This window comes from Oncorhynchus clarkii, chromosome 4, assembly GCF_045791955.1.
Source record: "Oncorhynchus clarkii lewisi isolate Uvic-CL-2024 chromosome 4, UVic_Ocla_1.0, whole genome shotgun sequence".
Taxonomy (NCBI): Eukaryota; Metazoa; Chordata; class Actinopteri; order Salmoniformes; family Salmonidae; genus Oncorhynchus; species Oncorhynchus clarkii.
This window is the reverse complement of record NC_092150.1, coordinates 41,655,692-41,939,792: the sequence shown is the minus strand read 5'-3', so window position 1 is coordinate 41,939,792 and position 284,101 is coordinate 41,655,692. Positions and strand designations below refer to the sequence as shown.

General features: G+C 43.4%; 3 protein-coding genes and 2 pseudogenes across 13 annotated transcripts; 4 read left to right on the top strand and 1 right to left on the bottom strand.

Annotated features, from left to right (window-relative positions):
* Positions 1-1,296: 1,296 nt before the first annotated feature.
* LOC139406822 (kinesin-associated protein 3-like) lies at positions 1,297-53,135 on the bottom strand. Its single transcript, XM_071149884.1, has 20 exons — positions 52,928-53,135; positions 52,229-52,360; positions 51,150-51,292; positions 41,112-41,164; positions 40,812-40,953; positions 39,957-40,056; positions 39,349-39,473; positions 38,988-39,086; positions 38,612-38,790; positions 35,263-35,425; positions 20,691-20,791; positions 16,772-16,880; positions 16,575-16,687; positions 13,945-14,110; positions 13,179-13,304; positions 12,805-12,903; positions 10,362-10,447; positions 6,561-6,750; positions 5,339-5,432; positions 1,297-2,009 (listed from the first exon to the last, which is right to left on the bottom strand). The coding sequence occupies exons 1-20, from the start codon at positions 52,966-52,968 to the stop codon at positions 1,910-1,912; spliced, it is 2,361 nt and encodes a 786-aa protein (XP_071005985.1). The 5' UTR covers positions 52,969-53,135; the 3' UTR covers positions 1,297-1,909.
* Positions 53,136-119,379: 66,244 nt separating this feature from the next.
* Positions 119,380-128,403, top strand: LOC139407984 (RAB6-interacting golgin-like; annotated as a pseudogene).
* A 6,710-nt stretch (positions 128,404-135,113) lies between these two features.
* LOC139407698 (paired mesoderm homeobox protein 1-like) lies at positions 135,114-144,528 on the top strand. 3 transcript variants are annotated; one of them, XM_071151547.1, is made up of 5 exons: positions 135,114-135,984; positions 139,399-139,574; positions 140,672-140,853; positions 143,084-143,145; positions 143,441-144,528. In XM_071151547.1, exons 1-5 carry the CDS (start codon positions 135,738-135,740, stop codon positions 143,494-143,496), a joined length of 723 nt encoding a protein of 240 aa, XP_071007648.1. In that variant the 5' UTR covers positions 135,114-135,737; the 3' UTR covers positions 143,497-144,528. The 3 variants fall into 3 exon arrangements, 2 of the variants coding, with proteins under 2 accessions (XP_071007648.1, XP_071007647.1); XR_011634117.1 differs by lacking the exon at positions 143,084-143,145 and adding an exon at positions 142,677-142,785 and having other exon boundaries at positions 135,196-135,984; positions 143,441-144,460; XM_071151546.1 differs by lacking the exon at positions 143,084-143,145 and having other exon boundaries at positions 135,196-135,984.
* Positions 144,529-163,918: 19,390 nt separating this feature from the next.
* LOC139406820 (myomegalin-like) lies at positions 163,919-279,459 on the top strand. Of its 9 annotated transcripts, none has more exons than XM_071149882.1 (40): positions 163,919-164,092; positions 172,410-172,462; positions 175,748-175,821; positions 203,904-204,014; positions 212,031-212,107; positions 220,060-220,183; positions 220,362-220,540; positions 221,740-221,854; positions 229,856-229,909; positions 249,516-249,653; positions 249,866-249,985; positions 250,404-250,496; positions 250,872-251,081; positions 251,214-251,372; positions 251,479-251,583; positions 251,779-251,916; positions 252,033-252,212; positions 252,450-252,644; positions 252,869-253,136; positions 256,060-256,166; positions 256,356-256,522; positions 257,483-257,852; positions 257,944-258,133; positions 258,259-258,375; positions 258,563-259,073; positions 259,557-259,804; positions 260,674-260,728; positions 269,282-269,535; positions 269,649-269,780; positions 270,006-270,230; positions 270,846-271,097; positions 271,582-271,713; positions 271,826-271,945; positions 274,396-274,585; positions 274,656-274,780; positions 275,145-275,422; positions 275,641-275,781; positions 276,098-276,236; positions 276,704-276,750; positions 278,283-279,459. In XM_071149882.1, exons 1-40 carry the CDS (start codon positions 164,049-164,051, stop codon positions 278,337-278,339), a joined length of 6,294 nt encoding a protein of 2,097 aa, XP_071005983.1. In that variant the 5' UTR covers positions 163,919-164,048; the 3' UTR covers positions 278,340-279,459. The 9 variants fall into 9 exon arrangements, with proteins under 9 accessions (XP_071005983.1, XP_071005982.1, XP_071005981.1 ...); XM_071149881.1 differs by having other exon boundaries at positions 259,557-259,792; positions 274,656-274,900; positions 278,283-278,894; XM_071149880.1 differs by having other exon boundaries at positions 274,656-274,900; positions 278,283-278,894.
* LOC139406823 (uncharacterized) lies at positions 247,222-248,952 on the top strand (annotated as a pseudogene).
* Positions 279,460-284,101: the final 4,642 nt, after the last annotated feature.

The following is a 284,101-nucleotide window of genomic DNA, read 5'->3' as shown; positions in this document are numbered from 1 at the left end:
ACACACAAGCACTGGACTGCTGGCTGGTTTTTCTAGACTTCATACAGTATTTTATAGTTTCTCAGACTCTAAAATTGTTCATGGATAAACAAAATTATTGCCACCCTTGATAAAGACTGTATAAAATAAATAATACAAATACTGAGTGTACAGAACATTAGGAACACCAGCTCTTTCCATGACAGACAGAATCCAGGTGAAAGCTAAGATCCCTTACAGATGTCACTTGTTAAATCCACCTCAGTGCCGATGAAGGAGACAGGTTATAGAAGGATTTTTAAGCCTCTAGACAATTGAGACATGGATTGTGTGTGTGCGCCATTCAGAGGGCAAGACTAAATATTTAAGTGTGCTTGCTTTATTTCCTCTACGACATAAGTACCTTATGGTTGACTCTTCTTTGAGTCATAAAAGTGCATTGAAATCGCATACTTTGAAGAGGTGTGTGGCCACTTGGAAACACCAGTTAGTCCTCTTACGTTGCACCTACCCCACATTTTCCAGGAAGTCTTATGTTACTGAATGTATCCAGAGTATTTTCAGATTTCATTATCAACAAATGCAGTGAAAAGTATAGTAAATGTAAAATGCACATAAAATCAACAGTGTAATGTTTGGATTCAGTCGTGTCAGGTGAACTGTTGTGTACTCACCTTTGGTCTAATAATTTCCCCATTATCTCCAAACTGTTCCCTTTCAATATTTATTCTGTAAGAAACATTGAAATGTATCCCTATCCATATAGGCCATTTCCGTTGGGTATAAATGGTTGAAATGAGATGAACTTAAAGGCCCAGTGCAGTTCTGTTTAATATATACTTACACTATGAGGTTGGGATAACACTGGGAAATTATGATAATGCCCTTTTGGTGTGAGCTGTTTGAAAAGACCGCCTGAAATTTCTGCCTGTTTTGGTGGGATGTAGTTTTGGCATTCCATGGTGACATCATATTCAATATGATTTGATATGGAGATAAAAACAGCTGTATTGGACCTTTAAAAAAATTATAATATTTACATGTTAAAGGGTGCCATTCATTTTGACACGTATCTTTTTGAGAATTGTTTTTATTATTTGTTAAACAAAATCTATTTCTGAGCAATTGCACAAGTATAAAATCATTTTCAAAACAATGAGCATACAATATAGCTCAGTATTTTTATGATTTATTTTATACCCTTTTCTTTGCTCATCTTTGAGGGTGCCAAGGACGGTACAAGGAATGGTCACCTAAATATTGCACCACAGAAAAATTTGTTCTGACGAGCACCAGGCACAATGAAGAGACAACACAACAAATTGTTAATTTATATAAAAGAAAACAGTTAAATAAACATAATTACTGAATGTTTGTACAAAGGCAAAGTAAAACTGTCAGTCTCATGAATGAGGTCACCTATAAAAAGGACCGTCACAGTCACTGGACTATTAGAATAAGACTGTGCAATACCAACCAACCACCTCTACTTCGGAAATGTAATGTGTGGAAAACATCCTATGGAAACAAAGCAGCGCTCATCCTGTATAAGTTAACTTTAGTCTTAAGTATGTGTTCTTGTATTATGGTACATACTTATAGTGAACAGATTGAGATAAATGCAAATATATTCCAATTAAAGCTCAAAACAAATTGCCATTTTTTATGACCTTAACTAGAAAAATATTGTTTTCCAGAAAAGCGTTTGGGTAGCTCAAGATGTAATGTTAGCATTCAATAAAACAGCAACATCATCACTGCTAGAGTTTGGAATAGAGCACTTGAAGCGACTAGCTGTTAAACACACAGTAGTAGTGTTGATACACTCATCACTACGTAGCGTAGCGAGCTACACGGGAGATAGCTGTTGTCAGTCTGTGCGGTGTATTGAACCCAATTTGACCTGGTTGATCTGGAGGCCGATTCCAGCCTAGCTGTAGAAGAACTGCTCTTCTGGCCGGAAGCCGGAAGCCGTGGCGGGGCGCTGTCCAGAGGTCACCGTCGACTGTCTAAATGTATCGATATTCATACTGAAGGGTTAGAAACACACACAGACAGGAGTCGACATCATGTGAGATGGTTCTAAATACCACCACTAGGTGGCATTCTGAGACAGTGAAACATACAAGGACACAAACAAAACATGGTAAAAGGCTTCGTAGTATAATTGAACGTTAAGTGAAAGATCTTTAAAAACTTTACGCAATATTAATCTGCTCTAATACAGGGTTCTGACATAACAATGAAGCTCTGTGACAGGGCACCTGTAGCTGCAGGGGTAAACAGTGGAGGCAGCCAGTGAGCCAACTACATAAAAACAGCTAAATGTCAAAACACAGCTCCGTTAGAGACCAACAGCCAGACCCGTCTAACCTGCATGCCCTCACTCCACCCCTCCAGCAACCCCAGCCTATTTGGGGGATGATAAAGGGGCTGTAGCTACAACCATACAAATCAGTTACTATGGGGATGTGGATACAGAGGAAGCAAGGCTGGACGATTTCACGGTTGGTCGTCTCTCTGCTGTGACCAGCTGGTCTGACCGTTCAGCTGTGCAGTGGGGTCAACATGACCGTCTTGTTACCTCGGACTGGGTGAATTAACCAAACAGCGTGATGGATAAACTGCCCCTCGACAAACGACAGCATGTCCCCTTCTCTTGCACTCCACCCTCAAACCTTCTCTCTCGGTCTATACACTGTCAGCTGTTGGCTGGCCGGGCCGACATCCTAAGGCTCATTAAAATACGAGCTGTTTGCTTTGCCCCTGTGAGCGCCCATAATCATGTGTTGTTTTTAGCCCAAATCACTTTGTGATCAGTTACACACGCTGTACCACCCCCTCTTCCTCGTGCCCCTTCCCAACCTCTACCTCACTGGGCAGGAATATGTATTTTTCATCTCCGCTCGGCTGTCAGGGGGGATTTGAGAGGCAGGCTAAAGGAGGCTAAGAGAAACACTGGAGAAACACCAGCGCTCTGAGTCAGACAACCTGCTTGGATAGCTTGCTGCCTCACAGGCTGCCTTGATAGCACTGTCTGACTGCCTGCCTCACAGCCTACCTGGAAATCCTGCCTGCCTCACTGACCATCTGTCTGACTACACCCTGGGCCTGGGAAAAAGAGAGAGACATAACCTGACCTCAGGTCAGGGCCTGCAGTCTGGTTCTGGTGGTGATGAGGAAAGGATTAACACAGTGGTATTCAAACGTCGGGGTCGCGATGGAACTGCAGCAGGGTTTATTGAGTAAATGTAATTATTTTTATTTTGATGAGATGAAAATGCAATGAATTGAAGGTTCTGTTGATGTAAAGATCCAAATTGACAGATTTTAAGGTTGTGTCATTAGATTTGGAGTGTAGTGGGGTTTTTCTTTGGGGGAAAAAATGGGTTCCCAAAAAAGTTTGAATACTGGTTTAAAAGGCGCACGTTACGATAAAGAGGGTCAGTTGATCAACAACTCACTCACACACTTCCTCATACGAGACATGGAAATCAGCTCGTCTCTCACCTCCATTCCAGGCATGCGTGTGTGTTGTGACATTTTAAGAGAGGGAGGGTTATGTTAGCAGACAAAGGGCCCTCGTTTTTCCACCCTGGTACTACAGGCCCCAGTGAACCCGGGGTGAGGTATGGGGACACATTCTACAGAGATCATAGTGCACAGGAAGAGAAGCAGGCCCTTTTTCCTTTTTTTGCTCCCCTGACCCTCTGCTCCCTCATACGTCTGTCCCCTCCCACCTCGCCCGGCCCTCTCACCCGAGATGCTTTGATCTCTCCCCTGGCTGTCACTCCTCAGGTTACAGCTACCCACTACACAAGTGCTAAATAACCAGCTCCCCCCTCCCCCTCTTTTTCCGTCTCACCTGATTGCAACACCGTTCTGTTTTCCTTTAGTTTTACATTCCTTAACACTCTTGACTGTCAATCACTGACAGTCCTTTCAAAGCGCTCATTGATTTGCCTGTCCGCGTGTTGTGGGGGGGATCAGAAACCCTCCAATCTCACGCTGTTGTGCACCTCTAGTAAAACCCAGACACTTCTCTTTCCACACGGGGACACGAATGGCACCCTCGCTTAGCCTCTGTCGCCTGGCCCACTGAGGCTTCTGGGACTTATTTGAACTTTCTTTAAAATAAAGGACCCGCTCCTTCCCACCGACCCGGGACTAGAGACATTTTATATAGTTCATATAAAATAGCTCATTATGATATTTATACAAATAACAGTGATTGTATTAAACCCATTTAAAAGACCCCATTCACACCATGTTTCACACAGTTTTAAATAAGCGCTGGAGCTGGCTTTGATTATTGTGTTAACCTGGACCACTCCAGAGTACACTGGCCAAATTAAAACACTCTTACAGATGCCAATTCCCCCAGCTTGCTCAGTATATTTAAAAGGTATCAGTTACAAAGAAATTTGGGGAAAAAGCCTCCTACTCGCTTGCTCTCTCTCCGTTCCCTTCCCTCGCTCTCTCTTTGCTATCGGTTTCTCCTTACCTCCCTCCCCTCTCCTTCATCCATTTGAAAGCTGAAATAACTGTTGCATGGATTCAGCACAATGTCCTGCTATCTGCTCTACACAGCAAGCCTCTCAACAGCAGTCAACACAAACATACTCCGACAGGAAAAAACATTTATGGCACGCAAGATGTTTGATAATAAAAAAGACAAATTACTTTTAAAAAACTCCCCATTTCCTCACCCATTCATCATTTTAACAGCATGTCAAATGACTTCAACTTTACATATTAGGCCTGTTTAAGACAGCAAAAATCAAAGGATAATATTTGTTTTATGATAAATATAAATATTTATTTAATTGCAGACTGTATCTGAGCCTCAACAGTGTAGAGCAGAGTGTGTGTTTATTCTCAAAGCTCCAGTATTGCTGTTGATGGCCTTCTGGGATAGTGGAGGACTGTTGACACAGCCCCTGCCCCTGGTTCAATAACAAAGATCAGCGAATACTGGAGAAGAATAACACCGTTCACCAAGCAGCAGAGACTGAGGCTGAGACGGTTTGCTATGGGGTCATTGTCCTGCTTCAGGACAGCCTGTCAGTCCCATGTGGCTCAGTAGGTAGAGCATGGGTTGTGGGTTCGATTCCCATGGGGGACCAGCACGGAAAAGTATGAAAATGTATGCACTCACTACTGTAGGTTGCTCTGGATAAGAGTGTCTGCTAAATTACTCAAATGTAAATGTTAATGCAGGAGAAAGACAACCAGCCCTGCTGTGGTTCTCCAGCGGATGGTGGGGTGGAGGGGGGAGAGGTGCAGCTCACCGCCAAGAGGAGCCTCTAGGGGATGGGGATAGAGGTGCAGTCCAACCCCTGACCTACTCTGAGCTCACCTGCCTGGGAAGCCTCCAGCCTGGCCCATGTCTCCATTCTGGTAGCCTATGAAGAACTCTGGGCTGATGGTACTGTCTGCTGGGATGATCCCATCTGGGGAGAGACATACAACTCTTAAGTTAGAGACAAGTTTTCTATTGAGTGTCTCAACTCTCGCTCTCCGTACCTGCACTGTGGAAGAGGTTGAGTCTCTCCAGTATCCCTCTCTCGCTCTTTACCCCTCTCCCACCCTCCTCCTCTTTCTCTCTGTACCTGCGCTGTAGAAGAGGTCAGGTCTTTGCCCCCCTTTCTCCTTCTCTACCTCCCTCCCTCTTTAGGGGAGCGTGGGGTAAGTTGAGCCAAAGGGGTAAGTAGAGCCACCCTTGTTTCAAGGAAACCATACAGAAAATAAATAATTTGACCAAATATTTAGGAAGAGGTCATCATTTCATGGAGTCTATGAAGGAAAAAGTGGTAAGCGGGTTAGGTCCAAAAAACAAGTCAAATTAATTTGTGTTAGTGGTTTCATGATGCTTGTATCTAAAGCCAAGTTGATCATTATTTTTTGTTGTTGTATACATCAGTTGGGTTCTCTATAAGCTTCAATATAAGGTCATAAACCTGTGTGGGTTAATATAGTCAAAATGTTTGCCTTGCGTAAGTTAAGCCAATGGCCATGGGGTAAGTTGATCCAATGGTTGAGCCAATGGCAAGTTGAGCAAGTTGTGTGCCAAGTGTTTTCTTCCCAGGCGTAATGCAAGGCCTTATTGCTGGGATAGGAGGTAACAGGACCTAGCCTATGTATGATAAGTGTTTAAAAAAGTGTTTGTCAGGTGTTATAAGCCGGTGTTAAAAGATGCTTAAAATGATTAAAATGACAAAAAGCGATTGTGAATGTATTGAATTTTGTTTGGGAACTAAAGATAGACATGGTTAAAACAAGGTAGTGGTAAATATTTCATTCAGTACAGAAATTTGAAGGTGGCTTAACTTTCTGTTGAAGTTGTGCCAAGAGACCACTTTTTTTTGGGACAAGCTAGGTTTTAAAAAACTAATGTTTACATGACTTCTGATTATTTCCAGGGACACACAACATCCTGAAATGTATGTAGAGATCTTTGTTAGAACAAATACTATATTTCCCTTGACTGAATGTAAAAAAAAAAAAAAAAAAAGTGATGTTACAATGTAAAAAAAATGGTTCAACCCCACTCTCCCCTACCTGCCTCCCTCCCGCCGTACCTGCACTGTAGAAGAGGTCGGGTCTCTCCAGAATGTCTCCGTTGTGCATGAAAGGTTCCCCGTCGTCTCTGTACATGAATGGTTCCCCGTCGTCTCCCATGGCTCTGTTGTCCACCATCTCTAACCACTGGGAGTTGTGCCAGCGGAACTTCTCACTCTGGATCTTCCTCCCCCACTCTTCATCATACTCCTACAGCAGGAAGAGAGAGCGACAGAGCGCGCGAGAGAGCGACAGAGCGCGCGAGAGAGCGACAGAGCGCGCGAGAGAGCGACAGAGCGCGCGAGAGAGCGACAGAGCGCGAGAGAGAGCGACAGAGCGCGAGAGAGAGCGACAGAGCGCGAGAGAGAGCGACAGAGCGCGAGAGAGAGCGACAGAGCGCGAGAGAGAGCGACAGAGCAGGAGAGAGAGCGACAGAGAGCGCGAGAGAGGAGTATGGGTTACTGGAGGTTCACACACACAGATAAAAACAGACAGAGTCATACACATGAATGCAAGCACACAGGCAGGTATGCACACACACTGAAAGCACTATATGGAAATCCACCATCTTCAATTGATTGAACCCCAGCCTTAGGAGCAAACAGATGCACTCTGTATAAACGGAGAGAGTCCACCGAACTGAACTGGAAGTGTAATTGGCTGTAGAAGAGTGGCTGGCGGGGAGTCAGCTAGGGCTGGGGGACCAGCCGGACCACTGACCACCATATTGGTCCATCTCAGCAGGGAGGGCCAGATCCTCCACAGACTACTACAGCATCCCACAATGCACTGCTCTGTGTGCCTGCACCCTACTGATGCTGTTACTAATAAAAACCTGGCGCGGTGAGATGGATGGGACTGCGATGGGGCTGTGCGTGTGTGTAGAGCTTGGCCGAGGAAGGCTGAGGAGGAACACAGATTCTGTTTTCCTTTCTCTGCGTGGGCCATTTGGGAGAAAGACCCTCTTTGAGCCGATGTGCTCCACTCGGCCAGGCCCTGCAAATTAATCATCCAGATGCAAAGCAGAGCCCCCTGGGCACTGACAGCCACCCAAGGCCCAGGCCTCAAACGGGCCCATTGTCACATCGCAGGGCCGCTCTCCGTCCCCAAAGTGGCAGTGACACTTTTTGTCAAGCTGCAGATTTATCACGTCTAAAGCGGCTTAATGACTACACGGCTGACTTCCCCTGGACCATTAGTCTGTAGTAAGGGTTTTATATGAAGCTTAATCCATCATAACGAGAGAGCTGAGTTAATGACGTCTCAGAGGGAAGGAGCCAGCCGATATAAAACAGTACTCATGGCATTTCCAATGTTCCTCCTCAGAGAAAACCTGAATCTAAGAATTATCCTCATGAATTATCCTTCTGTCTGACCTAGTAGAACCATCTATACGTAGATTTTTCTCTCTCTGTGGGGTGTGTGTGGACACAATGATCAGAGAGGAAACATTCAAGAACGTACAATAAGGTAAGGTAGCCTGCAGCTCTGCTAAGGTAGCCTGCAGCTCTGAAAACTAATGATTTTGTGTGTGTGTGTGTGTGTGTGTGTGTGTGTGTCTGTAGGGTCTGCTTTTTCGCTCACCAACAGCGTCCTGTTACGACACTCTCCAGAGCCTGTCCTGGTCTTTCATGTGGTTCACATCTTAATAGTTCTCACTGATAATTTCAATGAAACACTTCCTCTCCCCCACGACCAGCTCCACAACCCAGCTGTAATCTATAGCTAATTACACTGATCTCAGGCCTGTGACAGATCACACCATGACTGGGACATAACCACACAGGAATAGAATGTACCAGTCCATTCAATCTAAATGTTACAATTAGAGAGATAAGTAATGCATCTTCGCAAGTACTTTGTTGATTATGCCGTTATCTGGAGTTTTTCCTGGCTAGAAAACAGTTTTTCCTGGCCTGCATTAAACAGGGACGGATCAGGACAACATAGAAAATCTGGAAAACCAGAATTCTGGCCAGTTTCAGTTAGAAATGAATGGGAGGAAAATGTCAGAATAACCATACTTATGTTCTAAATAGTAGGCTTCTTGAGTATGTGAAAATCTGTTTTATATTATTTGAAATATCTCAAATGTAGCATGCTTTAAATGCCAGGATTACAGTTGGAAGTTTACATACACTTAGGTTGGAGTCATTAAAACTAATTTTTCAACCACTCCAAAAATTTCTTGTTAACAAACTATAGTTTTGGCAAGTCGGTTAGGACATCTACTTTGTGCATGACACAAGTCATTTTTCCAACAATTGTTTACAGACAGATTATTTCACTTATAATGAATTCACTGTAACACATTTCCAGTTGGTTTACATACACTAAGTTGACTGTGCCTTTAAACAGCTTGGGAAATTCCAGAACATTATGTAATGGATTTAGAAGCTTCTGATAGGATAATTGACATAATTTGAGTCAATTGGAGGTGTACCTGTGGATGTATTTCAAGGTGTACCGTCAAACTCAGTGCCTCTTTGCTTGACATCATGGGAAAATCAAAATAAATCAGCCAAGACCTCTGAAAAAAAATTGCAGAGCTCAGAGGTCTGGTTCATCCTTGGGAGCAATTTCCAAACACCTGAAGGTACCACGTTCATCTGTACAAACAATAGTACGCAAGTATAAACACCATGGGACCACGCAGCCATCATACCGCTCAGGAAGGAGACGCGTTCTGTCTCCTAGAGATGAACGTACTTTGGTGAGAAAAGTGCAAACCAGAACAGCAGCAAAAGACCCTGTGAAGATGCTGGAGGAAACGGGTACAAAAGTATCTATATCCACAGTAAAACGAGTCCCATATCGACATAACCTGAAAGGTCGCTCAGAAAGGAAGAAGCCACTGCTCCAAAACCGCCATAAAAAGCCAGACTACGGTTTGCAACTGCACATGGGGACAAAGATCGTACTTTTTAGAGAAATGTCCTCTGGTCTGATGAAACAAAAATAGAACTGTTTGGCCATAATGACCATTGGGGAGGCTTGCAAGCCAAAGAACACCATCCCAACCGTGAATCACGTGGGTGGCAGCATCATGTTGTGGGGGTGGTTTGCTGCAGGAGGGACTGGTGCACTTCACAAAATAGATGGCATCATGAGGAAAGGAAAATTATGTGGATATATTGAAGCAACATCTCAAGACATCAAGTCAGGAAATTAAAGCTTGGTCGCAAATGGGTCTTCCAAATGGACAATGACCCCAAGCATACTTCCAAAGTTGTGGCAAAATGGCTTTAGGACAACCAAGTCAAGGTATTAGAGCGGCCATCACAAAGCCCTAACCTCAATCCCATAGAACATTTGTGGGCAGAACTGAAAAAGTGTGTGCGAGTAAGGAGGGCCTACAAACCTGACTCAGTTACACCAGCTCTGTCAGGAGGAATGGGCCAAAATTCATCCAACTTATTGTGGGAAGCTTGTGGAAGGCAACCCAAAATGTTTGATCCAAGTTAAACAATTTAACGGCAATGCTACCAAATACTAATTCAGTGTATGTAAACTTCTGACCCATTGGGAATATTATGAAATAAATCATTAGTATTAGGATTAATTGTCAGGAATATTGAAAAAATGAGTTTAAATGTATTTGGCTAAGGTGTATGTAAACTTCCGACTTCAACTGTCAATACTCATTTCGGCTTTTCATCTGGAAAAATTCACTGCACACTATTGAGGAAGAGAATTGTCTGTGCTTGACAACAGCTGATAATCAGAATAGGGGAAGTGTTCTACAAAAATTAACAAAATGGCAGGGAACAAGCACAATTGCTTACTGCATACGTTTTAACTAAACAGATATAGATACTTACAGCGATGATGTCCAGTGTGTTGTCACAGACTTTTCGTATCTCTGCGTTCTTGTCGTGCATCAGGTCAATGAGGTAGGCGGGAGCCTCTGGAGAGAGTGAGTCAAGGAGAGGACAACAGAGAAAGGGAGGGATGCATTCTACACTTTCTGGGGGATAATTTTGCTGTTCCTTCTACTCAAACAGATCATTCAATAGTGTCTCTTTAATCAAGATCACAGTTACGGTATGGTATTTGATGGAGAAAGAAACAAGAGAGAGGAAATACTGCTTTTGCTCTTTAATTTATAGAAAGCAGACATGAGACAGTTGCCCTGTGGCCAAACGAGCAACTATTACATTTCCTGTGATGAGAGAGAGATATGGTAAAGCAGAATAACTCGCCCAAGGCAGACCACTTGGTAGAGATCCCTCTGTAATATTCTCCATAAAATGAAAACATCAAATACAGTATTTCTGCAAGCTATTTGTAATTTAATGCCTGTCACCTCAGATCACGACTGTGTAGTGTGGAGCACTGAGGTCATGGATGGGGTAACCGAGGTTGCCATGGAAAGACACATTGAAAGAAGCAGACGGGATATAGGGTGATAAATTGTGTTACCATGGTAACCAATAGTAACAACATGGTAAATAAATAAGGACAACATTGAAAGCCATTAAGGAAGATATTTGAGGGTTATTTGGGCTGTAATTCTGAGGTCTATATCGAGGTAAATGTAGGTATATTGTGGCATATTGAGGTAAACTGGAGTATACTGCAGTAAACGAGGCCATATTGAGGTAAATTGAGATACATTTATCCCAGTTTATCTCAATATACTGTATGTAAAATTACAGTAGATATATTGATGTATCCTGAGGTATATACAGTTGAAGTCGGAAGTTTACATACACCTTAGCCAAATACATTTACACTCAGTTTTTCAAAATTCCTGACATTTAATCCTAGTAAAAATTCTCTCTTAGGTCAGTTAAGATCCTCACTTTATTTTAAGAATGTGTAATGTCAGAATAATAGTAGAGAATTATTTATTTCAGCTTTTATTTCTTTCATTGGGTAGCCTTCCACAAGCTTTCCACAATAAGTTGGGTGAATTTTGGCCCATTCCTCCTGACAGAGCTGGTGTAACTGAGTCAGGTTTGTAGGCATCCTTGCTCGCACACGTTTTTTTCAGTTCTGCCCACAAATGTTCTATGGGATTGAGGTCAGGGCCTTGTGATGTCCACTCCAATACCTTGACTTTGTTGTCCTTAAGCCATTTTGCCACAACTTTGGAAGTATGCTTGGGGTCATTGTGCATTTGGAAGACCCATTTGCGACCAAGCTTCCTGACTGATGTCTTGAGATGTTGCTTCAATATATCCACAATAATTTTCCTACCTCATGATGCCATCTATTTTGTGAAGTGCACCAGTCCCTCCTGCAGCAAACCACCCCCACAACATGATGCTGCCACCCCCGTGCTTCACGGTTGGGATGGTGTTCTTTGGCTTGCAAGCCTCCCCGTTTTTCCTCCAAACATAACGATGGTCATTATGGCCAAACAGTTCTATTTTTGTTTCATCAGACCAGAGGACATTTCTCCAAAAAGTACGATCTTTATCCCCATGTGCAGTTGCAAACTGTAGTCTGGCTTTTTTTAATGGTGGTTTTGGAGCAGTGGCTTCTTCCTTGCTGAGCGACATTTCAGGTTATGCTGATATAGGACTCGTTTTACTGTGGATATAGATACTTTTGTACCTGTTTGCTCCAGCATCTTCACACGGTCCTTTGCTGTTGTTCTGGGATTGATTTGCACTTTTCGCACCAAAGTACGTTTATCTCTAGGAGACAGAACGTCTCCTTCCTGAGTGGTATGACGGCTGCATGGTCCCATGGTGTTAATACTTGCGTACTATTGTTTGTACAGATGAACGTGATAACTTCAGGTGTTGGAAAATTGCTCCCAAGGATGAACCAGACTTGTGGAGGTCTGCAATCTTTTTTCTGAGGTCTTGGCTGATTTCTTTTGATTTTCCCATGATGTCAAACAAAGAGGCACTAAGTTTAAAGGTAGGCCTTGAAATACATCCACAGGTACACCTCCAATTGACTCAAATTATGTCAATTATCCTATCAGAAGTTTCTAAAGCCATGACATAATTTTCTGGAATTTTCCAAGCTGTTTAAAGACACAGTCAACTTGGTGTATGTCAACTTCTGACCCACTGAAATTGTGATACAATTAATTATAAGTGAAATAATCTGTCTATAAACAATTGTTGGAAAAATTACTAGTGTCACGCACAAAGTAAATGTCCTAACTGAAATGCCAAAACTATAGTTTGTTAACAAGAAACTTGTGGAGTGGTTGAAAAACAAGTTTTAATGACTACAACCTAAGTGTATGTAAACTTCTGACTAGAACTGTATTGAGGTTTACGGTTGTAAGAGGGAGGATACGTGTGTACTTAATGATGACATCCCTGGTGGCTTGGTGGAACACCATCTGGTAGAACACATAGACGATCTGACACACAAACTCATCGTCCTCCTGTTGGGCTACAGGCAGAGAGGGGTGAAAAAACTGACACACAAACTCATCGTCCTCCTGTTGGGCTCACGTCCACAGAAAGACTGTATGTCCATACAATCCCTCAACCAGCAAGCTAATACAAGTCGATGTACTGTATATATTGTATCATACATTTCACTCCATTTCTTCATTACTACTCATATTGTAGCTCACATAGCATGTCAGTTTGATCATAACTTGCAGGCATTTTAGTAGGATAACCCCTCCTTCTAGCATGTGCAGGCCTGGGCCTACTACCTACAGTTGAGCAGCTCGATGAGGGCAGAGATGATGCCAGACTTGGCCATCATGGCAGCACAGGAGTCGTCCATGGACACCGTCCCTATCATGATTACCACCTCTAGGATCAGGTCATCCTCTGCCGAGCCTGGTGGGGGTGGGGGGCAGAGGTCAGGGGTCACAGAGATCAAAGCTGAGAAGGGAAAAGTCACTGTGTGATATCACTGTGTGTGTGTGTGTGTGTGTGTGTGTGTGTGTGTGTAAGATCGCTGACATCATTCAATGATGTTGGATCAGTCAGTGATAGTGATAGAGTGATGAAGGTTATGGGTTAGGGATTGGAGAAAGCCATGGGATAGAATTATTTCAAATTGAAAACTTGTGGAATGGCCGTACAGTATTTGCTTGTCTCAAGATCTTCAGGCTGAATGCACCTGTAAGTTTTAGCACCAGTCCTCCTTCCCCCCTTTCTCACTCTCCCTCCCTCACCACCTGGTTTGAGGCAGTATTTGAGGCTTACCTGGTTTGAGGCAGTCTTTGAGACCTACCTGGTTTGAGGAGGTCTTTTTTTTAAACCTTTATTTAACTAGGCAAGTCAGTTAAGAACAAATTCTTATTTTCAATGACCGCCTAGGAACAGGGACAGAATAACAGGGACAGAATAACATTTTTACCTTGTCAGCTCGGGGATTCGATCTTGCAACCTTTCGGTTACTAGTCCAACGCTCTAACCACTAGGCTACCTGCCGCACCACAAACGCCCCCTTTGAGGCGGTTTCTGAGCCTACCTGGTTTGAGGTGGTCTTTGAGGAAGGGCACCAGGTTGTACTCCTTCAGCACCAGTTCCCAGTCCAGGTCAGGGATGGTGAGGTTAGCCAAGGTCCCCAGACACTCAATCACATACTCTTCCCTCTCCTGCACTCCCGTCTGAGCAGCCAAGTCACCTACGTAGTCCTGAGGGGGGATCAGAGGGAGGTCAGTTACCATAGAGACAGAGGTCAGGGGTTCCCAAACATTTTTGGCCCACGACCCCATTTTGATATAAAATTCTCACGACCCCAACAAAATGAAAAATGATGGAATTAATAATTGGGGCTATGACAGTAAATTGCAAATTAGTCTGACTTCCTTTATCTTATCTCACCACCACACATTCACTGTGGGAAAGATTAAAGTGCAACGGTCAAGTATGGCCTTTTACCGCGATTTAAGGGCGCTCTCTGGTTGAAACGTAACTTTTAGATTTGAATAATTTTCATTTAGATTTTTAACCTCTTGAAGATAGGGGGCACTAATTTTATGTTCAGAAAAATAACGTTCCCAAAGTAAACAGCCTATTTCTCAGGACCAGATGCTAGAATATGCATATACTTGACAGATTAGGATAGAAAACACTATAAAGTTTCCAAAACTGTCAAAATATTGTCTGTGAGTATAACAGAACTGATATTGCAGAAAAATCAAACCAGGAAGTGGTTTCTATTTTGAAAACGCCATGTTCCATAGCCTCCCATTGCTCCATTTAAAGGGATATCAACCAGATTCCTTTTCCCATCGCTTCCTCAAGGTGTCAACAGTCTTCAGACATAGTTTCAGGCTTTTATTTAGAAAAACGAGCCAGAACGATAACATCGCGTCAAGTAGGTCACATAAGTTTTGCTCACGCAACAGAATTTGGACAGCTATTGTTATTCCCTCTCCTACTGTGAAAGACATTTGCGGTTGATATATTATCGATTATATATTTTTAAAACAACCTGAGGATTGATTACAAAAAACGTTTGACATGTTTCTGTGGACATTACGGATTTTATTTGGAATTTGTCTGCATTGTCGTGACCGCTCTTTCCTGTGAATTTCTGAACATAATGCGCCAAACAAACGGAGGTATTTTATATATATAAAAATTATCTTTATGGAACAAAATGAACATTTGTTGTGTAACTGGGAGTCTCGTGAGTGAAAACATCCGAAGATCATCAAAGGTGAACGATTCATTTGATTGCTTTTCTGATTTTCGTGACCAAGCTACCTGATGCTAAGTGTACTTAATGTTTTGTCATGTGATCAATAAACTTACACAAACGCTTGGATTGCTTTAGCTGTAAAGCATAATTTCAAAATCTGAGACGACAGGTGGATTAACAAAAGGCTAAACTGTGTTTTGCAATATTGCACTTGTGATTTCATGAATATGAATATTTTTAGTAATATTATTTGACTGAGGCGCTATGCTATTCAGCGGTTGCTGTTGACAATTATCCTGCTTAAGGGATGGGTAGCGTCAAGAAGTTAAGGTCAACTGCACAATGATTGAGAGACCAAGATTATTTTTTTTGCCAGGATTTTTGAAATTCTTCCACGACCCCATTTCCATATCAGGTGACCCTGTATGGGGTAGATGGAGCCTAGCTATGGATTCAGCTACTAGTATAAGAACAAGCATAGATATGGAGCCAGTAATCTACAAAACCCAGAACTAAAATCTTGCGTAATTGCTTCCGATGCTCAATTAAGTTCTGGGAGGAGACTAACGCAAAGTCTTCACCCTGAGGGAAACTCTCTGAAAGTTCCAAGCAGGGCCAAATGTTCCCTCCCCTTCCAAAATTTGAAAGATCGTGATTTGCGAAATCGTGATTTATCCAAATGATCAGTGACAAAAAAATCTGCGTACCGGAACAAAGTTATTTGTTAGTCTTGCATCCCACAGTCTGTTGACAGTCTCTATTACCATATTACATGCATCTGTCCATGAGAGATTATGGATTCAGTGATACTATTATAAGAACACAGATCATGTTAGCCTGTCTAGCCCTACCTGCCTATATCAGTTATGGAAGCTACAAAAAAAACTGAACTCCTCACGGGCGGCAGCAGTGGCTCATGGGTCTGCATATCCATACCCACACACATGCAGTCAGAGCCGGCCCTAGCCTTTTGCCCCCCAGCCCCTTTCCACCCTACCTTGTGAGCAAGACATTTTAGTGGCCCTCCTCTTGACAGCGGAGAGAACATATGTAGGTTTTGGAGTTAATTTCCTGCTATTTTACACATTTTGCCATGGGACGTAGAGAAAATGTTGCAATGTTATAACTCATTTTCATGCAATTCTAGTCATTTTGAAATGGGGTGGGGAGAAATGTTTTCAGATTTTAGTGATAATTAACTGTCTGTCAGTGACTTAAGAGAAACTGCTGAAGCAATAACCCATTTTGAAATTGGCACATTGTGTATTCTACTATTCTAACTCGCAACAGTAAGAACCACGACTGAGTTCCAAAAATATATATATTATGATCCGCAGGCCTACAAAAGGAGGGCCCCGAGCGACAGTTGACCATCCCTGGGCTATATCTATACTGAGCATGATTAAGCTCATCAGTGTTAAAGACTGAGTGTGAGTTAGTTTAGTACGCACTATGAAGAGGTTCTTGGTGGGTCCGTCGTGTTGAGACACGTTCCTGATCATCTTCATGGTCAGAACATCCTTTAGCTTCAGACCCCTCTTCATCAGCATCTTCAGACCATTACCTAGGGACGTAAAAACAGGATTAGAAGTGTGTGCGTGTGTGTGTGTGTGTGTGTGTATATGTGTGGTGTGTGTGTTTGTTTTACCTTCACAGATGACCTGTGCATTCCTCTTGTTGGCAGCCAGGTTGATGCAAAAGGAGATGAGCTCAGGGTCCATGGGGCTCTCACCACAATCAAACAGCATCTTCATCAACTGTCAAGCAATCAAATAATACATAAATCAATCAATTCATCAATACCAATTCATCATCAATCATTATAGCTGGCCAGAAGTCAGTCAGTGTGTTATGGGTGTCTCTGTTCCCAAACCTTTCTCTCTATTTGAGGATGGATGCATGCTTGGTGATATCATTGGCTGAATGACATCACCATGTTGATGACACTGGTCTACATATCGTCCATACAGTCATTTAGTGGGTCGCCATGGTGACAAACACTGGGTTAACCGCAGAGTACGGAAACAGAAAGGCCTTTTCTGAAGTGAGCAGATAAGTAGAGGGTATAGGTACAGTCATTTCTGTCTAATCAGGTCTGTGCCAAGACCCTGCAGGGGACTACTGAGAGGGCTTGCAAACAGATGGAGGAGAGAGGTGGACATAGGGAGATGGAAAGAGGACATTCCATGCCTGCTTGCAATTTGTCCATTCCTCCACAATCCAAAGGCCTCTGATTTATATAGAGCATCCTACAGTCTCCTTCAATTACGTCAAAAGACAGTAAGCTTCAGGTCCTTAGTGATGATGATGGTGGATGTGTGTGTATTTGTACATGTGTGGAGGGGGCGGTGAGGGGGAGATGTGATGAGTGGAGCAGAAGAGGGGGCTAGGCCACCAGTTAACACCCTGGAAGTCAACTACAGAGAGAGGTGCAGGTCCACAAAGAAGTTGCTCCCAGCCCTTGTCCTCTGCTCCCCCTCTTTCCCTGCCCAGTCTCCCAGCACTCCTGCTCTGATTTAACATTAAACAGGAAAGGCTTTAAGCAGGGGCACTGCAGGTCCGCTCCCTGTGAGGAGTCAGTAGTGTGCAATCCTACTAACACACACACACACACACACACACACACACACACACACACACACACACACACACACACACACACACACACACACACACCTCGCATCAGGTATCACATACCAGGGGCCCTGGACCCCAAATCAGCCCCGTCTAGACTGTCTGGCACCTGCCTCTGCTTATTTACCACAGCATAGCCAGAGGAGGCTTAGCGCCACACTACACAGCACAGCAGAACCTCCATCACTCCCCTCCAGCATCCACTCCTTCCTTCCCTTCCCCCCTAACCCTGCACAGCCCTTCGCCCCTTCCTCTCCCTCATAACCCCATGTCCGGCCTCTCCCTCCCAGCCCGGAACTGACCCCACCAGAAGTGGAAAGGATTGGGTCAGGTCTTGCCCCAGGCCCAGGGGGAGAGGTAGAGAGGTGAAGGGCAGAAAGTAAAGGAGTAGGGGAGGCAAAGAGGAAAAGGTTGAGCTGGCCAAAGGGCAGGGGCAGAGAGGAAAAGGTTGAGCTGGCCAAAGGGCAGGGGCAGAGAGGAAAAGGTTGAGCTGGCCAAAGGGCAGGGGCAGAGAGGAAAAGGTTGAGCTGGCCAAAGGGCAGGGACAGAGCAGAGGTAGCCTGATGAGAAAGCGTGTCCAGTGGGAAATAGGGAGGGAGGATAGAGAGGAGATTGGCTCCAGGTAGGATGGGCGATATGTCCAAATGAATCATCATATTTTCCACATTTGACGGTATGACAGTATTTGAAGGTATTTTATGTTTCTGAATAATAAAAGTTCTAAATGTGCTTTGAGTAGTGCATGACCCTAGGGTGGCAACACATACATCATAAGTGATTTTGAAGGGGCTTTCTCCATTCTAATTGTTGTAGTGTTCAATCCAACTTCAAACAAAAAATGATTATCAGTATTTTCATACATTTCTGCATTTCCTGCACTTTTGTTATCATTTCCACACAGTGACCTGCAGAGCTGCATGATATGGGCAAAATTCTATAGATGGAATATAGTGGGCAGCACCTTGAATATATTGATGTTTGACATGACAGCAAATGAATAAGCCAGGAAATAATTATTGGGTAGGAACAAAAAGTGCTGTTCAGTGCTTCTAGGTGACCCTTAATTAGAAGTGACATGTATTCTTACCTCATGTAGCTAGCAAACATTAAAGACAGTACAGTATGAAGATAGGCAGAAACGGCTTCTCCAATAGAAATCCCCGATCACACTAGTAGGCGATGTCATGGTGACGTTGGCTAGCTAAGCTCATGCACAAAAATACGTCATTGGGTCTAACATTCGCCTCGCGGCAAACTGCGCATGTGCAGACCGTCAAATCAAAGGCTTTTCTTAGATATTTGTTTTGAACAAAAATGAAAACGTGTCAGTTTGTCACATTCACGAGGCTAGAGTAATAACATGTTCAACTACTTAAGACTTTGCTCGAATCTAGGTTCAGATGTTTTTTTTAAATGAACAACTAAGGAAGAATGGTACTTCTCTCATTGACTTTCCAAACCGCAAACCCCGGTCTGATCTACTTTGTCTATTTCGCACACGTTCTCGCAATGATGCGCCTCTGCATTTAGAAACTCTGTGCTAACACATTCATGCTTCGCCTATTCCTCTGATTCAGAATATACCATTGCATAAACATGCTTACCTAGGCCCACACCAGCACTGGTACCACGGTTACGTTTGCTCTGATTATTAGTACATTTAGCAAGCTAGCTAGCCATCTATCTAGCAGGTAGCATTAGCGGCTAACAATATTTATTTTAGTCACAACTTTGCTAAGAAAAGTCAAACTAGCAGACAGTAAGATACGCAAACTAATAGTGTCATTATATAATGCTTGGGGAAAGCAGCATGTCACCAATATCTTGTTGCATCTATCTGACCATGCAGACTGCAGAGCGAACAGCAAGAAAGTGCTCGTTGACTCTGGTCAAGCAACTGCTCTCTTGGATGACAGGGGGGCAGGGCTTGGTGTGGGAAGTGGCATGCAACAGGAGGGAGAAAAACAACTCAAGTAGAAAACGGAGTAAACAAAAAAATGTGTTTACATTACACGTGTCAAAGTTGGGTATCATATTTAACAAAACAAACACTGATATACCATTATAGAAGGTAAAAGTAAAAATCCAAACCGTACATCAATACCCATATATAGTCAAATACTGTAAACTGCCCAGCGCTAGCAAAAGGACCATCCCTAGAGACAGAGAACGGAGCAAGAGAACGAGAGAGAGGGCCTGGGGTCAAAGGCCACTTTCCAATCATGCTGTTACCCAACATCCCTTCTGACCCCGCAGGGCAGATCTACTGGCGACATGACCCACTAAACAAACAACCCTGTTTATGAGCATCTGGCCCCCATTTACACCCAATCTCACAAGACAAACAAAATAAGCATTTAACTAATCTACCAATGATGAAAGACAGATGCAATCAGACTTAACTCAATCAATATGACATCTCAGTTTCATCCCGACATCACTAACATCATGTACACTTAAAATCTAGATATTCCCTATTAGTGCATTCTATGTACACCAAAAAGGCCTATACTATAGAAAAGATGGAGATAAAGTCCTTTTTCACTGAGGGCTGGTTAGATGAAGGATGCAAGGCTTTCTCCAGCGCTCCAATAAGTGGAAAGAAATTTTAAAAAACGTGGACCTGTCATCAATGAGAGTGAAGGCTGAGCAGCCGTCCTTTGGCGATTTGGGTGCAAATGTAGCATGCCCCCCCCCATCTCAATTCCTCTATCTCTCTCCATTCCTACCACTCCACCCATTCCTGCCGCTCTCTATTCCTTCCGCTCTCTCCATTTCTCCCACCCTCTCCATCCCTCCCTCTTTCCATCCATCCTTCCCTCACTACACCCCTTTTTCTCATGCATAATTCCAAGGCTGTTAGCCTCGATGCTAATGCTGTCTGGTCTATGGCCCCAGCCCCCGACCCTAGAGTATACACTACCCAGTCTTACCTGTGGTATGCAGTCCGTGTAGGCAAACATGGACTTGAATCTGTCGTCCACACTGATGTGGTACAGAATGCACAAACACAGCTGTCTCTGGCTCTCGTCAGCTGAAACATAAACAGAGAGAAGAGAAGCACAGAGAGGGATAAATGGATGGATGAATGAATGAGGAGCTGTACTTACTTTCTGCTTCATGGAGATTCAAATGTCCAAAAGTCTTGGACGAGGCTAGTGCACAACATACAGTACGTCCATTACAATACAGCTTAAATAACATAGTTAACCACCTCTCTAGGAGGATATGGTTTAGGAGTAAATCTAGTCATTTAAAGACAATGCACACATTTTCTTATTGCAGGTTTATAAGAGGTTATTTTACAGCAGTCTAAAGAACATGGCTCTGACTATGATTCAGTGCTAATCTGTCAGGCAGCTCTCTGAGTGTTTATGAGTTTGACCCAAACCACTGCAGGGTGACTGCAGGACGCTCCAGATGCAGCTCACCAACATCATGGGGTTAGGTGTCTGAGGGCCTAGGACCTTGTTTCATGAACACTAGTTTCTAGAGGGAGAGTGACTGCAGTGACCGACCACACTGGGTAAGAACTAGGGTGATGAAGGACCACAGATCTGACAGACCAGACCGACCCAGTCCAGTTCGAACTAGTCCCAACCTAACCAGTGGTCAGTGACCATGCAGGGCAAGCAGCCTTATCACATACAGTAGCAGCCTACTGGTACCAGATGTGCTCACCGAACCCCTGGAAACAAGAGAAAAGAAACGTCTTGGAGGTTTAATTGGGAAAACAGGAGGAAGCATCAATTTTACTGACTTTAATAAGTTAAAAGGTACACTGCTCAGGCCCTTGCAGTGCTGTGATTGGCCCACACGTGCTTCTCATTAGTGGAGCCCTCAACCTATACCTTAACACATACGCTCACACACTTGTTGCCTCACATGAGCTCTCTCCCTCTCCCCCCCGCCTGACCTGGAAAAGTCCCTCACTACACCGGTAGGAACATGGAGGATCCTTTATGGGGAAGGAGAGAGACCCCATTAAATGTTCTAAACACCACTAGAACCCCACAGAAAAAAAAGAGCGGAGAGCCGTTAACAATTAACTTGAGTGTTCAGGGGCAGTTCGTGAAAGAGCTAAACTCCAATTACACCCTGCTCTGATTTAAAACCACCCAACCTTCATAAAATCATACCACCATGCATTAGTGGCGCCTGGGGCAGTTCTGTGGACAGTATACTATTCTGTTAGTGCAATTTACTGAGTAAATAAGAGTACTGGTTCAGTCTTCAAAGAGAAAACCCATAACGCACATCAAATGGCTTCTAAGAAAAAGGTCCATTGTGAAATTGTCCAAATGGAATGATTCTGGAGTAAATTGTGAGTTAAACGTGGTACTCTCTGGAGATAAGAGGGAAATCTCTGGACAGTACTTCTACACAGAAAACAGGACAGAGCCAATAGGATGATTAAGAGGACTTCAATTCTGCGCATCTTGAAAACCACACTGACACACATACTGAACACCCACACACATACTAGGGATGTGACAAATGGGAAAAGATTCTTAAGTTTAAACTGCCATTTTTTTTTTGGGGGGGGGGGGGGGTGATCCGTGAGAGAAATATTTTTTTTTACAACCAGTGAACTCACTATGCAGCTGCACTGCTGCCAGCAATAGTTTGGGTCTCATGGTACATCCCTTTCAGATGGTTAAGCATAACACCTTTACTGTACCTCAATTCCACCTTGCAAAGTTTGCATGTCCTTTACACCCCTAACACATACTGTGAAACAGTAGCCCAACGTTTAAGAGAAATTGGAGAGAGCGAATCATACAAGCGAACACACCGGAACACGCTCTAAATGATATCAAATTTTATTAGTCACATGCGCCGAATACAACAGGTATTACAATACAACAGGTAGACCTTACAGCCAAATGCTTACTTACGAGCCCCTAACCAACAGTGCATTTTCAGATAAGAACAAGAGATAAAAGTAACAAATAATTAAAGAGCAGCAGTAAAAAATAACAATATATAAAAGGGGGTGCCGGTACAGAGTCAATATTCGGGGTTGAAGTAGTATGTACATGTAGGTAGAGTTGTTAAAGTAACTATGCATAGATGACAACAGAGAGTGGCAGTGGTGTGGAGGGGGGAGCAATACAAATAGTCTCGATAGCCATTTGGCTAGATGTTCAGGAGTCTTATGGCTGGGGGCTAGAAGCCTCTTGGACCTAGACTTGGCGCTCCGGTACTGCTTGCCATGTGGTAGCAGAGAGAACAGAATATGACCAGGGTGGCTGGAGTCATTGACAATTTTTAGAGCCTTCCTCTGACACCGCCTGGTATATAGGTCCTGGATGGCAGGTAGCTTGGCCCCAGTGACGTACTGGGCCGTTTGCACTATTCTCTGTAGCGCCTTGTGGTCGGAGGCCGAGCAGTTGCCATACCAGGCAGTGATGCAACTAGTCAGGATGCTCTCGATGGTGCAGCTGTAGAACCTTTTGAGGATCTGAGGACCCATGCCAAATCTTTTCAATCTCCTGAGGGGGAATAGGTTTTGTCGTGCCCTCTTCACGACTGTCTTGGTGTGCTTGGACCACGTTAGTTTGCTGGTGATGTGGACACCAAGGAACTAGAAGCTCTCAACCTGCTCCACTGCAGCCCTGTCGATGAGAATGGGGGCATGCTCGGTCCTCTTTTTCCTGTAGTCCACAATCATCTTCTTTGTCTTGATCGCGTTGAGGGAGAGGTTGTTGTCCAGGCACCACACAGCCAGGTCTCTGACCTCCTTCCTATAGGGTGTCTCGTCGTTGTCGGTGATCAGGCCTACAACTGTTGTGTCATTGGAAAATTGAATGATGGTGTTATAGTCGTGCCTGGCCATGCAGTCATGAGTGAACAGGGAGTACAGGAGGGGGCTGAGAACGTACCCCTGAGGGGCCCCTGTGTTGAGGATCAGCGTGGCGGATGTGTTGTTACCTACCCTTACCACCTGGGAGCAGCCCATCCAGGATCCAGTTGCAGAGGGAGGTGTTTAGTCCCAGGGTCCTTAGCTTATTGATGAGCTTTGAGGACACTATTGTGTTGAACGCTGAGCTGTAGTCAATGATATGTACACTCCCCTAAGTACGTATACGGACAAGGGTTGCAAAACTACCAAAACTTTACAGGAACTTTCAGTAATTTTGGTAATCAACAGGTAATATGGTAATTTATACTTGATTAACTTAAAAAGTGTATTAATATACAGTGTCTTCGGGAAAGTATTCAGACACCTGGACTTTTTCCAGATTTCGTTACATTACAGCCTTACTCTACAATTGGTTTAAAAATATATATATTCTCAGCAATCTAATGACAAAGCGGAAAGTTTATTTTAGCAAATTTGTTAAAAATAGAAAACAGTAATAAATTATTTACCAATATTCAGACCATTTGCTATGAGACACGAAATCGAGCTCAGGTGCATCCTGTTTCCATTGATCATCCATTGATGTTTCTTCAACTTGATTGGAGTCCACCTGTGGTAAATTCAATTGATTGGACATGATTTAGAAAGGCACACACCTGTCTATATAAGGTCCCACAGTTGACAGTGCATGTCAGAGCAAAATCCGAGCCATGAGGTTGAAGGAATTGTCTGTAGAGCTCCAAGACAGGATTGTGTAAAGGCACAGATCTGGGGAAGGGTACCAAAAACGTTCTGCTGCATCGAAGGTCCCCAAGAACACAGTGGCCACCATCCTTCTTAAATGGAAGAAGTTAGGAACCACCAAGACTCTTCCTAGAGTTGGCCGCCCAGCCAAACTGCGCAATGGTAGGTGACCAAGAACCCAATGGTCACTCTGATAGAGCTCTAGAGTTCCTCTGTAGAGATGGGATAACCTTCCAGAAGCACAACCATCTCTGCACCACTCCACCAATCAGGCCTTTATGGTAGCGAGACAGAAGCCCCTCAGTAAAAGGCACATGACATCCCACTTGGAGTTTGCCAAAAGGCACCTAAAGACTCTCAGACCACGAGAAATAAGATTTCTCTGGTCTGATGAAACCAAGATTGATTGCCAAGCATCACATCTGGAAGAAACCTGGCACCATCCCTAAGGTGAAGCATGGTGTGAGCAGCATCACGCTGTGGGGATATTTTTCAGCGGCAGGGACTGGGAGACTAGTCAGGATCGAGGCAAAGACAAACGGAGCAAAGTACAGCGATATCCTTGATGAAAACCTGCTCCAGAGCGCTCAGGACTGGGGCGAAAGTTCACTTTCCAACAGAACAATGACCCTAAGCACACAGCCAAGACAACGCAGGAGTTTCTTCGGGACAAGTCCCTGAATGTCCTTGAGTGGCCCAGCCAGAGCCCGGACTTAAACCCGATCGAATGTCTCTGGAGACCTTAAAAATAGCTATGCAGCAACGCACCCCACACAACTTGACAGAGCTTGAGAGGATGTGCAGAGAGGAATGGGAGAAACTCCCCAAATACAGGTGTGCCAAGCTTGTAGCGTCATACCTAAGAAGGCTCGAGGCTGTAATCGCTGCCAAAGGTGCTTCAACAAAGTACTGAGTAAAGGGTCTGAATCAAATCAAATTTGTCACATGCGCCAAATATCGTGAAATGAATACTTACAGGTCCTTAACCAACAATCCAGTTCAAGAGATAGAGTTAAAAAAATATTCGCTAAATAAACTAAAAAATGTAAAAATCAAAAAGTCGTGAGTGAACAGGGAGTACAAGAGGGGACTAAGCATGCACCCCTGAGGGGCCCCAGTGTTGAGGATCAGCATGGCAGATGTGTTGTTGCCTACCCTTACCACCCGGGGGCGAACCGTCAGGATGTCCAGGATCCAGTTGCAGGGGGAGGTGTTTAGTACCAGGGTCCTTTGTGGGTACTATGGTGTTGAACGCTGAGCTGTAGTCAATTAACAGAATTCTCACATAGGTGTTCCTTTTGTCCAAGTGGGAAAGAGCAGTGTGGCGTGTGATTGAGATTGCGTCATCTGTGGCTCGGTTGGGGCGGTATGCGAATTCGAGTGGGTCTAGGGTTTTCGGCATGATGGTGTTGATGTGAGCCATGACCAGCCTTTCAAAGCACTTCATGGCTCACTTATGTAAATGTTACATTCAGTTTTTTTATTTGCAAACATTTCTAAAAACCTTTTTTGCTTTGTAATTATGGGGTATTGTGTGTAGATTGATGAGGGGAAAAAACTATTTAATCAATTTTAGAATAAGGTTAAGGTAACAAAATGTTGGACAAGTCAAGGGCTCTGAATACTTTCCGAATGCACTGTATAGTAAGGTGCACCTTTCCCTTTCAAGTCGATTCTATATGTATCTAGATACACAGGCTCCGATACGATACAGGAAGATACGGTTTAGTTTGAAACAATTCGGTGCGATTCGGTTTGATTAGAGAATGAATTGATGCAATTCGGCTTGATGCGATAAACTAACATTTGTTGCATAAACACATTCATTTTTCCAAACAAAATTACTACAACTACCTCTTTCGTCCATCTGGTCTGGACCCTTCGTCGACACGGCGCCCCGCCGTACCACAACGACTGGTCCACCAACTTAACGCCCTCAACCGGCCTTCGCCGGACGTCAGAGCAGACGCTTCTACTTACCCCGGCCTGCTAACTGTAAACGCCGTGTCTCCAGTGTGCTAGCATAGTAACGACTACCCGTGGCTTCCCTGTTCACTGGACCCTATGATCACTTGGCTACATAGCTGATGCCTGCTGGACTGTTCATTAATCACGGTACTCCATTTTGTTTATTTTTTGTATATCTGTCAGCCGCAACTCAGGGTGGGTTTACCGCCACTGTACCCGCACCATACCATACCCGTCTGTACATTATGCCCTGAATCTATTCTACTACGCCCAGATGTATGTAGTTAACCCGACCCTCTGCCCATTCATCACCATTTTACCTGTTGTTGTCTTAGCTGATTAGCTGTTGTTGTCTTACCCATTGTTGCCTTAGCTAGCTCTCCCAATCAACACCTGTGATTGCCTTATGGCTCTCTCAAATGTAAATATGCCTTGCACACTGTTGTTTGGGATAGTTATTATTGTCTTAGTTTACTGCGGAGCCCCAAGTAACACTCAACATGCCTCAGATACCTCCTTTGTCCCACCTCCCACACGTGATGACCTCACCCAGCATGAAAATAAAGGAGAGCCGCACACTCTAGGAGCTCAGATGCAAAAATGTAATATCCAACGTTTCGACAGCCAAGCTGTCTTCATCAGGGTATAATACTCACCCAGCATAACTAGCCCGTCCAGAGATGCAACCTCTTATCATCACTCGGTGCCTGGGTTTACCGCCACTGTACCCGCACCATACCATACCCGTCTGTACATTATGCCCTGAATCTATTCTACTACGCCCAGAAATCTGCTCCTTTTATTCTCTGTCCCCAACGCACTAGGCGACCAGTTTTGATAGCCTTTAGCCGTACCCTCATCCTACTCCTCCTCTGTTCCTCAGGTGATGTGGAGGTTAACCCAGGCCCTGCGTGACCCCAGGCACTCTCATTTGTTGACTTCTGTAACTGAAAAAGCCTCGGTTTCATGCATGTTAACATCAGAAGCCTCCTCCCTAAGTTTGTTTTACTCACTGCTTTAGCACACTCCGCCAACCCTGATGTCCTTGCCGTGTCTGAATCCTGGCTAAGGAAGGGCCACCAAAAATTCTGCGATTTACATCCCCAACTACAACATTTTCCGTCAAGATAGAACTGCCAAAGGGGGAGGAGTTGCAATCTACTGCAGAGATAGCCTGCAAAGTTCTGTCATACTTTCCAGGTCTATGACCAAACAGTTTGAGCTTCTAATTTTAAAAACGAATCTCCCCAGAAATAAGTCTCTCTCTGTTGCCGCCTGTTATAGACCCCCTCAGCTCCCAGGTGTGCTCTGGACACCATATGTGAAATGATTGCACCCCATCTATCTTCCGAGTTCGTTCTGCAAGGTGACCTAAACTGGGATATGCTTAACACCCTGGCAGTCCTACAATCTAAGCTATATGCCCTCAATCTCACACAAATTAAACATGAGCACCCTCATAGATATCACCCTGACCAACTTGCCCTCCAAATACACCTCTGCTTTTTTCAATCAGGTTCTCAGCGATCACTGCCTGCATTCGCTATCGGTCAAATGACCACCCCTCTTCACTGTCAAACGCTCCCTAAAACACTTCTGCGAGCAGGCCTTTCTAATCGACCTGGCCCGGGTATCCTGGAAGGATATTGACCTCATCCCGTCAGTCGAGAATGCCTGGTCGTTCTTGAAAAGTAATTTCCTCACCATCTTAAATAAGCTTGCGCCTTTCAAAAAAATGTAGAACTAAGAACAGATATAGCCCTTGGTTCACTCCAGACCTGACAGCCCTCGACCAGCAGAAAAACATCCTGTGGCGGACTGCACTAAAATCGGACAGTCCCCGCGATATGCAACTTTTCAGGGAAATCAGGAACCAATACACGCAGTCTGTCAGGAAAGCAAAGGCTAGCGTTTTCAAAAATACATTTGCATCCTGTAGCTCCTAGCTCCAAAAAGTTTTGGGACAGTAAAGTCCATGGAGAACAAGAGCACCTCCTCCCAGCTGCCCACTGCACTGAGGCTAGGTAACACTGTCACCACTGATAAATCCACGATAATCGAGAATTTCAATAAGCATTTCTCTACAGCTGGCCATGCTTTCCTCCTGGCTACCCCAAATAGAGGTCGACCGATTATGATTTTTCAACGCAGAAACCGATTTATTGGAGGACCAAAAACAAATTACAACAATACTGAATGAACACTTATTTTAACTTAATATAATACATCAATAAAATCAATTTAGCCTCAAGTAAATAATGAAACATGTTCAATTTGGTTTAAATAATGCAAAAACAAAGTGTTGGAGAAGAAAGTAAAAGTGCAATATGTGCCATGTAAGAAAGCTAACGTTTAAGTTCCTTGCTCAGAACATATGAAAGCTGGTGGTTCCTTTTAACATAAGACTTCAATATTCCCAGGTAAGAAGTTTTAGATTGTAGTTATTATAGGAATTATAGGACTATTTATCTCTATACCATTTGTATTTCATTAACCTTTGACTATTGGATGTTCTTATAGGCTCTTTAGTATTGCCAGTGTAACAGTATAGCTTCCATCCCTCTACTCGCTCCTACCTGGGCTTGAACCAGGAACACAACGACAACAGCCACCCTCGAAGCAGTGTTGCCCATGCAGAGCAAGGGGAATAACTACTCCAAGTCTCAGAGCGAGTGATGTTTGAAACGCTATTAGCACGCACCCTGCTAACTAGCTAGCCATTTCACATCGGTTACACCAGCCAAATCTCAGGAGTTGATAGGCTTGAAGCACAGCGAAGAGCTTCTGGCAAAACGCAGGAAAGTGCTGTTTAAATGAATGCTTACGAGGCTGCTGCTGCCTACCATCGCTCAGTCAGACTGCTTTATCCAAGCATATACTTAATTATAACATAATAATCCACAGAAATACGAGCCTTAGGTCATTAATATGGTCGAATCCGGAAACTATCATCTCGAAAACAAGACGTTTATTCTTTCAGTGAAATACGGAACCGTTCCGTATTTTATCTAACAGGTGGCATCCATAAGTCTAAATATTCCTGTTACATTGCACAACCTTCAATGTTATGTCATAATTACGTAAAATTCTGGCAAATTAGGCGGCCCAAACTGTTGCATTTACACTGACTCTGCGTGCAATGAACGCAAGAGAAGTGACACAATTTCACCTGGTTAATATTGCCTGCTAACCTGGATTTATTTTAGCTAAATATGCAGGTTTAAAAATATATACTTCCGTGTATTGATTTTAAGAAAGGCATTGGATGTTTATGGTTAGGTACACATTGGAGCAACGATACGCACCGCATCGATTATATGCAACGCAGGACACGCTAGATAAACTAGTCATATCATCAACCATGTGTAGTTAACTAGTGATTATGATTGCTTGATTGATTGTTTTTTATAAGATAAGTTTAATGCTAGCTAGCAACTTGCCTTGGCTTCTATTGCATTCGCGTAACAGGCAGGCTCCTCGTGGAGTGCAATATGTAATCAGGTGGTTAGAGCGTTGGACTAGTTAACTGTAAGGTTGCAAGATTGAATCCCCCAAGCTGACAAGGTAAAAAATCTGTCGTCTGCCCCTGAACGAGGCAGTTAACCCACCGTTCCTAGGCCATCATTGAAAATAAGAATGTGTTCTTAACTGACTTGCCTAGTTAAATAAAAGGTGTAAAAAATAATATATATATATATTTTTTTAAATCGGCCAAATCGGTGTCCAAAAATATTGATTTCCGATTGTTATGAAAACTTGAAATCGGACCTAATTAATCGGCCATTTCGATTAATCGGTCGACCTCTAACCCAACCCCGGCTAACAGCTCCGCACCCCCTGCAACCACTTGCCCAAGCCTCCCCAGCTTCTCCTTCACCCAAATCTAGATAGCAGATGTTCTGAAAGAGCTGCAAAACGTGGACCCGTACAAATTAGCTGGGCTAGACAATCCGGACCCACTCTTTCTAAAATTATCTGCCGCTATTGTTGCAACCCCTATTACAAAGTCTGTTCAACCTCTCGTATCGTCCAAGATCCCTAAAGATTGGAAAGCTGCCGCATTCATCCCCCTCTTCAAAGGGGGTGACACTCCAGACCCAAACTGTTATAGACCTATATCCATCCTGCCCTGCCTTTCTAAAGTCTTCGAAAGCCAAGTTAATAAACAGATCACTGACAATTTGGAATCCCACCGTACCTTCTCCGCTGTGTAATCCGGTTTACGAGCTGGTCACGGGTGCCTCAGCCACGCTCAAGGTACTAAACGATATCATAAACACCATCGATAAAAGACAGTACTTTGCAGCCGTCTTCATCGACCTGGCCAAGGCTTTCGACTCTGTCAACAGAGTCTGCCGTATCCTTATCGGCAGACTCAACAGCTTTGGTTTCTCAAATGACTGCCTCGCCTGGTTTATCAACTACTTATCTGACAGAGTTCAGTGTGTCAAATTGGAGGGCCTGTTGTCCGGACCTCTGGCAGTCTCTATGGGGGTACCACAGGGTTCAATTCTCGGGCCGACTCTTTTCTCTGTATATGTCAACGTTGTCGCTCTTGCTGCGGGTGATTCCCTGATCCACCTCTAAGCAAACACCATTCTGTATACATCTGGCCCTTCTTTGGACACTGTTAACTAACCTCCAAACGGGCTTCAATGCCATACAACACTCCTTCCGTGGCCTCCAACTGCTCTTAAACGCTAGTAAAACCAAATGCATGCTTTTCAGTCTGGCTAGACTGTAAACTCTCCTTCCAGACTCATATTAAATATCTCCAATCCAAAATTAAATCTAGAATCTGCTTCCTATTTCGCAACAAAGCCTCCTTCACTCACGCCGCCAAACATACCCTCGTAAAACTGACCATCCTACCGGTCCTCGACTTTGGCGATGTCATTTACAAAATAGCTTTTAATACACTACTCAGCAAACTGGATGCAGTCTATCACAGTGCCATCCGTTTTGTCACCAAAGCCCCTTATATGACCCACCACCGCAACCTGTATACTCTAGTCGGCTGGCCCTCGCTACATATTCGTCGCCAGACCAACTGGCTCCAGGTCATCTATAAAAGTCTATGCAAGGTAAAGCTCCGCCTTATCCCAATGCTTTCAATCACTGGTCACAATAACAACACCCACCCGTAGCACGCACTCCAGCAGGTATATCTCACTGGTCGTCCCCAAAGCCAACACCTCCTTTGGCCGCCTTTCCTTCCAGTTCTCTGTTGCCAATGACTGGAAAGAATGGCAAAAATCACTGAAGCTGGAGACTTATATTTCCCTCACTAACTTTAAACATCAACTATCTGAGCAGCTAACCAATCGCTGCAGCTGTACATAGCCCATCTGTAAATAGCCCACCCAATCTACCGATCTCATCCCCATATTTTTTTAAATGTACTTTTCTGCTCTTTTGCACACCAGTATTTCTACTTACACATCTATCACTCCAGTGTTAATTTGCTAAACTGTAATTACTTTGCTACTATGGCCTATTAATTGTCTTACTTCCTCCCGCCATTTGCACACACGGTATATAGACTCTTTTTTTTCCTATTGTGTTGACTGTATGCTTGTTTATTCCATGTGTAACTCTGTTGTTGTTTGTGTCACACTGCTTTGCTTTATCTTGGCCAGGTCGCAGTTGTAAATGAGAACTTGTTCTCAACTAGCTCATCTGGTTAAATAAAGGTGAAAAATAATAATAATTCTAAATTAAAATCTGCTGCTGATGGCACTCATGAGCTGGGGCTCTCTGAGCTGTATCCGTCTGGGCTGAATTCTGTGCGTGTGCACATTTTTTGTGTGTGTGTGTGGTGTGTGGTGTGTGTGTGTGGTGTGTGGTGTGTGTGTGTGTTTCTAACCCTTCAGTATGAAGTGATGTATGTCTATACAAATCTGTCGTTCTGCCCCTGAACAGGCAGTTAACCCACTGTTCCTAGGCCGTCATTGAAAATAAGAATTTGTTCTTAACTGACATGCCTAGTTAAATAAAGGCAAAAAAAAAGTTTTTTTTTATTTTTTAAATTAAAAAAAAAAAAATTGTATTTATTTTTTATATGTACTATCTAGGCACCTGAGCTGAGCAATAAGGAAGACTAGGCATCTACCACCCCACTACCACTATCAGATTAAGGGGGAAATGTAGCCTGTTTTCAGTCCCTTCCACTAGTGTTCTGAAATCACCATCACCCACTAACTTGTCATTTTTGCAGATTAAGTGTTTGAGCTAGTAATAACATAGTCAATGAATGAGCGTACAAAACATTAAGAACACCTTCCTAATATTGAGTTGCACCCCCCCTTTGGCCCTCAGAACAACCTCAATTCGTCAGACATGGACTTTACAAGGTGTCTAAAGCTTTCCACAGGGATGCTGGTGTAACAGTATTGCTTCCGTCCCTCTCCTTGCCCCTACCTGGGCTCAAACCAGGAACCCTCTGCACACATCGACAACAGCCACCCTCGAAGCATCATTACCCATCGCGGCACAAAAGCAGAGGCCCTTGCAGAGCAAGGGGAACAACTACTTCAAGGTCTCAGAGCGAGTGACATCACTGATTGAAACGCTATTAGCGCACACCACCGCTAACATCGGTTACCACTGGCCCATGTTGACCCCAACGCGTCCAACAGTTGTGTCAAGATGCCTGGATGTCCTTTGGGTGGTGGACCATTCTTGATACACACGGGGAATTGTTGAGTGTGAAAATCCCAGAAGCGTTGCAGTTCTTAACACAAACTGGTACGGATGGCACCTCCTACCATACCCCGTTCAAAGGCACTTCAATGTTTTGTCTTGCCCATTCACCTTCTGAATGGCACACATACACAATCCATGTCTCAATTGTCTTAAGGCTTAAAAATCCTTCTTTAGCCTGTCTCCTCCCCTTCATATACAATGATTGAAGTAGATTGAACAAGTGACATCAATAAGGAATCATAGCATTCACCTGGTCAGTCTAAGGTCATGGAAAGAGCAGGTGTTCAGTGTATAGCACAAGAAAATATTTCACCCACATCTAAAAATCAAATGGTTATTACGTTTTTACGGAGTGAGCTTATTTTGTGCGCCTTCGCAAAGGTGATTGCTTCTCCTCGTTATAAAATGATAAATCAACTTTACCCTGTATATCTAAAAATGACCACAGACCCTGTTTAAAGCAAAACTATTGCTGTAGGTGAAAATTAACAATCAAAATAAAATATATTGTAAGCCCCATTCAGCAGGTACAGCCAGATGAGAGTTGTCTTCGGTAAACCATTTTCAACAGCGCATAGATAACAATGACCTAGGAAATTACATAGGTTGTCACTCAACAGGGACTAGCTTCAGGGGGAAGCTTGTTCCAACAATTGTGGTGCCAGGACAGAGAAGAACATCGACTGGGCCGAGTGGGAGCTGCCCTCCCATATGGGTGGGAGGGCCAAGAGACCAGAGGTAGCAGAACGGAGTGCTTGGGTTGGGGAGTAACATACCCTCTCTTTGCAACCCTAATTTAGACAGTGACTCCAAAATGACATTTTTTTGTGTCACTTTTATTGCAAGTAAGAATAGAAAATGTTTGAACATTCATTACATGAATGTGGATGCTACCTTAATTCTGGATAATCAGCATTGAATGGTGAATGAGAAAGTTAGAGGGACAAAGAACATACACCCCCCAAAAATGCTAATCTCCCTCATTATTGGCAACAATGCACCTGCATTTGGACCGGCAGGTAGCCTAGTGTTGGGCCAGTAGGTAGACTAGTGTTGGGCCAGTAGGTAGCCTAGTGTTGGGCCAGTAGGTAGCCTAATGTTGGGCCAGTAGGTAGACTAGTGTTGGGCCAGTAGGTAGCCTAGTGTTGGGCCAGTAGGTAGCCTAGTGTTGGGCCAGTAGGTAGCCTAGTGTTGGGCCAGTAACTGAAAGGCTGCTGGATCGCATCCCCAAGCTGACAAGGTAAAAATCTGTCGTTCTGCCTCTGAACAAGGAAGTTAACCCACTGTTCCCTGGTAGGCCGTCATTGTAAATAAGAATTTGCTCTTAACTGACTTGCCTAGTTAAATTAAATAAACTTTCTCATCATTAGTAATGATCCATTCATGATTTTTCTTAAAACACTGCATTACTAGGATTAGTTTAGATGTGTTTAGATGTGTACAAAGACATCTTATATACTCACTTAGAAAGAAAATTACTCCAGTCACCATTCACCACCAAAACAAACTGCAAATGCATCCAACATGTTTGTAGAGTCACGCTTGATTTAGTCATTGCGTGCTAGAATATGTGACCTACACTATTAAGTTACATTTGTCCAAATACTTATGACATTTTCAAATGCGAGACTAGATGTAGGCTTTAAAGAGCTTTCATTTATAAACGGTAAATCAAATATGTATGGAAATACCTTCAAATAAGAAAACATTCTGTACCGTCACCTCATAGGAAACATCTGATCTCAAGTAAAAAATGCTGGAGTAGAGGCAAATCAATTTTTAAAAAATGCATCACTGTCCAAATGCATACGTTAGGGAATGTATTCGGCTATGTTTAGCTTAAGCGTGGACTGGCATGCACCTGCATATCATGTGTGTGTGCATATGCATGTGCGCTCATGTGCGTGCACAAGTGCGTGTCTCATTCATAAAGTAAAAATCCTGTAGACCCTTAAGCCTTTCCGGCCAGCTCCTGCAAAAACATAATTTATGCTGCGTCCCAGCGTATTATTCTAACAAATATATTATATTAATTATGCACATTACCCGACCTCCCTGAAGAGGTTTTAAAAAAGGCCCATCACAGATGCTCCCAGCCGTGCCACATGACCCCCTGGACGAGCTTACACACCAGTCACACACAGGATCTAGTTTCAGGAGTAGGCCTCGCTGGCTCTGGTTCTGGTGGCCATTACACACAGTTGTGTCATTGAGTAGTGTACCTAGCAGTGAGGAGAGTTTGGGGATGAGTCCAGCCTGGACCATCTGGCTGCGGAGGCCTGTGTCAAAGGAGAGGTTGAGGAGCAGGCGCAGCGTAGTATTCAGTAGGTCTTCATGCTTACAGGGCAGCAGCCTGACCAGTTTCTCCACAGCATATATGTCTGCCTGAACACCAGAGAACAGAGAGGAGACAGTGAGGGAGACATTGTCAACAAGTCATTTAGCACAACCCAATATAAATGTGCACCGATACACACACTTCAACAACCAATCTCACAATACCCGTTCCTGCAACAGAGAGACCACAATGATACTTTCTTTGACGTCAGACAAATCAAATCACATTTTATTGGTCACATACACTCGCAATAACATCTGCTAACCATGTGTATCAAAATGCTTATGCACAGTTTCCTAAGGACTAGAAGCAAAGCTGTCATCTCTATCGGCACCAACTTCAACAACACAGACTTCACCTGTGTTGGGGGTCAATTTCATTTTAACTTCATTCAATTAATTACTTCAAACGAATTCAACTTATTTTATAATTTGGTAAGAATGTTGTCCTGAATGTACAGAGAAAGCAGTGTTGACAGGTAGGTGCAAGTGTTGAGCAGACGCATCAAGGACCAGTCTATAAGGCACCACGAAGAGTAGCAAACCATATGGCCTGCACACTGGGACTGGAGGTGTGGGTGTGTGTGTCAATTACACTGCTACTGTGTTCAAAAGGAAATCCACTGACACCAACACAAATTTTGTCTGCACAGTAATCAATTACAGTTCTAAAGCCATCTTACAACTGTTATCTGGTGCTGAATACAAACGTGTGAATAAGTAGAATGGATGACAAATCGCTAACCAATTATCTTTTTGTAGCTAATCAGCCTGCAACTAAAACCTTCCCCTGAGATAAAGTGATACACTGTGAATAACATGATGAGAGCACTACTCTTCTGTTCTGCTGGACTCATGTAGACAATGGGCAAGAACCCCGAAGGGTTCTTTTATCAGAGTCAAAGATACACTAAAAGGAAACAAAGAAAAAAAACTGTTCCTATCTCAGTCTGGCTTTAATAAAAAGGCACACAAACTGGCTGAGATTGGATCCAGGTGGGACTGCAGTAAGACAGGGAAGTAAAAGCAATGATCACTGAAGTCCTACAACTGTACTAGAAGGCATCAAAAATAACTAACTAAATGTACACTAGTACAAATCTTTAACAAGTACCACAAAATAATATTATTATTATACATTCTCAATCTACAGTAAATCAGAGGACCTGAGACTTTGTATGTACAGTGAGCTTCAAAAGTATTGGGACAGCGATACATGTTGTTTTTTCCTCTGTACTCCGGCACTGTAGATTTGAAATGATTCAATGACTGAGGTTAAAGTGCAGACTGTCAGCTTTACATTGAAGGTATTTTCATCCATATGAAAAACCAGCACTCTTTGTACAATTGGGACTAATACACTTACAGTGCATTCAGAAAGTATCAAGATCCCTTGACTTTTCCGACATTTTGTTATGTTACAGCCTTATTCTAAAATTGATTAAATCGTTTTCCCCCTCATTCAATCTACACACACCCATAAACCACCCATAATTTACAAACAAATTCATTAAAAATCCTAGTGATTTTCTGGATTTTCTTTTCTCATTTTTGTCCGTCATAGTTAAAGTGTGCCTATGATGAAAATTACAGGCCTCTATCATCTTTTTAAGTGGGAGAACTTGCACAATTGGTGGCTGACTAAATACTTTTTTGCCCCACTGTGTGTGTGTGTTTATATATATGTGGATCAGAAAACCAGTCAGTTTCTGGTGTGACCACTATTTGCCTCATGCAGCGCGACACATCTCCTTCGCAAAGAGTTTATAAGGCTGTGACATGTGGAATGTTGTTCCACTCCTCTTCAATGGCTGTGGGAAGTTGCTGGATATTGGCAGGAAGTGGGAAGTTGCAAGATATTGGCAGGAACTGGAACATACCGTCATACAAGTGGATCCAAAACATTCCAAACATGATCAATGGGTGACATGTTTGGTGAGTATGCAGGCCAAGGAAGAACTAGGACATTTTCAGCTTCCAGGAATTGTGTACAGATCTTTGTGACACTGGGCCGTGAATTATCATGCTGAAACATGAGGTGATGGCGGCGGATGAATGGCACGACAATGGGCCTCAGGATCTTGTCACGGTATCTCTATGCATTCAAACTGCAATCGATAAAATGCAATTCTGTTTGTTGTCCGTAACTTATGACTGCCCATACCCTAACCCCACCATGGGGCCCTCTGTTCAAAACATTGACATCAGCAAACCGCTCGCCCACATCTGCCATCTTCTCGGTACAGTTGAAACCGGGATTCATCTGGGAAGAGCACACTACTCTAGCGTGCCAGTAGCCATCGAAGGTGAGCATTTGGCCACTGAAGTCAGTTACGATGTAGAACTCAGGTCAAGACACTGGTGAGGACGACGAGAATGCAGATGAGCTTCCCTGAGACGTTTTCTGACAGTTTGTGCAGAAATTCTCCAGTTGTGCAAACCCACAGTTTCATCAGCTGTCCGAGTGGCTAGTCTCAAACGATCCCGCAGGTGAAGAAGCCGGATGTGGTGGTCCTGGGCTGGCGTCATTACATGTGGTCTGAGGTTGTACGTACTGCCAAATTTCGAAAATTACGTTAAAGGCGGTTATGGTAGAGAAATTATCATGAAATTCTCTGGCAACATTCTCTGGTGGACATTCCTGCAGTTAGCATGCCAATTCACGCTCCCTCAACTTGAGACATCTGTGGCATTGTGTTGTGTGACAAAACTGCATATTTCAGAGTGGCCTTTTATTGTCCCCAACACAAGGAACACCTGTATAATGATCATGCTGTTTAATCAGCTTAATGATATGCCACACCTTTCAGGAGGATGAAGTATCTTGGCAAAGGAGAAAAGCTCACTAACAGGGATGTAAAAAAAAAAATGGCGCACAACATTTTAGAGAAGAAAGCTTTTTGTGCCTATGGAACATTTCTGGTATTTGGATGAAAATACCCTGAAATTAATGCTGACAGTCTGCACTTTAACTGAAGTGCTAGGGTACAGCCAAAAAAAAGGGGGTCACTGTCCCAATACTTTGAGCTCACTGTATTTTCCTCACCTTGTTGCAATTCCTCTCCATCCATGCCTCCCTCCCTCCCTCCCTCCCTCTTCCTCTCTCACCATGTCTTTCTTGTTCTCCAGGAAGATGTTGAGCTTCTTGAGGAAGGAGACCACCCGCTCCTGTACCCCTCTCCCTATATCCCTCCCTCTTCTCTGGCCCTCTCCCTCCATCTTTCCCTCTCTCACCATGTCATTCTTATTCTCCAGGAAGATACTGAGCTTCTTGAGGAAGGAGACGACCAGCACCAGCAGCTCCTCGTCTTCCCGGTCCAGGGTCTTCACCAGGGTGTGGACGATGTTCTTGTTCCTCATCTTCAGCTCCGTGCGCGTGTCCTCAGCAAGGTTCAACAACAGGTGCAGAGCCACTGCAAAGCAATAGGGGAGACGAGGGGGGACTGTAGAATCAAATAGTGATCCAACTTGATATTACTATGTAATAACCAATGTAGTTGGTACTACTATGTAATTACATCACTGCATTATCAAGCACTAATAGTGCTGTCTGTAACAAACATCACTACCCCTCTGCTAGACATGGTAGTGTGCTACACAGTTACTGTACCTTGTAGAAGCTGCTCCTGCTTGATCAGTAGACCTTGGTACTTCTTGAAGGCTTTCTCATGCTCCTTCTTCACATTCTGGTTCTTATGGTCATTGTCACGTGAGATCAGTCAAGGAAGGAGTGTTGCTGTATTGAACCAATGAACTCACTATATAGTCGTGTTTTATAATCAGTCGGCACTGAGGGCAAAAGGAAACCTGAGGCATTGACCCTCTGTCTATGTTGTTTCCGTTATGTGTCGGACCCCAGTAAGACTAGCTGTCGCCATTGGCGTCGGCTAATGGGGATCCTAATAAAATAAAATAAAGCAGCAAGGTATGTAACATAATTTAGGTGACCTTTGACTTCAGCTGAAGGATATAGGCTGCCGCTTTCTTCTGCAGTTCGTCCTGCCAGAGGTCGTACCTCTTCAGCTCGTGTTCAATTATGTTCATACAGAGGGCTCCGATCTTATAGTGAGTCACCTGCCCATGGAACTGGGAGAAACTGGGGAAGGGTAGAGAAAAGGTTTACAAGGCTTCCACTTGTTCAAAAGTGCATTTCGTTCATCGTTATGCAACACCTATTTTTGTAGCACAGTCGGGTGCTCAGATTGAAATGATCCTATCAGCTGAGAGCTTAGTCCAAAAGTCAACTGCAAAAAAAAGGACAAGAAAGATTGAGTAAAACAGTATCTCTCATCTCCTACTCATAATCAGCCAGACACAAACCAAATCATTTCAAAACCAAAACAGCTCTGCCACGGAGCGGGGCCAAGAAGGACTATCAGTTTTCAGAACTACGTAGATCCTCTCACAACTCAAATCGCTCGACAAGTATTTTATTTCCAATTCTATCAAGGGTAATTAGTGTTTCCTCAAAAGTAAGGTTTTGTCATATGTTGTCATAGTTGTGTGATTGCTGTCAGAATGAGAGAGAGCAGAACATGAAAACAAAAGAGGTTCTGGCGAGTGAGAGGGAGCTGTATACCTGGAGAAGCAAAAGAAGACGTAGATGATGGTGGTTGCCAGGTCAACGCTCTGTTTCCAGTCCTCCCTCAGAACTCTGGCCAGGGCTCCCAGGGCCGTCTCTGATGAGCAGCAGACACCACACAGGTCAGAGAGAAAGCAAGAGAGAGGTGGGGAGGTGAGAAGAGAGAGAGAGTGAGGAAAGTGAGATATTTATATGTGTGTGTGGGGGGGGATTATTTGAACTATGTTAGGATTTGAAAGGGAAGTATGCAGTTGGGGTGGAGGTGGGCAGGTAGTGGAAAGAGTCTAGCATGGAGATGACAGTCAGCTTGGGGTGGGAGTTTAAGGTAAGGAATCTGGGGGAATGTAAAGGGTTCCAGGCTCCCATGGCTTGAGCTATGGGTGATCTTCATTGTAAAGATACATATCACATTGTTCCATTTCCCCTGGCCATCTCCACTTTCCTCACTGACCCGAGGTCTCATGGTTCACATGCACGTTCTACCGTTATCACCGTCTGACCATGTGATCCTTTACGACAGACAAAGTGAGCCTGTGATGCATAGTGACAGTTACAAAATGAAGCCATGCCATCATTTGACAGCTGTAATGGATGAGGACCCTGTGCTGTTGTGAGAGAAAACAGCTCTGTCGTCAGGGAGGGGAATAGGAAGGACTAGTGCTAGGCTGTGTTTTCTTATGAACGGGATGGGCTGGTGAGAGAGTCTGTGGATTATATCAACCAATGACAATAGAGTTTGTCTAGCCTGGCCTGTACAGCTTTTAAACACCCAGCAGAACAGAGAAGATGAACATAGCATGAACATAGCATTCTCTGGAACGTAGCATTGTCACAGATGGGGAAGGAACATACCATTCTGCAGGAGCTCCTCCAGGTTGTCTGGGTTGCGGGCGAGGTGGAGGATGAGGGTGGCACCCCTGACCTTCTCTGGGATGTCCTCATACAGCAGCTCCACATAGTGATCTATCCTGTTGATGTTGGCCTCCTCATCCAGCTGAGAACAGAGATATACTATAGGTGAGGAATGGCGAGGGTTAAAATCATACAGACATAACACAGTGATAATCATGCTACAAAACACACAGAAACAGACTTGGACACGAACAGACACACAGTCAGACACGTACACAATTTTGAAGATGCTCTGCTTACCTCCATCCCCTCAAATGGTGTGAGGTCTCTTGGCGAGTGTTTCTCTCGTTTGTCTGTGAGGAGGACAGGACAGCATGTGCACTAGTAAGCATGATAAAGGTGTATTTACACAATTAATCAACTTTTATTGGTCAAGTACACATACTGTATTTTGCAGATATCGCAGGTGCAGCGAAATGCTTATGTTTCTATACTGCACGGATTCCAACAGTCTCCCACACCTACTCATTCAAGGGTTTTTCTTTATTTTTTACTATTTTCCACATTGTAGAATAATAGGGAAGACATCAAAACTATGAAATAACACATGGAATCATGTAGAAACAAGCAAAAAAAATATATATATATATTTTACATTTTGAGATTCTTCAAAGTGACCACCCTCTGCCTTGATGACAGCTGTGCACACTCATGGCATTCTCTCAACCAGCTTCATGAGGTAGTCACATGGAATGCATTTCAATTAACAGGTGTGCCTTGTTAAAAATGAATTTCTGGAATTTCTTTCCTTAATGCATTTAATCAGTTGTGTTGTGACACAGTAGGGTTGGGTGATATGGCAAAAATATTATATCATGTTTGTTTTTTTTACTGTATTTTAATTTTTAATAATACATGTTCTACATTTGCTTTATGAGTTGTGAGTGATCCTAAGGTGGCAACACATATATTCTAAGTAAGTATTCTATACTGTTCAATTCAACCAAAACAAATTTCAGCACTTTTATAATTTATGCATTTTCTGCACTCAACTGCAGTGGTGGAAAAAGTACCCAATTGTCATACTTGAGTAGAAGTAAAGATATGTTAATAGAACATGAAAGTCAACCAGTAAAATACTTGAGTATCAAAATTGTCTTCTTTTTTTATTTTATTTACAGCTAGCCAGGGGCACACTCCAACACTCAGACATAATTTACAAACAAGGCATGTGTTTAGTGAGTCCTCCAGATCAGAGGCAGTAGATTACCAGTGATGTTCTCTTGACAAGTGCGTGAAATGGACCATTTTCCTGTCCTGCAAAAAATTCATTATGTAACGAGTATTTTTAGGTGTCAGGAAAAATGTATGTTGTAAAAAGTACAGTATTTTCTTTTGGAATGTAGTGAAGTAAAAGTAGTCAAAAATAAAAAATAGTAAAGTACAGATACCAAAAAATGTTGACCTAAGTAGCACTTGAAAGTATTTTTACTTAAGTACTTTACGCCACTGTTCAATTGAGATCAATTCCACACTGCCACGTAGGGCTGCACGATATGGGCAAATAATCTAGGACTTATTTTTAACCAAATGTTGCAATTTCAATTTGACTTGCGAATAAGAGCAAAACTGTTGGAATCATGGAAATAGATTGACTATTCTAATTCTACAGTTAGAATATAACAGTGGGCACTTTGAATACAGTGTAGTTTGAGATGACAACGAATTAAAATGCCAGGGAGGAGTTATTGTGACAGGGTAGGAACTAAAGTGTTGATAAGTGTTTCCTAGGGGACCCAATAAGCTTTGGTTACTTTGCATGTTCTCTTTTAGCTAGTTCATGTAGCTAACATTCTTGCTTTGCATATTCCTCTTTGATTTAGAAGATACTGTTGCTCAAACAACATGCTGATTCTACACCATCACTGGTATTATCAGGCTGTATTAGCTGGCTATGTTTGCTCTTACTCAGTACATAATGCTATTAGCATTAGCGGCTAACAACTAGCGTCTCAAGATTTAGGGTAACTTGCAAGCTAGCTGTTTGCTGATGTAAGAAACAAAAACTAATAGTGTCATTATAGAACGCTAGTGGATTTATATTAAAACAGCATTATTGTCATCAACATTGTTGCATGTGCTGCATTGACCATGCAGACTGAAGGCAAGTGTATCCTGGTTAAGGAACATCAAATGCGCTCCTTGAGTGACAGGGGGCGTGGCTAGATCTGTGTGGAAAGTGGCACAGAGAGAAAGAGTGGAAAGATATGACTCAAGTAGCGAAGTAAACTATAAAAACAGACTTTACACATGTTGTATCACATTTTACAAACCAAACATTCAAATCCCTATATAGAAATAACACCCAAACCAGTCCCCTGCATCAATACCGGTATACCGCACAGCCCTAGGTGGTATACTAACCGGTCCTCGACTAACCAGTGCCCCCGCACACCGACTCTACCAGTGCCTCCTGTACAGTTGAAGTCGGAAGTTTACATACACTTAGGTTGGAGTCATTAAAAATGGTTTTTCAACCACTCCACAAATGTCTTGTTAACAAACTATAGTTTTGGCAAGTCGGTTGGGACATCTACTTTGTGCATGACAAGTCATTTTTCCAACAATTGTTTACAGACAGGTTATTTCACTGTATCACAATTCCAGTGGATCAGAAGTTTACATACACTAAGTTGACTGTGCCTTTAAACAGCTTGGAAAATTCCAGAAAAGTATGTCATAGCTTTAGAAGCTTCTGATAGCCTAATTGACATCATTTGAGTAAATTGGAGGTGTACCTGTGGATGTATTTCAAGGCCTACCTTCAAACGCAGTGCCTCTTTGCTTGACATCATGGGAAAATCAAAAGAAATCAGCCAAGACCTCAAAACAAATTGCAGATCTCCACAAGTCTGGTTCATCCAAGGGAGCAATTTCCAAACGCCACGTTCATCTGTACCAACAATAGTATGCAAGTATAAACACCATGGGACCATGCAGCTGTCATACCGCTCAGGAAAAATACACGTTTGGTCTCCTAAAGTTAAATGTACTTTGGTACAAAAAGTGCAAATCAATCCCAGAACAATAGCAAAAGACCTTGTGAAGATGCTGGAGGAATCAGGTGTTTGGCTGCAGGAGGGACTGGTGCACTTCACAAAATAGATGGCATCACGAGGAAAGGAAAATTATGTGGATGTATTGAAGCAACATCTCAAGACATCAGTCAGGAAGTCAAAGCTTGGTCGCAAATGGGTCTTCCAAATGGACAATGATCCCAAGCACACTTCCAAAGTTGTGGCAAAATGGCTTAAGGACAACAAAGTCAAGGTATTGGAGTGGCCATCACAAAACCCTGACCTCCATCCTGTAGAAAATGTGTGTGCAGAACTGAAAAAACATGTGCAAGCAAGGAGGCCTACAAATCTGACTCAGTTACACCATCTCTGTCAGGAGGAATGGACCAAAATCCACCCAACTTATTGTGGGAAGCTTGTGGAAGGCTACCCGAACATTTGACCCAAGTTGAACAATTTAAAGGCAAAACACTACATTTGTATTTGGTAGCATGTAAACTTCTGACCCACTGTGAATTTGATGAAAGAAATTAAAGTTGAAATAAATCACACTACTATTATTTTGACATTTCACATTCTTAAAATAAAGTGGTGATCCTAACTCACCCAAGACAGGGAATTGTTACTAGGATTTAATGGTCAGGAATTGTGAAAAACTGAGTTTAAATGTATTTGGCTAAGGTGTATGTAAACTTCCGACTTCAACTGTATGTAGCCTCGCTATTGTTATTTTACTGCTGCTGTTTAATTATGTAACTTTTATTTCAAATTTTTTACTAAACTTTTTTTTGTTCTTAAAACTTCTTACAGAATTGTTGGTTAAGGGCTTGTGAGTAAGCATTTCAATGTAATTCTACACCTGTTGTATTCGGCACGTGACAAATAAAATATTTGATATATACAAGATAGCTCTATTTGGTAAAAGACAAGTCCATATTATGGCAAAAACAGCTCAAATAAGCAAAGAGAAAAGAGAGTCCACCATTACTTTAAGACATGAAGGTCAGTCAATCCGGAAAATGTCAATAACTTTGGTTTTTGGGACTGCACTTCAACATCAAGTGCAATGATGAAACTGGCTAACATGAGGACCACCACAGGAAAGGAAGACCCAGAGTTACCTCTGCTGCAGAGGATACGTTCATTAGAGTTAACAGCCTCAGAAATTGCAGCCCAAATAAATGCTTCAGAGTTCAAGTAAGAGACACATGTAAACATCAACTGTTCAGATGACACGGCGTGAATCAGGCCTTAATGGTCGAATTGCTGCAAAGAATGAGATTTTTGGTCCCAACCGCCATGTCTGTGTGAGACGCAGAATAGGTGAACGGATGATCTCCACATGTATGGTCCCCACCGTGAAGCATGGAGGAGGAGGTGTGATGGTATGGGGGTGCTTTGCTGGTGACACTGTCAGTGACTTGTTTAGAATTCAATGCACACTTAACCAGCATGGCTACCACAGCATTCTGGGGCGATATGCCATCCCATCTCATTTGCGCTTAGAGGGACTATCATTTGTTTTTCAACAGGAAAATGACACAACACACCTACAGGCTGTGTAAGGGCTATTTGACCAAGAAGGAGAGTGAAGGAGTGCTGCATCAGATGACCTGACCTCCACAATCACCCGGCCTCAAGCCAATTGAGATGGTTTGGGATGAGTTGGACCGCAGAGTGAAGGAAAAGAAGCCAACAAGTGCTCAGCATATGTAGGAACTCCTTCAAGACTTCAAGTGTTACAGGTGAACCTGGTTGAGAGAATGCTAAGAGTGTGCAAAGCTCTCAAGGCAAAGGGCGGCTACTTTGAAGAATCTCATATATAAAACATATTTTGATTTATTTAACACTTTTTAGTTACTTTATGATTCCATGCGTGTTATTTCATAGGTTTTGATGTCTTCACTATTATTCTACAATGTAGAAAATAGTTTTTTTTTTAAATGAAAAAAAAAATGAGTAGGTGTGTCCAAACCTTTGAGGGATGAGGGATGACACTGTATGTCAGATGTCAATACGGGCCGGGAGGTTGTCTTCTCTCAAATGAGCCATTGATCATATTTTTTGCAATATTCCTACCTGAGGTCGACCAGCATGGCTGATTAATTAGGGCCGATTTCAAGTTTCATAACAATCGCCGATTACATTGCACTCCACGGGGAGACTGCGTGGCAGGCTGACCACCTGTTACGCGAGTGCAGCAATGAGCCGAGGTAAGTTGCTAGCTAACATTAAATTTATCTGATAAAAACTACTCTTAACATAATCACTAGTTAACTACACATGGTTGATAATATTATTAGTTTAACTAGCTTGTCCTGCGGGGCAAATAAACATTGCGGTGCCTGTTAATTTATCATCGAATCACAGCCTACTTCGCCAAAACGGGTGATGATTTAACAAGCACATTCACGAAAAAGCACTGTTGTTGCACCAATGTACCGAACCATAAACATCAATGCCTTTCTTAAAATAAATACACAAGTATATATTTTTAAACATATTTAGTTAAAAGAAATTCATGTTAGCAGGCAATATAAATAGGGAAATTGTGTCACTACTCTTGCGTTCTGTGCAAGCAGTCAGGGTATATGCAGCAGTTTGGGCCGCCTGGCTCGTTGCAAACTGTTTGAAGACCATTTCTTCCTAAACAAGACCGTAATTAATTTGCCAGAATTTTATCTAATTATGACATAACATTGAAGGTTGTGCAAGGTAAAACAGCAATATTTAGACTGAGGGATGACACCCGGTTCCCTATTTCACTGAGAGAATAAACGTTTTGTTTTCGAAATTATAGTTTCCGGATTTGACCATATTAATGACCTAAGGCCTGTATTTCTGTGTGTTTATTATATTATAATTAAGCTGGTGTGTGGGATTACTGACGACAGGATACAAATATGCTTGTTATCAGAGCCTAATCTCATGTTTGAGAATACACTCAAACTGGCTCAGGCCATGGAGTCCGTGAATAGAAATGCACTGGATTTGCAGGCAAGGGGTGCAACTGCATGCCATACAGTAAAAGAGAGCAGCTCTGAGCTCGCAGAGTTTCAAAGAAGGGAAAGCCGCGGGGCAGCCCCTCCGGTTAATAGAGAATGTTATAGTTGCAAAGGCAAACACAAAGTGTTTGAATGTAAATTCAAACATGAAAAGTTTTATGCATGTTGGCTAATATGACACATTGCGAGGGTGTGCCACAAATAGAAAAAGCTACGGGCTACAGAAAATAAAATGAACAGAAGAAAACAGAATAGCGAAGCTCTAACTACCGCTCAAATTAAGTAATAGAAAGTGATTGCGCAGACGAAGAGAGCAAGCACTCTCAATGTACAGTGTACAGGGGGCGAATATGAAAAAGGTGAAGCCTTTTATTGTGGAAATGGGAACAAATGGATTTAAGGTGCCGTTTGAAATAGACACAGGATGTAGCGTCACACTGATGAAGGGTTCCCAATTCAATGAGAAGTGGAAAAAAGGTGAAGTTGACAAACAGAAAGAACATCCCCATTAAACTCAAAACGTACACAGGGGAGGGGGGGGGGGGAAACTGGGATTGGAGTTGCTGATGTTCAGGTGGATTATCAAGGACAAAATAAAAGTCTGCCTCTCTTAATAGCGAAGGTACTGGCCCCAGCTTAATAGGGAGATGGTGGTTGGAGGAAAAAAAATTGAACTGGGATGAAATCAAACATGTCACCACAGAGACATTGATACCGCAGCAGGTGCTTTCAAAGCATGACTGTTTTTTCAAAGCGCTAGGGACATTGAAAGGGGTCCAAGCTACCATTCATGTTGCTCCAGATGCTGCTCCCAGATTCTATTGGCCAAGATCAGTTCCATATGCCATGTTGTTGCCAGCGGACAAAAAGTACTCTCAGCTGGCTATCATATTCGGAATACAGAGATTCCACAAGTACTTATACGGTGTAACATTCACTATTGTGACCGACCATAAGCCTCTGATCTCTCTGTTCCATGAACAAAAGCCAGTACCACAAATGGTCTCTCCAAGAGTTCAACGTTGGGCTGTGTGGCCCAGGGCCATCGAGTACAGAAGCCAGGTAGATACCATGAGAATGCTGATGCTCTGAGTATGCTACCGTTCCAGAAATCATCGACTCAGGAAGGAGAAAAGGACCAAGTCTTGATGATCAATGTGTCGGATGATGCACCGGTGAGCACAGCACAAAATCAGGCAATGGACTTCAAAGGATGTGACGCTATCACAAGTGCATGAATTTATCCTGAAAGGATGCGCTACAGTGACAGAGCCTCAGATCATGCCTTACTACGCTCGCCGCTTGGCTTTGAGTGTTTGAGATGAGTGTGTTCTGTGGGATTCAAGAGTAGTTATCTCAGTAGCGGGGAATGCTACTGAAGTTGTTGCACCAGTCACATCCAGATACGTCTGGTGGCCAAAGATGGACCAGGATGTGGAAAATGAGGTTAGCCTGTGTACAGATTGTCAGAGTAACAGGAAGTCACCCCCCTCACCGTGCCATTACATACATGGGAATGGACAGGAAAACCATGGACACGACTACATGTGGACTACACTGGACCCTTCCTAGGGAAAATGTTCCTCGTGCCGATTGATTCTCATCCGAGCTCAAATTCCAGTTCCATCCGTTGACTTGGATCAATGCTTAAACGAGTAGGACAGGACATTGGAACGTTCACCAGAGCTGCAGTTGGACAAACAACCTGAGACCAATGAGGCTCAACTTCCTGAGAGCACCAGTCCGGGACAACCACCTCCTCAGTCTCCACAAAAGTACTTTGTTTCACCATGAAGTGGTGAAGTGCTGGTAGCACCAGCTACACTACCTCTGAGACACTATTAGAGAGAGACGTCCGCCAGAATATTATAGATCCTATTTCTTTTATTCAAATAGGCAAGTCAGTAAAGAACAAATTGTTATTTACAGTTTGATGGCTTGGAGAAAAAAGCTGTTTTTCAGTCTCTCGGTCCCAGCTTTGATGCATCTGTGCGGTCTCCGCCTTCTATATGGTAGCGGGGTGAACAGGCAGTGGCTCGGGTGGCTGAGGTCCTTGATCTACTTGGCCTTTCTGTGACACCAGATGCTGTAGATGTCCTGGGGGACAGGCAGTGTGCCCCTGGTGATGCCTTGGGCTGAATGCGCCACCCTCTGGAGTGGTATTCATTGATGTACACGTCAAGAAACTTGAAGCTTTGTTTTGTTGACAATTAAGAGAGAGGTTGTTTTCCTGGCACCGCTCTGCCAGGGCTCCTCACCTCCTCCCTGTAGGCTGTCTTGTCGTTGTTGGTAATCAGGCCTACCACTGTCGTGTCGTCAGCAAACTTGATGATTGAGTTGGAGACGTGTTTGGCCACGCAGTCATGGGTGAACAGGGAGTACAAGAGGGGGTTGAGCACATACCCTTATGTGGCCCCTGTGTTGAGGATCAGCATGGTGGAGGTGTTGTTGACTACCTTCACCACCTGGTGTCAGCCCGTCAGGAAGTCCAGGACCCAGTTGCACAGGGCGGGGTTCAAACCCAGGGCCCCGAGCTTAGCGATGAGCTTGGAGGGCAATATGTTGTTGAGCTTTCATCGATGAACAGCATTCTTACATACTTATTCCTCTTGTCCAGATGGGATAGGGCAGTGTGCAGTGCAATGGCAATTGAGTCTTCCGTGGGTCTGTTGGGGAGGTATGCAAATTGTAGTGGGTCTATGTTGTTGTTGCCTATCAAAGCACTTCATGACGACAGAAGTGAGTGCTACAGGGAGATAGTAATTTCATTCAGTTACCTTCGCTTTCTTGGATACAGGAACAATGGTGGACATCTTAAAGCAAGTGGGGACAACAGACTGGGATAGTGAGAGATCGGATATGTCCGTAAACACTCCAGCCAACTGGTCTGCACATGCTCTGAGGGCGCAGCTTGGAATTTGGTCTGCTATAGCCCATAGGAACTAATTGAATAACACAATCAGAAATGGCAAAACAGACAGTCCAAAAATGCATAATAAATATTAAGGTTGTGAAGTGTCTGTCCTATATCTAGGAGATATTAACACATATTTCACCCCTTTTTTGGGGGCACAAAACTACTTCCATCCTTCCATACATTTTTGAAAACCGGTACGGGGTTAACTTCAGATGAGTCCCATGACACTTGTGGGGGTTGTAGAACAAAACAGAGAACACCATCATGTTCGTGAGAGTCTCCCCTTTCCATAGCGAGGTCAGACTGATTTTCAGGATGTCTCCTGGTCTGACAAACAGCGCTGTAGCTCTGCCGCTTTACACCGCAGATGCAGAAGGCCGACATAGGTGGAGGCAGTGGATTGAGACGCAGGCCATGCAATTTTGATGGGGAAAAGGTGTTTAGCTGGTCCTAATTTGCCGAAGAGGGCAGGGGAAGGCCTTGTAACTGTCCCGGAAGGGGGAGAAGCAATGGTCCAGAGTTCTCTATGTGCACAGGAGATGTGTTGATAGAAAGTTGGTAGCGTTTTCCTCAGATTTCCTTTATTAAAGTCACCAGCAGGAGTTCAAACAAAGGATCCAATTCAGGAAAGTCAAATTGAGTGACAGCCGATCTAATATCCCAAAGTTATTTTCAGCTGTAGGTAATAATGCAAGAAATATTCTGAGCAAATAATGTAAGAAATAACTAAATTCGCAAAATACGAAGTATACACGCTGTGGACACTTTTAGGGACCATAATGAAATTCTTCAGGAAATGGGCGTGGCTTCACAATGTTTTCAGATTTGAAGAAAATTGCGGAAAATACGCAGTTGAAGTCCGACGAGACCGGATACAAAATTAATTGCTTTAAAACCTCTACGGGATTGGTGTCCCCCCCACGGGACGGTTGAGCTAACGTAGGCTAATGTGATTAGCATGAGGTTATAAGTAACAAGAAAAAATCCCAGGACATAAGCTTTCTGCCCATATCAGATATGTCTAAATTAGGCACATTTGGGCAGTCTTGATACAACATTTTGAACAGATATGCAATGGTTCATTGGATCAGTCTAAATCTTTGCACATACACTGCTGCCATCTAGAGCCCAAAATCTACAGAATCAACTTCCGGTAGACAGGCATAGCGCCAATATGCTCAACTGAAAGGATACTGTTTGTTTACAGTATACTAAAATTAACTAAAAGTATGTAGTATGTACTCATTAAGTATGTAGTATTAGTATGGGTATTCGAACACAGCTTATGTCTGTCGGCACCATCTTGCAGGGCCAGGCATTACCATGATGGAACCATTACCTGACTTCTTGCGGTTCAGCAGGTAGAAGAGCAATTGCTCCACCTCGGGTAGTTTAGATGGATGAATGAGCCTGCATTCTTCCACCACCTTCCGAGCTAGGGTGGCAATGTCCGTGTTGGCGTTCAAGCTTTTTAGGCGGATGCTGTAAATAGAAAATACACATGCAACATAATTTTGAGACATTTTCTAAGAAACATTGCTAGTTCCAATAACTCTTCAATGTGACGGGGAAGGAACGATAGTTTTGGTCTGTTTTTCCCCTGGGACCCTACTTAGTGGTGAACATGTAAAATGGTATAAAAGCACCCCTTTTCAGGTGAGTGACTGAAAAACAACATTAATCTCATTCCTAGTAGCTTAGTAACATTAAATTACATTAGGTTAGCCTCTTTTAGAATCCAAGAGTGAAATACTTACTCTCGTCTCGAACATGTAGGCTCAGCATTCCTGAACAGTCCTGTTACAAGTCAGAATGTTGAACAAACTTCATTTCAACTTACTCTACCTGTTGTCTGACGATTTTGGCCCTATGTCAGAGCTAATCTGAGACAAAATATCCACAGGGAAGTGTTATCAACCTGACCTTCAGTACACTGGTTTGTATATTGGTTTTTCGCACGTGACAAACACTTGCCCAATATGGCCAAGCCTAACCAAACCACAGCCCGAACATTGTCCGAGGCAATCAGCTGACCAACACTTCCAGCTGATTGTGAAGAAACGTGATTTGGCCGACTATGTTCGGTTACATTCGGCTATTGTTTACATATATTGCATCATGAGCAATCCGTTAAGTAATTGAAAATACAAGTGACAGAACCTACCAGCACCGCAAAAAGCAACACAAAAAAATGGGTAAACAACAATTTCTTGTGGATACCCTATCTCCATCTCCGACCGTCAAAACGACCAACAACACAGAAAACCAGTAAAGTGTAAATTCAACATTCTGGCTTGTAGTGACTCTTGCTTCTTTTTTGGGCAGACTCTTTCATACTGAATAGCCATGGGGTACCCATGGTTACAGTCTGATGTTTAAGCAAACATCAGGCATGTGTGTAGCTAGACCCATGCTTACATTTTCTGACACTCCTTGCGTTCCCCAACCATCGGGTCTCCCATCTCACCGAGGATAGTTGCCTCCAACTCATACTGAACGATGAGGGCTTTCTCTGTCGGATGGACATCCAAACTCCCCCCTTTCACTTTCCTATGGAATTAGATAAATGGCCAAGTGTCACATTAAGGAAAACCGGATGATAAACCGGTTTTGATTTACAACATTTAGTTTCAACCACTAAATTGTTAGCTAGACAGTAAGCTTGAAGCCTATACTTAAATAGATGTATTTTTTTATATAATTTTAAGACAATTGTCACGTTGTTAAATTTCAATAACAGCTGATTGCTAGCCATAGTTTGGGTGTACTTATTATTCCAAACAGTTGCATTTTCAACAAAAACAAGAGTTTCTATTGGAAAAATGTAGGTAGGTGCAGCAATGGCTAGAAGGGATTCAGCTTCTGTCAGATTTGACTTACACAGCAGGTTTACGATAATAACGTAGCCGGTTAGGAAAAGGGTTAGAATTAGCTAAAATGTCCCCCAAAAATTGAATTGAGTTAATTTAACAAAAGCTGCATCCCTACTTGCCATGACCGGTAGGCCCCTCCCCTTTTTTCGTTCCGTTTAAGAAACGTTTCGCTACAGAATAGGCGTAATGAATACGCCCCTGGCTAGCTAACGTTAGCTTCTAGTTAGTTGCTTGCAACCGTTACCTTTTCAAATACCTTGCATCTTCTGCTTGCAATTTTTCCATTTCGGAAATAATGGAACACTCATATAAAATGTTCTTTCACAGTAATTTCAACAGAACGACTAGATTTGTTAGCTAAATGTAGAGTTCTCATCGTTTATGTTATTGCTTTGTGTTGCTAGGGTGAGACTGTCATCCCAGCATGCAAAGCAGAAAATTTGAGAAAAAGCATAGAACGTTGAAATGCGGACAAGAGAGCAACTTATCGCCATCTGTAGGTCTGGAGAAGAACATGTACAGCTGGAAAGGGATACAGTTACAGGTGGGTGACTTCAGGTTTGTTTATCCGTTGATTGGGTTTATCAGATACTGTATGTTATCCATTGTCCAATGTCCACATATGTTGTTCCAGCCAGGGACCTCATGCAGGAAATGGATAGTCAGATAATGGATTCTTCAATTTCACACTTTTGTTGGATCTGATTTGTTCAGTTTTTATAATCAGTGAAATGTAGTGCTTTTCCTTTATTCTAAGGAAACATCTTCCATTTGTAGACCATTTCCTTTGTAACCAGCTGGTGATCTATTTGAATCCTTTTTTATTAAGTTCAAGGCTGTGTTTGATTGGTCGGACATCTTTTCTAAGTAGCGTAGCTAACATGATGGACGTCCCAACAGAAGGTTCAGGTCACTGAGGTCACAGGGTTAGGTGACATTGACAATGGACCGTACAGTTCAGGATGTAAATATGTGAACTTAGTGGCTAAATGTTATGTAACAGCTCAGAGCTAGGGAAAATTAATTATTCAAATCCATTTTCATATCTGACTATTACACTGGAATGGACTCTGATTAAGATGCATTGTGTAGAACAATTCAACAGTCTGAATGAAGTCCATAAATAATGATTGCACATATGAAGGGTACAGAAAATGAGATATAGTTGAGTTATACTGTAAACCCGTTATCATCTTAACAGTCTGAACAGTCTAGTCAACAAGCCATTAATATTGACAGCACATGTGTTAAAGGGACAGAACATGTGATTGCACAACTTGTGCTAGCTGATTTTAGCCTTTCGAAGTGACATTATTGAAATATTGAAATTTGAATCCGTCGGCGAGAAGGCTACACTGGTATTTACTTTCTGGTTGAAACAGAATTTTCTGGGCGTTGGACAACATGTGAATTCTATGGGCAACACATTGCCTTTTACTATAAAGTCAACTGAAGTGAGTGAAAGGATGGGCGATGTTTACAGTTTGCCAATGTACATACGGTTATGTGCTGGCCAAGACTAGCTTACTGTAAAATATATGTAGGAGTGTTTAATGAGGAGTGTTTGATACTATTTACCATAAAGGAATTTGCATAGGATTGGCCATGCAGACTTTTCTGATATCCATTGCAGATCATGGTGCATCAACATCCAAATCATTATTAAAGGCTATGTACAGTATGTTGACACCCACGAGGGACGATAGTGCTTCTTTTTGGGATCTGAAATGTTGACATGAAGTCAGTCTAACTGACACATATCTGGACCAGAAGTTCAGAGACAACAAAAACTGAGAGGCTAGGGCGATGCTTCAGCATCTGACTATAGGCAGAAAATAAATGTCAAACAGTTTGAGTTTTGGACCGGGTGTGCCTTATCATGTGTTAAGTCCAAATGTCTCTATTCAAAGCTTTAAATATAAATAAATATTGACATGTTGTTGAGTGAATGCATGCATGATCTAACATACATTTAAATGACTTATCACTCAATGTGTAAATTAGGCTTCTTGAGACAAGAACACTGCATATGCAGTGCATGCTATGTATAGATACAAACATGAGAAGACATTGCTAAAAATAACTGCTACATTATACGGCTGTAAGTGCCGGGTGAATGTAGGGTCAGTCTTGTGCGCTTCTGGTATTTGTGGGTTGAAAGCTCAAATACCACTCGGCATGCCTGCTCTTCTTGAGGGAGGAGGCATCTTCTGAAACAGATAGCAGCACCGCTCCTTCCGTCCCTGGCTCCTCTCTCACCCCTCCCAAGCCAAATGCTCAAGCAGGTGACCCGTTAAGCCGGGGTCAGTTTTCAGCACCACCTCAAAACATGATCCTAGCCTATCCCTTTTGTCCACGCTGCATGAAGCTACCACCTGACACCAGGATCCACAGACATAGCAGCACCACAGAAGCAACAACACTCTCGCACTCGGTTCATACACACTACTCGCTCGCTAGACTGGACACACACAGAGTAGGGACACTGCCACAGGCACACTAGGTCACACACACACAGACTGTTGGTTCACACATAGCTTGCTCACTGTGCTGGACACAGACACAGGGCAGGGATGTCTCCGAGCCTGGAAGACACACAATCCTGACAGTTTGTCTTGCCCATTCACACCCCGAATGGCACACATACACAATCGATCATGGGGGGCATGACTCTGTCTTTCAGAGGTCATCACTAAATGGAGAACGAAGAGATCCTGGGATCCCCTTATTTGAGTCGATCAATCGTTAGACATCAGGACGACATTTATTTATTTTATTAACCTGTAAAAGAAAAGGGTTCATATTGAAACAAAAAGGATTGAAGTGTCAGGGATGTCTTCCAGCCCTCGGCCTAACATGGAGATCCAAGCTCTCCACCAGGCCCATCGGAACCGCTGTAAGAACACAGATGCGTCCATGTGTCGCCACAGCCTGTCCTTCCATCTGCACCACACACTGAGGACTGAACTATTTGCCTGCTTCCTGTACCTGCTGGAGTAGATCCCTCTGGTTAAGGACAGAGGCGCCACCAACCCCACTCATAGGTCTCTGGGCAAAGTGAGGGGGGATTGGGTGTGTTTGAGCATGATGTGTGCACTTGAAAGGGTAAACGAACAGTAGTCTTACCACACAGGCAGAGATAGTGTGTACTGTAGGATGTAAATGATATATGTGGGCATATAATATATGAGACAATCTGTCTTCATGGGACTTCTCTGCATTAATAAAGGTTCAAAAAAATATATCCAAGGACAGTGTGTGCTTGCTGGCTGTTTGATATTGCACCATACTGTCCAGCTCCTATAGAGGAGATAATGTGCACCTGATCTAATTTATAGCCCTCTAATTTATAACCCTGATTCAGGTCCTATAATCAGTTGAAAATGTCTCCACCATCTAACCATACTGACCATCCCACCATTATTATGATCAAACAAGAGATGGAACATATGCCTCTAAATGACTGATAATATGCAAAAAAGATAGTAGCACTCTGTAATGTGATACTACTACTGTACTTACAGTGGCCTTGTTTAATGAAAACTTGATTTCTCCAATGAGTGTTCAGTTGGTAAAACCAACCTGTCCAAAACAAGCCCTATCAATGGCATGGTATGTGTCGTGTGTAAGCATTACCTCTGCCCTGTCATGAAGTGTGTAATTCACAACAGTCAGTTTCATAGTCATATTATTTACACATGGCAGCCAGGAATTTTTATGGGTTGAATAAAGGCCTGTTTTAATATCTTCATAAATGTTACATTTACTCAGGCAGCCAAATTCTGATCTTTTTTTCTTCTTTTTTTCTTCTTTTTTTTTACAAATTGGTCTTTTGACCAATCAGATCCCCTCTGAAAAATAGCTTATGTGGAAAGACCTGATGTGATTGGTCAAAATACCAATAAGTGGAAAAAATATCAGATAGAGTTACAGAGAACAAGAAGATGTATTCCGTACAGCTCTGTAGTCTCATAGTAGATTGATCATTGTGATTGTTTCAACAAGATGAAGAGGGCAAATTCAGAACAACAGTGAAATGACAAATCTGCATGTAGAAACAGTAGGTGACCTTTTGTACAGTACAGTATGTGGTGAAATGCAGGCCTTTGGAAAGAGAAGATGTGTTTGTCCACACAGATGGAGGTACACAAAGGCTAGTAAACAGAAACACTATCCTTCCACTAATGAGATGAACTAATTATGGGTGATGATATGGGAAGGTGGCTGTAAAATGGCAGCTGACTGGCAGAACAACACCTTTAACACACACATCTCTTTCACACTCTCTCTTTCTTCCCTCCCCTGAGATGTCTTGTCCTTGTAACTATACTTAACCCTCTTTCCTCAAGGTGTCCCTATAAGGTGAGATGACTGAGTGTGCACACCAGTATTGTATCAGAATAGAGTCTCTGTGCCAAACCTGATGCGTTGTGATCCTGAAACATTTCTCGGATAAAATGGTTTGCCAAGTGAACACCTGATTCCAGAGGTCTTGAATGTGCTTGGCATCCCTCTGGGCACACATTGGTTGTTTCAACGTACTGTGAAGTGGAATCAATGTGGAAAATAAATCAACAATCAGTACTGTTTTCATCCAATTTCAACCAGCGTTGTAAAAATTTAAATAAGGGTCAAACTTAACCTTAAATACATTGACCCTGACTAAGAGGTAGTTACATTTATCTAATTTCAATCATCAGAACTACTCTATGTACAAGTTGAAATTGTTAAATTACACAGAAATGTTAAACATATTTTTCATCAAATATTCAATATACGTATATTGGGTGGTTGAAATGGTTTAATTTGAGATTTGATTAGATATATTTTATAAGACCTTGTTTCAATATTGATAGTAAAATGGTATGTTTGAATCAACATCATGGTTTCAACGTCATATCAACCTAAACAAAAATGGGTACAAATGGAAGTTGGAAGTTTACATACACAAATACATTTAAACTCAGTTTTTCACAATTCCTGACATATAATCCTAGTAAAAATTACCTGTCTTAGGCCAGTTAGGATCACAACTTTATTTTAATAATGTGAAATGTCAGAAAAATAGTAGAGAGAATGATTTATTTCAGCTTTTATTTCTTTCATCACATTACCAGTGTGTCAGACGTTTACATACATTCAATTAGTAATTGGTAGCATTTCCTTTAAATTGTTTAACTTGGGTCAAACATTTTGTGTAGCCTTCTACAAGCTTCCCACAATAAGTTGGGTGAATTTTGGCCCATTCCTCCTGACAGAGCTGGTGTAACTGAGTCAGGTTTGTAGGTATCCTTGCTCGCACATGCTTTTTCAGTTCTGCCCATAAATTTTATATGGGATTGAGGTCAGGGCTTTGTGATGGCCACTCAAATACCTTGACTTTGTTGTCCTTAAGCTATTTTGCCACAACTTTGGAAGTATGCTTGGGGTCATTGTCCGTTTGGAAGACCCATTTGCGACCAAGCTTTAACTTCCTGACTGTTGTCTTGAGATGTTGCTTCAATATATCCACATAATTGTCCTACCTCATGATGCCATCTATTTTGTGAAGTGCACCAGTCCCTCCTGCAGCAAATCACCCCCACAACATAATGCTTCCACCCCCGTGCTTCACGGTTGGGATGGTGTTCTTTGGCTTGTAAGCCTCCCCATTTTTCCTCCAAAACATAACGATGGTCATTATTGCCAAACAGTTCTATTTTTGTTTCATCAAACCAGAGTACATTTCTCCAAAAAGTACAATCTTTCTCCCCATGTGCAGTTGCAAACCATAGTCTGTCTTTTTTTATGGCGGTTTTGGAGCAGTGGCTTCTTCCTTGCTGAGCAGCCTTTCAGGTTATGTCGATATAGGACTTGTTTTATGTGGATATAGATACCTGTTTTCTCCAGCACCTTCATAAGGTCCTTTGCTGTTGTTCTTGGATTGATTTCCACTTTTCACACCAAACTACATTCATCTCTAGGAGACAGAACACGTCTCCTTCCTGAGCGGTATGACGGCTGCGTGGTCCCATGCTGTTTATACTTGCGTACTATTGTTTGTACAGATGAACGTGGTACCTTCAGGCATTTGGAAATTGCTCCCAAGGATAAACCAGACTTGTGGAGGTCTACAATTCTTTTTCTGAGGTCTTGGCTGATTTCTTTGGATTTTTCCATGATGTCAAGCAAAGAGGCGCTGAGTTTGAAGGTAGGCCTTGAAATACATCCACACCTCCAATTGACACAAATTATGTCAATTAGAAGCTTCTAAAGCAATGACATATTTCTCTGGAATTTTCCAATCTGTTTAAAGACACAGTCAACTTATTGTACGTAAACTTCTGACCCACTGGAATTGTGATACAATGAAATAACCTTGTCTGTAAACAATTGTTGGAAAAATGACTTGTGTCATGCACAAAGTAGTTTGTTAATAACAAGACATTTGTGGAGTGGTTGAAAAACGAGTTTTAGTGACTCCAACCTAAGTGTATGTAAACCTCCGACTTCAACTGTATATTGAAATATAATGTGAAGCCACAGTCCAACGATTTTTGCCTGAAAAGTGACTCCTACTGGTATATGAGCTTTGGAAACAAGCTGTGGTCGTTTGAGTTGAGATATCATGTCAACACATTTAGACATAATGATCAGGTTCCATAGTCGTTTGCGAAGAATAGATTGTCCGTTATATATGTTATTCATAATGTACAGTGTATATACTATGCAAGCAGGCGATACATCTCCTTCAAATGGTGATATTTGGTTGCATTTACAATTCAATTTCCTGTTTGTCTACAAATTAATGATCGATATGTTAGATTCAAGACTCCATCTCAACCAAATATTGCATTTAAAGAATAGCGCTTAATCAAACCAAACACGAAATGCACTTCAAATAAAGTTTGATTTGATTTAGTCCTGTTCTTCCACTTCGATGTCTGTTTGAGATGGAGACACGAATCCAACATGTATTAATAAATGACAGATAAAAATTGAAATCAACCAACCATCCTTCATACAGAAGACCATATATCTAGCTACAAGTTGATTATGCTGTCCTTTGTTGTAGTCCAAATAAATCCATAAATCCAACCTCACTCTGGATTTACTTTCCCATCAGCTTGTGTAAGAAAAGTTAGAGGAATTACTTTCAACTATTCAATGTTATTTTGGTAGTCTACACAAATTAGTATGTATGATCAATGTTTAAATGTGTTGACATGATAGCTCAGCTGAATCGAACACAGCTTGTTTGCGAAGCGTGGTACATAGAGGTAGGCATCTGGATGGTAGACTTCTCACTGAAGTGCATTACCCCTCATATACCAGTAGGAGTCAATGTTCAGACAGGAATTGTTGGACTGTGACTTCACATTTTATTTCAATATACCTCTTTATTTAGGTTGATGGCACAACGTTGAAACAATGACGTTGATTCAAACATACCATTTTACTATCGACTTTGAAACAAGGTCAAATAAAATATGACTAATCAAATATGAAATTCAACATCATTTCAACCATTGAATATAGGGTGACAAAAAAAAATGTCCGTTTCCTATTTGGAATTTTCAACACAATTTCAACATATTCATAGTTCTGATGATTATGTTGAAATTAGATTGATGTAACAATCTGTTTGTCATGTTAAGTCAATGCAGTTAAGTTGAAGTTTTACCCTAATTTCAACGTTTACAACCCTGGTTGAAATTAGATGAAAACAGTACTGAACTAAAATATAAACTCAACATGCAGCAATTTAAAATATTTTACTGAGTTAAGGAAATCAGTCAATTTCTATAAATTAATTAGGCTGTAATCTATGGATTTCACATGACTGGGAATATAGATATGCATAGGTTAGTCACAGGTACTTAAAAAAAACAGCAAAGCACAGGTACCCACAGGCACAACGGACATTGGAACAATAATCGACAAGACAATGGTGAACAAAGGGCACCCTTATACAATTACTAATCAGGGGAGAATATGGGGACCAGGTGTGCGTAATGACACAGTTCAATTCCTAGAGGCCGGTGACGTAGACCTCCGAAACTGGTGCACGGAATGAGCAACAGTACCAGAGGGATCCGTAACCCCCCCACCCCCCCCCCCCCCCCGACGCGGGACGACATCGGCCTCGAGGAAAGTCACAGGAACGCAGTGCGGGTCGGAATTGCGTCGTCGTACGGACCAGTTGCCACTGCCGGAGTTGCGACAATGCAGTAATAACCAACGAGTAGTCTAACCTAACAATTCCACAATTACTACCTTATACACACAAGTGTAAAGGGATAAAGAATATGTACATAAAGATATAGGTAAAGATAAAGGTACAGAACGGCATAGGCAAGATGCAGTAGATGATATAGAGTACAGTATATACATATGAGCTGAGTAATGTAGGGTATGTAAACATTATATTAAGTGGCATTGTTTAAAGTGGCTAGTGATTTTTTTTTTTTTACATCAATTTCCATAATTAAAGTGGTTGGAGTTGAGTCAGTATGTTGGCAGCAGGCACTCAATGTTAGTGATGGCTGTTTACCAGTCTGATGGCCTTGAGATAGAAGTTGTTTTTCAGTCTCTCGGTCCCTGCTTTGATGCACCTGTACTGACCTCGCCTTCTGGATGATAGCGGGGTGAACAGGCAGTGGCTCGGGTGGTTGTTGTCCTTGATGATCTTTATGGCCTTCCTGTGACATCGGGTGGTGTAGGTGTCCTGGAGGGCAGGTATTTTGCCCCCGGTGATGCGTTGTGCAAACCTCATTACCCTCTGGAGAGCCTTATGGTTGTGGGCGGAGCAGTTGCCGTACCAGGTGGTGATGCAGCCCGACAGGATGCTCTCGATTGTGCATCTGTAGAAGTTTGTGAGTGCTTTTGGTGACAAGCCGAATTTCTTCATTCTCCTGAGGTTGAAGATGCGCTGCTGCGCCTTCTTCACAACGCTGTCTGTGTGGGTGGACCAATTCAGTTTGTCCTTGATGTGTACGCCGAGGATCTTAAAACTTACTACCCTCTCCACTACTGTCCCATCGATGTGGATAGGGGGGTGCTCCCTCTGCTGTTTCCTGAAGTCCACAATCATCTCCTTTGTTTTGTTGACGTTGAGTGTGAGGTTATTTTCCTGACACCACACTCCAAGGGCCCTCACCTCCTCCCTGTAGGCCGTCTAGTCGTTGTTGGTAATCAAGCCTGCCACTGTAGTGTCGTCCGCAAACTTGATGATTGAGTTGGAGGCGTGCATGGCCACGCAGTCGTGGGTGAACAGGGAGTACAGGAGAGGGCTCAGAACGCACCCTTGTGGGGCCCCAGTGTTGAGGATCAGCAGGGTGGAGATGTTGTTACCTGCCCTCACCACCTGGGGGCGGCCCGTCAGGAAGGCCAGTACCCAGTTGTACAGGGCGGGTTCGAGACCCGGGGTCTCAAGCTTGATGACGAGTTTGGAGGGTACTATGGCAAAATGAGAAAAAGAAATTAGGATAGGATTTTTTATGAATTTATTTGCAAATTATGGTGGAAAATAAGTATTTGGTCACCTACAAACAAGCAAGATTTCTGGCTCTCACAGACTGTAACTTCTTCTTTAAGAGGCTCCTCTGTCCTCCACTCGTTACCTGTATTAATGGCACCTGTTTGAAGTCGTTATCAGTATAAAAGACACCTGTCCACAACCTCAAACAGTCACATTACAAACTCCACTATGGCCAAGACCAAAGAGCTGTCAAAGGACACCAGAAACAAAATTGTAGACCTGCACCAGGCTGGGAAGACTGAATCTGCAATAGGTAAGCAGCTTGGTTTGAAGAAATCAACTGTGGGAGCAATTATTAGGAAATGGAAGACATACAAGACCACTGATAATCTCCCTCGATCTGGGGCTCCACGCTAGATCTCACCCCGTGGGGTCAAAATGATCACAAGAACGGTGAGCAAAAATCCCAGAACCACACAGGGGGACCTATTAGGAAGTGCATTGGAGATGTTGTACCCTCTGTGACTATTAAAATCTTCCCTAACCAGAAACCGTGGATCGATGGCAGCATTCGCGCAAAACTGAAAGCGCGAACCACTGCATGTAATCATGGCAAGGCGACTGGTAACATGACCGAATACAACCAGCGTAGCTATTCCCTCCACAAGGCAATCAAACAAGCAAAGCGTCAGTATAGAGACAAAGTAGAGTCGCAGATCAATGGCTCAAAGACGAGATGTATGTGGCAGGGTCTACAGACAGTCACAGATTACAAAAAGAAAACCAGCCCCGTTGCAGACATCAACGTCTTGCTCCCAGACAAATTAAACAACTTCATTGCGCACTTTGAGGACAATACAGTGCCAATGACACGGCCCGCTACAAAAGCATGTGGGCTCTGCTTCAATGTGGCCAATGTGAGTATAACATTTTAACGTGTTAACCCTCGCAAGGCTGCTGGCGCAGACGGCATCCCTAGCCGTGTCCTCAGAGCATGCTCAGACCAGCTGGTTCGTGGACAAGAGGAATACCTCCTTAAGAATGCTGAATGCTGTTCATTGACTACAGCTCAGCATTCAACACCATAGTATCCTCTTAACTCATCATTGAGCTTGAGACCCTGGGTCTCGACCCCGCCCTGGAATTTCACATGGGTCACCCCCAGGTGGTGAAGGTAGGAAACAACATCACCACCCCACTGATCCTCAACACTGGGGCCCACAAGGGTGCGTTCTCAGCCCTCTCCTGTACTCCCTGTTCACCCATGATTGCGTGGCCATGCACGCCTCCAACTCAATCATCAAGTTTGCAGACGACACTACAGTGATAGGCTTGATTACGAACAACGACGAGACAGCCTATAGGGAGGATGGTGAGGGCCCTCGGAGTGTGGTATCAGGAAAATAACCTCTCAATCAACATCAACAAAACAAAGGAGAGGATTGTGGTCTTCAGGAAACAGCAGAGGGATTACCGCCCTATCCACATCAATGGGACAGTAGTGGAGAAGGTGGAAAGCTTCAAGTTCCTCGCCGTACACATCACTGACAAACTGAAATGGTCCACCCACACAGACAGCATGGCTAAAACCCTCACAAACTTCTACAGATGCACAAACAAGAGCATTCTGTCGGGCTGTATCACCGCCTGGTACAGCAGCTGCACTGCCCTCAACCGCAAGGCTCTTCAGATGGTAGTGGGCAAACTACCTGTCCTCCAGGACACCTACAGCACCCGATGTCACAGGTAGGCCAAAAAGATCATCAAGGACAACAACCACCCAAGCCACTGCCTGTTCACCCCGCTACCATCCAGAAGGCGAGGTCAGTACAGGTGAATCAAAGCCGGGACCGAGAGACTGAAGAACAGCTTCTATCTCAAGGCCATCAGACTGTTAAAAATCTGACTGTTAAAAAGCCATCACTAACATAGAGAGGCTGCTCTATTGAGGCCCATTATCAGCAACCATCACTCCTGTGTTCCAATGGCACGTTGTGTTAGCTAATCCAAGTTTATAATTTTAAAAGGATAATTGATCATTAGAAAACCCTTTTGCAATTATGTTAGCACAGCGGAAACTGTAGTGTTAAATTAAAGAAGCAATACAACTCAATTCACCGTATCCGCCTATGTCGGGATTGTGCATCTGCGTTGGAAAGTGGCAGAGCTACAGAGCTGTTTGTCAGACCAGTAGACATCCCAAAAATCAGTCTTCTCACGAAAACGTCTGAACATACGAAACAGTTTGGCCTACAAACTAATATGAGCACTCTATGGAAAGAGGATACTCTCACAAACACGATGTTGTTCTCCGTTTTACTCTAGTTCCCCACAGGACTCATCTGAATGTAACCCAGTACCGGTTTAAAAAAAGAAGAGAAGTATAGAAGTAGTTTTGTGTTAAAACAAAGTGTTAAATATGTGTCAAGAAAAACTTTAATATTTCCTGAGCTTTCTTATATCTCCTAAATATAGGACACTTCAAAAAAAAATTTTTGACAGTTTTGAAATGATGACTAGGTGTTGTAAAGTTATGAAACTAGGCGTATGTCACTACTTCACAGGAGAGGCTTTTGAACCTAAACATTATTTTTGGGAGGCAGAAATGTAACATGTGAACTTTCAAGTGCCCAAATAACAAACTTGTATTCCATCTGTAAATACATGTAACAATTTTCAATTACGAGCCCAGTTGGTTTAGCCACGAAAAAAGACATAAATCTTCCCGCTAGCCATGATTGGCTGAGATAATGGATGGGCTGGATATGTCGGGAGATGAGTTTGGATTGGTCTGCCATGTAGCATGCTTCTGTTTATAACATTAGCTGCTCAATATGTGTTGATAAATCTTCCCGCTAGCCATGATTGGCTGAGATAATGGATGGGCTGGATATGTCGGGAGATGAGTTTGGATTGGTCTGCCATGTAGCATGCTTCTGTTTATAACATTAGCTGCTCAATATGTGTTGATACAGTAGTGCTTTCTACCACACTGAATTCCAACTGATCTATTGTAATGAGTCCTGTGTGTAGCTGGTGAGCGAGTTTGGCACAAGACAGCAGATACAAGTAAAAAATGTGCTTTACTCAAAAAAGGCAAATATACAAAGAAACATCTTTAGCACACACAGACGGACCGAAATATACAATGAACAATCACTCACAAAAACCATGTGTGGAACAGAGGGTTAAAAAATGAACAAGTAATTGTGGGATTGACAACAGGTGTGTGAAACAAAGACAAAACAAATGGAAAATTAAAAGTGGATCGCAGTAGCTAGAAAGCCAGTGACAGCGACTGCCGAATGCAGCCCGAACAAGGAGAGGGACTGACTTCGGCGGAAGTCGTGACATCTATCAAAAGATCCGTTGGATAGTGATATGCTACTTTCTGTGTGAACTGGAGTAATTTGACACCACTGGTCAAACAAGGTAGCTACAAACAAAACAAAAAGTTAAATGGTTCCAGTCTGCCGTGAGGCGTTCATCCGTGTATACGGGTAAGAGTCTAGCTACATTTTCAGATATTATACGTTTCTAATTTAGTCAGAAAGTAATTTTAATTGCATGTTAAATCGTACTGTTAGCTAGCTAGCTAACAAACGTTAGCTTGCTGGCTCACTAGCTAACGTTACACATATGATCTGTCTAGTAATATTATTCAAATCAGAAATCTATTTGCATTCTTAGATATAGCCTAATATTAGCTTGCTAACATTGTACCTGGTTGGTTAGCTTTAGCTACCTGCAGATTCATACTACAGCTGTGAGAATGTTTGTATTGGTTGGTAGTAGTATGAGCTGGGATTATGCTGGTTCATTGTTTAGCTAGCTACATGTTTAAACAAAATACTACATGTCTAAACAAAACACTTTACAAGATGATTACATGACCCATGAATTTAGACAAGTGTGTCAGGAAATAATAATTATTCAATATTTTTATCTGGACACTTTGTTTTTTATATTGTTATTATGCAAGTAACCATTCACTGTACTGTTTACACTGTCTGTATCCTGTGCATGTGACAAATCAACTTTTTATTTTATATAGTGTGTGTTTACCAAAGACAGTAATGTGAAGAACAACATGACCTGCACCAAAGTCAGATTAGGATATAGGCCAAGGACTAGATAAAGTGTATTTTTACCTGGTGTTTTTCCTTATTGTAAGCTACTACTTTTTCCACTTTTAGTCACTTTTCTGTAAGACACTTTTCTTTTAGACACATTCTGTCTGTAATATTGAAGACTTCAAATCTTTTTTATTATTACATTTTTATACAACAGTGCATGTTTTATTGATTGACATTCTATAGTTTAGTTGAAATGCAGTATGTTGTGCTGACTTTTTAAACTAAAGAGTTTCATGGCAGAAAAAAAGTAATATAATCTGGCACACTGATGTATGTTGCATTCAAGCTTATTAAATGAAACTGTACAATGTAAACTCTGGTCTCGCTGTATTTCTTTGAGATCATACGAAACAATACAGTATAATTGCATAGTTTGGACTCTGAGAAGTTCCTAAGAGCAAGTTTTCCTATAATTGCATACCTTAGTAGGCTAGCAACTATAGGGAAATCGTTGTATGAATTTAGTTTTTGTAAAATGCTTTCACTCAGAGTATGTTTCTGATTATATTACTGAAACAAAAGCTAATAGGATTAGAGATGGGTAATCATAGTTGGCTAATGGAATCATGTCTAGGATGTAAACACTGGACCAGTTACCTCAAAGTAGTACAGTTACACAACATCCTTCCAGCCAAGCCATCGACCGACCAAGCTGCAATCTCGCTGAGCACAGCAGAGAGAACAAGAGATAATTGAGATCCCCTCAAATGGTTATGATAATGCTCCTAAGTATTATTTTTTCTAGCTAGCTATCAGTAGAAGAACGGCATTGTTTAAGTTAATGACTTTCAGCTGAGGCCCTAAGGAGGAAGGGGAGTTGATTACTTCCAGATTGGGGTTTGACAGATAGACAGTGCTCACTTTCATATCTGTCTTGGCGTCGGTTCAAGTCTGTCCGGTTCTGTCTACATAAAACACATCCAGGAGTCGCTTTGAATATTTAGCGTGTACGGCTAGTTGACTACACAGGATTGAGTTTGGGTTGTACAAAAGTTGCGAGGAGCTGTTCCTCCTTAAAGCTGTATGAAAGGACGGGTTGTCAATAACGAGTGACTGAGACCCTTGAAAAAAAAAAAAAAAAATGTATCAAAGTGTTGAAGGCAAGAACTCCCATCTGAAAGGTGATGACGTGGATTATCTTTACGGCATTTTGGGGGGGGGGGGGTCAGAAAGAGTATTTTGAGATATGAATAGCCCATACACATCCCCCACATCCCGTATGAATTAAAGATTAAAATGCCTCATCGTGAAATTTTGATGCATTTTTTTCCTGTTTGGCAAATAGCAGCCAAATGTGCTGTCACCTTGTCAGAAGTGGTTAGCGTCTGTGACAGTCAGGGCTATCATTCCTAATACTTCTCAATGTCCTCTGTGGTGGCCCAGCAGCAGTTTTAATATATTAGCTGAACTAACACTAATTTGTCCAGTCACGTCAGCAGTGGAGAACTTTGGGCCCTGGTCCAGACTGACTATATCTAACCCAGCAAAACTCAGACAGGATAAAAAGGCATGGGGGTTTCCTCACTAAAATACTATGTTTGGGAAAAGCCTAATGACCGAGAGACACATGCCACAGCAGAGAACAATCCATGTCCAAGCCAAAAGCTGCTGTAGCGGAGAAATGTCAAAATATGAGTAATAACAAGAATGATGTTTATGCTGTTATGAAAGAGTGGTTTCATTTGAATTATGCAACAGAGACTGTTAAATAGATGGTGTGGTGGTTAGAGAAGCTACAGTGTCTTTCGTCAAGTAAAGAATCCGACAACAACGATAGGGTAATTTTTCTAGTTCTATGCTTTGATCCTGAATAGAGTGGGCCTTTGTGCGTTCTACACTGAAGGGAAAGTTCAACCCTCTGAGCCCAGCCAGGATGCTTTCAACCAGGGATAGAGAGAGACGGGAGAGGGAAGGTTCGCCTTGCTTTCCCTCTGAGAATTCAGACCAGAGGAATGTGCTTTTATATGCATCACTCGTTCTCATGGTAAATCAAGTTACAGAAAGAAAGTGGACCAATGATTATGGGGGCCACGAGTGCCCATCATCTCACACCTATGTCAAAATTCAATTAAAAAAATGTATATATAATTTTGACAGTAACCATCCTTTTTAATTTCCACATGTAGCAAGCAAAGTGTTTGTGTTGGCCAATCTACATAGGTAGTAGGTGAGTCAGACAGATAATGTAATTATCTATTTCTCAGCGGCGCTGCCCACAGTCCGCCTTGGCCTCCTCCCCTAATTGGCAATCAAGTGAAAAAAATGTGGGCGAATCAAGTTGAACTTGGATGAAGAGTGAGTGCGTTATTCAAAATGGAGAAACAAAAGGCAAGAAAAATTATCACAGTTATTTTTTAAGGGCTCCTAACCAACTGTGATATTTTGTTCGTTTTTACACATTGTTTGTAACTAATTTTGTACTGTATTTTGTCATGTTTCTGCTACCGTCTCTTATGACCGGAAATAGCTTCTGGACATCAGAACAGCAATTACTCACCTCAAACTGGACAAAGATTGTTTCTTTAATGAGTCCGACTCGAAGGATATACTGCTTCCCGGAGACAGGGGTCCAAATCCCTGTCATTAGCGCGAAGAATAGGCGGAAATACAGGGGGCGGAGGTCTGGGTGCCTTGTGAAAAGTTGTTGGTGAGTGAGTAAACCACCACTACCAGACAGACAGACCTCTGAAACTAGATCCTAGACTTCCTGACGGCCTGGCCCCAAGTGGTGATGTTCGGCAACAACACCTCCGACATGCTGACCCTCAACACGGGGCCCCTCAGGGCTGTGTGCTTATTCCCCTCCTGTACTCCCTGTTCACCCACAACTGCGTGGCCACGCACAACTCCAACACCATCATCAAGTTGACGGCACAACAGTGGTAGGCCAGATCACCAACGGCGATGAGTCAGCCTACAGGGAGGAGGTAAAATACTTACCAGTGTGGTGCCAGGAAATAATCTCACCCTCAACGTCAATAAGACCAAAGAACTGATCTTGGACTATAGGAAAAACTTCCAAAGACTCCAGCCACCCAAGACATTGACTGTCCATTCTAATACCATCTGGCAAACAGTACCGGACCAACATGCTCTGAGACTGCCTTCTACCCCCAAGCAAAAAAAACTGCTAAATAGCCAGACTGCTAAAAAAGTAAATTAATGGTCACCCAACTATCTGCACTTACCCTACACACACTCAATAGACTATATACAGTGCCGTTGGAAAGTATTCAGACCCCTTGACTTTTTCCACATTTTGTGACGTTCCAGCTTATCCTAAAATGGATGAAATAAATAAAAAATGCTCAGTAATCTATACACAATACCCCATAATGACAAAGCGAAAACAGGTTTTTAGAAATTCAGACCCTTTGCTATGAGACTCGAAATTGAGCTAAGGTGCATCCTGTTTCCATTCATTATCCTTGTGAAGTTCGTACAACTTGGAGTACACCTGTGTTAAATTCAATTGATTAGACATGATTTGGAAAGGCACACACCTGTCTATGTAAGTTCCCACAGTAGACAGTGCATGTCTGAGAAAAAACCAAGCCATGAGGTTGAAGGAATTGTTCGTAGAGCTCTGAGACAAGACTGTGTCGAGGCACAGGTTTGGGGTAGGGTACCCAAAAAACTTCTGCAGCATTGAAGGTCCCCAAGAACACAGTGGCCTCCATCATTCTTTAAAAAAAGACGTGGCCCCCAACATACGGCAGGCCCAGGGTACAGAACCCGCACAGTGCCCGGAGAATGGCACCTATTCGCCCATGGGTGTGCGGAACCGCCTCCTTACCTGGGTGAACACGACGCCTGTGTCGGGTCATCCTGGGAAAGGCCGTACCATCGCCTGCCTGACTGAGAAGTACTAGTGGACCACCTTGGCTAGGGACGTTTGGGTTTACGTACAGTGCCTTGCGAAAGTATTCGGCCCCCTTGAACTTTGCGACCTTTTGCCACATTTCAGGCTTCAAACATAAAGATATAAAACTGTCTTTTTTTGTGAAGTGGGACAAGTGGGACACAATCATGAAGTGGAACGACATTTATTGGATATTTCAAACTTTTTTAACAAATCAAAAACTGAAAAATTGGGCGTGCAAAATTATTCAGCCCCCTACAGTTAATACTTTGTAGCGCCACCTTTTGCTGCGATTACAGCTGTAAGTCGCTTGGGGTATGTCTCTATCAGTTTTGCACATCGAGAGACTGACATTTTTTCCCATTCCTCCTTGCAAAACAGCTCGAGCTCAGTGAGGTTGGATGGAGAGCATTTGTGAACAGCAGTTTTCAGTTCTTTCCACAGATTCTCGATTGGATTCAGGTCTGGACTTTGACTTGGCCATTCTAACACCTGGATATGTTTATTTTTTAACCATTCCATTGTAGATTTTGCTTTATGTTTTGGATCATTGTCTTGTTGGAAGACAAATCTCCGTCCCAGTCTCAGGTCTTTTGCAGACTCCATCAGGTTTTCTTCCAGAATGGTCCTGTATTTGGCTCCATCCATCTTCCATCAATTTTAACCATCTTCCCTGTCCCTGCTGAAGAAAAGCAGGCCCAAACCATGATGCTGCCACCACCATGTTTGACAGTGGGGATGGTGTGTTCAGGGTGATGAGCTGTGTTGCTTTTACGCCAAACATAACGTTTTGCATTGTTGCCAAAAAGTTCAATTTTGGTTTCATCTGACCAGAGCACCTTCTTCCACATATTTGGTGTGTCTCCCAGGTGGCTTGTGGCAAACTTTAAACGACACTTTTTATGGATATCTTTAAGAAATGGCTTTCTTCTTGCCACTCTTCCATAAAGGCCAGATTTGTGCAATATACGACTGATTGTTGTCCTATGGACAGAGTCTCCCACCTCAGCTGTAGATCTCTGCAGTTCATCCAGAGTGATCATGGGCCTCTTGGCTGCATCTCTGATCAGTCTTCTCCTTGTATGAGCTGAAAGTTTAGAGGGACGGCCAGGTCTTGCTAGATTTGCAGTGGTCTGATACTCCTTCCATTTCAATATTATCACTTGCACAGTGCTCCTTGCGATGTTTAAAGCTTGGGAAATCTTTTTGTATCCAAATCCGGCTTTAAACTTCTTCACAACAGTATCTCGGACCTGCCTGGTGTGTTCCTTGTTCTTCATGATGCTCTCTGCGCTTTTAACGGACCTCTGAGACTATCACAGTGCAGGTGCATTTATACGGAGACTTGATTACACACACGTGGATTGTATTTATCATCATTAGTCATTTAGGTCAACATTGGATCATTCAGAGATCCTCACTGAACTTCTGGAGAGAGTTTGCTGCACTGAAAGTAAAGTGGCTGAATAATTTTGCACGCCCAATTTTTCAGTTTTTGATTTGTTAAAAAACTTTGAAATATCCATTAAATGTTGTTCCACTTCATGATTGTGTCCCACTTGTTGTTGATTCTTCACAAAAAAATACAGTTTTATATCTTTATGTTTGAAGCCTGAAATGTGGCAAAAGGTCGCAAAGTTCAAGGGGGCCGAATACTTTCGCAAGGCACTGCATTTTCCAGCTCCACCTGTGCCCAGTCTAAGACACCCAGACACCTCCCTTAAGGAAAACGCCTTCCCCTGCTGGTTCCACAACCACCCTGGTCTCACCTTTCTGTGGACTTTGTCACTGACCTTCCCCCCTCCCAGGTGAACACCACCGTTCTCGTCTTTTTGGACTGGTTTTTCAAAGCTTGTCACCTCCTTCCTCTACCTGGGCTCCCGTCATGCAAACTGTGCAGGCTCTTTTTACACAAGTCTTCCGGCACTACGGATCCCAGAGGACATTGTGTCAGATCGTGGCCCTCAGTTCACCTCACACGTATGGAAGGCTTCATGGAATGCCTGGGGGTCACGGTCAGTCTCACCTCCGGGTACCGTCCTCATGCAATGGGCAAGTGGGCAAGTGGAGAGAGTAAAATGGGCAAGTGGAGAGAGTCAATCAGGAAGTGGGCAGGTTCCTGATGTGTTACAATCAGGACCATCCGGGGGAGTGGGCGGATTGTATACCTTGGGCTGAGTACACATATAATTCCCTTTGCTACTCCTCCACTAACCTCACTCCTTTCCAGTGCATTTTGGGGTATCAGCCGGCCCTGGCACCTAGGTATGAGAGCCAGACCGAGGCCCCTGCGGTGGTCGAGTGGTTTCGTGCACTGAGGAGATCTGGAAAGCTCGTCTCCAGCGGACCGTGCGTCGGCACAAGGAACAGGCCGACCTGTTCTCTCTCCAGGAGACCGTGTCTGGCTCTCCACCCTGCACCTGCCCCTCCGCCTGACCTGCAGGAAGCTGAGCCAGTGGTTTGTGGGGCTGTTTAAAGTCCTGAGAAGGGTTAATGAGGTAACGTACTGTTTACAACTCCCTGCTGATTACTGCATTATTCCGAGTTTTCATGTGTCTCTTGTTCAGATGAATTTAGTTATTATGTGTTCATTAACCAATTCAATTAAAACACTCTATATACCTCACATTTCATCATAAATGTCCCTCATCCTCCTCTCAGATACAATGGCAATATAGTTCACAAGCCTTCTCACATTGTCTGCCACCTGTTAAACAATCTACTACAAGCCCAAGGTCTCTCCCCTCCCCGGGTGGGGACAGAATGTCCTGTAAGGAACACAGTATTCCAGCCGGTCTGACGATAACATTTCTAACAAGGAACAGAAAGTCCTTGTTCTAATTCAGAACTAAAACTACACACATTATATTTAGTGTTATGATTGTAATAAGATTCATACAATCACACAGTGACAGGGTAGTATTCGGTTATTTATATTTCTACGTTAAATGTATACATAATTTAGTCATTATTCATATAAAACCTATAACACTCTCCTCAGGTCAGTGGTGCCTGGTCCCCTCGCTGAGGCTGGACCCAGTGACGCCCTTCCTTACTTGGTAAGTGAAGTCATGGATTCGAGGCATTAGGCGGGGCGTCTCCATTACCTCATTGACTGGAAGGGGCATGGCCCAGAGGAGCGGTGCTGGGTACCTGCGGTAGACAGTCTAGACGCTTCGCTGACCAGGGATTTTTACCGTCGGTGCCCTGACCGACCTGCACCGCATCACTGTGGGTTTGTGCCCATAGGCATTGTTGTTGCCGGTGATGTCTGGTGAGGACCTGCCTTACAATAGGCCTACAGGCCCTCAATCCAGCCTCTCTCAGCCTATTGCGGACAGTCTTAGCACTGATGGAGGGATTATGCATTCCTGGTGTAACTCGGACAGTTGTTGTTGCTATCCTGTACCTGTCCTGCAGGTGTGATGTTCGGATGTACCGATCCTGTGCAGGCATTGTTACATGTGGTCTGCCACTGTGAGGACGACCAGCTGTCCGTCCTGTCTCGCTGTAGCCCTGTCTTAGGCGTTTCACAATACGGACATTGCCCTGACCACATCTGCAGTCTACATGCCTCCATGCCTAAAGCACGTTTACACAGATGAGCAGGGAACCTGGGGCATATTTTTGTGTTTTTCAGAGTCAGTAGAAAGGCTTCTTTAGTGTCCTAAGCCTCAATTCCTGGGACTTCAGTTTCAGTTGGTCTATGTCCCCAGCACGCTATGTGGTTAGAAACGTGCTTTCCCCATCCTGATGAGCACTTCCACAGTTTCCCTCCTGCTGAACTTTTCCTCCTGTGGACTGAATCCCTGTATGTCTGATGTTTAATTGTGCATGCATCTAAACGTAAGTGCCTTGAGATCTCTGTCATGTTATGTGGAGCTAAGTTTTGTGGTTTATTGTGTACAGTTACCATGTGTTGAACTTGTTAGCTAGCTTGCACTCCCACTAGCACTACTGTTAGCATTTTGCATTGGAATGCATGAGCATTTCTGCATGACTGTTAGCGATTAGCAGTTTGTTAGCATTGCTTATTTATGGTGGTAGGATATTTTCTATTATACATACTTTATATAACTCATGCTCATTGCAATTATATTATGTCAACATTTCAACATTACTGTAATGTTTATTTGGGCACATTTACCTGAGTTTCATGTGTACAAGTCCAATATGCTGTTTAGTCTATTGCCATGTGACTTTACCTTATGCCTGCTGTAGTGCATTGCCCTTGCTGTTATATTGTTGCCCTTGCTGTTATACTTACCTGTGCTAGCTTATACAGCCATGTCATTCATATTATAGCAGTGCTATAGCCTAAGTTTTCTTTCTCCTCTTTCCTTTCAGGAGCACATAGTTAACGTCAGTTCTCACTGGACATGATTCTCAGTTATCTGAACCATGAGTGGTCAGATGTGTGTATGTGTGATGTTAGTTTAAATGTGGACATCTTCTTTTATGCATATTCTTGATACCATTTGAAAGGAAACACTTTGAAGTTTGTGGAAATATGAAATTAAAACCTCTTCATCCTACCCCTCCTTTTTCGAACATTCTGTTAAAAATCGCGCAACTTTTCAGCGTCCTGCTACTCATGCCAGGAATATAGTATATGCATATGATTAGTATGTGTGGATAGAAAACACGCTGAAGTTTCTAAAACTGGTTAAATCACGGCTGTGACTATAACAGATTGTGTGTTTCATCGAAAAGCTCAAGAAAAACTGCTCTCTGAAAGCTAAAAATAATTTCCATGCGTCACTTTCATGAGTTGTTAAAAGGGCACAAAATTAATTATGGACCTGCCTGCAATTCCTACAGCCATTGTCGTCATTTTCCGGGGAGTTTTTTGTTGGTAAATCCAACTAACTGGATTCAATTTCTTCCGGTCTCCGCCAGGATGTTGTGAAGTGCACATTTTCAGCCATTGATTTGAAGACGAGGAGCTATTGAATACACATCGCCCTGTAATCATTTTGATAGATTATAAACGTTTACTAATACCTAAAGTTGGATTACAAAAGTATTTCGAAGTGTTTTGTGAAAGTTTATCGTCGACTTTTTTAATTTAAAAAAATGACGCTGCGTTTTAAAACAATGTTTTTTTCTGAATTACACAGCTTCCATAGAAAGCTATTTTGGGTATATATGGACCGATTTAATTGAAAAAAAGACCCAATAGTGATGTTTATGGGGCATATAGGAGTGCCAAGAAAGAAGCTTGTCAAAGGTAATGAATGTTTTATATTTTATTTCTGCGTTTTGTGTAGCGCCGGCTACGCTAAATCTTTGTTTACGTCGAATTCAGGCATTTTGGGGTGTTACATGCTATCAGATAATAGCTTCTCATGCTTTCGCCGAAAAGCATTTTAAAAATCTGACTTGTTGGCTAGATTCACAACGAGTGTAGCTTTAATTCAATACCCTGCATGTGTATTTTGATGAACGTTTGAGTTTTAACGAGTACATTTAGCATTTAGCGTAGTGCATTTGCATTTCCAGGTGCCTACTTGAGACATCTGCGTCTCAAGTAGGAGCAAGAAGTTAATGTAGGAGAATGTAACACATTAGATCTGGTAAAAGATAATACAAACAAAAAAAAACATGCGTTTTCTATTTTAATTGCTTGAGAAAGGCCATACTTTCAGATAGGAGTCTAGGTGTCATTTAGATTTTGGCCACCAGATGGTGGCAGTGTGTGTGCACAATTTCAGACTGATCCAGTGAAGAATTACATTACTGCACAATATTTTGTATCAAGTCTGCCAGGAGTTTGCTCAAATGTGCCGAATTGGTCAATGTATACATTTTCAAGTACATAGCTATAGAGAACATACAAAAATGCTATGGTAATAAAACATGTAAGTTTACACACTGCCAGGAATGTCATACATAATGAATCATTAGCTTATACACTAACTTTCATACATCTAGATGGCTGGGCCAGGTGGGTGTAGAGCCAGAGATAGCAGTAGGGTCAAACTGTAGACCTCAGTTCTTACATTTGAACATACAAATGTATTTTATCAAACAAAACTATGCTACATTTTATCTCTGGGACCCTCATGATTACAAATCATGAGGGTCCTTCTGTTCTCTACAACCCTAACCCTACTTCTATTTTTCAACGCCTTTGTTGGTAAAGGTATCAACCGAATAGGACCGGCTAGCGTATTGTTTAGGGACAATGAGGGGTCATTGGGAGCTGCTTTTGAGAGGAACGTTCAGTCAGGAACTTGCAGGTGCCTTGGTGGAAGAGTGGGGTAACATCTCAAAGCAAGAACTGGCAAATCTGGTGCAGTCCATGAGGAGGAGATGCACTACAGTACTTAATGCAGCTGGTGGTCACACCAGATACTGACTGTTACTTTAGATTTTGACCCCCCCCCCCCCCCCACTATCTGTTAGTCATGTCAGTGGAACTTGTTAAGTTTATGTCTGTTGTAATGTTATGTTTGTTATGTTCCTACAAATATTTACACACTTTTTTGGTTACTACATGATTCCATATGTGTTATTTCGTAGTTGATGTCTTCACTATTATTCTACAAAGTTGAAAATAGGAAAAATAAAGAAAAACCCTTAAATGAGTAGGTGTGTCCAAACTTTTGACTGGTACTGAAGCTAATAGATGCTCCATCATTGAATTTTTGTTGATGAGAAGAATCACTTGAAGCCATTCCATCCGTTCAGCCACTATTATGAGTCGTCCTCCCATCAGCAGCCTCCCACTGGTCTGCTTGTATATTTAGCAATGAATCTGGCGATAGGAACATCGCTGAAAGACGTCCAATGGCACTGTCGAACAAGGACAACCATATATCTACACCGACAGAAACGTATAGTGCGATCAGTATAGCATAGAGTCTTCGCAAAATTCCATAAAGCAGGACTACATGTATATTTAGATCTCCACCCATCAATACACCGGAAGCCATCACAGGGTGTATCATGCAAAGACCTGACCTGCCTTGCTCCTGGGCAATTATGTGTGAAACACATCTCAATGTCCTAGAAATGCCTCGAAAACAAGCCCAGATTCCCCCATGGTGAAATTCCCCTTTAATCCAAGCCAAACAAACAGTGACAAATGACAGCATCCTGGATGGTAGGAAAAGAGTGGTCAGGTAGTTAAAAGCTACTTCTCTCTTCCCTAACTGCTTTTTGTTGCATTGGAGAGAATTTACTGTAAGGGTAACTGATTTTACTGAAATGTTTGACTTTTTCAGAAAGCACAGGTTTAGGGAGTTATTGGAAAATTTTGCTCACAACAAAAAGAGGGAATTATTTCCCATCTGCGTCTGGCATGGCTCTATTGGAGCTGAGCACTGTGTGCTGTACTGTGTGACTGGGGCATGAACCTCAGGCTGATTCACCGTGACTATGATTGGGTCACGGAGGGCTAGCGTGTTCTTGGCTGCAGCAGAAGGAAGGAATAACCAAGACCGACAGGGCAGCAGGGTTGGGCTCAATTCCATTTTAATTCAGTCAATTCAGGATATAAACTGAAAATCAATGACCTCGACCTTACAGGGCAGCCTTACCCCCAGAGCTTTCCTCTGATCCACAGAGGGGCAAAGAACAGGGAACCACAGGGCAAAGGTTACACAGGGTGTTCATGCATGTTCATATTGTGAATCTGCGAGTCCAGGAAGGAAGCGGCCATGGCCACAGTAGAGCATGAATGAATTCATACTGTACATACGTCTGGCACATAATTTCTTTCTAGCTGTTAGTCTCAAGGCTGTGTTTTAGCCACAAAGCCGCTCTAGCCTTTTGGGGGCCCTAAGCGAGATTTGGTTGGGGGGCCCCCCACCTCACAGCAAAACAAAATGTTGTGGTCCCCCTCTTGACAGTAGACAAATTTCCTGGAATTCACATTTTCTTGCCATGGGGAGTAGAGAAAATGTTGCAGTTTTAAAGGCACAGGACAGGCAAAAATAAGATATTCGGTATACCACCCCGTTCATGAAAATGGTTTAATACTACAGACAGTGAGTCACTTGGCTTGCTATATAAAGCAGGCAGACAGGCATCAAGGCATTTAGTTACTGTTCGAATGAATGTTAGAAGGGGCAAAAACAGCTCGTACATGAGAGGTTGAAGGATAATGTAAATGTGTTTAGTCCAATAGTAAAAGCTAAATGCACATTTCCATTCAACCCTCTTATCACAGCTGGAGGCCAACAGCAGTGGCGACGGTGGAGGGGAAAATTATACATGTACGAGTGCATACATTAATTAACTCTAATTTGGCATAACAAACACCTCATTTAATTACACAGAGCGAAGTTTAACAGTGGAGCTACCCAATTAGATGAGAGAGAGAGAGAGAGAGAGAGAGAGAGAGAGAGAGAGAGAGAGAGAGAGAGAGAGAGAGAGAGAGAGAGAGAGAGAGAGAGAGAGAGAGAGAGAGAGAGAGAGAGAGAGAGAGAGAGAGAGAAAAGCCAATCCCTATTTTTATTCTGCTAGTGTGTTAGTGAAACATGTGGAGCCAGCTTGTAGGCCATAGTTATTTGATTCTCTGTGCCCCTGAAAGCCCCATCCCTCATGCTGGTTTCAATTCCATAACCTTTCAGATCACAGCATAATGAGTCAAAATGGCTCGCACATGCACATTATTCCCCGACGAATCATTTTTCCACCCAACTAATTTACTCCCATGATTCAATATTTTTTTCCAATGTGAGTCAGAGCCAGGGGTGCCAGGCAAGGCAGTGTTTTGGAGTGTGAGTACATGCGCATTGGGTGTTTAGACCATGGTTCTGGGGAGCTATCCAGTGTGTGTGTGTGTGTGTGTGTGTGTGTGTCTGTTATGTCTGTGTGTCTGTGTGTGTGATGCTATATTCATGCAAGTGAGGGGGCACAGAAACACGACCCTGCGCTGGAGCCATTAGCTGTTCTATTAAATCCCAGGGGAGTTAAAAAGACAGGCTTTAACGGCAGGTATTTCCTGTCTCTTGATCTTGGGAGGCAGAACTCATTTCTGCCAGTGCGGGTTCAGCCTTCATAACAAGTTGCGGTTTGATGCCAGCAGTTTATTATTCAATGTTATTTAGGGTGTGTGTGCATTGGGGGTGGGAGGGAGAAAGGGGAATGGAGAGGGTCCAAAGACCAAAAGGAAAGAAAGAAAGAAACACAAGGAACATTAGTTTGAGTTGAGAGTGGGTGTCTGGTTGGAAGAGGACTCAGAGGAGGGCCACAGCCAAAAGCTTTCTCAGCCGTTCATTATATACCCTCTCCCCTCTCCTGCCTCAACTCCACTCCCACACATGGTGAAAGTGTCTGTGAGCATCTTGTGTTTTTCTCTTGTTTTCTTTTTGAAGCCTCTCAGAGCTTCTTAAGCTTGAGGAGGTATTTTGGAGGTGGTTTTGACTGTGAGGAAAACAGGATGTGAGCGTTAAAGACCACACTAAAGGGGTTTATGGTAGAGGGGGGACATTGTTCAGGCGTGTTCCTAGCCTTGTATACAAGGGGAACATTGAAACACCCCAGTGGTTAAGATGTGAGGGCAAATTTATTGGACTCACATGGGTGAATTTTTTTTGTCAAACCTAATAGCAATTTGCTCCTCATTCAGGCTGACTGCTTCAGGGAAAAGGCATATTGAGTACTTGAGTAATTCTTGTCCTTTGAAAAATGTGGTAGAGGATTGTGACATTTCAGTGAGTGTAACTTGTTGAGCAATATTTAACATGTTGAGCAATATTTCATTGTTACCATTTCTGTGTAGATTGCCTAGTTGTAATCATCACACAATTTGTGGTGTGGTACATGACTTCTCCACCCTATAACAAAAAAAAATCTATATTTTTTAAAACATACGAAAAATTACTGAACTTGCTTGGAACTACATAAGTGGTGACCTTGGATACCACAAGCAAAATATTTTTCATGTTCTGCAATAATCTCCATCCGGCACAGCCAGAAGAGACTGGCCACCCCTCAGAGCCTTGTTCCTCTCTAGGTTTCTTCCTAGGTTCTGGCCTTTCTAGGGAGTTTTTCCTAGCCACCATGTTTCTACATGTGCATTGCTTGCTGTTTTTTGGGGAGGGGGCTGGGCTTCTGTACAGCACTTTGTGACATTGGCTGATGTAAAAAAAGGGCTTTATAAATACATTTGATTGATTGATTGACTAAGCTGTGAAATATGACATTAATAATGGTTATAAATGGCAGCTAACTCAGCAGTATGGGCCAAGGCACTGGGGGACATGGCGGGACTCAGAGGAGGAATAGTATGGTGTGTGGAAAATAAAGTAGTCAAATTCATTCCCCACTCAGCCCCACCACCACCGCACCGCCAACTTGGCAGGGCCTGTTAATGAAATGTGAAAATAGTTGTGGCGTGTCAACTATGAGCATGGCGAAACCCTGCTCCATAAACTCATGATTAAACTGCTATCCCCACGGTGTGGGCCTAATTCTATAAAGGCACTCTGGCGCTTTGGTGGTAGGCGGCTTTACATCGTTAGAGCCCAGAGACGAGTAGACAGACTGCGACACAGGGCTCTATTTTCGGCTGGCGCATAAGAATAATTTGGTGGGTGCTTATATTTGTCCTATTTCAAGTGTGTATTATACACGTGTCTGAATTGGGAATGTGTTTTGTTGCATATACCAACTCCCCCTGAGAGAGGGGTCACAGCCAGCCATTATCAATGGCATCCCTGGAGCAATTAGCGTTAAGTGCCTGCGTCAAAGGCACATTGACAGATTTTTTACCTTGTCAGCTCTGGGATTCAAACTAGTAACCGTTCAGTTACTGGCCCAACACTCTAACTGCTAGGCTATCTGCCCCCATGCCAAGTGCACATTAGTTTGCAATTTCAGCATGTAAAAACTGGTGCTCTGGTGTCTTAAGCCTGTCGCATGATTCCAAGTCAAAACGGTTCATGCCTGTATTAGGACAACATTTTGTGACGGTTTGTTCATTTTGGTGTTCGCCATTTTTTTCCCCCGGCTGTCCCGCACACATTTTCTTTCATTGAGGCAAGTCGAAGTTCGATAGTCCTTTTGTTGGTGATGGGTCAACAGTACTACTCCTAGGAGTGGGAACTATGGACAAGATTCTTCAATTAAGTATTTGTTGTCATTCAATTAGAGATGCCTAGTTTTCATGCACGTTTTTTTCACTTGAGCAATACTGTACCAAACATCTTAGTTAGATGTAAAATTATGCGACAAAGACCTCCTCAGGAAAAATGTCAAAACGAATTACAGATTTTTTGATTTATCTTCAGACTGTTCTGACTCTTTTGAGAAAATCTATACTGGATACGCTAGGGCGAGGGACATACAGTAAATGAGGTATTTTAAGGGAGTACGCGAGGTACAGACGTTCGCTTTGCATTGCCAAGTTCTGCTAGGAACTAACCAAACCTAGTACGCAGGCGTATTTAGTGGTAATCCGCTTGATAATGGTATGGATTTTGTCAGCGGAAGCACAACCTATCTTAATCACCAAAGCTTTATTAAAAGATTGTGAGCAGCAAAACAATGAGCGGACATCCCCAAATTATCTATGTATTGTGTAGGCCTACATTATTTTAGCCAGCTCCTGTTTTGGATGTGGTGAAAAACCCTCCATGTAGGCTACATGTGTCCAAATGCCCATCAATAAACGAGAGATGAAAAGATGCTGGTGACCCTTGTATTTAGAACTTATTTTCCGGTAACAATTGCTTGTTTTCTGTTTCAAGCCCTCCGTAGGCTACCGTTAACCGTTAACCTAAGCCAGCAATCCGTTTGGTCTTTTTTTATCCTGTCGATTTTATGATATCATGCTTCTGACCCCAAGCTATTTAGAAATATTGTTTTTCCTTTTTTTAAAGGGGGGGGGGGGGGTTGTTTAATTTGATGAACAACCAAACTTATTTGAATGATTCACCGTCCTGGCATTATGATGAGAATGTCCAGCTCGCATGCAATGGAATTTAGGAGCCATCTCCTATTTCTGGATAAGTGTGAATGAGATCTGTAAGATGGTTCCATTATGTTTATAAAACATGATATTTGGGAGCAGTGTAACGGTGAGTGGACATTCTCTTTATATTGGATTTTTGTCCAGCTTCTGTGAAAAGTCGTAAAAAGATTTTCGTAAAACGCTCAATTGTTGCCTTAATATTAGGCTAAATGAACATGGGGAGCAATTATTGTGCATGTAGGCCTAACTGTATTTAGACTATTTTTAAAAAGTTGTCGTTTTGATTCTAATTTTATTTGAATTATTCACTCTTTTTTAGGGTTTATCAATAGTGAATTTAATATTGGCTTATTGACAACGTTTGGCATGTCCATGGCTCTGTCACGGTCGTTTAGAGAGGGATTGGACCAAGGTGCAGCGTGGAATGCGTACATTTTACTTTTATTTAAATGACACCGAAAAAACAACAAAATACAAAAACGAACAGTGCAGTGCAGAAAGCAACTACACACAAACAAGATCCCACAATCTAAGGTGGGAAAAAGGGCTGCCTAAGTATGATCCCCAATCAGAGACGACGATAACCAGCTGCCTCTGATTGGGAACCATACTAGGCCAACAAAGAAATAGAAACATAGATTTGCCCACCCAAGTCACACCCTGACCTAACCAAACAGAGAATAAAAAAGGCTCTCTAAAGTCAGGGCGTGACAGGCTCAGCCATAATACAATTTACAGTAGGCCTAGCCCCTACACTAGTGTGAATGCTGTGTTTAACAATATGTTTCCATATTGAAGCCATGGAATTACTTCAAACAATGTGGACTGCAAATATGTTCAGTGTATTTAGCAAATATGGGATAGGTCTACATTTTGTTATTTTATTTCTACGGGCTATTTAACAAACTAAGCTAAAACTGTAGAACATTTGAATTGGAACTGATGACAAAGCAACACATTAAATACTGTAAATACACAACACATATTTAGCCATGGAGCATGCTCTGATTAGCCAGTGAGGAGTCAAGTTTCCAACGTATTTATTCATCAAATAAATAAGCCCTTTTGTGCCACCGCCACCTACTGCATCCATAATTCCTTCAGTGAAAATAGCTAGATTATTTCTGTCACACCCCTGGACCGATAGCACTAACGGCAGTGCTAAGATTTACCATTGCGTTAGGTTTGACCGCGTCTGTAGTAGAGATTTAACTGCAAGGCTTCGCCCCACCAACCCTACAGTTAGATTTTAAAAGATCCCAGATAAGAAACTGGAGTTAAAAGTGGACTCAGTGATGTGTTTTTGAATTTTCTATTGTTTTTCTTGACACTATATTTAGAAAGTGTGAGAGAGACCAAAAATGTTGCCATGCATAATTGCAATGACATTTATCCAATACAAGATTACACTAAGGCTCTGATTATGTTTTCAGTCATATTTTTTGTTGTTGATTAATTGGATTTATGATTAGTTGAGGATCAGGTAAAAAACACAACATGTGTTTCTTTCCCCCAGATATCCAGCGATTTTCTTCAGAACGCTCTAAGTGTGGCCTACACTCTTGTGAATTTTGTACAATTTCTTCCAAGGATTTTTTTGACAATATTAACGGTGCTGTACTGTCTGTAAAAACACACAATGCAGTATGTGTCTAGTGTCTAGTTAAAATAATAATAATTGTACTTCATCTCCTTCCTATAGGCCAAATGAATAATCTTATAGTCAACAAGAACACTCTCCATACCATATTTTACATATCATTAGTGAGTTAGACCAACTTAGGCCGATTTATGAACGCCTAGGCTGATGTCCCTTGTGACAAGCTATCCCATGAATTGATATTTTGTACCCTAATGCAATTTATTCATGAACGGTTTATGCCTGATATTACCCCCTAATTGTCCTTCGTGCCTGCTCCCATCTTCTATAATTCTATATATCCTTGTCCTTGTGATTGTAGCACATATACAGGTAGACAAGAGAGGCCATCCCTGATTGCCAGAGGACCAATTACCCTGGTGAGAAGCACCTGCACTGTGCTCACCGGTGTTTCCTACAAAGGCTGTTTCTTCATGTAAGATTTGAACCTGCACACTGAAAAAGGCAAAAGCCGAAACGTCTGTGTATGTTACCTCCATGATGCAGTAAAAATTATACAAATCCAAAAACGAAGAAGAAAGCTTTGAGGCAACATTGCTAATTTTTTACTTAGGCTATGTGCATGAGATGTAACATTTCAACCACACACATTTTCAATGGGAAATGTGCATTTAATGACTCCACCACTGGCAGTCAGTGCCTGGGAAATAGTTAAGGGATGTTGTTCATTGTCACATGGCATTATGACTACCAACAGAACCTGATACCGCCCCCTGCTTTTCTTTCCAAAACGTCCCCCAACCCCCCTAGCCGCCCAGCTCCCAGCTCAGAACCCCCAACCCCACACATCTTGCCTGCAGATGTGACGAAACCACAAACACTTCAAAGTGCCTCCCCTCAGACCAGCACAATACCCTGACGCCATCTGTAAATGTCCTGGACACGGCGCACGGAAAATATTAAACCCCCTCTGCTCTGCTCTCAATGGCCAGGCAAAAACACAAACCCCCACAAACACCCACTAAAACATTTCAATGAGTCATCATCCTGCACTGCGCCACTGGTAACCACAGCAACAAAGGAAGGAGCTATCTCTTTTGTTGTCCGCAGGATAGTTACCTTTCCAGTCATCACGTTATGAGACGCTTACCTGGCCTATAGGAGCGGAACCAAGTTGGTCTACACAAACCTGATGACTGGTCGATTTTAGGCCAATTGGTCATGAGAGAGAATGAAAGAGAGATTTAGGGAGAGAGATTGGATGAGTGAAAATTTGAAGTGAAATATAATGGAGGAATGAGAATCAGAGCGATGGAGGAGGGAGAGAGAGAAAAAGCATGACTCTCCAGATGGATGTGTTTGTGAATTGTTTTAGTGAAGAGGGTCTCAAGGCCTTTTCCTTCAGAGCCTCCCATAACTCTGCCAGATAATTGTATAATTGCTCTGGGACCCTAAAGAGCTCAATAACACAGAGCTATAATGTAGTGAGTGGTGGGCTGGAGCTGCTTGACTTACTACACTATGAGGCCGCATCCTCTCTTGTCCCTGTGCTCGAGCCGTTTATCATAGAAGATGAAATACACTCGGTTTCTCCCAGGGGGTATTGGGAAAGGGGAAATATGGCAACGTCTCCTTCTGATTCTCCATCCTGGAGAACTCTGACCTCCAGCTAAAGAAGGAAAATAAAATACCCTCCATTGTGATCCTATTAAATTACTAGAGGGGCTATGTCATAAGCCCATAAAGTTCCGGAATGGGGTGAAAATGGCAGCCATATTGGTCAGGGAGAAATCCAACCAGTCTAATTGGAATGACTGGCAGTAGAGACATAATTCTGAATTTACTTATGCAGGAAAATAAAAGTAAGTATTATGATATATCACAAGCTAAAATATTGTCATATAATTATAAATGCAGTTTATAAGAGTTGCAGTATATACACATTTTCTTTATGAATAGACTCTAAAATATGTCTCAATTGTATTAATCTGAATACAATATCAGTACTTGTTGCATTTACAACTTGTCTAGGTCCTATCATCAACTGATTTCAGCCACTTGTATGGCTGTGGATTGACTGCAAAGTTTCAATGGAATGCTGGCCTATTGGCAGTTAATTAGAAACATTTATGGAATCATTCCACTTAAACTGGCTAGCTAGCTAACAAACATACACTGCAGTTAAATTCTTAAAATGCATTGTTTTACACTATATCTTATCACATGACTGGCAAACCATGGTTGACCAATTCCCTGACCAAAATGGCTGACCTTTATCCCATCATAAGAACATTCATGTCCATTGTAGTATTCTAATGTCTCATTTTATGATCCCCTCTCTCTCTCTATCACCGCGGGCCAAACCATTGCAACTAGAGGATGAGGTCGGGAGGAGGAGAGATGGAGAGAGAACAATGAGGCTCTCTCATTTAAAGACTGGTGTTATTTGTTCTACATTCTTTTAAAAAGGGGTCCAAAAGGGATCTTTGTCTGTCTCCATAAGAGAACCCTTTTTGATCCAGGTAAAACCCTTTTTGGGTTCCATGTAGAACCCTCTGTGGAGAGGGTTCTACATGGAACCAAAAAGGGTTCTACCTGTAACCAAAATGGTTCTTATCAAATCAAATAATATGTTATTGGTCACATACACATGTTTAGCAGATGTTATTGCGGGTGTAGCAAAATGCTTGTGTTCCCATCTCCAACAGTGCAGTAGTATCTAACAATTCACAACAATGCACAGAAATCTAAAAGTAAAAAAATTGAACAAAGAAATATAAATGTTATAAATATTAGATTGAGCAATGTCGGAGTGGCATTGACTAAAATAGAGTAGAATAGAATACAGTATATAAACTCAGCAAAAAAAATAAACGTCCACTCACTGTCAACTGTATTTATTTTCAGCAAACTTAGCATGTGTAAGTTAAATGTGTAAATATTTGTAGGAACCTAACAGGATTCAACAACTGAGACATAAACTGAAGAAGTTCCACAGACGTGATTAACAGAAATTGAATAATGTGTCCCTGAACAAAGGGGGGTGGGGGGGGGGGTCAAAAGTAACAGTCAGTATCGGGTGTGGCCACCAGCTGCATTAGGAACTGCAGTGCATCTCTTCCTCATGGACTACACCAGATTTGCCAGTTCTTGCTGTGTTACCCCACTCTTCCACCAAGGCACCTGAAATTTCCTGGACATTTCTGTGGGGAATGGCCCTAGCCCTCACACTCCGATCCAACAGGTCCCAGACGTGCTCAATGGGATTGAGATCCTGTCTCTTCGCTGGCCATGGCAGAACACTGACATTCACACACAGAATGAGCAGTATGGCTGGTGGCATTGTCATGCTGGAGGGTCATGTCAGGATGAGGAAGCGTACCACATGAGGGAGGAGGATGTCTTCCCTGTAACGCACAGCATTGAGATTGCCTGCAATGACAACAAGTTCAGTCCGATGATGCTGTGACACACCGCCCTAGACCATGATGAACCCTCCACCTCCAAATCGCAGGTGTGATGTTCGGATGTCCAGATCCTGTGCAGGTGTTGTTACATGTGGTGTGCCACTGCGAGGACAATCAGCTGTCTGTCCTGTTTCCCTGTAGCGCTGTCTTAGGCGTCTCACAGTACGGACATTGCAATTTATTGCCCTGGCCACATATGCAGTCCTCATGCCTCCTTGCAACATGCCTAAGGCACGTTTACGCAGATGAGCAGGGACCCTGGGAATCTTTCTGTTGGTGTTTTTCAGAGTCAGTAGAAAGCCCTCTTTAGTGTCCTACGTTTTCATAACTGTGACCTTAATTGCCCACTAACAGTCTGTAAGCTGTTAGTGTCTTAACAACCGTTCCACAGGTGCATGTTCATTAATTGTTTATGGTTCATTGAACAAGCATGGGAAACAGTGTTTAAACCCTTTACTATGAAGATCTGTGAAGTTATTTGGATTTTTTTTTAATCATCTTTGAAAGACAGGGTTCTGAAAAAGGGGACGTTTCTTTTTTTTGCTGAGTTTACATATGAGATGAGTAAAAGCAGTATGTAAACATTATTCCCAATATGTATATAGGGCAGCAGCCTGTAAGGTGCATGGTTGCGTAAACAGGTGGAAGCCGGCTAGTGATGGCTATTTAACAGTGATAGCCTTGAGATAGAAGCTGTTTTTCAGTCTCTCGGTCTCAGCTTTGATGCACCTGTACTGACCTCGCCTTCAGAATGATAGTGGCTGAACAGGCCTTGGCTTGGGTGGTTGATGTCCTTGAGGATCTTTTTGGCCTTCCTGTGACATCGGATGTTGTAGGTGTACCTGGAACCAAAAAAAGGGTTATTCAAAGGGTTCTCCTATGGGAACAGCTGAGGAACCCTTTTAGGTTTTAGATAGCACCTTTTTTTCTAAGAGTGTGTGGAAATAGTGTGTGGAAAGTGTGTGGAAATACTCTTCAAGGGTTGCCAGACATTGTATGCCGCTGTGAGTGTTTTTTTATGGATGATTCTCAATATTGAGGCTTTATATGACAGTTTGTTCCAGCCCTGGGGAGCAGTGGTCAAGAAAAGGTCAGAAACTATGATCCAATACCACTCTGATGTGTTCTTATCCCACCCAACACACACACACACACACACACTCGAATGCAGGGTTGGGTAGGGTACTTTCTAAATGTAATCTGTTGCAGTTACTAGTTACCTGTCCAAAATTGTAATCAGTAACACACCTAGAAGGCCAGCATCCCGGAGTCGTCTCTTCACTGTTGACGTTGAGACTGGTGTTTGTGGGTACTATTTAATGAAGCTGCCAGTTTCTCAAACTAGACACTCTAATGTACTTGTCCTCTTGCTCAGTTTTGCACCGGGGCCTCCTACTCCTCTTTCTATTCTGGTTAGCGCCAGTTTGTATGAGATCTTCAGTTTCTTGGTAATTTCTCGCATGGAATAACCTCCATTTCTCAGAACAAGAATAGAAAAACGAGTTTCAGAAGAAACTCTTTGTTTCTGGCCATTTTGAGCCTGTAATCGAACCCACAAATGCTGATGCTCCAAATACTCAACTAGTCTAAAGAAGGCCAGTTTTATTGCTTCATTAATCAGGACAACTGTTTTCAGCTATGCTAACATAATTGCAAAAGGGTTTTCTAATGATCAATTAGCCTTTTAAAATGATAAACTTGGATAAGCTGACACAACGTGCCATTGGAACACAGGAGTGATGGTTGCTGATAATGGGCCTCTGTACACCTATGTATATTTTCCATAAAAAATCAGCTGTTTCCACCTACAATAGTAATTTACAACATTAACAATGTCTACACTGCGTTTCTGATGAATTTGATGTTATTTTAATGTACAGAAAATGTGCTTTTCTTTAAAAAAACACGGCCAGTCAAAGGTTTGCACACACATACTCATTCCAGGGTTTTTCTTTATTTTGACTATTTTATACATTGTAGAGTAATAGTGACGATATCAAAACTATGTAATAACACAATTGGAGTCATGTAGTAACCAAAAAAGTGTTAAACAAATATACTTTATATTTGAGATTCTTCAAAGTAGCCACCCTTTGTGCCTTGTTGACAGCTTTGCACACTCTTGGCATTCTCTCAACCAGCATCATGAGGTAGTCACCTGGAATGTATTTTCAAGGTGTGCCTTGTTAAAAGTTTCTTTCCTTCTTAATGCGTTTGAGCCAATCAGTTGTGTTGTGACAAGGAATGGGTGATATTCAGAAGATAGCCCTATTTGATAGCCCTATAAGTCCATATTATGGCAAGAACAGCTCAAATGAGCAAAGAGAAACGACAGTCTATCATTGACTGACCTTCATGTCTTAAAGTAATCTGGAACATTTCAAGAACTTTGAAAGTTTCTTCAGTCGCAAAAACCATCAAGCACTGTGATAAAACTGGCTCTCATGAGGACTGCCACAGGAAAGGAAGACCCAGAGTTACTACTGCTGCAGAGGATAAGTTCATTAGAGTTACCAGCCTCAAAAATTGCAGCCAAAATAAATGCTTCACAGAGTAACAGACATATCTCAACATCAACTGTTCAGAGGCTGCGTGAATCAGGCCTTCATGGTCGAATTGCTGCAAAGAATCCAATACTAAAGGATAAAAATAATAAGAAGAAACTTGCTTGGGCCAAGAAACACGAGCAATGGACATTAGTCCAGTGGAAATCTGTCCTTTGGTCTGATGAGTCCAAATTTGAGTTTTTTGGTTCCAACTGCCATGTCTTTGTGAGACGCAGAGAAGGTGAATGGATGATCTCCGCATGTGTGGTTCCCTCTGTGAAGCATGGAGTAGGAGGTGTGATGGTGTTTTGGGGGTTATTTCAAAAGTTTTGATGTCATCACAATTATTCTACAATGTAGAAAATAGTAAAAATAAAGGAAGAACCCTTGAATAAGGAGGTGTTTCCAAACTTTTGACTGGTACTGTATGCATTTCTATTTTTCTCTGCCTCAAGATCCTACGGGCGTGGGCCCCAGGTCTTCAGCCCTGTTAAGCCCCTCTTCATTAATCAGGCCCAGGATCCCCAGCTGTTGAAAGAGTGCATTTTTCACTGGTTGTCCACTGGTTGCAAAAACAATGATTGATAGGCAGCTTAAACTCTTTCAATTCTACCTTTATTGGCCATTCACAACAACCACAATCCGTAATGTGCAAAAAGCTAAGTGAGAGAGCAGCAGTGTGATTCACTTCAATGCGCTATGTAGAGTACATTCAGAAAGTATTCCAACCCCTTGACTTTTTCCACATTTTGTTACGTTACAGCTGTGTTCTAAAATGGATTAAATAATTTCCCCCCTAGATCTACACACAATACCCCATAATGACAAAGCAAAAACAGGTTTAGAATTTGATTCAAATGTATTAAAAACCCAAAACTGAAATATCACGTTTACATAAGTATTTAGACCCTTTACACAGTTCAGAAGCACCTTTAGAAGTGATTACTGCCTGTCACACCTGTATTTGGGGAGTTTCTCCTATTCTTCTCTGCAGATCCCCTCAAGCTATGTCAGGTTGGATGTGGAGCTGCATTTTCAGGTCTCTCCAGAGATGGTCGATCGGGTTGTCCCGAAGCCACTCCTGCGTTGTCTTGGCTGTGTGCTTAGGGTCGTTGTCCTGTTGGAAGGTGAACCTTCACTCCAGTCTGAGGTCCTGAGCGCTCTTGAGCAAGTTTTTATCATTGATCTCTCTGTACTTTGCTCTGTTCATCTTTTCCTCGATGCTGACTAGCATCCCAGTCCCTGCCGCTGAAAAACATCCCCACAGCATGATGTTGCCACCACCATATTTCACCGTAGGGATGGTGCCAGGCTTCCTCCAGACGTGACACTTAACATTCAGGCCAAAGAGTTCAATCTTGGTTTCATCAGGCCAGAGAATCTTTTTTCTCATGGTCTGAGAGTCCTTTAGGTGCCTTTTTGCCATCTCCAAGCTGGCTGTCATGTGCCTTTTACTGAGGAATGTCTTAAGTCTGGCCACTCTACTATAACGACCTGATTTGTGGAGTGCTGCGGAGATGGTTGTCCTTCTGGAAGGTTCTCCCATCTCCACAGAGGAACTCTAGAGCTCTGTCAGAGTGACCATCAGGTTCTTGGTCACCTCCCTGACTAAGGCCCTTCTCCCCAGGTTCCTCAGTTTGGCCGGGCGGCCAGCTCTAGGAAGAGTCTTGGTGTTTCCAAACTTTTTTGCGGACTCCGAGGGTCTGGATGGGTGTCTGTCCACGGTGGCGGCTCTGGCGCGGGACGTGGACCCCACTCCACCATAGTCTTTGTCCGCCTCTTAACCTGCCTCCGTGGCCTCTTTAGAGAGGCGACCCTCGCTGCCGACCTCGGACTGGGGACCTAGCCACGGGTCCCGAATGGAAGGGAGATTCCGGCAGCACCGGACAGGCGGGAGACTCCGGCAGCTCCGGCATGAAGGGCGACTCCGGCAGCGCCAGAGTGACGGGCGGCTCTGGTAGCTCCTGACTGGCGGGCGGCTCTGGCAGCTCCTGACAGACGGGCGACTCTGGCAGCTCAGGACAGACGGGAGACTCTGGCAGCTCAGGACAGACGGGAGACTCTGGCAGCTCAGGACAGACGGGAGACTCTGTCAGGAGGAGACGGAGAGACAGCCTCGTGCAGGGGGCTGCCACCGGAGGCCTGGTGTGTGGAGGAGGCACCGGATAGACGGACCATGGAGGTTCACTTGAGGTCTTGAGCACCGAGCCTGCCCAACCCTACCTGGCTGGAAGCTCCCCGTAGCCAGGCCATTGCGGCGAGGTGGAATCGACCGCACTGGGCTGTAATGGTGAACCGGGGACACCATGAGCAGGGCTGGTGCCATGTACCCCGGCCCGAGGAGACGCCCTGGAGACCAGATGCGCTGAGCCGGCTTCACTCTATCCCGGCCGATACGAGGCGCTGCTATGTAATGCACCGTGCTATGCCTGCGCACCGGGGACACCGTGCGCCTCACGGCATAACATGGTGCCTGCCTGGTCCACCTCTCTCCACGGTAAGCACAGGGAGTTGGCACAGGTCTCCTACCTGACTTAGCCACACTCCCTGTATGCGCCCCCTCAATACATTTTTGGGGCTGCCTCTCGTCCCAGCCGCGCTGCCGTGCTGCCTCCTCATACCACCGCCTCTCAGCTTTCGCTGCCTCCAGCTCTGCCTTGGGGCGGCGATATTCTCCCGGCTGTACACAGGGTCCCTTGCCATCCAAGATCTCCTCCCATGTCCAGGATCCTGGAGATCGCTACTGCTGCCCGTCACCACGCTGCTTGGTCCTTTGGTGGTGGGTGATTCTGTAACGCTTGTCTGTGATGGAAGAAGAGGAGGACCAATGCGCAGCGTGGTAAGTGTCCATATTGATTTAATAAAACAATTGAACACTGAAACAAAACAATAAATCGACAACGAACGAAACGAAACAGTCCTGTACGGTGAAGCACAAAACACAGAACAGAAAATAATAACCCACAACTCAAGGGTGAAAACAGGCTACCTAAGTATGGTTCTCAATCAGGGACAACGATCGACAGCTGCCTCTGATTGAGAACCATACCAGGCCAAACACAGAAATCCCAAATCATAGAAAAAAGAACATAGACTGCCCACCCCAACTCACGCCCTGACCATACTAAAACAAAGACAAAACAAAGGAACTAAGGTCAGAACGTGACAATATTGCTGTACACTCATAGAAAAACTGGTTCCTTATAGAACCAAAAAGGCTTCTATTGCTTGCTTCATGTATGGAACCCCTAAAAGTTCTATATAGAACCCTTATATAGGTTTGGCATGGTGCCATTTATGAATTATGGCTACTACTATTAATAGTAATATTTTGAGCTAAGAATTTTTTTTAATAACCAATGAAATAGTTTTTCTCACACTTAATCCTCCCGTGTATGATACTTTTTGACTGCCTCACTAACGACACCTTTTGTCTTTTCCATGCCTGTACTTTACCCAGTCAGCAACACCATTGTCCCAGAAGCCCCTTGACCCACTGTAATTTGCATACCGCCCCAACAGATCCAAATCAAATCAAATCAAATCAAATTTATTTATATAGACCTTCGTACATCAGCTGATATCTCAAAGTGCTGTACAGAAACCCAGCCTAAAACCCCAAACAGCAAGCAATGCAGGTGCAGAACCACGGTGGCTAGGAAAAACTCCCTAGAAAGGCCAAAACCTAGGAAGAAACCTAGAGAGGAACCAGGCTATGTGGGGTGGCCAGTCCTCTTCTGGCTGTACCGGGTGGAGATTATAACAGAACATGGTCAAGATGTTCAAATGTTCATAAATGACCAGCATGGTCGAATAATAATAAGGCAGAACAGTTGAAACTGGAGCAGCAACACAGTCAGGTGGACTGGGGACAGCAAGGAGTCATCATGTCAGGTATTCCTGGGGCATGGTCCTAGGGCTCAGGTCCTCCGAGAGAGAGAAAGAAAGAGAGAATTAGAGAGAGCATATGTGGGATGGCCAGTCCTCTTCTGGCTGTGCCGGGTGGAGATTATAACAGAACATGGCCAAGATGTTCAAATGTTCATAAATGACCAGCATGGTCGAATAATAATAAGGCAGAACAGTTGAAAGAAACTGGAGCAGCAGCACGGCCAGGTGGACTGGTGACAGCAAGGAGTCATCATGTCAGGTAGTCCTGGGGCATGGTCCTAGGGCTCAGGTCCTCCGAGAGAGAGAAAGAGAGAATTAGAGAACGCACACTTAAATTCACACAGGACACCGAATAGGACAGGAGAAGTACTCCAGATATAACAAACTGACCCTAGCCCCCCGACACATAAACTACTGCAGCATAAATACTGGAGGCTGAGACAGGAGGGGTCAGGAGACACTGTGGCCCCATCCGAGGACACCCCCGGACAGGGCCAAACAGGAAGGATATAACCCCACCCACTTTGCCAAAGCACAGCCCCAAAACCACTAGAGGGATATCTTCAACCACCAACTTACCATCCTGAGACAAGGCTGAGTATAGCCCACAAAGACCTCTGCCACGGCACAACCCAAGGGGGGGGCGCCAACCCAGACAGGATGACCACATCAGTGAATCAACCCACTCAGGTGACGCACCCCCTCCAGGGACAGCATGAGAGAGCCCCAGTAAGCCAGTGACTCAGCCCCTGTAATAGGGTTAGAGGCAGAGAATCCCAGTGGAGAGAGGGGAACCGGCCAGGCAGAGACAGCAAGGGCGGTTCGTTGCTCCAGAGCCTTTCCGTTCACCCTCCCACTCCTGGGCCAGACTACACTCAATCATATGACCCACTGAAGAGATGAGTCTTCAGTAGAGACTTAAAGGTTGAGAACGAGTTTGCGTCTCTGACATGGGTAGGCAGACAGTTCCATAAAAATGGAGCTCTATAGGAGAAAGCCCTGCCTCCAGCTGTTTGCTTAGAAATTCTGGGGACAATTAGGAGGCCTGCGTCTTGTGACCGTAGCGTACGTGTAGGTATGTACGGCAGGACCAAATCAGAGAGATAGGTAGGAGCAAGCCCATGTAATGCTTTGTAGGTTAGCAGTAAAACCTTGAAATCAGCCCTTGCTTTGACAGGAAGCCAGATCCACAGATAATGGAATCTCTATTGCACTCCACACTGCCCTTTCCCACCTGGACAAAAAAGGAACACCTATGTGAGAATGCTATTAATTGACGACAGCTCAGAGTTTAACAACATAGTACCATCAAAGCTCATTACTAAGCTAAGGACCCAGGGGCTTAACATCTCCTTCTGCAACTGGATCCTGAACTTCCTGACAGGCCACCCCCAGGTGGTAAGAGTAGGTAACAACGCATCCGCCACACTGATCCTCAACATGGGGCCCCTCAGGGGTGCGTGCTCAGTCCCCTCCTGTACTCCCTGTTCCCTCATGACTCCATGGCCAGGCATGACTCATCATTAAGTTGCAGATGACACAACAGTGGTAGGCCTGTTCACCAACGACGATGAGACAGCCTATAGGGAGGGGGTCAGAGACCTGGCCGTATGGTGCCAAGATAACAACCTCTCCCTCAACATGATCAAGACAAATTAGATGAGTGTGGACTACAGGAAAGGAGGGTCGAGCACGCCCCCATTCTCATCGACAGGGTTGTAGTGGAACAGTTTGAGAGCTTCAAGTTCCTTGATGTCCACAACAAACTGTCATGGTCCAAACACACCAAGACAGTCGTGAAGAGGGCACGACAAAGCCTATTCCCCCTCAGGAGACTGAAAAGATTTGTCATGGGTCCTCAGATCCTCAAAACGTTCTACAGCTGCACCACTGAGAGCATCCTGACTGGTAGCATCACTGCCTGGTATGGCAACTGCTCAGCCTCAGACCGTAAGGCACTACAGAGGGTAGTGTATCACTGTACTTCACTGGGGCCAAGCTTCCTGCCATCCAGGACCTATATACCAGGCGGTGTTAGAGGAAGTCCCGAAAAATTGTTAAAGACTCCAGCCACCCAAGTCATAGACTGTTCTCTCGGGTACCGCACGGCAAGCAGTACCCGAGCGCCAAGTTTAGGTCCAAAAGGTTTCTTAGCAGTTTCTACCCCCAAACCATAAGGCTCCTGAACAGCTAATCAAATGGCTACCCAGACTATTTGCATTTCCCCCCCACTGTCTTTTACGCTGCTGCTACTCTCTGTTTATTATCTATGCATAGTCACTTTAACTCTACCTACAATCTGCCCCCGCACATTGACTTTTACTGCTGCTTTTTAATTATTTGTACTTACATATATTTTTTATTTACTTATCTTTTTTTTACTTAATAATTATTTTTCTTAAAACTGCATTGTTGTTAAGGGCTTGTAAGTAAGCATTTCACTGTTGTATTAGTGCATGTGACAAATTAACTTTCATTTGATTTGATATTCCAGTCTGTGCAAGAGAAACAGTCTTGTAGCTTAGCATCCGCTTCATCGGACCACTTCTGTATTGAGCACATTGGTACTGTATTGGTACTTCCTGTTTGAGTTTCTACTTGTAAGCAGGAATCAAGAGGATAGAGTTATGGTCAGATTTGCCAAATGGAGGGCGAGGGAGAGCTTTGTATGTGTCCCTGTATGTGGAGTAAAGCTGATCTATAGTTGTTTCGCATCTAGTTGCACAGGTGACATGCTGGTAGAAATGAGGTAAGCTGGATTTCAGTTTTCCTGCATTAAAATCACTGGCCACTAGGAGCGATGTCTCTGGTTGAGCATTTACTGTGCAGCCGTCTTCATCGACCTGGCCAAGGCTTTCAACTCCGTTCATCACCGTATTCTTATCGGCAGACTCAACAGCCTTGATTTCTCAAATGACTACTGTGTCAAATCGGAGGGCCTGTTGTCCGGACCTATGGCAGTCTCTATGGGGGTACCACAGGGTTCAATTCTCGGGCCTACTCTTTTCTCTGTAAAGATCAACGATGTCGCTCTTGCTGCGAGTGATTCCCTGATCCACCTCTACGCAGACGTTACCATTCTGTATACATCTGGTCCTTTTTTGGACACTGTGTTAACAAGCCTCCAATCGAACTTCAATGCCATACAACACTCCTTCCGTGGCCTCCAACTGCTCTTAAACGCTAGTAAAACTAAATGCATGCTTTTCAACCATTCGCTACCCACACCCGCCCGCCAGACTAGCATCACTAGCATCACTACTCTGTTTCTGACTTAGAATATGTGGACAACTACAAATACCTAGGTGTCTGGCTAGATTGTAAACTCTCCCTCTAGACTCATATTAAACATCTCCAATCCAAAATTATATCTAGAATCGGCTTCCTATTTCACAGCAAAGCCTCCTTCACTCACGTCGCCAAACATACCCTTGTAAAACAGACTATCCTACCGATCCTTGACTTCAGCGATGTCATCTACAAAATAGCCTCCAACACTCTACTCTGCAAATTGGATGCAGTCTATCACAGTGCCATCCATTTTGTCACCAAAGCCCCATACTCCACCCACCACTGCAACCTGTATGCTCTCGTCGGCTGGCCCTCGCTATATATTCGTCGCCAGACCCACTGGCTCCAGGTCATCTATAAGTCTTAGCTAGGTAAAGCTCTGCCTATCTCAGCTCACTGGTCACAATAACAACACCACCCGTAGCTCTCGCTCCAGCAGGTATATCTCACTGGTCATCCCCAAAACCAACACCTCCTTTGGCCGCCTTTCCTTCCAGTTCTCTGCTGCCAATGGCTGGAACGAATTGCAAAAATCGCTGAAGCTGGAGACTTATATTCCAATATGTGTGCGTTTCTATCAAAGTAAGTGCTGTATAACATTGTAATAGCTTCTGCATGTCGTGTCTACTGTAGCATAATATTTTTGTGTATATTCCTTATAACCACGGACATGCGAGGTAACGTTACTCATTTCATAGCCTTTATGGTGTTATACTCAATGCTTAGGTAGCTAGCTACATTATTCTATTAGCTCTGTAAACAATGCTAATTGCATCAGAGAAGTATTAGCATGTGTTGTATTTTGAAGCTACCCTGGCCTTATGACTACCAAGTGGCGCAGCTGTCTAATGCACAGCTTTTCAGTGCTAGATGCGTCTCTACAGACACCCAGGTTGTCACGTCTGCTCCCCTAGAGGGGGGGTTACTTCCACGTCTGCTCCCGCTCTTCCCTCCCCTGGCGCTTGAGGGTGCCAGGCTGCCCTGCATCACGCACTCCTGCCATCAATTACGAACAACTGCCTTCCCTCGTCACGTGCTTCAGCGATATTGGACTCACCTGGACTCACTTATCATCTGTTTATTACCTCCCCTATATTTGTCAGTTTCTCTGCTCTGTTCCCCACTTCTGCATTAATTGCCTTTTGTTTGTATTACTAGTTTGCTGAAGCTGTTCCTGTCTCATTCCATGTCTGTTCTGTATTAAATGTTTGACTCACCGTACCTGCTTCGTCTCTCCAGCGTCATCCACGTGACAGAATGCAGAAGCCAACACACAAAGCATCGGGGAGTACTGGAGTTCCGGTTGGTATGGTGGCATCGGCTCTGGGTCGCCACCAATGGAACCAGGGGTGCCTAGCCAGCTTGTCTGGTTTCTACGCCCTAGCTGGCTCGAGAGGTTTCCTTGCCCCGGTAGGCTCGGATGGCGCCCATCTCACGTTGGGCCTCAGCTGGATCGTCAGTTCTTGTTCGCCCAGCTGGTCCAGGAGGTTTTTTTGTTTGTTTTTTGTTTTGTTGGTGACGTCGGGGTGTATTCCGCCTAGGCCAGCCCGTCGGGCTTTCACGCCTGGCTGGCTCGAGAGGTTTCCTTGCCTCGGTTGGATCGGCGGCTTCCCATCCCACATCACACTCCACCGGATCTTTGAGCTCCTTCTCTGCAGCGGGATCGACAGGCGTCTTGCCTCAGCCGGATCGTCAGGCTCTCACACTCCTGCCGGTTCGTTGGGCTTCCACGCCCCAACCGGCATGCCCAGCACCCATGTCTCGGCCGGTTCGCCTATGTGGGACGTCGGGTGGCGCCCCTAGAGGGGGAGTACTGGGACGTCGGGTGGCGCCCCTAGAGGGGGAGTACTGTCACGTCTGCTCCCGCTCTTTCCGCCCTGCATCACGCACTCCTTTCATCAACACCTGCCTTCCCTCATCATGCACATCAGCGATATTGGACTCACCTGGACTCACTCATCACCTGTTATTGCCTCCCCTATATTTGTCAGTTCTCCAGCTCTGTTCCCGGCTTCTGCATTGATTGTCTTTGTTTGTATTGCCTGTTTGCTGACGCTGTTCCTGTCTTGTTCCATGTCCGTTATTTATTTAATGTTTTACTCCCCGTACCTGCTTCGTCTCTCCAGCGTCATTCCATGTGACACAGGTTCAAATCCAGACTGCGTTGCTATCAAAGTAAGTGCCTTATTACGTTACAATAGTTTCTGTAAGTCGTGTTATACCGTTTCTACTGCAGCTCACTCTCTGTATGGAGCATAATATATTTGTGTATATTCCTCATAACCGTGGGCACGCGAGGTACCGTTACTCCTTTCATAACCTTTATGGTGTTATATTCAATCGTGCTTATGTAGCTAGCTACATTCTTCTATTAGCTCTGTAAAACAATGCTAATTGCATCAGAGAAGTATTGGCTTGTTGTATTTTGAAGCTACCCTGGCCTTATGACTCCCAAGTGGCTCAGCAGTCTAAGGCACAGCATCTCAGTTCTTGTGGCGTCACTAGACAAACTGGTTCAAATCCAAATTCTATCAAAGTAAGTGTCTTATTACATCAATAGTTTTTGCATGTGAACTATATGTCCAATTCCAAAAAATCCCTTGTTCAGTAATCATATCAGCTGTTAGTTGGCAGTGGCCATTGAGGGCTGCGTCAATCAGATGGAAAAAATATCTTCTTATACCACTTGGTCATTTTCTGAGTGCATTCCATAAAGCTGTTTATCATGTCCGCCTTATCCACTGCCCCCATTTTGAGGTAATCTGGTTTGATTTTTCTCTCTCCCGTCAGGTGGCCCACCTTCCCTGTGGCCGACATGATTGCTGTATGGACAGTGGAGAGAACATTGATGTCTCGTTTGTCATGCCACTTTACTGCCAGATGTTGACCGTTCTCCTTGAACTCCGCCTCCCCTCTCTGCATCTTCCTACATCCGAATGCCGGCATCCCCTTCCTGTTTGATCTGACTGTACCACAGGCCCCTGTGCTGTTGGAGAGCAGATTCTGGAATAGTGTAGGACTGCTGTAACAATTGTCCACATACAAAGTGTGTCCCTTGCTGAAATGAGGATCCAGCATGGTCATCACCACGGACCCGGACACCCCAAACCCCTCATACTCATCAATGCATACGTCCTTGTATGACACAAAGACTCAACCAAATGCTATTGTTAGGCTGGTAAGAACATTTCTTATTTTGTATAACGGGTCATTTAGGATGGCAGTAGCATTGTTGATGAAATGCAGTCATCGCAGCAGAACTAGGAAGCGGTCTTGGGAAAAGAAGGGAGTTGCAAACATAGGATCTGTGCTCCAGTATTCTCTTAAGGAGTTCTTCTTTACTATCCCCATGAGAAGGACTGTCACCAGGAAGGTATACATTTCACTAATTGTGGTTGTTGTTGTCCCCCCCCCCCCCCACACTCCTGGCTCTCTCTTCTCCTGTAGCTCCAAGGCATAGCGATTGGTCTCTACTATGTCTCCAACCAGCTCCTCTGTCAGAAACAACTTGAAGCACTCTGCCTCAGATGGAAATGGCAAGGGGCGTTGCACTCCAGACTGGGACTCATCAAAGCAAACTGCAGGGCCAGGAGGGGTGAAATGGCTGGCAGCCTTCCAGCTACCACAGAACTCCTGTACTTCATCCACTGTTGGTCTGCCTCCATCACCACCAGCATCTTTAAAGGGAACTGGGACTTTGTCAGTGGATAAGGGGTCCTCAGATTCAGGGGTCTCAATGACTGGGGGAAGCTCCTCACTGTCAGAATTTGATTCCTGATTCCATACTAAGACTCATTGTCAGAACTTTAACCAGTTCATATGGTATAGGGGACGGTTGCGTCCCACTTAGAAAAAAAACAGGGAAAATGCAGCGTGGCAAATTCAAAAAATTATATAAAAATGTAACTTTCATTAAATCACACATGTAAGATACTCAATTGTCGTTGTGAATCCAGCCAACATGTCAGATTTTTAAAAGGCTTTTCGGAGAAAGCATAAGAAGCTATTATCTGATGATGGCACAATGTCAACAAAGAGAGTAGCATATTTCAACCCTGCAGGCGCTACAAAACGCTGAAATAAAATATAAAACATGCATTACCTTTGACGAGCTTCTTTTGTTGGCACTCCAATATGTCCCATCACAATTTGATTAATTCCGTCCATATATATCCAAATGTCCATTTATTTGACGCGTTTGATCCAGAAAAAAACAGCTTCCAAAAAACGCAACGTCACTACAAAATATTTCAAAAGTTGCCTATAAACTTTGCCAAAATATTTCAAACTACTTTTGTAATACAACTTTAGGTATTTTTAAACGTTAATAATCGAATTGTACACGGCCAATCTGTTTTCAATACAGGAAGTAAACAAACCATGCTCCTTTTTACGTCTTGCGCAACTCTCAATAGTGTAACGTTGTTCCTGGATGTGCTTCTTCTTCGTTGCACAAATGAATAACCTCAACCAAATTCCAAAGACTGGTGACATCCAGTGGAAGCGGTAAGAATTTAAAACAGGTTCCTAAGAAATATTCCTTGGCAATGACAACTCAGGGAACAGTCAGAGGCAAAAAAATAATAATTCTGAACAGTTAGTCATCGGGGTTTTGCCTGCTACATAAGTTCTGTTATAATCACAGACATGATACAAACAGTTTTAGAAACGTCAGAGTGTTTTCTATCCACATCTACTAATAATATGCATATCTTATATTCCTGGCATGAGTAGCAGGAAGTTGAAATTGGGCACGCTATTTATCCACAAGTGAAAATGCTGCCCCCTATACCTTAAGAGGTTAAAAAATATCCTGAATTTCCGCGTTTGTGAGTTGTCTCCTTTTGAAAGACGTTGCTAATGCCACAGCTTAGCACACTAGCTACATACATTAACAACACTGAATGGCTCAAAGTGGGAGTGAGAGGTTACGTGATTGACTGCCAGCACGCACCATTTGTATCAATAAATCACAATCAGAAAATTATTTTTGTGGTAATTATTGATATATTTAGTGTTTTATTCATATGTTTTCAATTAACGGTGATAAATCATGCATTGTAAATAAATTGTAATGGTCACATATTATGTGTGTGAAATACTTTTTTGAAGGTTGTACTGATTACGATGAGCTATGCTAATTCCAGCTATGTGTGTGGAGCCATGTTTGTTGACATACAATGCATTCTGGGTTTCACATATTCGTCTGTTGGACCAAGGATGCTAAAAAAAATGAGGTGAGTAAGGGTTCACAAATTTTTTGAGAACTTCAGGAAGTGACTGGTGAGATGTGAACGATGGTAGATGACACACCGCTTCAACATGCATACTATTAACTGACCAAATTAATATTTTCTTCTCTTATTATCTTTAGTTTCTGTGAGGAAAAAAAGCATGGTGGCACGCTGAAACTAATCATCGTCGGGTTACTTTCAATTTCTAGAAAGTGTTTTACTCAATTATTTTGATTTATGGTGAGCTCACCCATGATGTGATTAATTATAAATAGAAAATTCTATTAGCTAATTGATATTGTAGTTTATGTCAGCCGAGAGTTAGACAAATATGACCTCTTGTGTTGCGTCAATCTTTCCTCAGTTAGCGCTACATTTTTCCGGTTTGGATGTTTGTGTTATGCTATAGATACTTCTGTGAATATCTGAACATTGCATCTAAAAAATAAACTGCTCACATTCTGGACATAACTTTGTAAGGACTGTGTTTGTGTAAGTAGTTTCAGAAAAAAGTGTGGCCAGCTCAAATGCTGATTGTTGCGTCATTCGAAACTGGCCGTTCTAAATAAGCATTCTAAATAAGCGTTCTAATCGCACCGGTGTGATCGTACACTTCAGGGACCCCTGTAGAATGATCACACCCGTGTGATGGTATGTGTGGAAGGGTTAGTATTAGAGATCGAGCACAGCTGTTGTTGACAGACAGACACACACCATCCCCATTGAGTTTACACAACGCTGCCGTTCTGTCTTGCCAATGTACACGCTCGCACACACAGAACTTCAGGGACTGCGTGAGAGAGTGACTCTGGGTTAACCTCTGTGTGTGTGTGTGTGTGTGTGTGTGTGTGTGTGTGTGTGTGTGTGTGTGTGTGTGTGTGTGTGTGTGTGTGTGTGTGTGTGTGCGTGCGGCAGTCCTCCAAGTGTTGGATGGCTGAGGTATGAGCCTGGCATTATTGTCCTGGCTGTGACAGAGGAACAGTCAAGGTTCAGGGCATAGTCCCACACGTTTCCTTCTATCGCTCTTTCATGCTGAATGACTGAGTGGAGGAGGCAAACAGTGACTTGACTTTATTAGCTACGAAAACAACTTGTTTTCAATTACAGTCTAATTTAAGCCACATCCAAACCTACACATCCCAATTATAATCCTATGTCATATGTCATGTTGTCGTGGTAGAGAGCTGCGTTGCGGTATTTCAACTCTTTCCCATGGTCATATAAACTCATAGAACGGTTTGGGGTTTTGTTGAAACCTACTGCTCCCACCAGGTAGACTTTCCATCTTATTCCCTTTTGACAGGATCGAATGCTTGAATCCGGTACTGTGCAGTACCGAAGAGCCCTCACTGCTGCTCGATCATCCTATTTTTCTAACTTAATTGAGGAAAATAAGAACAATCCGAAATTCCTTTTTGATACTGTCGCAAAGCTAACTAAAAAGCAGCATTGCCCAAGAGAGGATGACTTTCACTTTAGCAGTGATAAATTCATGAACTTCTTTGAGGAAAAGATTATGATTATTAGAAAGCAAATTACGGACTCTTCCTTAAATCTGCGTATTCCTTCAAAGCTCAGTTGTCCTGAGTCTGCACAACTCTGCCAGGACCTAGGATCAAGAGAGACGCTCAAGTGTTTTAGTACTATATCTCTTGACACAATGATGAAAATAATCATGGCCTCTAAACCTTCAAGCTGCATACTGGACCCTATTCCAACTAAACTACTGAAAGAGCTGCTTCCTGTGCTTGGCCCTCCTATGTTGAACATAATAAACGGCTCTCTATCCACCGGATTTGTACCAAACTCACTAAAAGCGGCAGTAATAAAGCCTCTCTTGAAAAAGCCAAACCTTGACCCAGAAAATATAAAAAACTATCGGCCTATATCGAATCTTCCATTCCTTTCAAAAATGTTAGAAAAGGCTGTTGCGCAACAACTCACTGCCTTCCTGAAGACAAACAATGTATACGAAATGCTTCAGTCTGGTTTTAGACCCCATCATAGCACTGAGACGGCACTTGTGAAGGTGGTAAATGACATTTTAATGGCATCGGACCGAGGCTCTGCATCTGTCCTCGTGCTCCTAGACCTTAGTGCTGCTTTTGATACCATCGATCACCACATTCTTTTGGAGAGATTGGAAACCCAAATTGGTCTACACGGACAAGTTCTGGCCTGGTTTAGATCTTATCTGTCGGAAAGATATCAGTTTGTCTCTGTGAATAGTTTGTCCTCTGACAAATCAACTGTAAATTTCGGTGTTCCTCAAGGTTCCGTTTTAGGACCACTATTGTTTTCACTATATATTTTACCTCTTGGGGATGTTATTCGAAAACATAATGTTAACTTTCACTGCTATGCGGATGACACACAGCTGTACATTTCAATTAAATATGGTGAAGCCCCAAAATTGCCCTTGCTAGAAGAATGTGTTTCAGACATAAGGAAGTGGATGGCTGCAAACTTTCTACTTTTAAACTCGGACAAAACAGAGATGCTTGTTCTAGGTCCCAAGAAACAAAGAGATCTTCTGTTGAATCTGACAATTAATCTTAATGGTTGTACAGTCGTCTCAAATAAAACTATGAAGGACCTCGGCGTTACTCTGGACCCTGATCTCTCTTTTGAAGAACATATCAAGACCATTTCAAGGACAGCTTTTTTCCATCTACGTAACATTGCAAAAATCAGAAACTTTCTGTCCAAAAATGATGCAGAAAAATTAATCCATGCTTTTGTCACTTCTAGGTTATACTACTGCAATGCTCTACTTTCCGGCTACCCGGATAAAGCACTAAATAAACTTCAGTTAGTGCTAAATACGGCTGCTAGAATCCTAACTAGAACCCCAAAATTTGATCATATTACTCCAGTGCTAGCCTCTCTACACTGGCTTCCTGTCAAAGCAAGGGCTGATTTCAAGGTTTTACTGCTAACCTACAAAGCATTACATGGGCTTGCTCCTACCTATCTCTCTGATTTGGTCCTGCCGTACATACCTACACGTACGCTACGGTCACAAGATGCAGGCCTCCTAATTGTCCCTAGAATTTCTAAGCAAACAGCTGGAGGCAGGGCTTTCTCCTATAGAGCTCCATTTTTATGGAACTGTCTGCCTACCCATGTCAGAGACGCAAACTCGTTCTCAACCTTTAAGTCTCTACTGAAGACTCATCTCTTCAGTGGGTCATATGATTGAGTGTAGTCTGGCCCAGGAGTGGGAGGGTGAACGGAAAGGCTCTGGAGCAACGAACCGCCCTTGCTGTCTCTGCCTGGCCGGTTCCCCTCTTTCCACTGGGATTCTCTGCCTCTAACCCTATTACAGGGGCTGAGTCACTGGCTTACTGGTGCTCTCTCATGCCGTCCCTGGAGGGGGTGCGTCACCTGAGTGGGTTGAGTCACTGATGTGGTCATCCTGTCTGGGTTGGCGTCCTTTCTGTTTGGCCCTGTCCGGGGGTGTCCTCGGAATGGGCCACAGTGTCTCCTGACCCCTCCTGTCTCAGCCTCCAGTATTTATGCTGCAGTAGTAGTTTATGTGTCGGGGGGCTAGGGTCAGTTTGTTATATCTGGAGTACTTCTCCTGTCCTATTCGGTGTCCTGTGTGAATCTAGGTGTGCGTTCTCTAATTCTCTCCTTCTCTCTTTCTCTCTCTCGGAGGACCTGAGCCCTAGGACCATGCCCCAGGACTACCTGACATGATGACTCCTTGCTGTCCCCAGTCCACCTGGCTGTGCTGCTGCTCCAGTTTCAACTGTTCTGCCTTAATATTATTCGACCATGCTGGTCATTTATGAACATTTGAACATCTTGGCCATGTTCTGTTATAATCTCCACCCGGCACAGCCAGAAGAGGACTGGCCATCCCACATATGCTCTCTCTAATTCTCTCTTTCTTTCTCTCTCTCGGAGGACCTGAGCCCTAGGACCATGCCCCAGGAATACCTGACATGATGACTCCTTGCTGTCCCCAGTCCACCTGACTGTGCTGCTGCTCCAGTTTCAACTGTTCTGCCTTATTATTATTCGACCATGCTGGTCATTTATGAACATTTGAACATCTTGACCATGTTTTGTTATAATCTCCACCCGGCACAGCCAGAAGAGGACTGGCCACCCCACATAGCCTGGTTCCTCTCTAGGTTTCTTCCTAGGTTTTGGCCTTTCTAGGGAGTTTTTCCTAGCCACCGTGCTTCTACACCTGCATTGCTTGCTGTTTGGGGTTTTAGGCTGGGTTTCTGTACAGCACTTTGAGATATCAGCTGATGTACGAAGGGCTATATAAATACATTTGATTTGATTTGATTTGATTTGAATCTTGACCTAAGTGTATGCATGGGCAGTACAGTAGCTTGTAAACAAAGACGATGTCTAAACGTTTCTATGGCTGTTCTGATTGAATTCCAGTCCACTACAGTGTGGTGTGTGTGCCCGGGCATGCATGTCTGCATGTCTGTATGTCTGTGTAGATTTGTCTGGATAATATGGCCTTGGACATTTCAAAGCTAACAGATTCTCCAGTTATGAGTGAAAGTGGGAGCAGATGTTTCTTTTTTTAATGTATTTTCTCACAAATTTGCTTCAATAAAGATATGGCAAGCTTCCAGTCATTTACATGATAATGGCATAATGTTTATCTGTCCGTTCTCACTAAACCAACCTCTTAGAATCATCAGCATTGTTACAGTGCAGTGTTAAAGGGTAGTATAATTTATGTCCACAAGTCGTGCATGCCAAGCACTCACACACAGTAACTGACATGAATGTTAACAGGTGCCGTAGTTTAGCTTGATCATTATGTCAATCATGAGAGCTGCTGTACGTGCTTGGAGAGTATGTGCCTGTGTACGTGCACGTGTGTGACATAGAGAGCTTGTGTGTGTTTACGGTCGCAGATGGTACTGTATGTCACTACGCATTGACTGAACCTGTTCCTGAGCCTGGCAAAGAGAAAACACTTACACTTGCACGCACGCACACACACAAAGTATCAATCATGTCCATTAATTATAAATGCCATGACTTTGATTTAATCAGTGCATGAAAGTGACAGCATTCAAGCTTGTTCTACTCGTGTAATTCCATACAAATTAAGACAGATGCTTTGAGTTCTCTGCCCTCACACATCAACAGAAATAAGCAAAAACACATTACTGGTGGCTGTGTTGGCTGTCTGTGCCTGTGTGTTGGTTTTCTATGACCGTGTGTGTGTTTGTGCGTGCGTGCATGCGGGTGTGCGGGCGTACACGTCTGTGTGTGTGGGTGTGCACGTATGTGTGTGTGTGCCCTTGTGCATGCCTGTGCACATATGTGGCTGTGTGTGTGCGCTCTATACCCTGCAGTCAAATGTCCTAAACTAGAGGAGAGTGGGTGTCTGTGTCAAACCCAGAGGCTCCTTCCCATCGTCAGGCAGAAACATAAGTAATGAGCTCTGTCAGACATTGGTGGCTGACTGACATTTTCCACCGCACTAGAACCTCCCTTAGTGCTGACGGCTACATGCTAACGACAGCTCCATGCTAATGATGGCGTGTCTGACGCAGCCTTAAAGAGGCAGCTGATGAAATGATTGGCCTCTGGTTCCCCTACAGGAAGCGCTGGGCTGACCACTGAGGTGGGTAACTGTAACTGTACTGCTGTAAAGACGGATAGAAATGTAGACATGTACAGTATCTATATAGGGCTCTGGAAACCCAGATATAGAATGACAAACAGCCATGTTTTCTATTACCATTTAGAATCCTTTGATGGCTAGAATAATAGAGCACTATTAAGACTTTCATTCACTCATATACGATTTCTATCCCAAACATGAACCGAAACAAGAGTCGCGTGTGTATGTTTAAGAAATGTGGTTACCCTTAGGCCTATTTTTCATTTAGAGTGATTGCATCCCTTGTGAGGATTGCAGGCCCATTGAGGAGACATACAGTAGAGAGCAGCAAAAACAGAAACTTAGAATACACTGTTTTACAGGACACACCCTTCATGTTACTGACACGTTAAGGAAACCTTGCGGGCTCTCATAAAATAAAACACCGTCCTTCTCTCCCTTACTCATAGAATAAAACAACATTTTATCCTTCCACAAAAACACACAGGCAGCACTTTTCCCTGTGTTTTTTTCTGGGACTAAAATATTTGTAGAGTGTAATTAGATTCATAAATTGTACTGGGTAGTAAATCACAGCCACTATGTGTGTGTGTGTGTATGTGTGTGTGTGTGTGTGCCTGTGTGTGCCTGTGTGCCTGTGTGTGTGTGTGTGTGTGTGCCTGTGTGTGTCTGTGTGTATATGTCTGTGTATAATGGATGTTGTTCGTGTATGTGTTTGTGTGTGTTTACGGTAATTGCCTTCGTGTATGTATGTGGCTAAGGGGTGTGATGCTAAACAATGGTAACAAAATCATTAAATAAATGTTCCCCTAACCCACCAGGCATGGCTCCCACTGCATTACCTCTAGCGGTTGGCTGGCTGGGCTAGGGTGGAGCAGCGGTGGGGTGGTGGTGATGTGGTGTGCTGGATTGTGCCAGTTTCTGTTGTAATAAAGACGTTAAAAAGCTCCCCGTTAAACTATTTTAGACACAGGGGTTGGCAAGGTGGGGTGCTGGGGCTTTAAAGGGGGCATAAACATAAAGAGAGTTAGAGAGAGGCCTGCGCTGAGCTCCCAGGCAGCCAGTGTTTCTGTGCCAGGACACCTCTGTGTCGCTGATGGCTAGAATGAAATAATTACTAACACATGGTTATTAATGGGCTTACTGGAGACCTGTGGTATGGATGGATGGATGGGAGAGAGAGAGAGAGAGAGAGAGAGAGAGAGAGAGAGAGAGAGAGAGAGAGAGAGAGAGAGAGAGAGAGAGAGAGAGAGAGAGAGAGAGAGAGATTCAGAGACAAAAAGGAGTAAGGAGAAAGAGAAAAAGAAAACAAAGGAGTCAGTTGAGGTATCCTCCCTGGTTGGCGTGTACCCACAACTCTTTAACACCCCGAGAGATGGAACAATGGGTACCATCTGACTGATGAGGGTTGATGGGAAAGAGGGGTTTGTAGATCCATGAAAGCTTCTCCATGGAGACGGATCTAATGTGAGGCATATAACGCAGAGCTTTTTCTTGATGTGGTGTAATGGTAATTATGTCACCCAGAGTCTGACTGTGCCGGTAGTGGAGACGCTGCTTGAGAAATGATCAACACCTACAAACCAATGCTGATGAAAGGGCTTGGCCACTGTTTCAAAACGCCTCATTGCGTTAAGAAAAACTCTTGTGGTGGTGACAGCAACATTTACAAGGTTGTAACTCAAATTAGATAAACAAATAGCTGAAATCTTATTACTAAGTGACTCCTCATCTTCTCACCCTGAAATGGGTATTGCAGGACGAGAAGGTTCAGGACCATTATTTAACCTCCAAAGTTCAAATTCAGACAACACCTAGAGGGCAACATTTTCTTAAGTAGCCTACATCATTTTCTGGTTAACAGGTCTTCTGGTTAAAGACACATCAGATAACAAGAGTACAACAAGGACTTGTAAAATCCAGGCAATACAACCAAATAATACAACTTGAACATGAGGTCAAAGTCAGTCTGACTTTATTGCAACTAGTTTGGCCTGATTGGATTGTGTTGACACTTTAAGGTGCCGATCACTGGTCTATTTCCCACAGTCAGCATTACATCTGTCCAGTCATTCCTTGTGTTTAGTAATTCTGTCACATAAACCAATCACAGTACGACTATCTAGACTACTGGGATCTGCAACGTTAATGTGAAACTAATCTGAGCAATAAGGTGCACATGTAAAGCTAATGATCAAAGGGTGCCTGTGTGTGTTACTGGGTTCCCATGATATCAGACCACCATGTTGTCTGGGTCTCGGTATCAGCTGTGGTTATGTGACTTCATGAACGGTTTGGGGCATCTGTCACCAAGAGCTTAATGTATCCTGATGTTCATAATCGGAATACCTCAGTGCTAGAGGCCTGGATCTAATTAAGAGTGTATTTCTCTCTCTCTGTGTGTGTGTGTGTGTGTGTGTGTGTGTGTGTGTGTGTGTGTGTGTGTGTGTGTGTGTGTGTGTGTGTGTGTGTGTGTGTGTGTGTGTGTGTGTGTGTGTGTGTGTGTTGCATGAGGCTGTATTTTTAGACTGCTGGCTGGTGGCCATTATGTAATTACTTGTTCAGAATTTAAAGTTAAAATTCAAACATTGCAGATTGTAAAATACATTTTTGATACAACAGCTTACTAATCAGCTACCAATAGATTTTTGGAAAATACTACTGTCCTGTATAGGCTACCTGAGCCGTCCTGGCGCTCTCTCCCAGCTTGGGTAGAACGGTGCTGTGCATAAAACCAGTCTACGAATGCCAAACAATACGGTCATAATACATAATTTTAAAAATTCTCTAAGCTCTGTCAACTTGGTTGTTGATCATTGCTAGACAAACATTTTCAGGTCTTGCCATAGACTTTCAGATTTAGATTTACAGTTTTTTTCGATTGCTAAACGACAGTGGGCACAACTGGAGTCACATGTGCAAAACTCTAACTACAGTCTGCACTACCAACAGTCACCTGAGCTAAACAGTTCACATCACCTGCAAAACTCATTCCTAGCAACACAACTCTTAACACATGGCTCAAAACACGCTCAGTGCAGCCAAACACTATGCACAACCCTCACTGAGATAACACACACTGTCACTCAGAACACACTGAGAGTAAAAACACTAGCATCAAACACCAATACAGAAAATACAAACTTTTCATCTTTACAGTTTGAACAATTTCAGTGACTTCATACAAAGTAATATTTTCTTCAAAGAAAAGAGTGACATTCTTTCACATGATTTATTAAAATGTTTAGAACATAACAATTCTTTAAGGTAAATTAAAATTAGCAGTTTGCTTCAATAGTCTGTAGTAATTTACGGAATTACAGTAATGAGAAAAAAAAGGTAGAAACTAAAAGTGCATACTGTAATTCGAACAAATAATTGAGGGGCTAATCCTGCCTCTCTCTAGCATCAGGCCACAGGTTTTCTTCAACATCACATCTAATGTTTTCTCTTGCCATGCACCTGGGGAAGAACCTTCTGGAGTGCCTTATCCATCCCTGGCAGTCCTCTGGACTCGTGTCCTCACATCCGGCACGCATGGCTTCCAAAAGAGACATTTGGTCATGTGGGTGGTGACCAAACACTTTCCACCTCCAGGCAGAGAAAAACTCCTCTATTGGGTTGAGGAAGGGTGAATATGCAGGCAGGTACAAAACCATAAATATGTGATGTGCTGCAAACTAATCTGTGACAGCTGCAGAGTGGTGAAAAGCAACGTTATCGCAAACTATGACAAAAACTTGGGGGTTTCTTACTGGCTCCCCCTGTTCTGCTGGCACTAGCTGAGCATAGAGCTGTTCTAGGAAAGCTATAAGCCTTTCTGTGTTGTATGGGCCAATGAGTGGTGTGTTGAGAAGCAAACCATCATTGGCCATTGCAGCACACATGGTGATATTTCCCCCCCTTTGGCCTGGAACCTCCACAGTGGCCCTTTGACCTATAACATTCCTTCCTCTGCGCCGTGTTTTGGCAAGGTTAAATCCAGCTTCATCGATAAATACAAATGAATGTGGTCTTTCCAGTGCTTCCACCTCCATTACTCTCTGAAAAACAGTAAGTGCACAGTTTTACTGTAGAAATGCTAGTGTTTTTTTTTTACTGTAAATATTTTGTATAGCTGTGTACGTAACCTCAGACGTCTTACCTGGACATATTGGTATCTTTGCTCTTTTACCCGTTCACTGTTTCTCTCGAACGGTACAGTGTATAACTGTTTCATTGTAACTTGGTGTTTCTTTAGGACTCGAGCAATAGTTGTTGTGCTGACAGAATTAACATTTTCAAATATATCATTATCAGCCAGCACTCTATCTTGAATCTCCCGCAGTTTTATTGCATTGTTGACAACAACCATGTCAACAATAGCATTTTCCTGCGCATCTAAAAATATTTTTCCTCTTCCCCCTGTTGGGGGCAGCCTTTGGGTCCTGTTGTAAAAATACATTTTACAGTCAAACTTACTGTAATATATATCTGTGTAAATATTCTATAATTGCAATACAAAATAGATTCCTGTAATGTTTTCATTTACTGTAAGGATGTAACTCTCACCTGTTTGCATGATGGAAAATTCGCATTACAGATGCCACTGTGGATCTTTGCAGATTGGGTTGCACCCTCAACCCTGCCTCTCTCAATGAGAGACCATGGTTCACGACATGGTCTATAAGTGTAGCCCTTATTTCATCTGAAATAACAGCTCTTTGTCTTCTTTGTCTTCCTCCACGCATCCGCCCTCTCCCTGCCACCCTTCTCCCTCCACGAACCCATCTTCCTTGTTCCATTTCCAAAATGAGTCTTTCTGAGCTCTACCTATATATACTGTAATATGTGTGTGTGTTCACTAACAAGTCTAAAACAAGACACCTGCTTAGCCTTTCAGCTGAAATTGCAATCAGCAGTGTTTGAAAGGCACAAGGCTGAAATCTATTCCGTTTTGAATGTGTGGTTCACAGTTTTGACAGCAGTGTGTTAGCATTTGTACAAAAGCTGAAGAACATACGCACATCCCGGTACTTTCCGCAGGTGCTGGAGTTGTAGGCAAATTCATGGACAAAAGAAAGGAAAATGCCACACACTGCTGCTCATGCTCCCAGGTGATATTTATTTATAACAACATTTCAACCCTTAGGTCTTCATCAGGCATCCATTTGGAGTATTGTGGAGTAACTACAATGTTGTTGATCCATCCTCAGTTTTCCACTATCAGAGCCATTAAACTCTGTAACTGTTGTAAAGACACCATTGGCCTCATGATGAAATCCCTGAGCTCCGCTCTGGCAACTGAGTTAGGAAGGTTGTCTGTATCTTTGTCGTGACTGGGTGTATCGATACACCATCCAAAGTGTAATTAATAACTTTGCCATGCTAAAAGGGATTTTCAATGTCTGCTTTTTTTTTTACCCATCTACCAATAGGTGCCCTTCTTTGCGAGCTATTGGAAAACCTCCCTGGACTTTGTGATTGAATCTGTGTTTGAAATTCACTGCTCAACTGAGGGACCTTGCAAATAATTGTATTTGTGGGGTACAGATGAGGTAGTCATTCAAAAATCATTAACTTCTTTGGGATCGGTGTCCCTTCCACAGAACGGTTGAGCTAACGTAGGCTAATGGGATTAGCATGAGGTTGTAAGATACAGAAGGTTGTCTGACAACCACTACTGACAACAACTTCTTAAGTAGCAAGAACATTTCCAAGGACAAAGACATATCTGATATTGGCAGACAGCTTAAATTCTTGTTCATCTAACTGCACTGTCCAATTTACAGTATCTATTACAGTGAAATAATGCCATGCTATTGTTTGAGGAGAGTGCACAATTTTGAACATGAAAAGTTATTACTAAACAAATTAGGCACATTTGGGCAGTCCTGATACATAATTTTGGTTCATTGGATCAGTCTAACACTTTGCACATACACTACTGTCATCTAGTAGCCAAAAATCTAAATTGCACCTGAGCTGGAATAATATATTATGGCTTTTCTCTTGCATTTCACAGATGATGGTATAAAACATTTTCTTTTTTAAATGATTCGTTTTTTTATTTTAATGATCTTTTACAAGATCTATTGTGTTATATTCTCCTACATCCCTTTCATATTTCCACAAATTTCAAAAGTGTTTCCTTCTAAATGGTACCAAGAATATGCATATCCTTGCTTCAGAAGAGCCTGAGATACAGGCAGTTAGATTTGGGTATGACATTTTAGGCGAAAATTGAAAACAAGGGGCGGATCCTTAAGAGGACACAGACTGAGTCCATGCAAGTTAATGTGACTTGCTAAGCAAATTCGTACTCCTGAACTTATTTAGGCTTGCCATAACGAAGGTGTTGAATTCTTATTGACTCAAGACATTTCAGCGTTTAATATTTAATCAATTGGTTAAAAGAATTACAACATTATTCCACTTTGACATTATGGGGTATTGTGTGTAGGCCAGTGACAAAACATCTAAATGTAATCCATTTTAAATTTAGGCTGTAACTCAACAAAATGTGGAAAAAGTCAAGGGATGTGAATACTTTCTGAAGGCACATTTAGATGCTATTTAGCTGATATTTATACACTTTTTATAAAGGATCACACATCGAATACCCTAACAATGAGGAAAAAAGTACATTTTACATCTATATTTTACTTATTTTGCAGACACTCTTGTCCAGAGCGACTTACAGTGGTGAGTGCATGCATTTTCATATTTGTTCGTACTAGTCCCCAGTGGGAATCGAACCCACAATAGAAACCCAGGATAAATTCAGCCATTATTTATTGTTGAACTCACTGGGTTTTGTCTAAGAGCCTGCACAAATGGGCTGCAATATTCAAGATAAATTGAATTAAATCAAATCAAATCCAACTTGAGAGACTTCCCTGGTCTCCTTTCTTCTTGTTTTTTCACAAAACATGAAACAGTCACAGACAAAAATAATAAACAACTTAACATTACATACATTGCCACAAACATTAATGATATCACACTTGCTCAGACCCACATGTTCCCACCGTATCCACACCCAATGTTGTTTCTATACCCCATATGACTTATGATTGCGTTATGTTGTTACTGTCTGTAGACATATTTTTTTTATTCTACCATTCTCTTAATGTTGGAGTATCATGTAACTTCCAGTGTTCAAGTAATACACTACATGTCCAAAAGTATGTGGACACGTGTTCGTGGAACATCTCATTGCAAAATCATGGGCATTAATATGGAGTTGGTCCCCCTTTTGATGCTATTACAGCCTCCACTCTTCTGAGAAGGCTTTTCACTAGATGTTGGAACATTGCTGCAGGGATTTGCTTCCATTCAGCCTCAAGAGCATTAGTGAGGTCGGGCACTGATGTTGGCCGTTTAGGCCCGCAGTCGGCGTTTCAATTCATCCCAAAGGTGTTTGATGGGGTTGAGTTCAGGACTCTGTGCAGGCCAGTCAAGTTTTTACACACTGATCTTGACAAACTATTTCTCTATGGGCCTCGCTTTCTGCACAGGGGAATTGTCATGGTGAAACAGGTAAGGGCCTTCCCCAAACTGTTTCCACAAAGTTGGAAGCACAGAATCGTCTAGAATGTCACTGTACTGTATGCTGTAGTGTTAAGATTTCCCTTAACTGGAACTAAGGGGCCTAGCCGGAACGATGAAAAACAGCCCCAGACCATTATTCCTCCTCCACCAAACTTTACAGTTAGCACTATGCATTCAGGCAGGTAGCGTTCACCTGGCATCCACCAAACCCAGATTCATCGATCGGACTGCCAGATGGCGAATCGTGATTCATCACTCCAGAGAATGCATTTCCACTCTGTCCAATGGCGGCGAGATTTACAACACTACAGCCAACGATTTGAATTGCAAATGGTGATCTTTGGCTTGTGTGCAGCTGCTCGGCCATTGAAACTGATTTCATGAAGCTCCCAATGAACAGTTATTGTGCTGACGTTGCTTCCAGAGGCAGTTTGGTACTCTGTAGTTAGTGTTGCAATCGAGAACAGACGATTTTTACACACTACACGCTTCAGCACTTGGTGGTCCCGTTCTGTGAGCTTGTGTGGTCTACCACTTTGCGGCTGAGCCGTTGATGCTCCTAGACATTTCCACTTTACAATAACAGCACTTACATTTGACCAGGGCAGCTCCAGCAAGGCAGACATTTAATGAACTGACTTGTTGGACAAGGTGGCATCCTATGATGGTGCCACGTTGAAAGTCATTGTCATCAGTACGGGCCATTGTACTGACAAGGTTTGTCTATGGAGATTGCATGGCTGTGTGCTCTATTTTATACACCTGTCAGCAACAGGTGTGGCTGAAATAGCTGAATCCACTAATATGAAGGGGTGTGCACATACTTTTGGCCAATATAAGTGACAAAAATAATATTGTCCAACCCACGAGTTCTCACCACACCCAATATGCATGTCTTGAAATATGCTGATAGACGGATTGAAAGTTTATTCACATTGTAAAACTTCTGACAGCCAACTTTCCAACTATGCCCATTACTGTTTGACTTCATAGTGCTCCCAGAAGACATGAATTATTGAGTCATTGTTCGTTTTACACTTTAGACATGACTCTGCCGTTGTGCTGTAGAATTTGTGAATTTTGTCTCTTGCATAATAAATGAAATACATTTGTTTATACTGGATTAAGTGTACATTTTTGTTAATTGCAATTTTGCTCATTATGCTCCATCTTGTGCCAATATCAGTAATTGTTAAGTCTTGGTTCCAAGAGATTGTCAGTAGGATAGGCACTCTGCAAGGTTCTGTATATCTTACCCATCATATGAGTATCTTTTTCTGACTCAAGTAGGATTACCTCAACATTGCCCTGATGTCCAAAAGCGTTCATGTCGAAATGTTGGGATATAAAACTTTTAAGTTGCATATATTTGAAAATGTTTACATTGGTTAGTCCAAAATTGCTTTTTTATTATTTTATGGAAATCATTTTATTTCCTATTACCACTTCATTTACGTTTTCTATGCCTTTAGTCTCCCATGTTGGCCAATTTATCAGTGAATTCTGAAAAGCTATCCAAGGATTGTTCCATATGGGGTGTGTTTTTAGGGAGGGATATTGGTTCTTGTACAATCTCTTCGATTTTCTTCCATGTTGTGATGGTGTTCTTAATTATGAAGTTGTTTCAATGTTCTTGGCTCCATCCTTTGAAAACAAGCACGTGAATAGATTGTGGGGATGAGCATGCGTAGCTTCAATATGTACCCATTGTCCCTCTTCAGTGCATTTAAAGATATGTCACAAGTGAAAGCCTTGGGTGGCGAGTTCATACAAATCCATACCTGGATGGTTAAAACAACCCTCAGATTTGTAAAACGTTCTGTTATGGTCAAGTATACTTTTTTAAAGAATGTTTTTGGTGGGGTAATTGGTATTACCAAAAATAAATATACACATTTTGGGAGCCGTATCATTCTAAATAGGTTTATTCTACCTGTAAGATTTATGGGGAGATTATTCCATTGAATTAGATCTGATTTCATGTTGTTGAGTAATCATATAAGGTTATCTTTATATATGTGTTGTTTGTTGTCACTTGTTAAGCATCCTAAGTATTTAATATGGTTTGTGGTCCACTTAAATGATTGCTGTAAAGTTATTCTAGTTATTTTTCCTAGATTCCTAGATTTTAGATTATACTGAAAGTATTTTTAACAAGGGGACATTGAGTTTTCAATATTAGTTAGGCACATCAGCAAATAAGTTTAGTTTATATTCATGTTTACCAATACTGATAGCTATTACGTTTGGGTCATGTCTAATTCTTTCTGCAAGTGTTTCAATTGCCAGTGCAAACAGGAGGGGGGAGAGAGGACATTCCTGTCTCATACCCCTTTCTTTTTTTTCAATTTTACCCCCTTTTCTCCCCAACTTCGTGGTATCCAATTGTTGGTAGTTACTATCTTGTCTCATCGCGACAACTCCCGTACGGGCTCGGGAGAGACGAAGGTCGAAAGCCATGCGTCCTCCGAAACACAACTAAGCCGCACTGCTTCTTAACACAGCGCGCATCCAACCCGGAAGCCAGCCGCACCAATGTGTTGGAGGAAACACTGTGCACCTGGCGACCTGGTTAGCGTGCACTGTGCCTGGCCCGCCACAGGAGTTGCTAGTGTGCGATGAGACAAGGATATCCCTACCGTTTGTTTGTTTTTGTGTGCATTGACAGCATTTTGGCTTCGTTTTACTGGAAATCTTTTAACTATTCATTATGCTTGTTGGCATCTCCAAGTTGCTCCTTGTCTTTTCTTCTGGAGGAAGCCATGGCCTGTTGGATTCGTGTCCTTGCGCCGCTTTACCAACTGAATGGTTCGCTGTTGGAAATAACTGATCGCTCAACTCTCTCCCTGTTGCGGAGCTACTCACACCACATGCATCCTATCAGTACATGCATAAACTCAGCAGGTTTTGTCTGGCTAACAGCCTCAACAAATGTGCTGCAACATTCAAGGTAAATTCAATCAAATTATATCCAACTAGAGAGAGTCCCCTGGTCTCCTGAAGTCCTCTTTTTTTGTGTGCAAATGTTTTCACCACAGCCTGCAGGTCCAGGTTGCGGGCCCGATGTAACGATTCTCGTTGGTGGAAGGAGAGGAGGACCAAAACGCAGCATGGTAAGTGTTCGTCATGTTTTTAATTAAAACTGAACACTACACAAACTGAAAACGAAACAGTTCTGTGTGGAAAACACAGACACAGAAAACAATCACCCACAACCAAAATCTCAATCAGAGACAATGATCGACAGCTGCCTCTGATTGAGAACCATACCAGGCCAAACACAGAAATACAACATAGAAAAAAGAACATAGACTACCCACCCCAACTCACGCCCTGACCAAACTAACGCAAAGACATAAAAAAAGGAACTAAGGTCAGAACGTGACACCCGACTGTTTTCTATAATGAGTATTGCCAACACAGACAGTCTTTCCTGAGACATTGTGCATTATATGTCCATTGCGGTGCACACAATTTGAACGTAGTCTTGAATGATGCATGCCGAGATATACCAGCGAGAAGGGACTTGATATCGCCACCACACAACTCAAACGTCAGTTCACCAGTATGAACAAAACCGCAAACTGCTTTTTTTGTTCAAGCCCATACTGTTGTCTGCTAAAGATGATCATCTGTTGGCATCAACTTATTGGCTGTCCAGTATCCAGACAACCTGTCCCCAGAGATTCCTATACAGTTAATCTCTTTCTGTATTGTGTTGAGGTGGCAATTAAGGAGAATGAGAAGCTCAATTAAAGATGTTGCAGAACTGTTGTATTTGAAGCACCACCCCCTTCTGCCCAGTTTCCCTGGTGTTGCTGCTACGGCAACAACGTTGTTTTTACTATCCCTGTAAGTGTTGCTTCTGCGGAGAGATAGTTTTCTAAATTAAAACGTAGAAAGAACGACCTAAGAAGCATTAGGCTCTCGGTCTGATATGCGTTTTTGAAAACCTGAGTAAGCTCCAGCCATTGCACTGGCGCCATCATAGCCTTGACCACGGCATTTGTTCACCGATATTCCCTGATTTAGCTTCCTAGTACATATGGAAATTAGAAAGGTTTATGGAGGGTTACTGACTTGGAGGGTTACTGTCAAAATGGTTTATTAAATACATTTACAAAAAATAGACATCAATGACAGGCACATGGGCCCCTAGAGTTCATGGGAAACCTCCCCCTGTGGGGGTGTCCGATATGCCAGTGTGAGTGTGTGTGTGTGTGTGTGTGTGTGTGTATGTTTGCAGTATATGCTTGTGCAATTTACTGGATATACCCTCCCTCAAAGTCATTTTTGCCTGATCTTATTTCTCTACATTGAAGCATCTTTCTATTCATTCATTCAAGAGATTCCATCATGCAACTTTTCCTGATTAGTTTAGAAGCCAGATAACAACTGTATCCAATCACAACAGATGTCTTGAGGCCAAACATCACTGCCTGCCTTCCTACTTTTATACACTCTTGTTTACAGGAATGTTTTCTATTAATCCATTTGTAATCCCCCAAAGTGTACGACCTCTCATTTCAAACAACATGTGTATTGTTTTATTACTTCATTATGTCTCCAAGAAGGGTTTTAAAAATAATGAAATACATTTTATGTAATTGTTTATAAAGAACATAAAAATCCCTACCAGGCAAAATGCTGTAAATTAGGGAGAGATTATAACAGGTCTTTAGTTGGAATAATGACTCATTTTGTTCTTCATAGCAACAGAACACCAACCATAGGCCTTTCTAATTCAATTAGTGTCCGTGGAGGCTGACGAGGCTGGCGCGAGGCGTTTCTAGCCCATAAATCTCTACTCTCTGCTCTCAGCAGGGTCTCCTTAGCCCTGAGGCTGCTAACAACCCAATCCATGACTGCTGTTAGTTTTGTTCCCCTCGTTTAAAATGTAATTAAATCAGGTAATAAGGGTGTGGCGAATGGGTTGGAATAGAGGCCTTATACGAGGCTACTGTAGCTCTAGGGGAGAGATGGATGAGGGACCGTTGGACATGAAGACTACTGCCAAACCATGGACTGCAAATGAACATGCATTCTCTCTCTCTCTCTCTCTCTCTCTTGTTCTCTTTCTCTCTCATTCTCTCTCTCTATTTTTCACTTTCTTTCTCTAATTTCTTTCTTATTCTCTCTCTTTCTCTGCCCCTCTCTCTCCCCCTTCTTCTCTCCCTCTCCCCCTTCTTCTCTCCCTCTCCCCCTTCTTCTCTCCCTCTCCCCCATTCTTCTCTCTCTCTCTCGCCTGATTGGGACCAGATGTGAGCTCTACTCTGGGACAAGGCTGAGATGAGAAACAGTGAGCCCGCCAGACCCACAGTTACATTTATTAAACCAGTAATGAACAAAACAATAGCAGATTAAATGTGCCATAGTTTAAAAAATAAATTTATTAAGAATGTGATTTTGAGTCCAAATTGTGGGGCCGTGCTGGAGGCAACTAGTGTGTTTGTATTTGAGTATTGTTGTGTCACTGCGAGTGAAAGTGCTTTTTTTTCTCTGTTCATGTGCTTCTCTGATTCCACAATCTAGGCCCTTTAGGAAACTGGACGAAGCCTGTAGCAGACCATTTAACCAGTTGTCATCACCATGACAGTTGGCTGTATGGGAGCTCAGTACTCTGTGAGTCATCTGTAGCTGTTATCAAGTCCAGTCTAGATCAAAACTATTCATTCAACCACATCCCCATTTCAACAACATTTCGCTCCAACTCCATGTCTCTTCCCTAATCAACTTAGTATCTACGCATCTCCACATCTCCTCCCAGGCTGGCCCATTCTCCATCTCTCTTTCTCTGTGTATCAATCCCATCCTACTGTTTATGGTTTACCAACATCATCTCAAGACAAACTGACAGGCTGGATCTTCGCATGGATGCTGGATCCCCTCCAACTAAATCTCCAACCTGCTACTTAGCTCTGGGGCTGGGGCCTGGGGTTCTGGCTCCCTTGTCAGGGCTTGAAGCTAGCTGGATGTCAGGGCCTGGTGTGTACAAAGGTCAGCTCACTGGTGTGTACAAAGGACCGCACAGATGAGGGCTGCCAGGGGAAACAGATGGGCGGGGAGGCAGGTGAGACAGATAGACTGGGCTCCATTGTTTCATTGTGTTTCTATTTTCTACAGGTGTGACACCTCTGAGCCCGGAGCACAGACCTCTGTTCAGATGTGTGAGAAGAAGACTCTCCAAGAGCTATACAAGGGTTTGGCACTGGTTTAGCATGGCACAAAATTAGAGCCACTTTGGGGGAAATAATGATGGCAATGGGACTCTGGCAATGACTCCCTGGGACAGCAAAACCCACATAGCAGAACGTTACAGCATATTGAATATTAATATATCTGAAACTACTCCAGTGCAGGCACACCTAATTGGGGAGATGGAATGGGGAGAGTGGAAAAAAAAGGAGACCAATAGAAGCCGGTAGAAACTAGGGAGAGAGGAATAAGAAAAAAGTGGGAATTGTGCAGATCTTTCCCATTTTTCTCCTCTCCAAAAGAGGATATAGGAATAGTGTGTATGTGGGTGGTGGGAAGATAGAATGAGAGACAGAAAAGGGGGGAGAGAGAGAGTGACAGAAAACGGGAGAGGGGGAGAGAAATTAAGACAAAACAGTGTGCATGATGTCAACTGGGGTCAGCGCTCCAAACTCACTGCAGATGGCAGGACGAGAGGTCAGGGATGGAAATTAAAGAACAAATTTGGGACAGGAGCAGGGAAGGCTGTTCTGGAGTTGGATAGGGAAGGGGGACAGAGGGGTCAGAGCAGCCCCAAACATATGGGCTTTTTAAACAGCAATTAGATGCGCCGCCGCGTCTACCTCGGCGCTACGGGTACAGTTTGACCCCCAATCATCCCCAATTTCTCCTGAGCCCTCTGACTCTCTGAGATGTGTCCCCTCAGATTGGCTGTTTATCTTTTGGCCCGTTTCCTGTTTGACTAAAAGTGAAGATTATGGATGACAGTGAGGGCAAGGGCAACGCATGCACTTGCTGCATGGCCATGCTTTCAGACCCCCCCCCCCCCTCACCCCTATTAGTCACTCTTTTTTTTAAATTAAACCTGATTGATTGTGATGATAATGCGCACTCCCATTTGACATTCAAATTCATTGTCTATTCAACACTATACTAACTATATGAATTTTTTCCATTATTTTAGGCAAATAAAATGACACGTTCTATCGCGTACTACTCCAATATCACACATAATGTTCATTTTATTCCCCTGTTCGTCTTTCTCTGACTAAGCTAAATTGTATTTCATGAGAGAGCATCATCTATAAGAGAATGCTTTTTATGTTTTTTTAATCGTTTTTTTTTTTAAATCTGCAGCAAAACATTTGGTTCAATCTGACTTCTGACATACTGTAGAAGTGTTACTGAAGATAATATGTCCCCTAAGAATTCTTCCCTTTTTCTTGTACTGCATACTACTACATGCATATTTTTTTGGTTTATTGGGCTGTAAGAAATCATGCTGTCGGTAACTTCCTTGTCCTAACATCTGTACTACAGTATAAATGAATCCTGGTTATAAATGAGGGGGATTCAAGTTGATGATAAATAAATGGTCCTTTTTTTTCATGAATGTCCCAGATGTCCCGTCCGTTCTGTGACATGTTGTTATGGACCTCATGGACATAGATTGTATTTATTCATTACATTCCACCTTCAGAGAGGTTCTGTTCTAAAGACATAAATAAACGCACTCCAAATTGATGCTTAGTCGCTGTATGTGAAAAGGGGGTGCACAACACAAAGAACTTTCTCCCAGGCTTGCACACACACAGCCATGCCCCTACACACGTGAGCGGCAAACTTGTCCTCTGACACTTTGAACCTTTGAACCCTGCACAGCCATAAACCTCCCCCACCATCACATTCCCCCACCTATAACAACTGTGTGTCCCTGTATGTCTTCTCTATAATAAGGGCCCCCCCATACATCCCAGTAATCAGGGAGCCAAGATCGTGGCCGCCCCATCTTAGCTTGCCCTGACACAAGCAGCCAACACACTCTAAATGACCAGCAGCAGGTCTTTCCTAACCCTAACGGCCATCTGGCACTTAATGGCCTGGCCATGGCTATTAAGTCCACTGACTCCACAGCAGAAAGCGATAGGTCTACTGTGACTGATGAAGTAAACATAGATCCCTGACTTATCGCTCGGATCCCTCTGCTTTCTATCCAGTCTATTTGAACTTCATGCTGTTAAGCATTGCAAAATGATTTAATTGACCTTTGACTCCTCTGACCCCCAAGGGTAAATTGAAGGAGATGATTAGGATAGAGTTTGATTAGGTAAAGAGGAAGACGAGATAAACAGATATTTCCTGTGAAATGACTTAAATATTACTTAAATAATCCATGTTTGGTTTTGTCCTTTTGTTTTTACCAAATATTGAGTACAGGGTTTGACAAATAAGTCAGTGACTGACCTATGAAGCCGAAAGTTATCTCTGAAGGCTGGCAACAACAACAAAAAAGTGTTTTCAATGGTGTCAGGGAAATCTGACCCTAGGCCAGTGCTTATGGGCAAACTCTGGCTCTGAAGCATACTAGCATCCAAAGTATATGCCAGTATTTAACTTTTTCCATTATAAAATAATAAGCTTTTTGCTCACTGATGAATTTCAGTTGAATATTTTTGTGTGTTCAAACATGTGTTCAACAGTGTCCCTTCACCGGTCCTATTTGTCTTTTGGGTTGTTTGACGTGGCTTCAACAAACAAAGATTCAAGTTTTGCTCAAATGTGATTAACTTTGGCAATTTTTAGCTGGTGGTTATGCTAAACGTTTAATTTGATTAGTTAGTTCATTAGTATTAGTGTTAGTTTATTAGTTAACAAATATGTTGTCGCTAAATTCCTGCGATATTAAACGGCTTGAGGGAAGGCTTTTCGGGAAGAGGAGCTACAAAAGTTGCAGCAGAAAGGTAACTTCAACTTGACTTTAAGCTAATGCGTTAGCATAATTTAGCCATAGAGGATCTGTCGACTTTCCACAGATATCCATTCGTTCGTAAATGAGGTTGTTACGTCTGGCTTTAGGTCGTGGGCTGAAACTGGCTGCTACTAACCGGAGTCGGCAGAAGTTGCAGCAAGAGAGAGCCCTCCTGTTAGCTTCTCAGCAAAAGAGTTGACCCAGTTTGCCTGCATAATCACCCGAGCAGCAGCTCACTAAGACACCCCCCACCCCCCGCGGTTGACTAAGCCCCCGCCCCAGGCTGTTATTCAGCCCGTCAGTCCATCGTCACCCTCACGACGCCTGTGAAGAGATCCAGCCAAAAAGAACCCCTTGCCATAGACCATGCCCCTGCACCAGCAGAGGTCAAACCACCGATTGCCAAGGAGTTGGAAATACAAGAGATGGAATTGTTAGTCAGTCTTTGATATAATAGCTACGTTAGATATAGAGCCATGTGTTATGATGATCTTATCATAGTTTCATTTGACATGTCAGTGATGTTTTTGACACTCACTGGGTCAAAAAACCAAGAAGAGTGCAGTATTGCGTTAGTAAAAAAACGTATCTAAGGCAGATTACTAACTGACTGTCCTTTATTGTTTATAGATCATATGCATAATTATGTCTGTTGACTGCCTTTCTCTGTGTTGTGTAAAGACTCCTCGTTGGTATTATAGGTGGAGAATACTTGCATAGAGCTGCTTCAGCAAGACCAAAAGATGATAGAAGAGAGGAAAAGCGCAAGAAAGCCCTCCTGACCAAAACCATCGCTGAGAAGTAAGGACATGACCCATAGTTCACATTATCAGTCCTAACTACTCTCTGATACCAATTGTTTTGTATGAACACTTTCTGTTAAATAGAGAAACTTCCTGGTTACACATCATGCACAAATTCACTCAACTTCCTGTTTTGTGTGAACCCAGATCCAAACAGACCCAGGCCAAGGCTGTGAAGCAGAAGAGGATCCAGAAAGACTCTGGCCGACATGGTGACCAATGACAATGGCATCCTGAGAGGTGTGATCGAGCAGGCCAGCTGGGACAACAACACTGCAAGGTAGACACTGAATGCAGAACATGCAGAATCCTTGCTACAGAGATGGATTTCTGTTCAATCAAGATCATTTTTCACGCGGGAGGGTTAGCCTGTTCCCTACTATGGATACTAGGACTCACCACACTCAAACTAATATAAGTTAGTCTATTTATGCTCAGTTAATTCACCTAATTAATGTACTAACACACATTTTTGTTATTTGTATCACCAACAAAAAAGCACAACAGTCTGTGCTGTGCTCATACGAACATCTGTGATTTTGTTGCCTCCATTCAACCCTGGAAACAATGCCTCCTACAGGTTATTCAGAGTACTCCTTCAATACATCACAATATACACTGAGTGTAAAAAAACATTAGGGCCACCTTCCTAATATCGAGTTACACCCCCTTTTGCCCTCAGAACAGCCTCTTATTGTCGTGGCATGGACTCTACAAAGTGTTGAAAGCATTCCACAGGGTTGCAAACACAAGTTGACTCCAATGCTTTCCACATTCGTATCAAGTTGGATGGATGTCCTTTGGGTAGTGGACCATTCTTGAACCACACACAGGAAACTGTTGAGCGTGAAAAGCCCAGCACCATTGCAATTCTTGACACACTCAAACCGGTGCTCCTGGCACCTACTACTATACCCCGTTCAAAGGCACTTAAATATTTTGTCTCGCTCATTCACGACGTGTTGCCGTGCCCTCTTCATTCCTCTGAATGGCACACATACACAATCAATGTCTCAAGGCTTAAAAATCCTTCTTTAACCTGTCTTCTCCCTTTCATCTACACTGATTGAAGTGGATTTAACACTCACTATAGCTTCCAGCCAGGGTTGGATTGACCTAGCACTAGCTAGCATGCTGGGGTCTTGCTCACATGGCAATCAACCGCCTGCAAAAACAGTATTTCATCGCTTTCAATGGAAAGCTACACATATTTAAAAATCGAATTTGTTACGCTTACCGTGAAATGCTTACTTACAAGCCCTTAACCAACAATGCAGTTCAAGAAATAAAGTTAAGAAAATATTTACTAAATAAACTAAAGTAAAAAAAATGAAATCAAACAGTAACTCAAGAAAAGTACATCACAATAACGAGGCTATAATCCGGGGGTACCGGTACCAAGTCCATTTGTGGGGGCACCGGTTAGTCGAGGTAATTTGTACATGTAGGTAGGGGTAGAAGCTGCTAAGGAGCCTTTTGGACCTAATGGCGCTCCGGTACCTAATGGCGCTCCGGTACCGCGTGCTGTGCGGTAGCAGAGAGAACAGTCTATGACTTGGGTGGCTGGAGTCTTTGACAATTTTTAGGGACTTCCTCTAACACCGCCTGGTATAGAGGTCCTGGATGGCAAGAAGCTTGGCCCCAGTGATGTACTGGGCCGTACGCACTACCCTCTGTAGTGCCTTGTGGTCGGAGGCTGAGCAGTTACCATACCAGGCAGTGAAACAACCAGTTCTCAATGCTGCAGCTGTAGAACTTTTTGAGGATCTGAGGACCCCATGCCAAATCTTTTCAGTCTCCTGAGGGGGAATAGGCTTTGGGCCATGATAGTTTGTTGGTGATGTGGACACCAAGGAACTTGAAGCTCTCAACCTTCTCCACTACAGCCCCGTCGATGAGAATGGGGGCGTGCTCGACCCTCCTTTTCCTATAGTCCACAATCATCTCCTTTGTCTTGATCACGTTGAGGGAGAGGTTGTTATCTTGGCACCACATCGCCAGGTCTCTGACCTCCCTATAGGCTGTCTCATCATCGTTGGTGATCAGTCCTACCACTGTTGTGTCATCTGCAAACTTAATGATGAGTCGTGCCTGGCCATGGAGTCATGAGTGAACAGGGAGTATAGGAGGGGACTGAGCATGCACCACTGAGTGACCCCCATGTTGAGGATCAGTGTGGCGGATGCGTTGTTACTTACCCTTATCACCTGGGGGCGGCCTTTAAGGGAGTTCAGCATCCAGATGCAGAAGGAGATGTTTAGTCCCTGGGTCCATAACTTAGTGATGAGCTTTGAGGGTACCATGGTGTTAAATGCTGAGCTGTCATCAATTAATAGCATTCTCACATAGGTGTTCCTTTTTTGTCCATGTGGGAAAGGGCATTGTGGAGTGCAATAGAGATTCCATTATCTATGGATCTGTGGATTTCCGTGGGGTAGCAGAGAGAACAGTCTATAACTTGGATAGCTGGAGTCCTTGACAATTTTTGGGCCTTCCTCTGACACCGCCTAGTATATATGTACACACTACTCTCTGTAGCGCCTTACGGACAGATTCCGAACAGTTGCCATACCAGGCAGTGATGCAACCAATCAGGATGCTCTCGATGGTGCAGCTGTAGAACTTTTTGAGGATCTGGGGACCCATGTCAAATCTTTTCAGTCTCCTGAGGGGGAAAACATGTTGTCGTGCCCTCTTCACAACTGTCTTGGTGTGTTTGGACCATGATAGTTTGTTGTTGATGTGGACACCAAGAAACTTGAAACTCTCAACCCTCTTCACTACACCTGTCGATGTTAATGGGGTTCTGTTCGGCCCTCCTTTTCCTATAGTCCACAAACAGCTCCTTTGCAGATGTGGTAAAATGCTTGTGTTTCTCGCTCCAACAGTGCAGTAATACCTAGCAACACCCTTTGAGAGTGGGGTCACGGCCAGTGTCTGCCATTAACAACAGCGACTCTGGAGCAATTGGGGTTAAGTGCCTTCCTTGCTCAAGGACACATAGACAGGTTCTTCACCTTGTTAGCTCGGGGATTTGAACAAGCAACCTTTTGGTTACTGGCCAACGCTCTAACTGCTATGGCTATGCTCCCTGCCGCTCTAAACGGCTCTCGCTCAACACGTGCAGTCCCTTTTCTCTGAAATTCCACGAATCGCTACAAAATAAACTATTAAGTATATTCCCAATTCCATCCGTATTCTCTCCTTTCCTGTTCAGGAAGCGCTATGAGAAGTTGGAGGCTGGGCATGTGACGGCCAAGCTGGACCTACACAGGAAGACTGAGATAAAGAGCAACTGATGGAGCACCTGTGCCATCATCCGGCAGAACACGCTCTGCAAGGCCCACAAGCTGGAGGAGCTGCTGCAGCAACTACACCTTTCAGGCCACAGAGGAGGAGCAGGAGGAGGATAGGAAGAGCAAGGAGAAGCGGGAGGAGGAGAAACAGAGGATGAGTGCCACAGAGAAGCAGGGAGTGGAGAAGGTCCAGGAAGAGGGAGGGAACGCTGCCCAGTCTTCCCCAGATTTGTATGCATGTGATGCCTGAGAACTAGCTCACTGAGAACTGAGTCTTCGTTGTGGAACAAACATGAGTGTTTTGTTATTGTTTGTTGGGGACGCTTTGTCTGTGTGCTCTTAATGTGGCTGTGTCTAAAATGCTCTGCCTCGAGCTCTTCTTTTACACAACATTTGACCTTACATCAAAAGAGAATGCTCTCTCTTTCTTTCTCTCTCCATCATTTCTTCCCGAAGCAAAATGTAGAATTGAAAGCATATCCGTTTTAGAGTTGGTCTGTTTTAAAAGGAGGTGGTTAACGTTTTTCTGTGCAGTTCCAGGGTACAGATGAATATAAGATACTAATGTTCAATAAAGCAGCACTGTTCCAGATCTAGTCTGTCTGTATGTCGTAGATCATCATATTATCTTGGGGGTTTTGCTATCAAGTGCTGGTATTTCTCAAACCCCAACTCAGTCTCTGCCAGTCTCAGTGGGCTTCCTTGGTAAAGACTTGCAGAATGGTAAGGTGATATCTCATAATGTATGTATGTATTCTCTCGGAAGAAACTGCTCCTCGGCATGTTACTGCCGTTACATACCACTATGGCTTTAGAAGAGCTGGTTTTCAGTGGCGCTCTATGGAACAAATGTGTCTACATCAATATATATTTTTTTATCTAATATGAATGTGCTGCAGCTAGTTGTTTTGTGTGTACAACAAACGTTCTATCCCTGTGTGTGCCCCGGGTACCAAATGATCAATTGTGTATACTTTTTTTTTTCTTAACCTTTAAATCCAACATATCTGAAGTTTTGTATTGAAATGGGGGTGGATATTTCAACATTTATTTGACACTGCAGTTTGTATTTAGGTATGTTTTGTCCTTTCTTTTTTCTTAAGAAAATACATATTTTCTGAACATATGCAACTGCACAAAACCTATTAACCGTAACACTTGTTAATATGTTGCTCACGTCATCTTGGTCTGTTGAATTAATGTGAATAAAGTATTATAATGAAATGGATAAGAAACCTGTATGTCTTTTATATCGGATTTATAGGTTTTGTTTTTGTCATTTTCATCTTCAGAAAGACGTATTGTGAATGATCTGTTTCAATCTGTCTTTCTAACTGAACGGCTGAAGGGTATCTGGGTGAAACAGATTCCTTGGAGTTTGTGCTGCCGGGGTGGAATTAACTGAGAATATTTTCGAACTCAAGTCATTTTAAAGTCCAGTGTTCTGTAAACCACTCTGAGATTTTACAGCGATTTGGTCACATCTGGCCGTCTGAAAGAGAGACCATAAACACAAGTATTTTAATTAGTTAGCGAGTAGTGAGTGACCTCTGAATGTCCCCTCCACCTCACAGGTCACCGCTTTAATGCGTTTGATATCCTGCCTGAAATTATATTTTACTAATTTGTTTTAATAACAACAATGTGTTATTTACTGAAGAATGTTTAAAGGCTAGTTGCGTGCAGGCCTATGCTTCCTCAGAAAATAGTTTAGCGACTTTTCTTGTATGGGATAAATCAAAATGGAAAAATCAGAGCTGACTTGGAGCCTTTTCATTTAGCTTTTTATCGTTTTTGATAATTCAGCAGTAGTATAATTGGGGTATTGGCCCAATGATTTTGAGATCTATAGGCTATAAAGGTAGAAGACTACAATAACACGAATTGGAAAAGACTATTAGCCATTTGGTTTGGTGAGGCGGTGGGGCCAAACAACTTCAGAGAGCGGCAGACTTCTAGAGCACTGTGTGATTTATGTGGCGCTAGCGTCCCTATACAGGTTGAGAAAAGCCGTGTAACCCGAGAACCGACCACAGAGAAGCGGTGAGATCAACTTTTACTGAAAATCTCCGCCATCTGGCTCATCTGCGTTATTGAATTTTGACGTTGGCACTGTGGGCTATGGGAAATGTTGGCCCAATAATGAAATTAATATAATTTGCACAAACGATTAATAATTAAGGTATAGGACGAATAGCATATGCCCAAATGTTTTAATGAATGAATATGCTATATTAGTCTCAGGCTGATCGCTGCCTTCACTATTCTGTTTCACTTGTGAACGCAGAGATCAGCTTGGATCCATGAGACACGAAAATAATATTGCCAATTCATTAATTAAAAGAAATCACATTGGTTCCACCACGAACAATTCCTCAAGATGTATATGGAAAAGTACACGTTAAATTTCAAGTCAGGTCTATCAAGAAAAAGTACACTGACATTAAACAACTGATATTTGTTAATTATTTGTAAATTATACTTAATGGTGGAGAGTTCAATTATAACTGCACTGCATTATGTATCTATGCAGTTTACTTAGGGCGGTAAAAACGAATGTTTGTGGAAAAGGCTCTAACAAGCCAATGTGTAGCCTATATTTGAGATTCTTGGGTCAAGTTATTTATCAAGAAGTTATTTCTAAATGGGTAGGCCGATGTGTTAATCACAGCCATATTGAAATCGATGAATCATTATTCATTGCATATATATATGAACCCTGAATTTACCTTTTGGAGAAAATATGTTTTTGCATTTTCATGTTGCTAGTGACGCTGGAAGACTCTTGGGCAAATAGACATCGCCTGAAAACGACTATCAGCAGTATAATAATCATTTAGACTTGGCCTAGCCTAGTACTAGCCTATATAAATAGACACAGTCTTCAAACAACATTTGGATTGCAATGAATAATTTAGAAACTGTGCTAGGCCTATAGTTTATTGAACGAACGTCAATAGCCTATCGAATATGATTTCAGTTGGTCTTTAGTTAGAATTTTCGTTACTTGTTAAACATTTATGCTTTAATAATTGTGTGAATAAATACACATAGGTGAAATAACAATTGTATCAAAATTGTTTGAAATTGTTCTGGAAAAATATTTCGTGTGAGGATAATGAGCATTTGATTGACATTGAAAACGCTACTTGCAGCTATGGTCAACCAACCAGCGCTTACGCAACCCCAATGAAAACTCACACTTTGTGTTTTTCTATTGCATTGTTGTTGATTCTGTGGTGTCTTAGGTAAAAGTTTGTATTTTCCTTGGCTGAATGACGTGCACCCATCTCAGGCGGCGGCATGGGTCTCTATGGGCCGGGATGGCTGGCTGACCGCAGTGCTGTCCAGTGACCCTTGGTGCTGATTGGACCTTATTTACCTAATTGAGAGTAAATAGCCTCCTTGTTGACTTTCCATATTCTGTACGGGATACCATGTGTTGCCTACAGCCCCCACACCCCTCCTCTCCATCCCTGATTGCAGCAACAAGGGAATTCTCATCGTCAGATCTGTTCTGAATACATTAAAATCCACAATTGGCAGATGCTTTCAATAACAATATAATACAAATTGTAAATTTCTAATTGAGATAATCTAAATCAATTTATCACACAGAAGCTATTTGATTTTAACTGGTTCGAGGTCATAACAGTAGATAATTTACTACAAAGGTTTCCACTTAGATAGTATTGATAACGGTATTGCCGGTGCGGCATAGTGTGTGCGTAATTTCAGGCACCTCTTCGCGGTTTGGGAATGGTTTCTGGCTGAAGGGACATGAGCCACTCTCTCTCTCTCTCTCTCTCTCTCTCTCTCTCTCTCTCTGACTCTATTTAAGAAGAACTCGGAGCGTTAATTGCGAACTGCCTGTGTGTGGTGTTCCGACAAAAACAATCTGTTCCCGATTAAACAACACACAGAGTTTACAAAGCCCTGCGCGAGTGAAATTAATTCACCCGCGCTGATTCTGATTATAAAGCCAACCGCTGCTGTTGCACTCTTCTGTAGGCAACGGTTTCATGCTTAGAGCATGCATATTTTTTATGTCATTGCGCTATAAATCTCAATTTTAATTCATTATAAATGCCTTGTTATATAGTATTGATGTATTTATTGTTATTTCAGTTTCTGTATTCCGGTCATGGTCTAAACAGCTTCCCAAACATTCATTTTGTATAAATGTTTTCAGCACTGTAGGCCTAATTGTGGTACACAATTATTGCAGCTTGAAAACTGAAGACTTATATGAAAAAGATATTTCTATGACGTGTCTATACGATACCCTGTATCCCTGTATCTACTTGCAGCTGCTTCCACAAACAGGCCTACGTATCAACATGATCCTGGTACATTACGTTTCCCTTATTTCTGTAGCTACTCTTTTAATAACCAGAGTGAATTCCTTAGATGCACGAAACAATGATTGGATTTGTAATGTAAAAAATAACAGGCCAAAAGTAAGTGTGAAGTGTGTGATCAAAATGATCTTATTGTACCTGAGAATTGAAGGACTTTACATCAAGGCAATAGGGGGCAAATAATAACTACAACGATGGTATTTCATGGAGGCACGTCTCACTTTCGTCGCTTCCCACATGAAATTAGTTTAATCTTCTCCATTGTTCGTAATATGTCAGTGAATCTGGGCTTATTACGTTTTACAAGGTTAAATAATGAATTGAAATAGTAAACATATTATGTAAAAAATAAAAATAAAAAGATTGCCTTCATTTGCCCTATAAAATGTGCGTGCGTAAAGACGCACCTGTATCGCAGGGGCATATTTGGTTCCTTGTAAGATGGGCAACGATGTTTATGCTTTATAAGCACACATATGAATTATAAAACGTTTTGTTCATAATTTGCACTTTTTTTATGAAAATAAAAACATTACCACTGATTTTCTATTCTCCTCTCATAAAAGTTCCCATTACTACATTGAATAAGACATTTAGTACATGTGCCACGCTAAACAAGGCATACATATGAGTATTCCATCTGAGGATGAATTTAAAAAAAATAATAATATCAATGTTGGTTCCTTAGGTGTACACTCCCACTGGGCATAGACATTAGTTCAATGTTGAGTTTTGATTTACAATTGGTTGAGTTGTCAACTAACATAAATGCAACGTGAAATTCAACAAAACATTTCAACAAGCCATTGGACTTAGATTAAAATTTGAATGAAAAAAGACGAAATGCCCTTACTTTGATTACTTTTTGCAAATCCAATCATTCAAATCCACTGATTCAACGTCATCACGTTTATTTTGGGGTTGAAATGACGTGGAAACAATGTTGATTCAACGTCATCACATTTATTTTGGGGTTGAAATGACCTGGAAACAATGTTGATTCAAAGGTAAGTTCACACCTATAGGATGGCACATTCCATGGAGTTACATTGACTTTTTGGTCAGACCACGTGGAAACAATGTTGATTCAAAGGTAAGTTCACACCTATAGGATGGCACATTTCATGGAGTTACATTGACTTTTTGGTCAGACCAACATGAATGATAGGCTTTTAACTTTCTCGTATAATATATATTTTTAAGCTGGAGTGAAAATAGTATATGGAACTTTAAGAAGAGAAGAGGTTTAGGTCGAGACTTTTAGGGAGGCACCAGCATGGACGTGTAGCCAGGAAAAGAGAATCTGGCGGGGAAACTAATGATGAAAAAGTCTACTTTACCCTCGCGCCTTCATTAAATTAAATACATGGAAAGAACTAAAGCAGCGCATCTGGATTCAATTGCATGTCTTTGATGGCATCAAGTGTTCTTTTCCCAGATCAGGGGATGGAAGCTGGGATGTCTATAGCAGCTTGGAGCCTATATAGTCTACTCCTAGCTCCCATCTAAACACATGGACCCCCCCCCCCGCCCCTCATTCCCCATTCCTCCTTCATTCCTACATGTCACGACTAGCCCTCCTGTCAAGACCCCCACTCAGAGCGTGCACAAAATGAGACCCCAATTCTAAACCCAAGTCTAACAAATATATGTTTGTCAGACAACGGCTTGTGTAGCCTAATAGAATGTCTGGGGTTTGGTTTTGGTTGTACCATTGAGTGCCAGGGGGAAACTTAGCTAAGCTATGACAATAATGGCATGATCACAGTTTATTAATAATAATATATTGGTTGACATTGCTTTATGTTGGGATTATGTTGAACTTTACCTATTGTAGCCATCCATGTAATAGCTGCAACGGGCAGACGAAATGTCTTGTCAATGTCTCTTCTTAAAGCTTTTATCAAACATAGCATTTACAGTATGACCTATCCTTCAATGTCCACATATCTGAGGAAAATAGAGGCATGGGCCACGGCTGAATCCCGTGCAGTAATAATGATTTGATCTGTGGCCGAGTACCCCGACAGTTAATATCTCTTTACTGGCTCTATCATCGCACTGGGGGATAATTACGCCTCCCCTACAGAGCTCGCGGAGCTCTTCGTGCTGCTGGTTCCAATTAAGGGTTTGGTTAAGGTTGCCAAAGGTTCGTTAAAAGCCTTAATCAGTGGGTTCTGGGTGGTGGATATGTTGTTGGTGTGGTGTGTGCTGCTGAAGTGGAGGGCAGAGCTTTAGGAGGACGGGAGAATAGAGAGGGGGTCTGTGAAACGTCAGAAACAGCACAAAGGCATCGCCAAGTAATTACGGGTTCCTATTAGGGTCCATATACCCTCCCAGGGGTCTCAGCGTTTCATTTACTCCCCGGCTGGTACAGGCAGCATCCGCAGCGTGCCAGCGTGAGGCTCGTTTGAAGTTGCAGGGCGAGAGAGAAGCAGCGAGAAAGAGAGACAGAGAGAGAGAGCGAGAGAGAGAGAGAGAGAGAGAGAGAGAGAGAGAGAGAGAGAGAGAGAGAAAGAGAGAGAGAGAGAGAGGGGGGGGGGAGCAAGAGAGAGAGAGAGAATGTCGACTGATTCTCACTGAGAAAAAGCAATAGCTCCAAGAAAGGCGGCGGCGTCCAGCCTCTCAGTGCCATAGCTGAGCCGAGCCAGCTTTACGCACACACGAGCGCATCTGTTCGCCATCAGCACTTTCTACTAAACTCAGTCAGTTGCGACCGTGAGTCAACAGGAGTGGGAAGTGGGACAGGGCTTTTTAAGAGTACTTCTTGAAAACCCAGCTGCAGGATGCTGTGATTTTATATGGTGACCTATATTTGTTGTTTATGCGCGTGTATGGATGGGCCAGATGCATAGAGATTTGTGATCCCGGGAAGCAAACGAGGAGAAAATCTTTTCTCCTCTGTCTGTAGAAGTTTGGTTTACCACTACTGTTCCGTCTGGATGTGAGCCGCAACTTTGCTTTGCTTGGAAAACGTAGGCTTCTCTGCTGGTTTGGAAGCGCTGTTCCTGTTCGTGAGTTCTGGGATCAATTTGGCTCGATTATTATTATTGCTCCAATTTTTTTCTTCTACTGCATCCTATTTGCGTCATGACTTCTAGCTATGCACATGGAATGGACAGGCAAGCAACGATATCAAATCGTTTGGAGAGCTCGATTACATCCAATCTGGAAAACCTTCAAGCCAAAAAGAACTTCTCCGTGAGCCACCTGTTGGACCTGGAGGAGGCCGGAGAAAGGGTTGGGACCCAGGCGGACGAGAGTGTCGGTGAGGCGGGGAGGAATATGCTGGAGTCCCCTGGGCTGACCAGTGGGAGCGACACCACTCAGCAGGAGAGTAAGTGCAAAGTGCACTCCAAGTGCAGCCTATACACTCGGGACTGACGTTGTCATCAACACCTTAACGCAGAAATAGATTTTCTAGGCTACATTACCAAATGCAGGCTACAATCTTGAAAAATGGGTTCCAAAAGGGATCTTAGGCTGTTCCCATAGGATAACCATTTTCAGTTCCAGGTAGAACTGTTTAGGTTCCATGCAGAACCCACTGGGAAAAGTGTTCTACATGAATCCCAATTAGGTTCTTCCTGGAACCAAAAGGGTTCTACCTGGAACCAAAAATTGTTCTTCAAAAGCTTATCCTATGGGAATAACCGAAGACTCCTTTTATGCTCTCGATACCCCTTTTTTTTCTAATAGTGTAGGTCTATATAGGGTATATAAACCCATTTTGAGAGGGTTTTAATCCGCAAAATAATCCGCATTTTTTGATGGTTGAACCCATTTTGGTGTGCGCCATCTGTAATTTAAGTGGGGACTCTTTGGAGCCACGAATTGTATGACCATCACACAGGCTACTTGAAGCTACTTTAATTTATTTTCATTAAGTCTTGTCCAGGCTTGTCCAGCCTACCGCGCGCATGGAAGCAATCCTTCGTGACTCATGGTAATATATCATTTCTGACGGCTACACTAAAAATGGCCATTCATTTACCATTAACACTCCGATGTCAACGAAGTATGGCAAATGTTGGTGGATATGGTCAGTAAAATAAGTCAAGCTTTACAATAATAAATCAAACCACTACTATTGAGCCGTGCACAACTGCCCAGATTACTTAAAATGGGTCAGGATAGCCTGACCTATGGTTTGTCTATGACTCTTTTAAAAAGGCGATTGATGAGACTGAAGTAAACTTGAATTACACCCCAGTAAAAGCAAAATAACACCGTGGTGCTTTTTCCCACTCAGCCATGCCGTTGAGAGAGTAAATAAACCAGTCAGGTCCCGGGTGATACGCCCTCATATCCAGAGTCATTTGGAGAGGTTGACAGAAACGTTAGTGTTTAATGACTGTTATTGTTATGATATGGGTAAATCAGACCTCGAGGAGAAGTGTGTGAGACATGGGTAAGGGAAGGCGCTAGGTGATGTCGTTAATTCAAAGCTATTTCGCTTGTCAAACAACTTCAGCATATTTATACCTAATCATTTTGTCATAATTATCTGATCTGTCTGCTAGACATGGCTCTGTACCGGATCAATTAACAAAACCTCAGTTGATCTGCTTGTCAAGAATAAATATGTTCCTTAATGAATCACGTTGGATGTTTGTGTCATGTTTGGAATTCTTAAACACATTCATCGAAAACAAACAATACCCGTGTTGTGATATTAGGAGGTGCACATAGCTTGGATAATTACCATCAAGCCAAGCCAATAAATAAATCATTGTAGTGAATTCTCTCACTTTGACAATATATTACCAGCATTTTCACAAGAGCTTTAACGGATTCCCAAAACGAGTTTTGCATGGGGGGTCACCTCGCAGTAGGCTCGAGACTATTATAATTTGGTTTAGGCTTAAATGCACATGATTTATAACCATCCGCTTTAATGCAATGGTTTTCACCCCATTTACCACCTAAAAGCTTTGTTGGAAGTGTGCTAGGTCAGCCTCCAGTGAATCATCTCACACTTTTTCAGTAAGAAAACAATAACTGCACTTTTGGCCGAATGTGTTTTACGTAAACCTTCCAATAATAAAAACATGTTTTAAATTAATTCGTGTACCAGGGACAAACATTTTCCTAGTGCAGAATTAGCCTAGTGATTTTCATTTAGGCTTAATGTTTTAAGTTAATTTCGAAATGACACATTAGCCTTTTTGGCAAGGAAAAAAAGCCGCAAAATTGTATCCAAAAACAAATATTATGATTATAATATTATGGCAGGTGTTGTCTTGTGAAAATAGTGTATATTACATTTTTCCATGCTAAATTTATAAATATTGATTTTTGAAGGCCATTTTCCAAGCCCATTTCAATAGTATACATATAATTCATATTAATTACCCAATAATAACACAACTAGCATTTAAATCCTGTAATGTGGTCTGCTGCGAGCCCCTTTGACTTGGCAGTTTTTCTTCTTCCATTATTAGTTTACAACGAAATACAATATTTAAATGAGTGAATTGCAGCTTTACAGCATACAACATTTGGTTACAGATGAATAATATCCATGGTTAAGACACGCGAATTAGCACTGGAATTGTGTTCTCAATGTGGATGGACAGTGCGCATTCTGTTTTGCTATTATTAGTCTGTCCGGTTATATTCTCGATATTTGTATATTCCTGATATTTTATTTTAGGGCTGCGCTATGGGCTCGCATGCATTCTTGTTATGCACATCATAACCAAACTTAAGATAAGATAATGTGATTGGTAAAATAGTCAAAACTATACTCTATTCTGTTTCACACAATGGCATACACAATGCATGTGTAAAAGTGCAAATGTGTGTGCCTTGTTGCTTTGCAACAAAAATAATTATTGCTATGAGATTAGGCCTTCAATGATACACTCAGAAAGGCTTAATCATGTCACATTCACCATGGGCTTCCTCTACAATGGATGGGCAAAAATCACCTCCATGTATTGTGGGAACAGTACATTTTTTTTGTCCTTCAGTATGCAATTGCAACTATCCCGCAGAATGGATGTGTAGGGTTATTTTTCATTAACACATGACTGTAGCAACAGTAGAAATGTCTGTAATGCTTAGCACAATAAGATCATGGAAGAAGTCAGGTCATACATCCTCTGAGAAGAGAAACAAAGCAGATCTAGTTTCTGATCTACAAGAAAATACTTTTCGCTCCTTCTCTCATCACATTACATGATGACAACAACCTGAGCGTGTTGCCACGAGAGTTGTAGAAAATGGTACACAGTGGGCACACTAGATGACAATATGGTGATCTTGACCAGAAATGTGTTTATCTGTACCGTAAGCCTGTGTGTGCCTGTATTCCGTATATTATACACAGTATATCTCTATCCTAGTAGAGTTTGAGTTAGAGACGTTTATTAAAGTGTCCCTCAACAATGACGCAATCATTTACAATACACAATACAGGGGGAAAAAAACGCACATTGTGGACCACTCAAATAGAGTTTTCACTCAAATAGAGTTTTCACTCAAATAGAGTTTTCACACACGAAAAACAATCCTAGTTAATGGTAGTGTGCTTGTCTATGTGAACATGTATGTGTATAAATTCAATAATCAAATGTGGGTTATAAAAATACATATTCGGAGCAGGCGGCAAACAGTGAGCGGACATTTACTTTCGTGTCTCTAGTTAGGTTATAGCTAATCCCGTGCCAGCGCAAAGGCGGATGTCTACAGTTCTTCTCCTATTTCCTGCGTCTGACAATGTTGTTGTTGTTGTGTTGTGTTGTAGATGAGCAGCTGAATGCGGAGGAGAAGAAAAAGAGGAAACAGAGAAGGAACAGAACTACATTCAACAGCAGCCAGTTGCAGGCTCTGGAGAGGGTGTTTGAGAGGACACACTACCCTGACGCCTTCGTCAGAGAGGACCTGGCACGCAGGGTCAACCTCACAGAGGCACGGGTGCAGGTAGGACCATAGTAAGCGATTTTGTATGCGCGCATAAGAAAGACACCTCAGCAAAATCCTAATAGGTGATCTCTCCCCTAGGACCAATTGAACCTTGTAGCCTATTCACGTAACTCGGACAAGATAGTGTACAATATCTACACATTCTTCAATAATCTCGGGTAGATCTTGATGGTACAGTTGTGTATGTGTGTGTGTGTTTGAGAGAGAGAGAGAGAGAGAGAGAGAGAGAGGGAGGGAGAGAGAGAGAGAGAAGGAGAGAAGGAGAGAGAGAGAGAGAGAGAGAGAGAGAGAAAGAGAGAGAGAGAGAGAGAGGGAGGGAGAGAGAGAGAGAGAGAAGGAGAGAGAGAGAGAGAGAGAGAGAGAGAGAGAGAAGGAGAGAGAGAGAGAGAAGGAGAGAGGGAGAGCAAACACATCTGCGATTAATGCGTACCAGAGTGAGATGCAGAAATCCTTTGATAAAAGAGACTTTGGGCTCATTCCTGAAGTAGTGCGTAAGTGGACACTGTGCCTCCAAGAGCCTCAGCACTCCCAAAGCGTTAAATAATGGATTTGATTTCAGTGTGGAACGCCATTATTAGTAATCCCAGTCAGGCCCCTTGATCTACTAATAAAGGAGACTTGTGGCAGTGTGTGTGTGTGTGTGTGTGTGTGTGTGTGTGTGTGTGTGTGTCTGTGTGTTTGCGTGCGTGCGTGAAGAACAAAACGTGTGTGTGTGTGTGGTTGAGTGTCACTGGCTCGAAGCACTGTGAGGAAGTTTGGTTGTTGAAAGGACAGTGTTTGGTCATCATGGTGAGCGATACGGCTGTATTATGTTACAGCATCTAAAGATATGAACAAAGGTTTGAAGAATTGCCTGTTCGAACATGCATGTAAACCTATTTTACACATTGTAAAAATTTAAAACATATGAGTGATAATTTACATAGATGTATGTTGTAAAGGATTTATAAAAGGTATTAAAATATGTTTATTTACTGTAATTTATATATATATCATTATTGTCATTATCAATTGGACTGCTTTCATTCGAGGGTCCAATGTATGTTAATTCCTTGAATGAGAATGTTCTCTCACATTCTGCTGTTTTTCTCCAGGTGTGGTTTCAGAATAGAAGGGCCAAGTTCCGTCGGAATGAGCGCGCCATGTTGGCCAGCAAGAACGCCTCGCTCCTCAAGTCCTACTCCGGGGATGTCACAGCCATAGAGCAGCCCATCGTACCCCGCCCTGCCCCCCGCCCAAACGATTACCTGTCATGGGGTAGTGCCTCTCCTTACAGGTAGAACCTCTCGCCCCTGTCCTGACTCCCCTGCGTCCTCAGGCTCCCTCTCTCACTCTACCCACCCATTCCTCTAGCAATAATCACATCTAACCTTACCACCCCTTCCTTAACACCACCCTTACCTCAGACCCCAAACCCTCCATAACACCCCACCATCCATAACCTCCAACCCTCTTTCCCCTCACTAACACCCCACCACCCCTAACCTCCAGCTCCATCTCCCTTCCATAATATCCCACTGCTGTCTGTTGTTGTTTCATTTTCCTCCCTTTACATCTCACCTCCCCCACATTCTACACTCACCTGTGCATACTCCTCCAATTTACACTAACCCCTATAGATCCCTCTTTTGGTCCGCTTGCCACCTGGATCCAAGGAAACTGTCACCGTATTCAACCTTGGCTTTGATAAACAATAGTCAGGTTTAGTTTATAGTGTGTTTAGTTTTGGGGATTTGTACTACAAGTAATGTTAGAAAAGCATGACCTTGTTTATCAAAGCTTCAGTGATAAAATTCAGTCAGACCCTGCCTCTCTCTTTATATCTCTCTCTCTCTATCTCTCTCTCTCCTCTCTCCTCACTCTCTCATTTTATTTTCTCCAGCTCTACACTCTCTCCAAGGACTTTCCATATACACTACCATTCAAAAGTTCAGAGTCACTTAGAAATGTCCCTGTTTTTTAAAGAAAAGCACCCTTTTTTGTCCATTAAAATAACATAAAATTGATCAGAAATATAGCGTAGACATTATTAGTGTTGAAAATGAGTATTGAGAGTTCCTCTTTCCAGTGTCTGTGTTCTTTTGCCCATCTTAATATTTTCATTTTATTGGCCAGTCTGATATGGCTTTTTCTTTGCAACTCTGCCTAGAAGGTCAGCATCCCGGAGTCGCCTCTTCAATGTTGACGTTGAGACTGGTGTTTTGCGGGTACTATTTAATGAAGCTGCCAGTTGAGGACTTGTGAGGCATCTGTTTCTTAAACTAGACACTCTAATATACTTGTCCTCCTGCTCAGTTGTGCACCGGGGGCCTCCCACTCCTCTTTCTATTCTGGTTAGAGCCAGTTTGCGCTGTTCTGTGAAGGGAGTAGTACACAGCTTTGTACCAGATCTTCAGTTTCTTGGCAATTTCTCGCATGGAAGAGCCTTCATTTCTCAAAACAAGAATAGACTGACGAGTGTCAGAAGAAAGGTCTTTGTTTCTGGTCATTTTGAGCTGTAATCAAACCCACAAATGCTGATGCTCCAGATACTAAACTAGTCTAAACAAGGCCAGTTTTTTTTGCTTCTTTAATCAGCACAACATTTCAGCTGTGCTAAAATAATTGCAAAAGGGTTTTCTACTGATCAATTAGCTTTTAAAATTATAAACTTGGATTTGCTAACACAACGTGCCATTGGAACACAGGAGTGATGGTTGCTGATAATGGGCCTCTGTACGCCCATGTAGATATTCCATAAAACAAATCTACCGTTTCCAGCTACAATAGTCATTTGCAACATTAACAATGTCTACACTGTATTTCTGATCAATTTGATGTTATTTTAATGGACAAAAAAATGGCTTTTCTTTAAAAATAACAAGGACATTTTTAAGTGACCCCAAACTTTTAATGTTAGTGTACTTTAATGATACCCTGTCCATGGCAGTTGCAATCGGAGACCTATATTTCCAAACCATTATGCATGAATGTTTTGTATAATCTATGGTGACATTGCACAATATAGATCTAGTCCTATTCCTAGATCTATAAAGTATCTGTAAAAAGGTCGGTCTCTCTCTCTTTCTTTTTCTTCCTTCTCTCAATTCTTCTTAACAGAAGGGATGGGGCGAGATCCAATGACCCTCATGAGGAGGTGATAATCTGAAAACAAACTGTATTAAATCCACTGTTGACCCTTGCGACCTTCTCTGCAATACAAAACCAAGTAATGAACATTAGAGCAACAGCAGGCTCCACTGGGCAGGATTTTTTGTGACTCTGGTTACATTGGTTGTGATTTACAGTAATCCCCCCCTTATGAAACTCAGTATAAAAGTGTGACCTGGTTGCTACAGCCAAAAGCTCCATTCTCCAATTGGACCTCAGTGGGGAACACTTTTCTGGCCTGGCTGTATGCACTAGTGGATAGTCACATGACCAGAAGTAATACCAGTGAATACTATCACACTAATGTGGTCGTGCTAACACATACATTTAAACACCATTTATATATTCTTATTAAGCTGGTACCCAATGCCGGAGGGAGGGCCAATGCGAGTACCACAGAAAATGCTGCCCTCAGAAAGCAAGTACTCTTTCACTTTACTTTACTCACTGGTTACTTTCTTCTTCTTTTTTTTTTTGGCTTGTAGTCTTGATATTAAAAAACAACAACATTGCCATCATTAAAAACACTACCAAAATCTTGACTTTCACAGCCATGAACAATTCAACACATTTAATGTTTTTCCTCATTATGAGTTTTGCGATGTTAATATCGATGCTATTCTAGTTGAACTCACACTGCTATGTTGGCTCGATCGCCGCTGGTTACAGTTCTATCTGACCTCTGTTTCCCTCTGTTCCATTCTCTCCTCCAGTACCATGGCAACCTACCCCCCCACATGTTCCAACTCCAATACATCCCAGGGAATGAACATGGCTAACAGCATCGCCAACCTGCGGCTCAAAGCCAAGGAGTACAGCTTGAACCAGGTGCCCACGGTTAACTGAGGAGAGAGGGGGGAGAGAGTGCTTCACGGTGGGGCTGGGGGCAGGAGCGGGGACTCTCTCTCTCTCTCTCACGTCTGTCCCACACAGAAAGACAGTCAGACCCCAGCCTGACCCCCACAGGGATGATCAAGATATGACCACCCTCCATGGAATTTTAGCTTGAAGTCTCCCCTCGCTCCAGAGCGTCGTCGCTATAGTGATGGACGTGCTTCCTATACTGTCCTCATACCTGAAGCATCAGATGAGAAAGCAAGTGACGCGGGGGGAATCTGAGAGGCTGTTTCTGTGAGCTGCCTCTCTCCTGTCCTGAGCATCGCTGAAATGTCGCTGCCTGTACCTTCCAATGATACCAAAGACATCGAGACTGAGACTGGATGCTTCAGTCGTTTTTATTATTTCTTTCAATTTGGTGTTGACTGAATGAAAGGCTCATTTCCAAAGATATCAATGGAGAGGTGTTCTCTCAGACCCTGACAAAATAAATCTGATTGTCAGACTGTCAGTGTCCGTCTATAGTTTGACTCACGTTCAAGACCACAGTGCCCATGCTGGGGGTGAGGAGGAGACACCAGTATGGGCTACTTTTCAAATGGAATGTCTTTTTGTAATAGAGCTGATCAATAGGATTATAACACCAGATTGGGATGAGCAACGTTCCGCTCAACAACAACAAACAACAACAAGGACTTATCCACGCAAATTGGGAGGTCGCAAACATTTATACATTTAAAGAATTTTAGTTTTCACATACTGTATCTTTCTATTTTATGCCACTGACAAGCAAACTTTTTTTTCCCGACGCATTCCGATTCATGTAATGGTACACTATACCGGAAAGGCTAATGTAACCTATTTCTGAATCCAAGACTGTAGTTTCTCTTAATCTTGGTATGGTATCCTTTATTTGTAACAGATAATCATGCATATGAATAAAATACACTTCAAGCAAAGTAAAGCCACTGTGTCAGACTCACAGGGTTGAAAACTATCGGAGAGTTGCACCATCCATCCGTGACATCCACATGAAGTACTTAAACGGATATAAAGATGTGATCGCTTTTAGTGAACAAAGTGAATCATATCAACTTTTTACTTTGGTTAGTTTTATCTTTATATGACTCAAGGGAGGACTTATCCAAATAGGACTTATCCAAATAGGACTTATCCAAATAGGACTTATCCATAGAGAACCTTCCTACTTTAAAATAACCGTAACTGCAAGTCTAATTTCCATTTGACCACTGCAACAGAGACCATTTCGAACACTGGCTTTGTTTAACAAATATATATAAGCAGTAGTACCTTTGAAGTAGTGGCTGTTTGGAGAGGAAATGGGTTCTTGGAAGTTGTGCAAGTCCCCTTAAAAGTGTTTTATAACCCGGAGACAGACTTCTGCTTCAGAATAATTCTACTCTTCAAACCTCAAGCTGTTCCCGATGTGCTGATTACTACAAACTGAAATATTCCATCTTTAAAAAGCGGATATTTATGAGGAGGGAAATCCTCTCTCTAATACTGGGTGCCCAGTGGCCTCGTTGTGCTCAGCGGCTGTCACCAAGAGGTGTTTCTACTCACTGGCCCTTCATTACCTGTTGTAAACTGCTGATGTTTGACATCTCAGCAGTTCGGTCCAAGCCTTTTTACACCTTGTCCTTAGTACACCTTGGTGTGTATGAGAAAGTTATTATTTTCAGGCAGTGTTTGGGTTTGCTTTTGGCTGTGTTGGTTTTTGACTGCATTACCCACTTTGGAGGTTTTCTGTATGGTAGTCTATATGGGATGGTACTAGGTGTCGGGTGCGTGGCCGTGGCATGTCCGTACAGCAGAGTGGCGCCCTGGCTCACCTTTCACGGCCAGGCCAGGCTGACCTGAAGTGATTCCAGATGTTCAGCCCCCTCTAACCCCCGCCCCCTGTACCCCTCCTCGCCTCTCGTCCTCCACACCCCTCGCCCCAGGCCCTGGCCACTCCATCAGGCCTGACAGCGTCCCCTCAGATGGGCGTCTCTCTCTACACCCGCGCAGATAACATACAAGCAGCTCCCCCCTCCTCCCTCCTCCACTCCCCCCTTTGCTCCACATCTGGATCCCATTACAGAGGAGACAGTCAGTGAGAGGGGGGAGAGACAGTCTGTGTTTGTGTGTGTGTGTGTGTGTGTGTGTGTATGTGTGTGTGTGTGTGTGTGTGTGTGTGTGTGTGTGTGTGTGTGTGTGTGTGTGTGTGTGTGTGTGTGTGTGTGTGTGTGTGTGTGTGTGTGTGAGAGAGAGAGAGAGAGAGAGCTAGAGGGAGTAAGAGAGAGGTGGTGTAGCATCAACTTCAGCCTCCATACATTACTCTATATCTGCTCTTCTTCACTTTCTATCTCTTATTATTTATCATTCTCTTTTCTGTCTCTGTCCTTTCGATCTCCTTCTCTCTGTTTCCTCTTCTCTTATTGCTTCCCTCTCGTCTCTTCCCACGACCGTCCGCATTCTTTGTCCTACTGTCACTGCCATATGATCACGGATCTTATATTAATGAGAGGTTTTGGATTGGGCTTTGCTTTGCACAGAAAACTCCCGAGCTCAAGAGGTTGAGTGAAATAAGGCACAGCTGTTAACAGTGTGTGGTTCGGGTGAACAACCAAAAGAATGTCCTGAATTGTGGGGTTTCCACGCAGGGAGAGTCTAGTTGACTGAGAGAATCCAGTGTTTGTGTGATTAAGTCAGTTAAACTACACATTCTCTTAAATACAGATGCAACAGCCATGGGATAAACAAAGCCTAGCCTGCAGCCAAGTTTCATTATGAACATAATCAATTCACCTTAGAGCCATTTCAGTTTACTTAATGGCAGGCTGTGTCACACATTTGTTCATCACAATTTTAAAATGAGTACATTTTTAAATCATAAATACTCATTCACCATGTTTGGATATCTAACTAATTTATGTTAGCTAGGCCTAGTGTGTGTAGCCTGGGCCTGAAAACACTAAGCTTATTTAGACAAAATGCCACATAAATGTCAATTTTCTTGCAACACATCCTAAAGATCACACCCATGCTTTCTTCTCTCAAAGAAAGCAAATTATTTTGAGATAAACATTTTGGGTCGTGTTAACCGACTGTTGTGGCATGGTTGGTACTGGATGAATTTACACTTTAATTTCCTCCGACGAGAGAGGCCACCGGGTACCGACCAAAACAACAATTATGGTGACTGACATGACGTGTGTTCTGAGACATCGTCACCATATAATCACAGTCAGATTTCCTCTGCGTACAATACATATTCCCCATGCACAGCCAAAGTATTTACAGTATTTGCTGCTGGAAGGGTGTTTACGAATATGAATAGAATTTGATTGAGAGGTTTGGCTCAAGAGACTCCGAGGGGAACACAGGCGCAGGTTTGGCTCAGAACATTGCAGCTTTCATCATGCGCGGGAACAGGGAGCTGGGGAGGAATGTGCACCGCTGAGAGTGAGCTGCCTGACCCCTCCAACCCCCAAAAATACCCAAGCAGCATATCTTTCCTAACCCTTAGGCCTAAATTGTATTTTTTGTTTTATGGAATCCTAACTTCATGTTGTAAAAATGGACTTAGGCTACACGCAATCTACCGACTACTCCATAGGCCCTTTTCCTGCCACCGGAAATGGCACACTTCAGCCAAAATCCATTTGTTTTCAAGGTCAATAATGTTTGTACTTCAGATTTCAACGATTGACTAAACCGATCTAATATCAAAGAGAGCGATATTATTTTTCTGATGGGCTGATGAATAGCTAATATCTAAAGCATGGAGCCTAATCAGACTTGATGATGAAAGTCAGATTTCTTCTGATTGAATCTAGAAAGAGGAGGCCTATATGACACGGGCCTAGCACAATGGGTAGGCTTCTTAGGCCACTGTTCTCTTGAAGATGGCTTATTCCTTGGGAAACAACGACTAACAGCCACTCTAGTCAACAACAGGTAAATGAACGAGCTACGGGAAAGTTTGTGATGGTTTCAACAAACTACTACGTGACTAGCAGCCATCTTGCATAGACCGGGATCCAACAGGTAATACATGCCTACAATAGAAGCTCACCTCACCTGCCTGACATCTTCCCCAGATAACAAGCTCTCTTCTTCCCTCTGCTGGCTGCTGCCTCTCCATGCAGTAATGTCACCACTGGTCAAGAGGGCCACTGAGTCAAACCAACAGATAGCATGTTGTTACAGTAGGCTACATACAGTATGCGTACAGAACATACACTCATAAAATGAATTATACACATCTTACTTTGTGTAAAGTTAGTTGTAATTATTATGAACATTTATAACTTGTTCGGATGAAGAATTGGGTAAAGGATAAGTTATAAAGCGATCTAACGAGATGGGCCGTGAACATCATTTCAAGCAAACTGTCAATGAAACATTTCTGAAAAACAGTTCAGTGTCTGTGGCATTAAAAATGTCTGTAGTGTAAATAGTTTAAGGTTGAGGGGAAGCTTTGAAGAAGTAGAAAAAGGCAGAGCTGCCTGCACTCCTTTCATAAGTAACTCAGTCAGGGTTTCAACTTACTTTTAAGAGTTACAAATTTGGTAGTGCATCAGCAGTTTTCCACTTATGTCAGTCACTCAATTACCCTACGTCAGCTAACATGTTTTAGATTGCTAGGTAAGGTAGTCTAGCCAGCTATCTACACATTGTAGTAGGCCTAATCATTACCAAATTACTGACCGGGGTGCAGGGCATGTGCTCAGGGACCCCGATTGATTTTGTTAGTCAGTCTCACACACATATCATATGAACATGGCATAAGTTTTGGCCAAACGTTTAAGAATTACAGAAAATGTGCTTCAAAACTGCAACACTTTGGGCCTCCTGAGTGGCTCTGTGGTCTAATTCACTGCATCGCAGTGCTTGAGGCGTTACTACAGACCCGGGTTTGTTCCCGTGGCTGTGTCACAGCTGGCCATGATCGGGAGTCCCTTAGGGCGGCGCACAATTGGCCCAGCGTTGTCCGGGTTAGGGGATGATTTAGCCCGGGCGACTTTACTTGGCTCATCGCGCTTTACCGTCTCCTTGTAGCAGGCCGGGCGCCTGCAGACTTTCCTAGGTTGTCAGTTGAAAGGTGTTTCCTCCAACAGGTTGGTGCGGCTGGCTTCCGGGTTAAATTGGCAGGTGATAAGAAGCACGGTTTGGCAGGTCATGTTTCAGAGGACGCATGACTTGACCTTCGCCTCCTGAGCCTGTTGGGAGTTGCAGTGATGAGACAAGATTGAAATTGGGGAGAAAAGGGGGTTACAAAAATAATTAATAAAAACTGCCACGCTTTGTTCTACACTTTTTCTAAAACACTTTTTCTATGGATTTTTTATTTTTTTATTGCAGGACATTAACTTTAACACTGCAACAACATTTTTGCAAGAAAACATTTACTGGAAGAACTGTGCAGATGTAAAGTTTGGTAAGAGAATTTCGGTATAAATCTCCCTCAGTCTATGTGACCACGTTTTCCAAAAACTCTGTTAAAAATATCTGCTAAGAATTCAAATGTAAAGATGTCTGCAGAAAGAATGTCAGCTATGACATGGCACCTTGACTTTGAAAACCTTTATTTGGTTATTGAACAACAGTAAGGGAAGTGGATTTACACCCGGTAACGGAATTGCAGTAATGGAATTTCATCATGGGTTCCTGATCTGTACTACACAGAAATACATCATTATGAATATGAATGGCAATCTCTTCATGGTGATGTATCCCTAAATAGAGGGATCCTCATTAATTGCATGAAGAAGAGATGGAGATATCGGGGACGTAGGTCGGGGTGCCTTGTAAGGATCTGACGGTGAGTGCGTAATCCGCCTCTACAATCAGTCCTATTGGCCAACGTGCAATCATTGTATAATAAATTAGCTCTGATCAAGCCTATGCTACCAACGGGACATTAAAAACTGTAATATCTTATGTTTCACTGAGTCGTGGCTGAACGACGACATGGATAACATACAGCTGGCTGGATTTTCGGTGCATCGGCAAGATAGAAAAGCTGCCTCCGGTAAGACTAGGGGTGGCGGTCTGTGTCTATCTGTAAATAACAGCTGGTGCGTGAAATCAAATATTAAGGAATTCTCTAGGTTTTTCTCGCCTAAAGTAGAGTATCTCATGATAAGCTGTAGACCATTTACAAGAGAGTTTTCATCTATATTTTTCAAAGCTGTCTATTTACCACCACAAACCGATGTTGGCACTAAGACCGCACTCAAAGAGCTGTATAAGGCCATAAGCAAACAAGAAAATGCTCATCCAGAGGCAACACTCCTAGTGGCCGGGGACTTTAATGCAGGGAAACTTAAATCCGTTTCAACAAATTTCTGCCAGCATGTTAAATGTGCAACCAGAGGGGAAAAAAACTCTGTACCACCTTTACTCTACACACAGAGACATGTACAAAGCTCTCCCTCACCCTCCATTTGGCAAATCTGACCACAATTCTCCTGATTCCTGCTTACAAGCAAAAACTAAAGCGAGAAGCACCAGTGACTCGCTCAATACGGAAGTGGTCTAATGACGCAGATGCTAAGCTACAGGACTGTTTTGCTAGCACAGACTGGAATATGTTCTGGGATTCTTCCGATGGCATTGAGAAGTACACCACATCAGTCACTGGCTTCATCAATAAGTGCATCGATGACGTCATCCCCACAGTGACCGTACGTACATAACCCAACCAGAAGCCATGGATTACAGGCAACATACGCACTGAGCTAAAGGGAAGAGGTGCCACTTTCAAGGAGCGAGAATCTAACCCGGACACTTACAAGAACTTCTGCTATGCCCTCCGATGAACCATCAAACAGGAAAAGCATCAAAACAGGACAATGATTGAATCGTACTACACCGGCTCCGACGCTCGTTGGATGCTGCAGGGATTGCAAACTATTATGGACTACAAAGGGAAGCAAAGCCGCGAGCTGCCCAGTGACACAAGCCTATCTAACTAGTTCAATTACTTCTATGCTCGCTTCAAGGCAAGCAACATGGAAGCATTCAAGAGAGCATCAGGTGTGCCTGACGACTGTGTGATCACGCTCTCCGTAGCCGATGTGAGTAAGACCTTTAAACAGGTCAAACATTCACAAAGCTGCAGGGCCAGATGGATTACCAGGACGTGTACTCCGAGCATGCGCTGACCAACTGTCAAGTGTCTTCACTGACATTTTCAACCTCTCCCTGATCAAGTCTGTAATACCAACGTGTTTCAAGCAGACCACCATTGTCCGTGTGCTCAAGAACACCAAGGTAACCTTCCTAAATGACTACTGATCCATAGCACTCACATCTGTAGCCATGAAGTGCTTTGAAAGGCTGGTCATGGCTAACAACACCATGATCCCAGAAACCCTAGACCCACTCCAATTGGCATACCACCCCAACAGATCCAATGATGATGCAATCTCTATTGCACTCTACAGTGCCCTTTCCCACCTGGACAAAAAGGAACACCTATGTGAGAATGCTATTCATTGTCTGCAGCTCAGCATTCAACACCACAGTGCCCTCAAACCTTCCCACTAAGCTAAGGACCCTGGGACTAAACACCTCCCTCTGCAACTGGATCCTGGACTTCCTGATTGGCTGCCCCCAGGTGGTAAGGGTAGGTAACAACACATCTACCACACTGGGCCTCAACACAGGGGCCCCTCAGGGGTATGTGCTCAGTCCCCCCCTGTACTCCCTGTTCACTCATGTCTCCATGGCCAAGCATGACTCCAACACCATCATTAAGTTTGCCAACGACACAGCAGTGATAGTCCTGATCACCGACAACAATGAAACAGCCTATAGGGAGGAGGTCAGAGACCTGGCAGTGTGGTGCCAGGATAACAACTTCTCCCTCAACTTGATCAAGACAGAGGATATGATTGTGGATTACAGGAAAAGCAGGACATAGCACACCCCCATTCTCATCGACGGGGTTGTAGTGGAGCAGGTTGAGAGCTTCAAGTTCCTTGGTGTCCACTTCACCAACAAACTATCATGTTCCAAACACACCAAGACAGTCGTGAAGAGGGCACGACAATGCCTATTCTCCCTCAGGAGACTGAAAAGATTTGGCATAGGTCCTCAGATTCTCAAAAGGTTCTACAGCTGCACCATCGAGAGCATCCGGATTGGTTGCATCACTGCCTGGTATAGCAACTGCTCAGCCTCCGACCGCAAGGCAATACAGAGAGTAGTGCGTACAGCCCAGTGCGTCACTTGGGCCAAACTTCCAGCCATCCAGGATCTTTATACCAGGCGGTGAATAAGGCCCTAAAAATTGCCAAAGAATCCAGTCACCCAAGTCACAGACTGTTCTCTTTGCTACCACATGGCAAGTGGTACCGGAGCACCAAGTCTAGGTCCAAAGGCTTCTTAACAGCTTCTACCCCCAAGCCATAAGACTCCTAAACAGCTAATCAAATGACTACCCAGACTATTTGCATTGTCCCCCCCCCCTCTAATTTTTACGCTGCTGCTACTCTCTGCTTACTATCTATGCATAGTCACTTTACCTCTACCTACATGTACATATTACCTCAACTAACTGACTCTGTACTGGTACCCGCTGTATATGGCCTCGCTACTGCTTTTTTATTGTTGCTCTTTAATTATTTGTTATTTTTCTACATGCTTTTTTCTTTTTTTACTTCAGTTTATTTTAGTAAATACTTTCTTAAAACATATTTTTCTTAAAACTGCATTTTTGGTCAAGGGATAATAAGTAAGGATTTCATGATGGCACATGTGACAAATAACATTTGATTTGTGGGGATGGTATTCTCAGGGTGATGAGAGGTGTTGGGTTTGCGCCAGACATAGCATTTTCCTTGATGGCCAAAAAGCTCAATTTTCGTCTCATCTGACCAGAGTACCTTCTTCCATATGTTTGGGGACTCTCCCACATGCCTTTTGGCAAACACCAAACATGTTCGCTTATTTCTTTAAGCAATGGCTTTTTTTTCTGGACACTCTTCCATAAAGCCCCGTGGAGTGTATGGCTTAAAGTGCTATGGACAGATACTCCAATCTCTGCTGTGGAGCTTTGCAGCTCCTTCAGGGTTATCTTTGGTCCCTCTCTGATTAATTCCCTCCTTGCCTGACCCATGAGTTTCAGTGGGCAACCCTCTCTTGGCAGGTTTGTTGCAATGCCATATTCTTTCCATTTTTGAATAATGGTGCTGTGTGGGATATTCAAAGTTCCTGATATTTTTTTATATCCCAACCCTGATCTGTACTTCGTCACAACCTTGTCCCTGACCTGTTTGAAGAGCTCCATGGCCATTTGCTTTTACCTTTAAGTCAGTTAAAGAACAAATGATTATTTTCAATCACAGCCTAGGAGCAGTGGGTAAGTGCCTAGTTCAGGGACAGAACGACAGATCTTTACCTTGTCAGCTCAGGGATTCGATCTTGCAACTTTTCAGTTACTAGTCCAACACTCTAACCACTAACTAACTACCTGTGCCCCTTGATTAGTGGTGTTGCAAACTCTGGGGCCTTTCAGAACACGTGTATATGTACTAAGATCATGTGACAGATCATGTGACACTTAGATTTCACACAGGTGGACTTTATTTAATTAATTATGTGACTTCTGAAGGTAATTGGTCACACCAGATCTTATTTAGGGGCTTTATAGCAAAGGGGGTGAATACATACATATGCACCAATTTTCAATTTTTAATTTATTTATTTATTTTTAAACAAGTTATTTTTTAAATTTCACTTCTCCAATTTGGACTTTTTTGTGTATGTCCATATAAAAATCTATTTAAATTACAGGTTGTAATGCACCAAAATAGGAAAAACGCCAAGGGGGGTGAATACTTTTGCAAGGCACTGAAAACCGTTGTTTTAAGAGTGAAATGTCACCCACAGTATTATGTCATCAACCAAATTTCAGCATAAACAAACCTTGTATAAATGATGTGGCATTTGTACCTTTAAAACGACATCAGATCTTCCATGTTATGTCCACGATCCGAAAAAAAAACTATATGCTGGGAAGCACCTCCTACTGGAGAATTGATATATTTACAGCAGGGGTAGGAAACCCTGGAAACCCTTTTTACAGCACTGTTTCCATTCAATTGTGTTTTTATGTACTGAACGCAGCCCTGACCAACTGACCTAATTGATCAGTTCAGTGATTGCCTAAATTTGACACACCTGGTCTTCCAGGTAAGTTAAATGAAAAACCAGAATCACCTGTGGCACTCCAGAACAGCTACCTTTCAGTCTCCCATCCAGGATTTTAACTAAGCCCAGTACTGCTTAGCTATGATGTTTGTCATTGACTATTACCAACGTGCTATTGTTAGAATGACTGTTGAGTGAACTCCACTTAAAAACTAAGTAGATTCACCATTGCTATCAGAGCAAATTAAAGGCCTCGGCTTTCAAATTCTGGTTGAATACAATATGCCCAGGGTTTCAAGTTCTGATTGATTACAAATTAAATAATATTTATTGAAAGAATAGGACTGAATCAAATCAAACTTTATTTAAAGTGCGTTTAAAGTTTGATTTGATTTATTTGATGTAGCCCTCTTCTTTAACTTAGATTTTTGTTTGAGATGGAGACATGAATCCAACATATCAATTATTAATTTGTAGACACACTGAAATTAAAGCCCGATTAAATCAGATTTACATTTGACATTTTAGTCATTTGGCTGACACTTATCCAGAGCGACTTACAGGAGCAATTGGGGTTAAGTGCCTTGCTCACAGTGATGTGTATTTACTTAATTCTCCGTACTGGCCAATGATTAATATATAAAAAATATATGCCTTAATTTGACATGCTCCTATGAACTTCACATCTTTGTGCTCACGGGTCCTTTTACATGGAAATACCCAATAGGAAACTGATCTACTTCCCAACAGTCTTAGAATAGACATTATTGGCTTCATGTTAGTCTATTGAGCGATTCCACATCAGGAAGGCCCCAAAATATTTTTGGTATCTCAGATTGTTCGGGCAATTCTCACATAGGAACTAAATTGTGAGGAAGAATGTTTGATATCCTTTTTACATTTGTATCAAACAATTTTGGGGGGGAAATCATGATAAAAGTGACAATTTTAGGCCGCTTTTTAGACCTACACATGTTTCCTGTAAGACCCTATGATCTGTGAAATGTGAATGATACGGACAACATCTTGATGTCATTATACTCCTTATAGTGTGCTCTAAGATATGTATGTCTACATTCTGAAATAAAACAAATGCCATTTTAATTTGACATAAAAACAAAAGTACCCTTTTTGATTTAGCTTCTTTTTAGACATAATGCTTGGAACAATTTAATCTCAAATTTCCAGAGTTAATGTATCTAGCTAGACATACTCCATATCTTAGAGCACACAATAAGGAGTATAATGACATCAAGATGTTGTCTGTATCATGCACATTTCACAGATCATAGGGTCTTACAGGAGAAATACGGAGTATGTAAAGAGAGAAAATCTAGCGTTTTATAGTAGATCCCGAATCTACTATACTGACCAGTTGTATCCAATCAGAAAAAGACACATTACCGGGATAGGATTAAATCTACCTAGCTGTTCTATATGATCTCTGTGTTTGATCACTGTCTAACTCAGGAAGTGAGTATTTCTTTCTCTTTCTTTGAAGGCAGTTCTAGTTTTCAGTAATAGTTTAGTTTCTTCTGGGTTGTGTGTGTGTTAAGCGCTTGGTATAAATGGGGGCAATCTCTGAAATAAATATAACTGTTACATCTCGTGCCAGAGAAATTCCCTTTCCAAACGAGCAATTTGGAGCCTATGCCTGCCATGGAAAATCTGCCTTCAATTTGCCACTCTGACGGCTTTGCATGCACTCTCACTCTCCGCCTCTCTCTTTTGCTAATGCACACACATAGTGTACATGTAGGGGTTCACAGGCGTACAGTGATAAGCACTCACAATCTGTTTCTCTCTCTTCCCTTTTTCTCTCTCCCTTTTTCTCTCTCCCTCTCTCTCTCTCACACACACACACACACACACACACACACACACACACACACACACACACACACACACACACACACACACACACACACACACACACACACACACACACACACACACACACACACACACACACACACACACACACACAGACACTGCTCGATTTAGCTGGCTCGCCTCAGCAAGTGGACCCCAAAGTTATTTTCTGTCTCAGTTATCCATTTAGTGTAAGTGGCAGGCTCATGAGGAGATGTTTTTTAAATTCTCTTTATTAAACAATTACATTTAACTTAATACCTGATTATATTGCGTGAAACACGTCCTGAAGATAACAATCCCCAACTGATTTGTTTCTTTATCATTGAATGGTAAGGTTACAGTAATTTCCTTTCACTACTACAGGTCCACTGGACATTTGCTTGAGGGTTGCCTCCTGAACTATGCTGAATGGTACGTTAGAATTCTTAGTTTCCGAACATTTCAGGCCTATTTCTGGCATTAGGCCTAGCTACTTTGTTCAGGACTGAAACAAGTTTTAAATGGCATCCATTTGCAACATATCCACACACACGTGTGAGTGTGTGTGTTATTCACATGTAATATTAACAAGATTAATCAGTACATGGCTGATTTAATACATATCATTGTAACAGCTACAGTGTACATCCATATGGAAATCATACATAGGTGTGGTCCTATGTATGCATTGAATATTTGGATTAAAATAAATGCATTTCATATTGAATTTGCAGCAAATCATATGGTAACACTTGATATTAAGGTCCCTTAATAAACCATTTATAAACAGTTTGCAAAGAGTTTACTTACCATTTATTAATCACTGTTCCTACATTTGTAAATGTCAATAAGCAATCTCTAAAGAGTTTACAAACACTATTTAAAATGATTTATGAATTATTTATAAGATCATTAATAAAGGGTTTGATTATAGTAAGTTCACAATTTGGAAATGGTTAATCATGTACTACTAATGTATTTATAAACCAGTTATAAAGATGTCATTGTTAACTCATGAGACTATAAGCTTGTTAATGGTTGATTAATTCGTTGACTCACCATTTATTACATGTATTTATATATGCCATGAATGGCATAGTTATTAATTGTTAATTGTTCATTCTCAATTGTAAATGAGAGTACATGTACAGTTGAAGTCGGAAGTTCACGTATACCTTAGCCAAATACATTTAAACTCAGTTTTTCACAATTCCTGACATCTAATCCTAGTAAAAATTCCCTGTCTTAGGTCAGTTAGGATCACCCCTTTACTTTAAGAATGTGAAATGTCAGAATAATAGTAGAGAGAATGATTTATTTCAGCTTTTATTTCTTTCATCACATTCCCAGTGGCTCAGAAGTTTATTGCCTTTAAATTGTTTAACTTTGGTCAAACGTTTCCGGTAGCCGTCCACAAGCTTCCCACAATAAATTGGGTGGATTTTGGCCCATTCCTCATGACAGAGCTGGTGTAACTGAGTCAGGTTTGTAGGCCTCCTTGCTCACATTCACATTTTCAGTTCTGCCCACAAATGTTCTATAGGATGAGGTCAGAGCTTTGTGATGGCCACTCCGAATCATTGACTTTGTTGTCCTTAAGCCATTTTGCCACAACTTTGGAAAAATGCTTGGGGTCATTGTCCATTTGGAAGACCCATTTACGACCAAGCTTTAACTTCATGACTGATGTCTTGAGATGTTGCTTCAATATATCCACATAATTTTACTACCTCATGATGCCATCTATTTTGTGAAGTCCACCACAACAGCATGATGCTGCCACCACCGTACTTCGCGGTTGGGATGGTGTTCTTCGGCTTGCAAGCCTCCCCCTTTTTCCTCCAAACATAACGATAGCCAATATGGCCAAACAATTCTATTTTTGTTTCATCAGACCAGAGGATATTTCTCCAAAAAGTACGATCTTTGTCCCCATGTGCAGTTGCAAAAGTGGCTTCTTCCTTGCTGAGCGGCCTTTCAGGTTATGTCGATATAGGACTCGTTTTGCTGTGGATATAGATACTTTTGTACCTGTTTCCTCCAGCATCTTCACAAGGTCCTTTGCTGTTGTTCTGGGATTGAGTTGCACTTTTCGCACCAAAGTACGTTCATCTCCAGGAGACAGAACGCTTCTCCTTCCTGAGCGGTATGACGGTTGCGTGGTCCCATGGTATTTATACTTGCGTACTATTGTTTGTACAGATGAATGTGGTACCTTCAGGCATTTGCAAATTGCTCCCAAGGATGAACCAGACTTGTGGAGGACTACAATTTATTTTCCGAGGTCTTGGCTGATTGCTTTTGATTTTCCCATGATGTCAAGCAAAGAGGCTCTGAGTGAAAACAATTGTTGGAAAAATGACTTGTGTCATGCACAAAGTAGATGTACTTACTAATACATCAGTTGATGATTCATGTAGATCCTTATAAACCATTTACTAATTATTAATACCTTTTTTACCGGTGCTCTTTCCATGACATAGACTGACCAGGTGAATCCAGGTGAACGCTATGATCCCTTATTGACAGGTTAAAGAATTTTTAAGCCTTGAGACAATTGAGACATAGATTGTGTCTGTGGGCCATTCAGATGTTGAATGGGAAAGACAAAAGATGTAAGTGCCTTTGAACAGGGTATGGTAGTAGGTGCCAGGCACACCGGTTTGTGTCTAGAACTACAACACTGCTGGGGTTTTCATGCTAAACAGTTTCCCATCTGTATCAAGAATGGTCCACCACCCAAAGGACATTCAGCCAACTTGACACTAGTGTGGGAAGCATTGGAGTCAACATGGCCAGCATCCCTGTGGAACGCTTTCAACACCTTGTAGAGTCCATGCCCCGACAAATTGAGACTGTTCTTAAGGAAAAAGGGGGAGGGGTGAGTGTGTGCTGTGTTCGTGTATGCCTGCGTGTATGAATGCATGTGTGCATGAGTGTGCACGTGTGCATGGTGAGCGACAGCGCGTGTTTCAGTTCTCCATGGAGTCTTTGCATTGCTCTGAGGGGAGCAGGAAGGAATGTGATGCATTTCCTGTTTGGTGAGTTCCCTGCCAACTCCCAGCCACAGACCTCTGCCACATGACAACCTCCTCACACACGGTTCTCCACGGACACAAGAGAACTGATAAGTAACCAAACAAATTCAATGGAGGGGTATGTTAGGAATGGTGTAATATTAAAAGTCATGTGAAAATGTCAGACCTGTCATATGTGTCACAGTCTATTATGACAACTTCAAACAAACTGCAGGACTGACGGCAGACCAAGGGAAACGTGATATTACAGGCACACACATGCCTTCATGTGCACGCATGCACTCACAGGGCACACACACACACACACACACCTGAATTCAATGATTCAGCCCAAGCCTAATAAGAGTTGGAACTGAAGTGAGATGTGAATACCTGTGAATTGTCATTAAGCAATGGGACTTTTCACAGGAACTAACTGCTGACGGACTGTGTTTAAATCCACAGTAATTGGCTCTGCAGCCAGGGCACTGGGCCAATGTATAGAGCAAAACTGCCCTATTATACATGCAGTATACTAGTTGCAGCTGGAAACATTATGAGCTGGGCTCCGGAAAGTATAATAACCCTATGGAGGGGAAATCACTATGTAAGTAGGATATTTGTGTGTGTGTGTGTCTGTGTGTGTGTGTGTGTGTGTGTGTGTGTGTGTGTGTGTGTGTGTGTGTGTGTGTGTGTGTGTGCGTGCGTGCGTGCGTGCGTGCGTGTGTGTGTGTGAGTGAGTGAGAGAGTGCTTGGCTTGTGCACTTTGGAATAGTTTATGTTTGAAAGTCTAAAAGTTATGGAGAGAGTGAGAGAGAGCAGAGTGGTCCAGTAATTCCCTGCTCTGTTACAGTTATGTAACCTATTCTCCTCAAGTCTCCTGTTATTTCCCCAGAACCTCTAACTTATTCATATCTCCATTCTTTATGAGTGTGCAGGACGAGGAAAGACACAGATGCTATTTTGGGTTTAATAATACGACCCAAGGACTGCAGCTAGCAATGGATAGAAATGCTTGCAACATCTCTTTGGTTTCAATGTTAGATTATTGAATATTTACAAGCATCAAGATGTGGCAGTGATGGAGTACTTCTTACTCTAATGATAGCAGCACAGCTACAGTATACAGCTCCTATTTGTCACAGTTGAATTGAAACACAACACAATACCTTTGCTTCTTTAACAGAGGTGGTTCGCAGAACCACGTTCACCACACATGTCGTAACCTTGCCTGAGACCCGAAGAAGTGCAATAGCTTCCAGAATAATCCCTAGGATTTAGCTCAGTGGGCTAAAATACCTTTGTGGCGACGGGAGACCCAGGTTTGAACCCAGTCGGTAACACTTCCATAGACATAGACTTCTTTCTGTTTTTGTTGTGCAGGTGACTGACCAACTGACCTGATTCCAGTGCCATGGTAATTACTCTGGTGTATATCCCGTAGGCTAAATCAAATAGCTGTGATGTAAAAATCTATATACCACCAACATCCATCCGCTCCCCGCCTCCACACACAACCTACTGCACATGTTGCTGTTGCCTTCAGTCACTACGCAGGTTTACATCAACCCAGGTTAATTTGACAAAAGCAATGTCACAAAGAATCTTTGCCACATGTGTAATGGAAATGACAGATAAAGGTGAAATCTTCCAAAGATCGACAACATTTTTATCCTGTCACGACTTCCGCCGACGTTGGTCCCTCTCCTTGTTCGGGCGGCGTTCGGCGGTCGAAGTCACCGACCTTCTAGCCATCGCTGATCCACTTTTCATTTTCCATTGGTTTTGTCTTGTCTTCCATCACACCTGGTTCCAATCCCATCAATTACATGTTGTGTATTTAACCCTCTGTTCCACCCCATGTCCTTGTCAGCGATTGTTTCTTGTAAGTGCTTATACACGGTATGCTGGTATTTACTGGGATTTGTTTGACCCATTTATTGTATTGTTCTGTTGACGGTGGTTTATGGATATTAAACGACACCGTTGTAAACCAGTTTTCACTCTCCTGCGCCTGACTTCTCTGCCGCCAGTACGCACCTCACTACATATCGTTCATCAGGGGTGGATTTTTCTTTTTCTTTATTGTGACAAATGATGATGGAAACTGTGTTTAAAAAAATAATAATTATGATTGCCAAATCATTTTAAAGGTACGACGCGGGCATTTGACTATTAAGTTCCACTCCACATTTAATTATAAATGCCTACTGCTTGCAAAATAAAAATGTTCAAATATACAAATTATGTTTCTTTGCAGCACAAGGATTGTCCTGACTTTCAAGAAGACATGAATTGCTTCATCTTGCTTTTCTGGTTGGCTGGCAAGTTTCACCATCCAATTGTTGCAGCCTGGCCTCAAAGACTAGACGATGCCGATGTACCAAGTCTGGAACAAACAGGAGCCTGAACAGCTTCTACCCCCAAACCATAAGACTACGAAATAGTTAATCAAGTAGCTACCCGGACTATCTGCATTGACTCTTTTTTGCACAAACTCTTGTGATTTATCACATACACTGCTGCCACTGTTTATTATCTATACTGCTGCATAGTCACTTTACCCTTACAGTACCTATATGTACATACAGTACCTCTACCTCAATTACCTCGTACCTCTGCACATCGACTCGGTACTGGTACCCTGTGTATATAGCCAAGTTATCGTTACTCATTGTGTATTTATTCCTTGTGTTATTATTTTTCTATATTTTTCTCTTTGCATTGTTGGGAAGGGCCCTTTTAAGTAAGGCAAGGTGACTTAAGCCCAAAATGAAGGAGGGAGGTTGGTCGGGGAGGGTGGGTACCATGTTCAAATCACATCACGGACAACTTGAGGATATTAGCAACTTTGCAAATACGTACTAATTTTAGCTCATTTGCAACTACTTAGCATGTCAACTAACCCTTCCCCTAACCCTAATGCTAACACTAATTCCTAATCCTAACCTTAACTCCAACCTAAACCCTAACCCCTAGCCAAGCTAACATTAGCCACCAAGCCACCAAGCTAACGTTAGACACAACAAATTACAATTTGTAATATATAAGTATTGCAATTGGCATATTGTACAACTTGCAATTCTTAACATATCATACAAATTGTAATTTGGAACATATGAATTGGATGATGGACATCCACAAATGAATACAAAACCATAAGAAATGGAACATATCATACTAATTTTAGTGTCACAGATTTACATTTACTATGTTACGTCTACCCCTAAGTCCAGGTTGCAGCCAACATTTCAGATCTGCTGGAGTGCACGTTTGTAACGATGTGCGCTGAGAGTCGGGAAGCAAGTTCAGGGAGTGAGTGTTTGAATAAATAAAAGAAACAATGAACACGAAACACAAACAATGCACCAACATGAAAACAGAATCGATAACACCTAAGGAAAGAACCAAGGGGAGTGTCATGACTGGCCTCTGAGGATCAGGTTACAGTGTATCACAGTTCTACAGAGATATCTCTCCTTCCCGCAAGGGGGGAGAGGCATGGTGGGGGGTTTTATGACCTCACACCCATCGAGTCAATAACACTTGAGGAAAGAACCAAGTGGAGTGACTGAAATAGGGGAGGTAATCAAGAAAGTGATGGAGTCCAGGTGAGTGTCATGAGGTGCAGGTGCACGTAACGATGGGGGCAGGTGTGCATGACGATTAGACAACTGGCGACAACGAGCGCCAGAGAGGAGGAGCGGGAGTAGACGTGACAGTCACTCCCCCTCCTCCTCTCTGGCGCTCATTGTCACCAGTTGACTTATTATTACGCACACCTGCCACCATCGTTACACGCACCTCCGCCTCATGAGACTCACCTGGACTCCATCACTTCTATGATTACCTCCCCTATATCTGTCACTCCCTTTGGTTCTTACCCCAGGCGGTATTAGTCCAGATGCTATTCTTGTTTTGTATTGTTCCATGTTCTATTTAATTTTAAATTCACCCCCTGTACTTTCTTCCTGACTCCCAGCGTCTGCGTTACAGCACCAAATGTCCCAGATTGGTGTAGCGAAAAATATGTTTTTCTAATCAGGTCCCATGGCTTTAAAACACTCCCGAAAAAACTCCTGGGCTTCGGGAGGTTGAAAACCCTGTCAAGTTGCAGCAACCTTCTACTTGTTCATATGAATTATATTTTTAAGAAGGACTAGGAGGGTTTCCTATACACAGTCACAGAGAAAACAACATAATTGGACAATAAAACTGACAGGGCTGAGATTTTCTTAAGAGCGATTTTCAGTCTCCCGGTCTGACAAACACCTCTGGGATTCCCTTCATAATCTGTGATAGTTTGGCAAACCCTGACACATCTGACGAGCGTCAGAGCCGGCGTAGTAGGATTCAGTCTTCGTCCAGTATTAATATTTTGACTGTTTGATGGCTCGTCAGAGGTCGTAGCGGGTTTTATTATAAGCTTCCATATTAGTGTCCCTCTCGTTGAAACCGGCAGCTGTAGCCTTTAGCTCAGTGCGGATGTCAGAGGAAGGCAAGTCATAGACTGCTCTCTGTGCTACCGCAGAGCAAGCAGTACCGGTGCACCAAGCCTGGAACCAACACCTGAACAGTCTCCACCCCCAAGCCATGAATCTGCAAAATTGTTTAAATAATTAACCAATAGCTTTCCGGACTATCTGCATTGACCGTTTACTCTTGACCGCTGCTACTAGTCACATTAATCCTACTTACATGTACATATCTACCTCAATTACCTCATAGGCCTACCCCTGCACATTGACTCGGTATTGGTACCCCATATATATAACTAAGTTATTATTCATCATTGTGTATTTATTCCATTCCTCATGTTATTATTTTTCTATTATTTATCTTTTTCTCTCTCTGCATTGTTGGGAAGGGCCTGTTTACGAAGCGATTTGATTTGAGTCTGTGAATGCAAAGGTAGGCATAGGAACACTGAGCAGAGCAGTAAAAGCTTATAGGCTAACATTATTTTAGGAACGTAGCCATACATTAGGCCTAGTACGAAATCCATGTTTGTCAAATGTAAAAGGTAAATCTGTTATTATAACATTTAATTCATAGAATAAACTAGTAAAAAGTAATATCATTCGAAAACCCATGTGATCCTTTTTTGCTCTCTCATGGATGAGTCTTTGTCATGCGCGCAATGGTCCTCACCCGCGCGCGAATGTACTTGGGTCCTGGGTCCGGCTTCCTTTGATCTCGGTGCACGTGCACAGACGAAGTGCATAATATGACGCATGTGAAATCAGCCAGCATTTATTGGACCGTGGGGGCCACTGGCAGCTACGGACCAATTATAACGAACTGAAAGCATCAGCCGCTTTTGTACATTTCGCGGATTCCGTGAGATATTCGCTACCTTGCTTGGAGAGATTCGGTTGGATGATACAGTATTAATGGTTAGTAACGGGAAGATTCCAACGTGAGGATTCCCCCGTGATAAATCAGTATGGATTGGACAGTGTCAGAAAGCACTTTGAGAGGAATTGAAAGGTAATATAGGCTATGCCATCTAATCAGTCATTGCAATGCTGTAAATATATGATTGATGATTCAACTGAGAAGATATTCATTGCATTACAAAGTCATCTGTGAGTGGATTGCAATTAGTTTTTTCATGCAAAGATGCTCTTTTGAAAATTATATATTTTGCACTCTGAAATGCAGAACAATAATGTTCTCCTAATTTAGCAACATTAGGATTGTGCCCAATGTGGTTGTGCAAGTTTGGAAGCTACATGAAGAGTGTTTCTTGTTGTAAATATTGACATCTTCAAAAATGTGTCCAGTTGACAGCTGCTATCTATCTCTTGCATTTTGTCATTACATTCCTTGTCCTCATCTAAAAAGGTACACTAGCATAGACTATATTCAAAATAACGTTGCATTATTATGCAGATGAATTGTTGTATAAAAGGAGCATTAATATCGTTTTGAGTGATATAGTGGCTTCCCTAAGCCATATATAGTTTACTGGCACACTGGGCTAAAGCACTCAGGTCATGCTGTTCCAATGGTGTATGTGTATTCACTCTGGTGTTGTCAGTACTAGATGGGAGGTTTAAGAACAGGGGTCTTGTCTGTTTGTCTAACCCATGGCCATTTGATTTCTGATGTACTTTGACCTGGTCTGGCCCCTCTACCAGCTAATCTTGGAACCCAGAACCCTAGCCTATCGACTGCTTGCTCCCCTTGTTTAGGGCCTATATCAATCCAGCAATCAATTAGTCGATTGATTGTGGGGTCTACAGGTGATAACTGTCGTCAGACTTTAAAAGGAGTATGTTTCCATTAATGACCCCCCCCCCCCCCCCCCATTATATTTAAACCTTATTTGAAAAATCGATCGGTGATACTTATTGAACTGCCAAGCTTACATTTTGACAGTTGGCGCAAACCTTGATGCAAACCTTGTTGTTGTACACGTGTTGTCATCATCGTAGCTAGCACACCCATTACAGCTGTGTGCCACACATTGGAAGTGTTAAAAGCTCTCATTAGCAGCTTGTAAAAACGTGACACAATGAATTAGACAGTCGGCTACATCTCCCCCTCTATCAACACAGGGAAGGTAGCAGGAACAGACCTAGCTGGTTCTAATCAGTAGGCGCCAAGTGAGCCATCCCATCGACTGTTTGTCTGGGCTTCATTCAGTACAGATGGCCAGACACACAGCTGAGCTCAACTCAGAGAAGGATATTATCTACTGTACTCAGATCAGGTGTGTGTGTGTGTGGGGGGGCTTGTAGTGAAACATATGATGTGTGTGGGCTTGTAGTAAAACGTGTTTGTGTGCTGCCAATGATGCTTGATGGCAACATATCGGAACTGCACTGTCTGACTCCAGCACATAGAAATATAATAACATAGAATATAACCTCATTCTGTTTCTATGGTCCAGACCAGAGCCATATATGCAATAGTATTATGGGTTTGGTCCAGACTGTCATTTTTCATGGCAGTGTCACTCTGAATCCACACTTATTAGCTTCTTGAATAGGACCTTGTTCTTTTTCTGGAACCTTTTGGTGACTCAAGGTTTTCTGTCTGTCAGTGGGCTGCTGTCATAGCAGCTGGTTCAGAGCAGCTGTTTAAACACAGTAGGAGAGGTGATGGGGAAGAGGGAGGGGGAAGGAAAGAATGGGGGAGGGAAGGGAGGGGGTTGAGTGGTCGGGGTATTTACAGTGACCTTGTTGTAGTAGAGCCAGACCAATACATTACTCCCTCTCTCTCTCTTTCTCTCTCTCTTTAGATTTCTTTATTTCTCTCTCTCTCTCTCTCTTACGACAGATCATAGGTTGATTTGCACTGTCTGAACTTTCTCAGTGCAATGACTGATCAGTCATTTTGGTCCCATTTATTGAACCGATGTTGGTTCAATGAATCATGATGTCATGTATTTGAGAATCAACCAAAGGTCAGTAGTGTACCTCTTGTCCTGAATTGACCTGACCTGGTATTGGATACTCTTCTCGGAGCTATGTGTGAGATTTCCCATGGCCAGCAGAAAAACTGCAGGCAGGGAGTGTAACCATGATTGGGATGAAATCAATAGTTATGATGATGACGACAATGTCTGCAACGCAAATGACGTTGCCAGTCACGAAAGGAAAGAAAGAGTTAAAGGAAGGGGAAAAACCACAAGACACGTTAAATCACATACACAGTGAGGTGTTTTGATGGTTACATAACATGATAACAGCCCAGCACAAAACAGTGCAAATAAATCACAACGTTCTCCTCCTCCTCCCCTGTACAGACATGCAGTGCAGCAGTGGCATAGCTATCTGGAGCATGCCCAAGCTGCATGTGGGAGCCTCCTCCCACATGCAGCTTGGGGGGGGGGGGGGGGGGTTGAGAGAGGAGGGAGACAGACACAAAGAGAGAGATAAGGAGAGCTAGAGGGTGAAGGGTGGATGAGGGGTCGTGTGTGTGTGTGTGTGTGTGTGTGTGTGTGTGTGTGTGTGTGTGTGTGTGTGTGTGTGTGTGAGAGAGAATATTCATAATATGCATATTCTAATTGACTGCTCCCCCCCAAATATACAGTGAGGGAAAAAAGTATTCGAACCCCTGCTGATTCTGTATGTTTGCCCACTGACAAAGAAATGATCAGTCTATAATTTTAATGGTAGGTTTATTTGAACAGTGAGAGACAGAATAACAACAAAAAAATTCAGAAAAACGCATGTCAATAATGTTATAAATTGATTAGCATTTTAATGAGGGAAATAAGTATTTGATCCCTCGGCAAAACATGATTTAGTACTTGGTGGCAAAACCCTTTTTGGCAATCACAGAGGTCAGACATTTCTTGTAGTTGGCCACCAGGTTTGCACACATCTCAGGAGGGATTTTGTCCCACTCCTCTTTGCAGATCTTCTCCAAGTCATTAATGTTTCGAGGCTGACGTTTGGCAACTCGAAGCTTCAGCTCCCTCCACAGATTTTCTATGGGATTAACGTCTGGAGACTGGCTAGGCCACTCCAGGACCTTAATGTGCTTCTTCTTGAGCCACTCGTTTGCCTTGGGTCATTGTTTTGGGTCATTGTCATGCTGGAATACCCATCCATGACCCATTTTCAATGCCCTGGCTGAGGGAATCCAAGATTTGACGGTACATGGCCCCGTCCATCGTCCCTTTGATGCGGTGAAGTTGTCCTGTCCCCTTAGCAGAAAAACACCCCCAAAGCATAATGTTTCCACCTCCATGTTTGACGGTGGGGATGGTGTTCTTGGGGTCATAGGCAGCGTTCCTCCTCCAAACACGGCGAGTTGAGTTGATGCCAAAGAGCTCCATTTTGGTCTCATCTGACCACAATACTTTCACCCAGTTGTCCTCTGAATCATTCAGATGTTTATTGGCAAACTTCAGACGGGCAGACGGGTATGTGCTTTCTTGAGCAGGGGGATCTTGCGGGCGCTGCAGGATTTCAGTCCTTCACGGCGTAGTGTGTCACAAATTATTTTCTTGGTGACTATGGTCCCAGCTGCCTTGAGATCATTGACAAGATCCTCCCGTGTAGTTCTGGGCTGATTCCTCACCGTTCTCATGATCATTGCAACTCCACGAGGTGAGATCTTGCATGGAGCCCCAGGCCGAGGGAAATTGACAGTTCTTTTGTGTTTCTTCCATTTGCGAATAATCGCACCAACTGTTGTCACCTTCACACCAAGCTGCTTGGCGATGGTCTTGTAGCCCATTCCAGCCTTGTGTAGGTCTACAATCTTGTCCCTGACATCCTTGGAGAGCTCTTTGGTCTTGGCCATGGTGGAGAGTTTGGAATCTGATTGATTGATTGCTTCTGTGGACAGGTGTCTTTTATACAGGTAACAAACAGAGATTAGGAGCACTAGCTTTAAGAGTGTGCTCCTAATCTCAGCTCGTTACCTGTATAAAAGACACCTGGGAGCCAGAAATCTTTCTGATTGAGAGGGGGTCAAATACTTATTACCCTCATTAAAATGCAAATCAATGTATAACTTTTTTTGTTGTTATTCTGTTATTCTGTCTCTCACTGTTCAAATAAACCTACCATTAAAATTATAGACGGATCATTTCTTTGTCAGTGGGCAAACGTACAAAATCAGCAGGGGATCAAATACTTTTTCCCTCACTGTAGCTCCAGCTCTGACCACACCCTAATATTTTGATCAACATTTCCATGGAATGGCATTCACCCTCTGTTGGAATAAACCCAATGGAATGAACCCCTTTGTCTTCTCAACAGTTGTATCAGTATAGCGTGCTTAGGTGACAGCCATAGCGTCTCTTAGCCCCATGACAAAAGACATGATAAAAGGTGAAGAATAAATTGCAGGTTTTTCACCCGTAAGGTATCTATAGTGAAAGGTTTCTTTAGAGCGACACCAAAGATCTGAAACCTAGTCGGCGCATGACTTGCAGTGGAGCATCCAGCGATCAATGTTTTCAGTTGGAGAGGAGATCATCTCCTGATCCCCTGTTTTACCTGCAGCCTCTCTGAACCTGTCTTGTTTCATACACACACACACACACACACACACACACATACATACATACATACATACATACATACATACAGTGGGGCAAAAAAGTATTTAGTTATCCACCAATTGTGCAAGTTCTCCCACTTAAAATGATGAGAGGCCTGTAATTTTCATCATAGGTACACTTCAACTGTGACAGACAAAATGAGGGAAAAAAATCCAGAAAATCACATTGTAGGATTTTTTATGAATTTATATGCAAATTATGGTGGAAAATAAGTATTTGGTATTTTGGCCCATTCCTCCATGCAGATCTCCTCTAGAGCAGTGATGTTTTGGGGCTGTTGCTGGGCAACACAGACTTTCAACTCCCTCCAAAGATTTTCTATTGGGTTGAGATCTGGAGACTGGCTAGGCCACTCCAGGACCTTGAAATGCTTCTTACGAAGCCACTCCTTCGTTGCCCGGACGGTGTGTTTGGGATCATTGTCATGCTGAAAGACCCAGCCACGTTTAATCTTCAATGCCCTTGCTGATGGATGGAGGTTTTCACTCAAAATCTCACGATACATGGTCCCATTCATTCTTTCCTTTACACGGATCAGTCGTCCTGGTCCCTTTGCAGAAAAACAGCCCCAAAGTATGTTTCCACCCCCATGCTTCACAGTAGGTATGGTGTTCTTTGGATGCCACTCAGCATTCTTTGTCCTCCAAACACGACGAGTTGAGTTTTTACCAAAAAGTTATATTTTGGTTTCATCTGACCATATGACATTCTCCCAATCTTCTTCTGGATCATCCAAATGCTCTCTAGCAAACTTCAGACGGGCCTGGACATGTACTGGCTTAAGCAGGGGGACACGTCTGGCATTGCAGGATTTGAGTCCCTGGCGGCGTAGTGTGTTACTGATGGTAGGCTTTGTTACTTTGGTCCCAGCTCTCTGCAGGTCATTCACTAGGTCCCCCCGTGTGGTTCTGTGATTTTTGCTCACCGTTCTTGTGATCATTTTGACCCCACAGGGTGAGATCTTGCGTGGAGCCCCAGATTGAGGGAGATTATCAGTGGATTTGTATGTCTTCCATTTCCTAATAATTGCTCCCACAGTTGATTTCTTCAAACCAAGCTGCTTACCTATTGCAGATTCAGTCTTCCCAGCCTGGTGCAGGTTTACAATATTGTTTCTGGTGTCCTTTGACAGCTTTTTGGTCTTGGCCATAGTGGAGTTTGGAGTGTGATTGTTTGAGGTTGTGGACAGGTGTCTTTTATACTGATAACAAGTTCAAACAGGTGCCATTAACACAGGTAACGAGTGGAGGACAGAGGAGCCTCTTAAAGAAGAAGTTACAGGTCTGTGAGAGCCAGAAATCTTGCTTGTTTGTAGGTGACCAAATACTTATTTTCCACCATAATTTGCAAATAAATTCATAAAAAACCTACAATGTGATTTTCTGGATTTTTTTTCTCATTTTGTCTGTCATAGTTGAAGTGTACCTATGATGAAAATTACAGGCCTCTCTCATCTTTTTAAGTGGGAGAACTTGCACAATTGGTGGCTGAATAAATACTTTTTTGCCCCACTGCCTCATACTGAATTGCCTGTTTGGTCGGGAGTGTGCTGGAACAGATCTGTCTTTCATGCTGAACCAGAAGCACACACACACTTTACCTCTTCCTCCCTCTCTCTATCTGAGAGTTTGTGTACCTTTGCTCTGGTGCTGTTTTCCACTACTCCTCCCTGTGTGTGTGTGTGTGTGTGTGTGTGTGTGTGTGTGTGTGTGTGTGTGGAGAGGACCTGTGTGCTTCACTGGAATCCTGTCTTTCTCTGGCTGGCCTGCCACGTCAAATGACATGTCCTCAGGGAGCTGTGTGGCCGAACAGCCTGGCTGCGGTCTCTAGTCTGGGGGTCTGTACAGGAACAGGACTGGCTCTTACTGAGGTCTGAGGAGGACAACACTGATCTCAACTGAACTGGAGTAGCCATTGAGGAGATACTACTGCTCTGGAGGAATCTTATGGGATACCCTGCTTCTTGAATCCTGTGGAATCGTCCCAGTGCTTTTTTTAGTCTGTTTTATTTTGATTTACTGTGAACCGTTGGTTGGTTGGTTTGGCTTGGATATGAATGGTTTTCTGTACAGGGGCAGGTAAGGTGTTCACTCTGCTGCCAATGATATACACTCCCCTACATATTTATTTGGAGAGGGAAGCTAAAACTTTGAATTTGCCTCATAGAATATTTTTCTGAACACTTCGACATTAGTGTGGATGCTACCATTATTACGGATAATCATGATTGAATCGTGAACAATGATGAATGAGAAAGTTACAGAGGCATAAAGATCATACCCCCCCCCCAAAAAAAATGCTAACCTCTCACCGTTACCAATAACAGGGGAGGTTCAATATATTGATGGGCTATGATCTTTATGCCTGTAACTTTTGGTAGCAACCACATTGATGTAGAAGTTTTCAGAAACATATTCTATTCTTATTTACAATAAGTGACTCGAAATTGACACAATCAATTATTTCCCAATAATTTATATTGGGCACAACATAATCCGAAACACAACCAAAAGAAACGCCAAAGGTATCCAACAAGTTTGAAGACTCGCAATCAAATGGGGGGACTACATACATAACGTGCATACATTTTTTAACGGTAAAACAGATAGGTATGAAAATACCCTCAAATAAAAGGTGACATTCTGTACTGTCGCCTCAAATAAAACATTTCATCTCAAATCCTAAATGCTGGAGTATAGAGCCAAATAACAATGTACAGTACATGTGGACTTGGCTGAATAACTAGTTGTAGGTTTAAGTCGTGTGTAGCTGGTATGTGTTTTTTAAAGGAAAATCAAAATGTATTTTTACAGTTTGTCTTTGAGCAGCTTGGTGTGCTTCTGTTTGTTTTGAAGGCGTTGTGTTGTTGTGTTGATCTAAGGCTATCAATATACTGTATTATGTAATCAAAGTAATCACTCTCATGGGAGAACAGACAACCCATATCATCAGGTTTTTTTGGTTAGTCATTAGTCACAACACTGATTGGATGATTAGTTTACTGGGAAAGTTTGTTCCTATAGGAAGGACTACATTGAATGACAAATAGAAACACTAGTGACAGCAATACACATGGAAAATCCCAAATTGTATTGATGTAATCATAATGAAATGAAATTATGTATACTCAATATTTTGTTCACCGTGTTGATTACTCTGACTTCCCTGTTGGTCCCTGTGGCAGGTGCTGATGAGTAAGGGCTTTTTAAGTTCAGCTTTGTGGGAAGACAGACCTGCTGTTGTTGTTGTAGTAACAGTGACCTGGTGGTCTGTCTGTCTGAATAGTTATTAGGCTTCTTCCACGGCTAGAACTAACACACACACACTCAGATGCTGCCAGCTGTTCCCCCAGGAGCAAGGTTAGGAGAGGTGTTGGCCGGGGTAGGCCGTCATTGTAAATAAGAATTTGTTCTTAACTGACTTGCCTAGTTAAATAAATAAATACAAATAGAAGTGTGTGGTTTAAAAATCAGAAAATGTGCTTGCTACATGTGTGTGAACACATTCAGCTCAACCCAGTCTCTACTCCACTGCTCACTCTGTTCCACATAGTTTAATCACTAGTGTTATTTCATTAGTAGGGAGTAGGCACAATAGTTTTTCCTGATCACATGACCCGAACCAGGAAATACTTTCTGGCCCTACTCTCAGCTCAAACAGTTTTAGCACTTTTTTGTTAGTTTTGGATGTGAGTAAAACTATATTCCAGTCTATCCGAGGTAATAAAAACCGGATGTTCGATGTTATGTGTGTTTGACTAAAAAAACTCTGTTTCAGGCACTATGCTGGTGATCGGCAGGCCCGGACCAAGAGTATAGGACACATGACTGGTAAGTGGAGATTCACACTGGCTCTGTCATTTATCACACACACACAATATTCCATTCACGTTCTGTGACTGTCTCTCTCTCTCTCCCTCTCTCTCTCTCTCTTTCTTGCACTAAAATTGACTTTTCACCCTCTCTTTCTATCCTGCTGTTTTTCTCCCTTCCTGTTTGGTCAAACACACCTCTTACACCTCTTACTATATAACTCTTTTTAACTCTTTATTTATTAACCCACCCAGCCCATACAAGGACATGTCTAGACCATACGGCTGTTATTAAAGACACTTAACAACTATTGCCTCTGTGAATTACTCTGAGTACAAAAAAGTGTTAGAATGTGTTTGGATGTGCCCCCTTCCTAGTTCCTGTGTGTACACGTTTGGCACAGTGCAGTCGTCAATCATATGGGTGTTGTATAGTTTCTCGTAGCCTGGCCTGGCCTGTGTACCAGCAGTTACACTTTAGGCCCGGGTCCAGGACATCTTCTGTAGCCTAGCCTACACTCTACACAATGCAACGCTCTTTAATAATCTGTAATGAGCTCCTACTGCGATTTTAAAGAACTGTCAGACGTTTCAGCTCTGCCAATGGTTCTGTGATTAAGCCCCTCAGGACCTAACCCCGCATCTCCCCACTCATTCTATACCCCCCTCCAAAATCTGCCAAACACCCATTCTCAAGGAACAAAACACACATTATTGTATCCCTGTGTGGTTTTCCTGGGAATGATCCTGGTATTTAGTCGTTTTAAAGAGAAGTTTGGCATTAGGCCGTTTGGAGCAGTTTCAGCTGTAACGGACCATACCATGTTGGCTAAGTACTTAACAGGGCCCAGGGGTGATACAGTGCATTCAGAAAGTATTCAGACCCCTTCACTTTTTCCATATTTTGTTACGTTACAGACTTATTTTAAGGCGTATTAAATGAAACATGTTCCTCATCAATCAACATACAATACCCCATAATGACAAAGGGAAAACAGCTTTTGAGACATTTTTGTACATTTTATAAAAAATATAACACAGAAAAAAACTTATTTACCAAAGTATTCAGACTCTTTGCTATGAGACTCGAAAATGAGCACAGGTGCACCTTGTTTCCATTGATCATCCATGAGATGTTTCTACAACTTTATTGGAGTTCAACTGTGTTCAATTCAATTGATTGGACATGGTTTGGAAAGGCACACACTTGTCTATATAAGGTACCACAGTTGACAGTGCATGTCAGAGCAAAAACCAAGCCATGAGGTCCAAGGAATTGTTCGTAGAGCTCCGAGAAAGCATTGAGTCGAGGCACAGATCTGGGGAAGGGTACCGAAACATTTCTAGCAGCATTGAAGGTCCCCGAGAACACAGTGGAAGAAGTTTGGAACCACCAAGACTCTTCCTAGAGTTGGCCGCCCGGCCAACGGGGGAGAGCAATCGGGGGAGAAGGGCCTTGTTCAGGGAGGTGACTAAGAACCCGATGGTCACTCTGACAGAGCTCCAGAGTTCCTCTGTGGAGATGTAAGAACCTTCAAGAAGGACAACCATCTCTGCAGCACTCCACTAATCAGGCCTTTATGGTAGAGGGGCCAGACAAAGTCTGTTCCTCAGTAAAAAGCACATGACAGCTAGGGCTGTTATGGTGACCGTACTACCGCTGCATGATAATGGTCCATTCTAAATCAAAGCTAATTTCACACATATATTATTTAGTATATGTAAAGACAAGATTAAATCAAGAATAGTCTGATGGGTGACAATATTAGCCTATCACTTGTGAATGATATATTATCACTTGTGAATTATGCCTAGCATAAGGCAAGAAACAGTGCTTTTTTAATGCAACTTTTTCAAATTATAATTGCACGCCTGATGTAGGCTAGCCCATAGGCCTAAATGTTTTGATGATATTTGTATCACAGCTAAAGTGGCCACTTAACTTCTTAAAATGAAGCACAATGATCCGGAGTGTGTGAGTTTTGAAATGGGGGAAGATCATTTTCACCATAAAAAATCCACCTTTTTAATAAAAGCATTACATGCATAATCGCATTTGCGGTCACTTTTGAGAATGGCGTTTTTCTGCTAATGGAACATTTGCGCTTATAGCCTACTGCTGTGTGTGCATTGCTGTGCTTATATTTTGAAAAAATAGCCTAATAGTTTATCAACATTTTAAGCTAAACATTCTGATCTGTTGCGTCAGGCTCATTGCTTAAAACAGTATTTCTTTATGCTAGCGGTTATATTAATTTGGGATCTATTGCATCCCACAACTGTCCCAGACTATGTTTGGAATATATTTTTCTTGCACAGAGAGAAATAAATAGTAGATTGACATAGGCTAGTGCTGTGGGGATGTTTTTCAGCGGCAGGTACTGGGAGACTAATCAGGATCGAGGGAAAGATGAATGGAGGAAAGTATAGAGAGATCCATGATGAAAACCTGCTCCAGAGCGTTCAGGACCTCAGACGGGGGCAATGGTTCACCTTCCAACAGGACAATGACCCTAAGCACACAGCCAAGAAAACGCAGGAGTGGCTTCGGGAGAAGTCTCTGAATGTCCTTGAGTGGCCCAGCCAGAGCCCGGACTTGAACCCGATCGAACATCTCTGGAGAGACCTGAAAATATCTGTGCAGCGACGCTCCCCATCCAACCTGACAGAGTTTGAGAGGATCTGCAGAGAAGATGAGGGGAAAATCCCCAAATACAGGTGTGCCAGACGTCATACCCAAGAAGACTCGAGGCTCTAATCGCTGCCAAATGTGCTTCAACAAAGTACTGACTAAGGCATCTGAATACTTATGTAAATATGATATTTCCATTATTTTTTTTATCAGCAAAAGTTTCTTAAAACTAGTCTTTGCTTTTTCATTATGTATCGTGTGTAGATTGATGAGAAAAAATTGTATTTCATAAATTTCAGAATAAAGCTGTAACGTAACAAAATGTGGAAAAAGTCAAGGGGTCTGAATACTTTCCGAATGCACTGTATATAAAACACTAATAGGAATTTAATGAGACAACGTAAGTTCCACACCGTTACTAAGGCCGGGATTCAAGTAATTGCAGATTGTGACTTTTCAGGATAGCTGCAACACACATGCTGTTGTTTTGCAAGTCAATCACACTTCTGCAAAGTGCAAATCAATTCACTTGATCCTAAAAACCCTGTTAAGAGTTCTGACTGAGCGATGGCCTGGTGAGAATCCAGAGGTGTTTTTCTTAAAACTAAATACTATTTTTTTTTTACCTGACAATTATTGCAGCTTTCAGGTGTTTCATTTTATTTTTTCCAGATTTCTTGTGTAATGAGACAGAGAACGGCCCTCCTCCTCCTCTCCAGACCCACAGCCTCAGAGAGTTTGAACAGGTAAGGGCTTGTCTTCCTCTCTCCTATTCTTATGGTCTGGTACAGTGTGGTAGTCAGTGGAAAGAGGTGTTCAGGCCTGTCAGAATTGTCTGACAACGTGTTTTTAGGTGGGTTGGTGATGATCATGTGGTAACGGAACCTCTGACTATGAGTCAAGAAGACTATGGGTAAAAAAGATTCCGGTCTCCTGTAACTTCCCCCAATCCATATCTTTGCTCTCCTCACCTTATCCTTCCTGCATAATGGCCACGTAGAACTGGACTGTAAATAGCCCATAGCCTCAAGCACACAAGTAGAGGAATCTAAATATATGATATTGTGTTAATGATGCAGTGTAGCGCTGGTATACTACTATACAGTAAGTGGTGTTTATGGTTGTTGATGGAAGAGGTTGGTTTCTCTCTCCTCTAGTGCTCAGACATTGTAATAGGTTCTGGGCTGAGCGCCAGGCTATTATGGTTCTGATATAACTCTAGAGGTGCTTGCTTCAATTACCATCGTCTTGGCGAAGGACAGGACTCCAGGGGAGGGAGGAATGGGGAATCTGTGATTTGATATGGGGGTTAGGGGGAAAACGTGGTAGTGGGGGCTGGATGGTTGAAGTAACGTCAATAGGGAGGGATAACAGTGTAAGGGTGATTTTGCCTGGAGGTTACAGGGTCGTGGTTTGTTTGGGGGTTAATCATTTTGGAAACCAGGAAGCCATCGCCTGCAGTCTGATCACTCGGTGTAATCCAAGGCTCGCTTTCCCCAATGAAGTCGACCGTGTAGCAGAGTCCCCAAACCAATCTAGGACAACGCATTGAATCCTGGGAAGTGACGTGGGGGGCTGACTGATCCAGTGTGTTGGCTTCTGGAGGCGACTCCGGCTGCCTTTTGAAGTCTGTCTGCAGCCTGCAACTGGCTGCTTCATAGAGGGGATAGGATTAATCACGCGATGCAGATGCTCGAAAACCAGACCCTTGGCAACGGAGACTCTTAAGCTAGAGCATTTGAAAAGCAATGCGGGCATCTAGAGAGACTACTATACAGATACAGACCCAGTTACTGGGAGGAGAACTATGCTAACTCGGTCTCAGGCTGGACACACACTGGTACTGCATTTGGACTGGAGAAGATAAAAGTAGAGACAGAGAACAGTGGGGACAAATTTCAGTTCAGGGAATGTAATTTCCTGAGAGAACCTAGATAGCAAATCTTGTACCATATGCTCTGGGTGGTAACAATGTATTTTGAATGCCAGGGTTTGGGTTGTCAAGACGGTTGCCTCCACCATTGGGGTTTTGTTTGCATGTAATTTCATATGCATAATATTGACAACAGAAACCACTGATTCATTAAAACGGCTTCACTATGTCAGTCATAGTAACAGCAGGTTCAATCTGTTAAATACACCTCTTTCTCTAAATATATTTTTTTTATCAAACTTTCTGTGTCACTGGAGGTGCTATAGCAGTGATGGTGATTTAGCAGTGATGGTGATTTAATATAACACAGTATCTCTGTTGAATTGAATGTGTGTTTTTTTCCACTAAGCTCACTGTAGAGCAACAGAGACTAGTGCTGTTGTCTTAGCGGAGGGATCTGAGAAAATATATATCAGGTTACAGAACGGCCTGTGTGTGTGTGTGTGTGTGTGTTTGTGTGTCCATGCGTGCGTAAGTTTGTCTTCTTTCCAAATTTGTGTCAGTTTAAAGAGTCAATCTTTCCCCCTCTAGCTCAAAGAAACATGAACCTGCCAGACTAGCATTTGTAACTGTCAAACATCTCTGGACTACAATCCTGAGGTTTCAAGGGAAAAAAAGTCAGAAAGTCAAAATACCCTTTCTCAAATAGCATTTATTAGTCCATTTGAGAAATTGAAGGCATATGCCTGCCTATAAATGTGAATTCAAACCGACCACAGAAACACTTAAATTGATATAAGAGTTGGGTATAATTTAAACCATTAAAACCTCACGACAAATTACAATTGCTAATCTGTTATGTTGCCCTTAGCCTGAATGTGCCGTACTCCAAAACCACATTATATGAAAGGTCTTTTAAAGTAGAATTACTGTAGAGTGGAGTGGCAGCCGTATACAGTCTGTCTGCCATACACCCAAACAATCCCACCCAGACCCACAGCCCATAGAGTTCAAGGCGGCAGAATTCGGTGCCTTATTTTTCATTCTTAATCTCCATAGCTTGTTTTCTCTCTCTTTCGCTCTTTCTCTCTCTCTGTCTCTCTGTCTCTCTTTCTCTCTCTTTCTCTCTGTCTCTCTGTCTCTCTTTCTCTCTCTTTCTCTCTGTCTCTCTGTTTCTCTGTCTCTCTGTCTCTGTGTCTTGGTGTAGTTTTTGTTTGCCTTGTGAAAATAGGTCAGTGTTCTCGGTGACTAGCTAGCTGGCGCACGGCTCATATCAGCCCCCAACTTGTCGGATGGGAAGCCATCGCATCGTGAGCCCGTTTCTCTAGCTGCTCATTATAATGCTGTAGAATTTAGAGAGAGTGAAACACTGCTTGAAAGGTTATTGTTTAGTAGACAATGTTAATCACGAGTGACCTTCATATTTACAGTACACTCTAACAAAAAAAGGTGTAGGAGAACCCTTTGAATAACCATTTTTGGTTCCAGGTAGAACCCTTTTGGGTTCAATGTTAGAGCCCTTCTACATGGAACCCAAAAGGGTTATTCTATGGCGACGGTTGGATAACCCTTTCTTTTCCTAAGAGTGTATACAGCTGATTATATGATTATGACAAATGTTTTTATTCTGCTCTTAAATAACACTGGGGGAAAAAATATTCTCGAGGTTAGTAGTGTATTCATGTCAGTCTGTCTGTGTCCTGATTGAGCAGTCCGGTCTCTCAAGTTGTCCATATGCTTCCCAGACGAAACAGTTTTGTACACATATTATGACGACATTTTGGGATGTTTTTGTTAGTTTTGGACTCTGGTAAGGTTTTTTTGGGCTGTTTGGGCACACACAATTTTTTTATCGAGGTAAGCCGAAGTCTGTTTAGCTGAAGTCTACGCCCCTTTGTTAGTGATTGGTCAACAGAATGTTTTTTTTTTTATAAAGACTTTGTTTTCATTCAATGAGCGACGACTCGTTTTCATGCAATTTTTTTCAATGACAAATACTCCACCAAACATATTAGTTAGATGTAAAATTACGCGACTAAGATCTCCTCTGCAAAATTTCCGAATTAATGACCGATTTCTTGAGTTATCTTAGATTAATTCAGTCTATTTTGAGGTAGTGTATACCAGCTATGGCGTCTCCATGGACAAACAGTAATATTGCTGCTTTTTTCTTGTTTTTCAAGCAAAGGTCTTTTAAGGGAGTATGTGAGCACACTCATTTGGTTCGCCTAGCCGAGTTCGACTAGCCGAACTGAAGCATGCTCACCCCTATAGTCTTCCCTCCACTGATTAGGCTAGAGTTGTGTTCCCTTGCGCAGGCGAGACGACGCAACAACCAATGGGTAATTTCAAATGTGCATCCAGGTATACTTAGGTCAACTTATTTGAATGACATACTCTAAATAATATGATTTCGTACGTGATATAAACAAAGTGTGCTCTATTTGAAGTAGAAATGGACGATATACTTTATTACGTGAAACAAAACATTTAATCATTTTGAGACTGGTTGACTGCTATGTTAAACAACTGCTGTCATGGTTGCTTTGGTTGTCAATAGCCTTCTGGCTATTGTAGTATTTTGGCTGTAGAAAAACAGGAACCTCCCAGGTGAGACAGGCAGGAGCAACTACGGCTGCGCAATGAACAGTCTGGGGAGGAGAATGCACACTATGTCTTCATTCACACGTCGATATGGATCTCAGACCCGCTTCGCCCTTGGTAATTGGTGTGCTTACGACAGATGGATCAGGTTTCTGTGGAGCAGCAGCAGCACTCTGGCTGTGTGGCACAAGATCGATACATAGAGCCCAAACATCAGCTCGGCTCACCTTTCCAGCTCCCCGTGCTACATCCTCTCTCTAATATGTATGGTTCGCTCTTCTTCCCTTTTCTCTCTCTCTCTCTCTCTCCGTCTCTCTCATATAATAGAGAAAGAAAGAGAGAGAGGCCTACATTACCGTAGAGTGTTTAATAGTTCTCATGCCAGAGCTGTAAATCTGTGCTCCTCTCCAGTGGGTCAGAGATGTCATATTGAGCTGATCAGGATGTCGGTCAGGATGGAGGATAACTGCTGCCTTACACTAATCTGCCTCCTCACTCCCATAATGTTACTGTAAACTTCCTCCTCAGTACCATACTGTAGGTAATGGAGGTGGAAATAAACTGTTGTTTACTGTGAAACTGTACCACCAGTTCAGCTTGGCTGTAAAATGTTGATCTTGAATACCTGTATGCTGTAAAGCTGTCCCAATGACTGTGATGAGGATTGGTGTGTTGGTCGGTACCCTGTATGGTTTTTGTGTTGTTGTGCATCCTGTGTCTGCTATCACAGTTCCGACATGGCTGGGTGAAATCAGCTGTAGGCACTGCACAATGTGTTTGTGTCACGAGAGCGTGGGTGTGGGTGTGTGTGTGTCATAGAGCATGACATTTTGTCAGCCGGTTATTGTCATGCAAATGAGCGCCGGTCTCACGGTAATTGACCGTTAATTAACATAAACATGTTTAGCATCTCCAGGCCACCACGCGTACAAGCCGCTGATACGTGCCTTTTGGAACATCTACGCTTTAAAAAGTCTAATAAATCCATTTATTTATTTTAGGCATGCAGATCTAAAGAAACATTATCATATGAAGAAAATGTATTTCAGAAGAGTCGGCCTATTGTATGTTATCTGGCTATGCGCCATGTAGGCTAGTTCACTTAGCAGACAAGATGTGCTTATAGGTCCTGTGCCATTATTTTATATTATATGATTTCATTGTAAGAATAACATAATGGAACTTAGCTGAATAAAATAGAAAATATATTTTTCCCATTCCAGATTGAGTGCTCACATGAAGTGGCTATGTTGAGCGTAAAAGGGATCATTTGAAACAGGTCCTGTATGCTAGATTTAGAGTTATTTGGCAACTTTAGTTGTGAATGATACAAACCTTAAAATGTCTTAGAGATCCAAACATATATGGGTTGCATGGTGTGACTCTAGGCTATTGACTATTTGGAAAGTCGCAATAAAAGCAAGCGCTCCTGTACCTTGTCTCCGGCTGCAAACCCTGTTCTTTCATCAAGTGATAATATTTTCAGACTATTCTCAATTTAATCTTGTCTATACTGATATGTACAATTAGTTTAGATTTAAAATGGCCCATTATCAAATAGGTAGGAACAGGTTCAGGGGAAAACAGTAATCCCAATGCACTTGAATGGCGAATGGAGGCTACTCCAGTTTTATAGCGACTGCAGCTGAGAAATAAATATAGAGCACCTGGGGATCCTACTCTTTTTAGTGACAACCATCAAAACTCTGCTTTCACATGGGATTGAATATAGAAAATGTCTGGGCTTATAATAACATTTATTTCACTTCACGAATCAACCACTGTTTGAGGAGCATGCAGCTTCTCGCTGCGTGACAGTTGATATTCCGCCCAAGTTCTGTATGCCGTGGGCTCTCCAAACATGTGCCTGCAGCTACCCAGTGCTTAATTCGGGAAACCAAGTGAAATCTGTTCGGGAGAATCGATAGTGACATGTTTTCACAATGAAACATATTTAATTAAACTGTTGATAGCCCCTATCTCTGCGCTCTGGAGAAAGGAATAAAGGAGAGAGGGGAGGAGATGGAAACACACAATGGTGAGATATTCTGTAGCTAAAGGTAATGTGTCTATTAATGATGAAAAAAAATACAAATGCCATATTACTAGGCTATTCAAACTCAAATACAAATTCACTATAATTGTAGCCGTCCTGCACAATCAGTGAACCAGCAGTATCGCCATGGGCTATCTATACATTCTCTCCCAGACTCATGGATAGAAAGTTTGAAGTGTAACATAAGGTAAACAGTCCATCCAGTATGCATAATAATATAGCCCATACTCAGCCCATACTCGATTATTAGAATTTGTTTAATTTTGGAGTGTAGGCTAGACCAATTATGTACCAAAGACATCTTTAATCTATTTTTTAAAATGTTTTTCTGCCATGTGTAAAATGTGATAGGCTATAAGGCTTTGTATTGTATAAAGGCACAATCATTATTTTAATTCCGTTTTTGGGGGGGGGCTTGTGCGCATATACTTAGTGGACAGTTTATTAGGTACACCCATCTAGTACAGGGTTGGACCCACCCTTTGTCTCCAGAACAGCCTGAATTATTCGGGGCCTGGATTCTACAAGGTGTGGCATTCAAACGTTGCTCAATTTGTATTAAGGGACCTAATGTGAGCCAGGAAAACATTCTCCACATAATCACACCACACACCATGCAGGATGGGGCCATGGACTCATGCTGCTTAAGCTAAGTTCTGACTCTGCCATCAGCATGACGCAACAGGAACCAGGATTCGTCAGACCAGGCAATGTTTTTCCACTCCTCAATTGTCCAGTGTTGGTGATCACTGGAGCTGCTTCTTCTTGTTATTAGCCAATAGGAGTGGAACCCAGTGTCTTCTGCTACCATAGCTTCTGCTACAACAGCCCGTCCATGACGAGGACTGACGAGTTGTGCGTTCCAAGATGCAGTTCTGCACACCACTGTTGTACTGCGTCGTTATTTGCCTGTTTATGGCTTTCACGATTCTTGCCATTCTCCTTCGCCCTCAGGACTGCCACTGACTGACAGGATGTTTTTTGCTTGTCGTGCCATTCTCGGTAAACCCTCGACAACGTCATGCCTGAAAAGCCCAGGAGGCCGGCCGTTTCTGAGATACTGGCACCGACAATCATACCACGCTCAAAGTTGCTTAGGTCACTAATTTTGCCAATTCTAACATTCAATCGAACAATAACTGATGCCTTGATGCCCGTCTACCTGCTTTATATACAGTGCATTCGGAAAGTATTCAAACCCCTTTACTTTTTGCACATTTTGTTACATTATAGCCTTATTCTAACATTTATTAAATCATTTTTTTCCATCATCAATCTACACACCATACCCCAAAATTACAAAGAAAAAACAGGTTTGTAGAAATGTTTGCAAATGTGTTAGAAATGTAAAAACAGAAATATCACATTTACATAACTATTCAGATCCTTTACTCAGTACTTTGTTGAAGCACCTTTGCCATTGATTACACCCTTGAGTCTTCTTGGGTATGACGCTACAAGCTTGGCACACCTATATTTGGGGAGTTCCTTGAATTCTTATCTGCAGATCTCTCAAGCTCTGTCAGGTTGGATGGGTAGCGTCGCTGCACAGCTACAAATGCTCTCCATCCAACCTCACTGAGCTCGAGCTGTTTTGCAAGGAGGAATGGGAAAAAATTTCAGTCTCTCGATGTGCAAAACTGATAGAGACATACCCCAAGCGACTTACAGCTGTAATCGCAGCAAAAGGTGGCGCTACAAAGTATTAACTTAAGGGGGCTGAATAATTTTGCACGCCCAATTTTTAAGTTTTTGATTTGTTAAAAAAGTTTGAAATATCCAATAAATGTCGTTCCACTTCATGATTGTGTCCCACTTGTTGTTGATTCTTCACAAAAAAATACAGTTTTATATCTTTATGTTTGAAGCCTGAAATGTGGCAAAAGGTCGCAAAGTTCAAGGGGGCCGAATACTTTCACAAGGCACTGTATATCACAGAGCTGCGAGGGCCGACTGCTGGCCTGGCCAACTAAGCACGGACTGTTACACTGTGACCTGGATACATTTTGCTTGGACATCTAGGTATCAGAAGGCTCTCTATCTAGACTTTATTGGTTAAAGGAGAAGGAAATATCCAATGCAAGATAATACATGATATCCTGTAGCTATAAGCTCTCTGATGTACCAGAGACAAATATGTGCTTTTGTGTTATTTCAGGGAGGCACACACCCCGTGGTTGTGTCGCTAGCAATGTTCCCTGAACGTTGTGATTATTCTGTACGACTTCCAGCCCGCGTTTGCTGTGGACACTGAGGCTGTACCCGCTTTTCTAGGGAGTTTTTCCTAGCCACCGTGCTTCTACACCTGCATTGCTTGCTGTTTGGGGTTTTAGGCTGGGTTTCTGTACAGCACCTTGAGATATCAGCTGATGTACGAAGGGCTATATAAATAAATTTGATTTGATTTAAGTTACAGTTTTGACAGTGGCCATGTAGGCTACTGTGGCTATTTGATCATAATTTAGCCCTACCAGAGTGACCTACCATTAAAAAACAAACAAAGGAGAAAATGCATCCCATACCATTTTAACGTGGAAATAGCTGTTCTATCGCTCAAGCTACAGTAGCAGCCAATGTGTGGTGTTCACTGTAGGCCTAAGTTCCATGAGTCTTTTGACATTAACCTGTTTATCCACTTGTCCTTCAGACAAGGTGACTGAAAATGTTGTTTGATGCAAGAAACCACTTTACAAAATAAATGCATTATTATTCCCACAATTATTACAGAAAATCAGACAAATTATGTTACCCTCTGCCGATTGGTTATTTAGCTTATTCAAGCCTGTCTCAAAATACAACACTGCCCCTTTCAGACAAAAGGTGCTCTTTACCTGACTCTCTTTTCAAAGATGTCTAGAATGGTATGCATTTTGTGCTCTTGTAGGAAGCAATCACTACCCTATTGCTGACTACAAATGATCTATAACTGGGCTAATAACTCACTAACTAGTAAAGGATATGAACAAAATGTGCACACTGGCTACATGCAGCGCTCTTATCTCAAAACAAGCGCATCTACTCACGACCGCTCATGCTGTTAACAGTCCAGTTCAAAGTAAATGGCACAGATCCGTATATAGCGATGGTCTATTTGCATATAGGCCTACTGCGTCTCTGATTGTTTATGCTGCAGGATCTGTGTAGAGTACGGGCTGAATAGCGCGTGTCAATGTAATAGAGTCCTACTCCATTCTGCCTACAACAAAATCTCTTGCATAGTTCGTTTTGTTTCGGTATGTTGCATTGAAAGTTGCTAATATTGCGTGTATTAAAACATGTAAACCTATGCAACATTAACCAATTAAAACAGTACTGTAGCAATGAGGTTTGTGTAGTAAGTTGTAGGCCAAATACAATATCACCGCATATTGGTTTTGCTTGAATTGCCTTTCCAATGCATTGTTGTTCGGGCCATTTAAAAAAAAAAATATATATATTTCAAAATTTGAGGTAGTCCATACGATCACATCTGTAATAGATCTGTTGTTGTATTACTTGTGAAGCACAGCTGAGTGAGCATACATTTAAATAATTTACTTTTTAATGATGGTCTGTCTCAGCGGAGGGAGAGAGCAGAATCCGTCTCTCAACATCCCTCCGCTCTCCCTTTCCCCCACTCACACTGACTAAAAAGTGACACGGTCTTTCAGATGGCGAAACTCGAGTCTCATCGCATTATTTCTGCCTCATGCACAAATTCATGTTGTCACTACTATGAACAGAGAAAGTGAAATATTCCTTGATATTAAAAAAGACCCAAGTCGCTAATAATAACAACAACACAAGCCAATAGATATACTTCCCTGCTCATTCATTATTGCTGCAGTGCTTGTTGTAGGAAAAACGTGCATTTTATAGCATTGAATACAAAGTGTTGACAGTGCTAAGTAAGAGCTTAAATATGAACACACTCATAAAAACAGCATGTCTTTGCTGTATTCGTTGACAGTCTCTCTCTAGTCATGGTTTTAAACTTTTAGAAATCTCACAGTATCACCTTTGCCGTAACTTTATTTTACGCATGCTACGTTATTCCAGACACGGTCATCTGAGCCATTCGATTGGCCAGAGGTAGACCTATAGTGCTCTTGATTTGCTCTCTGGGCCTGCCGGGAAGGCAGTGTTTGTAACTTCAGACACATGAAATGGTTCAGAATGGCAACGGTTTGCCTACCCGGCGCGCAGGGCAGCTGATTCGGGGGCACCTACCGACAACAGCCCGAGACAAAAAAATAAATAAATAGTAACACAAGGCTTTATCGTTGGGTTTTTTGCGGAAATGTTTGGCGATTGACTAGGAATGCCTTGAAGATCGACCAGCTGATCGCGATGACTGGTTGGTGACCACTGCTCTAGAAAGTTGAGTGAAGTTCAATCTGGTGCTTCTCTCTGTGGGCTGATATTTCTGCTTGGCAGTCTCAGGGCTACTGCGTGCACGCTCGCAGAGGGAACAATGGTCTCTAGTTGGGTTTTAGATCAATATGCCGCTTGTACTAACACATTACTGATGGACTGTTTGATGCTCTCCATTTGTTATTCCTTTCTATAGCTAGTCTCTGTCGCTGGGCTGGTAATGACCAGATCTGTCTGTAATCAAAGACAGTTCTGGGATCAGATATATGCTCTGAGTGTTGGGTTACACATGTGCACAACAGGCCTCTGACAGACAGAGAGAGACAGAGGGAGAGAGCTAGCGTCAGTGAGCGAAAGACTTCGAGAGGGAGAGAGACAGAGATAGAGCCCCTCTCACGCCTTCTCCAATCCTCCTCACATACCAGAGAAAACCCACACGCTGGACAGAGAGAGAGAGAAATTGAGAGAGTAATACAAAGAGGGAGAGAAAGGAATTAGAGCGTAAAAACCTGGAACATTGTGCATACCATTTATTCCCAGTGAGAGGTTCCTGAAAGATTAGAATGCTGTGGTGTTGAAATAGTGGGATAGTGCTGGTATGACAGACAGCCCACTGGGCACAGACATCAGTTCGACAAGTTATCAACGAACGTGAATTCAACATGAAGTCAACAAAACATTTCACCATGTTATTTGGTTTTAGGTACAAAAAAAGGAAAGACAAAATGCTCTTATGTTGATGACTTTTTGCAAATCCAATCCCTTTTCTACATTAATTCAACGCCATCATATAGATTCTCTGTTGTTGAAATGATGTTGAAACAACGTTAATTATATATATATATATATATATATATATATATATATTTTTTTAAAAAGTCGATTCAACCAGTTTTTGCCCAGTGGGAGGTGCTTCTAGGTAAAGGAAGCATCTATGACTAATTTCTTAGGATCCTGCAGTGTATATTGTGTGATTGGTTGCAGAGAGAAAGATGAAGACCGGGAGCAGAGCAATACCTGACTCTCATCAACATCCGACTCCTATCCATCCACTCACTCACTCACTCACTCACTCACTCACTCACTCACTCACTCACTCACTCTTGTTCCTGCTCTCCTCTCTCTCAGTTCTCCCCTGTCAAGACTCTTCGATAACAACCAGGACTTTGTTTTGAACCAAGGAATTATTGCACGACCAACCAACCAACCATCCACTAATGTAATTATTTCAGCAGGAAGGAACATTGTGCTCTATTGTTCTTTGTGGGTGCATTCCAAATGGAACCCTGTTCCCTATTTAGTGCACCACTTTTGACAAAGGCCAATAGGGGACCGATTGTTGGGACTTAACTTGTTTCTCTAGACTGTCTGTCTGTCCAGAGTGACTCAGACCCATACTGCAGTGCTGACTGAGTGAGGCCCTACATTTAACTCACAGGACTTTTTAAATCCTGCATGGGGATACTTAAGTGGCATGAGCTCATGTTTTTCTGCAATCCTTCTCCCCGACCGGGTCTTGTGAGTGAGTGAGTGAAATCACTGGCCTGTGAGTCTCCGAAATGGCAGTTATCCCATTTTAAAACATATTTCGAAGTTGAACTTTTTCTTTAACAACTTTGCTCAAGTAGCCTCCACCCCTGTGAAAATATTTGCACTGCCTATGAAACATTAGAATTGAACCAGCAAACTCCTTGTTAAAGAGAATGCTGAGCCCCTGCTGTGGATGTTGTGCAGGGCAGGGGTGGACTGAATTTCTTATGGGTAGGTGCAGTATATAACATATCTGACCCAGTCCAGTCCAGCTCAGCTCAGGGTCGTGTTCAAAAGGCACAAAACGTAAGAAAGCGGTTCGAAACGGAATGAATCGGGGACTTTCCATTTGAACTCATCCAATAAGAAAAGTTCATTGTGGTTTTTGCTACGTGTGCCCTAATGAACACAACCCAGCTCAGCCCAGGCCATGCAGTCAGAATTGGGTAATACTGTTTGTAAATAACAGCCCAATTATCCCTAACGAGGGCCTAATAGGAACCAGATGAATGCTTATTTAATTTGTCAGAAAAAAGTTAGGGAAGGAGAAAAGGAAGGCCAGCTTTCCCCAGAGCTCTGCTCCCGGTAGGATGAAACATAGCAGGAGGAATAAAACACAGGCCCCACTGGGCACAGATGTCAGTTCAACGTCTAGTTTTGATTTACATTTGGTTGAGTTGTCAACGATCGTGAATTCAACAAAAATATCATTGGCTTTTAGGTTAAAGGTTTGGTGAAAAAAAGACCCATTTCCCTCATGTTTATGACTTTTGTCAATCAGTTTTCCACGTTGATCCAACGTTATCACATAGAATGTTTTGGATGAAATTACGTGGAAACAACCTTGATTCACCAGTTATTGTCCAGTGGAGCATGCCAATTTGTTGCGTAACGTTTATCCTTTTCATACCATATATACAATATAGACAGACATTTCACAAAGCAGGGGATGTACAGACCAAATATGTTTGAAATTAAAATATTGTACAGTAGGCTATTTCTGGAAACATTTTGTGCCAGTGTCCCTTAGTACAAATAATGTGCTAGCCAAATGTTTTTCAAACCATAAAATCTCAAACATTCAGAACATTCAAAGCCACTAACTGTTCATTGGACGCAGTGTCCTAAAGTGGCCTTACTCCCAGATTGTACTGTTCTTAACTTAATCATATGGTGGCCAGGCAGCAACACACAGAGAGAGTGACTAACTGTTGCTTTGACAGCACAGCAGTGGATCAGAGGTTATGAGAACAGGTTTAAAGAGATTCTCTGGTACTTTTGTATACTTTTTAGCCAGTAGTTATAAAAGTAGCACTCAAGCAAAAAGTGGTCTCCGAAAATTGTATACTATGTCACATACAGTAGCAGTCAAAAGTTTGGGCACACCTAATCATTCAAGGGTTTTTCTTTATTTTTTAAAACTATTTTCTACATTGTAGAATAATAGTGAAGACATCAAAACTATGAAATAACATATGGAATCATGTAGTAACCAAAAAAGTGTTAAACAAATCAAAATATGTTTTTTCCTTTGCCTTGATGACAGCTTTGCTGTCACACTCTTGGCATTCTCTCAATCAGCTTCACCTGTAATGCTTTTCCAACAATCTTGAAGGAGTTCCCATAATTGCTGAGCACTTGTTGGCTGCTTTTCCTTCACTCTGCGGTCCAACTCATCCCAAAACATCTCAATTGGGTTGAGGTCGGGTGATTGTGGAGGCCAGGTCATCTGATGCAGCACTCCATCACTCTCCTTCTTGGTCAAATAGCCCTTACACAGCCTGGAGGTGTGTTGTGTCATTTTCCTATATAAAAACGAAATTATAGTCCCACTAAATGCAAACCTGATGGGATGGCGTATTGCTGCAGAATGCTGTGGTAGCCATACTGGTTAAGTGTGCCTTCAATTCTAAATAAATCACAGACATTGTCACCAGCAAAGCACCCACATACCATCACACCTCCTCCTCCTCCATGCTTCAAAGTGGGATCCACACGTGCAGAGATCATCCATTCACCTACTTTGCGTCTCACAACAACCATTGCTCGTCCATTGCTCATGTTTCTTGGCCCAAGCAAGCCTTTTCTTCTCATTGGTGTCCTTTAGTCGTGGTTTCTTTGCAGCAATTTGACCATGATGCATTTATTTGGGCTGCAATCTGAGCTGCAGCTAACTCTAATTAACTTATCGTCTGCAACAGAGGTAACTCTGGGTCTTCCTTTCCTGTGGCGGTCCTCATGAGAGCCAGTTTCATCACAGCGCTTAATGGTTTTTGTGACTGCATTTGAAGAAACTTTCAAAGTTCTTGAAATTTTCCGTACTGACTGACCTTCATGTCTTAAAGTAATGATGGACTGTCATTTCTCTTTGCTTATTTGAGCTGTTCTCGCCATAATATGGACTTGGCCTTTTACCTAATATGGCTATCTTCTGTATACCACTCCTACCTTGTCACAACACAACTAATTGGCTCAAATGCATTAAGAAGGAAAGAAATTCCACAAATAACTTTTAACAAGGCCCACCTGTTAATTGAAATGCATTCCAGGTGACTACCTCATGAAGCTGGTTGAGAGAATGCCAAGAGTGTGAAAGCTGTCATCAAGGCAAAGGGTGGCTACTTTGAAGAATCTAAAAACACTTTTTTGGTTACTACATGATTCCATATGTGTTATTTCATAGTTTTGATGTCTTCACTATTATTCTACAATGTAGAAAATAGTAAACATAAATAAAAACCCTTGGATGAGTAGGTGTGTCCAAACGTTTGACTGGTCATTACTCTCTCTTGTCTTTTGAGCCATCCTGCAACATCATTGGATTTTATTTTTTACCAGGTAAGTTGACTAAGAACACATTCTCATTCACAGCAACAACCTGGGGAATAGTTACAGGGAAGAATGAGCCAACAGTAAGCTGGGGATGATTAGGTGACAGCTTGGGAATTTATCCAGGACACCGGGGTTAACACCCCTACTCTTACAATAAATGCCATGGGATCTTTAATGACCTCCGAGAGTCAGGACACCCATTTAACAACCCATCGGAAAGACGACACCCTACACAGAGCAGTGTGCCCTGGGGTATTGGAATATTTTTTTTTAGACCAGAGGAAAGAGTGCCTCCTACTGGCCCTCCAACACCACTTCCAGCAGCATCTGGTCTCCCATCCAGGGACAAACCCTGCTTAGCTTCAGAAGCAAGTCAGCAGTGGGATGCAGGGTGGTAACGCTGTGCAGGCGTCTTGCTTGCTTTCACTCAAATGTAAGGGGTTGAAGCTCATTAGCTAGAACTCAAATTGCTAGGGGGCTGGCCCATGTGGGGGGATATGTACAATATGGTGCAATTGCAGACTGCAATTCGGGTCGTTCCTTGATTTCAATAAATGCCCATTGGTGCCTGCCATTGGTCAATTCCAGTGTTATAAGACTGATGGTTTCTTGACAAAGATGAGTTTTTTTACATAGCAGGTTAGGATAACTAATGTGGAAGGTTAGGATAATTAACATGGCAGATTAGGTGAATTAGCGTGGCAGATTAGGAGGATGTTAAGGTTAGGACAGGATGTAACTTCTGCTTCTCAACATCAACACAGAGATTGCTGAATTCCTAAGACAACACAGAGGAAATTCTTGGATACAGTTGATAAGAAGAGTCACTTCGGGGACTGGGCCGCAATGCATAACTTGACATCAAGAAAAGGCAATATTAGAAAACTCCTCTAATTGAGGTCTGCATTTACACCCTTATCAAAATGTAGGGAAAATGGCGTGGCACAGCTTCAAGAAAATGGTCGCTTTCAAACTAGGGATTTCGTGGCTATTTGAGGAAGCTAAGGCAGTAATTCTGCTAATAGATTATGTATGTATGTACTACACATTGACATATCCATCCCCCCCAAAATAAAATAAATAAATACTCTCTTAGATGCCAAAGTACCGGAGCATGCCATTAATGTTAGTGAACCGCAGCTCCCAGAAAGACCGACCGAAAGAGGCTTGATGTTAGTGAACACAGCTCAGCGAAAGACACACAGAGGAAGAGATTCCCTCCTCTCTGCCTGCCATGACTGTACACTTCCAGTTACATAAGAGGTCTGAAGAAGAGAAGTTAGTGGAAAGCAGCAGTAAGCTGTGTGTCTCTGTTAGAGGAGTTAGGGATGCACCCCAGAACAGGGTTTCTTAACATTTATAGGGATCGGCAAAGCTTTGATCCTTCCTAACAATAAACTTGAGTCTTTATTGTTTGAATGCTGTGGTTAGGTGTGTGTGTGTGTGTGTGTGTGTGTGTGTGTGTGTGTGTTCAGTCATTGAGTTCTACAGATGTGCCCTTTATGGAAAATAATGGGAGCAGAGATCATGCCTTTAACCCCCCTTACTATTCCACCCTCTCCCTCCACTCACCCCAGGCCCCTTTACACAGTAACGTTACAGTCCCATCCTGCCAACTGATGGTTCAGTGCAGTCAATGGGGCCCTCGGGCACAGCTCTGTGTCCCTTTGATTTATTTGCATAGACAACAAAGGAGGTCATGGTTCCAGCACACACACACACACGCGCATATAGTATACATCAGATAGATACTGGACACGTGTCCACGCATGCATTACTGTAGAGTACTGTAGAATAGAGTAGAGTAGAATATTATGTGTCGCTTCACTTACTGTCCATCCGAAGATGATTACATCACAGCACACGTCATATATACACAGCACACGTCATATATACACAGCACACGTTCATCCATCCGTCCATTGGTCCATGATGAATCTGACATCTGTGCTTTACTTCTGTGCTTTACTACCAGACCTTTTCATACTGTACATTACATGGCATACTCTGCACACACACGCACAGTATCTTAAACATATGCACACATATAGCCCATCCATTTCAGACACCACCGAGGTCAAGTTCAGCCAGGCTCTTCATGGGTTTACATATTTTATATTGCAACCCCCCCCCCCCCTGTCTCGTTACACACACAACACAAGCCACACATGTTGTTGTGCTAGCACGCATGTTGATCAGAGAAGGTGTTTACAGCGTAAATGTGTTTGTTTACCACGCTAATTACAGGGGTGATACTGTCGTGCCCACCACATGCCACCATACAGTACCACCCATTGCCATCTCTTGGATCTATTGGGCGTTGCACTCTTCAATGAGAAGCACAGTTTCTACTTGGTTTGTGTGTTCAACCACAGTCACACACACATCCACTCACACGCACGCACACACTTTTTTGTTTTTTTTACACTGCTGCTACTCACTGTTTATTGTCTATGTCACTTTATGTACATATTACCTCAATTACCTCAACTAAACCTGTACCCCTGCACATTGACTTGGTACCGGTACCCACTGTATATATAGCCTCGTTAATGTTATTTTATAGTGTTACTTAAAAAAAAAACTTGTGTTTATTTAGTAAATATTTTCTTAACTATTGTTTTTCTTAAAACTGCATTGTTGGTTAAGGGCTTGTAAAGTAAGCATTTCACTGTACTTCACCTGTTGTATTCGGCGTGTGACACATTTAATTTCACACACACACACACACACACACACACACACACACACACACACACACACACACACACACACACACACACACACACACACACACACACACACACACACACACACACACACACACACACACACACACACACACCTATATATACACACACAGGTATATGTTTATGGCCGTGGTACCCCATCCCTAATCTGTTCTGTTTGTCAGCTGGGCTTCATTCACAAAACTGTTCCGCCGGCGGCGTTTCCTCCCTCCGATTTCTATTTGGGGGGCGAAAACACATCACTTTGTTCCATCAGTTTTTTTTTTTTTTCTTCAAAACTGCTCTCCCTGTTCGGCTGAAATGAATTCGAGCGAAGAGAGAGAGACTCTGGGAAAGATTGGGTTACACGTCTGCGAGAGACAAAAGCGGCCGGTGGGAGGGGTCATGACAGTTGGCAGTGGTTTGGAGAGAACTCGATACCATAATTTAGACCCTCCATAAACACACTGAATCAGAGACAGATTTACTCTGTGATATATGGCTCTGGGAACAGCGGCACCTTTCCACAAAGCAGACCTTTCCCTGTAACATGAAATGCATGCTTTTATGATTACGTGCAATGTGTTTATGGTTGCTTACACAAACCTATGGAACGTATTTAGTTGAACGTAACAGCACGGACTGTGTAGATGAACTGTCATGAATTAGAAACAAGAGCAGCTATTGACTGTCTAGTCTGAAAGATTGTGATGTAATCAACTCTATTTAGAAATAACATGTTAGAGTTAGTAGGGTAAGGGTGTGTGTGTGTGTGTGTGTGTGTGTGTGTGTGTGTGTGTGTGTGTGTGTGTGTTCACCTTGTACATATATATCCTGTGTGTGTGTGTGTGTGTGTGTGTGTGTGTGTGTTCACCTTGTACATATATATCCTGTTTCGACCCTCAGACTTAGCAAAAGATGACCTAGCGAAAGAGTAGCTTAGTGAGATTATTTCCTGACGCTCCAGCAGAAATCAAGCCTTTTCCAATCAGACAGCCAATAGTCAGCAGACAGCACAGCACAGCAGCAGCATGCAACTACAAACGGTTAGCTCATCTTCTCTCTCTCTCTCTCTCTCTCTCTCTCGCTCTCTTTCTTTCTCTCACTCACCATATTACCTCATCTTCTCCCTATGTATTTGTCTCTGTCTCTCCCTCCCCACCCTCCACCCCACTCTCTCTGATCCTGCCTCCCAGTGGAGAGTAAGGGGAGCTGGGGTGAGGTGTGTGGAGGCGGAGAGGCTCAGAAGGTTCATTTGTGGACTGAGATTCACACCGCAAGCTATTGATTGGAGCAGCAGGAGAGACAGGGGTGGGGGTTGAGTTGTAAGTGTTTCCGCTCCTCTGATTCATATATGATAGATTACTATGTGTGGGTGTGATGTGTGATGGAGGTTGTCAGAAAGGTTGCACACGGAGGTGGGGGGGGGGGGGGGGGGGGGGCTACTGCTACCGCCAAAGTGATTACTGATAATATCACCTGGATAATTGACCTAAAATGGCTTCCTAATCACTCCCAGTTGCATTGTGTCTACAGCCAAAATGACTCTGAGGGAATTCCTCAACTAGGCCATCAGAGAGCCATTGAGGATCTATTTGTTTTCTTACCTGATTCATTGATGGAGTCACTCTCTCTCCTCCGGAACTGCCTATTGTCCTCCCAACTCGCCATTACTACAGGCAGATGATGCATGACTATGTATGGAGGGGGATGATTGAGTGGAGGAGATGCAGAGATGGAGGAGCTCAATCAGATGTTTCTAGGATTTGAAGATGACTAACTTCTTCTTAAGTACACTGTAGTCATCCTTTTGTTCTGCAAGTGAGTTTATGATGAAGGTAACATATCCCTCCTCGTCTGCCCAACTCCTGCCCCCCCCCCCCCCCCCCCCTCCCATACACCTCTCTGTTTGGCTCCTAGGCCTCAGCTGCTGCAACAAGTCTTAATGGAATAGAGTGGTACTTAGTGCTCTCTTTTTCTCTCTCTCTCTCCCTCCCCCTAACTCTAACCTCCCGATCCCCAATATTTTCTGCTTTAATCTTAGCATTGATGTTGAGTGCCTCCCCCCCTTTCCCTCCCTCCTAGACTTAGGTAATTTCCTGTCTGGATGACTCACAGCAGTCACACCTCTGAATGGAGGGCGTGTTATGAAAGAGTGGATGGAAGGAGCGCTAAAGAAAAGTATGTGGTATGTCAGATCTGTGTCCATACTAGTCCACGTTGGCCTCACCCTCTCTTTATCTCCCCCTCTCTCTCTTTTATACACACACACATACACCGCCCTTCCACAGACACACACGCAGACAAGTATCTCTCTCATCTGCTCGTTGTCCCTTTCGTCTGTCTAATCGTGTGACAATCTTGAAATTCGCAGATGCACACAGGCAGGGTCCATTTGCCCAGAACTGAGCAGGCAGAGTTCCTTTCCTGTCTAGTCCCTACCCAGTAGCCGTAGTGTTAGCTACATCAGCTGCCTGAGTCAGGGCACTGCTGCCCTCTCTGGGAGTATCACTCTGCGCTATTGACCAGAGCTCCAGGCTAAGGGCCATCCGTCACAGTCTGCCCAGGGAAAGGCTCACGTCCGGGGGTCGGGTATCACAGACAGCCTGGGTCAGGAAGACCGGCGCTGAAACTTTTGATCCCAGGCCAAAGAACGCTCCATGAGTCCGGATTCGGTTCCAGTTTATTAAGTCACCCGTTCAGTAAATAGTACGGTCTGGGACATCTGAGTTCCACCTGGTGAGAATACGCCATCCAGTACCTAGCAGGGGGTTGATATAAAGCATGAGGTTAATGTGGCGTCGACAGAGAGGTGGACTTCTCCATTCATTGATTACACCCAGTAGTTTAGCATCCAGCTACAGAAGATGTTGTGAGACCATGCTGCCCTGCATTAGTTACACTATTTTTTACTCTCTCCCCCCCCACAAAATACATGACATCAGCTGTGTGTGTTCTACTCAGAGAGAAGCAGTAATTCTAACAAGAGCAGCCAATAGCCTCTTTAATCTAGCATCAGTCTCTGGTCGTATGAACTACAGCGTACAGATACCAAGTGTTTGTGTTTCCTGGGTTTGTATAAATCCTGCTTTATTCGTGCTCCTTTCCCACTTGGCATTAACAAGCCCAAACAACAAATGTACAAGTACTGTAAATACCCATGGAAACGCAGCGATGCCTGTAACCAAACACTGCCTGCGGCGGCGAGGGCTCCCTAAGCCCTAGCGTGTGACCCGCTCTTTTCCACCACCGCTGGGTTCTGCCCCTGTCTAGGCCCAGTGTGTGTGGGTGTGTGTGAGTGTGTATGTGTGAGAGCTATAGGTGTTGTGTTGCAGGAGCTGTGGGCAGCAGCATATGGGTTAGTGTTTGATTGGGTCTGTTTTTCAGGTCGTCATTGCGAGCAAGGAACGTGACTTGCCATAGGGGCTCTTTTTGGAGCACAGTGGGGTTGTCAGGCGGGCTGGAAAGTGTACGTACCCCTGATGGGAGGCTGGCACAGGGAGAGAGCCTACCGCCTCCCCCCCCCCCCCACCCACCACCCTTACACTACTTCATCCTCCACTCACATACCACTGGCACCCTGCTCTGCCTCCTCATCTGGGATGGATTTAACAGAGAAAAGGATGGCGAGAGGGAGAGATGTAGAGAGGGGGGAATAGAGAAGAGATAGGGAGGGGGCATGATGCTTGATGAGAGAGGGGGAGAAGTAGAAATTGAAAGATGATATCCACCCCTCACCCTCTCGGTGACTTCCTCGTGTTACCATGGCAACAGAAGTCGACTGACAGATTGAGGCAGTGAAGAAATGGTTGATCTAGCTGGTATTGGATCAGTGATGGATTATATGTACGTATAGCCTGTAAGGATCTGCACGTATTGCATTGCATTGGGGTTACTGATTCAGAGTGCTGTCACAGGTTTCGTTTAAAAAAAAATGTTGTTCCCTTGGGTTACCGCTGGAGGGCACCCTTGCCTCGTGTTCTAGTTTCCAGGTTACCCTAATTATTTATTATTTCACCTGGTTTTGATTACCTTCTCTATTCACCTGGTTGCCTTGCTATTTAGGTTCCTCTGTTGCTTGTATCTGTGCTTAGGTCTTATGTTTTGTTTAGTGCACTCTTGTGCTGTTGCTTTGTTTTTGTCAAGACTTTAAGTAAAGAGCTGAATTTACCTTTACCTCTGCTTGCTGTGTTTCTCTGCGACTGGGTTCGAGTTCGTACAAGCATCATTGTAACAGGAGATCTAAGCCAACAATGGACCCAGCAGAGATTTTTCAGTCGTCTGAGGAACATGCTGAACTCCACCATTTACGGTCGGCTGTCACCCACCATGGAACTGTGATTGGCCGCCATGAGGCGCGGCTGCAGGCATTGTCGGATGATTTAAGAACTCTTGTGCCCACTCTTCACTCAGCCTTTCTGAACGGACTCAGCGAGGTTCTCAAGGATGAACTGGCTTCCCGGGACAACCCTGACACTCTAGATGAGCTCATCGTTCTGGCCATCCGGATTGACAACCGGCTCGGGGAAGGTCGTCGTGAGAGGACGGAGGGGTTCCAGGTGGTCACCAGTGTTTCGGGTCCCGCTGAGGGAGTAGATTCTCTGGGTGTCCCATTGCCCTATGCTGCGCCTGCTTGTTCTGTACCCCGTTCTGTACCCTGAGTTCTCAATTCTGCTCTGGTTTCCCTCCATATCCTTCAGAGGAGCCAACGCTATTGGGACACACCAGGTTTCCGCTCTGGAGAAAAGGTGCATGATTAACGAGCAACTCACCCTCCAGGGATCTATGTTTTTTTATATAAATTGGACTTGTGCGAATCAGACAGGGAGACGAGTGGAAGACAGCGTTCAACACCCCTAATGGACATTATGAGTACCGTGTCATGCCGTTTGGACGGCTCCAGCCGTTTTCCAGGCCCTGGTTAATGACGTGCTGTGCAACTTTCTTCACCAGTTCATCTTCTGTCGGGTTTTATTCTGCACCCCTTCTAGTTCATGTGGATCCTTCTCTTCCCTTTGTGGTTAGGGCGGATTCCTCTGACGTTGGCATGGGTGCGGTTCTGTCTCAGTGCTCGGCTAAAGACCAAAAGCTTCACCCCCGTGCCTTCTCCAGACTTCTCACTCCAGCGACGAGGAACTATGATGTCGGCAATCGGGAGCTGTTTGTAGTCAAACTGGATTTGGAGGAGTGGCGGCACTGGTTGGCGGGTTCGGAACATCCTTTTACGGTTTGGACGGACCACAAGAACCTGGCCTACATTCAGGAGGCTAAACGCATTCAATCCCCGACTGGCTCGTTGGGCTCTTTTCTTCACTCGGTTCAGATTCACAGTATCTTACCGCCAGGGTTCTAAGAACGTGAAGCTGGATGCCCTGTCTCGCCAGTTCCTCAGCTCCAGTGAGGATCGGCCACTTGGATCCATCATCGCCAAGTCGCTCATCCTCGCGCTGGTGTCCTGGGGTATAGAGACTGTAGTGAGGGAGGCACAAGGTAGGGGGGCAGTTCCTGACAAGTTGAGGGACTATTGTGTGCAGTTATATACTATTTGTTAATGCTACACTTGAAGTTAATTAGCTCAATTAAAATATTTTATTATCTGTACTGCACCCATTCAAGCATACATACTCATGTGACCGACCAGAGAAATATAGAGAAATGGTTACTTGTATAGTGGAGTCTTTTGTTTAGACATGTTGCTAGCTTGCTAAACAATTAACCATTATCCCAACTCATACCATTACTACCCTGCATGAATCTGCAGGTACCTAACCAACCAGGTTCAATGTTAGCTAGTTAGCTTACATTAGGCTATAACTAGCAATGCAAATGGCTCTGAGATTCTAATAATATTACTACACAGATCAGTAACTCTGATCACTCTTAGCTATGATGTGGGCGTGCCCCAAGGGTCAATACTGGGGCCCCTCCTGTTCAGCCTGTACATTAATGATCTGCCTTCTGTCTGTACTGGGTCTGAAGTTCAAATGTATGCAGATGATACAGTGATATATGTGCATGAAAAGAGCAAACAAGCTGCACAAGAACTCACTACTGTAATGGTCCAGGTTACAAAGTGGCTCAGTGACTCGTGTTTGCATCTCAATGTGAAAAAAACTGTCTGCATGTTCTTCACAAAGAGGGCAACAGATGCTACTGAGCCAGATGTCTATGTCAGGGGAGAAGTTCCAGGTGGTATCTGATTTTAAGTACATTGGCATCATACTTGATCCCAACCTCTCTTTTAAAAAGCATGTAAAAAAGGTAATTCAAATAACCAAATTCAACCTAGCTAATTTCCGATTTATACGAAATTGTTTGACTACAGAGGTAGCAAAACTGTACTTCAAATCTATGATACTCCCCCACTTAACATACTGCTTGATTAGTTGGGCCCAAGCTTGCTGTACAACATTTAAAACCTATTCAGTCTGTCTACAAACAGTCTCTCAAAGTGCTTGATAGGAAGCCCAATAGCCATCATCACTGTTACATCCTCAGAAAGCATGAGCTCCTGAGTTGGGAAAATCTTGTGCAATACACCGACGCATGTCTTGTATTCAACATCCTAAATGGCCTGGACCCCCCTCCACTCAGAAAAAAACAGAAAACCCAAACATTGATTTATGTTTATATCCCTTGATATAAACAGCTTGATTTATATCCCTTGTAGATAATCTACAAACAGAACAGTGGCATTTATGCTTGTCAGCCCAATTTTTATACGCATAATTATGAGCCTTGCGGTGTAAAGATTGGAAACATGTAAATAAACAGAAGCGGTGTCCCAGATTTTCTTTGAGTATTTTACATGGTTGTTAAACATTGATATTATTAACTGGTGTTTTTGTTAACAGTGTGAGAACAGTAGCACACATTTCCTTTTGCATATTATTGCAGATATATTGGGCAGTTGGAAAAATCCACATCAGACTGTATAACTAATTTAATGATGAGGATTTGGAGTGAAAAGTGTTTGTTACCTCAGTATCCTCTCTTCCAGTGCCGTGTGGTCTGACTTTATTTGGTTCATATTCAGGGGGTTGTGTCATTCTACTTTTAGTGTTGGCCCTCCAGAATGACATCTTAGAACTAATTTAATAGGATGGACAAACTCAACGAGCTAGTTTTACATGGCTCAGTTGGTTGAGCATGATGCTTGCAACACCAAAGTTTGCGGGTTTGATTCTGGCTGCGCCCGATTTGGATAAAAGTGTCTGCTAAATCGCACATATATATATAAGTGAATGGAGTGAGTGGAAACACTAATATATATATATATATATTAGTGTTTCCATTCACTCAGGTGAACAGAAACGGAGAGTGAAGCTATAGCAAAGCAGAGTTACAGCCATAACTTTACTTCCTCTAAGGTCCCTTTCCCCTTCCCTCTACTTCTCCTTCCTCCCAAGCTCTTCTGTGGTTAGTTCTTGGTCTCTTGTTGCACATTCAGTTTGACAACAACATCTTAATTAAAGCACCATGGAAATGCGCAGCACGCAGCCCGGCTCTGCTTGGCGAGGGACGTCACCGCTGGAAAATTTTTATGAGCTGTGGCTGGTGTGACGTAGGAACCTTTCACTACCCGGATATTTATCTGCACGTCTTTAATCCAGTCTGATTGTAATAATGGATGGTTAGATACACCCCGATAATATAAACCAGTGGGGTACAATTTAGAAGTTGGTACGGGAGTCTGGAAAATGTCTGGATGTGCTTTTTTTCCCCTGATGTGCTAGAGCCACTAGACTATGAGCGGACGTTAGAAAGAGAAAGTAGTGAGAGTGAGAGAATAGAGATGATTTAATTTCACATCTCGTTTGTTAATAAATTAAATTCTTCTGAATGAGACCTAATTGGGTTGTAATCGGTTATGGGTGTACTGTTGTTCTCTCCAGCTCTGCCGTAGCCTATCCAGTATGCTGGAATACTTTGTGTTTTTTAAATGTTTTATTGAACCTTTATTTAACTAGGCAAGTGAATTAAGAACAAATTCTTATTTAAAATGACGGCGTAGGAACAGTGGGTTAACTGCCTTGTTCAGGGACAGAACGACAGATTTTTACCTTGTCAGCTTGGGGATTATACATAGCAACCTTTCGGGTTACTGGCTCAACGCTCTAACCACTAGGCTAGCTGCTACCTGCCGCCTACCTGGACTGGACTGGGGTTCTCTACCTATTCAGTGTTTCCCAACTCCAGTCCTCTAGTACCCACAACAGTAAACATTTTCACTGTAGCCCTGACAAACACACCTAAATCTACTTGTCAGCTAATCATCAAGCCCTCGATGAGTTGAATGAGGTAAGTTTGTCCAGGGGTAAAACACACATGTGTACTGTTGGCGGTACTCCAGGACTGGAGTTGGGGAAACACTGACCGATATGATGGAATACAGTGGTACCACTGGCGATGATCATTCTCTGACCTGTTTGTGTCTCAGCTACTCAGTCACTGGCCTGGCCTAGCCATTGCAGTCTTGTTTGGTTAAGGTTTGTGTCTGCTAAATGGCATATATATATATATATATATATATATACAGTACCAGTCAAAAGTTTGGACACACCTACTCATTCAAGGGTTTTTCTTTATCTTTACTATTTTCTACATTGTAGAAAAATAGGGAAGACATCAAAACTATGAAATAACACATATGGAATCATGTAGTAACCAAAAAAGTATTCAACAAATGAAAATATAATTTTGATTTTAAATTAATCAAAGTAGCCACACTTTACCTTTATGTCAGCTTTATACATTCTTGGCATTCTCTCAACGAGCTTCACGAGGAATGCTTTTCCAACGGTCTTGAAGGAGTTCCCACAATTGCTGAGCACTTGTTGGCTGCTTTTCCTTCACCCTGCGGTCTAACTCATCCCAAACCATCTCAATTGGGTTGAGGTCGGGTGATTGTGGAGGCCAGGTCATCTGATGCAGCACTCCATCACTCTTACTTCTTGGTCAAATAGCCCTTACACAGCCTGGAGGTGTGTTTTGGGTCATTGTCCTGTTTAAAAACCAGATGGGATGGCACATCACTGCAGAATGCTGTGGTAGCCATGCTGGTTAAGTGTGCCTTGAATTCTAAGTAAATCACTGATAGTGTCACCAGAAAAGCAACCCCACATCATCACACCTCCTCCTCCTCCATGCTTCACAGTGGGAACTACACATGCAGAGATCATCTGTTCACTTACTCTGAGTCTCACACAGACACGGCGGTTGAACCAAAATTCTCAAATTTGGACTCATCAGACCAAAGGACAGATTTCCCCCGGTCTAATGTCCATTGCTTGTGTTTCTTGGCCCAAGCAAGTCTATTCTTCTTATTGGTGTCATTTAGTAGTGGTTTCTTTTCAGCAATTCGACCATGAAGCGGTGATTCACGCAGTCTCCACTGAACAGTTGATGTTGAGATGTGTCTGTTACTTGAACTCTGTAAAGCATTTATTTGATCTGCATTTCACTGCCGATTTCTGAGGCAGTGAACTGCAGCAGAGGTAACTCTGGGTTTTCCTTTCCTGTGGCGGTCCGCATAAGTGCTAGTTTCATCATAGCGCTTGATGTTTTTTTTCTGACTGCACCTGAAGAAACTTTAGAAATTTGTCGTATTGTCTTAAAGTAATGACAGACTGTCATTTCACTTTGCTTGTCACAACACAACTGATTGGCTCAAACTCATTAAGAAGGAAGAAATTCCACAAATGAACTTTTAACAAGGCACACCTGTTAATTGAAATGTATTCCAGGTGACTACCTCATGAGGCTGGTTGAAAGAATGCCAAGAGTGTGCAAAGCTGTCATCAAGGCAAATATAAAATGTATTTAGATTTGTTTAACACTTTATTTGGTTACTACATGATTCCATATGTAGTATTTCATAGTTTTGATGTCTTCACTATTATTCTACAATGTAGAAAATAGTAAAAATAAAGAAAACCCTTGAATGGGTAGGTGTGTCCAAACTCTTGACTGGTACTGTATATATCAGTGTTTCCACTCACTCAGGTGAACAGAGCAGGAGAGTGGAGCTATAGCACCTCCTTATGGTCATAAAGCATGTAGTCACTCCGTAGTTGTCAAGTGTTGATATTCATATCTCAAATGCTTCATTGGAGATATACATGCACGTACAGAGTTGTTTCAGTATTTATGGTTCCAGTTCAACTTGTTTAGGTGCTTTGCCTTTTCTGCCTGTATGTCTACTGGTATGAGGTGGAGTGTTGGGAGTTCTTGGAAGCAGCTGTTGTGCCTAGCTCAGCGAGGGTTAGGGCACTAACCATCAACTTGTCTCCTAGATCAACACAGTATGTGATCTCAAACTAGTTAGCAACCTATTTCTTTCCATTACAGTTCCAGATCAAATTGAAGGCTACTGCCCAAGTGTAGTCGCATACAGTTTGTTTTCCCTATCAGCTACAGTAGCAGCACACCACTTGTGTCTGTGGTCTGTCTGCGCCACTCTCCAGCCCATGTCAGATCCTGGGATAACTTCACAGTGTTAAAAAAATAAACTCTGACACAACTCTTTATCAACACCCCCCCTCCCCCCACTGCCCATGCCACCCCCCACAGCCCCTCCTCAATGTTGAAAAACGAGGAGGCAGCTCTCCACTCCGGTTGTGATTGTCATTCACTTCATTCTTGATTGTGTGTTGGACATCAGTGTTGTTGTTCTACAATTAGACAGCAACTACTATTCTACTGATAGATTTTGAATTATTGTTGTTTATGTTAAAACGTTTTTATTCAGTGCTGCTTTAGGATTCAGGACTGAATGGGGTCTATGTTGCCGCCTGTGAAAAACATGGCACCATGTCTAACAGTTTCCGCGGTTACCACACTATTTCTCAGCACCTGAAAGACCTGAAGAAGGAGAACTTCAGCCTGAAGCTGCGGATCTACTTCCTTGAGGAGAGGATCCATCAGAAATACGAGGACAGCAGTAACGATGTCCACAAAAGGGTGAGTCTCACTGGGGCACTGAGGGACAGGGGAGAGGGGGTAGGAGCAGGGATGTTGTTCACAAGAGGGTGAGTCTCACTGGGGCACTAAGGGACAGAGGAGAGGGGGTAGGAGCAGTGGTGATTTCCACAAGAGGGTGAGTCTCACGGGGGCACTGAGAGACAGGGGAGAGGGGGTTGGAGCAGGGATGATGTCCACAAGAGGGTCCTACTGCGACACGGAGGGGTGGAGGAGAGGGGTGCAGGAGGGGACAGGGGAAAGGAATTGGGAAGGAGGCCATTTGTTGCAATTTTACAATTTCACTGGCTGTGTCGCAGCAGTTTCATGTGCTGCTTCTGTTGTGTGTGTGTGTGTGTGTGTGTGTGTGACAGAGAAAGAGGGTGAGAGAGTTTTGGTCTTTGCTGCATGCTCTAGGTTCATCATACAGTTGAAGTCAGAAGTTTACATACACTTAGGTTGGAGTCATTAAAACTCGTTTTTCAACCACTCCACAAATTTCTTGTTAACAAACTGTAGTTTTGGCAAGTCGGTTAGGACATCTACTTTGTGCATGTCACAAGTAATTTTTCCAACAATTGTATCACAATTCCAATGGGTCAGAAGTTTGCAGACACACTAAGTTGACTGTGCCTTTAAACAGCTTGGAAAATTCCAGAAAATGATGTCATGGCTTTAGAAGCTTCTGATAGGGTAATTTACATAATTTGAGTCAATTGGAGGTGTACCTGTGTATGTATTTCAAGGTCTACCTTCAAACTCAGTGCCTGTGCTTGACATCATGGGAAAATCTAAAGAAATTAGCCAAGACCTCAGAAAATAAATTGTAGACCTTCACAAGTCTGGTTTATCCTTGGGAGCAATTTCCAAACGGCCGAAGGTACCATGTTCATCTGTACAAATAACAGTACGCAAGTATAAACACCATAGGACCACGCAGCCGTCATACTGCTCAGGAAGGAGATGCGTTCTGTCTCTTAGAGATTAACGTACTTTAGTGCGAAAGTGCAAATAAATCCCAGAACAACAGCAAATGACCTTGTGAAGATGCTGGAGGAAACAGGTACAAAATGATCTATATCCATAGTAAAACAAGTCCTATATCGAAATAACCTGAAAAGTCGCTCAGCAAGGATGAAGCCACTGCTCCATAACCACCATAAAAAAGCCAGACTACGGTTTGCAACTGCACATGGGGACAAAGATTGTACTTTTTGGAGAAATGTCCTCTGGTCTGATGAAATAAAAATAGAACTGTTTGGCCATAATGACCATCGTTATGTTTGGAGGAAAAAGGGGGAGGCGTGTAAGCCGAAAAACACCATCCCAACCGTGAAGCATGGGGGTGGCAGCATCATGTTGTGGTGGTGCTTTACTGCAGGAGGGACTGGTGCTCTTCACAAAATAGATGGCATCATGAGGGTGGAAATTTATGTGGATATATTGAAGCAACATCTCAAGACATCAGTCAGGAAGATATAGCTTGGTCGCAAATGGCTCTTCCAAATGGCCAATGACCCCAAGCATACTTCCAAAGTTGTGGCAAAATGATTTAAGGACAACAAAGTCAAGGTATTGGAGTGGCCATCACAAAGCCCTGACCTCAATCCTATAGAAAATTTGTGGGCAGAACTGAAAAAGCGTGTGCGAGCAAGGAGGCCAACAAATCTGACTCAGTTACACCAGCTCTGTCAGGAGGAATGGGCCAAAATTCACCCAACTTATTGTGGGAAGCTTGTGGAATGCTACCCAAAACGATTGACCCAATTTAAAGGCAATGCTACAAAATACTATGTACTATGTAAACTTCCGACCCACTGGGAATGTGATGAAAGAAATAAAGCTGAAATGAATCATTCTCTCTGCTATTATTCTGACATTTCACATTCTTAAAATAAAGTGGTGATCCTAACTGACTTAAGACAGGGAATTTTTGCTAGGATTAAACGTCAGGAATTGTGAAAAAGTTTCATTAAATGTATTTGGCTAAGGTGTATATAAATTTCCAACTACAACTGTACTAGAAAATGCATAGGCTTTTTAACTCTAGATGATGGGATCATGCTAGTCACGTCGTTGAATGAATGAATACTGTAATCATGATTAACAGTAAAATCCCAGGCCCAAGTATCTCCTATGGTAGTTTGCAGTACACACTGTAGTTCGTAGCTCTCTTCCTGTTGATTGTTTATGCTGCAGGTCCCAGCATATGATGATAACTACATCTGACAGCAGGTCTCAGACCTGTCTCTGAATGTTAACAGAACCTCTCAATCACACAGCCCTGTCTGTATGTATATATAACCATAAAACGCTGCTTTTCATTGCTGACCAGCAGATGTCACTAAATGTGCATTGAGTTAAAAGCTCTGAGTAAATAACCGTTTTTTTGGCACAATTTGGTGAAAGCCCCAAAGGCTTTAGAAAACCTCGGTTTCCCATCACTACCTAACGCGCTAGTCAGTCTTCTTCTTCTTCTATGGTATCATGCCGGTCCGCAAACAAACGTTAGAGGAAGGGGTAAAATAAAATGTTATCCACAAAAATGAATTGTCAACTAAAATCTTCCCACTCCTTCAGTCATTCTATAATTCCAACTTCCCTAATCAGGCTCTGGAGCCTGAGAGCCTGGGACCGCTTGAGACAGTACTCCAATGAGCTCTTCAGATGTGAAATCTTTTAATCCCAGATATCAGTTAGCTGCAGAAACAATTATGTAAATTATTCTTCGTTTCAACTTGAGCAGTACCATGTACCACCATTGCTATAAAAGAGTCAAAAACCACCTTCTTTACATCAAGCATTTCTGGATCCTGTTAGCAGTACTCATGCTGAGTACTCATGTGTAGGCTCACAGGCATTCACTACCATTGGACATTCAGAGATACTCAATCTTTCTACCCTTTTGACAGCTTCCACATAGGAGACTCTCTGAACTGCTCCGATTTTGGCAATCTCAGTCTCTTTCACCCTAATCGGGCATTCCAAGGACTTCACTTCATGGTCTCCACTACAGTTACAGCACTTTGCTCCTTCGCCATTTTCTTCTGCTACACATTCACCTTCATAGTGGTTTGCCCCCCCCCCCCACATATCCCACACCTTGGCTTCTCACTTCAACAGACAATACATTGTAAAGGCCTGTATATAGACACTTTGATAGGGCAGTGTACGCACCCCAGCTGCACACTGATAGGGAGAGACTCCACATAAAAAAAACACAAGAACAGACAAACTCTTCTCCTTCATGCCTTTTATCACATGAGCATCGATCACTCCAGCCGTGTTTTTTTAACAGAGCAATGGCGACGACTTTCGAAACTCCTTAAATGACAACCTTGACAGGGAGATCAGGGACGGACAACTGGTGCCCCCTCCCCCCCTTTTTGTAGGCCCGCGGATCAATTTCCCCACTATGAACTCTTACTGTTGAGAGATAGAGTAGAGGAATACACAAGGTGCAATTTCGAAATGTGGTTGTGCATCAGCAGTTTTTTATCTTGTTATGTCAGTCACTGACAGTAAATCAATTAGCCCATGTCAGCTAACATTTCTTTGATTGTTAAGTTAGTCTAGCCAGCTATCTAAATTTGTAGTAATCACGGTTGAATTGGTCACTCTCACTCAGATATCATATTAAAAACTGCAAACATTTCTCTCCACCCTATGGAATAATGTATAGAATTACATTAGATTAGCTGTAAGCACTAATCGCTCAGCACTACCAATTTCACTTTACCTAAAGATTTCTTAAATTATTTTGGATGGATTCACCAAGGCATATATCTGTTTTCTATAAATCGTACTCCTACCAGATACGATAGTCCATTTGTCCTTGTTTCCACCGCCATCAGATTTTTGTTCACCATCCGCTTCTGCCATTCGCTCGCGTCCATCCACTTCCCATAGTCCTCCATTCCGGAAACCGTCATGACTCCAGAAGTCTGTCTTCTTCTTTTTTGAGATTGGGTTGGTGGATCAACTTTTAAGGTGTGTACACTTCCACCTGCTGTACTAAATTGTGAGGCCAGTCACGGCCTACCTACATGTTCCTCCTAAGAAAGTGAAATAGAGCCCTAGACACTACTTCCCTTCCCTTTCCTCCCCACGACACCACCCCAACCCTGTCCAGCCTCTCTAACCCTTTCACACAATCTCCCCATCTACGTCATACAGTTCACAAAATATCAACACGTGATCCAACGTTTCCTCCACTAAACACTCATCACACAGACCTGTTTCATGTCTCCCTATCATCCACAATGTGGCATTCAAACCTGTGTGCCCAAACCATAGTCTACTCCACCCAATTTCCTTTCTCCTACATCATTGAGACTTCCAACCCTTTTTCCTTTTAACTGACCGGTGCATGCGATTAAAATTGCATCCCACTCCCTTTGCCAAAGATCGAGCCCTTTTGCCCGGATCAAGGACTTGACTTCCTTGTGGCCCAGCGGGACCTGAATATCTACCAGCTCTCTCCTCACTGTACTCTTAGCCACCACATCAGCCTTCTCATTACCTTCCACACCCACACGGGTGGGAACCCAGCTAAAGCTTTCCACCACTCTCATCCTCTCCAATTCCATTAGTGTCAAGAGTGTGCAAAGCTGTCATCAAGGCAAAGGGTGGCTATTTGAAGAATCTCAAATATAAAATATACAAATGTTTGGTTACTACGTGATTCCATATGTGTTCTTTCATTGTTTTGATATCTTCACTATTATTTTACAATGTAGAAAATAGTAAAAAATAAAGATAAACCCTTGAATGAGTAGATGCTCTAAAACTTTTGACTGGTAGTGTACATGTACATATTACCTCAATTACCTCGACTAACTGGTGCCCCCGCACATTGACTCTGTACCGGTACCCCCTGTATATAGCCTCGCTACTGTTATTTTATTGTTGCTCCTTAATTATTTGTTATTTTTATTAAAACAGTTTTTTACTTCAGTTTATTCTAGTAAACCATTTAAACCAACTGGACCCAACTTGTCCCATAACATATTTCTGTCAATGTGCTCAAAGGATTTAGAGAAATCTATGAAAGAACAGATGGTGGATTTTATTTCTTCCCTCCCTTGAATCTATGTTTGTGGTTTAAGGTGAGGATGTGGTCCGGGCAGCTTTTGTTTTGTTCTGAACTCATTTAGCTCATCTGCTCTGATATTGTTGGTTTTAGCTCAGTAAGAAATGCAGTTCAACAGAACACAACAAAATAGTTTATACACAGCAGTTCATGGGGACCCTTTTGTCTCCTGACTTGGGCGTAGGGTTGGTTGATGACGCCGTATTTCCACATGTCCAGAACAAAGCAATAACCAAAGAGCTTGTACAGTTCTGGCCTTACAATTTTTCATAACTTCAACAGGTAACCCATCATAGCCGTATGCTTTACCATTCTTAGTCGTATGCTTTACCATTCTTAGTCGTATGCTTTACCATTCTTAGTCGTATGCTTTACCATTCTTAGTCGTATGCTTTACCATTCTTAGTCGTATGCTTTACCATTCTTAGTCTTATGCTTTACCATTCTTAGTCGTATGCTTTACCATTCTTAGCAGACTCACTAATTGGCTCATTTAAAGGAGAGACAATGTGCCTTGAGCCACTAACACTGTCCTGGGGCTTTGTTGTACTGTGATGGGCTGTTTGGAACAGACTGGCAAAGTCATTTCTCCGTATGTCTAGTACAGTGTGCTTATGATTGCAAGTTTCCTTTGAGCTCTAGGACTTCCCAGGGGATTAACTGTCGGCGTTCACTAGACACACCAAGTTTGTTAACATGTTGCCAAAAAGCCTTTGGGTCAGATGTCTCTAGTTCTTGAATGTTCTCCTGTTGATGCCGCCATTGGTGTCATTTCCACAGTAAGGTGAGCTCATTTGACCACCAGGCTTTTTATTTTATTTTTACCTTCCTTCTCTTATTAGACCTGCCAGGCTTCAACTCAATGTCCCTGTGGGGGATCTGGTCCCCCATCTTCTGCTTTACTGTATCACAGAATGGAGTATAGACAGAGTCCACAGTCTGCTGATTAGCAACTGTGGCCTCCAGCTGGGCAACACAGTCATTCAATGCTGCTTCACATACATTACTTGTCATAAAATGCTCTGGAATACTGGACAGGTTGAATTTGGTGATGGTAGAACCTTCCATGTCTCATTGGACAGTGGGATGGGGGGGTGAATGCTGGAACTGGGAGAGCCATTGAGCATGTGGGACACGAATGGTCCGGATCACTCTTCATGGATCAATGGCAGACACACAGGCTAAATTCTCATGGGGGACCAGTATATAATCCACAACAGATAGCCCAGCCCCTTTGATGATACACATGTTAAGTCATTGTTGCGGTAATTCCTTCCTTTTAAAATGCAACAGTTTGCACTAATCAGTAATTATCAATGAGAGTTGTGTGAGTAATCCACTAGCTGTTAGTTTAACCCATAGGATGCCATCCACTGAGTCATCAATAATCTCACACTGATAATCCAAACGCAGTTCGTCTCTGATGAAAAGGCATACGTCCCCTGAACCAGTATCCCTGAGATTTGAAGGTTGTGAGGTCGATCCCTATCCGAGTCATGCCAAAGACTTTAGAAATGGGACCCTGCATGACACTCAGCATTAAAGGTGCAATATGTCACTTTTTGGGCGACCTGACCAAATTCACATAGAAATGTGAGTTAAAGATCTGTCATTCTCATTGAAAGCAAGTCTAAGAAGCTGTAGATCTGTTCTATGTGCGCAATTTAAGGCAGCTTTAAGGAGATAGATTGGGGGTAAGGCCCTGCGATAGACTAGCGTCCTGTCCAGGAGGTGTACTTATATATCAAGCTGCCTCACGCTATAGAAACAGAAGATAGGCACCTTGCCTTTTGAGATGTTCCGGCTCATGCAAGGCTACTTACTATCTATCCCCATCCTCAACGACCTAGCAAGCCACGAGCCTACTACGTGCTCGCCAATTATTTACTATATAGACACTAGATGACTGACAGGGAGAGCTGTCAGTCATTTTGAGAATCCAATCAGTAATTCACAATAGCTGGACTCTCTAGAGGCTAGAATGTCACCGTTCATTTGTCGGCTTTCAAGCTGGGCTCACTCGCTCAGAGGAAGAGGTAATCGATTATTTGTCTGGATAGGCCAGCAAATGTGACACGTCACTCCCTATGCAAATGCGGGGTCTGAAACCTTACACTTCTAGTCAGCTCCAGTTAGAGAGTTGAAAGGAGAGCAGACAGATAGGGCTTTCTGGTATTATAAGGCATGGGACCCTACGGCGTTCACAGAGCGCTTTGTACACCAAACTCCCAGGGCCTTCACCTCCTCCCTGTAGGCTGTCTCGTCATTGTTGGTAATCAGGCCTACTACTGCTGTGTCATCTGCAAACTTGATGATTGAGTTGGAGGCGTGCGTGGCCACACAGTCATGGGTGAGCAGGGAGTACAGGAGGGTGCTAAGCACGCACCCTTGTAAGGCCCTTGTGCTGAGGATCAGAGAAGTGGAGGTGTTGTTTCCTACCTTCATCACCTGGGGGCGGCCTGTCAGGAAGTCCAGGACCCAGTTGCACAGGGCGGGGTTCAGATCCAGGGTTGCGAGCTTAATGATGAGCTTGGAGGGCACTATGATGAACAGCATTCTTACATAGGTATTCCTCTTGTCCAGATAGGATAGGGCAGTGTGCAGTGTGATGGCGATTGCTGAAGGGGGTGGATTGAGGGTTGGGTAGAACTAGTGCTCATATCCCTCTCTTCTATTTAGAAACCTGCTTCACTCTCAAATCCCACATATATGGGTCGGCACGTGTACTTGGGGAGACACTCATTTTGCACACTGTATTATGAAGCTTATCTGAGTCAATTCATGCCTCATACACATAATTTAAAGTTACATTATTATTACTATTATATTGAAATTGAACATGCATCTAATGAACATGCACAGCAAAAACGTTTCTATGTTACATATTATTGATCTGTGGTGTGACGTTACCTTTTGTTTTTATGCAGAACATTGAATTGAAGGTAGAGGTGGAGAGCTTGAAGCAGGAGCTCCAGGAGAAACAGGAGATTCTGGACAAGGCCCCGTGAGTATACTTCCATGGCTTGTATTGTCAGTGTCCTTGCACAGACAAATACCACAATACAGCCTACTCACTTCACAGTTTATCTCTATATTCAGACTAAGTTCTCATACCACCTTTACAGACCTTCTGTACTGTATACCAGGGGTCGGCAACAGCTCACAAGTGATAAAAAAAAAGAAAGAAGAAGAAGTTTGTGGTAAAAAAAGACTGTAAAATCATTAGGAATTCAGCTAAAAATGTAATTTAGGAAATCTGTTTCCAGGTATTCTCACGAATAAAAAAGAAATGTGATTGTGTCTCAATGTAATCAAGTTACAGATGTAGGATGTTAATTTGATCACTATTTTGTTGCTGAGTATGAAATGCAAACTTGTAGTGTATTGAAGGTTTAAAATGCTTCTAATTTTCACTTGATTTGCCCTAATGAAAAATGTATCAACCTATAATGTATCAACATATTCAAAAAAAATCAATTAATTATAATGCACATAATATTTAACAGTGCATTCAGAAAGTATTCAGACCCCTTGGCTTTTTTCACATTTTGTTACGTTATAGCATTATTCTAAAATGGATTTAATAAAGAAATGTCCTCATCAATCTACAGTCGTGGCAGTTTTGAGAATGACACAAATATAAATGTTCACAAAGTCTGCTGCCTCAGTTTGTATGATGGTAATTTGCATATATTCCAGAATGTTATGAAGAGTGATCAGATGAATTGCAATTAATTGCAAAGTCCCTCTTTGCCATGCAAATGAACTGAATCCCCCCAAAAACATTTCCACTGCATTTCAGCCCTGCCACAAAAGGACCAGCCGACATCATGTCAGGGATTCTCTCGTTAACACAGGTGTGAGTGTTGATGAGGACAAGGCTGGAGATCACTCTGTCATGCTGATTGAGTTCGAATAACTGACTGGAAGCTTCAAAAGGAGGGTGGTGCTTGGAATCATTGTTCTTCCTCTGTCATCCATGGTTAGCTGCAAGGAAACACGTGCCGCAATCATTGCTTTGCACAAAAAGGGCTTCACAGGCAAGGATATTGCTGCCAGCAAGATTGCACCTAAATCAACCATTTATCGGATCGTCAAGAACTTCAAGGAGAGCAGTTCAATTGTTGTGAAGGAGGCTTCAGGGCGCCCAAGAAAGTCCAGCAAGCGCCAGGACCGTCTCCTAAAGTTGATTCAGCTGCGGGATCAGTGCACCACCAGTACAGAGCTTGCTCAGGAATGGCAGCAGGCAGGTGTGAGTGCATCTGCACGCACAGTGAGGCGAAGACTTTTGGAGGATGGCCTGGTGTCAAGAAGGGCAGCAAAGAAGCCACTTCTCTCCAGGAAAAACATCAGGGACAGACTGATATTCTGCAAAAGGTACAGGGATTGGACTGCTGAGGACTGGGGTAAAGTCATTTTCTCTGATGAATCCCCTTTCCGATTGTTTGGGGCATCCGGAAAAAGCTTGTCTGGAAAAGACAAGGTCAGCGCTACCTTCAGTCCTGTGTCATGCCAACAGTAAAGCATCCTGAGACCATTCACGTGTGGGGTTGCTTCTCAGCCAAGGGAGTGGGCTTACTCACAATTTTGCCGAAGAACACAGACATGAATAAAGAATGGTACCAACACATCCTCCGAGAGCAACTTCTCCCAACCATCCAGGAACAGTTTGGTGACGAACAATGCCTTTTCCAGCATGATGGAGAACCTTTCCTTAAGGCATGGCCAGGAACCTCCCAAGACCTTAATCCCATTGAGAATTTGTGGTCAATCCTCAAGAGGCGGGTGGACAAACAAAAACCCACAAATTCTGACAAACTCCAAGCATTGATTATGCAAGAATGGGCTGCCATCAGTCAGGATGTGGCCCAGAAGTTAATTGACAGCATGCCAGGGCTGCAGGGCTGCAGCCAACGGGTTTCTCCACGCATCGTGCTGACAGAAACAAACATCTTTCTGGTAAGAAGAGGGGCGGGGGCGTATGCCTCATGGCTAACGTGACATGGTGTGATGAAAGAAACATACAGGAACTCAAATCCTTCTGTTCACCTGATTTAGAATTCCTCACAATCAAATGTAGACCGCATTATCTACCAAGAGAATTCTCTTCGATTATAATCACAGCCGTATATATCCCCCCCCAAACACATCGATGGCTCTGAACGAACTTTATTTAACTCTCTGCAAACTGGAAACGATTTATCCGGAGGCTGCATTCATTGTAGCTGGGGATTTTAACAAGGCTAATCTGAAAACAAGACTCCCTAAATTTTATCAGCATATCGATTGCGCAATCAGGGGTGGAAAGACCTTGGATCATTGTTACTCTAACTTCCGCAACGCATATAAGGCCCTGCCCCGCCCCCCTTTCGGAAAAGCTGACCACGACTCCATTTTGTTGATCCCTGCCTACAGACAGAAACTAAAACAAGAGGCTCCCACGCTGAGGTCTGTCCAACGCTGGTCCGACCAAGCTGACTCCACACTCCAAGACTGCTTCCATCACGTGGACTGGGAGATGTTTCGTAAGGCGTCAGATAACAACATTGACGAATACGCTGATTCGGTGTGCGAGTTCATTAGAACGTGCGTTGAAGATGTCGTTCCCATAGCAACGATTAAAACATTCCCTAACCAGAAACCGTGGATTGATGGCAGCATTCGTGTGTAACTGAAAGCGCGAACCACTGCTTTTAATCAGGGCAAGGTGTCTGGTAACATGACCGAATAAAAACAGTGCAGCTATTCCCTCCGCAAGGCTATCAAACAAGCTAAGCGCCAGTACAGAGACAAAGTAGAATCTCAATTCAACGGCTCAGACACAAGAGGCATGTGGCAGGGTCTACAGTCAATCACGGACTACAGGAAGAAATCCAGCCCAGTCACGGACCAGGATGTCTTGCTCCCAGGCAGACTAAATAACTTTTTTGCCCGCTTTGAGGACAATACAGTGCCACTGACACGGCCTGCAACGAAAACATGCGGTCTCTCCTTCACTGCAGCCGAGGTGAGTAAGACACTTAAACGTGTTAACCCTCGCAAGGCTGCAGGCCCAGACGGCATCCCCAGCCGCGCCCTCAGAGCATGCGCAGACCAGCTGGCCGGTGTGTTTACGGACATATTCAATCAATCCCTATACCAGTCTGCTGTTCCCACATGCTTCAAGAGGGCCACCATTGTTCCTGTTCCCAAGAAAGCTAAGGTAACTGAGCTAAACGACTACCGCCCCGTAGCACTCACATCCGTCATCATGAAGTGCTTTGAGAGACTAGTCAAGGACCATATCACCTCCACCCTACCTGACACCCTAGACCCACTCCAATTTGCTTACCGCCCAAATATGTCCACAGACGATGCAATCTCAACCACACTGCACACTGCCCTAACCCATCTGGACAAGAGGAATACCTATGTGAGAATGCTGTTCATTGACTACAGCTCGGCATTCAACACCATAGTACCCTCCAAGCTCGTCATCAAGCTCGAGACCCTGGGTTTCGACCCCGCCCTGTGCAACTGGGTACTGGACTTCCTGACGGGCCGCCCCCAGGTGGTGAGGGTAGGCAACAACATCTCCTCCCCGCTGATCCTCAACACTGGGGCCCCACAAGGGTGCGTTCTGAGCCCTCTCCTGTACTCCCTGTTCACCCACGACTGCGTGGCCACGCACGCCTCCAACTCAATCATCAAGTTTGCGGACGACACAACAGTGGTAGGCTTGATTACCAACAACGACGAGACGGCCTACAGGGAGGAGGTGAGGGCCCTCGGAGTGTGGTGTCAGGAAAATAACCTCACACTCAACGTCAACAAAACTAAGGAGATGATTGTGGACTTCAGGAAACAGCAGAGGGAACACCCCCCTATCCACATCGATGGAACAGTAGTGGAGAGGGTAGCAAGTTTTAAGTTCCTCGGCATACACATCACAGACAAACTGAATTGGTCCACTCACACAGACAGCATCGTGAAGAAGGCGCAGCAGCGCCTCTTCAACCTCAGGAGGCTGAAGAAATTTGGCTTGTCACCAAAAGCACTCACAAACTTCTACAGATGCACAATCGAGAGCATCCTGGCGGGCTGTATCACCGCCTGGTACGGCAACTGCACCGCCCTCAACCGTAAGGCTCTCCAGAGGGTAGTGAGGTCTGCACAACGCATCACCGGGGGCAAACTACCTGCCCTCCAGGACACCTACACCACCCGATGTCACAGGAAGGCCATAAAGATCATCAAGGACATCAACCACCCGAGCCACTGCCTGTTCACCCCGCTATCATCCAGAAGGCGAGGTCAGTACAGGTGCATCAAAGCTGGGACTAACCACTCTGTTGGCTGCTGCCAACACACTGACACTGACTCAACTCCAGCCACTTTAATAATGGGAATTGATGGGAAATGATGTAAATATATCACTAGCCACTTTAAACAATGCTACCTTATATAATATTACTTACCCTACATTATTCATCTCATATGCATACGTATATACTGTACTCTATATCATCGACTGTATCCTTATGTAATACATGTATCACTAGCCACTTTAAACTATGCCACTTTGTTTACATACTCATCTCATTTGTACATACTGTACTCGATACCATCTACTGTATCTTGCCTATGCTGCTCTGTACCATCACTCATTCATATATCCTTATGTACATATTCTTTATCCCCTTACACTGTGTACAAGACAGTAGTTTTGGAATTGTTAGTTAGATTACTTGTTATTACTGCATTGTCGGAACTAGAAGCACAAGCATTTCGCTACACTCGCATTAACATCTGCTAACCATGTGTATGTGACAAATAAAATTTGATTTGATTTGATTTGATTTGATTGAAAAAGAAGGGTCAACACTGAAAATGACTCAATAAAAGCCATTGACACTTATGAAATGATTGTAATTATACTTCAGTATTCCAAAGTAACATCTGACAACAATATCTAAAGACACTGAAGCAGCAAACTTTGTGGAAATTAATATTTGTGTCATTTTCAAAACGTTTGGCCACGACTGTACACACAATGCCCCTTACTGACACATAAAAATATATATATTTTTAACCTTATTTAAATACAGTACCAGTAAAGAGTGTGCTGTCATCAAGGCAAAGGGTGGCTAATTTGAAGAATATAAAATATATTTTGTTAATTGAAATTGCATTCCAGGTGACCTCATGAAGCTGGTTGAAAGAATGCCAAGAGTGTGCAAAGCTGTCATCAAGGCAAATATAAACTGTATTTTGATTAACAATTTTTTGGTTATTACATGATTCCGTATATGTTCTTTCATAGTTTTGATGTATTCACTATTATTCTACAATGTAGTAAAAATAAAGAAAAACCCTTGAATGAGTAGGTGTGTCTAAACTTTTGACTGGTACTGTAAGTATTCAGACCCTTTGCTTTGAGACTCGAAATTGAGCTCTCTGGTCTTATCAAACCAAGATTGAACTCTTTGGCCTGAATACCAAGCCTCATATCTGGTGAATACCTGTCACCATCCCTAAGATGAAGCATGGTGGTGGCAGCATCATGCTGTGGAGATGTTTTTCAGCGACAGGGACTGGGAGACTAGTTAGGATCGAGGGAAAGATGAAGGGAGCAAAGTACAGAGAGATCCTTGATGAAAACCTGCTCCAGAGCTCTCAGGACCTCAGTCTGGGGTGAAGGCTCACCTTCCCACAGGACAACGACCCTAAGCACACAGCCAAGACAATGCAGGACTGGCTTCGTCACAAGTCTCTGAATGTCCTTGAGTGGCCCAGCCAGAGCCCCGACTTGAACCCGATTGAACATCTCTGGAGAGACCTGAAGCTGTGCAGAGACGCTCCCTATCCAACCTGAGAGGATCTGCAGAGAAGAATGGGAGAAACTCCCCAAATACAGGTTTGCCAAGCTTGTAGCGTCATACCCAAGACTCTAAGCTCTAATCACTGCCATAGGTGCTTCAACAAAGTTCTGAGTAAAGGGTCTGAATACTTTTGTAAATGTGATATTTCAGTTTTTGATTTTTAATACATTTGCAAGCATTTCTAAAAACCTGTTTTTGCTTTGTTATTGTAGCTTATTGTGTGTTGAAAGATGAGAAACATTTTTGAAAAAGGCTGTAACGTAACAAAATGTGGAAAAAACGAGGGGTCTGAATACTTCCCGAATGCACTGTACATTTTCCTGTTGCTGCAGGACTATTTTCCTGCTGTAACAAACTGGCTTAAATTGAGGTTCAGTTGTGGTCAATTTGCAGTGTAGAAATTATTCTAATTATGTTGGGCCCCGACCATCCGCTCCGACAAAAATCTGCCCTAGTTGCCTACCCCTGCTGTATACCCTCTCCAATCAACCCCTCTCCGAACATCACACTCTCACCTTAAAGTAGAACTTTCCCACTTTCATCACCTTTCTAAACTTACTCATTGTAAAACAGTCATTCCTTCATTAGTACGGCTTAATGGATGTATTATTTTACTTGTACTAAACCCCATGGCGCCCCCTACTAGCACTGACCTTGCTGACAACCACATATCAGTCGTAGTAAGTACATTTCCCCCCAATAAAGTAGTTATCTTAAGATAAACTGTAAGTCACTCTGGATAAGAGCAACTGCTAAATAAGTGAAATGTAATGTACTAGCCCTTCTGTTTGTTGTTCTCAAGAGTAATAATGTAACACGACTTGACACAAGAACAATAATGTAACACAACTATCTACATATGCAGGACCTTAATTTGAGCCCGTTTGCTACAGCATAATCCTACAGCATCAGGAAATGGGAATTATTACGTGGGAATTATAATTAATGGACATTTTTGTCAGGGTTGATACATTTTTCGTAAGGGAACACCATGTCTGTAATTTCAAAGTGGAAATTACAAACTTCGGAAGCATTTTAAACCTCAAATACACGACACGTTTGACTTTTCCTGTATTGCAGGAAGGTTCTCCGGCAACATGGCGATCAAATTAAGATCCTACATCTGTACCAATCAGCACCTGATTTGATACACGAATCAGCCTGTGAACAAATAATTATGTTAATTAATCAGCACTGTATACAGAGAAGTAATGACTTAATAAATCAGTTAAGTGCTTCGTCAAGACACGTTCGCCCTATTGGAGTATGGGTACAGGGTCAGTCCCTCTAGACCTCCTGAAGTCTAGTTGACCTGTTGTGGTTCAACAAGGGTGCCAGGGCCAAGTGGTGCTCTCCCGGATTCATAAATAAACAGCTAGCTCTGTGATTGTCGTTAGAGTTCTAAAAAAGACTATGACATATAGAGGGCCACAGGGGACCAGCAGTTAGAGCGACACTCTCTTGAGAGAAGCGGCCCTGGGCTAACTCTAATGGTACTGTTAGGTGGTGAGTGACAAGCAGTGATGGGCGCTCGCTGTAATAGTGAGAACTGTCAGAGGGCCACAATAAATGTCAGAGGGCCACAATAAATGAGAGAGAAATGATGCTCTTTTGCCTAGTTAGATGTAGAGAGCAGGGGCTAAGCCTCAGTCCATGGCTAACTGTTTATCATACATTATCACTCTCCAGGGAGAGAGCTTGTTGGCTTTTAAACTTTGGAACAGTCGATACAGAGACTCCAGCAAACGACTAACCCTGCAGTACAACAGTTAAAGCGTCTACAGAACCATGTATCATGTTTTATTTACGTATGTTTTGTAAATAGAGTTAAAAAAAAATATATATTTTTTATTTTACCTTCATTTAACTAGGCAAGTCAGTTAAGAACAAATTCTTATTTTCAATGACAGCCTAGGAACAGTGGGTTAACTGCCTGTTCAGGGGCAGAACGACAGATTTGTACCTTGTTAGCCCGGTTACTAGTCCAATGCTCTAACCACTAGGCTACCCTGCCGCCCCAGTTACAGGATGTAATATTCTCATTCTGCACTGTATCATACTCAAGCCTTGTCGACGTGTTCATGTGCTCTGATAGGACGGCGGCGGAGAGACTGACCAATCAGAATGAGGAGGAGCTGCAGCGTCACTGTGAGGAGCGGCAGCAGGAGATCAGCCACATTCAGGAGATCCTCGAGACCAAGGTCGAGCTGCTGCAGGAGGTCACGCGCGCACACACACACCACACACACACTAATGCAGGTGGTCACACAGTTTTGACAGAAACTAGTATTATTCCAATGTTGATGATTCCAACACACTTTGTTTCTGTGCTCAGTTTCAAATGCTGTGGTTACATTTGGAACATACACTGACACTCCTGATGCATTGTGTTGTCAGGAGGCCCAGTTAGCGCAGGGCGATGCTGAGAAGATGGCCTCTCTAGCAGAGGCTGAGTCCCAGTGCTGCTTGGCCCTGGAGAGAGAGATGATGATGAAGATGGAGGAGGAAGAGGAGAAGTGTGAGGGCGGGTCACTGGGATCCAGGCTGCAGCAGGGGGCCCTGGCAAAGAAGGACAGGTTAGCAGGAGGACAGGTGCTGATCGAGGTGTGACTGGCATGTCAGTGTGTTGTTTCTCTCAGAATGTGTGAATTTAATGCCAGATCAGAGTTTAATGCCCGGTCAGGGTTCCATGGCCGCAGGCAGAACAGCAGAAACTGGGTCTGCAGCACGACCAGGTGGACTCGGGACGGGGACAGCCAGGGGTCGTCAGGCCAGGTAGTCCTGAGACATGGTCCTAGCACTCAGGTCCTCTGGGAGGGGAGAGAGACAGAGAGATGGGAGAATTAGAGGGAGCATATCTAAGATCACACAGGACACCAGATAAGACAGGAGAATTACACCAGATACAGACTGATCTTAGCTCCCCGGCACATAGACTATTGCAGCATAGATACAGGAGACTGAGACAGGGGGGATCGGAAGTTACTCACAGACAGGGACAAAAAAGCAGGATATAACCCCACCCGCTTTGGCAAAGCACAGCCCCCACACCACTAAACGGAAAGCAACAGGCCACTAATTTACTACCCTGAGACAAGGCCGAGTGTAGCCCACAAAGCTCTTCCCACCGCAGGAGCCCGAGGACAGGAAGGAGGGAAGAGAACGAGCAAGCCAGTGACTCAGCCCCCGTAATAGGGTCAGAGGCAGAGAATCACACTGATAAAATTGACAGAGAAACGGTGCCGGAGTCGTGCCCTACGTACATACAGTCCTCTACTGAAAGAGTGGTATGGGGTCACAGATATCAGTCCAAGAGGTGTTGCAGAGCTTGTTTCATTTGGAACTTCAGCCCAACAGTTATAAAATGTACAAGCCTTGTTTATCACAGTTTTAGTGGTTAAATTCAGTCAAGCCTATACTTTCCACTCTCTCTCCCTCTCGCTCTCTCAATTCAATTCAAACGGCTTTATTGGCATAGGAAACATATGTTTACATTGCCAAATGCAAGTGAAATAGTTAAAGAAAAGTGAAATAAAGAATCAGAAAGGAACAGTAAAATGACACTCACAAACGTTATATTATGGCTATGTACAGCGTCGTAACAATGTGCAAATAGTTGACGTTCAAAAGGAAAAAAATATATAATATAAATATGGCTTGTATTTACTTTATTTGTGCTTCACTGTTTGCCCTTTTGTGGCAACAGGTCACAAATCTTGCTGCTGTCTTTCTCTCTGCCTCTCTCACTTTCTTGCCCTCCCTCGCTCTCCCTCAGAGTAATAGAGGACCTGACTGAGGAGAGGAGGTTGCTGAGACACCGGGTCGGAGAGCTGGAGGTCAGAGTTCACGACCTCATGACTTCCCTCCAGAAGAAAGACAGGGATGCACAGGTAAATGAAAGTCCAGTTTTTTTTTACATAGCTTATTACAGTGTATAACATCGGTATCGTAAATACAACCCCTCAGCCCCTCTCTCTCACAGTTCACTTAACCTTTTCATACATGAGTTCGGTCGCCCCAGCATGAGTTTTTTTTTATGCACATAGAATGCATTCACGGTTCCAAAATGTGATTATTACGCAACAGGACAGTTAACACACGCGGCCAGTTAATTATCGATAGGCTATGTTTCAACTTGTCAATTTCAAATGATTTTCTAACAAGTTGTATTTTCTAACAACAGTTTGAATTGAGGTGTGTTCCTCATCCTCATTAAGTCGCATAGAAGGAGCTCATTTCAGCGCTGCGGACAATTTGTTTGAGGCTTTACTGAGCCGGACAAACGCACTTCACCAATGTTTCCGCAGATCAAGTATGCAGACATGTGCAGTTTTGCACGAATTGTCACATTGTCTGGCTGGCGCTCGCATTGTCTTCCTTACAGATAATAACTTTGGACATGTGTGCGTTCCTATCAAAGTAAGTGCCTTATTTTCTGGATACCGTGTTGCGTTTCTACTGGAGCATACAGGATGTATTGTAGCAGGCTCAAGGTGGTGGGGTTTCCATGTTACCAAGTTCAAAAACCAAACATGAACACGAAGCACAACTAGAATACAAATAGGTCATTTATTAGGGAGATTTGCATACTGTGGGAAATGAAAACCACATTTCAAAATAAAATTTTATGAGTCACACGCGCTGAATAAAACGGGTGTAGACCTTACAGTGAAATGCTTACTTACGAGCCCCTAACCAACAATATAAGTAATTAAAGAGCAGCAGTAAAAAAAATAACAGTACAGAGTCCATGTGCGGGGGCACCGGTTAGTGGAGGTAGTATGTACATGTAGAGTTATTAAAGTGACTATGCATAGATGACAACAGAGAGTGGCAGTGGTGTGGAGAGGGGGGGCAATGCAAATAATCTGGGTAGCCATTTGACTAGATGTTCAGGAGTCTTATGGCTTGAGGGTAGAAGCTGTTTAGAAGCCTCTTGGACCTAGACTTGGCGCTCCGGTACCGCTTGCCGTGCGGTAGCAGAGAGAAAGGGGGGAATTCAACGACCAGTTCACAGTCCACAATCCGTTCTCATTGTCTGGTTTTCCAGGAGTAATCCTAAAACTCGGATCCTCAGCCAAACCGGTTCGGTACACAGTGGGGGCAATCAGACAGTCCAGGTCACAATGGGTAATCACACACAATTCTCTCTCTTCTCACACGTTTTCCTCTCAGTCCTCTTCCCGTTTGTGCAGCCCGCTTCCTCTTTTACCCCCAAGCACTCCATGGCTTAATGATCCACAGGCTTGCCTCGTTGGGGCAGGAAGTCCATATCTCCCTTCAAATCGCCACTCCCCTCACCTCTCCCTGCCTTCTGCCACACACCCTCCATCCTCATCTCCTACCGGAAGGGAGGGGTGGTCCAGCTCCCTAGAGCATTCCTCCTGGAGAGGGCATCGGCATTTCCATGGGCTGCACCTGATCTGTGGACGACAGAGAAATCAAAAGGCTGTAAGGATAGGAACCAGCGGGTCACCCGGGCGTTACTGTCCTTATTCCGTGACATCCAAACCAGTGGTGCATGGTCCATTACGAGGGTGAAGTGCCGTCTAAATAAGTATTATTTCAGCGTCTCCAGCGCCCATTCTTTCTCCACAGTGGAATATCTTTGTTCCTGCGGCAACAGCTTCCGACTAATGTCTTGCTTCCAACTGGGTGTTCCTCAGCTTCTTGTAGCTGTGATAGGACGGCACCCACCCATTTTGGCCGCATCGGTCTGTACCACCAGTGGGTTGGAAAAGTCCGGTGTCACCAGCATGACTCCAGAACAGTGCTCCCTTTAGGTCCTGGAAGGCTTTCTCTGTCTCCTTGGTCCACGTCACCTGGACGGGTAGACGGCTCCTGGTCAGATCAGTCAGGGGACTGACTAGGGAGGCAAAGTGGGGAACAAATCTCCGGTAGTAACTAGTCAACCCCACAAACGTGCGCACCTGCTTCTTGGTGAGGGGGCGGGGCCAGTCCCGAATTGCCTCCACTTTCTTCACCTGTGGTTTGACACATCCCCTCCCGACTGTGTACCCCAGGTACTCAGCCTCCCACAGGCAGAGCCGACATTTCCTTGGGTTAGCTGTTAGCCCCGCCCCCTGTAAGGCCTGCCTCGCTCCCATTGATCACAGCATCACCGAAGTCAGACGCTACGTACTCACGATGGGGACGGAGAATCCGGTCCATCAACCTCTGGAAGGTGGCCAGGGCCCCGTGCAACTAAAAAAGGACAGCTTCTTGTAGTGGAACAGCCTGACAGGGGTGGCGAAAGCAGTTTTTTCCCGTCCCTTTTGTCCCCCAAAGGGCACCAATAACCCTTCAAGTCGAGCATGCTGATAAATCGGACGGTTCCTAGCCGTTCGATTAGTTCATCATTTCGGGGCATGGGGTAGGGGTCGAACTGACACGCCTGACAGGAAAGGTGCTAGCATGCTGGCCCATTGCTCATGGGGCCATTTCTCACTAGCCTCCGTCCTCTCGAAGGCTTGGAGGTAAGCCTTGATGTCGTCAGCATCTGTCAGCATCAGTATAAACTAACTGGGTTTGGGACAAGAGACTGCTGCGCCTGCAGATACGAGCTCGGCCTGGGCGGCTGTCAGCTGGCTGAGTTTAGCTCGCAGGAGAGCAGTCTGCTGACGCTGGTCCTCCAGCAGCACCCAATGCATAGCCTGCTACACTATGTTCGCCTCCACCAGTCTGTTTCGTTATTGAGCTTGGTTTGCTTTGCCCGCATTCTCCATCACATGTAGCAGGCTCAAGGGGGTGTAGTTTCCAAGTCACCAAGTTCAATAACCAAACACACACACGAAGCACAACTAGAATACAAATGGGTAATTTATTAGGGAGATATGCACACGGTGGGAAAGGTGGGAATTCAGCAACCAGTAATCCGTTCTCATTGTCCGTTCCTTTCTTAAGGGGTAGTTCCATTCTCAAAACTTGTGGCCACGACTGTACTATTGTTTGATGAACGTGGTACCTTCAGGCGTTTGGCAATTGCTCCCAATGATGAACCAGACTTGTGGAGGTCTTTTTTTCTGAGGTCTTGGCTGATTCCTTTTGATTTTCCCATGATGTCAAGCAAAGAGGCACTGAGTTTGAAGGTCGGCCTTGAAATACATCCACAGGTACACCTCCAATTGACTCAAATTATGTCAATTAGCCTATCAGAAGCTTCTAAAGACATGACATAATTTTCTGGAATTTCCAAGCTGTTTAAAGGCACAGTTAACTTAGTGTAAAAATGACTTGTGTCATGCACAAAGTAGATGTCCTAACCGACTTGAAAAACGCGTTTTAATGGCTCCAACCTAAGTGTATGTAAACGTCCGATTTCAACTGTATGTGTGTATGTATGTACACTGTATGTATGGAGCATAGTGTATTTACATTTTATTCACGTTTTCAAGTTCTGGTGACAAATAAATCATTCCGACTATTGCATAGATTGTAATGGACACCTATGATGTGTGTAAAATACTTTTTTGAAGGTTGTACTGATTATGAGGCAATGCTAAGCTATTTGCCAGCTTTGTGTCGCACCATGTTTGTTGACATAATACAATGCCTTCTGTGTGTCACGTAAATGTCTGTCAGACCGAAGATGTTATAATGAGGTGAAGGAATGGTTCACTCATCTTTCGGGTAAACTTCTGGAAGTGAATGATCGTAGACGACACACCCCCTTCAACATGCATACTGCAAACAGACCAAACTCATCTTGTCTCCTCTTATTATCTTTGGTTGACGCTAAAAACAATTATATTTCAATCAATATTGAGCTGACCCGTGATGTGATGAATTATAAATAGTATTTGCTATTAGCTGATTCATATTGTGGTTTCTATCATCCGAGAGTTATCTAAATATGACCGCTTGTGTTACGTCAATCTTTCCTCAGTTAGCGTTAGGACCAATATAGCTTACATTTTCCGGTTTGGATGATTGTGTTATGCTGTAGCTACTTCTGTGAAAGTCTGAACATTGCATCCAAAAATAAACTGGTCACATTCAGGACATTAACTTTGTAATGACTGTGTTTGTGCAAAACGTTTCTGTGAAAAAAGTGTGGCTAGCTCAAATGCTGATTGTTTTGACAATCGAAACTGGTCGTTCTAAATAAGCGTTCTAATCAAACAGTGGCTCGGGTGGTTGATGTCCTTGATGATCTTTATGGCCTTCCTGTGACATCGGGTGGTGTAGGTGTCCTGGAGGGCAGGTAGTTTGCCCCCGGTGATGCGTTGTGCAGACCTCACTACCCTCTGGAGAGCCTTACGGTTGAGGGCGGTGCAGTTGCCGTACCAGGCGGTGATACAGCCCGCCAGGATGCTCTCGATTGTGCATCTGTAGAAGTTTGTGAGTGCTTTTGGTGCCAAGCCAAATTTCTTCAGCCTCCTGAGGTTGAAGAGGCGCTGCTGCGCCTTCTTCACGATGCTGTCTGTGTGAGTGGACCAATTCAGTTTGTCTGTGATGTGTATGCCGAGGAACTTAAAACTTGCTACCCTCTCCACTACTGTTCCATCGATGTGGATAGGGGGGTGTTCCCTCTGCTGTTTCCTGAAGTCCACAATCATCTCCTTAGTTTTGTTGACGTTGAGTGTGAGGTTATTTTCCTGACACCACACTCCGAGGGCCCTCACCTCCTCCCTGTAGGCCTTCTCGTCGTTGTTGGTAATCAAGCCTACCACTGTTGTGTCGTCCGCAAACTTGATGATTGAGTTGGAGGCGTGCGTGGCCACGCAGTCGTGGGTGAACAGGGAGTACAGGAGAGGGCTCAGAACGCACCCTTGTGGGGCCCCAGTGTTGAGGATCAGCGGGGAGGAGATGTTGTTGCCTACCCTCACCACCTGGGGGCGGCCCGTCAGGAAGTCCAGTACCCAGTTGCACAGGGCGGGGTCGAGACCCAGGGTCTCGAGCTTGATGACGAGCTTGGAGGGTACTATGGTGTTGAATGCCGAGCTGTAGTCAATGAACAGCATTCTCACATAGGTATTCCTCTTGTCCAGATGGGTTAGGGCAGTGTGCAGTGTGGTTGAGATTGCATCGTCTGTGGACATATTTGGGCGGTAAGCAAATTGGAGTGGGTCTAGGGTGTCAGGTAGGGTGGAGGTGATATGGTCCTTGACTAGTCTCTCAAAGCACTTCATGATGACGGAAGTGAGTGCTACGGGGCGGTAGTCGTTTAGCTCAGTTACCTTAGCTTTCTTGGGAACAGGAACAATGGTCGTCTCTTGAAGCATGTGGGAACAGCAGACTGGTATAGGGATTGATTGAATATGTCCGTAAACACACCGGCCAGCTGGTCTGCCCATGCTCTGAGGGCGCGGCTGGGGATGCCGTCTGGGCCTGCAGCCTTGCGAGGGTTAACACGTTTAAATGTCTTACTCACCTCGGCTGCAGTGAAGGAGAGACCGCAAGTTTTTGTTGCAGGCCATGTCAGTGGCACTGTATTGTCCTCAAAGCGGGCAAAAAAGTGATTTAGTCTGCCTGGGAGCAGGACATCCTGGTCCGTGACTGGGCTGGATTTCTTCCTGTAGTCCGTGATTGACTGTAGACCCTGCCACATGCCTCTTGTGTCTGAGCCGTTGAATTGAGATTCTACTTTGTCTCTGTACTGACGCTTAGCTTGTTTGATAGCCTTGCGGAGGGAATAGCTGCACTGTTTGTATTCGGTCATGTTACCAGACACCTTGCCCTGATTAAAAGCAGTGGTTCGCGCTTTCAGTTTCACGCGAATGCTGCCATCAATCCACGGTTTCTGGTTAGGGAATGTTTTAATCGTTGCTATGGGAATGACATCTTCAACGCACGTTCTAATGAACTCGCACACCGAATCAGCGTATTCGTCAATGTTGTTGTCTGACGCAATACGAAACATGTCCCAGTCCACGTGATGGAAGCAGTCTTGGAGTGTGGAGTCAGCTTGGTCGGACCAGCGTTGGACAGACCTCAGCGTGGGAGCCTCTTGTTTTAGTTTCTGTCTGTAGGCAGGGATCAACAAAATGGAGTCGTGGTCAGCTTTTCCGAAAGGGGGGCAGGGCAGGGCCTTATATGCGTCGCGGAAGTTAGAGTAACAATGATCCAAGGTCTTTCCACCCCTGATTGCGCAATCGATATGCTGATAAAATTTGGGGAGTCTTGTTTTCAGATTAGCCTTGTTAAAATCCCCAGCTACAATGAATGCAGCCTCCAGATAAATGGTTTCCAGTTTGCAAAGAGTCAAATAAAGTTCATTCAGAGCCAACGATGTGTCTGCTTGGGGGGGGATATATACGGCTGTGATTATAATCGAAGAGAATTCTCTTGGTAGATAATGCGGTCTACATTTGATTGTGAGGAATTCTAAATCAGGTGAACAGAAGGATTTGAGTTCCTGTATGTTTCTTTCATCACACCATGTCACGTTAGTCATAAGGCATACGCCCCCGCCCCTCTTCTTACCAGAAAGATGTTTGTTTCTGTCTGCGCGATGCGTGGAGAAACCTGTTGGCTGCACCGCCTCGGATAGCGTCTCTCCATTAAGCCACGTTTCCGTGAAGCAAAGAACGTTACAGTCTCTGATGTCCCTCTGGAATGCTACCCTTGCTCGGATTTCATCAACCTTGTTGTCAAGAGACTGGACATTGGCAAGAAGAATGCTAGGGAATGGTGCACGGTGTGCCCGTCTCCGGAGTCTGACCAGAAGACCGCCTCGTTTCCCTCTTTTTCGGAGTCGTTTTTTTGGGTCGCTGCATGGGATCCACTCCGTTGTCCTGTTTGTAAGGCAGAACACAGGATCCGCGTCGCGAAAAACATATTCTTGGTCGTACTGATGGTGAGTTGACGCTGATCTTATATTCAGTAGTTCTTCTCGACTGTATGTAATGAAACCTAAGATGACCTGGGGTACTAATGTAAGAAATAACACGTAAAAAAACAAAAAACAGCATAGTTTCCTAGGAACGCGAAGCGAGGCGGCCATCTCTGTCGGCGCCGGTGTTAGGCCTATGCATCGCAATTGCTAGCTGTGCCACTAGAGATCCTGGTTTGAGGGCGGCGCACAATTGGTCCAGTGTCGTCCGGGTTAGGGGAGGGTTTGGCCGGCAGGGATGTCCTTGTCCCATCGCGCTCTAGCGACTCCTGTGGCGGGCTGGGCGCATGCATGCTGACATGGTCACCAGGTGTACAGTGTTTCCTCCGACACATTGGTGTAGCTGGCTTCCGGGTTAAGCGGGCATTGCGTGAAGAAGCAGTTAATCTCGGGTGGTTCGTGTTTTGGAGGATGCATGGCTCACGACCTTCACCTCTCACGATTCTGTACGGGAGTTGCAGCAATGAGACAAGACTGTAACTACCAATTGGATACCACGAAATTGGGGATGAAAATTGGTAAAAATTGGTAAAATAAATAAAAGTAAAGGTTCAAGTATATAATAATTACTACAGTCACAAACAGATTCTACACACACCTTCTCACAAATCATAACCTATCCACATATACAGTATGACATCAGGTGACACTTAGTTTTGTGACTGTAGGCCTAGTACTGGTTCTAATATTTGATTGGGCACGTGAGGGCCAACTCTACTGTACTCACTGCTAGCTACTGACATATGGGTTAGTCACGCTGTACACAGGTTAGTCATACCTCTCCTGCCCTCCGTCCTACCCCTCCCTTCCCTCCCATGTCTATTTTGAATCCTAGAAAGTAGTTGGTTCAACGGTACCTCTTAAATGATAGTGAGATCTATAATATCCTGGCTCAGAAAATGTAGCCATTTTCAAAATATTTCATGCCATCATGCAATCGTGTCATTCATATATTTGTTTTAACCGTTTTCTGAGGAACAAAAGATTGGGTTCATTATGAGTTTATACATTTTTTTATTGTTACTTATTTACCACCCTTATTGTCTTCTGTCTACAGTTGCTGCGGGGTGAGATGGGTCGAGAGAAGAGTTGTATCCAGCCAGAGATGCAGGTATGTGTGGCAGGAGTACTGCCATCCTATAGTATGTCTGGTTGTGGGAATCTGATTCCATTGGCTTAACATAAGCTTTTGGACCATGCACACAGGGACACTGTAGTGGGGAAGTGGGCTACAATAAATTAGTTTGCATGTAAGTGATGATAAGCTAAAGTTTGCTCTTTGAGAAATTTAATTAAAGGCCTGTAGCCTAAAATCTCCCCCCCCCCAATAGTACTGAGGATATCTTGCTGGGTTCTATTTCAAATATATAGTTTCGATATCTCACTTACAGTTTTTTCCAACTGCTTACACAAGTTTTCAAAACGATCTCCTTTTTTTCAAAACTCTACACACAATTTCCAAAACTGCACACACAAAATGCAAAATGCCTCACATCTCCTTCAAAATGTAACACTGCATTCAAAATGCCATAAACACATGTCAGAATGAAGCATTTGCATCAAATGGCAAACACTGCTTTCACAATAATACATTTTTGGGTATACCATGTAAACACTGTTCTAAATATAAAGCTCTTTGGTCTTTCATTGGCTTATATCTACATTTCAATACAATGTTCTACAGTGAAAGTAATCTGCTGACAAGGGTAACAAGTACACTGTAAACACCAATGCAATGTAGAAACAGAAAATATTTATTAGGCCAAACATTACTGTTGTATACAGTAGCATACAACAAAACCATAAACATATGTAAACCAAAAGTATATTCTTTAGAATACAGTAAAGAACACAATTGTGTGTGTGGCGTCCCAAGGGGGCAGTCCAGGAATTGGTAGGGGGGGGGGTCAGTCACCAGTGCTAAGCTACGCTTCACCTCTTCTCCGGCCTGAGTCTGGCCACGATACTTCGTCCACATCACAAGATACGTTTTCTCTTGCCAAACATCGAGGGAAGTATCTCCTAGCATGGCGTATCCAACCTTGGACAGAGGCAACCTCTATGTCCCCACATATACCATATTTATAATTGCAGTCTCTTGTACATCTGTAAATCCTCGTCCTCCATGATGTCTTTGCCTTTCCACTCTGTACAGAATTCAAACACAGTATGTGTTCAGCATAGGAACTGTAAACAATGTACAAAAAATGTAGTACAGCATGATAACCAACCTTATTCATTCAATGCAGTGCAGTAAATGGATGGCTTAGAGTTACAAATGTTTATGCAATACTATGAAGTCATACGTATTTTACAGTACATTACTGTAATGCTAAAATAGTCATTAGATAGTTGCATACCTGTTCTCATTTCTGAAGGTTCGAATTATGGACGCCACTGTAAATCGACTTAAATTGGGCTGGACTCTCAGTCCAGCCTCTCTCATGGTCAAACCGTGGTTGATCACATGATCAACAAATTTTGCCCTAATCTCATTAGAGATGCCTCTCCTTCCTTCTCTTCTTTGCCCTCGTCCTCTTCCTCTCCCTCCTACTCCTCTTGCTCTCTGTCCATTGTTGGCATCCATTGTTCAAAACAGGTAATCTGACCTTTGACCTATTTATAGGCCTATACTACAGTAAAGCAGTGATTGGTTAGTGATCAGTTAAGCTATTAGTGTTTGCACATGTGAGGAGTGTGTGTGTGACCTGGTGAATAAGTGTAGCATTTTGATTGGTTGTGTTTGGAAAAGGAAAGCAAGTCACTTCCTGTTAGATTTTTGTGTTTTAGGTAGATAATTGTGTGTAGTGTTTTGAAAAAAGTGTTTTATGCAATTGACAACTGAGTCAAACGCTGAGAAATAGCTTATGGTTTTGGATATTTGGTGTGTAGTTTTGCACTTTGAGTGAGAGGTTTCAAAAATCGTGTGACATGAAAAGATTTTGTGTGTAAGCAGTTGGAAAAAACTGTAATGGGGATTTGCTCGAGCGGATTCTCTTATCTGAAGTACCAATCACAGCGTCCATTGGAGACGGACAGGTCGATTGGCGAATGAGGTGAGCCCCTCTTCTCTTCGTAAGATGCCACTCGCCCTGCCTCTGGTCATACTCAAGCATGCCTCTCTTCAGGGAAAAGCAGTGAGATATCTCACTCATATTATCATAAAACCGGTAACCGTATGTTCTATTTCAAAAAGATTGTTTCAATATCTCACTTTATGGGGATATAGACTGCCCCTGTAATGCAGACATGCATGTACTGTGTCTCACTTATATTATCATAGAAACAGTGTTACGCATGTAGCCTGACGTTTTGAATTCTGGGCAATTGAACTGATTCCAGAGGCTGTTCCAAAACACTGCCGGCGGAAAAGAGGTGGACTTTTAGTCTGACTCAGGAGGCGCGCACACCACCCACCGCTTCCGAGTATATTACTCGCTAATGTTCAGTCTCTGAAAATAAAGTTGACGAGTTCAGGGTGAGGATTTCCTTCCAGAGAGACATCCGGGATTGTAATATACTGTTTCACGGAAACATTGCTTTCTCGAGATATACTGTCAGAGTCCGTTCAGCCAGTTGGGCTCTCAGTTCATCGCGCAGACAGGAATAAATATCTCTCCAGGAAGAAGGGCGGGGGTGTATGTTTCATGATTAACTACCCATGGTGTGATTATGATAACATACAGGAACTTAAGTCCTTTTGTTCACCCGGCCTAGAATACCTCACAATCAAATGCCGACCGTATTACCTCCCAAGATAATTCTGTTCAGTTATAGTCACGTGTACATTCCCCCTCAAGCCAATACCACGACGGCCCTCAAAGAACTTCACTGGACTTTATGCAAACTGGAAACCACATATCCTGAGGCCGCATTTATTATAGCTGGGGATTTTAACAAAGCAAATTTGAGGAAAACGTTACCGAAGTTCTATCAACACATTCACTGAAGTACTCGACCACTGCTTCTCCAACTTCCGAGATGCCTACAAGGCTCTCCCCCACCCTCCCTTCGGCAAATCTGATCACGACTCCATTTTGCTCCTCCCTTCCTATAGATAGAAACTCAAACAGAAAGTATCCGTGCTAAGGACTATTCAACGCAAGTCTGACCAATCGGAATCCATGCTTCCAGATTGTTTTGATCACGTGGACTGGGATATGTTCCGGGTAGCCTCCGAGAACAAAATAGATGAATACACTGATACGGTGACTGAGTTTATCAGGAAGTGTATAGGAGATGTTATACCCACTGTAGCTATTAAAACCTACCCTAAACAGAAACTGTGGATAGATGGCAGCATTCGCGCAAAACTGAAAGAGCAAACCATTGCATTTAACCATGGTAGACAATCGCATTTAACCAACAGACAATCACAGAACACAAAGGAAAACCAGCCATGTCACGGACATCGACGTCTTGGTTCCGGACAACCTAAACCCCTTTTCACCCGCTTTGAGGATAGCACAGTGGCCCACTTCCAAGGACTGTGGGCTCTCCTTCTCTGTGGCCAACGTGAGTAAGACGTTTAAGCGTGTTATCCCTCGCAAGGCTGCCGGCCCAGACGGCATCCCTAGCCGCATCCACAGAGCATGCGCAGACCAGCTGGCTGGAGGGTTTACGGACATATTCAATCTCTCCCTATCTCAGTCGGCTGTCCCCACATGCTTCAAGATGTCCACCATTCGTCCAATACCCAAGAAAACAAAGGTAACTGAAGAAAATGACTATCGCCCTGTAGCACTCACTTAGGTCATCATGAAATGCTTTGAGAGACTAGTCTAGGATCATATCACCTCTACCTTACCTGACACCCTAGACCCACTTCAATTTGCTTACCACCCCAGTAGATCCACAGACGATGTAATCGCCATCGCACTGCACACTGCCCTATCCCATCTGGACAAGAGCAATAGCTCAGGATTCAACCCCATAGTTCGGGCTCCAAAGTGGGCTTCCAAGTGGCGCTGCATCTCAGTGCTAGAGGCGTCACTACAGACCCTGGTTCGATTCCAGGCTGTATCACAACTGGCCGCGATTGGGAGTTCAATAGGGCGGCACACGATTGGCCCAGCGTCACCTGGGTTGCGGCTTGGCTAGGGTAGGCCATCATTATAAATAAGAATTTGTTCTTAACTGACTCATCTAGATAAATAAGGGTTAAATACAAAAAAATAGTACCCTCCAAGCTCATCATTAAGCTTGAGGCCCTGGGTCTGAACCCTGCCCTGTGCAACTGGGTCCTGGACTTCCTGATGGACTGCCCCCAGGTGTTGAAGGTAAGAAACAACTCCTCCACTTCGTGATCTTCAACACTGGGGCCCCACAAGAATGCGTGCTCAGCCACCTCTCCTGTACTTCCTGTTCACCCATGACTGCATGTCCACGCACACCTCCAACTCAGTCATCAAGTTTACAGACGACACAACGGTATAAGGCCTGATTACCAACAATGATGAGACAGCCTACAGGGAGGAGGTGAAAAAAAAAAAACATTCTATCTCTTCATAGTATATGTCACTACAAGTTCCCATCTTCTTTGTGGACATCCTGTTGCTCTTGTTGGTCTGGCCAGAGACTTTCGTCAACATCACATCTGATGTTTTCCCTTGTGATGCACCGGGGGAAAAATCTCCTTGAGTGGCACAACCATCCCCGCAATTATCGCATGTGATGTCCTCACAAGCAGCATTCATGGCATCTAACAGAGACATCTGATCTTGTGCCCGATAGTCATATACTTTCCACCTCCATCCTGAAAAAAATGATTCTATCAGATTCAGGAATGGGGAGTACGGTGGAAGGAACTCCATTGTTACCCTTTCATGCGCAGGAAGGACAGGAGAAGTTGGGGGTTATAGGGCCCAATGTGTGGAATATGTGTACTCACACCATTCTCAGAAATGGCAGCACACATTGTAATATTGCCGCCACGTTGGACTGGCAAATCAAAATATAAAGTTAGTTTTACATAGCCTATTCTAGAATCAGACAGTTTAGCAAAGTAGACATGTTTTCTGTTCTTATGGTATCTACAGGCATAATTGAAGTACAGTAAAACTCCCTGCACAATATACCATGTGCACACCAATGGTTTACCTGGACATACTGCTACCGCAGCTCCTTCACTCTGTCACTATTCCTCTCAAATGGCAAGTCATTCGATTTTTTTTCAAAACTCTGTCTATAGTGGAAATGCTGACAGAATTGATATTTGCGAAGATATTGTTGTCGTTTATGATTGCATTTTGGATCTCTCTTAGCCTGATGGAATTGTTGGCTATGACCATGTTGCAAATGTCTTGTTTTTGCTGATGGTTGAATACTGCTGCTCTGCCACCAGCATGAGGTCGTTGTGCAGTCCTGTATATGACATGTAGAATTCGCCAATAACTCGTGTTACAGATAGTATATTGTGTTCAAATTGTGCTGTATTACTGTATTACTGTATATTCCTCATACATATCTTATGGTACATTGTGATTTTCAGACTTGCATTTACCTTTACAATAGTTGCTGTATGGAATGTTTGCACAATTGATGACACTGTGGACCTGTTTACGTTAGGCTGCACTCTCCGACCAGCCTCTTCCATTGTTAAGACCGTGGTTTACGACATGGTCCACAATTGTGGCTCTGATTTCATCAAGGACTCTTATTCTTTGCCTTCTACCTCTATTACGTCTTCCCCTAACACCACCACCACCACGCATTTTTACACATCTTCTTATTTCTCTTCGAGCATGTTGCTGCTGTTCAGGGTTGTGATGTTCCTCAATGTTCAAAAAATGGTAGTGATTGTGCTGTGGGCAAGCTCCATTTATATGCTTTCAAACTTGATTGGTTGATTGTGATTCCTATTTCATTACTATGTCACCTGGCAGGTAATTTGCCAATTTGGCAGACATCGCAGACATTCCATGTCATAGATATTTATGGAATATCGGAAGTTTACATACACTTAGGTTGGAGTCATTGAAACTCGTTTTTCAACCACTCCACAAATGTCTTGTTAACAAACTATAGTTTTGGCAAGTCGGTTAGGACATCTGCTTTGTGCATGACACAAGTCATTTTTCCAACAATTGTTTACAGATTATTTCACTTATAATTCACTGTATCACAATTCCAGTGGGTCAGAAGTTTGCATAAACTAAGTTGACTGTGCCTTTAAACAGTTTGGAAAATTCCAGAAAATTATATCATGGCTTTAGAAGCTTCTGATAGGCTAATTGACATCATTTGAGTAAATTGGAGGTGTACCTGTGTATTTCAAGGCCTACCTTCAAACTCAGTGCCTCTTTTCTTGACATCATGGGAAAATCTAAAGAAATCAGCCAAGACCTCAGAAGAAAAATGGTGGACCTCCACAAGTCTGGTTCATCCTTGGGAGCAATTTCCAAAGGCCTGAAGGTACCACGTTCATCTGTACAAACAATAATATAAACTATAAACACCATGGGACCACGCAGCCGTCATACCGCTCAGGAAGGAGACGCATTCTGTCTCCTAGAGATGAATGTACTTTGGTGCGAAAATTGCAAATCAATCCCAGAACAACAGCAAAGGACCTTGTGAAGATGCTGGAGGAAACTGGTACAAAATTATCTATATCCACAGTAAAACGAGTCCTATATCGACATAACCTGAAAGGCCGCTCAGGAAGGAAGAAGCCACTGCTCCAAAACCGCCAGGAAAAAGCCAGACTACGGTTTGCAACTGCACATGGGGACAAATATCATACTTTTTGGAGAAATGTCCTCTGGTCTGATGAAACAAAAATATAACTGTTTGGCCTTAATGACCATCATTATGTTTGGTGGAAAAAGGGGGAGGCTTGCAAGCCGAAAAACACCATCCCAACCGTGAAGCACAGGGGTGGCAGTATCATGTTGTGGGGGTGCTTTACTGCAGGAGGGACTGGTGCACTTCACAAAATAGATGGCATCATGAGGTAGGACAATTATGTGGATATATTGAAGCAACATCTCAAGACATCAGTCAGGAAGTTATAGCTTGGTCGCAAATGGCTCTTCCAAATGGACAATGACCTCAAGCATACTTCCAAAGTTGTGGGAAAATGGCTTAAGGACAACAAAGTTAAGGTATTGAAGTGGCCATCACAAAGCCCTGACCTCAATCCTATAGACATTTTGTGGGCAGAACTGAAAAAGTCTGTGCGAGCAAGGAGGCCTACACACCTGACTCAGTTACACCAGCTCTGTCAGGAGGAATGGGCCAAAATTCACACAACCTATTGTGGGAAGCTTGTGGAAGGCTACCCAAAATGTTTGACCCAAATTAAACAATTTAAAGGCAATGCTACCAAATACTAATTGAGTGTATGTAAACTTCTGAGCCACTGGGAATGTGATGAAAGCTGAAATAAATCATTCTCTCTACTATTATTCTGACATTTCACATTCTTAAAATAACGTGGTGATCCTAACTGACCTAATACAGGGAATTCTTACTAGGATTAAATGTCAGGAAATGTGAAACTGAGTTTAAATGTATTTTGCTTAAGGTGTATGTTAACTTCAACACTATATATACTGTATTCTATCCTATTCTACTGTATATTAGTCTATGCCGCTTTGACATTGCTCGTCAACATATTTATATATTCTTAATTCCATACCTTTACTTTAGATTGTGTGTATTGTTAGATATTACTTGTTAGATATTACTGCACTGTTGGAGTTTTGCTAAACTTGCAGTAACATCTGCTAAATATGTGTGTATGTGACAAATAAAATGTGATTTGATTAATCCACTCTTGCTTAATTGCCATGGCATTGTGGGAAAATGATGCAATGTTGTCTGTCTTGGCTGTAATGGATCTTGCATCTCGTACTGCGGGTGGTAACTGTAAAAAGTCTAAGCTTTACCCCAGGATACCCTTAACTGGCGGTAATTAGCTTTATTCACATCAGGGGAATTTAGTGAAAAGTTTCAGCCTATTTGCAACAGTTTCAGCCTATCCTTGTTATTGGATTTCCGTTTTGGTGTGTTCCACTTGAATTCAGCAGCGTCTATGAATCACATGATTATGAAGGCATAAATATATGAAAGTGTGTTTTCTTGTTTTACATTTATGTAGTTCTGTCTTTGTGATGTACTTGTCTAATGTTGTGTATTATGTAATGTTTTCTGTTTTGAGTGGACCCCAGGAAGAGTAGCTTCTGCTTTAGCAGTAGCTCATGGGATCCTAATAAAATACTAAATACTAAATATTGAGATTAAGTCTTCTATTCTATTCTTCTATTTATATTTGCTTGCATAATGTTTTACAGAGCAAATCAAAGAGAAGAGGTCATGTTTATGTAAATGTGTGACACAACACACACACATTGTTATTCCAAAGGTTAAACTGGGTCTCCTGACTGACTGACGCCAGCTCTAATTACAATCAAATCACAGTCTGCCACTTTGGTCTTTTTTTTGGCCTTTCTTTACTCTCTTTATGCCACTTTTCTTATTTTTTCTGTCATTTCCAGATAAATAAACAGTGAAATAATCAGTAAAAAGACTTCTGTAATTCCCACTGATTAGGATTAATACAGTTTTGATTGTGTTGATCATTAGGGTTGATTGCTGTTATGGCATCTCGTCTACAGGGTTCAACTATTACATCTTTTTGGGTGACAAATGTACATTAGAGGTTTGTTCACTCAGTTCCAAAGGTCTGCACCCCCTGGAGAAAACAAATCACATATCATCATGTTGTATCAACATAAACAGCACTCATAATGAAAGATGGGGTACTAAGGGTGGGGAAGATTCATGTTTCCACTGCACGGGAAAGGCTTGGAGCTTGAGAGGCAGGATTTGGGTTAAACTCTCATCCCTGCACACAGCATCATGTGATTGGAAGGGAGCAGGGACCCTCCTCCCCTTATCCCCCTTGTTTTTTGCTGAAATGTGGGCCTGTGTGTGTGAAGGCCAAAAGCCTGAGTGATGCTGGGAAATTCCTGCCTCGGGGAAGAGATGAACTCATTCTTACATAGTAGCTTATGACTTCAGCACAGTAGACAGAGGAACGTTTCAAGCAAATGAACATGAAATGATGGCCTAATTCTAAGTTTCAAGTACAAACACACAGTGCCCAGTTCAGAAGTATACGTTTAGATGTTATTTTCTATTCGGCTATGCGTTTATATTTCTATTATGGATTATAATAACAGGACATGCCGATAATGACAGTACCATACTTTTTAGACCTGCTTTTCTACCTGCTTGACTATCTATAAAATGGGAGAGTAAAAACTGAAGGGATAATAATATAAAAGTATTTGGGAGGGAAGTATAAAGGGAACTCTATATGGTTATATAATGTGATGTTTTTTTTAGACAGACAGGCTGGCATATTATGCTCAGGAGAGGAAGAATATATCACCCCTGTTTCGGGGAAATGGTACATTCCAGTGTGTCAACAGGCAGGGGAATATATATATATATATATATACACACACACACGCACACACAGTTGAAGTCAGAAGTTTACATACACTTAGGTTGGAGTCATTAAAACTTGTTTTTCAACCACTCCACAAATTTCTTGTTAACAAACTATACTTCTGGCAAGTCAAAATATACTCTTTTGCATGACACAAGTAATTTTTCCAACAATTGTTTACAGACAGATTATTTCACTTATAATTCAATGTATCACAATTCCAGTGGGTCAGAAGTTTACATACATTAAGTTGACTGTGCCTTTAACCTCTCTAGGGGGTGTGGGACGCTACCGTCCCACCTGGCCAACAAATTGCAGAGCGCCAAATTCAAAAACAGAAATACTCATAAAAATTCATAAAACATACAAGTGTTATACACTGGTTTAAAGATTAACTTCTTGTTAATCCAACCGCGGTGTCAGATTTCAAAAAGGCTTTACGGCGAAAGCATACTATGCGATTATCTGAGGACATTATCTCTTCCGGGTGGAGATTATAACAGAACATAGCCAAGATTTTCAAAAGTTCCTAGATGACCAGCAAGGTCAAATAATAATAATCACAGTGGTTGTCGATTGTGCATCAAGTCAGCGCCTCAGGAGTAAATGTCAGTTGGCTTTTCATAGCCGATCATTCAGAGTATCTCTACCGCTCCTGCTGTCTCTAGAGAGTTGAAAACAGCAGGTCTGGGACAGGTAGCATGTCAGGTAAACAGGTCAGGGTTCCATAGCCGCAGGCAGAACAGTTGAACAGCATGGCCAGGTGGACTGGAGACAACAAGGAGTCATCAGGCCAGGTAGTCCTGAGGCATGGTCCTAGGGCTCAGGTACTCCGAGAGAGAGAAAGAAAGAAAGAATTAGAGAGAGCATACTTAAATTCACACAGGACACTGGATAAGACAGGAGAAATACTCCAGATATAACAGACTGACCCCAGCCCCCCGACACATAAACTACTGCAGCATAAATACTGGAGGCTGAGACAGGAGGGGTCAGGAGACACTGTGGCCCCATTCGATGATACCCCCGGACAGGGCCAAACAGGCAAGATATAACCCCACCCACTTTGCCAAAGCACAGCCCCCACACCACGAGAGGGATATCTTCAACCACCAAGCCTCCAGCTGTTTGCGTAGAAATTCTAGGGACAGTTAGGAGGCCTGCGTCTTGTGACCGTAGCGTACGTGTAGGTATGTACGGCAGGACCAAATTGGAAAGATAGGTAGGAGCAAGCCCATGTAATGCTTTGTAGGTTAGCAGTAAAACCTTGAAATCAGCCCTAGCCTTAACAGGAAGCCAGTGTAGAGACGCTAGCACTGGAGTAATATGATCACAATTTTGGGTTATAGTCAAGATTCTAGCAGCCGTGATTAGCTTTAACTGAAGTTTATGCAGTGCTTTATCTGGGTAGCCGGAAAGTAGAGCATTGCAGTAGTTTAACCTAGAACTGACAAAAGCATGGATTCATTTTTCTGCATCATTTTTTGGACAGAAAGTTTCAGCTTTTTGCAATGTTACGTAGATGGAAAGAAGCTGTCCTTGAAACAGTCTTGATATGTTCTTCAAAAGAGAGATCAGGGTCCAGAGTAACGCCAAGGTCCTTCACAGTTTTATTTGAGACGACTGTACAACCATCAAGATTAATTGTCAGATTCAACAGATTCAACAGTTTGAGTTTAAAAGTAGAACATTTGCAGCCATCCACTTCCTTATGTCTGAAACACAGGCTTCCATCGAGGGCAATTTTGGGGCTTCCCCATGTTTCATCGAAATGTACAGCTGTGTGTCATCTGCATAGCAGTGAAAGTTAACATGTATCCGAATGACATCACCAAGAGGTAAAATATATAGTGAAAACAATAGTGGTCCTAAAAGGAACACCGAAATGTACAGTTGATTTGTCAGAGGACAAACCATCCACAGAGACAAGCTGATATCTTTCCGACAGATAAGATCTAAACCAGGCCAGAACTTGTCCGTGTAGACCGATTTGGGTTTCCAATCTCTCCAAAAGAATGTGGTGATCGATGGTATCAAAAGCAGCACTAAGGTCTAGGAGCACGAGGACAGATGCGGAGCCTCGGTCTGACGCCATTAAAATGTAATTTACCACCTTCACAAGTGCAGTCTCAGTGCTATGATGGGGTCTAAAAACAGACTGAAGCGTTTCATATACATTGTCTTCAGGAAAGTTTAAAAAATATTTTCTGGGTCAAGGTTTGGCTTTTTCAAGAGAGTCTTTATTACTGCCACTTTTAGTGAGTTTGGTACACATCTGGTGGATAGAGAGATGTTTATTATGTTCAACATAGGAGGGCCATGCACAGGAAACAGCTCTTTCAGTAGTTTAGTTGGAATAGAGTCCAGTATGCAGCTTGAAGGTTTAGAGGCCATGATTATTTTCATCATTGTGTCAAGGGATATAGTACTAAAACACTTGAGTGTCTCCCTTGATCCTAGGTCCTGGCAGAGTTGTGCAGAGTCAGGACAACTGAGCTTTGAAGGAATACGCAGATTTAAAGAGGAGTCCGTAATTTGCTTTCTAACGATCATGATCTTTTCCTCAAAGAAGTTCATGAATTTATCACTGCTGAAGTGAAAGCCATCCTCTCTTGGGGAATGCTGCTTTTTAGTTAGCTTTGCGACAGTATCAATAATACATTTTGGATTGTTCTTATTTTCCTCAATTAAGTTGTAAAAATAGGATGGTCGAGCAGCAGTGAGGGCTCTTTGGTACTACACAGTACTGTCTTTCCAAGCTAGTCGGAAGACTTACAGTTTGGTGTGGTGCCATTTCCGTTCCAATTTTCTGGAAGCTTGCTTCAGAGCTCGGGTATTTTTTGTATACCAGGGAGCTAGTTTGTTATGACAAATGTTTTTGGTATTTAGGGGTTCGACTGCAACTAGGGTATTGCGCAAGGTTAAATTGAGTTCCTCAGTTAGGTGGTTAACTTATTTTTGTACTCTGACTTCCTTGGGAAGGCGGAGGGAGTCCGGAAGGGTATCTAGGAATCTTTGGGTTGTCCGAGAATTTATAGCATGACTTTTGATGATCCTTGGTTGGGGTCAGAGCAGATTATTTGTTGCGATTGCAAACATAATAAAATTGTGGTCTGATAGTTCAGGATTATGAGGAAAACCATTAAGATCCACAACATTTATTCCATGGGACAGTATGACTGTGGCAGTGAGTAGGTCAAGAGGCATGTTGGACAAAACCCACTGAGTCGATGATGGCTTTGAAACCCTTTTGGAGTGTGACTGTGGACTTTTCCTTGTGAATATTAAAGTCACCAAAAATTTGAATATTATCTGCCATGACTACAAGGTCCGATAGGAATTCAGGGAACTCAGTGAGGATCACTGTTAATTGCCCAGGAGGCCTGTAAACAGTAGCTATAAAAAGTGATTGACTAGAAGCTCAAAAGACGAAAAATTGAAATTTGCTATCATAAATGTTAACAACACCTCCGCTTTGCGGGATGCGCAGGGGATATGGTCACTAGTGTAACCAGGAGGTGAGGCCTCATTTAACACAGTTAACTCATCAGGCTTGAGCCATGTTTCAGTCAGGCCAATCACATCAAGATTATGATCAGTGATTAGTTCATTGACAATAACTGCCTTGGAAGTGAGGGATCTAACATTAAGTACCCCTATTTTGAGATGTGAGGTATCACAATCTCTTTCAATAATGGCAGTAATGGAGGAGGTCTTCACTCCAGTGAGATTGCTAAGGTGATCAACGCCATGTTTAGTTTTGCCCAACCTAGTTCGAGGCACGGTCTCAATGGGGATAGCTGAGCTGACTACACTGACTGTGCTAGTGGCAGATTCCACTAAGTTGGCAGGCTGGCTAACAGCCTGCTGCCTGGCCTGCACCTTATCACCCTAAATCATTCTCTCTACTATTATTCTGACATTTCACATTTATAAAATAAAGTGGTGATCCCAACTGACCTAAGACAGGGAATTTTTACTAGGATTAAATGTCAGGAATTGTGAAAAACTGAGTTTAAATGTATTTGGCTAAGGTTTATGTAAACTTCTACTTCAACTGTATATACAGTGGGGAGAACAAGTATTTGATACACTGTCGATTTTGCAGGTTTTCCTACTTACAAAGCATGTAGAGGTCTGTAATTTTGATCATAGGTACACTTCAACGGTGAGAGGCGGAATCTAATAAAAAAATCCAAAAATCCAGAAAATCACATTGTATGATTTTTAAGTAATTAATTGGCATTTTATTGCATGACATAAGTATTTGATACATCAGAAGAGCAGAACTTAATATTTGGTACAGAAACCTTTGTTTGCAATTACAGAGACTTTACACGGTACCTGGAGAATAAACACTTCTCCTTACAGCTGCCCATGTCCCTTAATGTTGATGATGTGGTTGTTACTGACAAGAAGCACATGGCTGAGCCCTTTAATCACCACTTCATTAAGTCAGGATTCCTATTTGACTCAGCCATGCCTCCTTGCCCGTCCAACATTTCCTCATCTTCCACCCCTTCTAATGCTACTATCCCCGATGCTTCTCCCTCTTTTTTCCCCAGCCCCGCTACAAAGTTTCTCCCTGCAGGCAGTCACTGAGTCCAAGGTGCTAAAGGAGCTCCTGAAACTTGACCCCCAAAAAACATCTGGGTCAGATGGTTTAGACCCTTTTTTCTTTAAGGTTGCTGCCCCTATCATCGCCAAACCTATCTCCAACCTTTTCCATTGCTTGGAAGGCAGCCACGGTTCGTCCTTTATTTAAAAGGGGAGATCAAGCTGATCCTAACTGTTATAGGCCTATTTCTATTTTGCCCAGTTTATCAAAAGTGTTGGAAAAACTTGTCAATAATCAACTGACTGGATTTCTTGATATAGTCTATAGTCTATAGTCTATATAGTCTATAGTCTATAGTATTCTTTCTGGTACGCAATCTGGTTCCCGCTCAGGTTATGGATGTGTCACTGAAACCTTAAAGGTCCTCAATGATGTCACTATTGCCCTTGATTCTAAGCAATGTTGTGCTGCTATTTTTATTGACTTGGCCAAAGCTTTTGATACGGTAGACCATTTCATTCTTGTGGGCCGGCTAAGTAGTATTGGTGTCTCTGAGTGGTCTTTGGCATGGTTTGCTAACTACCTCTCTCAAAGAGTGCAGAACATCTGCTGTCTCAGCCACTGGCTGTCACCAGGGGAGTACCCCAAGGCTCGATCCTAGGCCCCCCACTCTTCTTAATATACATCAACAACATAGCTCAGGCAGTAGCTCACTGCAATCTATAGCTCACTGCACTCTATACTCCTCTGTAAACTGGTCATCTCTGTATACCCGTCTCAAGACCCACTGGTTGATGCTTACTTATAAAACCCTCTTAGGCCTCAATCCCCCCTATCTGAGATATCTACTGCAGCCCTCATCCTCCACTTACAACACCCGTTCTGCCAGTCACATTCTGTTAAAGGTCCCCAAAGCACACACATCCCTGGGTCGCTCCTCTTCAGTTCGCCGCAGCTAGTGACTGGAACGAGCTGCAACAAACACTCAAACTGGACAGTTTTATCTCAATCCCTTCAATCAAAGACTCAATCATGGACACTCTTACTGAGAGTTGTGGCTGCTTTGCGTGATGTATTGTTGTCTCTACCTTCTTGCCCTTTGTGCTGTTGTGTGTGCCCAATAATGTTTGTACCATGTTTTGTGCTGCTACCATGTTGTGTTGCTACCATGTTGTAGTCATGTTGTGTTGCTACCATGCTGTGTTGTCATGTGTTGCTGCCTTGCTATGTTGTTTTCTTAGGTCTCTCTTTATGTAGTGTTCTGTTGTCTCTCTTGTCGTGATGTGTGTTTTGTCTAATATTTATATTTTATTTATTTTAATCCCAGCCCCCGTCTCCGTAGGAGGCCTTTTGCCTTTTGGTAGGCCGTCATTGTAAATAAACATTTGCTCTTAACTGACTTTCCTAGTTAAATAAAGGTTAAATAAATAAAACATATATTTATATCAAATTCAGTGATTGAAATTATGACCCCGTCCTCAATAGCCTATTCAGGCAAGCTACTGGGAAACACAAGCGCTTCTTACCTCGAAATTGCAAATGAATTAGTCTGTTAATTTGATCTAAACCAGCTGCTAAATCGTTCAGTTTAGATCTTGACCACATCTTGCCTAGGCTACTGTAGACTATCTGAAATAAAAAGGTAGGCCTATCAGGGACTATAGGCTACCTTCACCTATCAAAGCAAACCATGGCAAAGTTGAATTCCAATCATAAACCCGGATTTTAGTCTGTAGCCTATGCCTATTGAAATGACAAGTCAATCTCGCAAATGGGCTATTTGTACCTGTTTGTTGTCTTAATATCTGGCACATAATAACTGCACAATTGCCAGAACATAGCCTAACATTTATTTTTTTCTTCTTCCAAGTGTTTCCTGCTCAGAGATTGAGATCCTCTGTTCAACTTTCATCACTCAAACTCATCTTTCAGGTTTTAGCTTTAGTTATGCAGATGCGCAAAAGGGATTTATTTGCAATTATAAACCGGGTTTGAGGCCTGATACTGATTAGCTGATAGCCGTGGTATATCAGACCTTATACCATGGGTATGACCAAACATGTTTTTTTTTACTGTTCTAATTACATTGGTAAACAGTTTATAATAGCTATAAGGCAACATGGGGTTTGTGGTATATGGCCAATATACCATGACTAACGGCTGTATCCAGGCACTCCTTGTTGTGTCTTGCTTAAAAACAGCCCTTAGCGGTGGTATATTGGCCATGTACTGTACCATAACCCCTCATGCCTTTTTGCTGAATCAAAGCAGTCATCATAGAGTTAAATCGACATCCAATGTTGGAAAATTATCTGGGGAGTTTAATAAGGGAAAATTATATTTTATCTTGCAATATATTCAAATGTGTTTATTACCTCATATCATAGTTTGCAATAATTATTATTTTGATAATCCGAATTTTGCATATTGGTTCTTTAACATTATGGAAACATTATTTATTGTATAAATGTGGCAACTCCTCTTTTGCTGTGAAAAAAATAGGTCGTTTTCAGGCCTTTTGGGCGGGTTTTGTTTTGTCATTGGTTAGAGTATTTGCTGAACCTGGCAACCCTGATCAACGTTTCCATCGCGCCCTGTTCTGATACACGTGAAAACCCCGTGGAAACCATCGGTTCCATCTTCTCCTTTCCTCGTCACACGGTCCGCTAAACTGCTATCAGGGAGCCGAAAAATAACGGGACACCCACATATTTTTATAAGGACGTCTCCACTACAGTCTTTTTCTTTCGGGTGGTGAATTCCGTGTTAGTGTTGAATTAGCTGAGATGAGACAGCGCAAATGTAATTTGTTGTCTTAGATGAGCCGTGTCAGAAAAAGCAGTATGAGATGACATCCGCAGTGAAAAGAATAGCGTGATATATTTGGTTTAGATCTGAATTGAGCACTATTGATAATGTATCATCTGTTTGATGACATTTTGTGAAGAACTGAAAGTGTTTCGACCGATTAGACGCAGTGTCGGTGACACTGACAACGACAACGGATTTAGGCGCTTATCACAAATGACAGACGTTTCTTTCTTATTACGCTATATTCCATATATTGACCATGTTTTATTAGACTACAGTCTATATTTTTAGATGGTCTTGAATAGATATAATCGTGATTGAATAGAAATCATTGCGCCCCTTCAAAGCACTGCAAAGAGCATAGGCTACCCCGTTTTGTGATGGCTTCTCTTCATCGAAGATACAACGATGAGTTTTCATAACGGCAAATCGGCACAATGTACTAGTAACTAGTCTATTAGGCTACTATTTATTTTGAATACATTTTTATAAAACATAGAAGAAAAGTAAATGAACATTGCACAGCTAAATCATTTAAATAAAATCATGGATTTTATTTAATCATGCTCAATACATGTTATTTTATTGCCTGAACAATCTGAACAGACCCAATTCCCCTCCAGTAAAACTGAGAGCAGAACTTCTCTGTGATGTTGGACATTAAAATGAAGGAGGCGTGTCGGATCTGCGCCCGTGAGCTCTGCGGTAATCAGCGGCGATGGATCTTCCACCCAGCCTCCAAACTCAACCTGCAGGTGCTGCTGTCCCACGCTCTGGGCAGGGAGCTGACCCGTGATGGCCGTGGGGAGTTTGCCTGTTCCAAGTGTGCCTTCATGCTGGACCGCATGTACCGCTTCGACACAGTGATCGCCCGCGTGGAGGCTCTGTCCCTGGAGCGCCTGCACAAGCTGCTGCTGGAGAAGGACCGGCTGAGACAGTGTATAGGAGGCTTGTACTGGAAGAACAACACAGAGGACCAGACCCAGGATCAGACTGGGATGGGAATGGGGATAGGGCTAGGGGGTATTGGGGCTGGAGGAGGGCTAGGGGGTACTGGGGCTCCACCACAGGGGAGTCACCCTCAGACAGCCCACCACTCTCTGTCCAGTGGTGGGCTGTCTGAGGGTGACTCCCCTGTGGTGGACCTCTCAGCCCTGCAGGAGGCCAGGTACAGCTCCCTGCTTCAGGGCGACCTGGCCAATTCTGTGTACGAATCCTGGGCCGACCACGAGGACCAGCAGAGTCCGGCCCCGGATCACCAGCACCACACCCAGCATCATCACCCTCAATGCTCAGGATCAGAGACTCTGTCTGGGCATCGCTCCAGGCGGTGCAGAGGGTGTGCGGCTCTCCGTGTGGCCGACTCTGACTACGAGGCCGTGTGTAAGGTACCTCGGCGGTTAGGCAGGAGGAGCACGTCGTGTGAACCCTCCACCCGCTACTCAGGCAGTGCCATGGGGGGTGAGGAAACCTCCACAGGGTCAGAGTCCACGCCTGTCCCCTCAGAGTCCTCTCCCTTGGGGCCAGAGAGCGACAGGACCCTGTGCGATGGGGACACAGAGAGGATAACCCTCAGCCCGGGCTCATCGATAGAATCTCAGGACACAGCCGTGGACGTGGCTCAGCCCTGTACCGCTCACCAAGTTGGGGAAGAGGAAGAGCAGGGAGAGGGAGGAGAGAAGGACCCAGGGAAGGATCAGAGGCGAGACCCTCGTCTCCAGGGGGATGATGCCCCCAGGGAGGGGTCAGTCTCTGGGTTGACCATGGAGCTGGCTCTGTCTAGTGAGGATCTGGGAGTACAGACCTCTAAAGTCCCCTCAAGGCAGCAAGCTCCCTATCCTGGTCAAACCCAAACTGGAGACGGGCCTCTCTGGGCTCCCCCTGTCCCTCAGAACCCCAGACTATGACCTCTACTCCCACCCTGGTATCCCAGAGTGGGTGACCCCCAGCAGTCAGCAGGAGCTGCAGACAGAGCTGTCAGAGATGGAGGAGCAGTGGCTTGATGACTATGTGCAGTGTGGCCCCTTCTGCTTCCAGCAGGTACCTAGCAAGACCACCACCAGCCCCTGGATCATAGAACAGACACACTGGAACTAACGAGACCAGATAGAGGGGCTTGAATTTGGGAGGAGATGGGATGGTATCTACTGGCCTGGAAGGGTCGTGATTCTACAGACAATGAAACCACTTTTCCCCCATCGTTATCCTAGCAACACGTCTGTAGCCATGACAATGGTTGCTATATGAACAACGATGCCCCGTGTTAGGCATGCTCTCCACTGTTTAATCCACCTCCATAGCTTCCTTTGTCGTGTTAATAATTAGCTACCCTTGATACATGGCTAGGAATGAGCGTACTGATATTCTGAAATAATGGCCACTTGATAAGTATGACTCAGAGAGTTTAGTGGGTTGGTTTTTCCACTGAAGTTTGATTCACTGAACTTATAGAACAGCATGTAATCATTAGAGCCCAGCTTGAGTCCTGTGTGTGTATTAGTGTGTGTGTTCTACCGGTATTGGGTTTACAGCACATTATGTGGGAGCAGGATTGGTTGATCTTTGAAATGAAATGACAAGGATATTTTGAGTTATTTCACTATCCCTGACTACTAGAGACTTTACAGACCAAAACAGCCCCTCACAATCACAAAGATAGCTCTATAGAGCTGAATTGACAAAAAAAACAGGAAATAAATGCCACTCTGCCGTGGAAAGAGGGACTACTTTCTCAGGAAGTTATAGTGCAGTGAACTGACCTCATCACTTTCCACTCTCACACAGGGGCATGGGAAGTGTGTGTGTGCTTGTGTGTGTACATATACGTGCATTTAAAAAAAAAAAGAATGTTATAAACCTGAACCTATTTGTGCGTGTTGTGTGTTTCAGAGGCTGCTAGATGAACAGCAAGGCCAGCTTCGTCAGTATGAGACTGCTGCAAGTCAGTGTGTTACTGAGCTCCAGAAGGCCCAGCTCCAGGTCCACTCTCTACAGGCCAAGATCAGAGAGAGCGAGGCCGGGAACCAGGTACCACTTCCCCCACAGACTTTCACCATTCCTCCTTCTGAAGCAGTTCCTATTTTTACTCTACTTGACCATAGCATACAGTAGACATGCATCCAAGGCGGATTATTTGTTAAGTCTTCAGACAATTAACACTAAATTGAACTATTAATTCAAAGGCCTGCTTATAAACATTTTTAGCACTTTTCTGATGTGTCTGTGAATGTGATGTGTAGAAGCTGCAGGTGCGACTCGGGGACATGGAGTGCGAGCTGCGCCTGGTCAGAGAGAAGGCCCAGAGACAGGAACGAAACGTCCTCAACCTCACCGACACTGTCAACAGCAAGGAGACTGAGGTACAGAGGGAGAGAGGGAAGAGGGGGGGAGAGGGAATGAAGGAGAGGCAAAAAGAGTGCGAGTGAGAGACGGACTAACAGAAAGCGAGAAAATGAGAGACGAAGAGACTCTGGTAGGAGAGAGGGAGGTACACAAAGAAAAGCCGGAACAGCAGGCCACTTTACACGGTATTGTGTCCAACCAATGATGAACAGCAGGCCACTTTACACGGTATTGTGTCCAACCAATGATGAACAGCAGGCCACTTTACACGGTATTGTGTCCAACCAATGATGAACAGCAGGCCACTTTACACGGTATTGTGTCCAACCAATGATGAACAGCAGGCCACTTTACACGGTATTGTGTCCAACCAATGATGAACAATAGGCTACTTTACTCATGTCTTTTTGTGTGTTTCGTGTGTCTCCCACTCAGGCAGCAGAGTTGTACCGGGTCATAGAGGAGCAGAATAACGTGCTGTGTTCTTTGAAAGAGCTGGCCAACAGAACCCAGCTCCAGACACTACAGGTCAGCCCTCCTCTGAACCGTGCACACACCTCACACACACACTTCGTACTAAAGTCTGAGAACACTAAAATGCTCTTAAATCTACAGCTGACGTGACGACACCGTCATTTACGGTTTGTGTAGTGTGTTACAATTTTTTATCAACATGATAATTGAGAGTAATAGGAGCTTGGCTTTCTCCATCTCTAATAGACCTTGTATTAATACATACGCTTGATAGGATCCTTTGTAATGTCCCACAGTGCTAGTATAGAGAAAGCACAGCTGACCCCAGCACACAGCACATAGAGCTATCTGTAAACCGCCTTCACTCTCTGGCTCTCTTCCACCCACACCCTCCTCATCTCCACTCCCTCTACCCCGTCTCGGGTGCAGGTGTCTGGGGCGGAGTTAGTGCGAGGGCAGGGGGAGGTGCTGGCCCTCCAGGGCTCTCTGTTCCAGGCCCAGCTGGAGCTGCAGGAAGGCCAGAGAGCCCAGCGTCAGGCCACCAGGAGGGAGGAGGACCTCACCAGAGCCCTGCACCGCCTGGAGAAAGACCTACAGGGAGTCATGGATCACAGACACAGTACTGAGAGACACAACCAGGTGTGTGTGTGTGTGTGGGGGGGGTTATATATAGCCTTGCAATGGGGTTATATTTTCATTTTGCGAGTATGTGCATGCGTTTGCTTGTGTGTAAACATTGTAGGAGACTGTGCTCCTACCTGTCTGCTCTAGGACTTGCATCTGGTGCTTGAGAAAGCTCGATCAGAGCTGCAGCGGAAAGAAGAACAGCTGAAAGAGAAGAAGGGAGAGAGACGGAGAGAGGAGGAGGAGAGGGAGAAGAGCATCCGAGAGCTGAGGACCTCACTACAGACCAAAGAGCAGCTGGTGCAGGTCAGAAACAGACAGACACTCACACACGCATGCGCGCACACACCCCATTCACACACCACCTCCCTCATCCACAGCCGTCCCAACACACACTGTCCCTGTCTCTCAGGAGTACTCCGAGTTGTTGGACCAACAGCAGGAGCCCAGGGAGAAGAGGGACACTCTCCTCACCAAACTGAAAGATCGCATCAAGGACAGGGACAGAGCACTGGAGGTGAGAGTCATCGTCTAGGAGAGAATGAACCTCAACGAGAACATATTACAGATATAAGAGGCGGGCAATCAAACTCGTGATCCAGGACTGCATGGGTTGCATGGACAGCAGTGGTGATTGATGGTGGTGACTGACAGCTGTGTTCCATTAGAGATGCATTACATTGTTCTATTCCGTTGTGTTCCCTCCCATCAGCGAGCGGTGGATGAGAAGTTCCAACGTGTGGAGGAGAAGGAGGGAGAGATGCGTCGGCTACAGCTTCTTCTCAGAGAGAAAGAGAGAGACCTGGAGAGACAACGCTGTGTACTGTCCAACAACGAAGAGACCATCACGGTACTGATGAGCACACACACGCGCGCGCGCGCGCACACACACACACACACAGACACTGGTTACTGAGTTCCTTCTAGACACCGGTTACTGAGTTCCTTCTATCTTATGTGTTAAAGAGCCTGGAAGTGCTGGTGCGTGGGAAGGGTTTGGAGCTGGAGCAGGTGTGTGAGGCATGGATGAGTGTACAGCGCCACCATGAGGACAGGGAAGAGAGACACAGCCGCAGCCTGAGAGAGAGAGACACGCTCATCAGCCAGCTACAGAACGCCCTGCACACACGTACCAGTGAGGCTGAGGTGACATGCCCTAATTATACACTTGCCACAGTATACATATACTGTACACCAGCACAAATAGATTTTTGCTGATCAGTGGCAAAATATTTTATTCTTGATTCTTCACACTATTTGCAATTTCTCGTCTTCTCTCTCTCTCTCCCTCTCTCTCCCTCTCTCTCTCTCTCTCTCTCTCTCTCTCTTTCCCTCTGTCTCGCTCTTCCGCTCTCACATTATCTCTCGCTCTCTGCATCCCAGGACCTGACTGGAGCCCTGCTAGATAAGGTGAAGGCAGGTCCCAGTGAGGTGGTGGATGAGCTGAAGGCTCGCCTCTCTCTGAAGGAAAAACTGTTCCAGGAACTGCTGTCCGACCGCAGCCGCCAGGCCCAGGAGCACCACTCACAGGTCCAGGACCTGCTCAACACCATCGGTACCAGAGACCAGTACATCCAGGTAACAAAACCACACTGGCCTGAGAGCTGTGGTGTGGTATTGTCTGAGGGACTGATTGGGTAGAGAGAATTCAGAAGAGAAAGAAAGAGTGAGAGAATGAGAGAGAGAAAGAGACTTCTGCCACAAAGAAGCTGTATCGAGTCAGATCTTTTAATCCTCAAAAACCTCCATCCTTTCCTTCCCTCTCCCTATCCTCCCCTCTCCTCACACTTCTCCCCCTCCAGGAATCGGCAGGTCGTCTGGGTGAGGTGATGAGTGAGCAGACTGTACGTCTCCAGGAGCTCCGCAGACAGCTAACCTCTTGCTCACTGGCCTACGGGTCCCAGCTAGGCCTCCGGGGTCCGGACTTCCAGGGGACCAGCCAGGACCTCCGGGCCTTGCAGGAGGAACTGCGTCTGGCTCTGCGGAGGGAGAGGGAGGCCCAGGCTGAGCTCACAGCCCTCAGGACCCAGGGCACTGCCAGGCCAGCTGACAGGCAGGCAGAGTTTGAGGGTGGGCATCAGAGGAGCATGGGGCTCTGTCTGTAGTGGCACCTTTTTTGGGTGATGATGCTAACCATAGTTAAGACTTCACAATGTTATTTATATATCAGCTAATAGTTTATTTTATTTTATATATGGTTTTAGCTTAATGTAAAGCTTTGTGCAATTCTACATTTGTATGTTTTAACTGTGTAATGCATTAGATTATGTTTACAGCAGCTTAAGTATCAAATGCTTCTTTGAATGTATAACCAGTAGGCAAAGAAACAGAGGGAAGATATGACTTATGTTGACATACAATGCAAGGGATTTTGAACTTTGTATGACAGTGTCGATAGCATCACGTTTCATGTTATGACATCTACTATTTATACTAATAACATGCGTGTGCCTTCGCATGTTCAACTGCATGATTCATGGTGGTTATATACCATGTAATGGTATTGCGTGTTGCTATAGCGGTCTCTGCAATTTGTATGGACTATCTAATAACGACTGCTGTCTGAAATGTGCGCTTCAAGTGGATTAGAGGTGATGTTTTGCTTTTGCCAGAGTACGGTACATTTCAACAACCATGAATTATTCTTATTCGTTTTAGCTCATTGTGTGTGTAACATCTATAAACCGTTGTCTGAGTGTCACGCTATAAGATTCCACGGTATGTAAAAAATAAAACGTAGTTTTCTGACCTTGGGAATCCTCCTCTCTTCGACTAGAGGTTTGTCAAATAGGACCCCCCCCCAGAACCATTTGTTCTGATAACGTGGCAGAAGCTGCTTTGCTCCAGTCTCTACCATCATCATCAATGGAGCGCGAACCCTTGTGTTGAGCTGAATAAACAAACCTTGTGTTGATGTCGTTGGGTTTACATGGTGTTCGTGGTGGGCCTGGCTCCACTGTCCCTCCCTCCTCACCTCCCTTGCTTCCTGCATGAACATAGTCTACCTGAGTTGTACACTGTTCATAAACGTATCTGTATCCAGTTACGTTAAGGTCAATCTCTGTTAACACGCCTGGTTCTCTCCACTTCCCAACCTGTCACAGTTGGTTCTACTCGGAGTAATAGGTAGTATCAGTTGAGGCCATTTGTGGATAAAAGGTAAGAAACCCACCTAGACGTACAGTGTGGATGCATGACTGCATGAGCGTGTGTGGGTATATATATACACAACCCCCCCCATTTCAACACTAAAATGCTCCAATGGCATCAGTCTATTCGAATGTTTGAAGGGCAGTGCTCATTACATAGAAACAAGGGTAGACTTTCCTAGTTGCATGTTTTACATGCCAATCAGATTCATCCTGATTAGACCCAATGAGCAGAGAACATACCTCCTGCTGGCCACACCTCTTCTTAAAGTCTGTGTCACTCGTCTCTTGTTGCACAAGCCGCGTCTCCAAAGTACAGCATCTGTGGGAAAGAGAATATTGTAACGCTCAAGTCTCTTAGCACTCACTCTGCTGTCTGACCGCACAAGATTACAGGCAGCTAGTGCTTAGACGTGCTTTTGAATGAGTTTCTATTTGAATAGTGTATTCCTGAAGTCCAACACTGAACAGATTGCATAGAGGTCTAGACAAAATGATGGACTATTACATTAGCCAAAGGCCTTATGCTTTTTAGAATGTGCATCCTGCACTGTTTGACACAATTTAATACTCTGCCCTGGCCAATTGCACCTCGTATCACATCATCTACTATTACCTAGTTATACGTCATAAACCTGTAGATTTGATCAATGAAACATTTTGATGATATTCGTTTTAAAAGCATTGAGTGTTATGCGACCTCCTTACAGTACATTTAAGCTATCTTCTAGTGTCACGTTCTGACCGTAGTTCCTTTTTTATGTCTTTGTGTTAGGTTGGTCAGGGCGTGAGTTGGGGTGGGTAGTCTATGTTCTTTTTTCTGTTTTTATATTTCTATGTGTTTGGCCTGGTATGGTTCTCAATCAGAGGCAGGTGTCGTTCGTTGTCTCTGATTGAGAATCATACTTAGGTAGCCTGTCTTCCCCATTTTGGTTGTGGGTGTTTAATTTCTGTTTAGTGTCTGTTCGCCTGGCAGAACTGTTTCGTTTTCTCTTCGTTGTTATTTTGTGTAGTGTTCAGTTTTTCATTAAAATATGACCAACACTTACCACGCTACATTTTGGTCCTCCTCTCCTTCCACCAACGAGAATCGTTACATCTAGTCCCCCGCTATTGTGTAATTTTATTTGACTGTAAAATGACTAATATATATATATATATATGTGTGTAAAACTACTCCAATAGCCTTACAGTAAACATTTTAACATCCTCTCCTAGCCCTCTAGTCTGCGATACCGTAGCATGTAACTCGACAGAGCCGTGTCTGTAGGTTTGTATTTATTGTATTTACTGTTAGCAGTTAAAGTATCTGCTCTTACTGTATACTTACGGTATATCTTACAGTTTACCTTACCGTATATCTGCCCGTACAGTAGTATATCCCAGTACAGTGAGATAGATTCCCTCAGAGGAAAATAACGTGTTTTATGTTTGAAGCTTCTCTTCCTGTCATTACTGAGAGGGGGAGAGGTTTCAAGGGTGACCACCACCATTACTGAACGTGGGAAGCGTCGTTTTGTCGACGCGTTCACATCAGTTTGCTTTTTTGGTGGAAAGACTTTGACATGCAGAAAGGCCAGGATTGGGGTAGGCTATGTGTGGTATGAAAATGTACCGTATTAAAATGCTTGTTGAATTGTACTCTGGCAAAAGTAAAAAGTGTCAAGGATTTGTATGTTTTAATCGATCTGTTGCCACAAATGCAAAAGAGTAGTACTCTATGTCAGTGTGATATTTTCTTTTCGGGCTTTTCTTTTCATGACTTGTGTGTGCATGTATGTGTCCATGTTATTGCTTATGTTTCAACTAAGAACTGCATTCTGGGGTCTCGGTTCTCTTTCTAGAATTCAGCTCAGAGGACAACGATAATGTTGAGGTCAACAGTAACTATGCAGACAGCATGGAGGAAGAGGACCCCAAACTGACAGCTCGAACCCTAGCCACCATGCAGGTAGGCCCTGTGCTGTACATATAAAATTGAAATAGTGGTAGATTATTTTGTCTTAATCATGTCACATTTGAATCTTTCCTAACCACCACTCATATTTTAGTTATCAGCCTGGGTGATCCAAACACACTGTGGCGATTTTGCACACTCAGCGTTCTCTCGCTGTCATTTTTGCCACTCTCCTACAATCAGAACTCTGGAGGACCTGGGAAGGGGAAGCTGTCCCAAGAGGCAGTGGGAGACGCCCAGGGGCTGGTGGAGGTGAAGCAGCTGGTGCAACAGAAGAGGGTGGTGGAGAGAGAGCTGCAGGAGCTCAAGGCTCAGCTGGAGAAGTCTGGCTTCTCCCTGACCAGGATGAGGTAACACACGCTGACTGCATACATGTTATTATGAAACGTGATATAGATACAGTATACACTGAGAGTACAAAACATCAAGGACACCTTCCTAATATTGAGTTGCACCCCCCTTTTGTCCTCAGAACAGCCTCATTTCATTGGGGCATAGACGCTACAAGGTGTCGAAAGCGTTCCACAGGGATGCTGGCCCATGTTGACTCCATTGCTTCCTACAGTTGTCAAGTTGGCTCGATGCCATTTGGGAGAGGGACCATTTTTGATACACACAGGCAACTGTTGAGCGTGAAACTCAGCAGCGTTGCAGTTCTTGACACAAACCGGTGTGCCTGGCACCTACTACCATACCTTGTTCAAAGGCACTTAAATATTTTCTCTTGCCCATTCACCCTCTGAATGGCAGACATACACAATCCGTGTCTGAATTGTCTCAAGGCTTAAAAATCCTTCTTTAACCTGGTTACACTGATTGAAGTGGACATTATTTTTTTATATATATAAAAAATTAAAAATAAACGTTTTACCCCTTTTTCTCTGCAATTTCATGATATCAAATTGGTAGTTACAGTCTTGTCCCATCGCTGCAACTCCCTTACGGACTCGGGAGAGGCGAAGTTCAAGAGCCATGCAATTGAAATGGATTTAACAAGTGACGATCATTAAGGGAATCATAGCTTTCACCTGGATTCACCTGGTCAGTCTATGTCATGTGAAGAGCAGGTGTCCTTGATGTTTTGTTCACTCAGTGTATATATGAATGAACGTGAATGAGAATAAATGAAGTAAACGAAAATATATCCTGGTTCATGCAACTATTTTTGTATTTTCGGACAATTACTGTGGTGTACATACGGAGGTCCCAGCTTCTAGGTTCACAAACGCCTGTGGTTTTCACCCTGGTTCGAGCAGTGGATATGAGAGGTGCTAGTTGAGGTGTGTCTGTCTGCCCTCTCTCTCACACAGGAAAGCCCTCTTCAGCCTACGCATGGAGAACACGGAGTTGAAGTCTCACCAGACAGAGAGACGGTCAGAGACGGACCCCAGGGATGAGCAGGGATTCCTGGAAGAAGGGGGGAATGAAGAAAAGCTGGTTGTGGAGGAGGAGGACGAGCAGCTGTGTGGGGTGGATCTATCTGGTGGCTGGGAGGATGAGTGTCTGTCCCAGGGGAAGCGCTGTGCCCCCAGGTCCACCTTGAGAGACCCTGGCCTGGGGAAGAGACACTGCACTAGGCCTGTCTCTCTGGACCTGGGAGACCTGCTGTCCCACTCCACAAAGGAAGGGGAAGACATCACACCAAATTATACTCTAGTAACGCGTGCTACTGTATGTATGGTAGGTCAACAGTGAGAGGCCCCATCGACTGATTACCTCAAGAAAGGAATATCATTCTAAATATTTACGTGACTCTGGTCCTGTGTTGCAGGATGATTATGTGGAGGAGGCAGGAGGAGGAGAAGCTGGAGACAGGAAGCAGAGCCCCACAGAAAAAGTGATGGTTGAGAATGCTGTGCGGCTCCGGCTGGAGAGCGAGGAGCTGCAGGAGAGACTCATGGTTTCTGAGGCCACCGTGGAGGCTCAGGAGGAGCAGCTCAGAGACTACAGAGATCTACCGAGTGAGTCAATACACCCTCACCACACATACGCACACATGCACACATACTGTTTGTCTATCACACACACGGCAATATGCTACATGCGTTAATTATTTGAATGTATTGTTCTCTCTCTCTTTCTCTAGTGGAGACGTCTGTGCAGCAGGACAGTAAGCAGGCCCAGGTGGATCTACAGGACATGGGCTATGAGACGTGTGGTCGCAGTGAGAACGAGGCTGAGAGGGAGGAGACCAGCAGCCCAGGTACTATTACTATTGACGCTACAAATGCCAGCATTTTTTTTTTTACACTAAAGTATTGCTGTACTCTGCATTACTTGAGGGTTATCGGGAGATTTAAACAATCTGCTATGGTTTAGTAAAGCCACAAGAGGGCAGTACTGTATTTCAGTTGTGTAACCCACGTCCCCTCCCTTTCTGTTCCCCGCAGAGTTTGATGATCTGGAGATGTGCACTTCTCTGGAATGCGGCGGCTCCCAGTGGTGGTCAGGTGTTGTGCATCCTCGGAAGGCCGGTCCTCCAACATCAACCTCCAAGGCTGATGACTTCACATCTCTCCAGCGATTGGTTGAGGACCTGCGCTCGCAACTCTCCCGCTCCCAGACGGTGATCCGGAGTCTCCAGGGCCGCCTGCGCTCCCTCTCCACCTCCAGTGACCCCTTCGGCCCCTCCAACGGCCCATCCACCCCCCGCAAGGTCAATTGGGCCATCCAGTTCCAGTCCTCGCCCTCCCAGAGCGGCCTGGATGAGGACGAGGGCTGGGAGTCGTCTGGTGGGGGTCTAGGGCCCTCCCCACATCACCCCAAACCCGACAAGGATCTCCAGGAGCTGGTGTTTCGCGTGGGAGCCCTGGAGGACCAGCTGAGGAAGGGCAAAGGGACCCAAGCAGGGACTCCAGGGCTCCCTGCAGAGGGAAAGGCTTCCATCTGGCCTGGGCCTGGGTAGGTAGCACAACCACTAACCCTGGTCCACATGTTAGAATGTATACAGCAGATTCATTTACAGTAAACACAGTATTTGTGACCCATGGAATGGAATGGAATCCACAATCCTCTTGTTGCTAGACAATCCACTGACCCGGGGGAACCAGTTTGTTTCATATTGACGCTTCCTTCTTCATCTGTCTCATGTTGACTCTTCCTTCTTCATGTGTCTCATGTTGACTCTTCCTTCTTCATCTGTCTCATGTTGACTCTTCCTTCTTCATCTGTCTCATGTTGACTCTTCCTTCTTCATCTGTCTCAGGTTGACTCTTCCTTCTTCATCTGTCTCATGTTGACTCTTCCTTCTTCATCTGTCTCATGTTGACTCTTCCTTCTTCATCTGTCTCATGTTGACTCTTCCTTCTTCATCTGTCTCATGTTGACTCTTCCTTCTTCATCTGTCTCATGTTGACTCTTCCTTCCGCCTCTGTCTCCTTGCAGGAAGTTTGATACCCTAATTCAGGCGCAGGCCCGTGAGCTGTCGCTCCTGCGCCAGAGGATGCGAGAGGGTCGTGGCGTGTGCCACATCCTGACCCAGCACCTGGGCGACACCACCAAGGGCTTTGAGGAGCTGCTGCGTGCCAATGACATTGACTACTACATGGGCCAGAGTTTCAGAGAGCAGCTGGCGCAGAGCAGCGCCCTGGCACAGCGAGTCAGCACTAAGATCAGCGGACGTGAGTGGAGAGGTGAACACACATGTAGACACATAAGATGTGCACCATTGCACACACATAGCACTTACTGGACCCAAAAAAACACACAAATTCGTTCGCAATTTACATATAGCGCTGGCAAAATGATTGTAACCTATAATTGTGGACAATCACCTTGATTTGATTTGACCATGAACAAAAAATGTGTTTTGTCAAAGTTGTCTTAATACATTTATTTTAGGAGAAGGGGGTTTTAACTTCATCTGCAAGTCGATGTAGTTTTCCCAATAGCAGTTGTACATTTTGACATGAAGTGGGTGAAGTTTGTAATCATTTTAAGAGCAGAACGGAATGTCGGAATTAGAAACTTGATTTCCAAAAGTTGCACGCGGTCAAATCCATTTGTTTTTGAGACAGGGGTGTCACTAAAGCTATATTTTATTCATTAGGTATGTCGTATTTAATTTTCAAAGATGCCTTATGGTGCATTACAAGCTCAAAACATTTTTTGGCAAAAATGACAATTATACCAATAAACGTGGCCATTTGCGTGACATTTAATCCTTACCCAAAATGACATAATCGTTACAGCCCTAATTACACGATACCCATGAGCTAACAGGTAGCTAATACACTCAATCTTCAACATCTTTTGACTTTACAACAGACATTTGCAAACACAATTTCTCAGTCATGTCCATTCATGCCCAGCAAGACATAGCATGAGTGTGTGTGACCGTGCTTCTACACCTGCACTGCTTGCTGTTTGGGGTTTTAGGCTGGGTTTCTGTACAGCACTTTGAGATATCAGCTGATGTACGAAGGGCTATATAAATACATTTGATTTGATTTGACCTTATATGTGTATTTTCCTTATATAAAGTGCTAATGTCTCTCTTCAGGGGATCATCCAGAGATGCATGATGACAAGACTGGCACAGAGCTGCTCGCCATACGGTATGCGTCTGACAATTTGCTTTCTGTGTGCGTATGTGTGTGTTTGCAACAGTGTGACATGAATGCAACAGTATTTCATCAGTATCAGTGTCGTCTCTGGTTGCTATTGTTGGTAACTCTTCTTTATAGCAGTAGACTTTGGCAGTTGGAAAACATTGATTGTTGGGGGCATGTGTGTCCTCCACTGGGGTTCTCTCTCTCTCTCTGGTTTGTCACTTGATCAGTGATCCACACAGAAAATCAACTAGTCTGATTAACTCACTGGTAGACCAGCAGACTGGACAGTTGGCTGTGAGTTGCTCATGTCGCTGACGACATCGGATCTCAATCCGATACACCACTGTGACTGTGATTGTTGGGGTGTAATCTCTTTGAAAACTACTGAGAGACAGATCTCTCCATTTCCCTCTTTTCCTTTCCTAAGTCTATCCACTATATTTCTCTGCCTGTCTTTTTTCGCTCAATCATCTTTGCCCTCTCTCTTTCTCAACCTCTCTAGTCCCTTCGCCCCCATGCTGGTAGAGTGGCTGGTTTTATAGCGTTAGCAACATTAGCGTTAAGGCAAACATGTTGAGTCAGGGCCGTGTGATGTCACCACTGCTAACCAGCCCCATGGTGACAGTAATTGGAGAGGAGCATTGCGATTGGATGAACCCACTGCCCTCCCTCTGTCTCCCTCTGATCATTGTGGCAGCAGCCTTAGACCGCCACGGGGGGATTTGGTTGCTGAGAAGGCATCCTTTTTTTCTTTCCATCGTGTGTGTGTGTGTGTGTGTGTGTGTGTGTGTGTGTGTGTGTGTGTGTGTGTGTGTGTGTGTGTGTGTGTGTGAGAGTGAGAGTTAGCCAGTCATCCAGGATACAGTGTTGTGGGCACGCAGACAAGACTCACGCTGTCTTGTGTTTGGGTTCAGACTCGGAGAAGGAGGAGTGTGCGAGTATGAAAGAGGGAGAGAGAGAAAAACACAATGAACAGAACCTGACAAACATTGTATTCCTGTTTCAGCTCGTACGGTACTGTATGTTTTTTATCTCTTCATCCCTGAGCTGTGCTCATCTCGTGACGTGGTCCTCATAGAGTCGACTGGTGCTGAATAACCTCTGAAATTGGTTAACTTGGGTCAAACGTTTCGGGTAGCCTTCCACAAGCTTCCCACAATATGTTGGGTGAATTTTGGCCCATTCCTCCTGGCAGAGCTGGTGTAACTGAGTCAGGTTTGTAGGCCTACTTGTTCGCACATGCTTTTTCAGTTCTGCCCACGATTTTTCTATAGGATTGAGGTCAGGGCTTTGTGATGGCCACTACAATACCTTGACTTTGTTGTCCTTTGCCACATCTTTGGAAGTATGCTTGGGGTCATTGTCCACTTGGAAGATGCATTTGTGACCAAGCTTTAACTTAATGACTGATGTCTTGAGATGTTGCTTCAATATATCCACATCATTTTCCTACCTCATGATGCCATCTATTTTGTGAAGTCCCTCCTGCAGTAAAACACCCCCACAACATGATGCTGCCACCCCCGTGCTTCAGGGTTGGGATGGTGTTCTTCGGCTTGCAAGCCTCCCCCTTTTTCCTCCAAACATAACGATGGTCATTATGGCCAAACAGTTCTATGTTTGTTTCATCAGACCAGAGGACATTTCTCCAAAAAGTACGATCTTTGTACCCATGTGCAGTTGCATACCGTAGTCTGGGTCTTTCATGGCGGTTTTGGAGCAGTGGCTTCTTTCTTGCTGAGCGACCTTTCAGGTTTTGGCGATATAGGACTCGTTTTACTGTGGATATAGATACTTTTGTATCTGTTTCCTCCAGCATCTTCACAAGGTCCTTTGCTGCTGTTAAGGGATTGATTTTCACTTTTCACACCATCTCTAGGAGACAGAATGCGTCTCCTTCCCGAGCAGTATGATGGCTGCGTGGTCCCATGGTGTTTATACTTGCGTGCTGTTGTTTGTACAGATGACCATGGTAGGTACTTCAGGCGTTTGGAAATTGCTCCCAAGGATGAACCAGACTTGTGGACGTCTAAATAAAAACATTGGAGGTTTTGGCTGATTTGTTTTGATTTTCCCATGATGTCAAGCAAAGAGGCACTGAGTTTGAAGGTAGGCCTTGAAATACATCCACAGGTACACTTCCAATTGACTCAAATGATGTAAATTAGCCTAGCAGAAGCTTCTAAAGCCATGACATCATTTTCTGGAATTTTCTAAGCTGTTTAAAGGCACAGTCAACTAAGTGTATGTGAACTTCTGACCCACTGGAATTGTGATACAGTGAATTACAATTGAAATAATCTGTCTGTAAACAATTGTTGTAAAAATTACTTGTGTCATGCACAAAGTAGATGTCCTAACCGACTTACCGAAACTCTAGTTTGTTAACAAGAAAAAAGTGGAGTGGTTGAGAAATTAGTTTTAATGACTCCAACCTAAGTGTATGTAAACCTCCGACTTCAACTGCAAGTGCACTACAGGAAATAGGATGTAAATTCATGTCAGATGCAGCCATGGCCCGAATAACTCCCAGGCCCAGACCACAGCTTCAGAGTCAGCAGAGAAACCCACCTCTGTGCCGTGCAACGCTGTTGGGGGAAGTATACAATAAACACAGAGTAGCAGTAACTGTGTCCCAGCTCTCCTCTGTTTCTGCCCCTTTCCTCAGCTAGAGTTCTACTCTCATTTAAAGCATCAATGGGGAGATTCTGATTTTGGAGGACTACTTTCCCCTAGAGTTCCTGTGCCCTTACAGGGTTGAGAGCAGGGTCAGCTATTGCATTTTGGGTAATTAGAGGTGCCTCTCCCTCTCGCTGTCTTATAAAAGAGAGAGGATGGAGAGAGAGAGAGAGAGTAGGATGTAGAGAAAGAGAAGCAGATCCAGGGGATGTATCCCTGCAGTACTGCCACACAGATGGCCAACCAGATGCGGGGGACTTAAATGTGTTTTATTGCCATTTGACTCATTTAGGACAAGCCCTTAATTGAGTGAGTGAAAAGAGGGGATTTGTATTGATTTGATTCCCTCGCATGTGCCTTCTCGCGAGAGTGAACTGAAATAGGTCAGGAGCATCTAAATCTACAGAGAGAGAGACGCAGAGTGGAACAGAGAGAGGGAGTGCGCACGAGAGCATCACTTTGCCCCACAAATAGCAAGAGAAGAGCAAAGCCTAGTGTAGAGCATGTTCCAGCACAGGCTCAGCTTTCCCATTTCTAAAACCACAGGAGCACTACGGAGCATCAGGACTCTATTACATGTGCAATGGTGGATTCTCTGAACACTGCATTTGATTCATACTAAGCCCTGGGACTTTTTAAAGGGGGGACTCATTGACTACAGTACTTGGACTTCTATTTTGGACCTTAACCTTGTGCTTGTAGTGGATTTTAGACAAATGTTTAGTTCCTTTTTTTGAAGTATACAACCTTTTCAAAAATCCAGTTTGAGGTAAAATGTAATAAACATTAACATGTTGGGGTGAGGAACAGATGCTCCCCTCACTCACACTGCAGAACCTGCAGACAGAGGAGCTTAGAAGAACAACATTTGACAAAGGGGCCGGATGGGGACATGTTTTTTGGGCCAGCGCTGCAGTGTGGGTTGTAAAAACACACTGAAGGCTGACTAGGGTTATCTGACTCTTTGTGTTTGACCGTTCAGCCCCGGATACACCCGCCTAATATCCCGCTCTGCTCTCTCCGTCTCTGGAAAAACACCACTCTCTCCGGTCGCTCTGTTTTGTGTTTGGCTGCTGGTGGGAAAAGAGGGAAGAGGTTTTCTGGAATGCAGGATCGGATGCTCTCTCTTCTTCCCCGAGGGACACAGAGTGAAAGAGGGAGACAGAGCTACTGCTCTCCTCAATGTGAAGAACTGTCCTCCTTGCTGTACCAAAACACCAGTGCTTCTTTAAAGCAAATATAACTGGCATCATTGTGCTCGCTTAGCATAAATCGCTCTACCTCACCAACAGGATCCAATTCAATTGGCAACATTTCAAGCTAGTTCTTATCACAAAAACAGAGGAAACTGTATTTGCTAGACCTCTTATTTAAAGAGGTGGAAACGCCACCTGATCTAAGTTACTGCACAGCAGATTTGGTATTTGTGGGACATTGATGGGCTTGTCTGTACTGGACTGGCCTGGGTAAGGTGCTGCTTACGAGACTGCACTAGTCATAGTCACAGCCCACACACACATTTGCGCATCCGTATCCTCATTCTATGTGTGTGTGTGTGTGCTGTGTGGCGGTGGTGGAGACAGCCAGCAGATCGGCCTACTCCCCTGGACGTCTCTGTCACCAGGCCTAATCTGAGGATTTACTCTGCTTTTCACCTGATTGCTTATGACCAGTCATCCCTCTATCCCTGTCTCCATCCCTCCCTCTGGCCCGTTCCCCCTTTCCTAACCTAACTAACACTCCGGGGATCACGTCCTTGGCAGTAAGCTAATGAGCACTCCTCGTTTAACGTGGGGACCCAGCTGAGAGGCGTTACCCCGGCGACGACCCCTCAAGACGAGGACAACGACTGTCTCGCTGGTTTGGAGGAGCAGGAGGAGGAGGAGCAGAGAGGCCAGGATCGCGGCTCTCTGGCCCAGGGAGAAGGGCCTTTGGTGGGGCAGGCTGGCCAGGTGAGCAGGGGGCCCGAGCCCATAGCTCCACTCTGGAAGGCCATGCTGTCTAAGAGCAGCCCTCTGTACAGAGACTCTCTGTTCTCCTTCTCTCTGTGGGAGAGCCGGGCCCAGGAGAGAGAACTCGCCCTGCATAGAAAACACACTGAAAGAGAGAGAAGGGCCCTGCACAGGCAGCTGGAGAAGTAAGAATCTTACATTAATTGATTTAGTAACGTGAGAGTGATAGTAATCGTTAACTGTGTACTACATAGTAAGTCCTTCAGATGAGAAGCCAGTGCTGAACTGCATAATGTATGCACAAGTCCGCTGTGTGTGTGTGTGTTAGTGTGCGTGTGTGAGCGCGTGTGTGTGGGTGTGTGGGTGTTTAGAGGGATCAGCCTGGCACTTTTTTAGATTGGTGAGATGAGGTGACCTTCACCCTGCAATCAGGATGCTGCTATCAATTAATTAATTCAGCTGAGGGAGAACAGCCTGTGTGTTTATTTCTATGTGCGTATGTGTGTGTTTGCAACAGTATGACATGAATGCAACAGTATTTCATCAGTATCAGTGTCGTCTCTGGTTGCTATTGTTGGTAACTCTTCTTTATAGCAGTAGACTTTGGCAGTTGGAAAACATTGATTGTTGGGGGCATGTGTGTCCTCCACTGGGGTTCTCTCTCTCTCTCTGGTTTGTCACTTGATCAGTGATCCACGCAGAAAATCAACTAGTCTGATTAACTCACTGGTAGACCAGCAGACTGGACAGTTGGCTGTGAGTTGCTCATGTCGCTGACGACATCGGATCTCAATCCGATACACCACTGTGACTGTGATTGTTGGGGTGTAATCTCTTTGAAAACTACTGAGAGACAGATCTCTCCATTTCCCTCTTTTCCATTCCTAAGTCTATCCACTATTTCTCTGCCTGTCTTTTTTCACTCAATCATCTTTGCCCTCTCTCTTTCTCAACCTATCTAGTCCCTTCGCCCCCATGCTGGTAGAGTGGCTGGTTTTATAGCGTTAGCAACATTAGCGTTAAGGCAAACATGTTGAGTCAGGGCTGTGTGATGTCATCACTGCTAACCAGCCCCATGGGGACAATCATTGGAGAGGAGCGTTGTGATTGGATGTACCCACTGCCCTCCCTCTGTCTCCCTCTGATCGTTGTGGCAGCAGCCTTAGACCGCCACGGGGGGATTTGGTTGCTGAGAAGGCATCCTTTTTTTCTTTCCATCATGTGTGTGTGTGTGTGTGTGTGTGTGTGTGTGTGTGTGTGTGTGTGTGTGTGTGTGTGTGTGTGTGTGTGTGTGTGTGTGTGTGTGTGTGTGTGTGTGTGTGTGTGTGAGAGTGAGAATTAGCCAGTCATCCAGGCTACAGTGTTGTGGGCACGCGGACAAGACTCGCGCTGTCTTGTGTTTGGGTTCAGACTCGGAGAAGGAGGAGTGTGTGAGTATGAAAGAGGGAGAGAGAGAAAAACACAATGAACAGAACCTGACAAACATTGTATTCCTGTTTCAGCTCGTACGGTACTGTATGTTTTTTATCTCTTCATCCCTGAGCTGTGCTCATCTCGTGACGTGGTCCTCATAGAGTCGACTGGTGCTGAATAACCTCTGAATAACTACAACGACTGTCCTGGTTTGTGGGGTCATACTGTGCGGCCTGGGGCCTGTCGGGTCAGCCTGTCTGCTGGACGGCCCTGGTATCTGGGTGCATCTGATTACAGAGTGTCCCAGCCAGTTAGAGGGGCAGGCAGTGACAGACAGGGGCAGGCGGACAGAGACTTACGGACCAGAGCAGAACATTAGAGCACAGCAAGCTGCTAGCTATCTCTGGTCCAGGCTCATGCTGAAAAGGTAGTCGCTTTCTCTCTCTGGTCCAGGCTATTGCTGAAAGAACAGTCTCTCGTTCCCTCTTCTGAAGTAGTGGCACAGGCTGCATCTGAGATGACACTATGTCCTATTCCCAATACTGCACTACTTTTGACTCACATGCACTACTCAATTACTATTTGGTAGCATTGCCTTTAAATTGGTTAACTTGGGTCAAACGTTTCGGGTAGCCTTCCACAAGCTTCCCACAATATGTTGGGTGAATTTTGGCCCATTCCTCCTGACAGAGCCAGTGTAACTGAGTCAGGTTTGTAGGCCTCCTTGTTCGCACACGCTTTTTCAGTTCTGCCCACGATTTTTCTATAGGATTGAGGTCAGGGCTTTGTGATGGCCACTCCAATACCTTGACTTTGTAGTCCTTTGCCACATCTTTGGAAGTATGCTTGGGGTCATTGTCCACTTGGAAGTTGAATTTGTGACCAAGCTTTAACTTAATGACTGATGTCTTGAGATGTTGCTTCAATATATCCACATCATTTTCCTACCTCATGATGCCATCTATTTCAATTGGCAACATTTCAAGCTAGTTCTTATCACAAAAACAGAGGAAACTGTATTTGAAAGACCTCTTGTTTAAAGAGGTGGAAACGCCACCTGATCTAAGTTACTGCACAGCAGATTTGGTATTTGTGGGACATTGATGGGCTTGTCTGTACTGGACTGGCCTGGGTAAGGTGCTGCTTACGAGACTGCGCTAGTCATAGTCACAGCCCACACACACATTTGCGCATCCGTATCCTAATTGTGTGTGTGTGTGTGTGTGCGTGTGCGTGCGTGCGTGTGCTGTGTGGCGGCTGTGGAGACAGCCAGCAGATCGGCCTACTCCCCTGGACGTCTCTGTCACCAGGCCTAATCTGAGGACTTACTCTGCTTTTCACCTGATTGCTTACGACCAGTCATCCCTCTATCCCTGTCTCCATCCCTCCCTCTGGCCCATTCCCCCTTTCCTAACCTAACTAACACTCCGGGGATCACGTCTTTGGCAGTAAGCTAACGAGCACTCCTTGTTTACCGCGGCTCTCTGGCCCAGGGAGGAGGGCCTTTGGTGGGGCAGGCTGGCCAGGTGAGCAGGGGGCCCGAGCCCATAGCTCCACTCTGGAATGCCATGCTGTCTAAGAGCAGCCCTCTGTACAGAGACTCTCTGTAATCCTTCTCTCTGTGGGAGAGCCGGGCCCAGGAGAGAGAACTCGCCCTGTATAGAAAACACACTGAAGGAGAGAGAAGGGCCCTGCACAGGCAGCTGGACAAGTAAGAATCGTACATTTTTTGTTGTTGTAGTAAGAGAGTGATAGTAATCATTAACTGTGTACTATACAGTAAGTCCTTCAGATGAGTATCCAGTGCTGGACTGCAAACGGATACACAAGTCCGCTGTGTGTGCGTGTGTGCGAGTGTGTAGAGGGATCAGCCTGGCACTTGTTTAGATTGGTGAGATGAGGTGACCTTCACCCTGCAATCTTGATGCTGCTATCAATTAATGAATTCCGCTGAGTGGGAACAGCATGTGTGTCTTTCTTTTTTTAACCCACTGTGAATATTTCTTATTTTTCAATATTTTATGAATTTGTACCTCTTTAATACGTGTTCTATTTATTTTGTTTGGTTTCGTCCGGTCCTGTTCACTCTTGCAATGTGTATGCCTCTTGGCCAGGTCGCTATTGTAAATGAGAGTTGGTTCTCAATTGACTTATCTGGTTCAATACAGGTGAAATCGGATACAAATAAAATACAAATAAAATAAATGAGACCTTAAGTGAGCTGATGTGCCAGTCTGTCTGTATCAGCCTGGTGGTTGGTCACCTCTGTGTCTCTGATCCCTGTTTGTCTCTCTGTGGGCAGTAAGAAGCATCAGTGTCAGGAAGGATAGGATCATCAAACATCATTATTTGTCTGTACGGGCAGGACAGTAGGGTGACTAGGCCAGGACGGAACAGATAATGGCTTGATCATGCTTTGGTTGTCCCTCTGTCACTAGAGAGCAGATGTATGGCCATATGTGGGCAAGGACAAGATCACTGAATGTATCCCTGTATGTTTGTGTGTGTACAGGCTGAGTAAGGAGCTCCAACAAAAGGATAAGGTCATTGAGTCTCTCCAAGCCAAACTCAACCAGCGCCAGCCGCGCTCTGACACACCCTGCAGTAGCCATGCCCTCTCTGACACCACTGACCAATCAGACCGCATCTCATTTGTGTCTGATGATCAGGGCTCCACCAATGAGGACCTGGAGCTGTGCTCGGACATAGACGCAGCCAGCGAGTATGGCCAGGAAGACAGACGTGCCTCCCCTAGAGCCAGTACAGGTGCAGTAAACAATAGACACACACACACACACGGACACACACCCATCCATATTTCGAATGCATGCCCAGTAGTGCACAACTTAACGGTCTTCTTTTCATTCATTATCTCTCAGATTCCCACTGTAACAGTGTGCCCATGTCACGCCACCCCTCCACCCCTCCATCCAACACTTCATCCCACAGACACCAGTCCTCCATCAGCTGTCTCAGCATGCAGCCGCCAGAGGACACACAGACTCAGACAGGTAGGCAGACAGACAGGAAGAGAGAGGAGGAGTGGAAGTGACTGCATTATTCAACACATTGTTATCATTGTCATTGTATCCACATTCTGTACTTTATCATGTCCAGACATTGTGAAGTGTTTTCTTCCCTCATTCCTCATACCTCTCCCGGTCCCACCCCTCTTTCTGTATCCCTGTCGTCTTTTCATCTCTATTTTCACCTGTATTTCTCCTCCATACCTCCAGGCCTCTACAGTGGGCCAGTGTCCCGTTCCCTCCCCACCCCTCCCCAGCCCCAACCCCAGCCTCTCTACCACCCAGACCTCTCCTCTCAGAGAGCCCCTCTGCTCTTTGACCCCTACACGGGCACCCTGCGACCCCATTACCATGGCAGCGGGCCCGTGGGCTTCTCCCTGGCAGAGGTTCACCGGGAGCTGCAGATGTTACAGAGACAGCTGGGAGATACTGAGCGTGCGTCACTCTGCTTGCACCGTGTGTGTGTGTGTGTGTGTGTGTGTGTGTGTAGGATGGAGTGGCTATATTTGTCACGCTTTAAGCACATCATGTAACTACATGAGGTTATAAGCTTTAAAATGTACTTTTAAAGTTTTGTATTACAGTTATAGTGTAATCTGGCACGGGGATAGTAGTATTAGTATCGTCGATAAACTTGATGTACAGTAAGTGAGTTTCACATTCAAAGCTCTGAACTATGCCCCATGGTAGTAATGTCAGACAGGACTGCAGGTGTATTGTCCTGTTGAGATTCCAGACGAGCAAGAATAAACATGTGAGTGTGTGTGCTAACCCACCACCCATTAGGCTTTTCCTCTGAATGAGGTAGGACGTGTCACATTGGCCTCTCCAGGCCCAAGTGTAATTGAGCAAGTTGATGTGCTGTATGGCTTTGAGCTAATTCATACCCAGCCTAACCCCACTCCTACAATGTAACTCTCCACCATCCTAACATCCCAACACTGGAGGTTCTGATAGTGTTTGGACGCTCTCTGAGGTATCTATCTCACAACAAGCTGTCTGGCCAACCTGTTTATTCATGCTTGGGCTTTTCTCTCTTTCTTACTGCAGGTTTTTCAGTTCCTTCAGCCAAGCCGTTTGTTGGCATCCAGATGTCGGCAGATCCCTCCAGTTACCTGGCCCAGCCTCTGTCCTACCACCCCTTCCACCCGTCTCCTCACAGTGGCCCAATGAAGGCGGGCACCAGCCTCCTGGAGAGCAGTGCAATGTGGGATATGGCTTACGGTGCTCAGCCAATTAGAATTAGCGCTGCTGATTTGTCATCAGGGTCGTCAGGATACCAGTCTGGCACCAGCCATACAGGTGTGTGTTTATCTGAGTTTTAATGTAAACATGTGTGTACTTGTTTTCCTACATTCTCAGGACCCCAATGGTCAGACAATTCACCAGAATGCCCTGAAAGAGTCAGAAAACAATAACTTTTTTGAAAAGTCAAGATGTTTTTCAGGTCCTGAATTAGTTCAAATGCTATTTTAAGCTTAAGGTTTAGGATAATGGGGTTAAGGTTAGGGTTAGGTTTAGGGTTTTTGGGGTTAGGTTGAAGGTTTAGGGCTAGGGAAAATAGGATTTTTAATGGTCAAAATTTCTACACTCCATAAAGTCCTGAAATGTAACAAAAACAAAGCTGTGTGTGTGTGTTTATGTATATGTTTTTTGGATGCCCTTTTAATAAATAAATAATTGTGTTTTTTATATATATATATATATATATATATATATATATATTCTATACACATTTTTTAGGTTGTGAAATGTAACCAGTATTTTGTTGTGTGGTTTGGTGCAGGTTCTGACCTATTGAAGGAGCAGCTGAGGGAGATCAGGAGTCTGCGTCAACGCCTGGAGGATTCCATCCAGACCAATGACCGCCTCCGACAGCAGCTGGAAGAGGGACTGGTCAACCAAGCCAGAGACAAAGGTACTAGACCACCAACCCACCATTACTCAGATGTTGATATATTTTAGACATCCAACTTTGCAGTCACTAGTGAAATGTACAATCTCTCCTCATCCTTCTTCTTCTTCCTCAGGTGCCCCCACCAACATCTACATCCAGGGCTTGGACTCTGTCAGCCAGCTTTCCAGTGAGATCAGAGCTCTGAAAGAGGAGAACCTCAGCCTGCAGGACCGACTCCAACAAGCCAGCAGAGGTAACTAACCGCCCCGGCTCCGAGTACTCTCATTACTCCCTAGTATACTCCTAATACTCAAAATACTCTCAATACTCTTACACAGTGAGGGAGTTCGATTAAGCTGACGTGAGCAGGAAAAAGCGGCGAGGGAGGAGCGCACCTTTCAAATCGAACAGTAATCTGCGCTGCTCGGTCATGTTGCCAACAAGGCAGCATGATGCATCGTTCAGAAACATACAACATATCTTTTCCATAAAATATGCACTATCGTTCAAAAGTTTGGGGTCACTTAGAAATGTCCTTGTTTTTGAAAGAAAAGCATTTTTTTTGTCCATTCAAATAACATCAAATTGATCAGAAATATATTGTTAATGCTGTACATGACTATTGCAGCTGTAAATGGCTGATTTGTAATGGAATATCTATATAGGCATACAGAGGCCCATTATCAGCAACCATCACTCCTGTGTTCCAATGGCATGTTGTGTTAGCTAATCCAAGTTTATCATTTTAAAAGGCTAATTGTTCGATAGAAAACCCTTTTGCAATTATGTTAGCACAGCTGAAAACTGTTGTTCTAATTAAAGAATCAATAAAACTGGCGTTCTTTAGACTGGTTGAGTATCTGAAGCATCAGCATGTGTTGGTTCGATTACAGGCTCAAAATGGCCAGAAACAAAGTGCTTTCTTCTGAAACTCATCAGTCTATTCTTGTTCTGAGAAATTAAGTCTATTCAATGCGAGAAATTACTAAGAAACTGAAGATCTGGTACAACGCTGTGTACTACTCCCTTCACCGAACAGCGCAAACTGTCTCTAACCAGAATAGAAAGAGGAGTGGGAGGCCCCGGTGCACAACTAAGCAAGAGGACAAGTACATTAGAGTGTCTAGTTTGAGAAACAGACGCCTCACAAGTCCTCAACTGGCAGCTTCATTAAATAGTACCCGCAAAACACCAGTCTGTGTTTTGTGGGTACTATTTAATGAATAGTTTTTATTAATAATACTATTAATAGACCAACTTTACTCCACAAACAGAGACACATACAAAGCTCTCCCTCGCCTTCCATTTGGGAAATCTGACCATAATTCTATCCTCCTGATTCCTGCTTACAAGCAAAAACTAAAGCAGGAAATACCAGTGACTTGTTCAATATGGAAGTGCTAACACAAAATGCAATATGTTCCGGGATTCATCCAATGGAATTGAGGAGTATACCATCTCAGTCACCGGCTTCATCAACAAGTGCATCGACGACTTCGTCCCCACAGTGACCGTAAGTACATATCCCAACTAGAAGCCATGGATTACAGGCAACATCCGCACCGAGCTAAAGGCTGGAGCTTTTAAGAAATCCCGCTATGCCCTCAGACGAACCATTTATCAGGCAAAGCGTCAATACAGGACTAATATTGAATCCTACAACACCGGCTCTGACGCTTGTCGGTTGTGGTAGGGCTTGTACACCATTATGGACTACAAAGGAAAACCCAGCCCAGAACTGCCCAGTGACGCGAGCCTACCAGATGAGCTAAATGCCTTTCATGCTCGTTTCGAGGCAAGCAACACTGAAGCATGCATGAGAGCACCAGCTGTTCCGGACGACTGTGTGATCACGCTCACCATAGCCGATGTGAGGAAGACCTTTAAATAGGTCAACATTCACAAGGCCGCGGGGCAAGACAGATTACCAGGACGTGTACTCAGATTACCGAACAGTACCATGTGAGATTATACATTATGTCTACCTCTGAAGGTACATTATGTGTATTTTATTTCAATATTTTTTTTACCCCTGGGAACAATACTGTACCCTAACCGTACCCTTTTTTTCTGGGAGTGTGATTCACGAATGCAGTCAATGCTAACCCGGTTCAACCAGGGCATTAATCGAGTCCCCAGGTTCCGGCGGCCACGGCCTGACAGAGCTGCAGCGCCTATGGCGATGCGCCTAGGGGAGGGATCTCCTCTGGGCCCCGACGGATGGGACGGAAATTGATTCAGAGGAGCAGGAGGAGGCGAGTTTGATAAGGACTCACCCCGTTCCTGTACAAAGGACCGAAGACAGCCTTTTAACAAAATGACTTTTTGTTTTCATGTCTTAAAAATGTTTTACCTTTGTTAAATAATTTGTACACATTTTAAATGGCTTTTACAGAATTGGATGTTTTTACAAGAAAAAATAATTTTATTCCTGGTTGTTTCTATTGTTTTTAAATTAGCAACATGTACTTTTTAACAAATTTAAATGTAATATTCAAATGCCGTGTTTTATGCTATTATGCATATGTATAAAATGACGTACAAAAAATTAGCTGTTTTTAAAGGAAATGCAACAATCAAACTTGTTTTAAGTCACCTCAATGAGAGAAGAATGATAAACATTAAGTGTTATGCCTCATTATACCATATTATTCCTTGTAATTTCTGTCTTGGTATCTGAGTTCCTTTGTACCCTCCCCCTAGACAGCAATAAGGAGGCGGAACAGCTGCGGGAGGCGTTGCTGTTGGGGCGTGCCCGTGTGAAGGAGGCAGAGTTAGAGACCGAGCGGTGGGCGGAGCCGGGCAGGAAACTGCAGAAGCAGACACAGGCTCAGACCCTGGAGATCACCCAGCTGAAACAGGACAGGCAGAACAACCAGGAGGCCATCAAAAGGTAGGAGGGGTGTGTGTGTGTGTGTGTGTGTGTGTGTGTGTGTTTATAACTGTGTTGTGTGCGTCCCCAGGTTGCAGCACGAGGTGAATGTCTTTGAGCAGCAGGTGTGTGAGAGCCATGGCCTTATCCACTCTCTACAGTATAAGCTCCAGATGTACCACAGAGTGTGTAGCGTCCCAAAGAATACACATACAGGTGAGGGGTCACACTCAGGGGAGTCTGCGCCCTTTGACACCAGGGACCTGCATGTTCAGCTGGGGCAGCAGTTGACCTTTGCGACATGCCCTCCTGCAGCGAAGAGACAGCTCTTCCACGGTGAGAGCGAGGGAGTGCTACGCTGCATGCATTCTGGGATACGGTTACCATTGTTACCACATATTCTACCACACTTATTGGCACTTAACAAAGTGTCCGAAATTGCACTCTATTCCTGCCTATATAGTGCACTACTTTTGCCCAGAGCCTAAGTAGTAGTGCACTAAATAAGGAATAGGGCACCATGCCATTTGAGATTTACCCCAACTCTAACACTGATTCTCCACTCTTCCTCTCCTCACAGACCCTGCTCTCTCTCCCCCTGTCCGAGAGACTGAACTCTTCAGCCCTGCTTCCCCTCTCTCCCCCACACTGGATCCCCAGGAGACTGACTCTTCTCTGGAGGGCCAAGACCCAGACGTCTCTTTTACAAACCGTAATGGCCGCCACGCTGTAGGGCACGTTGATGACTTCCATGCCCTACAGCAGCAGATGCTGGAGGGACACGTCCTCATCGGCAAGATGGAGGCTGCCCTCCAGGCCACTGCCAACCACGCTCTCCTGGAGCTCAGCCTGGATAAGGTGAGAGGTCAGGGGTCCTTTAGAGGTTAGAGGAGCAGCAGACATTTTACAGAGGAGTTAATGATCCCGAGAGTAACTTTTAGATCATTGGTTGAAATTCAACAAACTATAGCTAGTTAAACTGAAAATATGTCACACTTTTGTATTGTTATCCTGTGTTTTAGTTAGATTTGTTTAGTCAAACTGTCTCTGTGCATGTATCTTTCTCTGTGTGTCAGCCTGCGGATTCTGGCTTCGCGAGTAGACTGCTGACCAGCACTAAGACCCTGCGGCAGATCCTTGAGGAAGCCAACTCCTTGCTCAGAATGTTCTGGAGGGCAGCCCTGCCCAGTTGTGAGGGGTACCCTCAGAGCACCAAAGTCAGAAACACATACTCTTTATAAAGCATTCATAAAGCATTCATAATGCCTTCATGTGCATGACATACAGAGACACTGTCCACTTTATGTTCGTTTGCAAAGGTTTACGTTAAGGGGATTTGCTTTCTCTGTTAGCGTGTTACGCGTGTGAAGTTACTGATCATTGTTTAGAGTTTGTGTGCTTTAGTGGTGACTTTGTTTATACATTTGTCACGTCACTCCAGGTGAAATCACTGTAACCTCACTGCTCTTTACAGGTGTGTGTACATGTTTGAAATGTGACAGTGTGTTTTTTTGACAATCTGTGTGTGTCTAGGAGCTGTCTCTAAAGGATGAGGTCCACACGCTCCGTCAGCGGCTCTCACAGCAGGAGGAGGCTCTAAGGGACGCCATGGAGACCCTGAAGAGCTCCAACCGCACCAAAGACAGCATGGAACACTTCATCATCAGCCAACGTGAGTGACTCTCACTACTCTCGTCTCAGTTACTTGTGTTCTCTTTCACCACTTTACCTCTCCCCTCCCCTCCTCTGTTTTCTTCTTTCCCTCCTCCTCTCCTGTCTTATCCTATTCTTTTCATATTGTCCGCCTCATATGCACAGTCATGTATCTTCCTGTTTGTTTATTCTTTTGTTCATCATTTCTCCCCCCTCATTCCTCTCTCTCGCTCTCTCTCACCCGTTTTTTCTCTTTCTTTCTCTTTCACTGCCTTCTCCCTCTGTCGTGGACCGACTCATCTCTCTCCAACTCTTTCTTTCTCTCTCTGTCTCTTCATAATTGAATGTCCTTCATCCTCTGCCCCTCAGCGCAGACTCTGTAATGGCTCAGTGATATGACTTGTTTGTGTTTGCATGTGTGTGTGCTGAAGTGATGGGCGGCAGTCACAGATGAATCAGAACTGTTTTGTTCCTGGTTGTTTACAGTGTCGACAACAAAGGATGTCTTGAAGAAGGCACGGACAAATTTAGAGGTGAGCTCACTCTTTTTACAGGGTCTGGCTTATTTTGTTCTTCTCGTACCCTCTATAAGGCTGTTGTTTGACTTATTTCTATGTCATGCAGTCTTTAGAAAAATCACTGTTAGGTATTCCATCTGCTCTTTTTCTCTATCTCACCCGCCCTCCTCTCTCACCTCACCTGCACTTTATCTACCTCTGTCTCGCTCCCTCTTGCTCTACCTTGAGTTATTCCAGGAGAACAAGCAGAGAATGTCCTCCACTTCTCCCCCCTTCCTCCTCCTCTTTGTCCTCTTCCTCCTGTCCCTGGGTTGGTAAAGGTACTGCTTCCTGGCTTGCCGTGCCTGTCAGTGTGCGTGTATCAGCTTCCTGTAATCCACCCTTCTAGAGGTCTTCATGGATCCACCTGTACCCGAGACCTGATCTGGGAGGGAGGGAGGGAGGGAGGGAGGGATGGAGGGGGGGGGGGAGAGGGATTTATGCTCTTGCTTTTCATGAGAGGAGTGTGGTGCGTGTAGCTTGTTGTTGGCCAATCATGAGTCATCAATGCGGCAATAGGCTACAGTCATAGAGCTCACTCAGTGTGTGGCAAAAGTTAGGAGATATATAATCAATGGAAGATGGAATTACAATGACAGAAGTTAAAGGAGAAGGATAGGCTACAACGACCAAGAGCCAACAGGTAGGGTCTACTTAATATTCTGAATGGAGTTGTTGTTCTTTTTAACTGTACGATTAGAAAATGTGTGCACGGCAGCCTGTTAGCCTAGCTAGCTAACATTAGCTAGTTTAACTAGCTTCTCACGGGTTGGTGTAGTCAAATCAGGTACTACGTAATCATATTTTATGATAAATAACCTACCTATGGCAATTATTAGTCTACTATAGTGTAAGTCGGCTTGGTTGGTTGCTGTCTCATCTCTCGCTCCCTCCTCCCTGTTTCAATCGCTCACAGTACAGCCCCTCCCTGCCTGCTAGAGTGGCACCTCTCTCCCTCCTCTTGCGCTTTATCAGCTCTGGTTAGTAAAGTAGCTCAAAAAATGTTCTGCTGCTTCCCTCTATATACGAAACAGGTGTAGTTGTCCGGGTGGCAAAGCTCCAGGTCCATTTCGGAACCCGCGAAGACCTCTACCACTATCCTTTAACAGTAGAACGCCCCCTACTGGCATTAAACAGCAGTACATGATCCCCTCTTTGACTCTCACTTAGTTAATGTTTTTTTTTGTAATACCATTGTACAGATAACATCTTCTAACACCTCCTTATTGGGATCATACTTGTTGTAGGCCTACCATCAGCATATTTAAGTTGCCCTAATTTAATTTGCTAGTGTCTAAGTATGAGTGTATTAATATTACACTGGTTAGGAAATAAAGAAGTATGAGCATTATTTTGGTAATTTTTGTTAAAAATCTTTAATGGAGGGTTTTCATTGTCTTACTTCAGATAGCGCAATGACTCAGCATAACATAAGTCATGACATTACATAGTAACATGAAATATAAGTATGCTGACCCTTCCTCCTTTTGCCTCTTCCTCCCACTCAGGTGAAATCGCAAGAGGCTTCTGTGAGCTCACCCATTCTACTGGTTCGGGTGTTGTGAAGCAACAGATAAAGGCTCCATCACCCAGAACTCCTACCGTGGCCCAGTAATACCCAGGGTCTGACCCAGGGGGTTAACAGACTGCACCCCCCACAGCCATCCTCTTTGTGATGCACCAGCTTCAGCGTCCTCCTAATACTGGGAGACAGGACAGGACTCTTCCTGTTTTAAAGGAAACAAAGGTCTCTGGTTAAATAGGGGGGACACTACAGTTGAGGGGAGACAGTCTGATAGTCAGTAGAGGTTCAACCAGGTGTTCTCTGTGATGTTTATGAATGTCGACGACTGTCTATCTCAGGTGTTATGTATAGCTTTTGTAGGTGCTACGAAGGTTTCTCAACTGAAGTGTTTCCCCTATTTTACCTGATATACAGTACCAGTCAAAAGTTTGGACACACCTACTCATTCAAAGGTTTTCTTTATTTGTACTATTTTCTACATTTGAGATAATAGTGAAGACATCAAAACTATGAAATAACACATATGGAATCATGTAGTAACCAAAAAAAAGTGTTAAACAAATCAAAATAAATGTTATATTTGAAATTCTTCAAAGTAGCCACCTTGCCTTGATAACAGCTTTGCACACTCTTGGCATTCTCTCATCCAGCTTCATTAGGTAGTCACCTGGAATGCATTTCAATTAACAGGTATGCCTTGTTAAATGGTCATTTGTGGAATTTCTTTCCTTAATGCGTTTGAGCCAATCAGTTGTGTTGTGACAAGGTAGGGGTGGTATACAGAAGATAGCCCTATTTGGTAAAATACCAAGTCAATATTATGGCAAGAACAGCTCAAATAAGCAAAGAGAAATGACAGTCCATCATTACTCATAGTCACGAAGGTCAGTCAGTCCGTAAAATGTTAAGAACTTTGAACATTTCTTCAAGTGCAGTCACAAAAACCATCAAGCGCTATGATAAAACTGGCTCTCATGAGGACCGCCACAGGAAAGGAATACTCAAAGTTACCTCTGCGGCAGAGGATAAGTTCATTAGAGTTACCAGCCTCAGAAATTACATCCAATTAAGCCTTCATGGGAGAATTGCTGCAAAGAAACCACTACTAAAGGACATCAATAAGAAGTAACACGAGCAATGGACATTAGTGGTGGAATATATATATATATAGATAGATAGATAGAAAGAGTACCAGTCAAAAGTTTGGACTCAGCCACTCATTCAAAGGTTTTTCTTTATTTTTACTATTTTCTACATTGTAGAATAATAGTGAAGACATGAAACTTATGAAATAACACATATGGAATCATGTAGTAACCAAAAATGTGTTAAACAAATTAAAATTGATTTTAGATTTGAGATTATTCAAAGTAGCCACCCTTTGCCTTGATGACAGCTTTGTACACTCTTGGTATTCTTTCAACCAGCTTCACCTGGAATGCTTTTCCAACAGTCTTGAAGGAGTTCCCACATATTTGACCCGATTCAGGAAACTAGTCGTATGTCGCAAGTCACGACTTCACAGGAGAGCCATTTAAAAAAAATCTAAATGAGATTTTTGACAGAAATGCTTTCTCGAACATGTGAACTGTCATGTGCCTTAGTAACCAACTTCTATGCCATTTGTAAATAGGAATACAATTGTTAAATTAAGAACCTTGCTGGTTAAGCCACAGAAAAAGTCAGCAACCTTACCACTAGCCATGATTGGTTGAGATAATGAGTGGGCTGGACATGCCGAGCCATATAGAAGGCTTCTTTCTGTCTATTTGAGCTCAACAGTCTGTGTTGGTAATCCTGTCAAACGCAGCTTTTTTTATGCATTGTGTAGTGGAGCTGCATAAGTGTTGCTCTCCACTTTCTGGAGGATCAAGTTTTGAAATCAGTGGAATTAGAGTATGATAGCTACAACTAAGGGCAACCGTGCATGATGATGTATACAGGTAAGATAGTCTAGCATTAGCTTGCTACTGTTTGCTAACCCCATTACATACACATTTGCGCAACCGCGGCAATCAAACAAGGCTGCAATGAAAACTAATGGGACTGTAGCGATTGTGTTGGCCTCACAATCTGCGGTGTGAACTACATTTCTATTCAACCATTGTATGACATGGTAATGGCCCGATAGTTTTGGAGAAAAATTGAAAAAACGGATCCTCCGACCATAGCCGTAAATCCCAGGGACACGACCACCCCATCCTGGGAAAAATATGATTTGTCCCCCCGAATATATCACTGTAAACATAACTATGTAATTTAAATAATATTATAATAATAATGAAAGCACTTGTGCTGATTATAAACACTTAATAGCGCGTTTTTAAGTTTCAAAAGATTGCGGACCACCCCCCGCCCTTTGCCTCACAATGGTTTGATCCACTTCCTCCCACCCTCAACAGTGGCACATGATGCAGGTACTGTGCATGTGTGGGAATCTGACAGAGTCTGTCATTGGTGGCTGACCTCCAGTAAGTAGTTCAAACAAAGGATATGTTAGACATTTCTTTACTTCTACCACTCAATACAAGAAAACACATTTAGAACCGTCGCCAGTCTTCATTTTTGCTGCTTTAAATTACAGGTCACTCTCTATGTTAGCTAGTGGTTAGCTGATGTTTGCTAGCTACCTACAGTAACATCAACCAGTGTTTGCAGCTATTTGAATTTGAGTCAATGAGAGAAGCTAGCAATGCAATGTAGTGTTCCTTAGCTGGCGAGGTGACAGAGGGTTCGTGTCTACCATCTGAAAGGCACTCAATGCACGTAACTAACGTGAGGTTAATCCAGTCAAATATGCACATTTGACCACCCTGAAATCCCCATGTCCAACAAGGTGGACTGTGTGGAATACTGCTATTAGAGCTGTGCTAGGGCAGTATGAGCAGGTACTAAGCAGCCTAGAGGAGATGGCAAAAACTGAATCCAAGACAGCTTCAACTGCCAGTGGCTTATTTGAGCACTTCAGCAACGGCAAGACTGTGTTGGGCCTCACACTTGCCTCTGTTGTTCTTAGAGAGCTTGAATGACTAAACATTTCACTGCAGAAGAAAACTCAGACTGTCTCTGGTATGCAGGTTGCAGTCGAGTGTGTGCAGTCATCTCTTAGGGGCAAGAGAAATGATGAAAGCTACCTTGCACTGTATGCGAAAGCAATAACATTGATTGACACCATTGAACCCATTGAGACACACCCAAGACGATTTGCTGGCAAAGCAGTGTTTCACTATTGGGCACCAAGTGTTGGATGGTGTGGAGGTTCAACTTGGTGACCATCCTGCAAAAGTTGGAAAGAGCGCTTCTCACGGGGGAGTTGGATGAGTCTCTAGATCAGTACCCTGAGATGAACATAGATTATCTTTCAGTGCAGTTGCCTCTCTTTCGCAACAAATACCCCTGTAGCAGCATTGGAGAAGCAGCATAGGTCCTCAGGAGGCTTCCAGTGGAGGTGCAGGGGTAGTTTGACCAAGTTGAGGTGCTGATCAGAATTTTGATTGTGTTGCCAGTGTCTTCATGTGAGTCTGAGAGGAGTTTCAGTGCACTCCGCAGTTTAAAGACTTGGCTACGGGCTAGCATGGGCCAAGAGAGACTGAACGGCGCAGTTGTCTAATGTACATAAAGATGGGCTGGACAGTCTCGAGCGAAAATATCTGCCAGCAATTTGTTGGATCCATTGAAACCCGCAAACATATGGTTATTTTGTTCAGTAGTGTGTATAGCAATGGTTCTCAACATTTTTGGGGTACTGGAACCCCTGCATATTTTGAGGCAAGGCGGGCAAGGTTTTGAGCGGTCCTCAGGGATCTCCACCCGCTCTATATTATATGTAAAGTTAGTGGAATCCTTGTGGATCTGAATACGTTCATTACACTTTTTTATTTCACGGACCCCTTGCAATTTCACCAGGGACCCAATGGAGTCCACGGACCCCTGTTTAAGAACCCCTGGTGTATAGTATGATATTTGTTCAGTAGTTTTCAGTTTTTAGTACATGACAATACACTTACTAATTATTGATTTTATGTTCTTTTATTTAAAATTACATACTTTGTGTGACATACTTGCCCATAGCTGCTGTTTAAAGAGTTGAGACACTGACTGAACAATAAATAAGTATTTTTGAAGGGTATTTTGGTTGATTTATTTGGGTTATTCATTGAAGTAGTTCTTTCGCTTTTAGAACCGTACTTATTTTGAGCCTTTTGTTCTTGTTAAGCTATTGTGCCACACACATATTTATTGACTATATAAATGTATCAGAAAAAGTTAAATAAAAAGGTCAATTCAATACGGAGACCAACTTTGTGATGGTTCTCAATGGAGATTATTTTAGATGAGATCGCACCATGTTCATTGTATTTACAAAAACTGCACCCATACACAGTGTACAGTACCATTTCCACCCACTGGCCTTTCTTGGTGTTGCTGGTTGTAAATACAAATACCTGCATACATACTGGACTGATAAGGAACACTGCTATAACTGTTATTAGTAGTAGTATTATAATGATTTAAACATTTGAACAAGTTGGGACAACCCTACCTATCAATTATCCAGTAGTAGTAATTATGGTTCCTCAATATACATTTAACATATTACAACGTAGGTTGTGTTACAGCACTACTTTTGGTGTTCCCCTCAGGAATGGCTATTGAGAAAATGTCATGTAATTGTCCCCTCCAAAGTTGATATCAGATTTTCGCCCCTGCCTCCGAAGCTGTACGTTAAATTGTGATGTGTCATGACGTAACGTATAGCACGCATAGAGCAACTCATTCTTTGACATACAGCCTCGCTCCACCAGGTGAGCGCTTCTCTCACAGTTTAAAAATAAGAAAGGGACAGGGTGAGGGGGGATACCTAGTTAATTGCCCAACTGAATGCATTCATTTTTTGCGTCATCACATCAAGCCATCATGACTCTCAAAAGCCGCAACAGCCGGTGTTTACTTCTGAAGATAACTTTAGTGCCACCCTAAAAACCCGATTTAAAATTCGACACAAACCTTCAAATAGGTAATGACACATTATATAAACTCTTTATAGTGTTTAATTTACATTTTAGAGGTGATAAATTGGACAGATTGGGTGAAAAAATCAGTTTCCCCACATGGCTTATCTCCCACTTTCCCTATGACGCAGTAGGTTTCGCTTCCCCAGCCGCCATTTTTAAAAGACCCGACGGAGCTCATTGCCTTCTTCAATCATGGAGAGACGAACAGCATGAAGGTCTCGTCATTGATTTTGCTGGAAAGGGGAGAAATCTTGCTTTTCAATGGTATTCATATTACAGTTGACCTGGAAATATTACGTTACAGCGCGACGTACAGAAATGCGGTAGCTTACAGTACATTTTCAGATATTGACAGAAAGTGGTTTAATTTCAAGCTAAAGCGTACTGTTATCTAGCTAGCTAATGTTAGCTGGCTGGCTCTCTAGCTGATGATATTGTTCGTATCCCAGAGCCGTATTCATGCAGGGTAGTAACGACATGATTTGGCACTGTGTTCATTGTTATTTAACTAGCTAACTTTAGCTGGCTGGCTCGTTAGCTAACATGTGTACAACACCCATTGAATATGGCCAGTGTCAGTAAACGTCTGCAAAAAAGCTAAATGAAATTGTTGCCAGCAGAGCTGGTTAGGCTATTTTCATGTTACCCATCGGTAAACAAATCATCGGCCAAAGTGTCAAGTGTGCATTCCGAGAGCAAAACAAGATGGGTGGGGCTAAAGCTTAAGAGGGTGTGAACGATGCTGAATGGATGTAGACAAAGCTCTTCACTAGATACCAAAACATTC

Excerpts from the sequence above, each read along its gene's own strand:
- LOC139406822 (XM_071149884.1), bottom strand. The coding sequence starts at position 52,968 with ATGGAAAAATTGCAAGCAGAAGATGCAAGGTATTTGAAAAG. Across the intron at positions 16,688-16,771 it reads TGCACAGGTCATCTGTGAAG|GTAATGGTCTGAAGATGCTG; the intron begins GTAAAACAAACA and ends TTACGTCCCTAG. Across the intron at positions 14,111-16,574 it reads CCACCAAGAACCTCTTCATA|GACTACGTAGGTGACTTGGC; the intron begins GTGCGTACTAAA and ends ATCCCCCCTCAG.
- LOC139407698 (XM_071151546.1), top strand. The coding sequence starts at position 135,738 with ATGACTTCTAGCTATGCACATGGAATGGACAGGCAAGCAACGATATCA. Across the intron at positions 135,985-139,398 it reads CGACACCACTCAGCAGGAGA|ATGAGCAGCTGAATGCGGAG; the intron begins GTAAGTGCAAAG and ends GTTGTGTTGTAG. Across the intron at positions 139,575-140,671 it reads TCACAGAGGCACGGGTGCAG|GTGTGGTTTCAGAATAGAAG; the intron begins GTAGGACCATAG and ends GTTTTTCTCCAG.
- LOC139406820 (XM_071149875.1), top strand. The coding sequence starts at position 164,049 with ATGGATTGGACAGTGTCAGAAAGCACTTTGAGAGGAATTGAAAG. Across the intron at positions 269,536-269,648 it reads CTCCCCTAGAGCCAGTACAG|ATTCCCACTGTAACAGTGTG; the intron begins GTGCAGTAAACA and ends ATTATCTCTCAG. Across the intron at positions 275,423-275,640 it reads TGGAGCTCAGCCTGGATAAG|CCTGCGGATTCTGGCTTCGC; the intron begins GTGAGAGGTCAG and ends TCTGTGTGTCAG.